Raw genomic sequence first — 288,358 nt, forward strand, 5'->3', positions numbered from 1 at the left:
TTAAAAGAGCAGTTTTAGACTATCTGTTTGTTCATTCGCGAGAGGATAGGTTTTGGGCCAGGGCCAGACAATTTTTCGAACCTGAAATTTCTGAAACGCAGTTGTAGATGATCTCCAATGATGTTATGAGAAAAAGGGGTTCAAAGGCCCTCCCCCAGAAATTGTTTAAAAATGATGTCCGTAACAAAAGCTTATCTTTATTGATGGGAGGCGTTTCAAAGGGTTACGGGGGTGTTCCCTCCTGGGAGTTTTTTGAAAATTGAAGTCCTAAATACGCAGTTGTAGGTTGCAATTGTGGGATTCGGGTGCTCTCCCCCGAAATTCTTTCGAAGTCAAAGTTTCAACTAATGATGGGGAGGGAGAGTTTCTAGTCTTCTTTATCGAAATTGAATTTCTTCATAATTGTTGGTTGCAATTAATTGTGGAGCTTGGAAATTCCTCCGGAATGCTTCTAAAATCAAAGTATCTAAAACACATTTCTAGGCTACCCTGAGTGACGTAAAATGAATTAATAAGGTTCGAGGAATCCCTTCTTGGCTATCCTCTCTTATTTATTCCCGTTGTGGTTAAAACTGTTGTGGAACACCCACTCTCAGTTTTTCTTCTCCAAAACCATTGGATTGCTTTGGTTGGTTTGTACAGCCTAGTATTGTTATCTATTTAGAATACAAAGCAGCCCTAATAAGAAGATCTTTTAACATTTTAGACTGATGTGGTGTACTTTGCAGTGATAATTTACATCTTTTTCCCACTTTTTTTATTCTAAATATCATAGCTCTTAAATCTCTTGATTAAGTTTTTTTTTTTTTTTTTTTCAACATCAAACATTTAGAGCAAGTGGTGTGCATATTCATTGCAATATTTTAAAACTGTATTTTAACTTTTTTTTTTTCTATCAAAAACATATTTCCGTGGCTTCGGTGTTTTTCTCCATTTAGTTGTGATTTTCGTGGTAATATTTTACGTAAACAATTAAAAATGCAAGTATGTCGGTGGCTCCAATGGGGCTATCAATTGTATTTATCGATTTATTTTTTTTAACTGAAGCTTACCACGAATTTGCACTATATAGGGGAAGGTGGGGTACCTCGGACCTATTTTCATTTTTCAATTTTTAATTCAATAATTATTTACCAAATCCAAAACCAAATACCTTTAGTTAAAACTTTGTGATTTTTTACACAACATATAAATTTCTTAACAATTTATTTAACTTTTTTCAATTACTTTTTTAAGAAAAAACAGAAGAATGCAATTAGTACCGAGGTACACCACCGGTGCTGTACCTTGGGTCTTGGGATGGTATACCTTGGACCAATGATTAACAAGTAAAGAAAACATGATTTTCAGTAAGAACTTCACTATTTATCAATCAGTAAACCACACATAATTTTAGAAATACATTTTTTATTTGTTTCAAAGATAAATAAAAATTTAGATCTTATTATCCGATTACGGTTATCTTTTTTAATAAAATAATAAGACGCTCTAGCTTCTAAAAACCATACTAAACATTATTTTTTAAGCTACACTTATTTCTAACTAAGATTGTAATCGGATAAGTTCATTCATAAAATGTTAATAATATGATAATCATTCAATTAAAAAATGTTAGATTCTCGAGATGCCTTTTTGTCGACTTCATAAAGGGTAGGATCTTCTCTGGTGAACTTCTAACAGTTTGGATCTTTTTTTCAGATATTACACTTCATATACATCATCAGCAATAGAAATAATCTCTGCAAGAAAATATTTGACAGTTTTCTTACCAGAGAATTTCATCAATACAAAAACACCAATCTGAATATTGACATTATCTGGATCTTCTAGCTCATTAAAATGATGATCTGAAATATCAGTATCTTCATATAAATCTTTGATATTCTCAAGTTCAGACTCTGAGGAATAATAAAGTTTTCTTTTACCTGGCTTGGTAGGGGGTTTAACTGTCTTAGTTTGCTTTACGTTTCTATTTCAAAACTCTCTTCCTCGGGTGTGTCGGTCAAAATACAAGACTTTCTTTAAGGTCTCCTCCTATGAAATTGTTTTTCCGGTAATGCCTTTGGATGTGGTATAATTTCTTCAGGAGTGACAAGGCTTGGCAAAGAAATACTAGCTTCTGATGTTGACACACCAGTAAAATCATTTTGTGTGTTATTTTCTTGTTACTTTTGCATTGAGAGATGAGTGACATTTGATAGGAGGAAATCAAAATCTGGAGAAATATTTTCCTTCAGTATATGTAAGCTTGTGACCTTAAAACCATTGATTATATTTGATAATATGAAGGCCAGTGGGAGTGCTCGTCCAACTATTCCAACAAACTGGAGAACATGAAATTTTGGGAGTTGTAATAACTATCCAGAAGCAGGGGCGTAGCTAAGGGGGGGGGGGGGTTTGGGGACAAACCCCCCCCCCCCCCCCGAAAAGTTAGTCTCAAAAAAAAAAAAAAAGAGAAACCTTGGACCAGTCCAAGGTACACCACTTGTACTGAGTTCGAGGTACACTACTTGTTTATAAAAAACAAAATAGCTGACCATCATGTTACAGTTAGGCCTAACTTTGTTTCAAGCACATGATGTTATAGCTAAAACATGACTGTATAATGCATGACCTTCATTTCAGAATAAAGAATATTTTTTTCATAATAAAAAATACATAAAAGTATCTGGAAAAACTTACTTTTGAATGGTATATTTCTTTTTTAAATAATACTTCCATCAGATGAGCTTTCCACAAAACGGAAAGGTATGCAATGAGATGTCTAGTGGCAAATACTTCAACTGCACATGTTGCTATTCAAATATTTTAATAAGCAGAGCTATATCAGTCTAGGTCCAAGGTACACATATGTCCGAGGTACTCCACTTACCCCTATATATCAAAATTTGAAACATAGGAATGAGGAGTCCTCGCCGAGATCTTTCGAACAAAAAAAAAGTTTTTTCAAATCGAATTACAGAAGGACAGACAGACCCATTTTCCCTATCTCAAAACCCTACTTTCCAGTTTTCAAATTTTTTTGCATCTATCAAAAATTTCATTTATTTTTGTCATCTTCTCTCTTTCTTTTTTTTAACAGCGTGTTTAAGATAAATTAAATATTTTTTCATGCTTTTTCCTTCTTTCTTTTACTTTTATAGAAAGCTGGCAAAAAAAGGGAAGAATCACTCTTTCTTGAGGAATCAAAAATTTCTCTAACTTATTTTTAGAAATGAAAATTTTCACTGAAAGTTTTAATGTTTTCTATGTATCTGAAACATTTTTCATGTAACCCGAAAGTAGACAGACATCCTGATTACTTTCATAATAATTTTTATTATCTTCAATTGCGAAGATGTGCATATAAAATTCGTAAAAGTTCTTCAAGGGGGAGTGAATGGACAAGTTGATCTTGTCTTTGCACTCGTGCCAATTCCAAAATGTTTACGTTTTCGGAAGTGACTGTCTTCGTTCAGGTTATAATTAATTCTGCGTTCATCTTTCATTTAGATTGCGTGAAAATCCAACATCACCGTTGTCCCTATGAACACTTTCGATTCGAGTCACGAAAACATCCTCTGAAACAGTTCCTTTTTACAAGCGACTTCAATCAGGAAAAAAAAAAAAAAAAAAAAATGGAGATGCTGCTGATACTTCAAATTCTTTATTTGCTTCTTTTTCTCCCTCTCGTTTCTTCCCCGACCCCATCGAACATTTTGCTACCCGGCGAACACGTGAAACTTTTATGAAATAAGTTCTTCGCTGTTTTAGGTCGTTTAAAAAATAACGTTGAAGAGCCAGCGGATGAACGAAGAAAATGTTGTGAAGGGGAAGGGACTTAGGTAAAAATTGCATAGTGTAATCTTTTTATTATTACAGTAACCCTTCGTTATATCACACCTCGTTATATCACTGATTCGGATGTATCGCGCATATTATTTGTTTCTCAAAAAATTACACATACATTTTTAAAATGTTGCTTTTCATTTGACAACACAGATTTTTTGTTTTCAGTAACTCTCAGAAAAAATATTGTCTTCTTAGTTTAATCAATGAAAAAAAAACTGGCATATTTTCCATACACTTAGCTCGTTAGAGTTTAAGCTGCAACTTTCGATTCATATTCCATCATAAAACAATAAATAATGTTAAAAATACCTTTTAATAAAAATGCTTTTTTTTTTTTAAATTAAGAAAATTGTCCTAATATGACAAAAAACTAATCGTGTTGTAGAGCCACACGTAATTAATTTTTAAGTTAAGAAGTCGTTACTTTTCGTCGTGTGCTCATGACCTCGGTTACATCGCGTTCTCGGATATATCGCTCTTTTTTGTTGTCTCCTGACAAGCGCGATATAACGAGGGGTTACTACTGTACCCCAATACTATTACTGGAAAAATTATAGTTAATATTCTGCAGCTAACAACAGGGGGACCCAACAATAAGGGGGGCGCAATGGATAAGTACTCAATGTAAATTATACCAAATAGCAGCAAAAACCACGCGCACTTTCATACAAATACTTTGATTTCCCAAAACCGGGGGGGGGGGAAGCAATCGACCCTCCCCCCTCCCCCTTTCCTTAGCACCCTGAATGACCGGCCTAATGGGATAGGAATCATTGCATAGGCTGAGCCGTTAGAAGTTTTCTGGAGGTTGTTTTCAGGAGTATTTTTTAAGGAAGGTTCTCGTTTAGTTGGGGTGCATTTTCATAAGCGCTCTGACAAATAAGTCCAAAATTAATCGCTTTAACTATTTTTTCAAATTGTTTGCTTGCAAGCAAATATTTACAGCACAACAGTTACCAAGCTGTTGTTGTACAAATGTGAAAACTGGATATAATCCGGAATTTTACAAAGATCGTTATAAATTCCCGAATTTCACACAAGTGATCCAGTTATCTGTGGATCGAGCTGATGCGACCATTTTTACCAGCTAGCTGCAAAGTTTTAAAAAATATATATATTACTACTAATAAAACTTAGAGGAGAAAGAAAACAAGAAAATTAACTAGCATACATTTTCGCATTGAAAGTACGAGTATTTCCCAATAACAATATTTGTACTTTACAGATAATATCATCACTTTGGAAAAAGTAAATAGTAAAAAAAAATTCATATTAAAAACTTTCAGAACTGATTTAGTTAAAAGTGAGTTTTCAAACTCCAACTAAGGCACTCTGATGTGTGTGGGGGGGGGGGGTGTACACTACATTACCCCTAATAAACATTCGATTTTTTTTTTTTTTTTGACTCAAAAGAATAGATGCGTGTGTTCACGTAAGCAAATTCGAATATACGCACCAATATTGATATTTTTCCTATGTGTACGCACCAATACACCTACATTAATGTTTAAATATTGTTTTACATCTTTTACATACATTAAATAAGAGTTTGGTATTTTAAAATGTAAAAAAATTGAATGGTTTTGTTATCGTCAAGGATACAAAATCTATAGGGAAACATTGTATTACATGACATACACAGCCAGCTCAGTCAATTCCAGCCAAAGACTGCAGTTTCGTGCTTATTAGCACTCATCAGCCCGGCATAGGAGTGACTGAGCTGGAGGTGGAAAACTTCTTAAAGAAGCCTAGAGTGCCAAACAAACTGGTAGCTAATATAGAATTAGCACTGACCAGACGAGTGCCCGAAACAATGGTTCGGTTCAACTCGAATATTGAAGGCAAGGCAGGTATATTCAGTAAGTTACCGCCCTTAAGTCACCGCCCAATCGCCTTAGCCCTGGCTATAGGGCGGTAACTTACTGAATAAACATTGTATTGTTTTGTAAGAAATGAGGTTCGCAATGACTACAAAATAAAAAAACTTCAGATAAAGCACTGAGTTTGAACAAATCTTCAAAAAAATAGTTTCATTATTCAAATGAAAATGAGAAAAAAAATTAAGGTCAGTTGGGGTAAGTGCGATCTTGGGGCAAGTGCGGCTTAGGTTAATAATCAGAAACCGGGAATATCTGCAAGGCTGCTGTCATCTGGGTAGCTTGGTAAACGTTATTACTTTGCACTGCGTGCGTTAGATCGCGCTACTTGAATGGTAACTCTACTCCTTTCCTGGTTTCCTAACTTTTCTCATTCACACTACAGTGCCATGTTGTTATGGTTCGAGAAATCATCGTTTCTTCTGTTGTTGTTCTCACTTTTTCGTGCTTCCAAAACGTAAGTACAACTATTTCATGTCTGCTTTTCGTATTTTTGAAGCTGAGATTTATTATTTTTTTACTTTCAAATCAATTAATTTTACGGCTGCACTTGTCCCAGAAAATTATACGACTGGGAAAGTGCGGCCCGAAAAAAGGGAGCAAGTGCAGCCTCGCATTTTTTGGGGCTGCACTTTCCTATTAATCTGGCAATGTTATTTTATGACAGATATAATTTTCGCAACGATTTAATGAAGCAATGTAATTAATTTGTAATTCTTCCGAAATTACGAGGAGGAAGAAAGTGACGATAATGAAAATATGAGTTTAAGGGAAGATTTACATGATGAAATAACAGTCGAAGAAATGATTGCCACAGAGCAAAAACAACAAGAAGATATCATTCAGTGGGGAAGGCATCCAACGGAGAGAAAGGTAGGCGACTGGGTTCTTGTGAGATTTTCTACAAAAAAGATGACTAAACATTTTGTAGGACAAATTACTAGTATAAATGATGATAATTTCTCTGAAATTAAATTTTTTAAGTTAAAAGCGGCTGGATATTATAGCACTGTGTTTAGTTATCCTTCAAGAGACGACGTTAGCGAGATCCAAGACGACGACATTGCATCAATCCTTCCAAATCCTTCTTCAGATCGTAGTGGAAATTTGATATTCCAAGTAACGTTTTCAGAATATAATATATATTAAATTGTTAATTACTATACTAAGTGTAGGGGAAACCCGGCTAAAGTGGATACCCCGGGCAAAGCGAATTTTGCTTATAACTCCCAAATAATTTGTTGGCCGGCAGCCGCGTTGTCATAGCAACGATCACCTGTTGCCGCTCCGTGTGCGGCAAACAAATCGGGACGAGTTCGCCTCATGCGACGCCAGTGACCGAACAAAGTATGTTTTGTGGGAAACAATGTTAGTTTACAGAGGTTAGTGTTTCATTTATAACTTTAATACTATTTGTGACATGTTCTTTGTTATGAGTAGGATTTGATGTACGATTATGTAGCTTTCAACTATCCGTAGACGACGAGTTTAGATGCTCTGGTTTTTTAGTAATTTTTAGTAACCTCAAAAATGTACCTGAAGGACAAAGCGGATTGGGCAAAGTGAATACCATATTCACTTTGCCCGGTCATGAAAAGTCACTTCATCCGAGCCTGGAAGTCCTTCAATATTAAGATATCAAGACAATACTGCCATTGAAGACCGTCCTTATACTCCCATGGGATCTGAAACAACAGAATAAGTCCAAAGTAATGATGTTCCCGCCGCTTCACCCAAACCTGGATGTTCTACGAACTACTACAGTCCTTCAATTTTACCTCAGCCTGTTAAACCAATAACAACACGTAAAAAAAAAAACTACAGAGATTTACACTTCAGACAAGTGCTCCAGTAAAGGATATTCAAAAACAAAAATTTGAAAAATCAAAAAAGACTGTCATGAAGTAACTAGATGATACTTCGACTAAAACTTCTCAGAAGACTATTAAAAATGCTAAGTACCAAAAAGATTAATCAAAAATCTCTGCTACAAAACATAGGACGGCATAAGAGAATGATAAGAAGGAGTAAAGAAATTTGATGATGCAAGGTGCATTTTCTGCGATGAAATGTTTATTGAAGAAGATGATCAGCCAACGGGAAACAGGATACAATGTCGTTTTTGTATTTAGTGGTATCAAACAGAGTGCTCAGCATTCGAAAACGGTAATGATTTTGTTTGTGATAACTGCAATAATTAGTATTGTAGCAGAAAAATGTTTTTTTTTAATATGCTCCTAAATTTTGGATGTTGACTTTTTTTTAAATTTCTTTGCTTGTTACAATAATTACTACAATAATTAGTATTGTAGAAAAACGCTTTTTAATATGAGCCTTTAATTTTAGATGCTTATTTTATTCTTAAGTTCAGTTTCTTTGTTTGTAATAACAGCAATAATTAGCACTTCAGCAAAAAAAATGTTTTTAAATATTGTAACGGATTCGGTGCGACTTCCACTTTCTTGAAATGAAAACACAGTTCTTGATAAAAGCACAGGAAATTTATTTACACTATGTACAGGGAAGATCGTCAACAACTGCTAAATTATTCATCAGCAATTAAGCAATTATCACACAACACCGTAAACTCAACGTTTACACACGTATTTACTTCCAAATACGAAAACAACACAGCGAAATGCCTCGCTATAAACAGAGCTAATACACACTCTTAGTACAAATTCGCAATCGAAACTCCACTGTTTATCCATCGCTAACGGCTTATATAGACACCGAAAAGAAATTTCTCAAATATTCCACACGCTTCTGTAAAGTAGTAGACCGTTATCAAATTTTATCAATGAACAAAAAGGAAATAGGGGTCGTATACTTTAGCCATATGAAAAGGGGTTGTATCTTCATTACGGGAAACTATTTACAGGTTACGTTCCTACAATAATTACTATTTACAGGATTTGTAACTATGTTCCTTTTATTTTCAACGTTTATTTTATTTTTAACTTTAATTTCTTTGTTTGCAATAACTACAATAATTAGCCTTGTAGCAAAAAAATGTTTTTTGGATATGTTCCTCTAATTTTCGATGGTTATTTTATTTTTAATGTTTAGTTTTGTGACGCATAATGTTGCTCTGTTCGCTTTGCCCTCGTAACGAATCCACTTTACCCGGGGTGTTGGGCAAAGTGGATATTAATGCCATTGTTGAAAACTGACCTTATATCTAATAGTGTCATTAATATTAAGGACAACTGTTATTGCATTACGCAAGTTCATTAAATGAAGACTGATTATAAACATTTGTTTCAATTTCTAACGTTATACCTAAACGACAATAATCAAGAAAAGCTTAAAGTATTCACGTTGCCCGGGTTTCCCCTACTTATACAAAAAAACATGTTCAAGTTCGCCAAGGACATGTTACCTTTTGTCAATTGTATAGTTACCTTTTGTATTATTAAGTTAATATTTTATAAGTTCGTTGATATTCAAGTTTTAAAGATTATTCCTTGCTATGCAAGTTTTGTTTTTGTTTTTTTAAGCTTATTAGCATAATAAAAGTTATCTTTCATGTTCCTTATTTAATTTAAAGTAAAAACTTCATAATTTTGTTTAATAATCCATTGTTCCTTGAACGTTCTTCATTTTACATTGACAGGTTTCGTTAGGAAAAATAATAACTTCCCAATGAATAGGTGAAAATTAAAGTAAAAAAATCGTTTTTAATCAGGAAAAAATACTCTATTGATTGCACTTGCCCCTTATTTTCTCAAACGGTTTTTAAAAAAAATTCAGATAGGTGATGCTCTTGCTCCACTTTTATTGAGAAAGTGCGGCCCTAGAGCACAATAGTGTAAAATGACTTTTTCAACGTTTTTATCTGCAATGATTTTAACAGGCTCATGTCTCGGGAAACACACTAAAACAGGTAACATATGAAATAAAAATTAAAAAATTTGTATCAAGTCTTGTAATGTCTAGGCTTTAATAAAGTCGAACTGTACAATTTAAGGGCTGCACTTCCCCCAACTCACCTTATAAAAAATGAAATTGAAAAAAATAAAGGTTTTTTTATTAAAAGAAGTACTCGGGGGGGGGGGTATAATGAAAAGCGTTTTTGGAATAGTTTTGAAAGTTTTCAGAAATATGGAGTATTGATTTTTTGGTTCACCGAAAGAGTTCCCAAGTCGTCAAGTTCAATTTTATATGTGATACAGAAATTCTGCCAGCTTGGGTTCGTGAAAACTTTTTATTTTTGACGAATTTACTCGTTTTACTTTAGGTGTGCTGAATGGTTATATCCATACTCAGAAAATATTTGTTTCTGTACGTGTGTTAAGGATTCTTTTAGCTTAGGTTTGATGAAAGAACTCACTTAAATTGATTTTGAAATAATTAATAACCTAAAGAGAAATGAGGAACTAATTATTTATATTTATTTCCACCATTTTTTGTTTGAGAAATCATATTACAGAATGTCGAAAGGAAGCTACGGCCGTTCTTTACCTCCTTCCCCTATCGTATGTCCCTTTGGACACAAAGATATTACGCTGCAAATGTCATAGTTTTAAAACATCAACAGTTTAGTATCACAAAAGTTTGAAATAATTACTCTTGTTGAAAACTCTTTTTTTTTCCCCTCAGTAATAACGCAATTTTGTATCAGCTCCAAAAGAAACTTTCGCGTGACACAATGTTCTACGCATGACGTCATTTAAATATCACGTGACCCGGATACTTGGTCGCTCACGATAAAAACATGTGACTTCTATTTTAATTTTTCTCACCATTCTCCTCCCCCCTTTTAGTCATCTCCATTCATCCTTTCTCGAAAAAGAGACTTTCTCGTGTTTTCTCTCTTATACTCTCTTAGTCATTTCAAAATTCATTTGCAGTTTCTGGAGCACGACAGTCTAACAAAAACTCGTTTATCTACAATAGTTAAATGCTTCATAACCTGTTTTGATTACCTGATGTTGTCGCATGTTACTCGTCGTGGACAGGGCAAGCTCTAGCAGTTTTGCCGCCCCGGGCAAAAACGCGAGACGTCGCTCCCTCCCAATGTTTTAGTTTGTCCTAACAGGGCTTATTTTGCTATTTAACCAATTTAATAATATTTTCTGAGAATAGAAAGGATACTGGAAGTGCACTGCATTTCTAGTAAAAAAAATGGTAGCCGAGCGATACTAAATCGGCGAGTATCTTCATTTTAGCAGTATGAATCTATCACAAAATTTTTATTCGGTGTACCCTTTCGTGACAACTTAACGAAAGATTAATTGCTTGTGCAGTTCAGAATTCGAAAAGTCAGATTACTGTGTAACAGTATTTTTTGGGATGCACCGACTTTATTCTTTATCACTCCTTGATAAAGTGAAAAACAATGGGGGCAGTTCATCCCTAGAAACATAAATATTCATTATAACTGCATTATGTAAGCACGCTTAAGATCTTTTTAATCTTAATTACATTTGTGAATTAAGTAAAATAATAGTGGAAAGTTCTTTACTGCGATGCGACTCTGACTATGCAAAATGCGATGCTTCCAATATCTTTTTATTAATTTTTTTTACAGCGTAAATTTTTTTTCGGATATGGATGGGGCTCATAGGGGTGAGAGTTACGCTCTGGTTTTATGCCCGAAAATAAGAGGAAAAATTGCAAAACAAACCCCTAGGAAAAAATTAGCGGATTTGATGATATTTGAACTATTTTATGTAGAATGCCTCCATGAGTTTTCCCAACTTGCTCCAAATGTTCATGCTTTTGCACTTTGCACCTTCCTAGCCCCTCAGAAGAGTGTTAATGGCTAATATAACGCTTCCTTGCCCTCCAAATAATAATAATAATGTCTATAACACTGTCTAAAGCTGAAAAAAAGGGGGGGGGGGGTCACCATTTCCAAAAGAACATGTAGGAGGAAAACAGTGAGCATACTTGAATTCAGGAGGTCCTTTTCCATAAGAATCATTAAGAACTACAACAGAAGCATTTGCCACACAGTATAATTTGTACAAAAAAAAAGGGAAAAGACATTTTTCAAAGATTTTTTTTTTATGAACAAAAAAAAAATGTTTTTCATAAAAGTTAAACCAATTGAAAAACACAGAACAACCACGGTTATCCGGACTAACTGGCAAATCCAGATAAAAGAAAATTGGGAAAATCCGGGCTGGTTATTAGCAAAACTAAAACTTAAAAAAATTTAAATTGAAAGAGCTCTTTACGCACAAAACATGTACATAAGGAATCTTAATTCAATTATTTCAATTTTAGGTCTAGCGCCTACGGGAGAAATTCAGTTCTGTCTTTTCATGAAAACAAAACGGAACTAAAAAAAATTTTTTTGGACCTAAAAACAGAAAGTTGGAAAGATTTTGAACGAATTTTTCTGTTCAAAGCCTCCATGTTTAGAATACCAAGAAGGAGAACCTCCAGAATACCAAGACCCGGTTTCACCCTCTAAACCTGTAAATTCCAGAGATGTTAATTAAAATCTATAACATCAAAATATGCACTCGCATGTCTTCCAGGACTGTTTTGTGAGACATCGGTGTTGACCCCTGAATGTGGCGGCGAAACACAGGGGCGGCGTTTCAGCAATTCATTTAGGGGGGGGGGGTCATTCGAGTTTCTTAAATATGAGTTATCTCCGTACGGTACAAAGAGAAAGAAATTAAATCAGTGTTTGACTTTTCATCATTATGTGGATTTCTGCCACATATTCTAAAGTGATTTTTTTTGGGGGGGGGAGGTTGCACGCTTGATTGAAATAAACATCCAAGTTAAAACCATTAACAGTTTCAATTGTAAACTGAACTGAAGCTGGAATCGTCTAAAAATAAAGGTAACGGATTGAAGATGCTTTGATAGAGTAAAACAAGGTTCAAAAACTTTCTACAGTATAAACAAATTAGTAAATAAAATTTAAACGAAGCCATTCATTCTAAAGGGCATCAACTTTCTCATCACTAAAAGAATCGTTTTGCAATAATTCTGCCAGACATCAAATCACTGCTTTGAAATTATCGAGAAATGCTTTATGGTTTGAACTGTTATTGAAGACCATATGAGCGTAACAATCAATGTGAAATACCAAGCAATTGTCTTTTGAAAATCATGCATACCACTTACTTGCACGGGCCTCTCATACTGTAGGTACAATCATCATTCCAGTTTTAGGCCCGGATCTGCGTTCCTATAGATCTTTCAGTGACGGGGTGGGGGGGGGGGGGGGAGGGGGCTCGTCCTTAAAGGGCCCAACGGCCTGAGAAATTGAAAAAAAAGGGGGGGGGACTAGCACTCAGGCTTATTAACATTGCAAATACACACTGCTGTCCTCTGGAGAGGGGCCCTACGGATTTTGTCGCAGGGCGCCTAAAATTTATAGATCCTGGCCAGATCGTTACACTGGACACATAAAATGAAGTATTTAGCCTATAAAGGAAAATTACTTCTTTAGTTAAAGCTCACCGTCGTTCTGCATCAGTTTTTTCTGTACTGAAAAGGCCAGAAAATGCTTCATGAATTCCTAGTCATCTTTTAAGTAACGGTAAACACTTACTTGTTCCTGGAAATGTGTCGAATTTCATCAAATATTACTGAAAACGAGAGATTTTCTAAACATTAACATTGATTTACGATTTACAAAAATTGAATTTACCCATGTTTTATCATTCTGCTCAAAAACTTTGGGGTGTGTGACCGCCCCTCCCCCCTATTTGCCGTCTCTGACGAGACATCCCCGAATTCCGTCACATATCGCCAGCTCCATCGCCAAAGTGTCCTATATGGTCTGGTGGTTAGAGTCTTTTCTTTTACCGAGATGACTCGGACTGATCTCCGGCACGAGTCATAGAAATAAACCCACCACTTCTCCCGAGCTTGACAGCTATTCTAAAGCTTCATGCTAAAAGGTAGGGAGTTGGTGGAGACAAGTAAGCCGAATATCAAGCATTCGACATATGCGTCAATGAGCATGGGGTGAATGAACTCCCTGGTGCCAAAGTTTCATCGTCCGTAGTCGAACTTCAAAGCAGCCGTAGAAGGCTGCTGCCCAGCGAGCGCAGATCGCTTTATGAATGTAGCAATATTGGGGTTGGCGAACAAAACGAGCAGGGGACGGAGCCTTCTAGTATATGATAAATTTTCATTATTACTTTTTCTGTAGTTCAAAACAAATATTCCTGTTCCACCTTAAGACACCAAAAAAAAAAACACCAAAGTCCTCCGGAGTGTCTGAAAGGGCTAACTATAAAAAGGGGCAAAAATTGCGCAAGATTATTCTTTAGTTGAAAATGACTAAGGAGCCATTCATTAATTACGTAAGGGTCCCGATGTTTAGAAAAATCTCTAAATCCCTTGCTTGGGGGGGGGGGGGGTCAAAGCCATTCGGACGTAATATTTTCCAAGTCGAAATTTTATATTAGAAATCGCGCGGTCAAGTAGTTTAGAAGGGATCATATCTCATTTGCATCTGTAAGGTAAAAAAACGTATTAGGATGAGTTGTTTTTTATTTGTTTTACAAAAAAAGAATAGTGTAATGTGAAATATAATAAAAGAATCGCACTATGTATGGCATGTTCTATTTTTAATTAGCATTGCATCATATAATACATTTGAAAAATAAAAATCTTGGATTTTTGTGAAACTGGGAGTTTTAGTGCAACTGATCCTTTTCTAACAACATTTTAGAATTTTGAAAAACGAAATGGAATATAATGTAAGAATAGGAGGGAGGGGTTTGAAAAATTTTACTTACCCTTACATAAGGGTAGGAAGGGGTCCAAAATTTGCCAAAATCTTCTTGACGTAATTAATGAATGGGCCCTAACCAATCGAGTTACACGACGGATGAAATTCAAAGATGCTGAGACTGCGTTGAAGATCTTCTCCATCAGGTGAAGCAGATCCAAGAAATTCGCACAAATCGTGCATTTTTCAATGAACTCCATGGTGAGTGGTATGCATAGGTTGCTGCAGCCACATGGATCACTTTATCTTCCCATGACAGGAGATGGGGTAGAAAAAAAACGAAACGAAACCGGCGAAAGAGATGCGAAAAAACCTTCGTGTCTTATTCTCTTCACCTGTGACGCGCAAGCAAGTGGGTCAGAAATGCAGAGCTTTTTCGGTGGGAAACGGGAAATTCTTCAACTCTCTTACTGCGGCTGTAATGACTGGCGTGTTTAATTACCGTAGAGTGGGAAAAGACGAATGGGATTATGTCTTAAGACGAAAAAGTAAGCGAGCTATGTGGGAGGGAAGTGAAAGGATATGAAAGAGCGGGTAAGGAAAAAAAAGAAAGAAAATGTCACCTCTTAGCAGGGAAGAGACAGGAAAACTCCCGCCGTCCCAGTCAGTAGGATCTCTGCAAGTGTGCCCGTATTTCTCACGGTAAGGTTTTGGCGCGAACTTCTGTGTTTTAAAAATTATCGTCTTATTTTTTTTTTCTTGTCCTCCGGAATCAAAAAGCATGTAACCTGCAAGAAGTTTCGAACTCTTTCCCTCAACTTCAAATATTGTGCGAGAAATCGGGGCCGTCGAGAGACAAGGGTGGCCCATTGTCAGTTTGGTCGCCGGGCCCCGCTCTCGCTCGTTTATAGCATATGCAGTTGGTCAGCGATTGTCTGATAGAAATGTAAGAAACGTCCTGCACAGTGAAGAGTTTTTCTAGACAAATAGGATCATGTCGGCCAACCGAAAGCAAAATTTTGCTGAGTAGTAATCAAGAAACAACATTGGTGAATATACCTAGTCATGCCATTGCTACTACTGTACGTGGCACTTATTACCTATCGATACCATTTCCACCACCGTATCCCCACCACAATGCGCACAGTGCTCTCATAAATATGAAAATACAAGTATCGATAGCATCATTTCAAAAGACATGAACAAGACCGGAGGTTTACCGAGAGAATTAGAATTTTTGTCGGAGCTAAGGTCATGTTAAGAGCCAATATTGATGTCAGCAAAGGTCTTGTTAATGGAGCTATCGTATTTGTAAAAGTGATTGTTTGGCCATACTTTTTGCAGAGCTTAAGTGTAAGCTGGGGACATACCATCTGTTCTCATCGATTTCGGTAAAGACGGCATACACAAAATCGAGCCAAAATCCATTCAATTTCCAGCATTATACAGTTATGGAACTGCCGAAAGGCGAGTATTGCCGTTGATTTTGTCATGGGCTTCAATTACATAAAATGCAGGAAAGTACTGTGAACTTTGCAATTGTCTATCTTGGAAGTAAACTATCTGCTGAGGGACAAGGGTACGTAAGCTTGAGCAGAGTAAGATCTCTTGCTCCGGATAGAAGAGCTCGACTGCACAAAATTAACTGGCAAGAAGCCATGCAATAATGATGCTCTTGCGGAAATGGAGAGAATGCGGAGGTACAGTGAAAATGATGAAAGAATACGAAATATTACGAACAAAAATTATTGAATTTCCAATGTGGACTAGACCTACTGGGGAAGCCACAATTTAAAACTAACGCTCCTGACAATTTACCTCTCGGGTGCAGGGCCGTCGACAGGATTTATGGGCCCCTATGCATCTTTCTTCAGGGCCCCTAACTTTTTGCTTGAATTTCCTCTTTCTTTGCTCTGTTTTTACATAAATATCCTAAATATTGTCAATGTGTCTAGTTCTAATAAAAAGGTTTTTTTTTTACTGAAAGTTTTTTTTTCTCAATTAAAATTGCTTTGCTGTGCTTCTTCTTAATCCAAACTTTGTATTGTTATTAAAAAGAGATTCTTGTATACAGGGCCAGGTTTCGACTTAATGGGGCCCTAGGCTATTTTAAGTATGGGGGACCTTTTTTGTAGCTCGGACAACATTATATTAGGAGCAAAACGGGCTATTTTTTTTATTTTTTCCCTAATTATGTGTCTTTTCCTCTGGCACATATAGCGACATAGCCAAGAATGTGTTTTTAAAAAATGTTTTGTTATACTGTCTTTTAAACGCTTTCTTGCAGTGATGCTCGAGCAAAATATAGTTACTTCCTAGGGTCAGGTTTTGTAGACAAATGCATCATTGAAAAAAATACATTTAGCATTTAATTTATTAAAATAAAAACAATCTGTAAATTTTCAATTTTGGAACACAGTGTACGTGTTTACTTCTTATCTCTAAGTTATTTCGAGTATGGGCGGGTGTAACGTACGGGCGATGAAACTGACTTTTGAAATCTGACTTTTTCTCTTGGAAACCTTGCATTGAGCAGCCGTTAAAAAAAGAGATGGCCAGTTTCAGCTAATCAAAGCATTTTACCCCAACAATAAAAAAAAAAAAAAAAAAAAAAAAACTTGGAATGTGATCTAAATAATTATTGCTTGCTTGCAGCTACTGCAAGCTTGCCAGTATGCAACATAATAATCTGAACAGTATATCAAATATTATAATAATTATTATAATTTTTGATTACCGTCCAGAAAGCGAGATGTCTATTTCTGGACTTTATATTGATCGATATTTAGTTTGTTTCTGAAAAGTAGGTTTCAAAATATAGAAAATTCTGGAAAATCTACTTTAACGAGATAGCGGGTTTTTTTTCAGGCTGGGCCCGATTTGACGAATTCGACCGAATCCGATATGCTAATGCGTTTTTGGAAAAAGAAAATATTTTGAACATCAAACTTAACACCGCTCTAAACATCTCTCTAATTAATAAATAATTATTTAAAGTGTTATGCCGGTCAAAATATGACAACAGAGTACTGAATAGATTTCTAAATTGAAGTAGAGGATATTTCCACTTAAAATCTGAAACTGAAATCTTTTCCAGTAAAATCAAAAATTTTAAAATGCGGAACCGTTACAAAAGGCATTGAATTTAAGATCGAAAACAAATATATAGTCTCTTCAAAGTTTTTTTTTTTTTTGAATTTAATGCACAAATAGTTAAAAAGATAAACAGGGGAGGGGAGAGGAGAATCAAGTAATTATGGTCAACACTTTTCGGAACTAAAAATTTAACCTAAATTATTGTCTGCAATGTATAAATTTTACACACATCTAAGTAATATGCAAATGTGCTTACCGTATTTTTTTTTCAATGTATGATAACATGAAGCAGTGGAATTACAACGAACTACAAATCACAAAACGACTATGTTTGCACAAATTATAATATAAGATACTATTGATATCAAGAACCAAAATGGGGATAAGCAAATTTCTTGCTCCTCATATGCTCAACCTTGTGTAATAAAGACATACCGAAATAGCATTCATGGCTCCCCATTAAGAAGGAAAATACAAATGTATGCATTAATTAGTGCCACTTGTTTTCAGTGTAAAAGATAGCGCTTTTAAATGGCATGTTTAGACACAACAAGTCGATATTTTTTTCCTTTTAGATTCTCAGTGAGACGGATTAATTGTTTCAATGAGCAGTATAATTTCACTGCCTCCATTAAATGTCATGAAGAATTCCATTTTATTTTTTGGTTAGAGCTTATTTTCCCTTCATTTGAAGCATTTTTGATCGGTAGAGTTCGGCGCCCTTTGGACTCTGGCGCCGTCGTGCGTCGCACGACCTTGCACATAGGGACGGCGCGGCCCTGACAGGGACCTCCTTTGAGTTGAGGGTAGAATACCTCAAATTTGAGGGGGGCGGGGGTTCCTCCCCCGTAAATGTTTTTGAAAAATGCATTAAAAAATTCTGCATTTTGAGGTAATTCGAACTACAAAAACATCAGCAAAAATAGGAAAACAAAATACAGAAATATTTTAAACGCATGCACTCTTTTGCAAATTAAGGCAATACAAAAGAAAAATTGCCCTTGGTTCAACAAATCGTTGATATTTATCTACAGACAGGAAGAGCGAGAGAGAAGAAACGATATGACACACAGTCTATCACTTGCTCACATCGACTTTCGGTTAACATATTTTATTTTTCAACCCGTTAGTTTTGATTATCACTTTTACCCACCGACGAACACAACGTTGAATCAATTGAAAAATTTTCTTTAAAATAAATAGTGGAAATATTTAAAAAATAGATACTAATGAGAAAGCAGAATTCACACACACAGAAAGTTCACCTAAAGCTACAGCTTGTTTAGCTTATAGGTAAATTCAACACTGGTTCTAATTAATACAGTGACGCAGGGGAACTCATCCCTCTCCCCCCCCCCAAGAGAAAAGGCACCCCTCCGCCCAAAAAAAGTTAATGGCCCTGACCCCCCTAGGTGGGCACCCTTGAGCAGGGTTGCTTCTAGGAGTGAAAGCGGGGGGGGGGGGGGATTTATGAGGTTAGGGGCAATTACTGGATCTGATGTATTTTTAGGGGTGCTTTCCGACGAAGAACGTCTGTTCATGATAAATCTGAAAAATTAAATCGTAACAAAGCATTAAACCTTACAAAATGTCGCCGATCAAACTATAAAAATCGTTTTCATTGCGATTAACGACGCATGCGCAGAAACATACAGTTAATTTGTGACGAAATTAATTTATGTTTTCTTATGCATGTTGTGCATAGAAATCAATAAAAGTATACACATTAAACTTAAAAGGGACATTCAAATGAAACGTGGTCACTAGCCTAAAGTAACGGTTACAATTTTATTAACTCAAAAATAATTGCCAAAACTGCTGGTTCATTTATCCCGTTGCAATACTGAGGCGGTCAATTCCATTTTTGAAGAAGCTAATACTATTAGGTTGCTATCGGATCCAGGACTGTGTGTGTGTGTGAAGCCAGTCACTCACTTCGTCGTCCATTGTGATATCCGCGATATCCGGTGTATCATCTACGAATAGCTTGTTTTAGAGATCCAGAAACATAAAAATCACACAGTAAAAGGTCTGCACTGTGAAAGGGTGCGGGTTTTTATTAGCCTGAATACGGGACTTTAGCCGTCCCGTATGGAAGTTTCCCGGGACGCGGGACAATTTTTCAAAATACGGGACTGTCCCTTGAAATCCGGGACGTCTGGCAACCCTGCCCTTGAGTGACATAACAATGCCCCTTTTAGATATTTGATGAGAAGTGCTTCGACCAAATTGTTTTCCCAAATTAGGCAAATTAGTTTCAAACGCTAAAAATTCAGCGCTTTTTTTTTGTTAATTTTTTACCCTTTGTCCATTTTACTAAAGTTCTGGTAATCTTTCAGAAATAAGCATTTTTTTAGCCTTGCAATTTACGCAAAAAAAAGAAAAAAAAACATATTTATTTTTGGTCGATAGAGGGCTCTGAAGATAAGGACAAAAAAAAAAAAAAAAAAAAAATTCTCACTTCGAACTTGCACGATTGAAAACTTGTAATCTGTAGGAGAAAGAGTTTTTTCAAACTAAAAAGTTTTTTTTTAAAGAAAAAAAAGTGGTGGGAGGGATTTTTTTTCTTTTTCTTATGCCCGCTTCGCGGGCCCCCCAATCTCTCACGGGCCCCTATGCAATGCATAGGCTTGCCCCCCCCCCTTCTCGACGGCCCTGCTCGGATGGTGTGGAAAAAATAGTGTTATACATGCGTATGGCGATGTGATATTCTAGTAATATTAGTATTTTGTACTTAAAACTAAAAAGTAGAAAATAAAAATTAAAAAAAATTTAAAAATATGCTTTTTTTTCATCCAAAAAAATTTCATAAAAATATGATTCCATTGAGATCCCAACTTGAAATTTTGCACAGACGAAGATAAAGTGCACAAAAAGTTATGAGAATTTTAAAAAAAAATCTTTATATGTTTTCTGAAAAATTTAAATTTTAAATTTTAGTTAACATTTTTATTTTTATTTTTTTCAAATTAGTTATGTTGCATATCATATTAAACAGCAACTAATGTACTTTAAAATTCTTTTTACCAAATCTTTCTATCTATATTTGGTGCTGAGTTATCGTTCATTTTATGTTCAAGCATCCATGAAAAAAACAAGGTTTTTCTTAAAATCAAAGTTTCATAAATAATAAAGTTAAAGAGATAAAAATCTAAAAATTTGAATTTTTGATTATTTTGAAGAGTACAATCGATGAGAGAAATTTCAAAGAAATACACAAATGTGTTCAAAAAATTTCTCAAATTTTGGATCACTTGACATGGAATGACCAGTATATTGTCTCTTGCAATTGTGAAAATGCAAGTAAACTATAACAGATTTTTAGCAAAGATCGTCTAAAACTGGGTGAGTGAAAGATTAAAAAATTTATGAGGGGGCGTTTCCAAGGCATTTTTTTAAGAAGGTCGTCGCTAGATCAAAAAAATTGGGAGAAGGGCATTTGGCAGACACTCAATTTTTTTTTCAAACTTTTGTATAGCGAGAAAAAGAGAGAGTCGAGATTTTGGCTTGGAGGGGGAGGGGATGTCCTTACAAGCATCTGAGCAATCAAATTAAGAGCGCGTAAATATTACTGCGTTGTATAAACGAAGCAAGAGAATTTTAATAATATGAATCTACAGTCGTAATTCACGAAGGTCCTCTTCCGGAAAATGTTCGAAATTAAAGTACTAAAATTGCAGTTGACACGAACTCTGGTGATGTTCGGGATGAGAAGTTCAAGGTCTTTTATGAACGGTTCAAGCTTGGAGACTCTGACTTTGAAATTTCTTGAAATTGAAGTTCAAAAATGACGATTTTTAACAGTGGGGAGCGGTGGGAAAGAATCTGGTATGCTCTATAATTTTTCAAAAATGAAAGTGATGTGTCAAATAAGTTGTACACCATCTTTGTTGAAGTTAAGGGAAAAAAAAGAAGTTCAGGTGACTTTTCCCCAGAAAATTTTTGAATTTGAGATTCTAAGAACGCAATTATAGGCTATCTTTGTAAACGTTAGGAAAAAGGTTTGAATTCGAATAGGGGTGTCCACAGGGGGAGTTATGGCGCAAGTTGCGTCTTCAAAATTTTCGGCGGGGGGGGGGATTTTAAAAGTCATTTATTTATTTATTTACATTTATTAATGGAAAAAATTTTAATTTATGTATTGATTTATTTTTTAATTAAATTGTTTATTTTATTTATTTTAATTTTATTCTGTTTATATTTTATTTCATTCATTTTATATTAATTCATTCATTGTTATATTTTAATTCATTTAGTTTGTGTGTGCAATGTGTATATGTTTTTGGCGTAGCACACAACTTTTCTTTTAAAATAATATAAATAAAAGAAAAAAGAAAAAACAAATTAAAAAAATAATTCATAAAAAATATTTAAAAAATAAATTTAATTAAAAAAATAAACTATAAAATAAAAAAATTAAAAAGGGAAAGGGAGTTGAGAAAACTTTGGGGGAGGGGAATTTGCGCCATTGAATTTGGGGGGGGTGATTGGCACCCCTGAATTCGGAGCCTCTCCCTCGGAATTTTTTCTGAATTGAAGTTCCAAAAATTGAATTTTAAACGAATTTTAATGAGGGGGGGGGGGTAAGAGAGGATTGTGGGAACTCCAAAGGAAATTTTTCGAAATTTAAGTCCAAAGAACAGAACAGTAAATTATATTTGATGGCAAGGGAAAAGCTTGGAGACCCTCACCTGGAATGTTTTTAACATTTAAGCCCTAAAAACGAAATATTAAAGGATCTTTAATTAGTAGGCACTCTCCTGATTTTTTTTTTTTTTTTTTTTTCGAAATTAAAATCCTAAAAACCCATTTTTTGGCTATTTATGATGAAGTTAAGGATGGGGTTCGGGGCTCTTCCCCGGAATATTTCCAAAATTAAGTCCTAAAAACGGAACTACAGGATGTCTTTCAGGGATAGGGGTTGGGGTTAAGATAATCTCTCAGAGAAATTATTCGAAATTGAAGTTCCAAAAACGAAATTTTAGACGATTTTGAATGATGTTAGAAAGAGTGAATTCGGGACTTTTTCACGAAATTTTTGTAGAGATTAAATTTCCTACACCAAAGTTTGATATAATCTTAAAAGACGTTGAAATATCGGGTACTCTGGTATGATTGGGGGGGGGGGGTGCTGTAGCCCCATAACCCTTCTCCTGGATTCACCATTGCGCACCATTAGTTTTTTAATTTTTCGATGATATATTTTTTAATGTAGAGATAATGTCACGACCCCTTAAGAAATGCTTCGCGACCTCCTTGGGGGTCGCAACTCACAGGTTGGGAACCCCTGCTCTATACCTACTCCTTCACTGCACATCATCAAGCTGGCAGTTCAGCTCTTCACTCTTTTATCTGTAAGTTTTAAAATTTGAAGATTTTTTCTTTTTTTAATTTGTGATATTAAACAGGATGAAATTTAATTCTCGGAACAAAATCATTCGAATTAAGGGACTTTTTTTTTTGAAAAAAAAAATTAGTTGCATTTTCCTGTGACTCGACACTATAACTCATATCTTAAAAGGTCCCTGGCAGCAGAATTTCTATACGAGGACGGTTTTAAGAGGGAGTAACGACGTCAATGCGAAACAAAATCCTACCAATTTTTTTCTGAAATATGATATAATAACCTGACCAATGAATGAACAGCTCGCAATTTTTCTATATTTAAAGGATTTCGAATTTTTTTCTTAGATGAATTGGCAGTTAGTAACTCCTTTCTATAGATTTCCAGAAAGACTAAAAAATGCTGTCATGGGCGACCATATGGGGGGGGAGGCAAGTGAGAGCTCAAGTCCTCCCCCTAGAAATTAAAACTATCTTGCTTTTAGTACTTTTTTTTTTTTTTTTTTTTGAAAAAATGTGAAAACATTTCTTCTTTAGCAGTGGTTGGAAGTAGCGCGCTACAAGTAGCGACGCTACTGTAGTAGCTACATTTTTGAGTAGTTTGTAGTGTAGCGCACTACTTTTTTCAAAAAGTAGTGTAGTGAGTAGTTAACTACAAAAAAATAGTAGTTTGTAGCGATTTCTGGAAACTACTTTTAAATAAACTGAAAAAAAAAAGGTTCAAACGAATTTGACTGGCGCAAATTTTACACAAGACATCAGCGGATGCAATAAGAAATAAGAATCATAAAAATACGAGCTGACCTCAGGCATTTCATTTTAACGCCATACGTTCTATCTGTTTGACGCCATTAGTTTTTTTGCCGTCGTAATTTTCATATTTCACCAATATTCATATTGCAAAAAGCACTTATTTTCGCGAAAATGAATGTGTCGGTGATTTCGCGAGTTGAAAATTTGGTGAATTTTATATGAACAGACCGAAGATTTAAAAACAAATATTTTAGCGAGGCTTAAATTTTCGACAGTATTCACCAAATAAAAAGAAGCTACTGAAAATTCTATAGAAAAGGATGAAATTGAACAGTTCTGGAGGACTTAACAATAAATACGAGCATTAGTGTGTGAGAGTATGATAACGGATAGTTTTCTTAATGTCTTCTGATGAGCTAATTTATCAATCTTTTTTTGTTCAATCCTCTTACGGTGTGTGTGTGTGTATTACGGTGTCCTCCCCCCCCCCCAAAAAATCGAAAGTTGATTTTTCCAGTTGCACACTCTTATATTTTGTCCTTTTACGTCAAAAAAAAAAAAAAAAAAAAAAATCATACAATTTGAACAACGGCAGCAAATGCCGATTATGTCTGAAAGTGTGAACCAGCACTTGTGTAATGCTAGGCCAAATTAAAATAAAATGTTTTTTTTATACACTCAAAATTAAAAACCATTTAGATATCCCACACGTGCCTAACATTTATAATTTTCTTCAAAAAATTACGTTTTTGATACATATTTTCAGAAATGTAAGATTTTACGAAATTATCAAGCTAAGAAATATAAACAGTAAAGTAGAAAAGTAGGTAATTACAGTTAAATAGAAATTTTTGTTTTCCTGCAATTTTTAAGTCTCCCACATAGTACTCAAAGATCTGATTTTTTTCCAGGTTGAGTTAAATTTTTCATTTAAAATATATTATTTTTTTATTATTCGTTTGTAATTGTTGATCTATAAATATGTTCGGCAGTAATTTTTGAACTTGATATTCAACTTAAATTTATATGCAATTTTTAAAAAGATAACTGAATAATTGGAAAAAAAAAATCAATTTTTTAAATAAAATTATAAATTTTAGATCAAGTGTGGCATATCTAAATGTTTTTTAATTTGAATAAATGTTCTTGTGGCACATATGGGGTGTTGGGTACAGGGGCAACGTTTTATCAACAGAAATTTCGAGTTTCTAAAAAAAGTTTTTTTTTCCCCCCCGATGTGGCCTAGCATACAAGTACTGTTTTACACTTTCAGATGCAAGTCGGCACGGGTTGCCGTTGTGCAAATTACATGAAACTTTTTCTCACGATTGTTTTGACACAAGAAGAAAAATACAGGAGTGTATGGGACTTGAAAGAATGACTTTCATTTTTTGAGGGACAACCAATAGTGTCTGCTTTTTATTTACTTATTTTTTGAAAAGTAGCGAAGTAGCGACTACATTTCAAAAGTAGTTTGTAGTTGCTACATTTTGAAAAAAGTAGTTGTAGTTATAGTTAACTACATTTGTAACAAAGTAGTTGTAGTTCGCTACAAAAAAAAAATGTAGTTTTTCCAACCACTGTTCTTTAACCATTAATGAATAAGTTATTAAAAATGTTAAATTTTAATATTTCTAATCTGTACTGAAATCGGTTTCCATGGGGAAAATATAGTGCTAAACCACGGGAAAAACATCTGAGCCCCCCCCCTCAAAATTTTGCATATGTTCACCCATGAATGCTGTGTTTGCCCACATGGTTGGGGTGCTCATTCACTGGGTTGGCACTTTTTTTCATCTCAACATCCCAAAAACCTTGATGCAGAATTATAAAAGATTTCTCAATTTTTTAAACATAATTTCAATATTATCTAAAGCGTATTTACTGTTATGTGTGGCAAACGTTACAACTTTTAACGATGATATAAATTTTTGAAAATGAAATTGCGCTTAAGTGTTCATTCACTGGTTGTCACCCTAGGTACCCAAGACAAAAAAAAAAAAAAAGAGAGAGAGAGAGAGAAACCGCAAAAAATTGATATCTGAAAGGAAACCTCTCAAAAATTTAATTTTTCCATAAATTTTCATCGAGAGAATTTCCTTTTCTTTTATTTTAAAGAACTCTGTAGTCGGTGGCAAGATTTAAAGTAAAATCAAAGCAACAAATCTCTAAAACTTGTCAAAATTGATCCATCAATTTTCCACTTTTTTCCCCGCCAAATACTACCGACCGGGATTTTCCTTCTATTTCCCACGGTGGGGGTCTTCCTCCGCCTCTGCGTGCGGACATGGGAGGATAGACATTCTATGCGCACCGTCATGCCCCACGTAACCCCACCCCTACTCGCGCGCAACACTCCATCATACTGTGATCATCCGTTGAAGACAGAAGAGCAAGGGGGTGTTGTAGGGGGAATCCTTTTTTTTTCATTTCCACCCTCCTTAGATTTAGCCCCAGATATTCTCCTTTTCTTTTTTCCTCTGTGTATGTCAAAAAAGAGTTTTAAACACGAAACACGCTGTTTAGCTTGTCTTATAAGTTGTGATTTGAGATTGACTCATTTGCAGTGATGTTCTCATCTATTTTTCTGATAGTATACCCATAGTAATCCATTACGCACAATATGTGTATGCGATGATATACGTAATACAACCCAAATTCAAACTAATAGAATATTACAACTGTTTGAACAAAACCTGTCCCTGAGTTGGGAAAAATGAACACATGCAAATTAAAAAGAAGAAAACTCGTTATTCATGAATGGGTAAACTAATTTAAACAACTTTTCAGATATTATTTTAACAACTTTTGGATTATTAACACATTGGAAAAATAGATACATTTTTCATATGGGTCAAAAAATTAGAATAATCTATTCATTCAATGTGAATTTTAAAAAGTAGTGAAACTATTTGCATATCTGTTAACCGATAGTTTGTCACAATATGGAGCTTGGCGCCCGGATAATTTTACGCTCTTTTAAAAGCCTTTTATTGCTCAAAATGGGTCGTCGAGGTGATAAATAGGAAATACGAAGTTGCATATTGTATCGTTTCTTAAAGTTAGAAAAAAAAAAAAAAACAACTATCCAACTCAATTCAAATGAACGTTTTACAATCTATGGTATGTAAGATTTTAAAGGTATATAGAAGGACTGACAATCTAAAAAGTAACCGAAGTAACGAGGTAGAAAAATTGTAACACCTGGCAGAGATGAGCCCAAATTAAAGTAAATCATCCAAAATAATCGTTGAAAAATGCTTCTTACGTCCATAAGTGTTGGAAAGAATGTATAGTTACCTTGTCCACGCCAACAACACTCGGGTTTTAATTGCGGATCTACGAAGTAAGACCAGAGATAAGCATGAAGCAGAAACGTGCAGGACTCTGCTGGAGCAAAGAGAAGCATACAGGGGCAACAAAGTTGGAAAAGTATTATATTTTTATATTCAGTGATTAATCATTTTGTGAAATATCTGTGGACAAAAGGTGTTCGAGTTCGACGCTTAAAGAGAAAAGCGTAGGAGAAATCTTGAGTAAGACGTTCTTTCCAATTTGACACGTCCTTCTTGGTTTGTGAGTGCATGAGGAATGCTGGAATTGAGAAATTATATATATATATATTAAAATGAAACAATGCGTGACTTCTCCTGTTTATCAGTGATACTGCATGATACTTCATCTGAGGCACAGCAGTTACACATTTAGTGACACATTTTATCTTTCAGCAAGATTCTATTCCGCGTCATGTCTCTAAATCGGCTTATAGATTTTAAACAGAAAGAGGAATTTAGGTATTAAATTGGTCAAGCAACTCTACCAATCTCAATACGATCAAGAATTTGTGGTGCCGTCAAATCTAAAGAAAACGGTTCAAGACCTGGTGCCCGACAATAAAATTGAGCTCCTTGCCACATTGAAGAGAATAGAAACAGTGTCAGAAACGATTAATGTAAGCAGGTGGTAGAATCCGTGTGTCAAAGGATTAAAGCATTGAATCCAGCAAAAAATGACACATTCTAGTATTGATATTGTTTCGTTTGAAAATGTTTTCCCCCCTTTAATCTAAATATTCTAATTTTTTGACTCAATGTAAACCTTCATCACTATAAAATTTTGGATTATTCTGTCTAAGATTATTTTTAATTGAGTATATTCTAAATGAAATGCACACTTTAAGGTTTTAAGAAAGGTGGCACGTTCATTTAAATACCTAATTTGCACTTATATTTGGTTAGAATAAACTTTTTTATAAAAAGTGAGAAGTATTCTATTATTTTGAATTTGGGTAGTATGTCATTATATGAAAATTTTTGAAGCTTGAGGGCATACGCTATATGTCTAAAAAATGTTTGAGAGTATACGGCGTATATTGAACCCTATGGAAACATCACTGCTCATTTGTCGTTTGAGCAAAGAGTACATTCGCCAGACCGACAGTTTCCCGAAAACGCTGAAACTGAAGTAAAAAGTTTAATAATTATTTTATCAAAGTAAAATAAATCATTAGCACCAAAACTACGCATAATTTGTGTTTTCAATCTATGTTTCAAGCATGCCTGTCTATTAAAATTTTTTAAAAAAAGCACCACTTGGTTTGCCAATTGATAAACCAGAAAAACACAGCTTGCGCTTACTCTAGTCAGCAAAAATTTTATTTATTTATTTTTTGGCCAATGAGGAAAAAATACCTGGTCTTTGAAAAATGATGTGCAGTATTCAAGGGGGGGGGGGGGTGCATAGCGATCACCCCAGCCGCTAATGGGGCATTTATTAATTCCTTAAGCATGATTTTGGCAACTTTTGACCCCCTTCCCCCATGTAAGGGTATAAGTAAGATTTTCAACCCCCCCCCCTATCTTACGGAAGACTCCATTTCATTTTTCAAAATAATAAAATAACGAATCTTACACCAAAGGAATCGTTATTAAATTCACTATTATTAATTTTTAGAAACATTTTTGTTTAAAGAAATATGTATTTACTAAAAGGAATCTACACTGAATGTTTTTGGACAAATATTTTTTGTATATGATGCGATACTAATTTAAAATAAGACATGCCATACACAGTGCGATTATTTTATTATAATTTACACTACTCACTACTCATTCTTTATAAAATAAGAAAAAACAGCTCATCCTAATACATTTTTTTACCTTCCAGAAGTAAATGAAATACGAGGGTTATTTTTTTTTTCAAGGTCCGATCGATCGCGAAATAAAGACCACAAAGACAATGAAAACTCTTTTTTTTTTTGAACTAGTGGTACCCGCACGGCTTTGCCCGTAATAGAAAAATTAAAAGGTCTTTTGATTCGCTTGTATATTTAAATAATGTATGGTGAATTTTCTCGCCAATTGGCTTGTACCCATGTTACGGTTCCACGTTATGATAATTTCGAAATTTACTCGTCCATCTTATGATAGTTTTGTTCTTAAAATTGGAATAGAAAAAGAACCACATCGAATTTTCGAAAAAAACGCTTCGAGGTGCACACCCCCACGCTACAAACTAACTTTGTGCCAAATTTCATGAAAATCGGCTGAACGGTCTAGGCACTATGCGCGTCACAGAAATCCAGACAAAGAATTTCAGCTTTGTTATTAGTAAAGATAATACGTGCACCTTCCAACTACTTCTCGACGTAGTTACCGCTCCGATCAAGACATTTGTCATAGCGTGGTACCATTTTTTCGATACCCTCGTCATAGAATGCAGCCGCCTGTGCTTTCAGCCAATTCTGTACGCTGGTTTTCAGCTCGGCGTCGGAGTCAAACGTATGTCTTCCTAGCCAGCGTTTCATGTGACCAAAGAGATGGTAATCGGATAGCGCCAAGTCTGGGGTGTATGGAGAATGGTCAAACACTGTCCAGCGATAGGAGGTTTTTGGTTAAAGCAGCAGTGTGCTGGCGCGCATTGTCGCGCAGAAGGACAATGACTGATGACAACATTCCTCTATGTTTATTCTGAATTGCCCTTTCCTTAGCATTCAGAAATCGAATTACAGCACGCACTTTACACTTAGTGGAAGACGCAATTGTTCAAGGCATGTTTCCTCGTTCACTGCGTGCTCGAAATAACCACAGCGACCTGCACAATCTTACTTGAGAGACTGCGCAACAAATCTACAAACAGCGTCATCGGCTTGACTTTCTGGTTTTCACTTCGCGATCGATCGGATCTTGAAAAAAAAAAAAAAAAAATCCTCGTATGATCCCTGCCAAACCACTTGACTGCGCGATTTCTAACCTAAAATATCGACTTGAAAATATTATTTAAGAATGGGACAGACCCCCCCCCCCCCCCAAGTAAGGGTATGTAGAGATTTCCCCCCTCCCCCTCGGGACCTTTACGAAGCTAATGAATGGCCCCTAAGACATAAGAGGGTGCCGTAAACTTATACTTTGCTGAATTACAATTGATTATTTTATTTCCTTTCAACGCATTAGATTTAGTTAGCCCCCCTATCGTTTTGGTTATGTGAAATTAAGGAGGTGGGAGAGCTCCAGTATCGGAGCATCAATTTAATTTATTAGAGGTTGAGAAAAGACTTAACTGCCATTCTATTCCTTCCTTCAAGATTCTAAACGTAAAGTTTAATTTAGTTATTTATTTTTTAAACGAAAAAGGGGGAAATTCATGAAACGTTAGATAAGTTTAGTACTGAGAAATTCTTGTGAGCGGAGGAAAAGACACTAATAGTTTAATTGTTACAAAAATCTTTAAAACGCAATTTTAAGATACCGTTGGTTACGTTAGAGGATTGACGGAGTTAGAGGGGTATATTTGATTGGTGATGTTAGGGGAAAGGGTGGAAAATTCGGGTGCTCTCCTCTCTTAGGTTACAAGAAAGTCCGAGGGACCAGCGAAATCATTTCGCTTTTACGAAATGTCGTTATGTACCGATTTTTCGAGTGGTTACAATGTTGCTATGTAAAATGTAATTTGAGTGAGGAACCTTCAAAGACTTCTATAAAACAAGATTTTTGCTGTAACGAACTTTGCTAAAACGGGATTTGACTGTAGATGGATGTATATAAGCCCACGAATTTCTCACTCTGTACACTTGATATTCATACAACTAGAAAGTTGCCCGTCAAGGTATGCCGGGTGAAAATTGCTTCTACATTTGAACGAAGCCATTTCCTGTTTGGTGATATTTTGATAGGTGAAATTGTAACCCTAACTCCAGTGGATTAACCCTAAACTCCAGTAGGTAGCGTTCATTGTTGCCCGTTTTTTCGTTTCTTCATTCCCCTGAAATGACAGTCTACCAGAAAAACAGTTCAGTTACCAGATCGAGTTCAGCCTTGTCACATGCCTTTCCCTGCATGCTAAATATTACCAAAAAAATATTATCTTCAAATAATCATGCCGTGGCGCGAGTTGTACTGTTGAAACACGCGAGTTACTCGATCATCGGCTATTATTTATTCATACAATGTGTAACTTATTTTTATTTATAACACTTGTGAATGTCCCTTTTTTTATGCATGAAGTAAAATTTAGTGGTGTGTTTGGGGAAGGTGGTAATATAAAAATGCAAAATATGGTGGGCCCTCCCTAATGTTTCCCTGCCTACGGTCCCTTAAAGTAAAATCGGCTCTGCCTATGTGCAAGAGTTACCACAGAGATAGATGACACGTACAACATATGCTTGTCCAGCTGAACATTTATTGTTATAAATTATCAAAATTTATTCAATGATATATGTACAAGTAATATGATACAAACTGTGAAAACATCCCAAGAGAAGCTGAAAAAGCTGGAATGTAAGGATGGCACGGTGCATGAGAGATAGACAGAGACAGAGAGAGAATTTTTTTCCTTTTTTTTTTCAAACTCAAAATGAAAATAGCATCCAAAAATAGGGCAGAGACAGTTGCATCCTATACACTGAGTCAGAGCCAGAGAAATGTGTGATCTATCTAAAAGACAGACTCCAGCCGAAGATTTCATTTTACTTTTGGATTTTATACATGCCAGTTTTGTTATAATATTCATACCTTTGTAAGAATTTCATATGTATTTTCGGTACATTAGAAATTGTTCGCATCGAAATAATGCAGTACTGTGTGTACTTCACAAGTACTGTGTACACGTAAGGTTTTAAGAAAGGATTAATGAAGTTCTGCTGTGTATGTTAAAGTTTAGCTCGCGCGCGATACATTTATACATTTTTCTTTTAATAAGTTTTTCCTACCACCCAATGGGCTTTCTGTATTTGACGCACTTCTGATTTGGCCTCGCTTGACGGAGTACTTCAACATTTTCTTTTGACCTCTTATTTTACTTTTCAAGCTTTCAAAGATTGATAAAAAGATCGTTTGCTAACTTGTAAAGCTATAAATCTTGATGCTGATAATTTGTAAATTTTATTAAATATGAAATAAGGATGTAAGGATTTGAACAATTGTATTTAATTACATTATTATTTTTAAATTTAAATTCAGCATTTATAAAATGTGACTTTTTAAATTTACTGAAGCGGTTGCTATTTTAATGTTTCCACCTCAGTAAAAGTAAGCTTACTTTTAACCTTAATGTTTAAAAATTTAAATTTCTTCGGCATTTTATGAATCTCTTAAAATATATTTCAATGAATTCTTTAAAAATTCGACATGATGAACGATTTTTAAAAAATATTTTTAATTGCTTTTCTGGTGATATAGTAAAAATAATTTTGGGTGTAGTCTTTTATAAATGTTCATTTATTTGCGATTCTGATAATGGTATGAGTTAAAGAATAAATACCTTTGTGCTGAAAAATTAAAATGTCAGTAATCCAACGTTATTAAGCACAAAACTTGCAAATGATTGCAGACACGTGTTTCGGTGTTACAAGGAACACCTTTTTCAATGCAAAGAAGTGTGAGCTTTTGGATGAAAAGTCATCCGAGAAAAGTAACACGGTGGAACAGGAGGTAGTATAAATATCAAAAAATAGAAATTAAACAAAACAAAAAAGATAAAATGACACATGGAGACAAAATTTATTATATAATTCCATCAGGAAAAAACCGTTAAGTAATAAATTTTAAAAGAAAACCCATAAACAATGCAAAAAGTCCAAAAATGAAACCACTCTGAATAAATTAGCAATAAATTTACCAGCGGGAAAAACTATGTATGGAAGCAATGTATCAAATGGAGAAATGCAGAAAAAACAGAGTGAAGGATAAACATATTGGAATTAGTTAATCACAAAACGAAATAAGAAAGCAAAAAATGAAAAAATAAAAGTAAGAAATGTACGACGTTTACATAAAAATAATAGAAAATCTAAACCAATTTTAACAAAGGAGTCCACACAGAGGAAAAATAGGGAATTGCAGTAAGATCGTTAACTAAATTAGAACGGTTCCTCAGGATGTGAAAAGATTCCCAAAAATCAAGATCCAACGAATTGGGGCATTTTTGGATAATTTGATAAGAGTTAAAATCAAAAGAGTGATTCGATTCCCAACAGTGTTGAGCAATACTGGATTTATTCAGCTGTTGTTTTCTCACATAGCTTTGATGTTCTTTTAACCGAAATTTCAAAGAACGGCGGGTCTGTCCGATGTATCCGAGTCCGCAATTGCAAACAATTTTATAGATCCCACAGCAATTAAGAGGGTGAATAGAATCTTTAAGAGAAGAGAAAGAAAGTTTATTAATAGGAGAAAATACCACTTGGAATTGGAATCGCTTCAGAATCTTAGCAACCTGAAAACTGATACCAGGGAAGAAAGGCAGAACAACTAAATTCTTAGTGTTAAAAGTTCTATTAAGAACAACATTTTGAGATTTTTTGCAAAGTTTTTTATAAATGGAATCAACTAAGGTGGGCGGATAGTCTCTATCAACAGCCACAGCTCTTATATAGTTAAGTTCCGCATTAAGATGCTCAGGTGAAGAACAAATATTCATTGCACGATAAACATATGTGTTGAAAGCTGAATATTTTTGATTAGGAGGGTGAGACGATAATCTATGTGGGGGTAAGGAAACAGCAAAAGGTTTACGATAAACCGTAGTTTCAAAACCGGACTCAGTTCGAGAAACGAGAACATCCAGAAATGGAAGGCAATTATTCTGTTCTTTTTCAAAAGAGAATTGAATATGAGGATCAATGGAATTTAAAATGGATAAAGCATCATCAATGCTTAGTTGACCGTGGTTCATAAGAACAAAACAGTCATCAACATAGCGAACATAGAATTGAAACTGTAGTTTCTGAAACAACTTGACCTCAAAGTAATGCATGTAAATATCACTAAGGATGGGGCTAAGTGGGTTTCCCATTGCCAAACCATCCAACATAGTATAAAATTTACCATTAAAAACAAAGGAACTTTGCCTTAGACAAGTATGAGTAAGGAAAACTAAATCCTCAATTTCCTTAGAGGTAAAATGAAATTTCCGAATTTTATTTCTTTGAAATGTAACTTACCACGTTCTGTAAAAATTGATAAAGTTATTTTTCGGTCGAAATTGGCTCTACTTAGAGCTTCGATCCAAGAAACTAGGAAACGCCTCTCGTTTATTGAACGTGAGCTCTATGATTTGCATCTCTCTATTTCAAATTCTATTTCTGATTTTGATTATGTTGATAGAACTTCTTGGTCTAGAACCCTTCGTTCTACGGAGAATCATCAAGTTGTTTTGGAAAAGAAATTAGCTAAACTTTGTAGAAATTCGAAAGTTGTTCCTTCGGAAAATTTACCAGTGGTAAATAAAAATGTTGTCGTTAATATTTCAAGTGTTCCTTTAAATAGTTCTCAAATTAATGCTCTAAAATACAATGATAACTTTGCTCTGGCCAGCAAACCTTCTTTTTCTAAGCTTATTGCTCCTATTGAGAAAGCTTTTAAATTTAGTGCCTTATCATCCAATCAAAAAGATTGCGTTAGGCATCTTATTGCTTCTAATGTGGACTTTAATTCTAGAATTTCCAATCCCGTCTTTACTAATACTGTTCGGCGTACTGTAAAGAATTTAACTTCTAATTCAGATATTGTTGTTACTAAAGCTGACAAGGGTGGTCAAATTGTTGTTCTTGACAAATCATCTTATGTTGACAAAACTAATGATTTGATTTCTTCTGGTCCATACTTAGAGATTTCTAAAGATCCTAGTGAAAATGAGTTAAAGACTATTTCTTCGGCTGTCAAGTCTGTTCAGTCGATTCCAATAAATGTTAAACGCTCTGTTATTCCTTCTATTGCTAATTGCGCTAGATTTTATGCTTTACCCAAGGTACATAAAGCTGGCATTCCTTTCAGACCGATTGTTTCCAATATTGGTACGGCTTCTTATAAACTTGCAAAATATTTAGTCTCTGTGTTTTCTCCTCTTATGAGTAATAATGTATTCACTGTAAAAAACTCTATCGAGTTTGTCAAAAAAATTCAGAATTGCGTTCCAAATAATTCTTTTATGGTTTCTTTTGATGTGAACTCATTATTTACGAACGTTCCGGTCGAGGGTTCATTGTTATGCCTTCAGAGTAGACTGTCTGAATTTCATTTTACCTCTAAGGAAATTGAGGATTTAGTTTTCCTTACTCATACTTGTCTAAGGCAAAGTTCCTTTGTTTTTAATGGTAAATTTTATACTATGTTGGATGGTTTGGCAATGGGAAACCCACTTAGCCCCATCCTTAGTGATATTTACATGCATTACTTTGAGGTCAAGTTGTTTCAGAAACTACAGTTTCAATTCTATGTTCGCTATGTTGATGACTGTTTTGTTCTTATGAACCACGGTCAACTAAGCATTGATGATGCTTTATCCATTTTAAATTCCATTGATCCTCATATTCAATTCTCTTTTGAAAAAGAACAGAATAATTGCCTTCCATTTCTGGATGTTCTCGTTTCTCGAACTGAGTCCGGTTTTGAAACTACGGTTTATCGTAAACCTTTTGCTGTTTCCTTACCCCCACATAGATTATCGTCTCACCCTCCTAATCAAAAATATTCAGCTTTCAACACATATGTTTATCGTGCAATGAATATTTGTTCTTCACCTGAGCATCTTAATGCGGAACTTAACTATATAAGAGCTGTGGCTGTTGATAGAGACTATCCGCCCACCTTAGTTGATTCCATTTATAAAAAACTTTGCAAAAAATCTCAAAATGTTGTTCTTAATAGAACTTTTAACACTAAGAATTTAGTTGTTCTGCCTTTCTTCCCTGGTATCAGTTTTCAGGTTGCTAAGATTCTGAAGCGATTCCAATTCCAAGTGGTATTTTCTCCTATTAATAAACTTTCTTTCTCTTCTCTTAAAGATTCTATTCACCCTCTTAATTGCTGTGGGATCTATAAAATTGTTTGCAATTGCGGACTCGGATACATCGGACAGACCCGCCGTTCTTTGAAATTTCGGTTAAAAGAACATCAAAGCTATGTGAGAAAACAACAGCTGAATAAATCCAGTATTGCTCAACACTGTTGGGAATCGAATCACTCTTTTGATTTTAACTCTTATCAAATTATCCAAAAATGCCCCAATTCGTTGGATCTTGATTTTTGGGAATCTTTTCACATCCTGAGGAACCGTTCTAATTTAGTTAACGATCTTACTGCAATTCCCTATTTTTCCTCTGTGTGGACTCCTTTGTTAAAATTGGTTTAGATTTTCTATTATTTTTATGTAAACGTCGTACATTTCTTACTTTTATTTTTTCATTTTTTGCTTTCTTATTTCGTTTTGTGATTAACTAATTCCAATATGTTTATCCTTCACTCTGTTTTTTCTGCATTTCTCCATTTGATACATTGCTTCCATACATAGTTTTTCCCGCTGGTAAATTTATTGCTAATTTATTCAGAGTGGTTTCATTTTTGGACTTTTTGCATTGTTTATGGGTTTTCTTTTAAAATTTATTACTTAACGGTTTTTTCCTGATGGAATTATATAATAAATTTTGTCTCCATGTGTCATTTTATCTTTTTTGTTTTGTTTAATTTCTATTTTTTGATATTTATACTACCTCCTGTTCCACCGTGTTACTTTTCTCGGATGACTTTTCATCCAAAAGCTCACACTTCTTTGCATTGAAAAAGGTGTTCCTTGTAACACCGAAACACGTGTCTGCAATCATTTGCAAGTTTTGTGCTTAATAACGTTGGATTACTGACATTTTAATGGTATGAGTTGCTTTAGTATGCTAGAACATTATTTTCTTGAAATACTTCCAGATTATTCTTCTTAAAATAAGCTTACCTTTTTTCTTCTTCTTCAGTTTGAAAGGCTTAACGTATGCGAAAATAGAAGGTGTTTTTGTTTCATTTCAAATATCATTTACACAAGTTCTTTCAAAGCAATATAAAAGTACCAGTCATAAAGAACCAAATATATATAAAAATCTGCTGAGAAGTTGAACACACACTTAAAAAAATTATGACATAGATACTTGTGGACGGATAATTCGCAACAACATAGTTTCTAAAGTACTCTCACATTTTAAAGAACCAGTTATAATTATAATTTTTTAAAAAATGTGCGTTTCTGAATTATTTTCTTTACTTTTGTTTTCAATTGATAGTTTTCTAATGCTAAAGTTCGCATTTTGCTTCTAAATTGTTCATTATTTTATTGCAATATTTTAATCTAAACATTATTCAGTACCACATCTCAAAATAAAAGCCTTTTTATCAATACATTTTACATTCTATTTTTAAATTTTTTTATTTTGCTAAACATGATAAATAATTCAAGAAAATAAGATGTGAGCAAAGGCTTTTAAAACTAACACTGAAATATTTTGAAAAGGGTTTTATTGGATTATACTAAATACTCACTTTTTTTATAAACATTTTCTTAAAAGCGTAATAGTTATAAAACAGTAACAGTGCAAACAATTACATGGAATAAATTTTTTTACTAGTAACACTTGCTTACATACAATTCATAAACCGTCATTATGACGTACAAAGTTGTCTTCTTTAATAGAAAATGCTTTACATACTTAACAGTACATAAACTAGCAGTTTGTAGCTATGCTATTAAAAATTATACTAAGTATAGTGCACTTCACAATACTACACCTAAATCGCTTAAAATGATTAAAGCTAGATATTGCTAAATGTATTTCTTTCTAAATAATATATCAATATAAAAATAAAACAAAAAACATTCGTCCTTAAAGGTTTAATGTTAAAAAAAAAAAAAAAGTTGTAATGAAGGAATTTAACATCTCACTAATCTATTCAACCATAAAAAAGTGTTCAAAACGAAATTAATTAGTGTATTGATTCAAATTCAATTATGATACTTATCCAAATTATTGATAATAGATTAGAAATTACATAGTTAAAGTAAATGCATAAAAGATGAGGAAAAGAATCTCTTTTTCAAAAGTTATTTATTAACCATCAATGTTCAGGTGTTATGTAATTTATTAATAAAGTAATCAGATCATACAAGCATGTATGTTTAGGAAATAAAAATATAAAACTAATATTTTTTCCTGAATCCCAATTCATTTACATTTTTCATTCAGTTTATTTAAAACTTCGGGATTCAATGATAATGATTAGGGACATCAAATAGTTTTTTGACGTATTTCTCAGTGAAATGTTATGAGTAAAAAATAGAAAGTAAGCATTGAAATTCTGAAGACTTTTATGCATCATTTTTGAAAATATTACAGAAAGTTCATAAAATAATGATAATGTGCAATATGTTTATTATAAATTGCTTAGCCTTTACCATGTAATACTTTTGCCACATTCTCTTCTCCAAACATTGGGAAAGATGAGAGGAATACTTCAAAGTACAATTAATTTTTCCTTAGGTTTTTTTGCAATGAGTTTTGTTTTTGAGCTTCATTCATTTATAAAAATTAAATTAAAAACTTATACCCTTCACTTTTTAGTGAGTTTATTTATTTAATTAATATGTTTTTTGGAATGTTCTTACCAGTTAAACACTAACACAAAAGAAAAATTTCAAGCATAAAATTAAAAATTTTATTCTACAAGAACTGGTTTGTAATAGCAAGAAAGGATCCTGCAAGAGATAGAAGTAAACATAACACTTGTATTTGATGTATTATATGTTATTAATTTCTAATTATGAAGTGTCTTTATTTATGATTACTTTTTGAGTCAGTATTATTTCACACACATGTCACATGATTCTACGTTACAAAATTATATGACGAGGCAACACTAAAAAGAAGAAAATAAATAAAATCTAAACCATCATAAGTCTACATTACAAATGATGTGTACAAAACCTTAAACAATGAACAATGAGTATTCCTTGTAAGCTTTTTTGAGGGAACATTAGATTAATTTTTAAAATTGAATATAAATATTTTTAACCATATTTTATTTACTGTTTTAAACAATCTTTTGTAATGTAATAAATCAAAATCAATATACAAGCATTGTAGAATATAGTATCAATGTGGTGGCAAAAGTATCTGATGGCCAAAGTAATAAAACATAGTTAATAAAAACATTTTTACAAAACAGTAATGGCATCATAAAGATTAGTATAAAAAGAAAGGTAGGCTTATGGACTCAGTGTATGGATACAACTGACAATCTAGTGCATTAAAAAACACAAATACTCTCTTATTTATCTAAGTATGGCTGAATTCAAATGGCTGTTTCATTAGGTAATGCAAAATATTCGGCCAAAAGCTGCTGTTAGAAGGACGATGGCAGCAATAAACACGATTGGACAAGAAGAGACGGTTGAACAATTCAGGCAGCAGTGAGAGAGATAACGATTGGCTGGCAAAAACGTAGTAGTAGTAGTAGTTATTTTGCTAATTACAGACTAGCTGGCAGAAAAACTTGCGGCAATTTTACATGCAACAAACGGATCACATTGAGAAGTTACTATAAGTTTAAATGAAAAATGGCAGGAGGAACTGAATCATGAAATCTTAATAATTAGTGTATTGTCCCGTTCATTCACAATATATCTTTCTGAAGTAGTACATAGAATGAGTGGACAAAAATGGCCGCCATGCATAGTGGTAATATAGTAGTTGATGAAAAATTATTTGCACAACTTTGAGCTCTTATAAAGTAAGCAGCACAGAAATATTTTACATTTTTTTTTCTTTCAGAGAAAATCATACACAAAGCTCATGAGTAAACAGCACAATTTTGAGGCAAAAATACTCATAAAATGATCGTCAGTTTTCAATATAATCCCACAAGGATTAAATTTCCTTGATGTTAAATCTCAAATGCATGTATATAATACAAAATATGTAGAAAAAAAAGTAAGATTGAAGGTTAAAAATAAATGCTTTGTTACTTGATTTATCTAAAGCGAAGTAGACTTCTAATCTAAATGGGACTGAGGCTAAGCTGTTCAAATAAAAGTTCATTTAAAGTTCAAAAAAAAAATCAATAACGAAATTGAGGGAAAAAAAAAAGATTTTTCTTGCAGCATGTATTTTTGTACTTATGAATCACAATTTACATTCTAAGTTTACTGAATGTGTCATCTGAACTGCTAATAATAAATTTGACTTGAAAGCTAAAGATATTATAGGTGTCTGTACAATAAAATAGACATAATTTAGATAAGCAATTATTTTCAGGGAAATGAGAAAATAAAATATAAAACTTTTTCATTTCTTTACTTTTAATAATAATAGTTTGAAGAGAAACAAGGGATGGGATCTTTGAGTCATTTTACAGAAAGGCAGATAAAAGTCTGGCAACAAAGCTTTTTCTTTTTCTAATGGTAGTGGAAAGATGAAAAATTTCAATAATTGCTTTAAAAAAATAAAGGTTACTTCAGTTTATGTAATACTTGAAATATTCAACTAAAGTTTTAGAGCGGATTTGCTGTTAAAAATAGATTGTATGAAATTGTGCAATTTACAGTGAGGGGGGAAAAATCTATTTCATGCATTTGAAAACAGTATTTTAATTAGCTAAAAATAAATTTAAAAAATAAATTTGTGCAAGGGTAGTTTGAAGAGAAAATCACCAAATGAAAATGCATTTAAAATAAGTAAATATTTTCATTTGAAAATAATTAATTTTAAATTCTATATAGAAGCTCATGAAGTCATATAATAAAAATGATAATAATAATAATAATAAAACTAATTAAAATTATTAATTCTCAAGAAATAAATTGCACACATTTTTGGAAATAGTTTCATAAGTGAATTTTTGTTATAATGTTATTATTTTTTGGATTTCTTAAACATTTCTCTAGCAAAAAAAAAAAAAAAAAGTTCAAAAATGGAAACTTTTATTTTCAGGAAAAGAGGGGCTTGAATTATTTTAGAGTTCTAATAAAAACACATTATAACTAATTTGATTAAAAGTAGATTATGTTATTATCTATGTAGTTCTGTGGTAAGCTTTATAGTGTATTATGAAGCAAAATAAATAAATCAGTGTGGACTTTTTGATGGAAAACATAAATATTTTTAGAGGAAAAAATGTTTAGAAAAACTAAAAATGCATGGCCCAATAAATCATAATTTTAAGCATTATGTGGGGTAAAGGAATAACAGTTTAAAGAATTGATAAATGATGTACATTTTAGAATTTAAAATATAGTACTAGCAATTAAGGGCTCTTTTTTACTTAGTTATTGGTTTTAACATTTGAAATTTTTAAAATGTAAGTTTAATAAATTTCACTATGATGCAACTGCATAGTTAATAGTTTATTATTACAAATTTTGAATACAATGAATTTTAGCAAAAAAAAAAAAGAAAAATAGTTTGTTGTATTAAAAATGGCGATTAAATTACAATTTCACTATTCAATGTTCTAGGCTTCCAATTCCACCTTGGTATGAAAATGTACATCTTGAGGTGCATCAGTCAATATTAATGAAAGTAGTCGTTGAGTTTTAATCTCTTCTGTTATCTAATTCTGGTCATTCTGTTAGTATAAAAATCACGGCTTTAAATTTTGAAACTCAAAAATAGGGCTGTTATACAAATCAAGTAGAAATAGATCCTCCCTCTCCTTGTTTATATAGGTTGAATATATACCAAATAAGGTTTAACTGATATGTGAGTGGTGATGTCAAAATGCATTGACTTCATTACAAAATATGGCTCAAAATGTATAAAATGGAAAATCTAGCATTTTTAAAGCAAAATGCTGAAATATTTCATATTTTCATTTTGAATGAAATTAAACTTCCCCTTTTTTTAATTTATTACATACATTTTTCATGCTTGGATTAATTTACCTGTGGTTTGGCATTACAGTTCATAATGAAAAACTATATTGGATGAGAAAGTTTAAATGTTTATTGCTCCATAGACGATATTTAGTTAACAAACATACAAAATGGTGCAAAAAGCTCTAGATACATTTCAAGTTATTAAAATTATAACTATCTAGACACATTACAAGATGGAAAAAAAAGTGACAACTTTTTCAGTAATCAATGGCAACAGGTATAATTAATAGTAGCATTGAGCACTATGCCAAATACTGAAAACATTCCTCTTTTGAAATAATCGTGAAAAAAATCATTTGGAATTTTTCCCCCCCAAATTACATAACAGCCCTGAGTGAAGTATATAAAAAATAAAGAATGTTAACTGGATATTTTTGGTCCTATAGTGTTTTTTTGTCATTATTAAAAGCACTATTTAATTTGTGTGGTATAAAATGCAAATACAAAACTACCAACCTAACTACAGCACTTTTAAAATACTGCAAGCAAATTGGGAAATTTTAGGTAACGTCTTCATCTTATGAGTATGGTTGTCTCAAAACAAAGTTTCAACAGCAAGTTTCTTTAAGAAATACAGAAAACTCTAGCTTATATAAAATGTGAAGAAAGAAGCTGGATGACAGAACTGAGAAACTTCTCTGAGACAAACTAACAGTAATAACTGAGAAAGGCACATCCCAACTGAAATCCTTTGTAGGAGTCTTGCAGTGTGTCTCCTATTTTGGGTAAAGTGACTTCGCTGCAGTGTATAACAACCTTTCGTTGCAGTTCCAAGCCCTGGAGTTGCACCAAGCCACTATGTTACAGATTAAAATAAAAAACTTCTGGTATCCTAAGAGATTACCGAATTCATGAGTGGGCAAACTGATGAATTGTACAAAAAGCCGATTTAATTATGCACTTGCACACAAAATAATAGGCTATATTACATGGATTATATTTTCAAAGAATCTAAAAAAGGATTGCAGTCAACTCTTCGCAGATATACAAAATAGGGTTAAAGGATTTTTGGATTTCAAGTTATAAACTAGCTGCCGATCGTGGGCGCCAGGAGCAGGGGTGTTCCCATACGCCATATATGTCGAATATACTCAAACTTTTTTAGACATATTATGCATATGATCGCATACACATACTGTGCATAATGGATTACTGGGAGTATACCCTCAGAAAAATTGATGGGAGCATCACTGGCCGGAGGTGTTTTCCTACAGGGGTCAAGAATTTTTAAAATGACTGACATTTGATGGCTCCTTCTTGAAACACATATTTTTAAAACCAAACTTTAAATCATGATTAATTTTCAAAAATTATGCTTCTCCCCCCCCTTTTACGAGCACTTTTTGCTTTGATTAACATTGTAGGACTTCCAGACAGAGACTTCAATTCTTTTTACCCCCCCCCCCCCTGTAGGCGCCTATGCTACTGATGGTATGAAAAATAATTTTCGTTTTATAAAAAAATGGAAGAAATTAGAATCACAAAAAAGTTGTGATTTTATGAATTTATGATAGAGATAAGAATAATAAAATATATTTCATGATATTTTATTAAGCCTATCACTATTTTTTCCTGTAAAACTGTATAAATATGTTTGGTAAATTTTAACTAATGCATCTGTACAATTTTTGAAACTATTACTTTTTTGACATAGCAAAGTGCAATAATTGTATCCTAAATTTTGTATATCAAAGGTAAAAATTCGGGCTTATGGATTTAATATTCCCTTTGATATGTTTTGCATTAAAAATGTTTGATTTGGAATGTGCATTAATTTCAAATTATATTGAGTAATGTACATTTTAGGTATACAAAACAGGAAAGAAAAGTTGACTGCAAAACTTTCAGATTTTCTAGCACATGTTATTTTTTTGCTAATAAAAGCTCTATGTGATTATGCTGCAGTCACTAAGGACTATACTTTAATTATGCAATTGTGAGTGATAAATTAGTTGTTATGTGTGCAATGCCATTGATGGAAAAAAGCATATTCAAACCGTAATACACCAGCAATTACTTGCTATATAAGAGTAAAAATTTCACATAAATAAATTTGAATTATAATTGTTTCATAGTATTTCTTATAAATTTAAACTCTTAAATTTTCACATTTATTTACATTTCAGTACAATTGCAAGTATTTTAGTTGCAAATAGCAATGCTCTGTAAAAATAATATAAATTGTTTATTCAAACTGAGTTGTTGGTAGCCTCAGACAAAACGGTTTACATTAGCTTAAAATAGTTAAAACCAACATTCTTTAAAATTTATTTTCGGTTATTCTTTAACTATTTTTTTGCGAAATAGGAAAAAATAGTGCATAGAGGAAAAGATCACTATGCCAGTAAATTTTACTTTAATGAATTATTTTAAAGCCCTTTATACAAATTTTTTTTGGTCAGTTTTGTATTACATAAAAGTTTCTAAGCAATAAATTATCTAACTGTATTTATTCGATATCCTATCTGTGACTTAACCCTCAGGAGCATTGTCACCTTGTACTGCCAACAAGGAAATATAACAAACGTTTAGCCACTCGTTCAAGCCCGTTATAAAGCTTTTCAAACACGCTTCTAGTGGCAGCAGAGGTCAGCATTTACTCTTTGGCATAAGAACACCGTGAATATTTGCTGACATTTTCCAAATTTTTACAAACATTTATAAACAATCATTCATAAAAATCTAACAAATGATAAATTGCTTTTTTCCAAATTTTTACAGTTTCAAATTAACACAGATATTTTTTATTCAAACAAACATAATGGCAAGTACTTTCAAGCAGTGATTGTTAACAGAGGTATTTCAAACTTTCATTCTCATGCGGTTCACAACTATCTTAAATGTGCTGTAGTTTTTCTTTTAAAGGATATTTATACTCTGTGAAAATATACCTTAATGTAAAATAATTTATCTGAAACTTAAAGCCCAAGTCTCTGAAGATTAGCACATAAACCGCGTGCACTGCTACACAACCTCTGCACAAAGGATATAAAAATATAGGCTTGAAGCAGATATACTTAGCAGTCACCAACAAGCACTCTCAAAGCAGAGCAAACTTTGTTATATATTTATAATGCCAATATTCAACTTCAGTTTCTACAAATATCACACGTCAGTCGATCGGCTGGTTACGCTAGGAGACCGAGAATGGATCACAACTTTGTGGCCATTCTTCGTCATGTGTCCATCACTCTCTACTACGATGGCAGTCTGTTGCTGTCTTGGACCGTCCCCTAGCTGTCCCTTATACCTCCTCCAGGAGAGCTGTATGACTCGAGCACAATATATCTCACGCTGCCTCCACAATGTGCTGCTAATAGGCTTGTAACCCTCTCTCTCTTTGGGCACAACAGCTTCCAAGTCTCCTGTCTCCTCTATAACATGCCCCTTCCTCGCAAAGAAGTCTTTCGTTAAAGCATCAAGGATATCTACACAGAAAACCAGATCTCCTTCGCAGATAGGAATATCCATCAAAATAATTTTGTACTTATTCGGCTTCGGAATTTGTAGAGGTTCCTCTAAAGTGTCCAGGAACGTGCTTAGAGCCGAGTACCGAATGAACTGCGTTCCGTCTGGATCGAAGTTCTGCCATATCTCATAGTACATATCGTAATCATCGTCCGTCAAGCCTTCCTGAACATCTTCAGTGGCCTGACTATAATTCTCTAATATAACAGCAATGTACATGTTTATAATGATTAAAAAGCTAATAATGAGGTATGATACTAAATAAGCTACTGCAATGTTCCTGCTCCCGCAGTTGGGCTCCACGGGCTCATTGAATTCGTCACCGGGTTTTCCATAAGGATCACATTCGTCTTCCTCCATGATGGCGGCCAACACATCACTCCAACCTGCAGATGTTGACATCTGGAACAGCAAGATCATCGACTGACCAAAAGTCTCAAAGTTGAAATTCTCATCAACACCAACTTGATGCTTCACGTGCATGAAGAATGACATGCCAAATATAGCATAGATGAACATGACGAGAAATAGTAAAAGGCAAATATTGAACAGGGCAGGAAGAGACATAGCAAGGGCAAAAAGCAAAGTTCTGATTCCTCTGGCACCCTTGACTAATCGTAGGACTCGTCCCACTTTCACTACCCTCACTACTCGAAGAAGGGTTGGGGAAACGAAATATTTTGCAATCAAATCTTTAAGAACAATACCTAAAAAAGAAAAAAAGAATTAATCACATTTCCTTCAAAATGCTATTTTATTTACAAAAAAATTTTAAGTTTGTATTAAAATGTGAGTACAAAACATAATTTTTTCAGTTAATACTGAATGAGGTTGACTAGTGAAACACTTCTCTGAAGCTAAAAAAAGTGCTCAGTAATTAAATGGGTCCCTAGAGAAGAGCATATGTCACAAATTAAAAGCTTTATTTTTAATTTATAACATATGCTCTTCTTCTAGGACAGGACAGGAAGGACAAAATATTAATGAAGAACACATGCCCTTCTTCTAGAGACCGATTCAATTAGTGAAAATGATGAGAATTTGAGCAGATAAGAAAATTTTTCATCTTCTTCCAATTATTTTTTGTTGATCTCTGTTTACACTTAAAAAATAATTTTGGTTATCAGATATGTCAATAAATTATAACAATGAACACTAAGCAATTTCAAATACTGAATAAAGAAACATTTTAAATCAGTTTATTCTGTTCAGTTCATGAACAAAAAAGCAGCATCTAAAAAGAGAGGCATGGCATCCTAGTAGAAGGTGGAAAAATCAATGTGAACCATAGATAGGTTTTATTTAGATAACTAATGAACAAGAGTATTTATAGTCACAGTGATTACATTTCAAGCAAAAAATTTTATAACACTACAAGTTACCCTTTCCCCCTCCCCACTGCCAGAACTAAGGCAGAATTGCAAGCAAATACTGAAAACATACTGCAACAAGCTAGACAGTATTTTTTGCAATTTTTTTATAAGAATCAACATTTTCCATCACAATACCCGTTTATACAAAATTTTAACAAGTTTTACGATAATTATCAGAAGTGATGAAATTAGCTAAGTAAAAAGAAGGTAAATTGTAAAGAGCAATTACTGTTTTACAACTAACAAACTTGATAAAGAGAAAAAAACTTTTTTTTTTGCTTATCACAGCTAAACACTCCACAATAATGTAAAAATGGTTCTACAAGACAAAACTGTTTCAGTAAAGACACAGCACATAAATTAGTAATCATCTTTAGGTAAAAAAGGTAAGTAGTTAGCATTAAATATTTATCAAAAAATCAGTAAACAACAAAATTTCAAACTTTCATACAAATAAAAAGTTTAACAAAAATTATCTTTGTAAAAAGTATCAGAATTACAAGATTACAAATTTACATCAGTAGAAAATTTTAGAGAATTAAAATTTTAAGCAACAGGCTATCCATTTTTTTTTTTTTTTTTTTTTTTTTTTTTTTTTTTTTGTGGTATGTACTTTTGTGAATTTTTAATTAACTTTGAAAAATTTATTGCTATTTAAAACTTTTGTAATATTTATATTGATACAATATAAGCTCAACTATTTTTAGCTAGATAACTGAGGATCACTTAAAGTATATTATCAAATTATTTGGGTGTCTAAATACTGTCACAGAGAATGATTTTGGTCAAAAATGGTTCAACCTTCCCAAGTCTCCCAAAGGGCCTTATTTCAGGGGAAAAAAAGGGTAATGTGAAAAAATGGTATTCTTATATTAAGGATCCCCTCCCTCCTTCTAAAAAAACTATTACCAGATATCTGACATGAAGATATTAATTGTTATTTCGGCGGAAGATCTAAAAACATAATTGTTTCAAATTAATTTCTTGTAGATGGAGCTGTATTTACTTACAGTGGTTTTATTTTATGGATTTACAACTTTTCAGCAAGATAGAGCAGAACGTATTCATGAAATGCTTAGAGCTGAATTTAACTGTAATCTACACAACCAAAATCATTAAATGCTTGTTTTAAATTAATGTGAATTTTTAGAAAAACAAGAAAAGAAAACTTACCTAATATAGATAAAGTAACAACTACAAAATCAAAAACATTCCAAGGTTCCTTGAAATAATACATGCGCAGAGCAAAAATTTTAAGCACACATTCGGCAGTGAAAATGGCAATGAAAAAAATATTGAGGCGCTCCAGGATAGTATCAAAGAGATCAGTCGGTTTGTAGTGGTCCATGGCCATCACAGTCATATTGAGGCAAATAAATATCATGATAGCCATATCAAACTTTTTATTGGTGGTCAAATCAAACACTACAGCTTGCAATTTAATCTATAAGAAAAAATAGGAATATTAGTTTCATATGAATAAAAATATGTGCAAAATATTTCTCTAAATGATTTCAAATACGACTGAATAGGTTCAAACTCTAGTAATTTAGCAATCCATGATGTAATAGGATAATGTTCTTACCAACTACTTTTCAGTGTTTTTGCAGAAAACGTATATCAACAGATCACATGAGGAAAACATGTGACATCAACAAAAATATCAAATTTGAAGTTGTGAGTATCAACTTCGAATTTGATATACAACTTGAGGATTTTGTGCTGTCTAGGGAGGATGTTTTATTTTATTTGAAAAGAATTACAGCAACAAAAGTACCAGGGACAGATAATTTTTAGCTAAAAATTTCAGTACTGCAGTTAGTGGATGCAACCTTAAAAATGTCAATGCTTTTTGTACTGCTGTGCTAAGCACAGAAGTTGCATTTGCAGCCAGATTCAAAAAGAGAAATTGCTGTTTAAAGTTTTGCTCCTACGTGTATTTGATTCAGATGACACTTTCTCAGAAATTTTTAAAAATATTTCCCAATGTAATATCAACATAAAACATTGTATTTAGGTGACGAAGAACCACTGTAATTGAGCGACTGTAACAATTTTGATAAAAAGTGCAGATACGACTTTTGTGCTTATCACAGCAGTATAGCTCAGGGATGGTGACAGAGGACAGAAAGCTGTTCTTCAAGAGAGGATCTAAAGGTATGGCAGGTTATCAATAGATTTATTTCAAACAAATCTAAGAAGGTTCTTCTGCCTTTATATAGGAGTTTAGTAAGACCTCATTTGTAGTATGCTGTTCAGTTTTGCTCTCCTTCTCTCAGGAAAGATATTTCTGTCTTAAGAAGAGTTCAAAGAAGGGTTACTAGACTAGTAAGAGGACTTTCAGACTTAGACTATGATAACAGACTCAACAGGCTTAATATGTAAAGCCTGGAGCAAAGGAGAGTCAGAGGGAACATTATTCAGTTTCCTCTGACTTCAGCCCTGGCTACTAGGCGGTAACTTACTGAAAATACCATGCCTTGCCTTCAGTCTTCGAGTTGAAACGAACCATTGTTTTGGTCACTCATCTGGTCAGTGCTAATTCTATATTAGCTACCAGTTTGTTTGGCTCTCTTGGCTTCCTTAAGAGGTTTTCCATCTCCAGCTCAGTTACTTCCTATGTTGGTCTGATGAGTGCTGATAAGCACAAACTGCAGTCCTCAGCTGGAATGACTGAGCTGGTGGTGTATTTTATGTATTATTCAGTTGTTTAAATTTATCAAAATGAAAGATTTTAATGGGGAATTTTTTGCACAGAAAGCAGGACGAGGGGTCATTGTTTTAAGCTATTCAAATCTCTGGCTAACCTGGAAATTAGTAAAAATTACTTCTTTAAAAGGGTTGTGGGCACTAGGAACAGTTTACCGGAAGAGGTGTTAACAAGCAAAGGAGCGGATAATTTTAAGAGGGCCATTGATCTTCATTGGGGACTTATAAACTGACCAGGACCAGCTTAGCTGGGCCCAGAGCCTGTTGCTGGTCGTCACATTTGTATTTGTATTTACCAACCGGTGAGTCTGACTGCAGTGGTTTGAAATTTTTCGAAACTGAGATCAAGATTATGAATTTCTCGAAAATTAATGGATCTGTTGACTAATTTTCAGTATAATTTTAGGAAAGGTAGAGAGACTCAGTGCAAATAATTCATTGTATTTTCTAGGATAAGACTACACCATGGCTTTAGATAACAAAAATTGTATAAACGTTTACCTTCACTTTTAAAGAGGTTTTGATAAAGTACCCCAAGTTGCTCTTCCAAGAAAACTATACCATATTGAAATGGGAAGGAAAACTTTAATTTGTATTCGAAATTGTCTTACAGGAAGGAAATAAAGAGTAGCTGTTAAGGGTATCATTTCATTGGGCTGTTATTTCAAGTGATGTTACATAAGGTTCGAATTCAGGGCTATTGTTGTGACTTATTTTTTAGTAAAGATATTGGAGGGAGGTTTTCTGGGAGCATCAACATTTTTCAGATGACGAAAAAATTCTGCGAGTTGTTGACATTAAAGAAAAAGTGAAAAATCTTCAAGAGGAGTTACATCAGATTTCTAAGTGAGGAGTTAAATGGGGGATGTTGTTTCATGTCAAAATTTGTCAGGTGCTTTATTTAAGCCATAGAAATGAGCAAGCAGGTCATAATTTAGAGGGAATAATCATTAGTTGTGACAGTTGATGATCTGAATGCATCAACTAGTCAGGAATAAAGAGTTTAATCAGTGCAGCATAGCAAGTAGTAAGATCAAATACAGAGCATAAAAATATGTTTGACCAAATTTTTGTGGTGTTTTTTCAATTTTCAATGCATAAAATAAATTTATAGGAGCATTAAAAATATCTGACTCTAAAAGAGTTGTAGGCATCTGTAATGAATGACTTATCAGAAGCTAATGTTACTTACGACTGGGTGAGTCATTTTAAAATGGTATTTGACTCCATATACGCTGTATACTCTCAAGCAGTTTTTAGACATATTATGTACATTCAGTAAATTACTGCCCATTAGCCAGAGCTAAACCAGAAACACATGAAATACACCGCCAGTTCAGTCATTTAGAGCCGAGGACTACAGTTTCGTGCTTATTAGCACTCATCAGCCCGGCATAGGAAAGTGACTGAGCTGGAGATGGAAAACTTCTTAAGGAAGTCAAGAGTGCCAAACAAACTGGTAGCTAATATAGAATTAGCACAGACCAGATGAGTGACTGAAGCAATGATTCAGTTCAACTCGAATATTGAAGGCAAGGTATGGTATATTCAGTAAATTACCGCCCATTAGGCAAGGCTAAAGCAGAAATACACGAAATACACCTTGCCTTCAATCTTTGCAGTGCTAATAAGCTTGAAACTGCAGTCCTTGGCTGGAAATGACTGAGCTGGAGGTGTATTTCATGTATATTATGTACATGCTCGCATACACATATTGTGCATAATAGATCACTGGGAGTATACCCTCAGAAAAATTTATGGGAACGTCACTGTTTTTGATCTTTTGATTAATTGGCAAGTACCAGCCAAGCTGGGCCCCGTCTTTTCTACATTTGTGGTACTATAACCAGTTACTTTGACAGATTATGGTCTCTTTCAGCATAAATGCATATCCATCTTTAGCTATAAAAATAAAATGGCTCATATCTAAAACAATCATATCTAACCTTATATGGAATATTTTTCACTTACTTGGGGTCGGGGTATTGCTTTAGCAGGCTTTTTAGAACCCATTTTCTTCATGGCATTGTAATATTTTTTTTGATCTTCTGTCATGAACATCTCAAGAGAGCCCCCTGCGTGCATGGAGGAATTATCAAGTTAGCTTTTTGAAAATTATACACATGAAACATAACATAATAAGTATTATACTATAAAAATATCTTTAAAGCAATCAACAGTGAGCAATCTTCTGACCAACGATTCATAATTTTGAAAAGTGGTTGTAAACTAGGGAAGCATCCAAAATAGGCATGAGTTGGCATGTGTTTTTTTACCCGACTAGGGTAAAGCCAAAAGGGAGGGTTATGATTTTAGCCATCTATGTATGCTTGTATTTTTGTATGTTCCATCCTAGAACCCAAAACTATTCATCCGGTTTTGAGGAAAAAGATGTCAATCAATTTGTTATTATGGTCCAAGTAACATAGGCTACATTTTAATTTTTAATATTTTGTTTTGTGTTAAAACAAGGGTGCTCATCCCTTTGGAAAGATGGTGCACCCCTTCCCAAAGAATGACCCCCCCCCCCCAGAAAAAGAGACTAAGGCCTAGCAAAACAAGCAATGTAAAAATTTCAATGGTGCGGTGCAAACTGTGCCATGATCCCCTGGTTAAAAGCAGAGAAGTATTTTTTCAAATTCCAGATCATACTTTATTTATTTCTTTTTTTTAATATTTAAAACCAGAATTGATAAAGAAGCAAAATATAAAGTATTAGAATTAGGGCCATAACCAGAAAATAATTTTGGGGAAAGTTTAAAAACTTTCATGAGGAACTTTGTGGAAGGATTTTTAAATTTTTAAATATAAACGAACATTTAAATGTCAAACTGAACCTTTCAGGGGGAAGGGGATTGAACCCTAAAACCCCTCCTCCTTGTATACGGCCTTGATTATAATGCAAGAACAGGCATAAATCTTCTATAATAGTATTCTATACCTCTTACTTCAAAGACTGCTACCAAAAAAAAGGGGGGGGGGTAATGAGTTGCATGTCAGGGATGTAAAAACTCCTTTTTTTTCAGGTCCTTCTTTGTCTGACAACCCAGAAGTCCCAATAGATATGAGAGAAATAAAGTCACTTTACAAAGAAAAAAGCCCCCTCTCCTCCCAAATCCAGAAGAAAATAGGAAAATGTTTCAAGAGGAAAAGAGCAATTTTGGATGAAAGATTTGTTTTACAATGACATTTTTTACAGAATACATTTGCCAGTTGGTTATTTGGTTGTAAGAAAAAACAAAATAATTTTATGACCCCAATACTATTAATAAAAGGTTACATAGCACATAGATATGCATTGTCATCCAAAAAAAAAAAAAAAAACTGTCAGTGGTAGTATAAGTGGGAGGATAATTTTATAGCAGTAATTATCTCTGATAATTGAGCGGCTTGCTCATTTCACTTCATTTGCATGCAGTGATTCTGATGTCATAGTACTGACATTTTTGTATATTTATCAGCTTTCTATTCAGTGCCTTTGCAATGCGCCGGTTGCAAAAAACCTTTTTCAACAATTTTATGTTGAAAAAGACATTTGTTGCTTAAATTTTGCTGGTTACTGTGAAACTCGAAAAACTGGTAAATGTCGACATTCTTCAATAAATATCAGCTTTCACAGACTCAATATCAGTGAAAGATCCAATATTTCTAGTGACTCACTGGTGAAAAAAAAAAGTCGGCGTTCTCCAACTTCTGTCTTCCACAGTAAAATGTATGTAAAACCATCAATATATGAAATGAAAGAGTGAAAGCCAAGCACTGTGACCAGAGGTCCATTGTACTAATCCCCCATTGATATGACAAATTACTATCATCTCCAAATATTCTTATCAATCAAGGCAAAGAAGTATTTAAAATATCTCATGCTTAGGAACCTGTTGACTATTGCTTACTTTGCTGTAAATACTTGGGGAATCAAAAACTAATATCTTATTTGAATTATTACACAGTAACAACAAGAAATTATAGTTGAAAAAAATACTTATCTTCCTTTTTTGTTCGTTAAAGTTATCTATGATCACTCCAATAAACAGATTAAGAGTAAAAAATGAGCCAAAAATGATGAACAGAACAAAGTATAGATACATATAAATGTTCACTTCACTTTCAGGCTGTTGGTCGATCTGAAAATTGTAAAAAAATAAAATTTAGAAAATGTATAAGGCATTAATAATATCATGAAATTTTTCTTAATTAGATAATTATGAGTTATTAGATTTGCCCCATATAAATTAACTAAATATTGAAACCATAAAGAACTATTATACAGTAGACCAACCAGTGAGTGGATCCTCCCCCCCCCCCTCCGGTAAATGAACAGTTTTAAATTTTTTTCGAAAAAAATAGGGCTTAAAATATGCTTTCAGCTGAATCGACAGTAAAAACTTCTTTCTATAAATTTCTAGAAAAAAAAGAAAAAAAAACGAGCTAAAAAACTTTTTCCACTGTTTGGAGCACTTTTTTTTTCATTTCAACCTTCCAAAAAATCTGATGCAGAATGGAGGTGGGCGATTTCGTTCCTTTTAATGATCCATTCATCAGAGAATCGTTAATTTTTTGACCCGTTCATTCAACTCGTTCATTTGAATGACTTCGTTCAGTTAAATTAAGTTGCAGGTGATCTCTCTGCATGACATACTCACGTACATTCAACATGCTTCATCAGATCAGTAACATTCTTAGAAGGAAAATTAACTAAAATTATCTAAAAGTATGAAAACTTGCCGATGAAAAATGAATGAAAAAAATTGTCAGGTTTAAATGTACAAAGCAATTATAGTTGATTTTGTAAGATATTTCCCAGTTGCTGAGTGGTAAGATATGTTTTCTGTTCCAAAAATTGCAGGTCCCGTTTCAGCATGTCATAAAAGTACAAATGGATACCGATGGGGCCCAAACCTGTATACTGCATTCCGCTATAGAGTCTTCAGAGGGGAGAGGGCTCCAAATTATTGTAGGCCTAGGGCCTCACTTTTAGTTAGTCAGGCAATGAGCAGAACATGTCAAGAGTGTCTTGTTTGAGGGTGAAATCAATTGACACAAAGAAAATTTCCCATAATGTAAAGCAAAAGCTGTATGCAACATAAGCATCAGAGAATTGATACTTTTATGATAGTTAACAGGGGATATTATGCTAAACATCAAATACCTTATAATGTACTTTGATAAAATATTATAAAAATTTTAAAACCATATCAAAAATTGTTTGTGCAAAAATAACTTACGCCTGTAGAATCAATGGCTGAATTCATTATATCAATCCATCCTTTAAACGTAGCCTGGAATTAAATTAAAAAAATAATATAAGAAATTAAATCAAGGCAAATAAACATATTTTGACTAACTCATGTGAAAATACATAAAAGAAAGGGGGGCACCTGTGAAAAATTATTCTCAATTGATTTTTAAAAGAATAGGATAAATTTCTCAGAGCTAAAAACACATATTTTTACAGTCATTTCTTAATGTTACAAACTTTCCCTAGATTTTTTAATAATTATTTTTTTTTCCTTTATGGCACTTTTAAGAAAAGGTCTACAATTGTTCCCTTGATCCCAAATATTTTGAGAAACATCCTAAATATAGGTGTCCCTTATATAACACAGTTAATTCGTAGTGTGTTATATTGAAACAGCGTTATACAAGACTTTATTTATTTATTTAAATTATTATGATGTTTATTTTTATGCATTTGTATAATATAAATCATCACAATATATACCATATTGTATCAAAATCGTTTTTTATGTTACATCAAAATTGTTGCATGAAACCTTGAAGTAATGTAAATCAAAGCGATGTGTACCATGTTATATTCAAGTAAAGTTTTAAGGTGTAAAACGATGATGGCTGAAGTTTTGTTCAAAAGTTTCAGCTATTATGGTTGTGAAAAGGGGAAAATTGAGAGACAGACAGAGAGAAAGAAGATGATTTTAAAAAACGGTAGCTACAGTTATTTTCCAAGTTGTGAAACCTCATATAAATGAGGTAAGGCAATTTTTATTTTATTCACATTATTGATTTAGATTTGATTAAATCAAAGCAAAATTTAGGTTATTTAATTGACACATGAGTTAAGCAGTGCCAATATAACTAAAAGATCCTCTAAAATTACTTGGAAGAAAACAATAAATTTATATTTATATATTTTTCAGAGTGTTGTCTCATTCATTATGCTCAAACCTAAACTTAGATCACAGATGTGTTTACATAATTGTAACCAACATCAAAAATATTTGTCATCACAACACCTTTATTGTGGGAAAAAATTAATTTTACTCATGTCATATTTTTGCAAATTGTATTTTTTATAATCACTTGTTCCCTTTTTGGAAATTAGTTTAAAGTTTTAAAATCATTCAGCATAACCTGTACTTTATTAGTTGTTGGTAAACCAACTGTTTCAAATTAGTAAAGAATCAGTTTAATTTAATTTTGAACTTTTTATATTTCCTCTTTTTTAAAGCATCAACATTCGTGTCTCATGATTAAGTTCATTATATTTGTGATTACATTTTTAAAAATTTTTTTGTCTTTTATTTTGGATGGCAAATGTCTCAAGTTACTAAAATCACTGCTGAGTAGTGCTACAAGTTAAATTTGTAAATAAGAGACAAAGCATCAAGCATAGTATCAGGAATACAAGACATGGTTTTTTCAACAAAAAAGAATATTTGAATTGTTCAGTAAAAGCAGGGCTGTAGTTTGGGGGGGGGGGGAAGCAGAGGAATGCCATTCCTCGAAATACTTGGATTTTTAGTGTAAAAATAACGCACATTGGTTTCAATCCCCTTCTGTCTTGGTGAGTCCCCCCAAACCTCAAGGTGGGTTTTGTTACCCCAAGCATTTTTTTCTTCAACTACAGCACTGAGTAACAGAATATTTCTCAAGATTAATTTCTGAACTATAAATAAATATAAAGAAATAAAAATGGAGTTTTACCACTTGGAAGAGTGCTAGATAAGAGTTCAACACATTATCAAAATTCACTTTAGGATTGGCCCACGTAAGATTCTTCTCCAAACACATTGATTTGTTGGCAGCCACTGATACATTTACCCGCACTTTATCATCATCTCGACAGTAAAAAAATTTCCCAGACATAAATTGAACACCCATGATTGCAAATATTAACCAAAAAATGAGGCACACGAGGAGAACGTTGAAAATGGCTGGGATGGCTTGGACCAAGGCATTTACTACCACCTGTTGGTACATAAAAGTAATTAATTTCAGAGTAGAAATTCAAAAAAATATATAGTGAAATGTGCAAACACATTATCAGAAAAGAAATCAAGTTTTCCCCGGAAAACTTATAAAAATTGAAGCATGAAAAATAGTCTTTATATACAGTGAAATCTTATTACAACGAATACCAGTACAACGAAATATTCATTTCAACGAAATAGGTTTTCAGTCTCAATTAATTTCTGCTCCATTGCTTGAATTCCATTACAACGAACAAAATTTGTGGTCCGTTGAAGTTTGTTGTAACAAGACTTTACTGTTTTTTGTAAGATTCAAACAAGAGTTTGTTTCATTCAGTTTTTTCTGATGAGCAAATTTTTCTATTTCTGACAAAAATAGTAATGGTGAAGTATACATTAACATAATCAATGATGCATCTTTTAGGTAACTGATTTTAAACTAATTTTTTTATTATCTATTATTTATCTTGTTTACAGATCCAAACTTTGTTTTTAAACTTAAGTTGAAAATCTTCATTTTCAGTTCATTTATGTTTAAATTTTTTTTTCTAATTTGACATTGTTTACACCTTTACAAAAGTTTGGTTTAGAGTAGATGAAATGAAATTTAAAAATAATCGACTTGATTTTAAAAATATGTATATAATAAAAAGAAAACTGGAAAATTAAGAACAATACCTTTAAAATTCACCAAAGAAAATGCTCCATTACAAGTAAAAGTTTATTTAAGAGATTGTAACAGTTTTAGATATATGTAAAAGATTCATCCATGAAGTGTAGTAATATCACATACAATTGTTAGAAAAACATAATTGGTCTATTAATAGTATTTCAAATCTAACAGATAAATAGAACTTATGAGATGAGTCCAGAAACCCCTGGAATTCAACGTCATTAAAAAAAATTCTGAAGTTGTGCCCGACTTGTAATATTTTTAATTTTGTAAGGTAATGATTTTCATATATGTTTTTGTAAATAAATGATTAATACTTGGACAATCTTAGGTTGTTATATATATATTTGTAATTTTTTATTTCAGTTTTTTAATAAAAATATATTTTTTAGTTAAATACAGGTTTTTCAAATCCAATTCAGAGGCAGAAAATGATCTCCAAATCGAATGAAATTTTATACATAACCTTAAAACGTCATTTGGCACCTTTTTCTTGCCTTCCCCAAAGGAAATCGGAAACTTTTTTTTTACCATAGGACGGTGACCCACCCTAGCAAACATGCTACATTATATCGATTTATTGACGTATTTTGGAAACGCGCCATTGATTGTTTTTATACACACAAAAAATTTATGCAATACACATAAAAAACATCTTATTAAAAGTCAAACATAGTAATGAAAAAATAGAACAAACTTTGACAATATGAAAAGCTTTAGCATTAACTTTATACAGTTTGTAATAATATATATCTTATACAATTCATAATAAATGTAGCATAATGAAATCATCATTCATTAAACAATAGAAAACAAGCAAACATGCATATTAGTTTAAGATGTAAAAAATGATAAGTTCAATATAAAAATATAACATAAGGCAAAATTTGGTGAAAGATAATTTTAATAAACCTACTAATCTACAATTATCTCTTATGCAGTGCCTTTCTACCACTACAGATGCTTCACCTCACCAACACTAATTTGTCTTCTACAATTGATAGTGCACTTTAATATTTTAAAATGTATTTAGAGGACTAGAAGAAAAAAAAAGGTGTAAGACAGGGTTTCTTAAGTTCTTTGATTAGTGGAACCCTTTTAAATGCTCACTTTTTTTGTGGAACCCCTGGCCAGGCTTAGCCAAGATTCTGTTAAGGGGGAAGGGGGGCAAGGTTTGTACCTCAAAGAGACTGTGTCATTAAATTGTTAATTAAATATACTTCATAAAAGATCAGGTTAATTATTGACAACTGCTAATCATTGTAAGTGATTGTAAAATACCAGTACACTTCCATTTGTGATTCCAAGTATTTTCAAAAGGGATAAATTACCTCAGACTTTAAGCATGAATTATATTATTGAAATATTTTCATAGTTAGGAAAAGAAATACTGATGTGTTTTACCTACAATAGTGTAAATAGTTTACGTTACTTTGTGTTGACATCAGACGGAGCTAGACCATTCAGATGCTCTTGACCAGGACTGCTCCTTAAATTGGTACTCATTCGTTAAATCAGGGTTCATAGTTAACTTTGAAAAATTAAAAGTAAGGAGTTTTGCAGGAGTTCATTTTACTTTTTAAGGACTAGTTTCTTGTTTAAAGATGCAGGTTTTAAAAAGTTTACATTGAATGCACAAACACACGAAATTTACAGTACAATATGCATTTACTGCTTCTTAGACTTGAGCCAACTCGGAATCAAATTCAAATGCAAAGGAGGGCGGGAGTTAACCATTAAAATATATTTCCTTTTGAAATTAAGTAAAAAAATAAGTGAAGTTGATTGAAAATTAGTATTTTCTCAAAAACAAAACACATACATACTAACAATTTCTTAACCAAAAAAAAAAAAAAAAAAAAGACTTTAAAAAATAAAATAATTGTTAAAATAAGAACTATAAGTCGACTTAAAGTAATAGAGGCCAAAATAACTTCCAACTATCAGAATAATTGAAATATTTACAGGATACAAAAGGACAATCCTCAAACAGAACAAACAAATTTCGGCGAAGCTTGTGTTTGATTTTGGAATATTTTAAAAACATAAGGTTACTCATACGAAATTGAAATACAGAAAATTCAATTTAAATATTAAGGATCATTTTGTAAAATTGTACAAATTACATTACTCTTCAAAGTGGATCAATATTTTGTGGACCATTCCAAAACTTTTGTGACTCTAAGCTGATAAACATAGAAAACTGCTAAATTTTAAGAATTTTTCTTCTAAAAACTATGAAAATTATAATTCTAGGAAATAGTGGTACCACTGTTTAGCTAGGAAGTTGCTTTTTCGTCTATTGCATAAAATACTAATTTATAAATGTTAAGTAATTAATGTCTACAAAATTTTAAAACTAAAAAAGAATTAATTAAAATTAAAAAAAAGTCTTTTCGATTAAAAAAAATCTTTTTTAATCGACCCCCCCCCCCCCACAAACCCTGCCAACTACATATTATGTATGAATTAAAACACTTAAGTAGTTGAAACAAAAATAAATTTCAGCCAGCGATTCCATACTTAACTTTCTGACATTCAACACTCTTAAAGGCTATGAATTTCGTTAAAAACTTTTTAATTTAATGATTTTAACAAAAATAATAATATAACTTAATTTTTTTGCCTCTTCACAAGGTATAGTAAATGTCACAAATGCAAAAAAATCTTATCCCCGTGACGGAGGCAAAGAGATTGCAATTTTCGAAGTGAACACGTTAAAAGAAAAAAGAACGGCACATAAAAGAATTTAAGTAAATTATTTTAGAATTGTATTTTAGAGTTCTACAATAAATGTATTATTAAAAAACTCGATGACATTGAAGCAAAAGTCAAATTAAACCAGCGATCTAGATTTTAATTTTTTGACTCTCATAAAGGACACAGAATTTCGTTTGAAAATTTTAATTTTGTGATTATTATAGGAATAAAAAGAAATTTCATTTATTTGCCCTCTAAAAAAGCATAATAAGCATCAAAAATCATAAAAACTCGATTCTCATTTCGGATAAAAAGAGATTGCTTTGATCAGAATGAAAGCATCAAAAGTCTAAAAATGTCAAATGAAAGAATTTATTAAAGTAAAAAAAAAAAAAAATTAAAATGTGTGGTACTTTAAAAAGTCTACAAGATGTATCTTATTAATAATGACCGTCATAATCATCAGAAATTTAGAGTAAGGAAAAAAAATTTCGGATGTGGGGAAAAAAATAGTAGAATCAAAAAATCGGATTTCTGGTATTAACAGACAAAAAAAATACCGGAATTCTGGTATAATTAGGTATAATGTATTCACTTGTATCAGATTGGTAGTAGAAGAAAATCTTTAAGGATATGCAAAATAAAAAAAATAAGGGGTTTGTAAGGAGATAATAACAAAATTCAGGAGTTTTAAGGGCCCTTATTTTCTTTTCTTAAAAAGAAGGAGTTTGTAAGGAGCGTACAAACCCTGTAAATGTTGAAATTGTTCTTGCAACTGCTGCCATAGATGCTAGAAGAGGGGCTAGTATCAAGAGCGAAATATTTGACACTGAAGTCAAAAATTGTAATTTTAAGCAATGTTTGTAATGTTATAGGAAAGGAGGTTTGGGGTGCCCTCCCGAAAATTTTTCAGCATTGAAGTCACTGGTGAAGTTCATTTGGGGGTGGGGGGAAGGGAGATATTAGGAAGTCAATAGCTTCTTCCAAAAATGTTTCGAACTTGAAGTTTTTGAACCACAATTTTTTGCAGGGTTACCCAGCTAAAGGGGGGGGGGGGGTGTCATGATGCAAACTGAACTATCAAATTTTTTGGAGTGAAGGGGCTTTGATTTGATTTTTTTTTTCATTTTTTTTTGGGGGGGGGAGGGCTCTATCTTTTTGGGGAGGGGGTCTTCATGATAATTAGGGGGATGCACCCTTGCTCTAGGGGGGGAGCACCCCTGATTTTAGGTGATCATTAGAGCAATTAGGTGAGAAGGTATTTTAGGATTGATCTTGGAAAAATTTCGAAGATTAAATCTTATAGGCACAGAGTTTCAGGTTACTTTTGATAGCCTAAAATTTGAATTATTTTTGGCGACAAATAAAATTATTCCTATAGTGGCTCGTATTTGAACGTAAAAGTAAACTTATTTTAAATTTTGAAGAGGCATTATTTTCCTCAATTTTTAAGGGACAAATTTGAAAAGTGTGAAAAGAAAGCATGCAAGTCTCGTCAAACCCCTGATAGAGCTCCGTGGAACCCTGGGGTTCCATGGAACACAATTTAAGAAATACTGATATAAGAAATGCAAAAGGGGGGGGGGATGAAAAATTGGTTCTTAAAATATGAAAAACATTTTTAAGCTCTTAATTAATCAGAAATAATTAAATTACATCAGAAACACATGGAAGAACTGATTGTTATCTTTTGATAATTAATGGAAATAGCTATCTATATTTTGAACAAAATGATAGGCTTGCTTACAACTTTAATATTTGGAGTAAAAAAAAATTAAAAACAAAAGAGTTATATCAATATGCATAATTGTATTCCATGCATCAAAAATAGCGTCAATTTTAAAGGAATCTCTTTTAAATTGAATGAGAACTCTCCTCCTCTCTTCAGAATTCTTCTCTTCAGTAATACTGATCAATAAAAAAAAAAGCATTAAAAAAACCGCTTTAATTTTGGCTTGAGAGAAATCTTATTGATAATAATTGTTTCGAAATCCAACTCAATTTGAACATTGTGGTTTTAAAAAATAAAAATACCAAAATAAATAAATGAAAGGTATATCAAGGAAACTTGAGTTTTGGAATTATTAGGCAAATGTAGAACAAGAAAATACTGTAAACATGTGAAAAAAAAATAGTTGAATTGAATAAATAAAATAAACAAGAATAAAATTCTAGCACAAAAATTGTGTTAATATTTTTACAATTATTTCTATCAAATACATTATATATTAATGCTGCTGTTTTCTCTTTAAATAATAGAAATAATAAAACGATGAGGTAGAAATGTTGGGCATTTGTTTTTTTTTTCTTTTAATATTTTTATTACTTTTTTTCAGTTTAGTTAAATGCAAAAGTGCACTATCAATTGTGTGAAAACAAATAATCTAATTCCTAAAGTCTTCTACTCTTCATGCTGTAGTCAAATAAATAATTGCAAACTATTACAAAACCTACCTTCTTCATAACCATTTCTATCATACTCACCAACATCCTACATCAGCCATTTTCTGGCATGCAATACATGGTTAAACTGTTCTTCCGAAGTCCAGGGGATTGTAGAGCACAAACGTGCAAGCTTTCATGCAACCCACAGGAAATTCACAGAAAGGATAGAAAAATCAGTTTTCAAACTTTTTGAAGCTATTAGATCTCAATTTCAATATTTTTAAACTTCAACTTTTCATTCCCAAAAATGTTCAATTATAGTTTCTGTTTTTCCTAAATTCTTCATTATACGCAAGATAATATAACTATTTGTTTAATAAACCACGCTAATATTGATGTAATTAAAAGTCTTTACCATCAAAATGCAATAAATGTTTATAAAAGTATGAATTTTTGTGATAAAATGACTACAAGTACTTGTTCATATGAGACACACTTATCATTGACTTTCATATAAACTGATTATATAGCTTGTTCACATTTAAAAAAGCCACTTTATATTGAATTTAGATGCTTTATTAATAAATTGGGGCTCAGCATAAATTTGTGTTGAGAATTTCAATCGAAATTTTAAGAATTCAGATTCATGACATTACTTAAAAAACTTTTATTCCAAAGGAATAGGAAAAAAGTATTATTTAGGCATCTTATGTCAACATTTTAAAACAACTAAACAGCATTAAGTAACTGTCAACAAGTATGATTTGATAAAATAATATTACAAGACAATACAATTATGTATTTGCTTTCAAATAACTTAAAAATCTCCTATGAATATGATTTTCAATTTTACTGTTGCTTTAACTTAAAGAATGGTTAAGGGAACTAAGCTAAAAAATGAATCCTTAGAAATAAACTTTAAGAATCAGCTAAATAAGTATTAATTAGTGCATAAGATAAAATTGTGCCTTGAAGAGCAGCCCTCAGCACCTTCATACGAAAGACCAGTTTTTAAATCAAGTTTCTAATTTTAAAATTTTTTCTCGTTCTAGAAAAATAGGGTGCATGACAAGTGATGTCAAAATAATCAATAGAAAACATTCAGAGTGAACAATTGCCAAAATGAGCGGTAAAGGCGTACAAAGATTCAAAAAAAAAAAAAAAAAGCTGTAATGTCAGCTCAACTAGTTTAACAGTTACAATTTTATTAAACTATGATCAAAATAGGTATTCTTAAAAAACATATACCACATTTTTTCATCCCTCCACCAAATAGAGTATTTCTTCTTTGTAAACAATTTTCTTCTAAATCTTAAAAGATAGTTTTAAAAGAGAACCGGATTTTCATTCAAGATTTACAAGTGAACTAAGACCGATCAGGTTAGGCCTAGTTGATAATTTTTCTTTTTGGAAGAAAACTGATTTTTCCCAACAATTATAAAGAACAATGAGCATACATAAGCTTTTGCACACACAAGCTGGTAAAGAGTTAATATTGTTTTTTAATTTTTTATTTATTTACTTTTTGTGTTTCTACAATGGTATCTACAGAACAAAGAATAATACTCATGACACTTTTCATTAAAAAATAATTATAATTAAAAAAAAATAAACATTGAAAAATTTGTTGCAATGTTAATTATGCCTCTAGAAATAGGTTTTAGAAATGCTTTCAAATACAGCTTTAAAAGAATGAAATTTCTATTTATGGAAGTTTTTTTGAAAGAACAACCAGAATTACAAAATAATATTAAGAGTTTAACATATTCAAACTTTCTTCAAAAGATTTTAATTTGAGAGTGGTTCACTGGTACACATTGTTTACTGCATAGTAATACATGTAAGCTTCTGGAATAGTGCATTTAAAAATTTTAGCCTTTGTTGCTAAGAAGGGCACTCTGTTGTTATTATTACTTTTTTTTTCAATTAAAAAATGTTACAATGAATAATTCAACCTAACTCATGAAAAAAACCAATTGCATATCTTTACTGCATTTTTTTACAATTAGAAAAAGTTTAACTTTCTCAATAAATGCAAATTAGTTTAAAAATAGAAATTGTTAAGATTTCAAACTAAATTCTTCGACAAAAATTAAAATTAAGCACATTTAAATGCATAGTTAGGATACATTCACACCAAGCATATAACATCCTTTCACACAGAGAGTACAGTTTACAATTTTAATTTTCATATGACAGTGGTTCAAAAATTGCATTTTATACACTCACGAGATAAATCAAAATACGATTGCCCTATGCAAAGGCTATATTTAATTTTAAATGATGTTCTAAGTTTCTAAAACTATCATTTTTAACATTTAAGATAACGTGTTTACCATGCAAATCCATTTTGCAATTCTTAAAGTTTGAAATGCCAGGAAATGAATGATATGGGCAAGACTTAGACTTGATGTATAGTTTATTGAGTAAATAGTTTGTATTTTTAATCATTTTTTCTATAGCAGAATGACTAGCAATTCTTATGTTTTAGGAACAGAAAAAACAAACAATAGACATGTTTCATTACTTAGTGATAAGATTGAATTGTATTCATTGTTAAGTTATACAGGGTTTTCCATTTTAACCTGCAAAGCCTCTATTTTCGCAAACGTTAGTCCTAGATGCATACTTCCAGTTGCAAAAATGTTCAAAATCATATGCAGTGTTAAGATATTGAAACTATGAAGCAAAAATAAACCTGAGTCAAAAAATAAAAAAATTAACTTTTTATACGGGTCCCAGGTCCCCTAACTTATATTTAGAGAAATAATCTCTTTTAAAAACTATTACTGACACAAAAAACTTGACATTTGTGCGACCAAAACTCAAGGAGATATTCCAGTTTAAAGTTTTTAAGAGACCATACAGAAGATGAGATTGAAACTTACGCCCTTTAAGAAGAATGGCAGGTTGTCAAAGTAAAAAACACAAAGTATTTATATTTTTCATTGTTATTCAACAATAAACGCAAACGTTATGACTTGATACGCAAAAACACACTGAAAAACCTCGAACAATTCAAAAAACCACACTCTATGCACACATATAACTTTAAACACTTTTTAACTGCTATATTTTCCCCCAAAAGGTGTTACTGACGGCGAGTGAAAAGTAGTGTAAGTCACAAAAAGCTGTGGGTCATTGGTCGTACTAATTTTAAACTTTTTTGTGTTGGAACTATTTTTCAATGGAGAATATTTCCCTAAATATGAGTTAGGGGACCTAGCGCCCGTGTAAAAAGTTAATTATTTTTATTTTCTTACTCATTTTGATGTTTGCTTGAAAGTTTCAATGTCTGAACTCTGCATCTGATTTTGAACATTTTTGCAATTGGAAGTATGCATCTAGGACCAACGGTTGCGAAAATAAAGGTCTTGCAGGTTAAAACAGAACACCCTGTATACTGAAACATTGAAGATTTGGCGAAAAATGTAAATAGAAATATTAATAAAAGGTCTTAGCTTGCTATCATGTGTTTTCTTAGAAGGCAGTGAAATTAGCATGATCAAGTAAAATGCTGGTGTGTACCTTCTTCAAAGCATTTTTGCAACATGCAACATTTTAAAAATTAGAAATTAAGAAGAAATGATAATTAAATATAGTAAGTCGTTAAAGTTAGGCATAATTAATTCAGTTTGCTCTTAGAAATTATTTCTAGATTTTTTTAATGCTATATCATGAAACTAAACACATGTACTTAAAGTTTGAAGGAGAGAAATTAATTATAGTGAGTGAAACAATTATTCTTAGTTTCAAGTATTTCAAAATGATTTATATGGGCACAATTTTTGAACTCACTGTATAAATATGAGGAGAAACATCACTTACGAAGAATACAGTCAAATCAAGTGAGTTGCTCAGCAAAAGGAAGAACCAAAAAATCAGGAAATAGTATAAAGAGAGAAATAGAAAAGCATGCTTCTAAGCAAATGCAAATGATTCAAAGCTGGGATCAACCCCGAAGCCATGCATGCTACAATTGTCAAAAGCTACGGCTACATATATTTACCCTCATCCCCTGGAAGCGCGATAGAGCTCTTAAAGGCCGAAGAGCACGAAGTGTACGCATCGTCTTGAAGGCTTGAATGTTTGCAGCCCCAAGAAAACCGGCTACAAGATTAACCACTGAAACCTGGTGGACAAGAATCATGTTAGCTTTCTCAAGGGGCACAATAGTCTTCATGAAAGGATCAAAGAGCTCTATAGTGAAGTTTGAGTACTGCTCAAATTTACCACTTGTAGTCGTCAACATTTTGGAAGTACATTTTCCGAGGATAGGCCGGTTGATGTCGGCTGCAAAAACTTAGTCCAAAAATGCGATAATGATAAAGATGAAAAAGGTTAATTATAGTGGCTTCAGCACTGCATGTAAATTTGCTGTATTATCTCTCACCGTTAAAGAAAAATGTTTCTATGAAGTGGTTGAGAAGAAGATCAAAGAAACATTTTTCCTTTTGAAAGGACAGCACAGGCCAAACACGTCACGACACGCACATTTATTGTCTACATATATTGAGATTCCAGTGCTTTGATTGCATTGTGGCTGAAAGAAACATAATTATATTTTTAAGCGAAAATACAATAAATTTTTTTTTATGAACTTCTGTTGTTCAACTCAATCACATTCATGGAAAACGCGTTGAGGTTTTTTTTTCTACAGCTGTGTGGTTTTCTTGCATTACAAAATTTTTGTTGTGTACACATTGATTCCATATATTTTTTAAAGATAAAATCAGAACTTGCTCCTAATACAGCATTTAACATCAAAATGGTTCACAATTTATGTTATTACTTTGAAAAAACCAGTGTGCTAGTTTACAAAAAGAAAAATAAAGAAAAAATAAAAGAAAGGTTCAATTAATGAGAATGAGGAAAAACTTTTGGTTTTACTTAAGCATTTCACTGCTTGATAGCATGAACTAGAAATTACTGTTTTTGAATTAAAATGATTTGAAATATAGATAATTGTACAGATCAATTTAATAACTCAATTCACGTTTTCATCATTTATGTTGCTAAAATATATACATAAAACTATATATTTTTAGGAGGATGGCAAATGATTTTTCTGTCCACACCTCTTCTTAACTTTAACTGTAGTGTAAATCAACCAATAGCTTTTGCCCGAATATTTGGTATTTAAGTGAAAAGCTTTTAAATTAGTTTCTGAAGCTTCTAATGTGACATTAGAATATTTTTCAAGGAGTTACAAGTTAATGGTCAACAGAAATGATATATTTGATGACTAGACTTGAAACAGCTTACCAAAAAAGGCTGTAATGAGTAAAGGGGTATATAACTTTAAGAGGACAATTGATCTTCATTGGGAACTAAAAACTGATTTGGAGCAGCCTAGCTAGCCCAGTGGCTGTTGTTGGTCATCACATTTGTATTTGTCATTAGACATAACGTTTTTTTAAATCAACTAGCATACATATCTGTTATATTTTTAAAAACGGAGGTTCATTTAAAAGTAAATAAACAGAAAACTGGTTAAATCTTCTAGCAATTAACTTACAATGAATATAATAAAATAAGTGTGTAATTTCTCAAATATCATTACCATAACGATTAACTTTTGATTAGAAAACAAACACAGCTAAAGTATGGCCATATCTCCATTTTCAACAGAAGTTCATTTTTCAACCATCATTTGACCAAACTGAAAATGAGCCACTGCCATCATGTAAACACTGGAACCATCTTACTTACTCTCATCCCCTCCAGTCGTGACATAGCACGAAGAGGGCGGAGTGCTCGAAGAGTGCGCATAGTTTTAAAGGCAGGAATATTGGCATAGCCAGCTAATCCCACCGCCAGGTTAAACATGGAGACCTAAGAAAGGTGGCAGAGCTTATTAAGTTAATATCAAAACATCTTTAAATGCATTAAGCTCAGATTAATAAGAGAAACAGCATGATATCTATCTTTGCCATGAAAATCATATGGTTTTCAATCACAATGATTGATTTAACTGGATCGATTATTTCAGAAAAGGCCTAAGTCCTATGAAAATCCATTGGACTTACGTTTTTTCTGAAATAATCAATTCAACTGTTCTTCACATTCTTATCATTAGTAAACCAGAAAGAATCTATTTATATCCTGTGCAAATTTTGTACCACTGAGGAAGCTTTCATAGGATGTCTACATTCCCATTGGCTTTTCAATAGGTTTATAATTTTCTCATTGGTTGTTTGGTTTATCCACTATTTTTACTTTTTAAAGTGTTTTTTTTTAGCCTTATTTCTTTGTTGTATGTCTTTTAATTAATAAACTCATTTCCTTTGCATTGAAAAAGGTAGTGCCGAAGAGAGCCATGTAAGATTAGTTGAAAACTAGAGGGCCTGGCTTTGAATCAAAGTAGTATAAATTTGACAAGTTTCTTGGGAGGTGTCCAGCGACTTAAGTGACAAGGGCCTTTGCTCTTGGCGGCCGTGGAAAAAAGGATTCCTTGTAACTTTGTCATCAGTGGCGGATCCAAAGAGGGGTGATAGCCCCCCCCCCCCTTGAGGTCCGAACTTACAGTAGATAAACTTTAACAAAACCGAAAGTTCAAAGATTTCAAATACTTCAATACTTTTCCGAATTTGAATATGTATTATATTTAAATAAATATATACACCGTGATGGATTAATGGTGAGTTGAAGGGGGGGGGGGGATAAATGAACTGTAGCTCCTTCTCCCATTCGGCCAAAACGTACAACAGATTACAATGTGATTTGCAATACCATGAGAAGACTTAGAGGAAATAGCTTCATTCTAATGGTATCAAGTTTTTTTAAATCTGAAGTTATCAGTTTCAAATTCACATAATTATATAATTTACTTTGTTCTGAAACTAACAGGGCTATAGCCCCCCCCCCCCCCCCCCCCCCCCCCCCCCCCCCCCCCCCCCCCGCCTCCTTCCTCAATGAGGTCAAAACTTGCACTGGATAAAACCGAATTTTTTTTTGGAGATTTTAAATACTGCAATACTTTGACAAAGAGAGCCTAAAACTTTTTAGGCCTCTAATTTCGGAAAATTTTGTTGGGTGAGCCCTCGCTTCCCCTAATGTCATCAAAGATTACTTAAAATTGCATTTTTAGTACTCTAATTTCTAATATTTCTGGAGAAAATGTTCTAGCTTTTTTTTTCAATTTACATAATATTCACCCTTTTTTTGTACAATTTATTTTGGCGTTTCAATTTCAAACTACTTCAGGTGTGAAACAAACTGCTCCAATGTATATTAATTGTTGCCTAATTGAGCTTTAAAATATTTTTAGAATGGAGAAGGGCTTCTAAATCTTCTTCCCCTAACAATACCATAAAAAAAGCTTAAAATTGCTTTTTTAGCTTTAATCTAGACATAATCCTTATATATTATTTCTGTAGCCTGTTTTTGGTTTCTACGCCAGATTTTCCTCAATTCTTGATCGATTTCTTTGATTTACGCCTTATTTTAAAGCTTATGGTGCTGGCTACTGACGAAAAATAGACCCACGGTCTAAAAATTGTTTTTTTCAGCAAAAAAACCTGTTTTAAAGAACCAGAATGAGGTTTTCGGTTAAACTTATAACTTTAATTTGCGCTACGACCGACAGAGCTGAATAGCTTGATCGGCAGAGCGTTCTCTTCGTAACTAGGAGAATGCGTGTTCGGGCCCACGTCCGGACAATCTGCAACAAAAAATTAGAGAAATATCGCGCATTACGTGAACACTTAATTAAGTGAATAACAACTATGAAGGAATAGAATAAATGAGAAGGAAACGCTCCTTGCTGATAAGAAAACTTGAAGTGACTTTGTGCTAAATTATTTCGGAATTGTACGTTTTTTTTTTTTTTTTAAGCTTTGGCTCTGGTAAGAAAATTAAAGCATAATGTAAGCGAAAATATAAGAACAGGTTTAAGATTTCAGACTACAATAGAATTGTTTTTTGTTCAGAAAAAAAATAATAAATCGCATATTGAAATATATATTCTTCTAATGAGTTTTTGACTCATTGTACAAATAAAAAAATTACTACCTCAATTTTAAGGGTAAAATATATATTTTTTCTTCTTTTTGCAAAAAAAAAAAAAAAAATCCTTTATCACATTTTTATTACATTCTAAAAGCTACGCTTAAAAAAGAGTATAGTTCAATTTATTTTGTATTTTAACCATGCTGTTAACTGATGAACACGTGCTGCCATCTAAGTCATAACGGTTCAAGCAGCCTGCGGTAACAAATTGTAAAAAAATTCAAGAATAAAAAAATGTTTCTTCAATATCTTATCTTATATATTATTCCCTTCTCATTTTAAAACTTATCAGGCTGGCTAATGAAGAAAAATAGACTTACGGTCGAAAAATCAAGTTTTTGAAAACGCCCCTTGCTGTTTCAAAACCTCGATGCAGCCTGTAGTTCTTATGCATTTTTTAAAAGCAAAGTTCTAATGCAGTTTTCCATTTTTTACGTCGCTTTCGGCAAAAAAAAAAAAGCCTGTGTGTATGTTCATATTTTAATAAAGCTTAAAAGCACTGGACTTAGTTGTTCGGTTACATTGATAAGTTTTTTTAGGTAGAGCGTTTGGCTATAAACTATCTGAACTTCGGGCAAGTTTGGGTTGTCCGATATAATATCAAATTTATATTAGTATTACGCATTACATGTACTATTTACATACAAACGTAATAAAATAAATGCATTAGGAATGCTACTTGGTGTTTCGACTCCTTTATGCAGGCTACAGTTATCATTCGGATAAGTTGACTGTTAATCGAAGGGTAGTCTTCCTTTTTTTTAAGCTTTGACTACATCCAGACCACTCAGCATAATGCAAGCATAAAAAAGTATTAGATTTACCTAAAGGAAATCCTTTTTGTGCAGAAAAACATTTTCATTGTATGCTGAAATGTAGATGATTCTAATAGCAGTGTTTGACCTTTTGTACAAATGAAAAAATACTACGCCAAATTAAAACTACGAGTTTCACCCAGTAAACCTTTAATTTTTTATTCACGCGAATACGATATAAAGCATTAAAATTATTATCAACTTCATTAGCAAGAAATCATCTTCTACTCCTCTGCTTTCTCCTGAAAAAAAAAATACATTTTGTCTACGTTCGAAAAATTACACTTAAAAAACGGACTCAGTTCAACTGGTTTTGGTTTTGAATTTTAAGTGTTCGATTAAAAGAGAAACATGTGCGGGCATTTAAGCCGTAACGGTTAAAGCAACCTTCTATGTGAAATAGTTCAATATTCAAAGATAAAAACACTTATTTTCAATCTAATTTATTACTTCTCTAGAATATTCGTTTCAATTGCTACGTGAGATTTTTGTCATTCTTTAATCAAATTCCATGCTTTGAGAATAATTTGAAATCGTATTATGCTGGTGAATGACAAAACATAGAAGCATGATATTATTATTATTATTATTTTTTTGGCAAAGAGCTTTTTTACTGTTTTTTACTACGCATTCCTTCAATGAATAGCTTTCGAAAGGAAAGGCGCAATTGCTAGGTTTGTTGGGGTGTCGGGCTGTTAATCAGAATGGCGCCAATTCGAATCCGTGCTAATAAATATCTCTTTAATGTTTCTTTTTTTCCCGTCAGATGCTCACATGGGCAAGACTGTATTTGCCACAACCTGTTTTTTTACATGCACAATTATTGCTTTTTCACGAGTCACTACTCAGCCACACTTTTAATGATATTTATGTTTGAATTGAAAATATGTACGACCAAAAGGTGAGCGATGATCAATTATCACAACTTTGTATTTAACGAGGTTTTGTTACTGATGTCTTTAAATTGCATGCCTTCTCTTCTGCGCTTACTTTTTTTTCGGTTCTTCTTCATAATGTTCTTCCTTTGAAATTCTTAAAGAGCGAAATACCTTATGAAACGATTCGAAGCACAGTGCGGAGTTCCGCACGGGTCGACTAGTAAAAGTGATTAATAAGCAACCATGAAGAATTTACAAACAACTGGTATGAGCAGTATTATAGATACTTTGGTCAATGAATTGGTGATAATACTAAAAGTTTTAGATCTATTGACAAAATCGTTTTATTAATAAAATTGCTCCTGACTCTGAGAATGCAATTTAATCATAGTTTTATCTTGTAGCAACATAAAACCTATTACCAGCTCTAGCTATTATGGCTTATTTTTCAGAATATTTAGTGTTTATAGGTGATTGTTTTTAATTGCAGTTTTTATGAATTCCAAATACAGTGGAATCTGTTTAGTTGGACCATCGGTTAATCAGACCAGTGGCTTAGTTGGACCAAAACCAATATTATTATAATAAGCCTAATTTTATTTTGCTACTGGGATCAAAGAGCATTAGAAAGAAAAAAAAAAAATTATATATATATATATATATATATATATATATATATATATATCAATTGCATAGAGCAAATTTACAGTCATCAAATTTCAAAATTAGTGCATTAGAAATTATTGGTTCCTACAACTGTCAATTAATCCAGGAACATTTTCAGCGGCAATGTAAAACAAAATTCCCACCAAATGATGGCATGTCTGAGCAGAGTTCAGTGAACTTTTGAACTTAACTACACATAAAGGTAAAACCTGCAATATATGGAACATATATTTATAGTTTTTTACATAAAAAATTTTACAAAATAACTTAAAAGAGTAATAAAAAATTTTCCTTTTTATATTACTTTAGGATCCTATATTTGCTAAACGTTAACTTCACACAGTAACTCTCAACAGATGAGAAGTGTTCCCACATTCACATCCAGAAGACATAAGAAGTACTTTTGCTGTTCGATTTAGTGATTTAGTTTTTCATGATATGCAGTGCATCAGTAGCCAACCCTCCCCCAAAAAAAGTTCCTCAATCTTTCAAAAAAGTACCCTCCTACTACTTTTTTCATTATATTTTTAAAAATAATATGACGAAGAAAGTAATTCAATAATGCAGTAGTATATTCAATAATTTACAAAGCAAAAAAGAACAAGCATAAAGAAAATACTTTCCTTTGCACTAAAAATTAAACTGTACATCTTACATTCCTTAATAGTCAGTAACTTAGATATTACTAATGTATTATATGTATAGCATACTATTTTTCCTTTTTTATAATAGTTCAGGAAGAAAAGAAAGAAAAAAATCCTTCCCCCCTTCCTTTTTATCATTTACAATTATCAGATAATATAATCCAAAATAAAATGCACAAAAATTCTTGTTTTGCAAAGAAACGACCTAAATTCAGACATAAAATGCAAAAATATAAAGAAACAAACACTCAAAAATATTTATTAAAAAATAAGATCACTTCATGTACAAGCACCCACTCACAATATACCATTGCTTTAATTCATTAGGATTTCATAAATTAATGAGTCTAAATGCCCTGAAAAATATTTCTGAAATACGGAACCAGTTAACCGAATTACATAACGATTCACCACAAGTGTTTTGCTCAGAAATACACAGTAAAAATATTTCTTATGTAAACACACTCGAAAGTAACAATACTACATTTATAGACTTACCAAAACAATGACAAAGTCAAGCCAGCACCAAGCATTTGTAAAATATTTTTTAAAACCAAAAGCTAACCATTTGAGCAACATCTCAAAAAGAAAAAGAATAGTGAATGCTTTATCCATGTACTGTAATGATTCCTTGAGCCATACTCTATATTTCAAATTTACATCTTCAGCCGCCTAAAAATATATATAAACAAATAAAATACTTTAGGACTAAAACAAAAATACTAGTTTGAGTTATAGAAAATAATTCATAACTTATTTTAAGATAAAAACAGTTGAAAACTTAGACATTCAAATTCAAAAACAGTTCAAAAACAAAAAATAATGAATAATTATATGAATTTCTTGCGATGACATTTAACCCTTATCTAGAAATACTGGATGTATGTACTACTCATGACCACAAGACATTTATTCCTAATTAATAAATGTAGAAAATACAAATCATACGAGATGGAAATTAGAGGAAAAAAAAGGTTAGGTTAAATGAAGAGGTAAGATGATTAATCTAGAAGTTTTTCATTCACAAATATCAACTTCTGCAACAGCAGGGTATCTGCTATGCTTAGAATTTTGAAATCCATGACTTCCCATGGCTCACAAAAAGCAATTTTTCCAAAAAAAAAAAAAAAAATTCAAACAAATATATAAATAGCTTAAATTTTTGAAAATAAAATTGCAACCTTTTGATTTATGTTTTGCACATGTTTCTAAAAATTTAAATTAATGCGAAATGTAACGAGCACAGTTACTATCATAACTAAAGTGCAGTTAATGCAACAATGATATAATTTGTTTCAATTTTAATATTTTTCTACTAAAGACATAACATTTCTAACTTTAAAATTTTCAAAAATAATTTTGGTTTCTGACAAATCATAAAAAAATAGTAAATAGATAATAATTTACATGCAAACAAATTTATTATTTCTTCTCCAAAAAATCTGATATGATACACAATATTTTAATCACTAAAAATAATGAAAAACATTTTTAATCATAAATGATTCATTTACCACGATAAAATAATTTCAAAACCTAAAAAACCCCAAGGAACTGTATTATTTAATTTATAATCAGATGAGTCAATCTTTGTGCATAAAGTGTTGAAAATTGATTAATCTTGATCTAAATAAAGTTTTGTTCCCCAAATGTTTCCAAAATTTTGTTTCTATATGAGTTCTGTAATTATTTTACTTTTTTCATGCTTGATTTTTTCATTAAGTTTTCCACTAAGTAGTATAATTTAGTTTTTTATATACATTTTTAAAATTACATTTTTCTCCCTTAATGTTTACTATTGGCTATTTGTCTTACCCCTTAGATGAAGCAAGATGAAGGAAAAACTTTTTGTTTTGGGTGACATTTTTTATAGTTATAAAGGGAATAATCAAAATTTTGTAAATCAAACATAACACCATTAAAGGTTTAAAGGTAGGCTTAAAATTTCAGGGTTATAATTCACTTCCTAAACCAAGAAAACAACTTTTGAATCTTATTTTCTGTTTGTTTCATTGTTTTGTAGGTTTATGTTAAGCTTGTCATCTGACCAAACCTTCCCTATGCTTTCTATTTAAGCAGATTGAGTTAGAAGTACAAAAAATTGTTTATCTGAATGTTTTCTTGACATTTCCTGAAATTGAAGTTAACAGAAAGGACAGCCACATAGGAATGGCCTGAGCCTTAAAACTTAAAACATTATAAACTACTTCTACATCTATCACTGATAACCTAAAGTTAGATCCGTTCAATCTCCTGCTTCAATACTTTTGTTGGGAATGAATTTTCGTTTTTGACCTTCAAAATATTTATTAAAGTAAGTTTTAAAAAAACTGCATGATGACTACAAATGAGCCAGTGAGAACAAAGGGATGAAGTACCAAAATTAAAAATTTGGAGATAACCAGCTCAAATGGTATGTGAACCTCTCCTCTGTTTTGGAGCAAGAGATAGTATTATTAGCCCTGGTAGGTACTACTGTACACCATGCTTTAGAAAAACATTTCAATGAAATCATACCTAGGACGGCAACTTTAAACACGTTTTACTCAAAACTTGAAAATGTTTACTTACATCCCTTTGCTTCTCACTGCCTCATTTATGAGCAAAAGAAAAGAATTACCGTATTACCCCGCATTAGCTGGCATTACCGAAAAAGGTGAGGTTGACCAGCATGCGGGGAAATTCAAATTTTCTGGCATGCTGGATAATTTGAGGTTATTTTGCAACAAAATAAAAGTAAATGTCCCCATTCAGTTTCAATTGTGCAATGCATATAACATGTGCTTGCTATTTATGGTAGGTCATTATTAACATATTAAATTATATGCCAATAAAGTAATCAATTTAGAAGTAATCATTGTAACTGCAATTCGTACATAATTTTTTTAAATAAATTATTTTAGGTTCCTTTTTAGAGAGGTAAGTTTAATTTTCATGTGTTGAAAAGCTATGGTGAATTCTTTAGCACTGGCTTAGGGGCGGTAACTTACTGCGTAAATGTTTGCTTAGGTTTAAGTTATTTTTTATAAAATTATTCATTATTTTATAATATTTTTCTTGTTAAAATAAAAAATAACATTGTTAGTATATATTTTTACAAAAAATTAAACTGTTCATTAATACTAATAAGATATGTATAGAACTTACATTATTTTTAAGCTGAAAAAATATTTTTTATAGTATTAATTTTTCTTTTCCTAACCTCGATTTTTCCGGTATGCCGGAAAGGACCAGGCAAGTGTTACTAAAAATCTGGTGACCCCCCAATTTTGCGGCATGCCAGCTAATGCCGGGTACTACGGTAAAATGTCACTTATTTAATATGTACTTACTAATGCCAAACTACTGATGAGGATCATAGTGATAATAACTGTTTCAAAATATTTATGTTCAACAAGAATAAAACTTTTCTTCCTTGCCGCATCCCATTTATTCCAATTAGGAGTGTCTTCACCTTTACAGAAGGGAAATCGTACATAACAACAGTCAGGACAACAATCTGCTGGATATTCAACGATTATGTCTTCAGTTGCTGTATCTATTTTATCCGTGTCCATCTCATCTCGGATACCTGAGCCTTCTTCACCGTCAAAGTCCCCTTTGTTTAAAAAATTAATAAGTTAAAGCTTCTCACTTGCTTTATAAAGCATGAATTATATTTGTTAAAGGTTAAATCAATCAAACTTTAAAGGCAGGCAGCCTTGATTCCAGATTAGAATGTGAGAAAAAATTAGTTCCACATAAGATACAAATTATATTTTAGAATTCAATTTGAATTTAACATAGTGAAATAGAAAAAAAAAAAATCTCTGTTGAGAGCTGTAAAGTGGACAAAATTAAGACTTTTAATCAAGTACCCTAGTAATGTTACGAGTTAAATACTATTTTAAAAAAGTACTTCAAAATAAGGTAGTCAAAATAAAACTTTATTACAAAATATGAAACCAATTCAAAAATACTCCATTTTTTAATTTATTTTTTATTATTTTACTTAGTTTTAGAATGAAAGCAATCATGATAGATGAGAATCTTTTCGAAATGCTGATTTCTAACCTTTGTCAGTTTTTAAAACAATGCTTTCACAAAAGGAGTTATGCATTCAAATCAATGAAGATGCTTAGAAGATCCAAGAATCTTCAATTTTACAAGTTTAGATGAAAATATTTAAGCTAAAATAAAATTAGTTATGTATACATATATATATATACACACACACATATATATAAAAAAATATGCATGTACAGTCAAACCTTAATATGTCGAACCTCCTTGTCGCAAAACATTTGATATCTCGAAAAAAGTTTCTCCCCTGCATTTTGCATAAAACTCTTAAGTGTTTTCTTCAGTTATCTCGAAATTTATTTCTCGGAACCCTCGATATGTCGAAAATTTTGCCACAAAAGCAAGGTTTAATTCAGTGATTCCCAACCTGGGGGCGATCGCCCACAAAGGGGCGATCGAACTCTTCTAGGGGGCGATAAATTTCTGGGGGGCAATAGGGGGGTGACCGGTATTCAGATACTTGGTAATGGGAAATTCTTGACCTTTCAAAAACTATATTTATTAAAACAAATCCGTACGCAATTCAGAAATATCTTTCAGAATACCTATGTTGTGTAATACCGAACCAAGCATATGGTACGTCAAATCAAAGAAAGTCGTTCCCAGAAAATAAGGCATGTATGATTTACAGCTCAATCAAATCTGTTCGGATAAAAAAATCCCAAAAGCGAAAAATAATATCTTTTATTTTATTGCCGTTTTCAGGAGGAAGAAAAAAAAATCTTGTAAGCACTGTCTAACCGTTGGTGCCAACATATATTTAACGCCTGTAAAGTGGATGGATATGTGTAGGAATGGATTTTTGCATTAATTTATTAGTTGTCATTCAGAATCTTGCAATCAGCGCATAAACCTCCTTACGTAGTTTCTGTTGTTTGATTTAATTTAGTGAATTTCTGTTCAATTGTGCATGTTTCGTAGTGTGGAAGTTCGATATGAATTCGAAAAAGAAGTGCCGGCAGTATTCAGCAGAGTATTTAAAATTTGGTTTTGTCACTTCACCGCAAAATGTGCAGTTTCCGCATTATCTTTTGTGCGATAAAACATTTTCTAGCAATGAAGCGATGAAGCCCTCGCGAATGAAAGAGCATTTGTCAAGAAAACATGGTGACAAAGTAAATGAACCTCTTAGTTATTTTCAAGACCTCAAAAAAAAAAAAAAAAAAAAGCGGATAAACGGCCAAAGGTAGGTGAAATACTAAGAAGACAAGCAACAGATCTTGACAAAAGGCTTCTTGCTTCGTACAAAGTGTCTCTTTTGATAGCAAAATGTGGTAAGCCTCATACGATTGGCAAATCTCTTATTCCACCGGCTGCCAAAAAAAAAAAGTAGTTGAAATTTTGCTTGGTGAGGGCTCCAGTAGAAAGATAAGTCAACCTCTCCCCCTGAGTAACAACACAGTTTCCAGGAGAATAGATGAAATGGCTGCTGACGTTGAGTGCAAACTCATAAATGTTTTGAAACAAAGTAACTACAGATTGATGAATCAACTGTGTCAGATAACAGAGCTATTTTATTAGTTTATGTGAGGTTTATTAATGAGCTGAAAGAAATAACTGAGGAAATGTTGTTCGCCAGAACTTTGATTACTGATACAAAGAGATCGTCGATTTTTAAAATGGTGAAGGATTATTTTGAAGAAAAAGAAATTCCATTGACGAATGTAAGTGCTTGAGCAGCAGATGGTGCCTCTGCCATGGCGGGTCGTCATATTGGGTTTCCTGCACACCTTAAAAAAGAAGTGCCAGAAGTGATTACCATCCATTGTGTCATTCATCGTCTACACTTGGCTGCAAAAAAATTGAGTGGTGTTTTACATGAAACCTTACAATTAGTCATTACTGGTATTAACAAGATCAAAGCTAATTCTTTCAATGATCGCCTGTTTCGAGAGCTTTGCCAAGAAAATGATGAAAAATTCGAACGCTTGCTTTTACATACGTCTGTGAGATGGCTTTCCAAAGGAAACTGTTTGTGCCGTTTCTTTGAATTATTCGACTCTGTAGCTGAGTTTCTCAACTTGCATGATCCTGCTTTAAGTGAGAATTTGAAACAGCGCAAATTGGAACTTGTGTATCTCACAGATATTTTTTTAAAAAAATGAACGAAATCAACATTAAGCTTCAAGGAAACAAGATGAACCTCATCAAGGCCAAAAGCATAATTTCAGGATTCATTGCCAAATTCGAAATCCAAGGGGCAAATATTGGCCGTAAAGAATTTATCCTGTTTCCGACTCTAAAAAAAAGTTTAATCGTGGATGATGAACTTCCTGAAGAAAAAATTTTGATTTTTATTGATCACCGATCAGTTAAAAAGGAACATGGAATCGAGGTTTGCAGATTTGATCAACTTACAAATTCCTGACTGGATTTTAGACCCATTTAATTTTGAAGATGTGGATGAACTGGAAAACTCTTTGCAGACAGAGTTTATGGATTTGAAATTTGATTGTGAATCAAAAATTACTTTCAAGCAAATACGGTTACCAACTTTCCTGGGTGAAGCTTATGGGTACTTACCCACAACTTTGGAAAAAAGTTGAACAGCTCCTCATCTCATTCCCCTCAACATATTTAGTTGAAAGAGGATTTAGCTCTGTAGTGCAGCTTCTCACCAAGCAAAGAAATAGATTGGACATTTGCCTCAAAGGGGAACTCAGATTAAATCTCACTAATATAAAGCCAGACATCAAAGCTTTAACGAAGTTCCATCAAGCACAAGGCAGCCATTAAAAAGGTAAAAAAGAACAAATCTTAACAGTTAAAATTTTCAATTTTTTCCGAATTTCAATTTAAAAAAAAAAGCATGTTACTGAAAAATGTAGTATTCTTATTTTTGCTAAGTATGTAAATGACGTTGGCTAATTAAAGCACTTTAAATTACGTTTTTTCTTTTTTTGGGGGGAGGGAAGGGGTTAAGAAAAAAAAAATCCATTTTAAAGCTAATTATTGCTTTATCATGCACTTTTTGAAGTTTTAAACTAAAATTAGGCGTTCAGTAACATTAATCTTCACTAAAATCAGCACCATCTAATTTGTGTTTTAAGGGAAGAACGTGGGGGGGGGGGGGGGCGATAGGTGTAATTTAACTTCCAAAAGGGGTGATGGGTCAAAAAAGGTTGGGAACCACTGGTTTAATTGATACTTTTCCATTCGAAAATTTTGGAGCAGAACCAGTTATGCAGACATCTGCCTGTAGCCATTCACCCTTTTTTCCTGGAAAGTGTGAGAACAGAGGATTGGGGTAAGAGAATAGGGGAGCATTGGTATGAGGGGGGTGCTGACATCTTTTGCCTCTTTTCTCTAAAGGTTAGATTCTTTTTCTTCTCTTCTGGTTTGGAACACATGCTCACTGACAACAGGGGTCGAGTTTTTGTAGGTGACCAGTTTTCCAGCGAAAATGCGTTCTTCTTCATTCTGATTTTTAACTCCTGCAAAATGGCTGGTGAAAAGAGTGTGTTATCAATTGAGGAGCAAATTAAAATTTTGAAGTTTATTGATGAAAACATGCTGATGAACAAAATTCAAATTGCTGCTAATTTTAAAATCCCTACCAGTACACTTTCAACAATAATAAAAAACCATCAAGCTATCGAAAAAAAAACTATGATCAAGGAAACTGTAAAAAAAATTAAAATTCAAAAACCTGCTTATCCTGAAGTAGAGGAACATGTGCGTTTAAAACTTAGTAAATTGCTAATTTGTCGTTTATGCAATATGATATATCTACTTGTGATTGTGAGAGTTACAATGACTTATTTATTTTTCTTCTTATTTATCTCTCATTTATCTCCTTTTTCTTATTTTTTATACTTATTTATTTTTCAAAAAACCTTGATAACTCAAAACCTCTATATCTCAATTTTTTTCCTTACCGAGAGATTCGAGATATCAAGATTGAACTGTACTTTAAGCACTTAGCGTAAAAAACTGTCCAGTTTTCCAAAAAAAAAAAAAAAAAATCTACTAATGAAACTACAACTAATGGGCGCTGCCTACTAAAGAATTTTTACAATTTTGCCTTTTAATGATAACAAATATATATATGTATATATATATATATATATATATATATATATATGTGTGTGTGTGTGTGTATGAATAAAAGCATGATTAATTGAAATCTTTTAAAGTACAGTGGATAGAATCAGTGGTTAATTGAATCAACTGCTTTAATGAATCAAATTGTCAAAAGCAGAACAAAATGCAGCTTTATTGAATTAGCCGCTTTATGGAATCAACCCTGCTTAGAACAAGCATGATTCATATAAGTGGCGGCCACTGTACCATTACAAAAATTATGATGAAAACTTAAATGATATTTTTTATTTTAAATTGCAGTTCAAGCTCAGTAGTTAATTTTAATTTGAGATATTACAGCCTTGAGTCTTGCCTTAAAGTTGAATTCTTTGAAGCTGCTATTCAGGGGCATGCACAGGGAGAGGGGGACGACAACGCCTGTTGGTCCGGGCTCGAGCTTGAAGGTGGCCTTGAGATTTTTCAAATGATGGGTTGAATACATGTAGGAACATAGGGGTAAACAATATGGAGGGGTCTCGTAAAATTTCTGTGCATGCCCCTGGTTCTAATTATATTTGAATTTTTTAAACCATAAAGCCGGAATTCTGAACCTCTTTAAGTAATAATACAAGATTCAAAGTTATAACAGCAATCCCTAGGAAAATTACCGATATTTCCAGAGTCCTCCTTACTGATGTCCTTCTTTTCTTCCCCGCTGTCAATGGATAAGTCACTTCCTTCTTTTGGAATTTTTGCCACAACTAAGCTGCCTTTCTGAATAACATCCGACATTTTACTTTTATCATCATCAACCAGGGGATGTATTTTATTATTAGCAGTCTGCTCATTTTCCTGAAAATTGAAATAAATTAACAAACCAGAGTAAATGCGGATGCACAGTTTGAAAAATAAAAACAAGTCAGAAGGATTTGAGGAAGTTATACTGAATGTGGAGTGCTATGAAAAGAAAAACAAATACCCTTTGCATTGCTTTTAAGGGGCCATTCATTAATTTGTAAGGGTCCGAGGGGGGAGGGGTTGGAAAAATCTCTACATACCCTTACTTGGGTGGTGGGGGGGGGGGAGGTCAAACCCATTTCATGTAATATTTTCCAAGTCAATATTTTATATTAGAAATCGTGCGGTCAAGTGGTTTGGTTTGACAGAGATTACTTTTATTTGCATCTGGAAGGTAAAAAACCCTATTAGGATGAGCTATTTTTTACTTGTGTTACAAAGAATAAATAGTGTAAAATACAATAAAAGAACCACACTATGTATGGCATGCTTTATTTTTAATTAGTATCGAATTATATACAAAAAATTGATGAAATAAGAACTTTGAAAGCTGTGAATAAAGATGGTTTTGCAGTACTGTAGAGGGAATTATCCAAGATATATTGGGGCTAAGGTTAAGGATAGAATTTTTTATCGCCATTTTGAATAAGCACAATTATGAAGATCACTGTTTTTGATCAAAGTTTCGGAAGGGAAGAGAAAAATACCTTAGAAGCCTTTAAGGGTGCGTTAAGAGTATTTCTAACCAAGTAGCAGAAAAGATGAGAACTAAAAACAGTTGTTCAAATAACTCCTACAAAAATTCTGTGATGATTGATGCAATGTATGTATCTGAAACTCCATTTTCTCCACTGCTCTAGGATAATTTTCCGAAAAAACTATGGAGCTGTGAGCGATGATCATGGGAAGAGGTTTCATCAAAATATCTCTGCAATGGATCACAGACATCAAGGTCAATAAGTTAAGTTAACGCTTGCAAAATACTGCTGGACTACTACAAGGCATGATCCTTCTTAATTCCCTAAGAACTCTTGCAGAAAAGAATATTGATTCACCAAGAAACCTCTATGCAACAACTCTCAGCAATGATCAACGCAAAAGAACATTGGAAGAAAAAAATGGAACTAGATTAGCAGGTGGAGGCTAACTTACAGGGGCTCCAGTAAATATGTGTCAAGTTGGAGAATTTTATGTCCATTGGAATTAGCATTGGGCGAACAATTTGAAAAATAAATGTCAACTTACTGGGGTTAAGTTATCCACACGTCAAATTATCAGGGTGCCACTGTATTTTGATTAAAACTATGTTTTCATTGAATCAGTGCAAAGAAATGATCAGTTGTACTGCACATATAAAAAGAAAAAAATGCAGTATAATAATAATAAGAAGAATTCATATAAAGAAAATATTATACCAAAGTAGTTTTGGGAGTTGGTTTTTCTATCTTTGTACCAGGTGGAACACAATTCATGGTTGGACGCATTGAATTATTTGATTCTTTCATGGCTGGACGCATGGAATTATTAGATTCCTTCATCTGAATCGCTTGTCCATTTCCTAAATTATAACAAAGATTGTTTACATCATGATATAAGTGACAAATTACACTGCAAATGATACTGATAATGATTACAAAAAGAACTATTGAACTCAGTAACGAAAAAGCATACTGTATTAATTATAATGGTAGAGTAAAAATTCATTGTGAATATCTAATTTAATTAGATGCTCCAAACATTTTGTTATTTAGCTTCACAATTAATTGAATATAATATTTTGAATTCATCATTGTCACAAAATTCCACTCTGACGTATTCTTCTTCGAGTACAACCCAATGAAAACAATTTGATATTGTTTCAGTTTTAAATCTCCTCCAAGCATACTTTACCCAGCTGATTTCAGTCGAAACATCAACTGTTTTGAGCAATTCGCTACTAGTTTCAGTGTTTTTCGTATCATTGATAGGGGTCTGTCCAGGATTTTTCACAGGGTTCATTTTTTGTGAAAAATCAAATAATTTTGCAGAAAAAATTTTTTTGTTTAAAAACGAAATTTTAGAATTTTGAGATGGCGCAAACTGCATTATTGACACTTAAAAGTTGAGTGTTTTCCCTCTTTTCTGTTGAGAATATCATTCATGAGTGTTTTTCAACTATTCGGGGGGGGGGGCATCGCTCTGTGGGAGATGGACATCCCTCAAGTATCAATATTTATTTACCATTCTACATTAGGATAAATTATACTAGAAATGTTATATGTATAATATTTAAAATAATTATAACAAAGAAATTCAGGCAGGGGTTCAGCATTTAACTTTTTGAACCAAGACACTGTTAAAGAGCACAGAATTTCGTTGGAAACTTATAAACTCCGTAATTTTTACAAAAAGAAAAAAATATTTTATTTGTTTACCTCTTAAAAAAGCATGCTAAACATCGAAAATTCGAAAAAGCAGATTACCAAAGCGGATGCAAAGAGATCGCAATCCTCAAAGTGAAGGCATCAAAAGTATAAAAACAGCTTGTAAAAGATATATTTTTGATAAAATCATTTTAGAATTGCATTTTAGAGTCCCTATGATAAACATATCATTAATATCTGAACATAGTTGAAGCAAAATAAATAAATAAAATAAAATAAAAAATAAACCATTGATTCAGCATTTTAATTTTTGACTCATAAAAAATGAAATTCCGCTTTAAAAACTTGAAATAAGCGTTGTTACAAAAATAAAAAACTTTTCATTTATTTGCATTCTAATAAAGCAAAGTTAGCTTGAAAAAAAAAAAAATATGATTCTCATATTGAATGTAAAAAGATTGTGTTTTTCAAAATGTAGCATCTAAAGAAAAAAACGGTTAATAAAAAGTTTATTTACAGTTAATTATCCTTTTTAGCATCAAAAAATCAAACCCATATAATTTTCTCGCAAAATAACAGTTAAACATCGCACCGCCAGATTCTAAGTGGCGATAAGTTTGAAGTTGGTAACCCTATCTGAAGGGATCACATTTTCCCCCAACCCCTACTATCCTTTGCAGTTCTAAGTTCATTTCCCTGTATTTTATTGTTTAATAATTCATGAGTGGGGAGAGAAGTGCTTACGGCCGCTCCTATTCAAAGAAGGTTGACGCTTTTTCAGAGAAGTTTACAACAACACCGCTGCGTAAAACAAACAAGCAAAATTATAAACCAAACTGACTTTCAGCTGTTAGTTTTCTTTCAAAGAAACCACTAACAAGCATTATATTTGTTTGGCCGTAGTAGTTATTTATCGCTTGCAGGAGCATCACGAGAGTGCCGATTTTTATTTAATTTTTTTGCAAAATTAGCAGATTTTGTATAAGTTGATCCCTCCAATTTAACTTTAAAAAAGAGTTCCAAACATTATCGTTTTTACACACAGAAATATGCTGAGCTATTTTGATTTGAGATTTGCTCTTTCAATAAACAACTTGAAAGATCCGTTTTTGTTTATCAGAATTTTGTGATGGGTCCGTTAATGGATCCAAATTTCCTCAGGCCAGACGCCTGATTGATCAAATGCTTTTCCAGCTAACTGCAATGAATTTTGAAGGCTTAATTTTAGCATCTATAGCTTAACATTTCAATGTTGTGTTTGCTAACAAGTAGGTACTCTCTACATTGTTAAAATGAATGTGTTTCAATTTGGAAGTCGCATTGTTCAGGAAGGAAACATCATGCCTTTTTTCTCCAGCGAACTTTTTAGCTGAAGTCACGAGCCATTGTGAACACTTACAGGTTCACTGGTTGTCATCCAGGTTCTTGAATGTAAGTCAACTGGTAAATGCTTTAAATTCCGACTTTTAAAGCACTGGGATCTGGCTGCTTTACAGATCACAACAAGTTTCAATTTCGTGCTATCCGTGCTGGCTCTAATCAAAATTGTTAAGTGTCTTTCAAAAGTTTTTCACCAGAACAGTTTTCAATCCGTTAAGACAAAGTTTTATCCCACTAAGCTCTGTGAAACGAGTGAGTTTCGTTAACTTTATAAATGTAACAAAGTTTACAATGCTTAATTATTTCATATCGAAGTTTAATTTTTAATTCCTGAAATAGTTTGTTCCCAAAAAAGACATATCAATGTAAATGTCTCCCAAAATAGTGTGTGTCCGTATTTGAGGGTGTTCATACAAGAAAGGTTTCTAATAGTTTCTAATACATGAGGGTCCAAGTCTTACTGTTAGGAAATCAAAAACAGTCAGTAAAAGAGGGTCCGTTTGGAGGGGATCAACTGTACTGGCAATTGTTTGAAAAAAGGAATACAGGAAACATTCCAAGAGAAAAAATGATCAGATGCAGCATTATCATTTACATACCTCACAGGGCAGTTTTAAAACACATACCTTGAATAGCTATTTCCATTTCATCTCCTATAACTACTTCTAGATCTGTCTGATGTTTGGAAAATTTTTCCATCATTGGCACCTGTCCATCTGCAACAAACTCACCTGTTGTTGTGGGTTCTACAATATCTTCCCTTAAATCTGATGTCTGATCTGCTATTTGATTTGTGAGTTTGGCCCGGATAGACTACAAGGGAAAGATCAGTTATCAGAAAATTACAGTACCTTACCATTCGTCAATTATGTATTAGCATTCATGTTAATATTTTGTTAATTTAAAATAAAAAAGTAGTCATAAATGAACCTTATCTAAAATGGACAACATATTAATGATGGATCAACTAGCCGTTTTCTCATGTCATTTTAAAGAATCTTAAAAAAGTCATTATTTAAAGTGAATTAAAAAAATATACTGTTGTTAATATAGTATAGTTACTGTCATATATAAACTGGGCAAGATTTAGATTTAACGGGGCCCTAAGCTATTTTCAGGTATGGAGCTTTTGGTGGTCCTTCTAACTTTTATTTTGTTGGCAAAACAGGCTAATTTCAAGTTCTGAAATCTCTTTTTCACTATGTGGCAAAAAAATTTGTTTTTGAAGTTAGACATTCTTTTGCAAATAAAGATAATACAAAATAAAGATTGTTTTTGGTTCAACAAATTGTTGACAGTAATCAACAAAGAGGACGAGAGAGAGAGAGAGAGAGAGGAGCAAAGTTAAAGCACTGTCACTTACTCATTTTGGCTATTGGTAACTAATTTTGGACAATCCATTCACCAACCAACAAACAAAACATTAAATATAAAATGATTAATAGTAAAAAAAATCATAAAATACTATAAAAGAAATGGGGTGGATTCAGAAAGTAGGTAACGAGATAGTAACATCCTGCCCAGTTGAATTCATAAACTTCAGTGTGTCCCCCCCAACAAGATTTATAAGCATGCCCCTCCCCTCATCCCTCATGCTAAACATATTGACAGTATGAAGGCAAGTAACAACAAAAATGCTTCCAAAATACATTTTGGATTAATAAATAGCAAGATATGAAACATGCAAGTCAAAAAAATTTATATCAAGCAATCCAAGTGAGAACCATAATTTTTTCATTTATGATGCAAAATGCAGCAAACATCGTTATATTTGTACTAACAGCTAGGAAAAATATCTGCAATAGAATGTCTTTTATGGGCAACAAAACTGTCACATTCACGTCTTGTCAAGTAAAAACCAAAATTTATTTTCCATAAAAATATAGGTAACACTACAATAAAAACACAAAAGACTAGGAAATTAGAAAAAAAAAATGTTTGCTATATTTGAAAGAAGTAAGTTAGATAAACATCTGCAGTCATAAAAATCAACAATAGTTGAAAAGATTTAGTACAAAGCTACACACAAAATGTAAAAAAAAGATAAGGTTTTAATTCAGCTGATTTATGTTGCAAAGAATGAGAGTTTGTGCATATTTGAAGTAATATCAATGAAATATTTCATTTATGAATCAGCAGAATTCGTGGAAGACCCAGGTTAAGATAACTAGAGAGAGAGAATGTATAGCATGGGTTTGACACTGTTAATATTGGGGGAAAATCCAGACATTGATACAAGAGTCAAACGAAATGCACTGATGAAAGCCTTAGACCACCATGAGCTATTATGCTAATATTTATGATGTCAATCCTGGGCTCTTAACAGATTTTTAGTTTGTTCCTAGGGTAAAAGGGACCTAAAATCCCTCCCCCCTGCCACAGTCTTAAAATCTTTTTAAAAAGGGCCAAAATGGATCAAAAATCTTATAAATAAAAAGAGACCTTAATTAAAACTGGTAAAGGTTAAAATTCGGGATACACTGATTAATAGGTAATCGAAAGCTTCAACGATCATCTGCAATCAGATGCTTTTTCTAAAAAATAAAATTACTTTCGTGTAGAACAAGAAACTATGCTGAATGAATTTGAGCAGATTAATCGCCTGATTTTTTTTTTTAAAGTTAAACTTACTTTTGTGTAGAACGATAAACTATGTTCAATTGATATTACACCTAACCAATACTTTCAAATTGTGTCTCCATTTGATTCGAAATTCCAAATTATCGTAGTATGGCTGCAAATACCACATTCATTTTTTTTTTCAGAAAAAAAATATACAAGTGTATTAAAAAGGTTACAAAGAAAATTTAAAATTAAGCAGAAATTTTAAAGGAAAAAGGGGGAAAAGAGGGCATGAAGGAGACTTAGGGAGTTGAAACTAAAAAAGCGATTTTTAGAGAAAAGGGAGCAGTTGTGGGAGGCATATGATCATCTTCAAAAGTCATTATGATAAATAAAATTAGCTGTTTATATTATACGTTTTAAAATGAATGGCATATATTTCAAACTGATGAGAGCTGACTCAATAAGTAGCAAAGAACTATAAAATCATTACATGACAAGTCTAATTTAAAAATACAAATACAAAAGTGACGACCAGCAACAGGCTCTGGGCCCAGCTAGACTGGTCCTAGTCAATTTACAATCCCCAGTGAAGATCAATGGCCCTCTTAAAACTATCTACTCCCTTGCTCATTACCACCTCTTCCGGTAAACTGTTCCAAGGTTCCACTACCCTGCTATAATAATAATTTTTCCTAATATCCATGTTAGCCTGAGATTTAAATAGCTTAAAACAATGACCCCTTGTCCCGTTTTCAGTGCTAAACTTCAGCCCCGTAACATCTTTCATTTTAATAAATTTAAACAACTGAATCATGTCCCCTCGGTCTCTTCTTTGCTCAAGACTGTACATTTTTAACCTTCTAAGCCTGGAATCATAGTCTAAGTGAGAAAGTCCATTTATTAGGCTTGTAGCTCGCCTTTGAACCCTTTCCAATACATTAATGTCTTTCTTAAGATAAGGAGACCAAAACTGAACAGCATACTCCAAATGAGGTCTTACCAAACTTCTATATAAGGGCAGAAGAACTTCTTTAGATTTGTTTGAAATAGATCTATTGATAAACCCAAGCATCTTATTGGCCTTGTTACTAGCAATGCTGCACTGTTGGCTAAACTTTAAATCCTGACTTATTAAGACCCCCAGATCAGTAACTTTGTCTGCCTGACTAATGACTGAACCTTGCAAATAATAACTTGTACACTTATTTCCATGCCCTAAATGTAGCACTTGACATTTCCCATCATTAACAGCCATACCCCATTTATCAGCCCAATATGATCTAGATCCTCTTGCAGCTGTTTTGCTTGTTCTTCATTATCTACAGTCCCCATAACTTTGACATCATCAGCAAAACAATTCATGTTCCCAGAAATATTTTTGTGAATATTGTTCATAAAAACAATGAACAAAACAGGCCCTAACACTGATCCTTGAGGAACCCCGCTTAAAACCTCACTCCAATTAGAATAATTTCGCCTTACAACTACCCTTTGTTTCCTTCCGGTCAACCAGTTTTTTACCCAAATGAAAGTTTTCCCTCCTATTCCTATATCAGCTAATTTGCTAAGTAGAGCAACATGCGGTACCTTATCAAAAGCTTTTTGAAAATCAATGTAAACAACATCTACAGGCTTCTGTAAGCGGTGTAATGTTAGCCAGCTTCCAGTCCTCTGGCACTGTCCCCGAGTTATAAGAAGCATTGAAAATATTTACGATTACATCTGCTAATTCCTCCGCACATTCCACTAAAATTTTTGGATAAATATTATCAGGTCCCGGAGCCTTAGTCTCTTTAATTTATTTTCAAATGAAGTAAAACGTCATCCCTGGAAAATACAAAGTCCTCAAGCTGTACTATAGCTTGTGTCTTGTTGGTGTTAACTGTTGAGATACAGTTATCGTTAAAAACACTCGAAAAAAAGTTATTAAGAACATTAGCAATATCACTATCATCCTGAATTAAAATTCCGTGCTCATCAACCAGTGGCCCAATATGACTATTTCGAACTTCCCCGAATTAGCGTATGCAAAAAACCTCTTGGGATTCCTGTTTATGTTATCTGCCAGTCTTTGCTCCAACTCTCTTTTCTGAATCCGCACCAAATACTTAAATTTACGCCTTGCCTTACAATATTGGAGCCTATCTGCACTGTGACCAGTTTCTCTAAACCTATGAAAAGCAGCTTGCTTGTAATTTAGAGCGTCTTTAGTTTCCCTGGAGAACCACATTGGCCAAATTTTAGTGTTGACACCCTTTCTCCTAAAAGGAACATGATCCCCAACCGTTTTCGCTAGCTTTTCTTTAAACTCTGCCCACTGAAGATTCACATCGCTACTGTCCAATCCAGAAGAAAAAATTGCTTTCAAACTCTGCCTAAGTGCCACAAAATCAGTATTTCTGAAATTGGGCACAAACCTAAAATTCTCTACTTTGTGCGTATCAAATTTAATCCCAAACCTAATACTGTTGTGGTCACTGTCTCCAATGTGTTCCCCTACACATAACCCCTGAACAGAACCTTCCATATCACAGAAAACTAGATCCAAAATCATGTCCTGTCGAGTACCCTGAGTTACAATTTGATCTAAAAAACAGTGACCAATTGCTTTCAAAAATCCCTCTTCTCTGCTATTACTATAGAAAAAATTATTCCAATCAATTCCTGGAAAATTAAAATCTCCCATTATAACCCAGACAGCACAACTTAGTCCTTTGGACGTCCTACTGACATCATTTCAGGACTAACTCAAAACATTAGGTTATCCTCCGGACGTTTGAATTTCATCCCGTTCTCATCGAGGGACATCCCAGGGACCGTTCAATGTCCGCGAAGTGTTTTTCCCCAGTTCGTCCCTATGATGTCCGGCCTGGTCCCGAGGACTTAAGCATTTCGTGATCCTCAGGACGTAAAAAAAAACATTATCCCCAGGTTGTCCAAATGATGTCAGTCGATCATTTTTCGGCGATGTCTGGGACCATGCCTTTTGTGGTCGATCCTCTGGACGTTAATCGGACTAATTCAAATGTCCGAAAGATGTCCTACGAACTATAGCCGTTCATATATTGGCCTTCTTCAGGACGTTAAATGGGCTAAATCAAATGTCCGAAAGATGTCCTACGAACTATAGCCGTTCATATATTGACCTTTTTCAGGATGTTAATTGGACTATATCAAGTGTTTCACGTACTATATATATAAAAAACTTTAAATGAGCAAGATTTTCTTAGTTTTTGTTGAATATATACCAGATTATAATTTATTGAACAGTAAAACATTCTTGTTTGAAATTGCTCTAACATATTTTTAAATCATTCTCATTTGGAAAAAAAAAAAAAAAAAAAAAACATACCAAAAGTTTTTTTTTTTTTTTTTAACTTTAATTTGAAAGGAAAAATCGAAAATTTAAAAAGAAATTTTTTTTTGTTCTTTTGAAACAATTCTGGTTCTGCCATCCCGCTAAGTGTATGACTTTCAAGCATGTATTCAATTTAAGCTGCACTTTAAGATGCAGCAGTCTTCATGCAGTTCTAATATTTTCAAATCTTTTGCAATCACACTTAAAGCAATTTATTTAAACTTTTTGAATTGAATCTATTATTCTAAAATCATTCTTCATTGTATTTTTAGATCATTACCTTGAAGCTTAGTAAGTAGCAATCCCTGTAAAAAAAGCTTACATGTAAAACAATTACTTACCTTTTTTTGTGTGTGTGTGTATTTTATATTATTTGATTAGTTTTCTAATTTTCTCTTAATTTTTATTTCTTTACAAAGTTCACTAAGTTAAAATACACAGATTTTTTGCTCCTTTTGGAAATACCTGAAAGTAATATCATATATGACATCATTTTTAGTATACACTATCAATAATGACTGTTATTTTGCTGCATACAGCAATTTTTAAAAATAAAATGGTTTACATAAAAATATTGTTTAAATAATAACTGCTAGCTATTTTCTACTTCCAAACTTCACGTATTCTCATCAATTATGTTGAAGCTTAATAAACAAATCCCAATTATTTATTATCACAAAAACTAATTTATCAAATACTAACTTATTTACTAATTAATTATTATTCATCCTCAATATCAGGATTTGACAATGGCACATCAATTCAAGTTAATAATTTGCATTGATTTCTTTTTCTTCTTTGTTCTGAAAACACCTGAAGATTTTTTTTTATTATACAACAAACTATCAATTATGAATTGATTTTCAAGCTGCATTAAGCTGGCAAAATATAAAAATATAATATTTGAATACATTATATAAACATGATTCCTATTTTTAGCTTTTGTTTCAAGTTTTGCATTCTTATACACACATGGATTTTAATTTGCAAGCTTAAATGAAACATGTTAAACACATAGGAAAAAGAAACAAAGTAAACACACCAATTTATGTGAGAAAAAATTTATTACTAAAACATATATTACAATAGAAAAATTTGATCATATTCATGAAGATCCGGAAGTTGCATCACTTAACTTTTCTGCGCCTTTCACCAATCCTGGATAGATAAAAGAAATATATGTAAACAACTAATTATTTGAATGCCTTGATAAAATATAAAGGGGTGGAGAGGGAAAATAAAATAAACTTTTTGAAACTTTCTTTCTCTCAAGTTTTTTTTTTTCCTTTGAGAACTTGTTTATTATTAACATGTATTACATCCTGAACAATATTTGTCTATCTTAAAAAGGCAATAAATTTTTGCATTTGCAAAAAATATTTCAAAAACTTAAGTCAGCGCCCATAGTATTATTACACAATTATTGAAAACTTGGGATAAAGACTTCGGTTCCATAAATTTTATTTCGAAATTCTACTTCTTTATTTATTTAGCAGTTATACTGCTAAATTTAAATGAGAAATTAAGTGTTTCAGTATTTTGATTTTTCAACAGTAAAATATTATCCAAAAAGATTCTAAACAGAGATGACCAAGTCCAGCACTGCATCAGCTGCTGCATGAGAAAGGTTATCCCTGAAATGTAATTTGTCAGGGGGAACACCCTGATATCCAATACTCATGAACTGTGCAAACGGTATAGGTGCGCAGGACTTCAAGGTGCCAAGCCATTCATTGAGAACAGAGATTAGATGTTTTGTGATAACTGAACAGACTATTTTAGTGTGATAATTGCCCCAGTTTTCTCCCACTCGAAAGACAACTATGAAGTACTTCGTGAAGGCACTTCATACTGGTTTCGTAATTCAATATGCAGGGCCTGCTGTGCTACATTATTGTGCAGAAAATACAACAATAATTGTACTACCATTATGTTGATGTTTCATAGACTCACTTTTGAGATACACAAGGTTTTTAGCAGACTTAGATAAAATGGAAAGCTTTATTTGAACACAAATTCTAACTGAAAAATTTTCTGCAAATAATTATTTTGCCTTACTCACCTCTGAACAAAGGCACCCATATAAGGGGGCAGGGGAGGCAGAAGCCCCCCCCCCCCAAGATTAGAACTTCCTTGCTTTTAGTACTTTTTCCTTGCAAAAATATAATAACATTTCTTTTCCAGCCATTAATGAATAATTTATCAAAAATGTAGAACTTTTATAACTCTAATATGTACTGAAATCGGAGTCTATGGGGAAAATATCCTGCTAAACCATGCAGAAAATATCTAAGCCCCCCCTCTTACAATTTTGCATATGGCACCCATGTCCTTGAATAAAGAATTAAATCTATATTCAAATAATGAAAGAGGCCAAAAAAAAAAAAAAAAAAGGCAAGCTTTAAATCTTTATTTATTTTTTATTTATTTATTTTTTATTTATTTATTTATTTATTTTTTATTTTTTTTTTTGCAATAATAAAGTTTGCTTATTTTTCACCAACTGAAGAAAACTGCCAAAACCATTATTTTTTTCACACATGAATTTTAAAAGGCTTTTGGAAAAAGACTTTCAGAAATAAACTAGGATTTTTAAAAAAAAATCCCTTAATATATATATATATATATGTATGTATATATATATATATATATATATATATATATATATATATATATATATATATATATATATATATATATTGATTGCTAGCAATTTGAAAAAAAATTCTGCAGAGCCAAACATTTTCTGCGAACGCCGTTCATACGTTTGTCTATACTATGGAAGACTGGTTTTTAGATTAAGATAATAGCACCAAATTTAAATATTGTTAAAGAAAAAAAAATACTGAAATAACAGTTTTTCAATAATAAGTATTGTTACACAAGAAATTAATATGAAATGGAAAACAATACAGTAACTGGGAATATGGTTCAAAGGTTACAAACGCAAGGAAATAAACAAAAAAGGGTTAAGATACAAAATTCTAGAATCTACAAAAGTAGATTAAGATGCAATCTATATTTTTATGACACAAAATTCTACTCAAATTTGGATAGCAGAGATGATTAAAATGATTATCAGTTTTTTTCTATGTTTTCTAAGGAAAATTCAAACACAATAACTAAAGAAAAAAACTTCAATATATATATTGCGATTCAAATAAGGGGAAAATAACTGCTAAATTTCGAAAAATATATTCATTAAATTCTCCATATCAAAATTAAATTTTATCTAGTAGAACATGTCCTTGATTTCTGATAACCAGCATGTAAATACAGTCAAGCACTGCTTATACTTTTTTGAAGGGACTGTATGAAAAAAGTGTACAAATGAAAAAAAACGTATAACAGGTATAGGCTAATGTGTATTCGACTTTGCAGGGACCAATTTCAAAAATGTATAAAAAAGATATGTATAAACAGTGCTTCACTGTAGTAAAAAGTTACTACGATAATAACTTTTCTTTATAAATCATGACAGGCAGGAAATTATTGTTGATTTCAAAAGTTACCTAATTGAAAGTAAAAAGAGATAAACATAAAAATATTGTATTCAGAAATAATAGAATTTTTTAAAAAATACTAAGCACTTTTCATAATGCACTCAAAAAGACAAAATAACTTTTCTTGGTCAGAAAGAGCAATTTTAGTATTCTTGTATTTTGCAATTATTCTAAGAAAATAAAACCAAACGAAGAAAAGTGCGGCTCAAGTCATTTTAAACCAATCTTTCCTATTAAGAAAAATATGCATGTTTCAACATTTAAATTTATGATTGAAAGTTAGATAATGATAAGACATTCTCTGTATGACATGAACCACACTTTTCTTTAAAGTGTTTTTCTTGGAATACTTGAAAATTACAGGAATACTTAAAGTGTCCTTTCTGGCCCAGAAAAGTTATTTTGCCCTTTTTAGTGCATTATAAAAAGTGCTTAGTATTTTTTTAAAAGAATTCTATTATTTTATTCTTTTTAGTGTAAATGTATTTCAGAAATAGCATGATGTTACTAACAAGAAACTTCACCTTATTTTTTCACATAAGTGTTCCATACTAAAAGGAAAAAAAAACCCCTATATACTAGGGTGGGTCGATTTTAACTTTTTTCAAAATCAAAAACGCCTGTGGTGGGGGTAAGTTGTGTACTTGCATCAAATACTGGTGTAATTTATTTTTTTTTGGAAATCAAAATATATTTAGATCCCACGCCAGTACCTTGAAAGTTTCCCAAATATGCAAAAACTATTATGCAATATTTTAAAAATTGCTTGTGGTGGGAAAAGTTGTGTATTGACATCTATTGTTTGTTAAAAAATGTTTTGGCTAATTAAAAACATTTGAGACCTCTGCCAGGTCGCTGAAGTTCCACCAAACATGTAAAAATGAAATGCAACACCAAGGAGGAGTGGTCAGAAAGTGATGAAGTTTGAAAAAAAGACGGAGACAGCAAGGAATAATAAATTATCTTCATTTCAAAATGATAGGCAGAATACAGAGCGAGAACAACGTCGGCTCAGTAGGATGTAGGACCACCCGGTACAGCGATACACGAAGAAACACGTCTACACATAGAGTCAATAAGGGTGTCCAGAGGGATGGCTCTCCATTCCCTTTCAACCATTTGCCAAAGTTCCTCTTCTGAACGAAGCAGGGACAGAGTCTGCAAACGGCGTTCAATCACATCCTACACATGTTCGATTGGTGACAGGTCAGGAGAGTATGGTGGCTAGAGAAGCATTTGTGTGTTTCATAGAGCATGTTGGTAGATGCGAGCACTATGTAGTCGGGCGTTATGCTGCTGAAATATTGCATTAGGTAGCCCTTAAAAGTAAGGGATTGCCACAGGCCGCAGCACATTATCCAAGTATTGTTGGACCATCATAGTGCCCTGTATACGAACTAGAGGTGATATGGAATTGTTCACAATTTCGCCCCAAACCATTATGCCACGTTGTTGTGCGGTGGGAGGTTCCAGTTACTGCTAGATTAGATCTGTTACTGGATAAATGGAAGCGGAATTCATCTGAGAACATGACATTTCGCCATTCTGTCATCTACGTCGCTCTAGTCCGGCACCATACTAAACGTTGCTGTCTATGTTGTGGGGTCAATGGCAGTCTTCTTAGCGGACACTGATTGCAGACCACATGCGACCAAACGACGGGAAATTGTTCTGGTTGGCACGGAACATTCAGGGTATCTTGCACCTGCTGCAGAATCGAGGAACAAGTGACTTGTGGGTCTGCTACAGCTTGTCGGTGGATGCATCGATCCACGCGATCTGACATCACTATGGCTGCCCCTGCACCCCTCAATCTTGCCACGTTGCGTTGTTTCAACCATCTTCGGCACGGCCGATGCACCATGCTTGCATCCATGTTGGTATCAGCTGCGATTTGACGTTCGGACCAACCTCCCCTTCTCAGTCCGAACAAATTACCCCTCGCAAAATCGTCTATCTCCTTGAAGTGCCTTCGTTGATGGTGGCCTGGCATTCTCTCGTGTTACAAAAACAAAATTTCTTCGATAATACTGCAGTCAGAAATAACCACACGAATATTGCCCATTCTGCAAGTTCCTTCCCTTATATCTTACTTCACGTGCATCAGAGAGCTGCGCATCTCACATCATTTACATAACTCAACGTCTAACCTAAAATTTACATAAATTTCTGAACATTCCTTCTTGCTGTTGCATTTTCAATGTCGAGCAGTATAATATATTTTTAAAACATCGGCCGGGCCTTTCCAATTTGTGTAGTTTTATATTTTCCTTAGCATTTTCTGCTTAGTTTGACTGTCAGTGATTGCACCATGGGAGCCCATATAGGAGGGTAATTGGGGGCTCAAGCCCCCACTTACCCCCCTTGAAATTAGAGCTTCCTTCTGTTTTTAGTACTTTTTCTTTTGAAAAAATATATAAAAGAATTCTGATCCAGCCATTAATGAATAAGTTATTAAAAATGTCAAATTTTAATAACTCTAATCTGAAATCAGTTTTCATGGGAAAAATATCTTGCTAAACCATGGGGGAAATATTGCCACTCTCAAAATTTTTCATATGGGCGTCCATGACATGCACAGCTTAATAAGTATTTTAACAGTCAAGAGTCAATAGAAATTCATGACATCATGGTGCTTGACACTCTCTTCGGCCGTTTTTATCACCTCACTAAAACTTAACTGTAGCCCCTCAGAAGAATCAACACGAGCCCATTAGAAAAAAATAATGAACATATTTTTTTAAAAAATGCGATAGAGTGAAGCCTAGAACTTGAAGCAGTAAGGTATGACTATTTCTTTAGTTTATAGCAGTGGTACCCAGCCTACGGCCAGAGAAGTTGATACATGTGGCCTGTTGTTTAGATTAAAAGCAACAATATGAAAGCAAATTCATGACAATATAAAGTTTGGAGTTAAATATTCAGAAATTGATCCCTGAAAAGCAGTGCAATAAATAAAAGGAGCATAGAGCATCTCCCACTATGAGTTTAATTTCCATATAATTTCCTATATTATTTTTTATGTTAATAGGAAAAATTTTAAATACTTAAAATTTTCATATGTGTTTTTATGAGAGAATGGAAAGCATTTTAAAAGGAGGTGCAGCCTTTGGGTACGAAACGGTTGGGCACCACTGGTTTATCGTAATTATTAGGTTCTGCTTGCATGGGAAAAATACAACTAACAACAGCCTTAAAAAAAAGTATATAAAAAATATTGGAAAAAGTTAATAATGAAATAATATCAAATTAAGGCATTGATAAACATATAAAATTTTAAACTTGCCTGATAGACGTTGTCTTAGGTGTTCAACTTCTTTTAGGGCATCTTATGCTATGCAGCATGATCAGTCTCTTGAGCCATTCAACACATAGAAAAAGCAAATTGAAATGAATTAATTTATGATTAAAAAAAAAAACTATTAGATATTTCACTAGGCAAAATAATTAATTTTGATATTGATACTAAGACTAAAAAATAGTTTAAAATAGTTTAACCTGGTTACATTAAGAGCAAGTTAGTTCCTTAACACCAGGTGTTCTTCATAACTTGAGTTATTCAAATTTTTTTTAAACAAAAATGATTTTAACAAGAGATAATTTAAGGAAAGTCTAAATATTCTTTCAAGTTACAAATTAAAAAAAAAATAATATAAACGAAAAAAAAAATTAAAATTAATTTGAATTTTGATATCTTGAATTCAAATTATGTTTTTCGCAATCACGAGTGTGTGTATGTATTCGTGTATGGGGGGGGGGGGGGGATATGTGTGTTTGTGTGTAGGGGTATGTGTATGTGTGTGTAGGCATGTGTGTTTGTGTCTCAGTGCTGGCATGTGTGTGGGTAGTTCTGTGTATGAATGTGTGTGTGGGGGGGGGTGTATGTATGCGTGTGTGTGTAGGTGTCTGTATGCATGCGTGTGTGTAGGTGTCTGTATGCATGCATGTGTGTATGTGTTTGTGTGTAGGGGTATGTGTGTGCATGGTGGTGTTTGTGTATGTGTTTGTGTGTGTTGGTGCATGTATGTATGCGTGTGTGTGTAGGATATGGACGCAACCTGGAGACGGTTTTCGCTAGAGGAGCAGCATCGTGAGGAGCCCGTCGACGCGACGGGTGGTGCTGGCAGAGGGTGGCGCCGCGCCGGTGGGAAAAATGATAGCACGCCAAAAACAGTCAAATGAAAACAATAAGCAATCGTGATTGCTCAAAAAAACAAGTATAACTTGGAAAATTTTTAATTACAGGAACAGTAGGAGAAAACTATCTGAAAATTTCAACATTTTTTAAGCTACCATTCAGCATCCAATTATTAGAAATTATCAATTATTTTCATGAAAATATGGATGGCACTTCAAGCAATATGTTTCTGAAGAGAAACATTTAAAAAAAATATCATGAAAAAATAAAAAAGCTTACAATATTGCAATTTATGTTAAAAATATAACCAAGTTTTAAATATTTAGTAAACCAACCCCAATTCAAGTTCTCTTAAAATCCAAGCTTGCATTTAAATAGAATTTACAGGCAGTAATTAATTAGCCCCTAATGATGCAACACAAAATTTATTTGAAATTGAAAATAATGACAGAACCTTGAAATATTAATAAAAAATAACAAGTTTAATGCAGATCATAATATTCAGAAAGAAACCATATACAGTAAAACCTCGCTACAGCGATATTTTGGGGACCAAAGAAATATATTGTTGTAGAGGGATATATTGTTATATCGAGGGCCTACATATTTTGGAAATACGATAGAGTGCTCCATTTTAATGTTATAGTATACAATATCTAGGTAGAAATGTATTTGGGTTATAATAAAAATCCTAACAATATTACGTCTCGGGAGCCTATCACAAGGATTGTTTGGCCTGCAATTTTATTTCCTTTTTTTAATAGGTGGAAATAACTTTTCCGATGTTATTACCTTCCTATTAAAACAATAACTCATTTTTTTCCCAACAAAAGTTTTTGAATAACCAGAAAGTCACTCTTTTGTCATACCCCCATTCGTTTCTCAAATTATACTTAAATTATTCAAAAATGTTATATCAATATTTAATTTGTTAAATCATAATTTAATTTGTAGTACTAAATTAAGCATACTTAAAGGTGTAAAATAACATCTTTGAACTAAATTTAATTATTTAAATAATCAAGTAACGTCATTTTAAAGTTTGTCCCCTCATGTCATTCTCCTGTCCTCCATAGGAATGAGTTCAATTATTACAGATTTAAAAAAGGAATTTTAAATTTGTTCTACTAAACCTTGCTTATTATCACCATTTTGTAGGATTTCTTGAGTATTTTGTTAATATGATTTGAATGCTGTTCTTACTAAAAATTTTGAAGTTCAAAAATGGGTATATGTAACATTTTTAATAATTCTTACAGTGGTGAAAAGGAATAAGTACACAATAATCAGTAATTCTTCTCTTGTCGAAGAAAACCGGAAAAAATGACAAAGGTTGATAAAATAGGATATTTTTCATTATTTAAAACCAAATTATCGTAAAAAAGGGGGGTTAAAAATTAAAAAAAAAATCGTTTTACAGGGGTTTATTGCTATAGAGAATATCGCAATATTGAGAGGAGGATAACATTAATTCCTATGCGGGTTCACCGGGACCACGAAATATTATTGTAGTAGAGGGATTATCGTTGTATCGGATAGCGTTGTAGCGAGGTTTTACTGTAGTAGATAAACATGTATCTTACCAATAGATTTGTTTTACATAATTAAAAGATATACTACTTACATAATCTGAGAAAATTTAAATGTAATATATACTACATAACATTCAAGGAAATTCAAACATAACTCTAAAAATAAACTTGAGTAAAAAAAAATTGCTCACACATAGGAATTTTTAAGACCCCCCCCCCCCTGCTATTGCATTTAATTAAATATTCGTAATATGATAGAAATACAATGCCTGATACAAATATTTTGATACGTTAACAATGTGCATGTCACATGACATGCACATTATTGTACTTAAATGTAATACTCTAGTTAAAAAGATTACGAGCGAATATAGTGGAACAGTATAATTTCTGATTGGTAAAAGTATTAAACCAATTAATAATTTTCCCTCAGAATTAAAATCTCTCTTGATTCTTTTCATACCATCCAAGACATAATAAATAAAACAATCTTTCAGCGTACACAAAAAAATCAGGTTGAAATGAAATTCAGTAGCGCATGTGTTATGAGAGACTTAAGTTTTTTTTTTTTTAATCATTGCGAAAATTATGAAAATTTAACTAATTTTTTTTCTTTTAGTAAAAGTTAAACTTTAGCAATATTAATAAATAAAATAAAAGTAATTAAACTTACCTATATCCTAAGTAAGGTTCAAGCGGCACAGCCGGCCACGTGCTGCAAGAACTCATTTCACTCTCGAGCGTAAACAAAGCATCACGGTGGCAGTTAACTGCAGACAATCAGAGCGAGGGAAAAAGATAATGGTGAAATGCCTCCAGTTTTTTTTTTTTCAATTGCCTCGTGTTACTTTCTTTTCTAGATTCATTCGAATGCTTCATTTTTCAAATACAAATCAAATTCGATTCATTTTTTCCCTTCTTAGTTAAGGTGATCGTATTTCTGAACGTCAGTTTTCAGATGTGTCCTAAAATCCAGAAACGATATGGGGATTATTATAAATATTTTTGGGGACTCAATTGGGACAATTTCTGGTTTCCCTTTAACGATTTTGATTTTATTACTTTTTACTGTTGTAAAGTCAAACTACATTATTTTTCCTAAACATTTTCGTTTTTTTTAAATGATTCGTAATAAAAATAAGCGATAATTTCTTATACCTTTGCAGTTACAATTTTTTATTGGTTTTCAGGGATGCCCACCTAGGGGAGGTAAGGCGCAGACTGCACCATTCAAATTTTTAGGGGGGGGTGTTTTGGGGGGCTATTTTTCTCATTTTGGGGGCCTCTGCTTTCGGAGGGGGTCTCCACGATATAGAGGGAGGTGCACCTGTGCAGTGGCGTAGCTAGACCCGACTTTCGGGGCGGGGAGGTTACTTCTTATATATATATATATATATATATATATATATATATATATATATATATATATATATGTATAATCGCTTGGAATTTTTCCCTTTTCTTTTTTTTTTTCTTTCTCTTCTCTCTTCTTTTTCTCTTTTTTTTTCGAGACTAACTTTTCGGGGGGGTTTTGTCCCCAAAACTCCCCCTTAGCTACGCCCCTGCACCTGTGCCCTTAGGCGTTGGGCACCCCTGTTGGCTTTTGACTAAATTCTAAAATGACTAAGAACAATATTTAGTAATCTTTATAACAGTTCTGAAATATGTCATACAGTTTATAATAACACAGTGAAACCCGAATTTTATGTTTCTTAAGAGACTGGGTTAAAAAAAACGCAAAATACGGGAAATACATGGCCCGATAATGGGACCCGATTTTAATGCGAGGAAAACGTGGATACAGAGAACATAAAATCGGAGTTTCACTGTATACATATGATATGAGCAAGGATTGCTTATGTACTAATTTTTGGACATTGACAAAAATTTGACACAAAAGAAATTTCTTCAACAAATATGTTTTCATCCCCCCCCCCCTTTTTTTCATTCGACATATTATTAAAAAATAGTAAGTAATTATAGATTCAAAGAGTCCTTATAGCTTAGCTATGCATATACAACCCAGTCTTGTGGCAGGTGTGCCCACCTAGGGGGGAAGGGAGGGGGGGGTCATGGCGCAGACTTCGCCATTAAAATTGGGGGGGGGAGGGGGTGTTTTGAGAGGTATTTTTTTCTTTTTAAAGGGGGGTCTTCGTGATTTTTAGAGGGTGCGCCTTTACTCGAAGGGGGGGGGGGGGGGGGCACCATTATTGGCTATGGATTTGTATTGCTAATCGACCACATGTTCTCGAATTTTGGGGGCAACCTGTATAGAGGTTTTTGACCTCATATTCTCAAAAATAGTCTCAGTACTTAGGCATATTAAAAGTCCCCTAATTTTAAAATACTACCGAATTTATAATTAGAAGCGCTTTTTTTTTTCTTGAGCACACACACACCTACACACATATACACACACTCATGCCTGCGCACGGACACAAACACACACTCCTACGCACACACATATACATACACACTCATGCCTGCACACAAACACATATGCCTACATACACACACACAAACACCTGCACACACGCGCGTACACACACAGCACTGCATACACAACACGCACACACATGCATACATACACACACGCACCCACACACATGCGCCTACCCAAACGCACACGCGCATTCATACACACACACTTGTGATTGCGAAAAACATAATTTGAATTCAAGATGCCAAAAATTCAAATTAATATATATATATATTTTTTTTCGGAAGGATTTCATATAAGTCTACAAGAATTATCTTTTATGCAACTATTGTAAACGGATGACTGTTCTGGGCACTGCACCTTCAAAAAGAAAATATGTATTTAAAATGTATGAAATTAGTATAATGCAGCGCATTTGTATCTCGCCTATTTTTCCTTATGAATTAGCTTATGATTTGAAAAAAACAGAGCCAAACTCCGAGTCAACTTGCTCGTTATCTCCGGGTGTTCTTAATAACTTGAGTAATTATAAGTTCAAAATTTATTCAATAAAAATGATTTTAGTAAGAGATAATTTTAAGAAAGTCTGATTATATTACACATGCTTGTTCCACGCCAATTAAGCCCAATAGTCCCGTTTTTCTTACTTTCAAGTCCTTAAATGACCGTTGTTTTCAAAATCTGGTCATTCTCTTAAAATTTTCAGTTTTATCGATTCCTCCCCCCCCCCCCCCCCCCCAACATAAATTATAAATGTGTTTTTCACGGAAAAAAATCTTGAAAAAAAAATAATATTGTAGCTGAATTTTTAGATTTCTCAGTAGGAATTCAAGTTTCTTTTCTCCCTAAGGGCAAATTTAAAATCTGTTGGGAATAATTTATCACACTACTTGTATTTTTAAAAATCTCTACCTTTTCCAGCTTTCTTCTCGGGGTTTCCTGGCCGCCATTGAAGCTCGCACGTGCAAAGTACAGAATAACAGAAGCCAGAAAAAAGTGTAATAAGTGTCAAAACGATGAAAAAAATACAATTTGCTGATCGAATGCACAATTAATCGCTTATTGCTTCGTTTTTGTAAGTCCTGTGGTCAGATAGTCGATATTGGATTAAATTTGGGATCTTTAGCAACTTTTATTTCAAATTCCAACTAACTTAAGCCTACAAAACTGCAATAGTGAAACTTTGATCATTGTACATAATTGAAAAACCAACTAAAGCTATATATCAGCAAAACAATATTAATTTAAAGTAAAGCTCAGAAGCAATTTTGAATCCCCATTGAATGGAATTAAGCGCATCAGATATGAGTGTTGAACAGCCAAATTCACCGATGAGCAAACGCCATCTTTCGCGCTAACTTAAAAAAGAAATACTGAAAGTGTGCGTGATTTAAAACATTGTACGTCATAAATTTTATTTTTACGATCAAAATTAGAACGAAATTCCCAAAAGAACTTTCAGAAACCTTATATGTTAAACGCCATTTATTATTTTAAGTTACTTCATACTGTCAAGCAAGACTGGAGTACACCGTAGCGTTTCAGCCTAGTAACCCTGTGGGTGTAGGTTCAAACCCCGAGTGGGTAAAAGCGATTTTTTAAGAGCTTACAAAATCTCGCATACGGAGATGAAGAATTTGAAAAAAAAAAAAAAAATGAAAGTTTCGTAGGTATTTTTTTTTTTTTTTTTCGTAATTATTTATCTTGCGGGAAAAAAATGAAAATCCAAAAAAAAATTTTTTTTTTGGGAATAATCAGGAAATATGTTCAAAACAATAAAAAAAATTTCACATCAGTGATAGATTTTAAAATAATGATAGTAAATTCAAATGTATAATTTGGTTTAAAATTATGACACAAGCCTGACATTTTTGCCCTGAAGTCTGTCCATTGTTTACAATTTCGTTAAAGAAAGTTGAGGGTTTATCCGTTCTGTTTGCAATTATGATAATTAGAACAGCAATTTAAATTTTTACATTTCGTTCTCAAAGAGATATAAAATGCATTTGATTGAAGAATTTTAGAAGAGACAAAGTTGGAAGAATTTTTTTTTAACCTTGAAAAAATTGCTTTTTTTTTGTAAAAAATGAAAAAGAATTCAGTGAATGATTTAAAAATGGTAAATTCAAATGTTTATGCTTAAAACAGAAAACTCTTTTTAAAACCCTGAAATGTAACACTTTGAAGAAAAAAAAATAGTTAGGGAAATTTGGGGGTTCTTTTCGTTTTTATAATAATTTCTAACTACAATTTGAATTTGTGATGTATAAAGGTAAAAAAGCGCGAATAAAATTATATTTTACTTTTTTAAAAATTAATTACCAAAAATAAAAAGAAAAACCGCCATAAATAACCATTACTTGAAAAAAAAATTGCATTAGAGGAATATTATTGTATAATAATATCAAGTTTAATGTAATAAATTTATAACAAAATACAGTTCAAATTTTGATGTTTTAAATTTTAGAGAAGAAAACAACGTTTTTGGTAATATTTTGTTTTACTATCGCCAAAATGCAGGATTTTTGAGTATCATAAACCGATTTAAAAATGTTATGTCCATTTTATTACCTTTCCACATAAAAATTTGCATTTTTACATTTCCACATTTTTTACTGTAAAAATATTCCTTTTTTCTTTCGATTAATATGTTTTGAGAAGTGAAATACTTATATAACTTCATTTTTTGACAACAAAGAAGTAAAATTAAAACTAATATGTAAATGTAAGAGTACCGACTTTTCCCCTTTAAATAAAGTATATTAGAAGTCAACAAATTTCTGAGATCAATAATACTTTTTTTATACGCAGCATATAACATTTACTTTCACTCAAAATGCGAAAAATAAGAATTTTCGAAGTTTGACAAGAAAGTCCTACGAACGACTGATTTTTCTCATACGCAGGACATCCGAAGGCAAAGACCGCAGGATGTCAAAAAAGAAAATCCTTCGTACGTCCTGAAAGGACTAAAGTTAATCCCTGGAACTACCTTTTGTGATACTCCCGAGGATGTCCTCATGTCATCGAATTTCCCACCGCGCTTTAACCTATATTTGAAAAAGTATCATGGATAAACAAGCGTGTTTTGTATTTATTTGATTTTTTAAAATGAGTTCTTTCGCTAATTTGAGCATCCTATTTCATAATTAATTGTGATTTAAAAAAACTGTACTTTTTCAAAAAACTTTTTTCCCTCAAAAAAAATAAATAAATAAATAAATAAATAAATAAATAATAATAAAATATATAAAAATAATAAACTAAAAAAAATAATAATTTTTTTACGCTTATTTAACTTAAATGTTATTTTCGTAACTCGTTTAAGTTTTGTAGATCATAGTTCATTAGGATTTTTAGAAAATTTCAGTGAGAAAACTAATAAAATAAAATTTCTCGTTCAACTTGAGATGAATGTCCTAAAAATGATTGATTTTGTTGAGACTCGGGATATCCTTAGAGATAAGTCCCAAGGATATCTAAAAAAAAGTCCGTGGTACGTCCTGAAAAGATAAGGATCACTTTAGGTCATCCTTAGGCCTAAAAAAAAGTTTGTCCTTGGGACGTCCTGCGAGACGTGTCTAAGGATCGCCAAATTTCGTCGATTTTTTACAACGGACTAGATTTGGACGTTCAGGACATAAAATGGACGTCCGAAGGACTTTTCGTGCTGTCTGGGAATGACTGTCCCCTTGCTTGAAATGTCACTAATAATACTAAAATTCTGTTCATCTTGACCCTGGCTTAAGTTGGGTGGCCTATAAATGTTCCCTAAACGTAGTTTATTTCCCTTATTGCTCATCAACTCCAGCCAAATCATATCAATATCATTAGGTTTATCATTAATTACCAATTCACTGCAAGTTAAAGTGTCTCTGACATAAATAAAACCCCACCATTTCTTTTACCTACTCTATCTTGTCTAAACAAATTATACCCAGCAATAGATAATAAATCATCATCACTTTTGGTAGCCCATGTCTCAGTAACTCCAATAATATCCAACCTCTCATCTATAATTATGCTTTTCAATTCTTCCATCTTGTTCCTAATACTACGAGCATTTGTATAAAAAACCATAAGTAAGCCCATCTTACTTTTATTTAATGCTGCACGATTATTTGAATCCCAACTGTTAAAATCTTTTCTCTTATTAGCCACCCTATTTCCGTTTCTACTAAAATCCAAATAGTTAATACCCTTTCGATTTCTGCTCCTAAAACCATGCCCCCCATTCCAACTTAGTTTTTTGATTCTGAAGCCTCTAAAACCAAACCACTAACCATTTTGACCCCTGTTGAGCTCAGATGCAGGCCATCCCTAGCAATCCAATCGCGTTTACATTTACTCCACACATCAATAAACCTGATACTTTGCTTAACGCAAATTTCCTTGAGTAATTTCATCCTCTTTATTAAATACCCCCTTCTTTTCAGCAACCCTATTTACATCTCTCACCCGAGCCCCTGACAAACAACATCTAGCCACCTTACGTCTAACTCTGCCTATTGAGTTTCCCACCTCACGCACCATTGAATCTCCCAAAATTATACCCTTAGTTTCCCAGTCTGTCACCTCAGCAATAGCGTTCCCCTTTACCTCTGGAATTTTCCCACTATTTAACACACAGCTAATGCCCACCTCCTTTTTACTAACTTCCTCCTTTACCTCTGGAATATTCCCACTATCTAACACACAGCTAATGCCCACCTCCTTTTTACTAACTTCCCCCTTTCCCTCTGGAGTGTTTACCCCATCTACACTCCTACAGCCTAATGCTAACTCACCCTCCAAAGTAAGCATCCTAACTCTGATTTCTGAGAGTTCAACACAGTTAGTGCAAATGAAATCCTTCTCAGACTCGTCCTTCCCCTTAAACAAGCAGAACATCTGACATAGGTCACAAGAAATCCACTTGTCCCCTTTACCACTTTTAACCTCCTTCATTATGCATATAACCCCCATTCTAGCTCAAAATGATACACTTAAAAGTCAATATAAAAATGCAAAATTGAAGAAATAAAACTAATTATTAGAATTAGAAAGTATTGGAAGAAAAAGGTACAAAAATTACAAAATCCTAAGACAAGCAGTAAATTAAAATAAACAAGTTACACACTTAACAGAGCACTCAGGCTTAACAACAAGAAATCAGCACATTTTAGGCTTAGCTACAAAGAATAGAAAAACCCTTTAAGAAAGCAAGTAAATCAAAAATAATACTTAAAAGCACAAAAATACTTTATTATATGATAAAATACCATAAAAATACTGAAATTAAAGCAGTAAAATAAACAATTACAGTAAAAAATCATTATAATTTTCATAATTTATGCATCTTTGACCTTCTTACCTTTACTGCTTGTAGTAAAAAATTTTTAACGCAATGAAAACCCCTAGAAAAACGATCTATAGCTTCTTGAAGCTTCTTTGTATCTGCTGTATCTGAAGGAGCTTGAGACAAATTAGAGGCACCAAAGGATGACAGCAACAAGGCAAGGAACAAGTTCAGTACCTTAAAACGGGGGACACATTTAAACATTAGAATTTTGCATGGAAAAATTAATGAGTATTCAAATAAATAAAGTTATATTTTGAAACAAATACAGTCAAACCCCAGGGCCATCCCAAGGGGGCGGGGGCAAGCGGGGCAATTGCCCCTGTGCTACGAAAAGAGGGGGCGCCACAAGACGACCCTCGTTTTGAAGGAACACGACATTAACACGAAAACGACATTTTCATGAGGGGCGCCTTGATGCCCCTATTGTATAAAATTAGGGTCACCTTGCGGCGCCCACTCACTTCGTATATCATAGATATACAGTCATAGACACGCAAAATACAGAATCATTGCAATGAATCTCCATTTTTTCCTAGGACACAAAAATATTCCTCTCTGAGTCTCCAAAACCTTCATTTTCTTTGTATCATTGAAGCAGATACAATTTCTAAGAATATAACTGTTTAGAATCAAACGAAAGTCACTTCTCCTTTGTTTAGCTCTCTTCAAATTTGCTTGAATTCTGCTCCTGAGTGCAGTGACGTAACCATAAAAAAGTTTTAAGGGAGCACATTCAAAAGCAGGAAAAAAAATCTTTTTGATCGGATAGGGAAAAAGGTCAAAAGCTGTCCGGTCCAGATTTTGAAACTTTTAGTTTTAAAAACCGCAATTTTAGTCTTAAAAATGCGATTATAGGCCATGTTTATTGACGTTACTGTAAGGGACGTATGGTTCAGAGACTTTCCAATCGATTATTATTTTAAATAAATTGAAATCAATTCCTTCTCCCCCTGCAAGTTTTCTTGAATTTGAACTAAAATATCCTGGGAAGTATACCCCAGAAATGATAACATTGTTGTCAACTTTTATGTAATTTTCAAATGTTTCTCGTTTCCACAAATTAAAAACAAGGTCCTTCATCACTTTTTCTCAGAATATATGAGTCATCATTAACTTACAATAGACTTTGGAATGCTAAAGGAATTTTAGAAGAAAGGAAAAGTTCAACTGGAAGTCAAATAGAAAATCACAAAAGTATTGGTTTCTTTAAGCAGAGTTTGCTCTTTAAAAGTGAGTTATGCTCCCAGACTTAACATTGTACCAATGAAATCTCTGTTTTCTTTTCTAAATTCGGGCTCTCATTAAATCAGGGCTCGTTATAAGCGAGTTCAACTGCATATTAAATAGATTTTGCCCTAATATTTAAAACTGAATAAAGGCCTGCAAATTTGGCAAAAATGTCACAATTCTCATTGAAGTTTGTAAGCAAAAAGAAACTTGTTTTCACATAACGCACTCCTCAAAAAAAAACACTTGCCACTGTCTCTAAAAAATGACACACACGCATGCATAAAATATGATTGGGGAGGGGGGGAGGCAAGCCCCATGGAGCCGGCACTAGTGCTTGGGAGTCCTCCTATCAAGTGTCAGAACGGACCCTCTTCAAAAAATAATACTCATTTTTCAATTTCCTTAAGCCTTAGGGCTATCCTTTATCACGGATCTTGTAAGCCCTAAATAACCACTACTGCTATAAACATCTGAACATACTGTCGGGAACTTGCCGAGCATGGTTACAGCAAAATTCAGACGAGAATCAGCAAAAACATTGGATAATGAGATAAAATCTGTAGGCGAATCAAATACGTACCACAAGGTTGCCGATCACAACAGTTGATAGAAAAAAAGGTAGGCATGTCCAACCTCCAACAAGTAAGCAGTCCCACATGGATTCTATCCACTCACCACATAAAACTCGAAAAACAATCATAAAAGAATGCATAAAATCTTTAAAATTCCAATTTGGAACTTCTTGATTAGGAAACCTAAATGAAAAAATGTTAAGTATATTTTGCTGATGAAAATAGTGTATAATTCATTTTTTACAATAAACATATTTAATTGGTAGATATTCATCTACACTTCTTTTGATATTACAAATTGACTGATATTTCAAAACGATTTCAGATCTTAAAAATATCAAATAAGCAGAAATTTAGTTAAATCTTCTAGCAATTACATTACCATGAGCGCACAGTTAAATTACTATGAGTAGTGTAGATATGAGGGGCGGGGGGTGGTCCGCCTAGGGTTTTTACCTGTTAAAAGTGCCCGAAAGGGGAATTCTAGCTAAAATGCATTTTTAAACAGGATTTTTGATTTTATTTTTTAAAAATCTTTAAAAAATTGTAGATATTAATTACTTTAGATTCATGAACATGCTATATTTCATATTATAGATGAAAAAGCAACTTTTTGCTATTTCATGTCAAAACAGTAGCTATTTTTTAGCCTGCTTTCCCAGTAAAAGTCAGAGAAAGATGAAAAAAGCATGAAAGAAGGCTTAATGTATCTTGAAAATATTACAAAAAACAAAAAAAAAGTCAACAATAAAAATTATAATTAAATACATATCAAAAAATTTAAAAATTGGAAAGTGGGGTATTGAGATGGGGGAAAATGTTTGTCGGTTGGTCTGTCAGACTGTCTCCCCCTAATAACTTTTGAGTGAATAATCCGATTCGAACAAATTTTTTTTTGTTCGAAAGATCTCGGCGAGGACACATCATTCCTGTATTTCATTTTTTGATTTGAACTATTTTTTGTTCAATTTTGAACAATTCAAAAAAACTTAACATGGCGCCTACGAGGAAATTCAAGCCAATTCTGAACTGTGAGGTGAATTTGCTTCAAACTTTGTAGGAAAAAGCTTTTGATGAAAAACTCGTATGTAAAATATCTTTTTGATTTGAACAATTTTCCGTTCAATTTTGAACAGAACTGAAAGTCAATGCAGATTCCGTACTTGAAGGCAGATTTACTTCAAGCAAATTTTGTTGGAAATAGCTCTTGACGAGAAACTTCAGACTATGACTCTGAGAATTTAGGGGCAGCTGACTCCGACTCCGGTGTTCGACAATTAATCAGACTCCAATTCCCTGACTTCGTAGCTTTGGTAAAAATTTATACACGGAAGACAAATGACTGACTCCGATTCTTGGATATTCAACTCTGACTCCTTTATCCCAAAATGAGATTGACTCTGACTCCACAGCTGTAGTTTTAACTGTGAAATAATTTTTGTTAATAAGACTTGTTTTCATTTTTACGCAAAAGTTTTAATTTAGGTATTCAGTTTTCGGCGGATAAACTCGAAGTCATTTATGTTTCTACATAAAGATATGCGCAGACGATTTTTTTTTTTTTTTTTGACAGTGAAAATTAGTTTTTGGCAACAGGGGGAAAAGAAACATTTTTTTTTTTGATATGATGTATTTATTTTAATGAGCTTCTTAATTTTAATTATTATTTTTTCGCTTTGAAAGCTGTTAAAGAAGCTTTGTTTAAAAAATGCTCCTATTTTATTTGTTCGTTTATTTATTATTTTTTTTTTTGCATTTAATTTTTTTAGATTAGTGAGAAATATTTTATTCCTAGAAAGCAGGATAAAATAATAAAGAAATATGTTTGAAACAATTAGCGATTTTAGCTATTTTTGAGAATATTGATCAGGTACTAGAAAGTAGTATGGGTATATGGGAAAGTAGGCTCGTTTAGTTCTAAACGGAACTTCTTGTTAATAATAGGTATAAGTAGACCAGAGAGTTTTAGAGTCAACAAAAGTTCAGAAATGAATTCAATTGGGGTGAAGAATGCAATTGTCAAAACTTAATGATAAAGCAATCTGAACTAATCCATTCAACTTTTAAAATTTGGATAAGTTCTTCAACTATTCAATATTTTTTAAAGATTTATAAATACATTATATTGTTTAAATAAGATGTGATTTTGTTTTATGCTTTGCTCAAAGATAAGGTTTCCATAATCATGTATGTTTTTAGTGTAAAATAATATTTTGAACAAATACTTTTCTCAACTTTGTTAGACATGATGTACAAGAAAAACTGTTAATTTGTTCTGAACTAATTTTGGATTGAAAGCAATATTGCAAAAGTCTGAAAATCTGTTACACACACAGAAAAAGAGATCTATAATTTTACCAGTTGAAGTTGTATAATACAGTGTAGTTAAAGTTAGCGCAACACATTCTAAAATGGCACGAATTATCGTCCCGGTTGTCACCCATGCTAGGTACGCCAATGTTAAATGATTATGCACTGATTCATTAAGAACTTACTGTAATAAATTAATTTGTTGAGGAGGATTTAACTATGTTACCATGTCAACAAAGTTGAGTAGAGATTTTTCAATCTTTCCTTGCCAGGAATAAAATTCAAAAGCAGTCTCGAAGAGTCAATATTTATTTATAAGTCAGAGCACGGATTATATGAACTGATAACTATTAAAATAAGCACTAAAATTACCTAAAATATGCTCTGAGAATTTAAAAATATACACTAATGCATATATTCTTTACTTACAATACACAGCCCAGTCACATTAATGTGACCACCACATACTTTCCACGTCAGAGTTAAATAACCAATCACAGAAGGCAGGTGGCAGCACAGTGCAGTTGAGCGTAAATAAAGGGTGTGTGAGGGCTTCGGAAAACATTTCAATCGTTGGCGTAATGCAGAAATGAAGGGATTTATCCGACGTCCAAAAGGGCATGATCATTGGCTTTCGGGCCAAGGGTGGAAGCATTTCCGAAACGGCTGAGTTTGTGAACTGTTCGCGTGCCGCCGTGGTAAAAGTGAACCGTGCATGGCAAAATGGGACTGTCCAAAATCAGCCACATGGCAAATGTGGTGCACCACGGGCCATAGATGACAGAGGCGAACGACGGTCACGGAGATGCGTTCGGGCAGATAGACGGGCTACCGTTGAGCAACTGACCACCAAAATGAACCAAGGGGCTACCAAAAGTGTCTCCCAAACTACTATTCAGAGAACATTGCTGCGTCTGGGCCTCCGAAGCAGACGCCTGGTTCGTGCACCTATGCTGACTGCTGTTCATCGACGACGAAGGCTAGAATTTCCACGCCAGTACATCAGCTGGATGTCCATTGAGTGGCGACATGTAGCGTTTTCAGATGAATCGCATTTTATGTTCCATCAGACAGATGGACGTTGGCGTATAAGGCGTGAAACCTCTGAAAGGAACCACCCTGCAACCATTGCCGGAACGGTCCAAGCTGGAGGCGGGAGCATTATGGTCTGGGGAATGTTTTCCTGGCATTCTCTGGGTTCACTGATCATTGTGGAAGGCACGATGGATCAATACAAGTACGCATCTGTCCTTGCGGACCATGTCCACCCCTACATGCGCAGTTTTTCCTCAGGATGATGGCATCTTCCAGCAGGACAATGCGAGGTGCCTTACAGCTGCCAGTGTACGTGCGTGGTTCGAAGAGCACCAGGATGAGTTTACCGTCCTCCCCTGGCCAGCAAACTCACCTGACTTAAACTCAATCGAGCATCTGTGGGACCATCTCGATCAAGTTGTTCGCGCCATGGATCCTCAACCGCGTAATCTAGCGCAGCTGGCCATGGCATTAGAGTCGGCATGGCTCAACATCCCAGAGAACACCTTCAGGGAACTAAGTGACTATCTTCCAGCACGTCTCGCAGCAGTCCGCTCTGCGAAAGGTGGTTATTCTGGCTTTTGACAGATGGTCACTTTGATGTGACTGGACTGTGTAGAATAAAGTTGTCACATATGGTAAAAAAAAGATAAGCCTTTCTGTTTAACTAATGTCAAAAGAAGCTATTGTAAATTGTTATTGCAAAAGCACATATGCATTTGCATATAATCTGGGTTCAAGTCATTAGCTTTATTTTTAAACAAGGTCATATGAATAGAGGAATATCTTATAGAGAGTTAATATAGCATAAAATCAAACTTACAAATGCTTCTTCTCATCATAATTTTTTCCAAATAACTGCATTCCCATCACAGCAAAAATGAAGATGATGATCCCCAAAACAAATGTCAAATTTCCTAAAGCACCCATGGTTTTTCCCATAATAGAAATTAGGAGATTTAAAGTTGGCCAAGATTTTGCTAACTTGAACACTCTCAACTGCAAGAGAAGGAAAAGAAAGAACAAGAGATAATGATGTAACAAGTGAAAATGCACACAATCTTTATATTATTGGAAAGTATAAAGGTATTTAAGGAAACAAGGTATGGAAGGGAAAACATTTATCTTTGGATTTTTTCAAAGTTTAACTTTCTTTTTTTTTTCATTCCCTCCTATAACATTTATTTTAAATATTTTCATTACATTTTCAAATAAAACATAACATTTGATGTTTGCTTTGGTTTTAAAATAATACAAATAACAATATATTTAAGCACAGTAAGTTAACAATGCACAGTGGAGTTTTTTTTTTAAATAACTTTAGCACACTAAACATGAATATTTATGAATTGATATCTCTTTAATAATCACATCATCCTCTTTCTTTTAACGAACTGTATGGAAGAGCTTAAATTAAAAATGATTACTTTAACACTTGCACTGTATAGAAAAAAAACACAGAAAAAATTGGAATGCATCTGGTTTAATATACTTAATGTTCTGTTTAATCTAAATGTTATCATCAAACAAAAGCAATAAGAAACTTTTCAAAGAAAAGGAAAAGTAATAAGGAACCTGCGTAGTCGCGAGGTAAACATTTTCAGATCTTAAAAGCTTTGGATTTCTCAAAATTAGTTTTTAGTAACACAAAACAATCTTATATAATAAAAACTGAGCATATATATCTATGCATGTACCTATCTATGTATGTATGTATGTATCTATGTCCCAGTTACTTCTCATGAATGCCAGTAACTGATCCTCGAACCAGGTATCAACAGATTCGTAATTTTCCAGCCTTTTATGTTTATCTATTTAACACAATCCTCTGATAATAATAAGCAGAGCTATTAATTTAAAACTATTAATTATGATACTTAGATTTCGACGTCCCTATTTTTTTAAGGCTTTCCTCCATTCATATTATTATTCAGTTCCTCATCTCAACTTTCTGTAACAATGCTTTTATTAAAATTTGGAGTGGTGAAGAAAATTATTGAGAAGAAAGATCCTTCTTTTTTTCTCGAATATAAACAAATAAAATTCAGATTTTTGTTTTGAGGCTTTTCTATAATCGGGGAATTTAAAATGTTTCCTTTTTGTTTGTTTTTCTGCAATCTACCGCAAAAGTTTACTGATTGATTTTTTTTTTCAAGCCTGACTGTTTAAAATGCGTCACTTAACAAAACTTTTATTTTCGAGGTAGACCGTGCAAAGCTGTGCGACACAGCTAGTATTTATAAAATATTCTTCTCAAAAAAAAAAAAATCAGTAAGTTAAGTTTAAAATAATGTGGTGTGGTACACACATCAATGAAGAAAATAGAATGGGCTTCAGTTTGTTTTCCTACTGTTGGGGTTTACAGGGAAATCTTTGGATTTATCTTCAGAAACACCTAATCTAATAAACTTTTGCTGATCTCAATATGTTTTTATCAGTCCACATTTGCTAAATACATTTTAGATTTCCCTAAATAGAATATAAACTTCTTTCAGGCGTATTATGTGCATTTGCACCAAACATTTAGTTTATCCATCACTGTTACTATCAATTTTTAAAGGAATGGTATTCAGAATTTCTAAAGCTTTTATATTGAGGTTGCTTACAACATTTTTTCAAATGGGATTAACAAAATTGCATAACAACTGCACATTACTTATTTTTTTTTCTATCTTTTCTTTATTTTTTTTCCTCATCTTTTTTTTTTGGGGGGGGGGAATAAATTTTAATTGATAACTTTAATAATTAAACAAAACTGAAACTAAAGGAAAATTAAAAGTGCAGGACAGGTTCAAGGGCCTTTTCACAAGCTTTGCATTTGGTAATGAGACACTATCATGAAGCTGAACCAGAAGTGAGCACTGTAATTTAAAATTAAAAAATAGATCCAATGCAAGGCATTTAAACCATGGTAGTTATTTAAAGTTTCATTGTTTAAATTGAGAAAAAGAAAAAACTTACCAAACGAAGAGACCTGAGAACTGAAAGACCTTGAACTCCTTCTAAGCCTAACTCTATTAGAGATAGAGCTACTATGATGAAATCAAATATATTCCAACCTTCACAGAAATAATATTTTGGGCTTAATGTAATTAGTTTGAAGCCAGCTTCAATTGCAAAAGTAGCTGTAAAGAACTAAAAAGAAAAGATAAGCATTTATTCTTTCTAAATGAGTCGGACTGGCAAACCAGATATAGTCATTTTTAGTATGGATGTAAAAAATTAAAAGAGTCAAAAAAATATAAAAGAAAGAAAAAGAAGAGAAGAAGAAGAAGAAGAAAAAGAAAATAAGAAGGAGGGAAAGGAGAAAAAAGTTCATTCAATAAATTAAATTACCTCAGTAGCATAAATGATATAAAAAGTCATTCATAAAAATTAAAAGTAAAAAAAAAAAAAAGAATAAATGAATGCATTTATGAAATTGCATCAAAATAAAAATGAGTGAAATCAACAAATAAAATAAATCAACAGGTGCTTCTAGTAAGCATTATTTTTATTTTTTTTTCTAGATGAAATGTAATTCAATGATTACTCATATGCACGGAATAACTAAAATGGCAATGCTCAAAAAGCATTTGGACTTCAAAATTCCATTTATAAAAAGCCAAATGATTTTTTTTAAAAACTTTTTACTACTTTTTAAATTTCTAAAAATAAAAAAGAGGAAGTTGTAATCTGAGAACAAGGCAAAACATGAACAGTATTATTAATTTGTTATTTTAAGTTTATGAATTAGTTTTTTAGTTACACTTTGGCAGAACTTCATTAAAACATCAAAAAAAAAAAAAAAAAAGAAAAGAAAAGAAAAAAAAACATTGATTCTCAAATAAATAAATAAATAAATAAATAAATAAATAAAATCCAATTTATGTTTGTCCTTAGAAAAACTACATTACAAATAAATACACTTTAGAAGTTAAAAATAAATAAATAAATAAATGAATAAAGAAAAAAACTAACAAAACATAATAAGTAATATTTGATGAAGCGATTATCTAGCAAACAAAGTTTAGTTACGTTAACAATTATGCATGCCTATTGAAATTCATTACTTTTTAATGAAAAATAGAAAAGGTTTTGTGGTGTCAAGTGCGGTAAGTCTCTAGAATTGTTCAATTCAAAAATGTACTCCATGTAGGACCCATATCATACTAAAACTATATTCTGTAATAAATAAAAAGAAGTTAAATTATTCATTCAGTCAAAGATATTTTGTAATGGGAAAACCATGTAAAAAATGTCAATGTACCCCTTTTTCTATTTAAAAAAAAACACACAAAATGCAGATAAAATACCTTGTATTTTTAAACCTGAAAATACCCTTACGTTTTAAATTCATATTTAAAAAAAAGCATGGATTAAGTTGTACTAATTATACGCAGAAAAAAAGTTTACAATTGAGCCATTGGTAAAAAGGTTATGTCCAAAGAGGGGCAATTTTTATTTTTTATTTCGAAGATAAGTAAGTTTGAATGCAGCTCAAAAGAAACAACACCCATGTGCTGCATAGGCAAACAAAGAGTGAGCATAAAAAGCGGGGGGTTGCATAACCTAGAGGTGTACTTAAAAGAGGGATGGACTTCCTAATGACCCCCCACTTACATAATTTCCATAATTCAGGAATTTCTCAAATGCAGGATCCATGTCGTGATGATCCATGGCCATGAAGATGGTATTCACTACTATACAAAGGGTGATGAAGAGCTCCATGAAGGGGTCGAAGACTATTAGTGAGACAATTTCTTGAAAGCGCACCCAGCATCCACAACAGTCCCACACACAGAAGATCTCTATACATTTCAAGCAACTCGTCATACACTTTTCTTTGAGCCGTTCCTTGAACTTTTTTTCCACTTCATCTCTTTCTGTAGGGAAATAATAAATGGACACTGAATAATGTTTAAGTATTGCCATTCTGTAGCCTCTGGGTGAATTGTTATATTGAGGCACAACACAACATCGAAAAGTGTCACAGAAGCCAATCATGCAGGACACCGTGGCAGAGCAGGTACAACTAATGCTTCGCTTAGACAGAAACTTCAATAGAACAATTAAAATTATAGCACTTTATATACATACATATGATATAACCATAATAAAAGCATACTGATTGAAAGAACAGACAATTGTTTGAGTGTAAGCAGTGGCGTACCTAGCATGGGTGACACCCAGGGCGGTAGTTTTGGGTGTGACCCCCCCCCCTGCTCACAAACACAAAAGAAAAATAAAAATTTATGTAAACATGAAATTCAAGCAATTTTCAGAAACAACTACATTTGTGTTACAACAAAACTTCAAGTGGGTTAATGTACAGAAAACAAGTAAAAGTGGGGGGGTTTCTAAAGAAACTTTTCAAATTTGTAGTCTTAAAAATGCATTTTAGCTTCATATTTTTCAAAAACTTGCAATTCCACTTTCGATGTAACCTCCCCCCCCCCTGCCCAGATGGATGACATCCGGGGCATACTACCCCCTGCCTCCCCCCTAGCAATGCCACTGGTGTAAGTGTTATTTATTAAATTAATTTTCGTGTTACTCTGTCTTTCATCAAAAAAAAAAAAAAAAAAAAGAAGAAGAATGTTTCATTCAAGTTATAAGCTTTAAAGATGCAATAGTGTATGTATTCATGCATAAATGACCTCCTGATCTACTTTTAGAGAAATAATTAGGAGAAAATTGAAAACCCATGTATATGTCAACTCTCTATTTTCTAAGAGTTATCGGGTACATTTCGCCACAATTTTTGGAAATAAACCATTTACAAAAAAAGAGGGGAAAATCATGTTTGCAATTGAAAATGTTTCATTTTCAAAAGGCTTTGCTTTTCATCATTTTTTGCTGGATCATCATTTTTTGTGAAGTGTTCATTTTCATTACTATGATTTTTGTTAAATACAGTTTTTTTTTCTGAATTTATAAGAATAAAATTTTGTTTTTTAAATTTTTACCCTTGCAATTCATTTTTATTAAAATGAGCTCTAATTCCAATCGTAATCAACTACAAGGAAAACTCACAAAGAGGGAATTCTGTGCTTCCTGCACTTTTTGGGTTTAGGGTTTCAGTAAGCACTTTGTGCTTACTGAAACCTATTGATACATCATTTAATGTATCGAAAGGTTTCAGTATTAAACTCTTTGTTGTTTGGTTAAAAGAGTTGGACCAAAATCAGGAAAATGTCCAGACTCAAAAGTGTTTGATTCATGAGATTGTGCAGGAAATTTTCAGAAATTTTGAACCTTGTTTCTTTTTTGCACTAACCTGCTAGACTTATGTGTGAGCATGTACAGTATTATTTCAATACAGAGTAACTTTCGGTAAGGTTAAGGTTAGCTTTTGCATCATTATATTTCTAGAAAATTTAGAGGGTTTACATCAATTATTCTCCCTACTACTTCTTATCGTATGGTATAAAAATTTGGGTTTCGTCAAAATAAAATTACCAAACTTCTAGAATGCATTGCACTTTTGGAGGATTTCTGAGAATATATGTGCAACATTTTGTTAATTTAATAGGAGAAGATCAAGAAAACAGTTTCCAGGAAATACGATGAGTGATAGAGTTACTGTATAACAACTATATATTTGTAAAAGCATCTCTGACATAAGGCTTTCTTTCTCTTTCCTTTTTTTAAGTTCAAGTTTGGAAACAAGTTAGGACATATGACGGTACCTATAGTTTTCAAAAAGCATTAATCAAGTTGTTGAAATCCTATTCATAGAGTCAATGGAAAACTTTATAAAGCATTAATAGAGAATACTGACACAGTTCATTAAAAAATGCCCATAAACTAGATATGCAATCTCTGATAAGGCTCTTCATGTACATTTACAAAGAAACTTCAGTAGTGTTATGAAACATTACAGAAGAGTATAGCAATAGCATCTTTCATTCCAAAAAATAAAAGCTAAAATATTCATCCAATTGATGTTTTTGAATATCAAAAAGAAATTAGTACTGACCATTAGTATTGAAACAAATTGAACCAACGCCTCTTTACATATGGATTCACATTTATTTCAAATTTCATCCAGAACGTAGCATTACTTCTTGAGATACGGCACACACAAAGGAAGAAAAGAACGGTTGATTGCGCCACCCCCTTTTCAGCTGTTGACACCAAAATAAAATCAGCTTTTATACCCTCTAAGGGCTACTTCTCGATAAATTTTGTTTGATTCCCTTTGTTATTTCTTGAGACACAGCAGTCACAATTGACGACAAAAAACATTCTATAACTCAACCCCAGCTTGAGCTATTGACAACAGAATTGAATCAGCACGTGTTCCTGTTAGGGCAACGTATGGACTAAATTTTGTTTGATTCCGCCAGTTACTTCCCCGGTAATAGCAAGCATGCATAACTCAAGAAACGTCCCATTGCTCCACCCCCCTTCGAGGAATCCGCGCCAAAAACCAACACACACAAGTTCACATAGGGGCACATATGTGTACCAAATTTCGTTCGATTTCATGCGGTAGTTTTTGCTGCAGAGCGGCCACAAAAAACTGGTCACACACGTACGTGACACAAACACACACAGACAGACATTTTCCAAAAATGGTCGAAATGGACTCAGCACACCTCAAAATCATCAAAATTCGAAATTTGAAAATTTGCATGAACCAATACTTCCTTTACATATTAGATATAGAAGAAAGTAAAAAAGAGGGAACTACACAATGAAGTACTGCATCTAAAAACTTGAGCGTAAATTATTAGAAACTACGCATTGGCGTACAAGAGGAAAAAAAGTCTTGCATAATTTTCTCCTAAGAAAAATTATGGTTTAAGACAAACAAAAACAAAAAAGGAAAGAATGAAATGAGAAAACAAAAAAAGTCGTATTATTATTTTTCCTTAAAAGAATTCATTTTTCCGTCACGTTTCAGAGATTTCCCAAGTTTAAATAATTATTTTTGACAACTTTTGCTTCATATTTTTGAAAACTTCTGCTTTCCTTGCAGGGTAAAACCATGTGAGTGACTTGTTTTAATGCAACATTAAGAACACTTTTTCAAAAAATCTAATAACTTAGTTGTAACAAAATTTTATATGCCCCTTTCAAAAAAGCAAAGGTTGAACTATTTCTAACTTCAAAATAAAAACATTTCCCAGAATTTAAATTTTTTCTGATTCAAATTGTTTGCTTTTCAATCAACATGCTTTAGCATTGAAATTTTGAGATATAATGCAATTTTTTTCTTGCTTTTGCTACATGTTAATAAATACTGAAATACATTTTTATGAATAGAATTTTAGCAAATGGAAATGTTTATTCATAAAGGGAAATGCACAGTAATGCACTACACTGATACAGCTTAATACTTGTAAACACCAGAATTCAAAGCTTTAACAGTCATTAGAGGATAAACAGCAGCTCAGTGCAAGTAAATTTAGACATATATTTTTTAAACATTTACACGGTAGGACCCGAAATTGGGAAATTGATATTACGACTACAGCTTTTAGATTCTTATTCTTCTTTTTCCAAAATAGACATAAGTTTTTTTTTTTTTTGTTACAGAAGTGATAAAAAACATTTCTTATAGCAGTTACACATATAGAAAGTTCAGAGAAAAACTCAGAACATTTTACCACATTTTTTAGGAAGTAAACATTTTAAAAAGGAGAAAAATGAAACAAAAAAATGTTTCATTAATGATCCAACATATTCAATTTTCACTCGTGCATGAAAAGGTTTCGTTTTTGCAATTGTAATTGTTTTAATATAGGGACTTTGTCAAAATTCAAATTACAGGAATATCCCTTTTTTAGGGAATTTTGGAGTCTCCTAAACAAATCGGGAGAGTAGGCAGCTATGCTAATGCCATTTGGAAAACCCAAACTCCTTTCTTTTGGCAAAGTAGGAATTAAGGCAGAAGGAAGCAGCTCTTCAGAATGTGAAGCACACATTTGGGGAAAAAGTCTGTTTTGGCCTTGATGGACAAATCACCACGATTTTGGTGCAATTCCAGAGAGGAAGCAGAAAGTCTTCTGAAACTCTATGCATATGGAATGGAACACAGGTTCAACAAACATGTAGTCTGCATACAACTCTGGGTATTTGGCTTGGAACTCTCCTACTCTGAGCTCAGTAACCTATCCACTGCTCAAACCTCAAGCTCTAAATTATAATAATATATATCTTTTAAACAGTAATTTGAGAAATGTGTCTAAGTTTATAAGTAATTATAGAAAATTATGTTTTGCTGAACTAAAAATATATGAGCTGTAGAAATTCATGTAAAATAGAGCTCTGCTTATACCAAATGCTTGAAACTGAAAAAGGAATTTACAACAGGGAAAATTGCTTTCGGAACCATTTAACTAAATAAATGTTTTATCCAAAGTTTCCATAGAATGATGGCTATGCTAGTTTTGATTTTTTTTTCATAAAATCATATGAATATTATCCACAATTATCAGCATATAATAGTTTAGTTCAGTATATGATAGTTATTTATCAGTATTTTGTTCCTTAAATGATGAAGGGAACATACGATCTTTTTATATACTAACATGCTTGTGTTTTGTTTTTGTCTTTGACAAATGAAAACAGTCAGGAGTTAACTGACTTATGCTCTTTGCACCCCATGCAATCAATGCCTCTTTAATTTTAAAACAATGCCTGGGACAATAGCTCAACAAAACTGATGATTTCAGCCACATGTAGTTCAAATCTATTTATTTATATTATATGAACAAGAATGAACTATTGTAATAGAAGTTTTTTTTTTTTTTTTAATGCAAAGACATAGAGGAGTCTTGAATGAAAAAAAAAGATTTTAAACTGTCAGATGATAATAAAGGAGAATACGTTTTACAAACAAAATTGAATCATAGCCAATTAAAAAGGGCATTAAATGAACTATGGATACAGAATTAATAGGTTTTCTAACACCTACTAATGAAAAAAAGTGATTATACACTACTCCAATGGTTGTCAAATATGAATATGCAAATGAAATTAAGGTTTTTTTTTGCATTAAAAAATTTTCAATTTTCACAATGAAAAACTAACAATTGGAATAGTAATTTTCAATCTCACATAAGGAGAAACACCTTAAAATTCAGGGAGGGAGAAAGGATGTTATAAAGTCTCTAATTCTGGGTTTTTAACTAAAAAAGTTACTGATGGTGAAGTCAGGAACACTTTTTTCTTGCTTGATTATGAAAATATTTTAATCTTTATTGTGCTAAAAACTAATGACATTCTTCCTTTTACAACACAAAACTAAATGATTTTTTTTTTGTTTTTGTGATTGTTAAAATTAATAAATCATGCAAACTAATTCCACTCTCAAAATTTCAAGGCAAACTTGAGCAAACAATAAGCACATGAAAGAAGAAACATCACTAAGATACCAGATTTTTATAAATCTGTGAGAATATCAATTACTTCACATAAAAAATCACACACTCAAATAGCGAAATGACATTGATAATAATTTTATGCTTAAAGCATACAGTACCAGACAAATATTCAATTCAGTTATTTGTGCAAAACATAATGAATGTTTAAAATAATTAAAACAGAACCAAAGTTATTTCAGCTCATCTGAAAAGTTTTACTTCATACCATTTACATATTATTTGTTTACAATAAACATGTCAATCATACCTTTTATGGCCATACTCCAAATGAGGAGGAAAATATGCACACACACCTTTATATATCTTAGTATATAAAAATCTTCTGTGCGGACGTTTGTCACCAAAAGGCTTTTAAACGGCTGGACCGATTTTGATCAAATTTTTTGTGTGAAATTAAGTTGTGGCAAGCATGGTTTCGAAGCGCGATGGATCAATTCAGAAACGTTTTTGTTAATTAATTAATTTAAACATTGGACGTTTATATCTCCCAAATGATTAATATTTATTTTAACCTATTGTTGAGCGAGAACTGAAATAAATATTTAACCCGTTGCCAAAGGACAATAAGAAAGCCAACTCTGCTTTTTGTAATGAAATTTCCTACTGTGATATGTCAATTGAGAATAGGTAAAACGTAGAGAGAGAGAGTGAAGCCTTTATTTCTCTTGAAAGCAACGATTTTAGTTTTCGAGATATATTTTAAAGTAAAGTACTGGAGATTCACTCAAAACGTGTGTTCTGTAGTCGTAATTGAACCATGTGACCAGATCGGTGCTTTAGGTTTTCCTAACCAAGTGATCAGAAAGTACTATACCTAGCAACATTTGTTTCTCGGCTGAAATCCATCTGAGTTTTGGCACCAATGTCAAGAATACTTTTAGGATTATCTAACTAATCAGTACATTATTAAAGGAGAAGATGATAGAATTTAAAGACGAAATAAGTTCTATTTTCGTCCAGATAAATTACAACAAGGTAGTTCTGTACATAAAAGATCATTGCAGTGGAAGATCTTTATCTTTGGTGGAAAGAAAAAAATAGGCAATAGATGAAATTTAAAAAGTTTTTGTTCAAAAGATCGGACCTCTAATCGGTCGGAGTTAGCTTCGCTCACTGATCGGCTGGATTACAGTAATGTGGTGGCTTGGCGACTTTGGCTATAAACAATAGAGTTGCGTGATCATTTGTTTACATTTTAAAGCTACTGTTAATGTAATTTATTCTTTTTTTTTTTGTTTATTTGGCGAAATATTTCAAATTGCAAAGAATTGTTTTTCGTTTTTAAAGAGTGTTCATTTTAGTTGTAGAATGTGTTTATTTTACAGCGGGAGGTGGGGGGGGGGGAGGGGGATGAGTTATTTTCATTTATTCAGAGAACTGCTTTTACCTTTATCATTTTTTTAAACGATATCCTTTCGATTGTTTTATTCTTTTTCATATGAGGGATGTTGCAGCGGGATTTCCTGTTTGTTCTAGATGGGTAGTTAGTTTTTTTACACTTAATATCTGAGGACGCTTTTTATCCTTTGAGTATGGCTGAAGGAACAAACCATTAAGTGAAAGAGAAAAAAAAAAGTAAATAAAACAACTGCTCAGTGAGCATTGGATAAAGCAAGTTGTAATAAATGTATGCATTCTGACACCGTAGCAGCTTAAAACATTTTTTTTACTTATTTTTTTCAACAGAACAGTTCAAACACTTGATAGTTTATTGAAATTTTTTAACTTTTCAATTTACAAAGTTTAAACAGAACAACGTCTGTTGGATCCTCTAGTATATATATATGTTTTTTTTAGCAATTCTCTCTTTCAGACTTAAATAAGAATCTTAACAAGAAATCTCTTAAAAAAAAAAAAAAAAAAACCTCTGCATTATATGAGACTAAGAAACAATTTCATCAACATTTTAGTTGTTCAAGCATATCGAAATTTTTAAATTTCTTCAGTTGTCAGAAACTTTCTATTTTTCCTTCCATTTTCAAACTTTAGATAAACAGCCTGCTTCTGTGAAATTATGTTTCATCAACTTCATATTTAGAATGAAAAAGATGCAAAGTGGCCATTTATGAATAAACAAAGCGATGTTTCTACTCAGTGTGGGGAACTTCCACTTTCAGTGATGTTGAAGGGAAAGTCAGTTCACAAAACTAATACGTATTCAATACCCAATAAAGAAGGTGATACGTAAGCCCCACGCTTTCCTTCCAAAAATTTTCATGTTGTGGGATGAGGAACTCACTTTAGCTCCAAAATTCGGTACTAGAGAAAAACTTGCTATATAGCCATTTCGCGTAAATAGAATTCGTTATAGCGGTTGTTCACTGTGGTTTAAAATTGCACATTAAAGTAAAGTAAGCATTCTTAGTTATGTTTCATATTTCGAATATATATTTATTATTTGTTTGAGTACAAATACCAGTACCGTTTGGCATATTTTTCCTATTTCTTTATTTTTTCTTTTTTTACTGACAGAGTGTTGATATATTAACATAATAAAAGTCAATTATTAAATATTGTAAGTTTTTGAGATTATTCAGTAAAATTGAAAAATGCTTTTATTTCATTTTATCAGTGGCGTAAGAAAGGAGATGGTGTCCACGCCCGGGCCTCTAGCTTGAAGTTCAAAATCAATTAATTTGTTCCTACAAAACATAAATTCCTATAAAACTAACTCCTAATGAAAATTAAAGTTTTTATTTTTTTGTTTAAAAGATGTTTTTCATCATATAAATCAATTTTATGAAATTGTATGTCTGTATAAAATTTAAATCAAATTATGATTACATCTATTTGCATTTTCAAGTAGCCGAGTTGCACTTCTTGCATGAAACATTCACTGTCAGGAAAGGATTAAACTTTGAAGACTGAATTCCTTCAACTTATAAATCATTTCTTGCAGTGAATATTCCTAAAAATTGTAAAAAAATGTTTGGAATGAAAAATTGGCTGAGTAAAGGAAAGAAAAAATAAACAATTCTTAGTAATATCCCATGTTTAAATGAGAAAATTTATTAATCTGAACCACTTTTTGAATTTTTTTGTGCAATCCTCAAATGGTGTGTATGTGTATGCTTTTTTTAGCAAAGTAGCGATTACTTTTCAAAAGTAGTTTGTAGTTGCTACATTTTGAAAAAAGTAGTTGTTGTTGTAGTTAACTACATTTGTAATAAAGTAGTTGTAGTTCGCTACGAAAAAATATAGTTTTTCCTACCATTGAAGTTAATACAAAGAATACATAAAATAGCCTTAAATAAAAGGGCTTTTCAATGAAAAGTAATAAACCATGGGAAAAAAACAATAATAAGGGTACACATAAGCAAATATAAAGCTGTGCTATGCTCTCTAACTGATATCTTTTAACACAATTTAAAACATTTTACAAATCTTCGATACCTCATTTATAGGTACTGTCTAATTTTGTTCAATGATATAACACATAGCAACCAAATTTGTTCAAAAATATCTCAGAATTTAACTATATTTCAATGGTGAAATTATTTTTAAGTTCATTATTGTTATTAAAGTAGTCTTTGTTTCACAAACAAGAAAATATTTATGTGTGTGAATTATTCATTTTGGGTACAACGTTTTAAATTACATTTTCACTAAATCTCGTTGATTAAGCATGAAATTCGTAACACCAGGAGTCTAAAAAAGATGAAAAGAATAAATTAGCCATGAAGTGAGTTTTTGAATAGTATGACAAAAAATGTGCATTCATATTAGGAGCTATCAATTAATTTTATTGGTGAGGAGGGAAAAAGGAAGACAGGGAGGGGGTGGGTGGGAGGCTCCTTTTAAAAATCCTTAAAATTGTGATGGGCAAGTTAGAAGCGCGTGACTAAGAATCTATTTTTGACTGTCAAAGCATGGATGCCATATAGGGACGCAAGTGGGTGCTTAAGCCCCCCCCCCCCCTTGGAAATGAGAACTCCCTTGCTTTAAGTACTTTTTTCTTTGCAAAAATTTAAAAACATTTTTTCTCCAGCCATTAATGAATAAGTTATCAAAAACGTCCAATTTTAAGAACACAAATCTGTACTGAAATCTGTTTCGCTGGGGAAAATATCTTGCTAAACTATGGGGAAATACGTGAGCCCCCCCCCCCTCCCTTAAAGTTTTGCATATGGTCGCCCATGTGTCAAAGCATAAGCAAAGCTACATGAAATGTGATGAATCTTTTAGTCCGGAAATTCACGAAACAAAAGAGCAAGGTAGAATAGTACCTTTCAGAAATTTAATCTGAAAATTGATCTTTTTTGCTTTAAGTTTTGAACTCTTATGCTATGCCACTAGCCTTAGATAGTCATGTTGCAATTCTAAATCACAGTAATTTTCATCGGGTCAAAAAGTGTATTTATTATTCAATTTATAACTTGCTCAATCCATTTGCCCAAACTAGACATTTTTACACACATAATTGCACTTTATTCTCGAAATTTTGAAATTTGGCTCTTAATACTGATATATTTGGATATACGGAACCATTATGTATTATAATATGAAGTATCAAGTTTCTAAAAAGTTTTATTGTATTTAAAAAATGATTTGTATGTGTTGTGGGCCTGACTGTGTGTACAAACCATTATTTTTCAAGTACAAAAATCATTTCAGAAACTTTATACTTCGTATTATGATACCTAATGACTTCTTTTGTTCGAGTATATCGATATTAAAAGGCAAAGTTTAAATTTTAGGAACAAAGGGCAAAACCGTGCCCATAAATTAAGATTTTAAGTTTGGTTAAAGTTTGTCTAAAATACAGCATTATTCTGCTGTGCCGTGACCTCCGTTTTATATGATGGGATACTGTTTAAAAAACAGTTGCTTTTCAGATTTAAAAAAACAACATAAGCCTAAGAAATATTTACAGTAATACCATATTTAATTGCTACTAAAATAATAACTATTTTTAATTTATGAAAGTATCAAACATGTGCTAATATGAAAAGTCATTTGCTCTTCATTGCACACGTAATTATTTTATTTTTTGCTTAATATTAAGTAAAAATGAAAACAAAGGGCCGGGTGGGGAGTGATTATAAAAATTTCAAAACTCTACAAAAATTGATATTTAATTTCAACTGAATTTTTAAAAACTTGTTTTCTTTTATTTAGGGTTAAAGACATTTGCAAAATGACTCATCTTTGTTTTCACGTTCAAAAAAAAAAAAAAGACGATAAAAATAAAAAGGAGCTTGCCTTCTGAATGTCAATTTTCAATATATTTTTACAGATCTGGAAAAATTCCCTTGAATTATCTTTAAATAAAGAGTCAAACATTTACAATGTTGTTTAACAATTCTGCTGAAATTAGCACATTTTTGTTTCTTTCAGAAATTATGACACTGTACTAAGCATTGATATTTAAACACACTTACTATTTGCGACATACAAACATGCTGAAGAAGACTGCTCTGCCACAAACAAGATAGTTTGCAACAACGAATGCAGGAAAAGAGCATATCAGAAGATCATGTAGCATTCCACATAAAACACATGTAATTAGCACTACTCTACATGTCACACAATTCACAGTCACCATAGCTACCTAAAGATGACATCCACTGGTAAAATAATTACCTCTCTCACTTTCCTTGCTCTGACGTCCTGCTGCTTGTTCAATAATGTCGTTGACTACCATTAAATCTGAAAGAGAAATAAACAATGTTTAAATGTGATCTCTCAATCATACAGAAAATATTCTTTAAAAATCAAACAAAAAGAACCCATGGAAGGTCATTGTGACCTCCCAAAAATTTCCTTAGTTGGCAAATTTTCTCCGATGATTCAGCAAAATTATCATCATATTCTCCGCAAAATTTGGAGTTACATTTGGAAAATCGAGAGTTTCCACCCTCCCAAAAATGTAACTTTGGGGTGCCCTTACTAACAAAGGTATGTATGGGATCTGTGGTCTAATATAATGAAGTATATTTCTTAGATCTATTTTTGTCAGATTGCACACACAATTTTTATGAATTTTAAATTACTTTTTCAAAAATAAGTACAGTTGAACTCTCTTAAAACAAACATGGTTAATGCTAAATCATGAATGAACAAATATTTTGTTTATTAATTTTGATTTGACATATATATATATATATATATATATATATATATATATGCATACCTTTAAAACCTGCGTGTATACTACATGCATTAAAATTAAAGCTTTGCTTCAGAAAAAAAAAAAAAAAAAAAAATCTGACCTCTTAACTGAAAATTTCCGATATTGAATACTATATTTTTCTTTGGTACTCTCCTCTCCTGTAAAATTACCATAATGTGACTTATGTTCTTCTGGCTCTGAGGCACAGAACTGTACTAACATGTTTTTGCAAACATGAGTGTGGAGTGGTAAGTAGCAAAAAACTTTCATGGGAGGAAAGGGGTTCATTAATACATATACACATTATATATGTGAGACATATAAATATTTTGCAAAAAAATCCTGGAGAGGTTACAATTTACAAGCTGGGAAATTATTTCTCTGATAAAACAGGTCCTTTACAAATTTCTAAATACAAAACAAACCTTAGCCAGACGAATAACATAAAAAAAAAAAAAAAAAACTTTCAAGCACCTAAATTTCCTTATTGCACATCAATTTTACATTGATAATTTGATACCAGGTTAACATTTCCTCTGTTTTCAATTTTGAATTGAATTACATTTTTTGCCTCACACACCACCACCACCAACAAAAAAAAAAAAAAAAAAAAAAAAAAAAAAAAAAAAAAAAAAAAAAAACATATCCCAAAATCAGTTTTCCAAAATCAATCACATACACAAAGTTTATATACATAGTTTACCTTTCATGTCAACTACTGTCTGTCTATGAGGCTCAGAAAATGGACTATCATGTGTCTTTTTTGACAAGCCACAGTCATCAGAGTCGGGTGAATCCTAAAAATTAATATTAGAGAAATGAAAAACAAAAACTACAATGATTCGAAAAAGTCACAAGTACAATTTTAAAAGGAAAAGTAAAATTAGAATTTTTTATATCAATGCAAATATTTTAAAGCTAAAAATAGAATACTCATGGTAGACACAATAAACCAAGGAGAACATTATTAAAATCAAACAAAGTTATGTCTGACTGAAAATTAAATTTATATAAAATATTAAATTTTTAAACAGCAATTTTTCTTAAATATACATTCACACATAATATGCAATACTAATTATGCTGATATTTCAAACCATTTTTCAATCACATTAATAAACTTCAGGAAACGTTAAAATGACACACCCAAAATATTAGAGCCAATAATTTTCAGCACCCAAAACAATAATATCTGTCTCCCTTCAAAAAAATTTTGAATTTTTTTTACGATGACTAACATTGGTAAAAGAAAGATTGAAAGGAAAATAGTCAAAAGAAAATATAACAGCACATTCTGTAAAATATTTAACTGCATGAATTGTACTTATATCAATCTTTTTACTTTCAACTGAGAAAACAAGTATACATCTAGAAAAGTACAAGTAAAATTCAAATCCCACTATCAAATTGGATGTAAAATGTATGGTTAAATTAAAAACAGAAAGCTATTGCATTCGTTAGTATTGATATAATCTTATATTAAACAAAAGCAGAAAAAACAAATTGATCTGTTTTACTTAAAATTGCAGTTACTTATTAGCTCAAAGATTTTCATGCACAGAGAAAATACAGCACAAAATATAGAAAGATTATGCAGCAAAGAAGTTTGAATGAAAATGTTGCAGGGCAGAGAAATGTTTGTTTAATGTTATAAAATGTGTTTTCTCACTAACTTTCAAAGATTCCAAGAGTCGATAATTTAAGGGTTATTGCAACTTCGTGGTGGAACTTGACTTCATTTAAGGTGCAAGTTGAAAAATTTAACTCATTTTCTATTCAAAGAATGTATGTATTCAATTTCAAGGCTTCGGCAAAAAATGTCAAATTATTATTCAGTTTAAAATATTGAAAAAAAATTCTAGTTACGTTATTTTCCAAGTTACATTTAAATAAAGCACTTTTTTCAATTTAATTTCAGAGAAGCACTAGATCTTGCTTAGTCTGTACAAGTTACAGGCAAGCTTAACTTAATTACTGAGAAGTTAATTTTTGATAGGGCTTAATTTTATTACTGATCCAAAAAAGAAAAATAAACTTTTACACTAAAAAATGACTTATTCTATTTTTACGTTTTTATTCATAAGTTATGAAAAGATATTAATCTGGAAACTTAAATACATGAAGAGGTCAAAGTTATAAAGAAACCATGTATCAAGGGTGCAATGGTTTTCCAAAACAACTTTTTTTTTCTAGCATTTTTATTAAACAAATTGTAAGAAAATATTGAGGTCTCTAAAACACAGAAATTAAACTCCATATTGCAGAAATCAATAGTTTAGAATCAAGAAATAAATAAAAAGAAAAAAAAAACCTTCAATAAACAACTAGTTCCAGTTACTAAAATGTCTTCATTAGATCAGAGGTTAGATTAAAATGGAAGAAAACTAGGCAGGGAAGAACCAATTAAAAATTGATAACAGGAAAAAATCTAATCCATACAATAAAAATAATAAACTGATTTTTGCTTCCCTCTAAAAACGATAATACTTTTATTTAAAAACAAATCCAAATAATGCATAAAGAAATTATTACAAAAATATCAAATAATCTGAGAGTTATAACTTGCTATTGAAGAAATAATTCAAGTCTCTTTTGATGGCACTTTAAACTACAAAATGTAGCAATATGTAATAATGAACTCTTCAGTAGTTTTATTTAATAGATTCATTATAACAGTAGAGTTTTTAGAAACAATAAATCTCTAAGCCATAATTATTATTCTTCCTAAGTAATAAAGCAAGATTCCAAATGCCTAAGTTCAAAATGAACCAAAATTTAATCAAAGGCAAATGCACCAATATAAAAAATCATGATTTGAATTCAGATTCACAAGTGTAATACTAGATCGCAGAAAAAGAACGCCAATCATGATTTGGATTCAGATGCACAAGTGTCATGCTAGATCACAGAAAAGAACGCCAATCATGATTTGGATTCAGATGCATATATGTGTCATACTAGATCGCAGAAAAAGAATGCCAATGCTATTCGTTTTTACTTTGTTTGGATTAATAGATCTATTATGCAACTGTTAACTGTCATAATAATTGTTAGAAGCCCTTTAAAGTTGTGCCTAAGCAACATATACATTCTAAAGAAAAGCGAGATTAGGGTTTTTTAAGAGCAGGATTGCAAATAGTAATCAGGGCAAGTACACATGTGTGGAGACCAATCCGGAACATTACAGTATTTTCTTTTTCGTTCAAATGGCAACAGTGACTTATCAAAAATCAAGGCATTTAGAACAGAAGAAGAAGAAGGCAATAACCTCAAAACAGAGGCCTTGTAGGATCCTTGAGCGTGACCTCAGCTGATCTTCCTTTGTCAAACCTTTGCTATATACATCCACATGTGAAGTGTATGAAATTCTAGATAGATGAGATGTGTAACTGGAATGCCTTGATGTTAAATTTGTGTTATAATGTACAGGGATAACTATGGCTCCATCTTCCTCGGACATAGGGGTTACAGCTTTGCTATCATCAGCATATGGCAGGTGCTCTTGAGCATCTTTGTAGGTGTTGAGGACCAAGGGCTTTCTGTCACCACAACGACGGCCATTGCGCCAGCTCACGCTGTACTGACTTCCCCGGCTAGCACGCCGAATATTAAATGGAGAACCAGGAAGACTTAGGCTGGCCTAGAATTGAGAATATTTACCCTTTTTCAGTTAACATGCTCTATTTTTCTACACATCAATTGCCTTGCTTGCAGTCACTGTAGCACTATGCTTGATACCTTTTCATTTTCTTTGTTTCTTGACAAACACAAACATTTCAGAAAAGAGTTTGTTCATTTGTTGTCCTAATTTCATCTAGTTTGTTTTAGTACAAAGTATACCTAACCCACGATTATAATGGACAATGTTAAAAAATGAATGAAGTTTTAGTGCAGAAGCAAGCTTGCTGCATTAACAAAAGATTTTTCTAGAATAATCTTTGATAAGATTTGAACTTTTCAAGACAAGCATTAAAAGTGAGTTTTTTCAGTTTATGAATAATCAAATAAACTTTAATTAAATGATAAAAGCTGAATGTTTTAAAGGATAAGTGTACAGTGCTGAGTGCAATTATCTGCAAGAATATTCAAGCAGCTTAATAAGCTTGAGATTTGCATAGTTCAGAGACTTTAAGCAAAGCAGCAGTACACAAAATACAATGATCAAAATACATTTTAAAATAAACTAATTATAATGAAAGGTTGAAGATTAAGAATTCTTAACATAAAAGAAATTTCAAAATTGCAATATTTTATCTTAATTCAAGTATAAACATAAGTATAGAAAGAAAAATTGAAATTCTTCAACCTTTCATGCACAAAAACTTTTTTTTTTTTTCAAAATACAGGTATCATTGATGACTATGTTAGCAAAAAAGAAAAAAAAATGTTTCTTATTCAAAAAACTAATTGTAAGTATAAATGATGAATTATAATTTCAGAAAACCTTCTTCAATTATCTATCAAAAAAGCTTTTCTATTAATAATAAAAATAACTTTACATTAAAATTATGGTATGGAGTATATTACGTAAAATATACAACAGAGTATAAAAAAAACCCTTTATTTTTAAACTGTACTTAATGCTACATTTACAAAGGAGTTACTTATCTTGTGAAGTACATTATATATAAGAACGATAAAAGAGAAAGTTGACTTTAATTCTTAATAATGTCATGAACATATATTTAAATCACATAAAATTCCTTTATGAAAAAGTGCCTATGGAACTCAATTAACATCAATATTTAACTAATTATCATGAAATTTAATAATACATAAATCAATATGAACTACCTAGACTCTTTCTAAACAAGAATCCTTTTGTAAAAACAACTTTTTGTAGGTATAATAGATTATAACTTCAAGGATTGTAGATCAATTTAGAAGTTGAAACTATTAGAAACCGTTTACATTTTTTGTAAGCTATATAACTGTGCATAGGATTTACTTACAAGCGCTGACGTTTTCATGTGAGCAGCTGGATAATACATCATCAGAAGTAGGGCAAATCAGCAAAATACCAGTGTCTTTTAGTGCTTTTCACAACTGTAAGTATACCTGACCCTAATGTTATAGTTACAGCCATCTAATTTTATACCTTAGCAATGCAGCAAAAGCAAAATAAATAATAAAAATGCAGCTCATTCCTTTCTTTGTAAAAAATAATTAAAAAATACATACTTGAGGGCAATTTCACTTCAGAAAATTACAAGAAAATATCTGCTCATTAAATTTATAACCATCAACTGATGATAAAATTATTGCTAACAATATACATTTCAATCATTTATCACCATTAATATCATTTTTATTTTATTTATTGATTATTAGAATTAGAATTATTATTTTAAGCTGTACAAAGACATAAAGTCAAAAATTTAGCTTACCAGAAGAAAAGCGTTATTAATACTGTTGACCTCACTGAATCGGGTAACAGATAAATAAATACCCCACTTATAAGAATAAAACCTTCCAGATCCAAATATTTCCCCATAGATGCAATGTTAAAGATCCCCAGCAACTCAAATAATTTCCCCTGCATAAGCCAGTATGACTAATTGATCTATTTTTGCAAATGTTTTTACAAAAAAAAAAAAAAAAAAAAAAAGAAACAAAAAAAAAAATAAGAATTTAATAAAAAAATATATAACTAATAATAATAAATGAGTAAAAAATCTGAAAATACAAAACTGCAAGAATTTATAATGGATTAGGATGGAACCACAAAGTAGAGGGTTCCACAAAAAGCTTTCCCATGTGAAGTTTTGAAGCTGATACTTCTACCAGGGAACACAACTGCCAAAAACTAATCCCTATGCCAGGGAATAATCAAAGCTTTGAAACTCTAAGCGGCTATTGTAATGTTCTTTATAGTTTTGGGAAAAGACAATAGGCAACATTTTAAGACGCACAAGACATCCTAAAAATATTACTTTTTATAACGATTTTTCTAACTGTCTTACTTTATGAAAGAAAAGAGCATTAAAATTTTGAAAAAAGTTGCATTCTTTTCTTAAAACAAATTTAATACATTATTCTTTTTTTAATTTTTAAGGAAAGAACTTGGAAAAAAGAACATAAACAATATTGAACATTTGGGATGATGGGATTAAAACTATCATACCCGTGTGTCACAATTGCTTGTGTTTCTTTTTATTAGGACTTAAAAATTTACTATTTTATTTATTGCCCTCAAGTATTACAGTTTTTTTTTTCTTTTCTTTCAAAAGAGATATATTCAGTTAGTTCCATAAGAAAAATGAAAAGTAGCATAAATTCATAAATATTTTATGCTTGGCATAAAATAAGTACATTAAAAAAATGTATTTATTTATTTATTTTATTCAAAAGTTTAAAAGGAACGAGCTTCAAAAACATTTAATGCAAACAAATTTGTAAGAATTAAACAAAAGATATTGATATTAATAAGAAGTAAACATAAATTCTTCTTATAATTTAATACTTTAATTTAACACAATAATAAATAATTGACACAAAAAGCAAAAAAGGAAAAGAAACAGCAAATTTTTTTTGTTTTTAAAAATAAGAAAATATGTATCAGATTATAAAGACATCATTAGTGATATAGAAAAGCAAGGCAGTTTCAGGAAAAGCAGGTTTTAAAAGCAGAAAAGATGGCTGTTATTTAGATGAGAAGTCTAATTTGAACTACAGGATGAGCTGATAATTGATATCTCTTACAATTGCATTAAAAAACAGAACGAAAACCAATAGAAAAGTAACACAGATTTATTAACTATATGAATTGAAAAATAAGAAAATAATAAATTCATTTTAGTAATAAAATAAATGCATATTAGTGACTAAAAAAATAAACTGGACAAGCACCGAAAAATAAATAAATAAATTAGTATCATTAAATAATAAAGATTTGAAAAAATAAACCTCAATCCCCCCTTTTCCTTTAAATGGATTTAATTTGGTAAAGTGTTTTGCAGAATAACTGAAAATATTTAAAAACAATTTTTGCTTTAAAAATGCAAAACTTCAGCTGAATTTCAGCAAAGCATTTTGAATCATTTTCCATGACTATACTCATAGTTCCAATTGCTGCTATATAACTTAAAATGCTTATTTTTAATAGCAAGCACATTCTCAAAATATCTTTTTAAATTTGTGAAGGAAAAAAAATGATTAAATTGACTTCTTTAGAGAGGCTATTTATTCAAAAAAAAAAAATTACATTTTAATGAAATTGCAATAAAAATGCTTACAAAGCTAAAATACTAAAAAATACAATTATTAGATATCATTTATTCAGCCATCCACTTAAAGGAATGCTATGTATGATCTAATACAATAGATATACTAAGTCTGCACTAAGGCGGGCTTTTTGTAGTTCACATTGCTGCAAAGGAAGGATTACTACACCTATAAACTAGACCTTATTTAGTCTCTAAATCTGTCAGAAAACTACAATATTAGGTTTCTAAGAGTTATAATCTAATAACGGAAAACTACATTTGGTTTCCTATAAGGGCTAATGAAACTACCAGAAATAGATTACATGGAAAAAAAATGCAGATTCAAAACTACTTAAATATTTATATCTTTTTTATCTGAAAAAAAGAATGAATTAAAGAAATAACTAGAATATATCAAATTCTAAACATTTTTAAGTACAACAATTTAAGTGAAATAAAATTGCATGTGTAAAAGCATTTTTTAAACATACATAACATAATTACATCGCATACGTAATAAGAATATAAATTACCTGATCATGGTTATGACATTTTAAAACTGCCCACTGCAAAAAAATTGTCTAGTTTTGAAATCTACCTTGGCATCTATTACATATTTAAATGAGCAACTACTATCTAACAGATAGCAGTACATCAAATTTTAAAATGTAAACTAAATTTTGCTTAGTAAAAATGTGGCACAAGAAGGAGTTTAGAAATGTGCAACAATGCAAAATATGAAAGACATTTATATGCATAACTTCTCCGAATTTATCTCATTAAATAATATAGAAACCAACATAATTCAGGAAAAAATTAAAAAAAAAAAAAAAAAAAAATTGGGTATAACACACACAAAAAACAAATAAATAAAGAAATAAATAAATAAAATAAAAAAATTCCCCAAGATCATGAATTAGAAGCATTTGTGCAAATTAAAAAAATCTGCTGACAAAAGACTAATGCATTTTAAAGCATTCATAGAAGTTTTTTTTTTTTTTTTTTTTTTTTTAATATTTAGTTGAAGAAAAAATTAGAAATTCATTCAATCCATTAGCATGAACTTTAAAATGTTAATGTTGAGTGATAAACAAATAAAGGATAATTTTAATACATGTACATAACAGCTGGTATATTCAAAGGTTTATCATCAATGTTGCAGTCTCAAAAGTAATAAATAAAGTATTATCAAGCCTAATAAGTAATAAATTGAATTTTTGAAAAACCATTAAAAAATAAAATGAAAGAAAGAACTTTTGCAGTAGCTAAAGTTTTACAAAGATGTGAGATGAGATCATTTGTCAATGGTTGGCAATTTTTTTTTTTTTTTTATTTTTTTTAAGAGTTTGAAGAATTTACCGACATTGTGAAAATGATGATGAAAATTTAAAAGTTTAATATAAATTTGTAAAAAAATTATACCTAGTTAAAATTAACTTAAAGAACAATAACAATTTTTTTATATATATTTTTACTTAGCTGTTGCACAGCATTATATTTTCAACAAGTTTTTTGCAATTTACACTATAAACAACTGCATTCAATATATATATATATATATATATATATATATATATATATATATATATATATATATATATATATATATATATATATATATATATATATATAAGATAAATTATGTGCATCTTATTTTTAAGAAAGAATTTCGATGTTTCACAAAAAATAGAACAGTTTGTGCTGATTAATTTTAAGCTTTAATCACTCAAAAGAGCTGGACCAACATGATAATTTTGAAATTTATAGAGAGACATCTATGAAAGATGTTTCATAAGAAGAATGTTTCATAATGGTTTATTAGTTTTAACAAATGTTAACACTTAGAAGCAAAATTGATCCTTACTTTGAGCAAGAAAATACTAATTATTTAAGAAATATAGAATTTCTTTTTTTCCTGCTTATGTTTAGCAATCTTCACAAAAGGTCAAGCTAAATATCTTATTAAATAACAATATGCAGCAAATATTAATTCAGATACTTTTCCAGTTTTCAGGACACATCCTACTTTCCAATATTTTCTTACTTTCAAAATAAAAATACACTTCACAACTTAAAAAAAAAAATTATTTAAAACTCAATTGACTTGTAATTAAAACCTAACAACTGGTTCGAAAATTTGAACATAGCAAAAAGCCCCATTTTATAAATAGGCATTATGGTTAGCAACAAAATAGAAACTGACTATGAAATGCGGTGCATCAAAAGTACCCGGCATTGCCTGGGTCCGTAATAATTATGAGAAACAATTGCTACTTTCATTCATTATCTGTTTTAACTGAAAGAACTCAAAACACACTACTTTGAAAGGATTAAAAATCAAGCTTCTTCCTTACCCATAAAAGTAAAATAGTGCAAAGTATAAATAAAATAGTAAAAGAACAAAATAGTATTCATTTAGAAACGAAAGCAAAACACTCAAGGGCATGCAAATTTGAAGAACTTTCAAAGCATGAAATTAAACTTCATTTGTTTTAAAAAATTTATCAGTTGATTTTTTTTTTTTTTTGAACATAGAACCATCTCTATATAGCTATTGGAGTGAAATTGTACACTAAGAAGTTTTTGTGCTGTTTTATGGATTTGCCTAATTTAGTTGGTGGATTCGTTTACATCTAAACAAAAATGGTAATAGTTTGGTTACATGGTGAAAAGCGAGAAACGGTATTATGTAGTGGGGAGATAACATTTCCGGGCTTATTGGCCGTGGTCTAATTGGAGTAAATTCCAGACGTTTCGGCTTGCTTTGCTGCAGCCATCATCAGTGGTTTGAGTTTGGTGAGACTGATTCCTGGCTTTGGTGCCTCCGGTATTTAAGCAAACTGCTGCTGTGCTGCTGGTCCTGATTGGGGGGCATTTTCAAGCCGCTGGTGGAATAAGGTTCCTGATTGGATGAGTTTGCTTAAATACCAGAGCCACCGAAGCCAGGAATCAGTCTCACCAAACTCAAACCACTGATGATGGCTGCAGCAAAGCAAGCCGAAACGTCTGGAATTTCTACTCCAATTAGACCACGGCCAATAAGCCCAGAAATGTTATCTCCCCATACTGACGCTGGCCATGAAAGCCTTAAACGGTATTATGTAGTGTTCAGTTTCAAAAACAGTGACACTTAAAAAAATTTCTAAATTCCTCAGCGATTGAAATTTTTGAGCAAAAAAGTTAGACAAAATTCCTGCTGGTCGATTGGATAATGAGTAAGTGTCCAATCAGCAAAAATAAATTAAAAAAAAACATTAATTTTATTAAGGTTACATTAAAATGGAAAATAATCAGCCAAATCCATTTATTTATGTGCCAATCTTGTGGAAAAACGATACTTTAAGGTTTGACTTGAGAAAAACCTTGAATAGTATGACCGAAAAGCAAAACTATTCAACTCAAGAATTCTAGCTATCGACAGAGTTGAGATGATACACTAAATACTAAATGTAGTTGATGAAAGCTTTAGAACATGGAACCAAAAAGCTTATAATTCATTTTTTATTTTACTTAAAAATTTGGAACAGGTGCTATCTTCAGCAGAAAAATCAAAGCTTTCCACGGACATATAATGTTAATATTTGCAAGTATTTTTTCAACCCCATATTAAAGAATTTATATGAAAATTACCCCCTATGGAGGGTTTCGCCCCATTACGGGATGAAAAGTACCCTATGTGTTATTCTGATGCAGAAGTTATAGTATAGTAAAGTTTCATAAAAATCTATTCAGTAGTTCTTGCGTGAAGGAATAACAAACATCCTCACAAACTTTTGCATACATAATAGTATTAAAATAAGTTAAATAGAAAAGGAATGCATTCAGACAAAATAATAAAAATAAAATAATAATGAATAAGTTAGATATTGACAAGAATAAGTAGGAAATGAAGCCGATCCAAACAATATTAATCCAAATTCTCGAGGACAAAAAAAAAAAAAAAAAAAATGTTGGGAATTACAAATTAAGGTTAATTTAAAACTGAAATTTAAAAAAATAATAATAAATAATAACAAAAAAGGATATGTTTTTTGATAAGAATTCATAGGTTCATGAAATCTTGAAAATGAAATGTAACGTTAATTGAATTTAAAAAACAAATATAGCCGAGTTCAAACTAATTTCAAAGCTTGAATCATTTTTAGTTTATAAATTATGCCTAATGCATCATTTATACCATACTAAAAGCTTTTGCAGCTTTGGAAAGTAAAACAAATCAAAATTATTCTGTAAGTATAATTTTTTTTTTTTAATAAAAAGACGCCTTGAAAATTTTATAATTTTTTTAACTACTCTTTCTTGGCCACATTATTGCTCATACTGAAAATTTCTATAAAATCTCTATCAGTAAAATATTATTTCATAAGAATTTAAACATCACATAATAGATAAGGAACAAAGCAATAAATTGTGATATTTGTATGCATGATCCGAAATGATGCCGTCACAAATAATGAAATTTTTCAACAGAAAGAATAACGAAAAAATTCAGAACCTTGGAAAAAAAAAACAAAAAAACATCTACACACATATTCACTTAAATTCATGCAACAAACGTCCAATTACACTTTTATTTAACATTCCCACCAGTTTTATAATTTGAAGCAACATGTATTTTGTACAACATTTTTTAAGAGGCAAAGGAAAAAAAACACACGCACAACCAACACCATGTTGCAGAATATTATGCACAACAATGCTAAAATATAGAAAAAGAAAATGAATATCATAGGGATAAGGAAAAAACCACCATGGAGGGAAAAAAAAGCACAAGGAAATCAAAATGCAAAGTTTCTACACTCCAAAGTAAAAACATTCTGCAGAAAACAAAAAACTGCATATAAAAGCAAGGTAATACGCAATGTTGGAAAACTACAAACACCAATAACACAAGTGCATACTTCAAAACTAATGCAGAATGTGTTTTTGACTTCTAAATCAAGTTCAATATACAGGGTGATGAGTCAAAATGAATGGGCATACATTTTTAAATGAGCAGCCTTAAACATTTTTGCAAACTGATAAGAAAAACCTTGTCTTTATGTCTCTTAAGTTTAAATCTTTCGATGAAAATTCTGAAATCTATCATAAGGGAATTATATATACTTGGGAGAAATACAAAAAAGTTTTAAATTAATTAAGAAATGGAGTATGAAAATGAAAAAAAAAAAAGAAAATAAGGAAAATAACAAACATGTTCATCCATGGGAGGAGAATGAAACAATTACACAATTAAAAAAAAATAATAATGAAATATAAATTAGATAATAAAAATAATAAATTTACAAAATGAACTGATGAAGCAAAAATTCAATATGTATTAACAATCAATTTTTTTTATTTTATTATTATTTGTATTAATATTACATTTCAATATGCATCAAGTTTAAATAAGTAAAGAAAATTACTGCATATTTTATTAAGGAACAAATTGAAGGCTACTAAACATTGCCTTCACATAAAAAACAAGTCAATGCTTGTTAAAAGTATAATTTTTGTATTTTTATTTGAACATGCCAAAAAAAAAAAGACATTAAATATTCCAAAAGAGGATTTCCAAAATACTTTTTTTGCTTATATATTTCATTACTTAAAAAATATAAGTAATTTTGTAATTATTCACATGTTATTAGTGCAGAACGGTAACAAAATATTAACCGTTAAAGCAGTATCATTTTCATTATCATTGCTTTCTTTGAACTAAAAAGGGGAGACGTATAAAGCAGCCATGCTTTTTAAATCCGATATTCATATGCATATACAAAAGAGCTATAAGGGATGATTTGAATCAAAAGAAATTTTGTCACCCTGTATAGAAACTACTACAATGTTCTATATAACTACTAGGGAACAAGCAGTAGTCCTATCTCATTGATGATTACTACTACAGGTGGTTGTTCCTCATCTACTATATATAAGTTCAATTTCTCTCCTACCTTCCTTACTTTGCCATTCATATGTGACCTTGATTCTGAGCTTTCTCCATTTTCACTTTTGATGCTAGCCCTTTCCTTCATGTCTCGTTCATCCGTCATTTTATCTTGGCCAACAAACAACTCGTAGGATCTACAAGAGGAGCCAGACGGGCTTTTGACAGCGCCATCTGGAGGCGTCGCATTTAATGCTGCTTCCTGCTCAGCCTGGAATTAAGAGTTAAACTTGAATATGATAAAAATTAAGTACAATTTTAAATGCTTGAAAGTAAATTATGTGCTTTTAATTACTCATTCAAAAGGAGTTTATTAGAAAACACACAACATCAAGTTTCAAGGGTTCTTGTCCTCTTCTAGAAAGAACACATTCTGTTTTGATTGTTCTAAATATAAATAGTTGAAAATATTTTCTTTTGTGTTTTAATCCATTTATCGGCAAGACTATCTGAAAAGGAACCAAGTCCAAAAAAATGTAACTGTGGAAATCCTTTTACTACCAAGCTGTTAGTTATTAAAGGATGAATGAAAATAAATTATGACAATCAAATGAGTTCTATTCATTTGATGGTCCATAAGAATTATGATCTATTTCTATTATAAAACTTAACACCATTACTTTCAGTTATTTTTTTTCCAATGTTCTGTCCAAAACATTTGCACAGTATGTGCTAAACAAAGTATGCAACTGTTTTTATTATTAAACATTAGAAAAAATCATTAGAGTTAATGACACTCAATATTTTTCATGCAGAAAACAAAGAAACAAATCTACCCATCCATAATAAAAATAATAAATTTGAATTTATATGGGTGCTAGAAAGGAAAATGAACTAAATTCGTCTTCCAATGAGAGAAAAATAGACATTTTTTTTCCACCATCAAGTACTATTTGTATTGTGTCAAGTACTAAGGCATATTTAAGACGTCCAAATTGGGTTCTGGTAATACACATCGGGGAATAAAATGTATGAAGCAGTTTGTTTGTAGATAAAATCATTTGAATAGCATTTCTTAATGACATTAAAAAATAAAAACTTTTATCATAGAACATGAAGACCCAGAAAATATAAAAGAAATCTATGAGCTTACAAGCCGATTAGCAGCAGCATCAGCAGCAGCCTGCAATGCTGCTTCTTCAGCAGCAATTGCTTCTTCCTCTTCTTCTGCCTTCTTTTGTAACTCATCATATGACATTGCTACAATGGCTAAAATCAGATTCACTAAATAAAATGAGCCCAAAAAGATGATCACTACAAAAAAACACATGTGCCATGGACCTGCAGTTTTTAGCACCTGTAAAATATTTTTAATGTCAGTTTTCAGTAAAAATTAAACAATAATATTTCAAAACATTTTCTCATGTAAATAATAGTATTGATATAAAGTGAATTTTAATTTAGCAATTACAAAAGAGAAATCAACTCGCCTCTATAAAAGGCAAGGATAGGAAGCGTGGATTCTAATGGGACATTTTTCTATTTTCCATTTTTGTTAGTCAAAATGTGAATTTTTTTATTTTTTACATCCAAATCATAAATTAAACACTTATTAAGGAAAAAAAATATAATCAGACAAGGATATTAAAACTTTCACACACATTGGAAGTTGGACACTAAATACAAAAATGTAACTTTTCAGTTAGCTGCATAAGTGGGGTCTAAAGGGAGGGGGTTCTGGATTAATGGGAAATGTTAAATTCAGTGATAAATAATAATTGAAAGAAAAAGGAATTAGAAAAGTATATAATGGTAAAATTTGTTGCGATCAATCAATGGCACTATTTGACACATATGACAATATTGATTGTTCAATGGTGACAGCAGTATTGGAATTCTGCAGAATTGGAATATTTCATAAAAATATATTATCCTGCATATAGGGTCTGTGGTCCCAATAGATTTATGTTCTACTAGCCCCCATTCTGCCTTTTGTATTGAAAGCAGTATGTATTACCAGTGACATAAAAATCTGTTTAATATCTTGAATTTCACTTCAAATCAATTTATTGCATATATTTCAGCTGTATTTAAATTTTAGGTGGTCTCTCAAAACTTTTGTAGTGGTTTTGTTCGACATAGTGCAAATTTAAATGAGTCATTATGAAAAAACAGGTTCACCAAAGAAAAAAAATTCTTTTATAAGGGCATTGTGAAAATTACCCATTATTTAGACCTTTTTTAAGCTTTGCTGTTCTGCATTTAACAAACATCATATGAAAATAAATCATTAAGCAAGTATGAACAGTATAATTTACTAGACTAAATTTCCCCTGTGCAAATGCCTCAGTTAAAAATAAAAAACAGCAAAAGCTTAATTATAAACAGCATATCTTAAACTGGACTTTAAAAAGTAGATAAGTATAAGAATGATTTCAATAAAATATTATTTAATAACTAAATCTTCCGCAAATTTATATATGTTTTGGTAAATGAATAATCAATGCAATTAAAGCCTGATTGTGAAAAAAAAAAGAAAATAAAATAAAAGCAAATAGCCATTTATCAGAGTAAATGCTCAAAACATAACTAAAAATCAATAAGCTCAACACTTAGCTTTCTTCTGATTATTTTTTAAACTAGTATGTTGTGGTCATCACGAAACTTTCTTCAATATATTTCTTATGAATTCTGAACCCTCCCCATGCTTGAGGAGAAAGCAATATCAACGATATTTCACAGGCAAAGATGTCCCACATTGGTAGAAACGTATGTTACCTGCCTTTTGACACGAAACGGAAGAATGGTTTGACGAAAAAGTCAACATCTAGGAACAGGTTGGCGAGACAAGTTTGGGAAAAAGCGTGCTTGAATAATCGGAAAGGTACTAAATTGCCAGTGCTGATAGCACTGCATTTGCAATGCTAATTGGGTACTCAGAATTTTCTCCCTCTGCCACAAAGCGCTGAAAGGGAGATAATTAAGCGTCATTTGTCCGATGGTTCATTGCTAAAGGGTAGTAAAAAAGACATTGTAGAATTGTCAAGCATAAGTTATATGTTAGCAACACGTGATTTAAAAGAAATGGGGCAAAATTAGATTGGCACAAAGGTATGAAAGGAGTAAAAATTTTGAATCCTTAAAATAAATTAATTTTGCGGTAAAAAAGGAACCGTGTGTCGTTTTTCCACTGAGATTTTTTTTTGTCCTTTTTTTAAATCACAATTTGCTTAACACCAGGGTCTGTCATCAGTCGGCGGACCCTGGTATCAGATATTATAAAGAAACCGCTCGTGAACCCCCTCGCCCCCATCCCTTCTCCCTTTACTTATTAATTTTAGGACAACATTTTGACCTTTTAAATATTCCCCCCTCTCTTAATTTTAAAATGAGAGTACTAGTGGGTTGGTAAGATAACTATATATCAAAAGTACTAAATAAACGATCAGCAAACTTCAACATCTACATCATACTAATTTGCATCAGACCTAAACATATGAAATCTAAATATTTTATTTTACTTACTGGAAAAACCAAAGCATACTTTTTCATTGTTTCATACTCATAAAGTAACTCTACAGTGGATTTTTGCAGTCACAACGTTCTAGAGAGACTTTTGATAAACGCTAAACACCTCTGTTATTTGTTTCCAAACGTGCTAAATACCCCGTCTGTTGTTGTAAAGCAATTGTAAGAGGATCTTTAAAAAAAAAAATTCATCATTTATTGAATTACCTTCTCAAATCAATTCGGCCAGCCTGAAAAATTGAGATGGATGGACATTCCTCTTATCCAATTCTAAGTTCCACATTAATTTTTATAAAATTTCACGAGAAAAATATAAAACACACCCTTGAGTAAAGTCTTGTTTCCTTAAGCACATGAATCAATTGAATCACTGATATAGTAGAGGTAGGCAACTTGCAATTATTCAAGTGCATACGCATTTGCTTATAATCTGAGCTCCTGTTATACAACACCCCCCTCCCTTGAGATTAAGAGTGCACCCCCACCCCGAAAATATCACCATGACCCCCTACACCCCCCAAACAAAAAACTCCTTAAGAAAGAGAAAAATACCCCTCAAAACAACCCCCTAAAAATTTTAATGGCACTGTCTGAGCCATGACCCTCCCTAGGTGGGCACCCCTGTGTTTTAATGCTATTTAGCCAATTTCATAATATAAAGGAAATAATACCTTTGTGATTAAAAATAAAGGCAAACTAATACAGCGTTAAAAAGCACAAATGTGCAGGAACAGTGCAGACAAAAAATTATTAATGCAATTTATCAATGCAAAAATTTGGGCTCATGTTTGAATATGAATCTTATGAATGAGATATACACGATCCGACAAAAGATTCGACTCCGTCCGTTCCAAAGGGTTTTGCTCTGATTTATCAGATATATCTGATTTATCCATAAGCTCAAATTTTTGCATTGATAAAGGCGTTCCTTGTAACGTAGAAACACGTGTCTGCAGTGTTCCTGCACAGTTGTGCTTTTTAACGTTGTAATTCGCCGCTAGAAGGCGCTACAGTTGCTGGGGAGTGTTTTTGCTGCTCCTGAGATAAGTGATTTTTTTACTGTAATTGTTTATTTTACTACTTTAGTTTCAGTATTTTTATTGTATTTTATTATATAATTAAGTATTCTTGTGCTTTTAAGTCTTATTTTTGATTTACTTGCTTTCTTAAAGTGTTTTTCTATTCTGTGTAGCTAAGCCTAAATTGTGCTGATTTCTTGTTAAGCCTGACTGCTCTGTTTAGGGTGTAACTTGTTTATTTTAATTTACTGCTTGTCTTAGAATTTAGTAATATTTGTATCTTTTACTTCCAATGCTTTCTAATTCTAATAATTAGCAATATTTCTCCAATTTGGTATTTTTGTATTGACTTTTTAAGTGTACCATTTTGAGCTAGAATGGGAGTTATATGCATAATGAAGGAGGTTAAAAGTGGTAAAGGGGACAAGTGGATTTCTTGTGACCTATGTCAGATGTTCTGCTTGTTTAAGGGGAAGGATGAGTCTGAGAAGGATTTCATTTGCACAAATTGTGTTGAACTCTCAGCAATCAGAGTTAGGATGCTTACTTTGGAGGGTGAGTTAGCATTAGGCTGTAGGCGTGTAGGCGGGGTAAACACTCCAGAGGGAAAGGGGGAAGTTAGCAAAAAGGAGGTTGGCATTAGCTGTGTGTTAGATAGTGGGAATATTCCAGAATTAAAGGAGGAAGTTAGTAAAAAGGATGTGGGAATTAGCTGTGTGTTAGATAGTGGGAAAATTCCAGAGGTAAAGGGGAAAGTTATTGCTGAGGCGACTGACTGGGAAACAAAGGGTATAATTTTGGGAGATTCAATGGTGCGTGAGGTGGGAAACTCAATAGGCAGAGTTAGACGTAAGGTGGCTAGATGTTGTTTGCCAGGGGCTCGGGTGAGAGATGTAAATAGGGTTGCTGAAAAGAAGGGGGTATTTAATAAAGAGGATGTAGTTACTTTGTGGGTGGGAACTAACGATGTAGGCCATAGTAACAATGATGAGTTTACAAAGGAATGGGATTCCCTGTTGGACAAAGCAACCAACTGTTCGGCAAATGTCCAAGTGGTTGGTTTGCTTCCCAGGTATGCAGTGCATAGGAGTTGGTTAAACCAACGGGCTAGGTGTATGAACCTGGTACTCAAGGAAATTTGCGTTAAGCGTAGTATCAGGTTTATTGATGTGTGGAGTAGATGTAAACGAGATTGGATTGCTAGGGATGGCCTACATCTGAGCTCTACAGGGGTCAAAATGGTTAGTGGTTTGGTTTTAGAGGCTTCAGAATCAAAAAACTAAGTTGGAATGGGGGGCATGGTTTAAGGAGCAGAATTCGAAAGGGTACTAACTATCGGGATTTTAGTAGAAACGGAAATAGGGTGGCTAATAAGAGAAAAGATTTTAACACTTGGGATTCAAACAATCGTGCAGCATTAAATAAAAGTAAGATGGGCTTACTTAAGGTTTTTTATACAAATGCTCGTAGTATTAGGAACAAGATGGAAGAATTGAAAAGCATAATTATAGACGAGAGGTTGGATATTATTGGAGTTACCGAGACATGGGCTACCGAAAGTGATGATGATTTATTATCTATTGCTGGGTATAATTTGTTTAGACAAGATAGAGTAGGTAAAAGAGGTGGTGGGGTTTCATTTTATGTCAGAGACACTTTAATTTGCAACGAATTGGTAATTAATGATAAACGTAATGAGATTGATATGATTTGGCTGGAGTTGATTAGTAATAGGGGCAAAAAACTACGTTTGGGGAATATTTATAGGCCACCCAACTTAAGCCAGGGTCAAGACGAACAGATGTTCAGTATTATTAGTGACATTTCTAGCAAGGGGTCAGTCATCATAATGGGAGATTTTAATTTTCCAGGAATTGATTGGAATAATTTTTACCATAGTAATAGCAGAGAAGAGGATTTTTTGAAAGTAATTGGTGACTGTTTCTTAGATCAAATTGTAACTCAGGGTAATCGACAGAACGCGATTTTAGATCTAGTTTTCTGCGACATGGAAGGCTCTGTTCAGGGGTTATGTGTAGGGGAACACATTGGAGATAGTGACCACAACAGTATTAGGTTTGGGATTAAATTTGATATGCACAAAGTAGAGAATTTTAGGTTTGTGCCCAATTTCAGAAATACTGACTTTGTGGCACTCCGGCAGAGTTTGAAAGCAGTTTTTTCTTCTGGATTGGAGAATAGCGATGTGAATCTTCAGTGGGCAAAGTTTAAGGAAAATCTAGCGAATACGGTTAGGGATCATGTTCCTTTTAGGAGAAAGGGTGTCAACACTAAAATTTGGCCAATGTGGTTCTCCAGGAAAACTAAAGACGCTCTAAATTACAAGCAAGCTGCTTTTTATAGGTTTAGAGAAACAGATCACAGTGCAGATAGGCTCCAATATTGTAAGGCAAGGCGTAAATTTAAGTATTTGGTACGGATTCAGAAAAGAGAGTTGGAGCAAAGACTGGCAGATAACATAAACAGGAATCCCAAGAGGTTTTTTGCATACGCTAATTCGGGGAAAGTTCGAAATAGTCATATTGGGCCACTGGTTGATGAGCACGGAATTTTAATTCAGGACGATAGTGATATTGCTAATGTTCTTAATAACTTTTTTTCGAGTGTTTTTAACGATAACTGTATCTCAACAGTTGACACCAACAAGACACAAGCTATAGTACAGCTTGAGGACTTTGTATTTTCCAGGGATGACGTTTTATTTCATTTGAAAAAAATTAAAGAGACTAAGGCTCCGGGGCCAGATAATATTTATCCGAAAATTTTAGTTGAATGTGCAGAGGAATTAGCAGATGTAATCGCAAACATTTTCAATGCTTCTTATAATTCGGGGACAGTGCCAGAGGACTGGAAGCTGGCTAACATTACACCGCTCTTCAAGAAAGGGTCTAAAGGGAGTGCAGAAAATTATAGACCTGTGAGTCTAACTTCGGTGGTTTGCAAAATTTTTGAAACATTGATGAAAATTAAGATAGTAAATTTTCTAGAGACTAATAATCTATTGACTAGTTTTCAGTACGGTTTCAGGAAAGGTAAATCTTGTGCAACTAATTTATTACATTTCTATGACAAAGTTACAATGGCTTTGGACAATAAGAAGCCTGTAGATGTTGTTTACATTGATTTTCAAAAAGCTTTCGATAAGGTACCGCATGTTGCTCTACTTAGCAAATTAGCTGATATAGGAATAGGAGGGAAAACTTTCATTTGGGTAAAAAATTGGCTGACCGGAAGGAAACAAAGAGTAGTTGTAAGGGGAAATTATTCTAATTGGAGTGAGGTCTTAAGCGGGGTTCCTCAAGGATCAGTGTTAGGGCCTGTTTTGTTCATTGTCTTTATGAACGATATTCACAAAAATATTTCTGGGAACATGAATTGTTTTGCTGATGATGTCAAAGTTATGGGGACTGTAGAAAATGAAGAACAAGCAAATCAGCTGCAAGAGGATCTAGATAATATTACGGAGTGGGCTGATAAATGGGGTATGCCTGTTAATGTTGGGAAATGCCAAGTGCTACATTTAGGGCATGGAAATAAGTGTACAAGTTATTATTTGCAAGGTTCAGTCATTAGTCAGGCAGACAAAGTTACTGATCTGGGGGTCCTAATAAGTCAGGATTTAAAGTTTAGCCAACAGTGCAGCATTGCTAGCAACAAAGCCAATAAGATGCTTGGGTTTATCAATAGATCTATTTCAAATAAATCTAAAGAAGTTCTTCTGCCCTTATATAGAAGTTTGGTAAGACCCCATTTGGAGTATGCTGTTCAGTTTTGGTCTCCTTATCTTAAGAAAGACATTAATGTATTGGAAAGGGTTCAAAGGCGGGCTACAAGGCTAATAAGTGGACTTTCCCACTTAGATTATGATTCCAGGCTTAGAAGGCTAAAAATGTACAGTCTTGAGCAAAGAAGAGATCGAGGGGACATGATTCAGCTGTTTAAATTTATTAAAATGAAAGATGTTACGGGGCTTAACTTTAGAACTGAAAACAGGACAAGGGGTCATTGTTTTAAGCTATTTAAATCTCAGGCTAACATGGATATTAGGAAAAATTATTATTTTAGCAGGGTAGTGGAACCTTGGAACAGCTTACCGGAAGAGGTGGTAATGAGCAAAGGAGTAGACAGTTTTAAGAGGGCCATTGATCTTCACTGGGGATTGTAAATTGACTAGGACCAGTCTAGCTGGGCCCAGAGCCTGTTGCTGGTCGTCACTTTTGTATTTGTATTTTGTATTTGTAAATCAGCAAATGTCAAAATAAATAATAATGTCCCCCCCCCCTCAATATATACTTTTATCCTTAAACTGAAAAGGATATGATCAGTAAAAGGGGAAAATACGGGAATTTGTTCTGATTAGTAGATGCATCAGTTTGGGGCCTCCGTAATCAACACAACGCTTAAAGCTGCCCCTAAGAGTGAAGATACAAATTTCCCCCATTGCTTAGCTCAGAGGTCGAATGGCGGCGGTGACACTTGTTCACTCAAAGAGAAAAATGGAGGGGGCCCCAATCAGTTGCGGTTTTTCAACAGTAGCAAATGAGTACAGTACATCATTAGCAAAAGAGAAGAGAAAAAATATTGAACATCTTGAACTCTTCAAATCTTCAGATACAAAAGACTTTAGAATCTCCAGAGGGGTCATGTCTCATTCCCTGACCCTCTTTTTTTCCTTCAAATTAGTAGTCAGAGGAATGGCAACCTTCTGCCAAGCCAGTTCAACATTGGCAATGAAGGGGGCTATTTATTAATTGTGTAAGGATCCCAAGGGGGGGGGGGAGGGTCAAACCCATTCTTACACACGATATTTCCCAAGTTGATACTTATATTGGAAATCGTGCAGTCAAGTAGTTGGGCAGTGATCATATTTCATTTGCGTCTGGAAGGTAAAAAACGTATAAGAATGAGCTGGTTTTTATTTGTTTCAAAGAATGAACAGTGTAAAATATAATAAAAGAATCGCAGTATGTATGGCATGGTTTATTTTTAATTAGCATGGCATCATATACAAAAAAGTGTCGAAAAAACATTCAGTCCATATTCTAACTTTTTAGTAAATATTTCTTTACACAAAAAGGTTTAATTAATAATAGCGAATTTAATAATGATTCCGGTGATGTAGGATTCGTTATTTTATTATTTTGAAAAACAAAATTGATCTTACATAAGAGTAGGGGAAGGAGTTTGAAAAATCTTACGTATTCTTACCTGGGGAAGGGGGAGGGGTTTCAAAAAATGGCCATCATCTTTACGCAATGAATGAATGGCCCCTTACTTGCCATTGCCAAGCTCAGAAAATTTTTTTATACCGCAGATTATTTTCAAAACTCACTATCATTTCTTTTAGAAGACATTATTAAACACATTATTTTTTAAAGCCAATTAAAAAAATAAGCATAAAACTTCCAATTTTAAATGTTTAAACTCACCATTTGATACAAACTTTCCCAAAAATCTTGAGTCATTAAACGAAAAGCACATAAAAGAGCCCATGGAAAACTATCAAATGAAGTGTAACCGTAATTGGGATTAGGACCAACTCCTTGTACACACGTTGAATTTTCTGGACATTGCCTGAAAAAGAATTTTTGGTACACATGGACTTCTTTTTTATACAAAAAACTAACCTTTTTCATTTTATTTTCTCATTTATTTTTACTAACTTCCTTCAAATACATGCTCAAATCTTAGTAGATGTGTACATTAAAAAATATACAAATAGAAATATGCAAAACTCGTCCACATGTGACTCTACATGAGGTACATTTGAACATCATACATACAAAATTTATTAATAATTTAAAGTGGAAAAAACAAATGACTTGAATTCACATGAATAGGAAACTCTTCATTCTCCCAAAACTGCTTAATGAAACTTTTTTTTTTTTTTGCCACTTTCAGAAATTGCTTTTGGACTGGGGAGTAAAACTACAAACTTCTTTAAACTAAAAACAAATACAGTCAACTCTAATTTATTGTGGTTAATATGCTCCAGCCTCTACTGCGATAAGTGGAATTTCTGTGAAATATGCCTCTTTATTTATAAAGCGAACATTTTCCTAGTTAGAGCATATAAAACTTATTCAGGATTTTTTAAATGAGTTTTTTAAAAATAATTAGAGCCCTACAGACATTAAATAACATTCTTGAACAACTATTACAATAATAATATGCAATATATTGCACGAAATGTGTGAAAAGGACCATATTAGACGTTATTATAAATAACACACTTATACATTGTGCTTTGAATTACACACACAGAGCTCTTATACACTATCACTAATCTGTAAAACAGTGTAATGTGTTTGATAATGAAATAAGTGCAAATGAGTTACAATATTTTCCCCTGGGCTCTGCATTATTTCCCTATTGAAGATAATCAGGGTTCCGACTCTTCCAGCTTATTAAAAATTAGGGCCTTTATATGGCCTTTTTACTGCACATTTTTAAACTATTTATTAGGGCCACTTCATGCCAATGTTGCATACCAATTCTCTTTGATGTCTTAAATTTATTCATAAGTATTTTTTTAAATCTATCATTCATAATTGATAAGTAATTTTGAAATGCGTTAAAGAGCACTTGACAGCTGCACTTTAAAATGTTATAACTGAAGTTCTATGAGAGCTATAGAGTTCCATAATAGCTCATTTTAAAGACAATTACATGCATATTAATTTAATAAGTTTATGTAACTTGAATAATTGTTGAGAATTTTTTTTCATAAAATGTTAAGTTCAAAAATTTTAAAGACACTGTCTTTTAAAATGTTTGGAAAAAACACATGATTTTTACTGTACTTAATGAATACAAAGAATTTCAGAGACCATGAAAAGATCATCAGTTACAGCAAATAATGTAGGACACATTACTGTAATTTTCGCTTAAACTTTTTAGTAACTGCTGAATCCTTCACAGTCCCACTGAAAATTTTTGGACATTTTTATAAAATTGCATTAAAAATTAAACAGTATTTTTTAAAAAAACAGTGGACACCATCACAAAAATGCTTGAATTTTTGTATTTTATAATTTTGAGGAAAACAGTTTCTCGAAAATTATTTAAGTTACAAACTAAAGTGAATTTAATTCTCTTTAAAATGAGCAATTATATAACTCTCTTGCTTTAATAAAACATGAGCTATAACATTTGAAAGCAAAATTTTCCCACATCATTTGTTGTAACTGCGGAGTTGTTCATAGTCCCACTCTAAAACATGTTAAATATATGCATTAAAATACATTTAAGATCATATTTTTTTCAAACATTTTATAGGATGTTATTTTAAGTTTTGAATATTGTGAAAAGTTCTTCTTGAAAATTAGTAAACTATACGCTAAACTCCTGATTATCCGCGAAGCGCATTACTCATCGGGTTTCACACATTACAAAAAAAATTTTAGAAATGATTGACTGAACGTAGATAAATGCAAACATTTTAAGTTAGTGCAAAACGTGTTTTTAGACAAATCTTTTTTTTCTTCCCCTTCACTTCCACTGGCATCAAACCTTTTATGGTCTTTGAAACCTGATATTTAGATCTACACTACTTACTTCTTTAAATATACACTATGCTTATTGATTTTTAGATTTATACGACTTAAACGAGTAATCGAGTGATCACACCAATCTTGTTCAAAAAACTTCCCTCCCCTACGCGTTTTTGGTGTAACCCAGCTTAATATGTTTTAGTTAATCTGTTTGCACTATTTGCTTGCATATCGTTGCCTCTGAGCAACAATAGGATACATTACTGTTATTTGTAGGATTAGATGTCTTACTGTTTCTCTGATGGCCTTGAGGGCCCATGGGAATCCTGGATAATGCTTACCATTTGAAAAGCAAGAAATTGAATGCTCTTAACAAACACATTTTATCCTTTTTTGAATGATACAGTGATACTCTCCTGAGAGTGTTTAACGGTAGAAAGCAGATAGCAATACTTGACACTTTTGCAGACATATAATAATATATCTGCCTCCCCTCCCAAACTGACTGTACTATAGCCCGTAAGAAGAACTTGTCTTACTTAAAATCAATAGTTTGTTACTTTTTTAAAGGGAAGAGTTAACCATTTTCAAAACTAATGAACAAATTTGAAGGGGAGAAAAAGAAAGCCAAAATAGAGCGAAGCCTCTGTAGTTGAAGGGCGAAGTGGGAAGGAACAAAATATCACACGTTTTAAAGCGTAACAATAATACAAAGAAGCACCGTTTATGTTTCTCTTTTATACGTTTTTATCAACTTAACGTTTTTTTAAATTGGTCCCTGCACAGTCTAATAGACATTAACCTATACTTATTATACGTTTTTTCATTCATACGCTTTTTTCATACAGTCTCTTCAACAAATGGTGCTTGCTTCACTGTATAAGAAATATTCAGCAACGAACCTTTTAAGCACAATCAAACCTCATTAACACGAACTCGACGGAGACGCCAAAATATTTTGCGTTAACCGAATTTTGCATTAACCGATTCTGACATTTACTGGATTTTGTGTAAGCATACAAGTTTTTTTTGAGTCTCAGAAAATATGAGAACCAAAATACCTTTTTACAAAAATGTGGACTTAAAAAAAAAAAAAAATTTATAGTTTAAGTAAGAAACACAAGTAATTTGAAACAGGCAATGGCTACTCAGATCATTTCTCCAAAACGTGCATTTTCCAACATCTGATTTTTCCTTGATCACAAGATTGCATTTTCGTTTCAGTGTTGACGGGTAAAAAACACTTTATCACTTTTAGATCTTAAACCTCTCTATGAGCAGAACTAGTGTCCAGAATTAGACAATTTCTTTTTCACGATGAAATTTTAAGTTGAGGTTTGTCAGCCACTTGGTGAAGATTTCACTGTTCACCTAAGCTTTTTTACTGTAGTGTAAGCATAGTCTACAGCTAAAGTTCGTACTTTCTTAAAGCAACATGGTTTTCCCTATTTTCCTACACAAGGAGAGGAATTCTGCCATCAATGTTACTTGCATTAAAGTGCAGATATTTCAACTTTTGAAAGTAATTTCATGTAAAAGTATGGGGATTTTTTTCCCTTCTTTCTTCAAGACCTTAAAATTTTCTTTGTCTTATGCGGGATTTCTTCTAAATCCTCTTCTTCCTGCTAAGCGATTGATTGCACACTAATTTATAGCTTTATCTGATAGGGAATGGCATTTATTTCGCTCTAAGCGAAATTTCGCATTAAGCGAGTTTGTGTTAATGGGGTTTGACTGTATAATCAATTTGAAAATAGAAGGTAACACCAGAGCATGCATACTGACATATGTAACATATTTTGAAACATTACTCTTATGAAATAGCAACAAAATGTTTCTACTTAATGATGGGGGGAAAATGCACTATAATCATGAATAATCAAAACATCTTCTATTAATGTTAAAAAAATAATTACCTTGCTCCTGATGAATTTCCGCATAAAATATAATTACCGTCTTCTAAAGACCAGTTTTCTGAAATGAAAAAATGAAATGAATTCGTGGGATTTTTATTATTTTGAAAAGTAGACAATAATCAAGCAATAGACCAAACTGATTTATGCTTGGATACACTTTCTTTCTTAATCTGTCTTAATACGCCTCAAAACTTAGGAAAGTGCGTTTAAAATTTTCTTATATTTATTTTAACTTTAACTACAGTATAACCTCCATTTAACGATTGTCAGGGGACTGGAAAAAGTTATCCTTAAATCAAGGATAATGTTCAATCGAGGAGCATAGACATTAATACAGTCAAATTTGAACCAGTGAAACATATCATTTAGTTGAGGAATTCGTTAAACCGGGTATCGTTAAATCCAAGTTATACTGTACAATCTATTAGCCATTTTATTTCTTTCAAAACATCTAAACTTTCAAAAAAAAAAAAAAATCAATACTAAAACTTCCTAATTTTTTAGAGCGAAACATTCAGAAAAATTATCTGCTGCAGTAAAACTTGTGACTGGCAATTTTATTATATTTTTTTAAGTATCCATATAAAATGGATAATATCATGTAGCTATATTATATTTGCACTCCATTTTTCATTTTACAAAATAATTTTGTAGTAGGGATGCACTGATCAGTCAGCAATAATCAGTAATCATTGGCCACTTTGCTGATTATTCATGATTATTCAAATTTCGTCGATTGGCAGGGAAAATATTTAAAATGTTCCTTGAACATTTAAGAATAATGAATTAAGAAATTAAGAATAAGAATAATGAATTTTCCTTCATTTATTCTTAATAAACTTAATCAAGATAAAGAAGTTCATTAAGAATAAAGGAATTTAATTTTCGGCTACATAAGTAGAACTTGTAGCATGAAAGTGTACTGCCTAAAAAAGACAAACAACACAAAATTTGCATTAACTAGGATGAAATATTAAAAACAATCCTCACAGCTGAAGAAACAAAGTCTGTAAAAACTCATGAAGTGTTTTTTATTTTTTACACTTGGATTCTTGATAGTCTACTGTAATAACAATTACATACACACTCAAAAATCAAAGATAATTGGGGCTCATTCCACGTTGGATTACTGAGAACTCAAATTATCCGAAAAATTATTAATGGTTAAAAACTTGACACTATTTGGACTGTATAAGGACCAGCAACTTTTTTTTTGCTGTGAAAAAGATGCAGTCTTTACAAAACGTTTTCACTCAAATTTCAATGCAAATCTCCTTCTTAACTACACCTTAACAAATTTAAATAAGATTTTTCACAATGTATGAACATATTTTTGTGTATAAACTTGCAGGTGACCAAAAAAAAAAAAAAAAAAAAACATTTTGACTGTCCCTGAATCCATTTTGATGACTTTTGTCTTAGCATTTATATGTATATGCATGTAATATTAAGTACCTCGTATAACCCAAAAACAGTGAATCATAAAAGGGTTAAAATTTCATATGCACTAAGTTGGGCACTTCTCTTGTTCATTGCAATAAAGTATTCTAAAAGAGCTATTTAGTCATTCATTGTAGCAAAACAATGTTAATTTTTACGTCCTTTTTCCTATCACGTTATTATTTCTAAGGCATCTGTTAATATAGCTCTAGTAATCAGAGAACATTAACACTCCACTTGGCGAGTTGTTGACACCTTAGAGCAGGAATTAGTTAATTAGTAGTTAATTAGTCCGATCATTGGCTAAGTAAAAGCTTGGGCAAAGAGCTTAAGTCACCAGACTCAACAACGACGTCAATGGTTGACACGTTTTGAGTGAAACTAGCGAAGAAAACCTGATTTCTTAAAATGCTTTTCTTTAAAATCTATCACATGACTTTCTTCACAAATGAAAGTCTCCAATCTCTCCATTTTATCTTTTATCAATGGTTGATGCCAACCTCTCAATGTTCCTTTATTGCTTTAGTGTATGTAGCTTAAAGTTTTACAATGGCAAAAGATTTTAATTTTCAGAATTTAATAAAACGCATTTCTTTATACACACGAGTATCTATACAGGACAGTATGAGGATTGCGAGCAGTGCCGTCTCAAAAAAGCCTGGAGGAAACATTGATGTAAAACTTTTTGTCAATCATGCCTAACTATCTCTGGGCCTTGTTATTTCAACTACGTATTTCTCCCTGAACTGGGGGTTTTCAATATGTTTCATGATTTTTTAAAAAAATACTTCAATCTATGTGTAATATATTTTTATAATTCTTTTCTCATTGTAAACCTCAAACTTTTTTTCTAAAAACTTTCTCAAATGTAACGCATTTATCTGAAAATAGTATACTCTAGATAAATGCGCGATAATCAAATCGCCGATAGAGGGCGCTAGTGTTGCTGGGAAGAGTTTTTGCAGCTCCTGAGATGAGTGATCAGTAATATTTTAATTTTAATGTATTTTAGAAAATTTAGTATTTTTGTGCTTTTAAGTCTTATTTTTGATTTACTTCCTTTCTTAGTGTTTTTCTATTCTTTGAAGCTAAGCCAAAATTGTGCTGATTTCTTTGTTATAAAGCTTGAGTGCTGCTCTGTTAAGTGTGTAACTTGTTTATTTTAATTTACTGCTAGTCCTTGGATTTAGTAATATTTGTACCTTTTATGCAAAATTCTTTCTAATTCTAATAATTAGCATTAATTCTTCAATTTTGCATTTTTGTATTGACTTTTTAAGCGTATCATTTTGAGCAAGAATGTAGGCTATATGCATTTTGAAGGAGGTCAAGAGTGGTAAAGGGGACAAGTGGATTTCTTGTGGCTTATGTCAGATGTTCTGCTTGTTTAAGGGGAAGGATGAGTCTGAGAAGGATTTCATTTGCACCAAGTGTGTTGAACTCTCAGAAATCAGAATTAGGATGATTAGTTTGGAGACTGAGTTAGCATTAAGTTGTAGGATTGTAAATAAGGTAAAGACTCCAGAGGGAAAGGGGGAAGTTAGTAAAAAGGAGGTGGGCATTAGCTGTATGTTAGATAGTGGAACTATTCCAGAGGTAAAGGGGGAAGTTATTGCTGAGGAAACAGACTGGGAAACAAAGGGTATAACTTTGGGAAATTCAATGGTGCGTGAGGTGGGAAACTCAATAGGCAGAGTTAGACGTAAGGTGGCTAGATGTTGTATGTCAAAGGGCCCGGGTGAGAAATGTAAATATGGTTGCAGAAAAGAAAGGGGTATTTAATAAAGAGGATGTAGTTACTTTGTTGGTGAGAACTAATGATGTAGGCCATAGTAACAACGATGAGTTTACAAAAGAATGGGATTCCCGGCTGGACAAAGCAACCAACAGTTTGACAAATGTCAAAGTGGTTGGTTTGCTTCCCAGATATGGAGGGCATAGGAGTTGGTTATACCAATGGGCTAGGTGTATGAACCTGTTGCTCAAGGAAATTTGTGTACAGCGTAGTATTAGGTTTATTGATGTGTGGAGTAAATGTAAACGAGATTGGATTGCTTGGGATGGCCTGCATCTGAGTTCTACAGAGGTCAAGTGGTTTGGTTTTAGAGGCTTCAGAATCAAAAAACTAAGTTCGAATGGGTGGAATGGTTTAAAGAGCAGAATTCGAAAGGGTACTAAAAATTGGGATTTTAGTAGAAACGGAAATGGGGCAGCTAATACGAGAAAAGATTTTAACAGTTGGGATTCAAATAATCACACAGCATTAAATGAAAGAAAGATGGGCTTACTTAAGGTGATTTATACCAATGCTCGTAGTATTAGGAACAAGATGAAAGAATTGAAAAGCATAATAATAGACGAGAGGTTGGATATTATTGGCGTTATCGAGACAAGGGCTACCGAAAATGATGCTGATTTATTATCGATTGCTGGGTGTAATTTGTTTTGACAAGATAGAGTAGGTAAAAAAAAAGGTGGTGGGGTTTTATTTTATGTCAGAGACACTTTAACTTGGAATGAATTGGTAATTGATGATAAACATAATAAGATTGATATGATATGGCTGGAGTTGATGAGCAATTAGGGCAAAAAATTACGTTTAAGGAACATTTATAGGCCATCCAACTTAAGCCAGGGTCAAGGCGAACAGATGTTTAGTATTATTAGTGACATTTCAAGCAAGGGGTCAGTCATCATAACGGGAGATTTTAATTTTCCAGGAATTGATGGGAATAATTTTTACCACAATAATAGCAGAGAAGAGGAAGTTTTGAAAGTAATTGGTGTCTGTTTCTTAGATCAAATTGTAACTCAGGGTACTTGATAGGACACGGTTTTGGATCTAGTTTTCTGTGACATGGAAGGTTCTGTTCAAGGGTTATGTATAGGGGAACACATTGGAGATAGTGACCACAATAGTATTAGGTTTGGGATTAAATTTGAGATGCACAAAGTAGAGAATTTTAGGTTTGTGCCCAATTTCAGAAATACTGATTTTGTGGCACTTAGGCAGAGTTTGAAAATAGTTTTTTCTTCTGGATTGAACAATAGTGATATGAATCTTCAGTGGACAGAGTTTAAGCAAAATCTAGCAAAAACGGTTGGGGATCATGCTCTCTTTAGGAGAAAGAATGTCAACACAAAAATTTAGCCGATGTGGTTCTCTAGGGAAATTAAAGGCCCGCTTTTCATAGGTTTAAAGAAACTGGTAATTGTGCAGATAGGCTCCAATATTGTAAGGCAAGGCGTAAAGTTAAGTATTTGGTACGGATTTAGAAAAGAGCGTTGGAGTAAAGACTGTCAGATAACATAGACAGGAATCCTAAGAGGTTTTTTTGCGTATGCTAGCTCGGGGAAAGTTCGAAATAGTCATATTGGGCCACTGGTTGATGAGCACGGAATTTTAATTCAGGACAATAGTGACATTGCTAATGTTCTTAATAACTTTTTTTCGAGTGTTTTTAATGACAACTGTACCTTAACAGTTGATACCAGCAAGACACAAGCTATAGTACAGCTTGAGAATTCTGTATTTTCCAGGGATGACGTTTTACTTCATTTGAAAAAAAATAAAGAGACTAAAGCTCCGGGACCAGATAGTATTTATCCAAAAATTTTAATTGAATGTGCAGTGGAATTAGCAGATGTAATTGTAAATATTTTCAATGCTTCTAATAACTCAGGGACAGTGCCAGAGGATTAGAAGCTGGCTGACATTACACTGCTCTTCAAGAAAGGGTCTAAAGGGAGTGCGGGAAATTATAGACCTGTGAGTCTCACTTCGGTGGTTCGCAAAATTTTTGAAACATTGATAAAAATTAAGATAGTAAATTTTTTAGAGACTTATAATCTAGTGACAAGATCTCAGGCTAACATGGATATTAGGAAAAATTATTATTTTAGCAGAGTAGTGGAACCTTGGAACAGCTTACCAGAAGAGGTGGTAATAAGCAAGGGAGTAGATAGTTTTAAGAGGGTCATTGATCTTCACTGGGGATAGCAAACTGACTATGACCAGCCTAGCTGGGCCCAGAGCCTGTTGCTGGTTGTCACTTTTGTATTTTTATTTATATAATTTGTGAAATGAATATATTTTTGAAAATAAATCACTCTTAAAGAATCATTTTTACCAAATGTTTTTAAGGTAAACAAACATAAGCACCACAGATAATCAAGAACTAACTCCAAAAATATCCACTAGATATACATGTTTCAGAAAATAAAGTATTTACTAAACATTGACTACATTGAAAAGCAATGTTACCTTTAGTATGAGAATAATTATCATAATATTCTTCCCACGTTAAATTAAGACTAGGATCTGGGTTAATAACACATTTTTGTGTTAATACACCCATGTAAATCTGCAAACCCAATAAGGCAAATACTGATAAAGAGAATAAAGTAAGGATTATAACATCCTTCAGATTTTTGACAGATTCTATAACAGCTCCTACAATAGTTTTGAGACCTATAATGAAAAAACAAGAAAATTAGCAGACCGTAAAATACAAGTGCACGAAAAATGATCATGAATAAAAATTTTAAATTGTTATTCATGGCCAGGAGGTATGATATCAAGCAGCATCATTTACATAAAATTCCACTAGAGGGAGGGGGGATAAATATCTTTGTCATTAATTTCAACCAGAAGGATACATTTAAAACAAAAAAATATAGAAAATGTAAAACTAAATAAAAAGTGCAGTTAAAAATGAAAAGAAGGCATTGTATTTTGGTTCAAAGTCAAGTTACTAAATTACTTTTAAAAACCCAGCATTGCATTTTGAACAATTTTATCAACTTTAGTCTAAGAAGCTTATTTAACTAAATGTTAATGAAATATTATATTGAAATATGTGTATGTCTGCACTACTTTATTGCTAGTTTTCACAAATGATGATAAACGAAACGCAATTTTGAATAGGGTTGACAAGCAATTGACAAAGGTGGAAAAAAAGCATGATAAAAAATGGTAAAAATTGTACGGGTAAAAAAACATTTTCGTCGCTTTTTGCCATAGTGGCAAAAATAGGTTTAAGTTATTTATGGTAATGAAACTTTTATTTTCAATAATTTTGAATCTAATCTAATAATGTTTTTAACTTTGAATATTCAATACTATCACTGAAACAGTACTCTAACAGTTAAAATGTGTACTGTTTTAGCAAAATGCTTTTTTAATTAATGATTTGAATGAAGAATGGGAAAACAATTAAATTTATTGGTAGTTTGGTAAGACCTCATTTAGAGTATGCTGTTCAGTTTTGGTCTCCTTATCTTAAGAAAGACATTAATGTATTGGAAAGGGTTCAAAGGCGGGCTACAAGGCTAATAAGTGGACTTTCCCACTTAGATTATGATTCCAGGCTTAGAAGGCTAAAAATGTACAGTCTTGAGCAAAGAAGAGACCGAGGGGACATGATTCAGCTGTTTAAATTTATTAAAACGAAAGATGTTACGGGGCTAAAGTTTAGCACTGAAAACAGGACAAGGGGTCATTGTTTTAAACTATTTAAATCTCAGGCTAACATGGATATTAGGAAAAATTATTATTTTAGCAGGGTAGTGGAACCTTGGAATAGCTTACCGGAAGTGGTGGTAATGAGCAAAGGAGTAGACAGTTTTAAGAGGGCCATTGATCTTCACTGGGGATTGTAAATTGACTAGGACCAGTCTAGCTGGGCCCAGAGCCTGTTGCTGGTCGTCACTTTTGCATTTGTATTTGTATTTGTATTTAAAAGTTTCAACTACTAAACAACAAGCATAAATACAAAACAGCATATTGATATCTTTCAGCTCATTTTTTTAACAGAGAAGAAATAGGGTATCAATGATTCAGGTCATTGTTTAAATTGATCAAAAAATAAAATAAAAATCAGATTTAAATAATTTTTTTACAAATCCTAGAAATCCCTCTAAAAATATTAAATTTCACTAGTTCTCTCTTTTTCTTAGTCAGTACAATTTTCAAATTCATTTTTGATTTTTCACCTAGGACTTATCCTCACTTGATTGTTCCTTTCTCTTTTTAAGTCTCTCTTCTTACTAAACAAATTTTATATTTGTTAGATACATTTTTACTTTTGTACAGCATTTTGAAACTTTTTTGGTGAAGAAATACTAAAAAAGTGTTTTTGTAATTTTAAAAATGACCAAGTTCAAGTTTAGTTTTATTTATAAATGTATATTTATTATTGACTAAAGTTTGTTAAATTTCCAAAAAATTCAATTTTTCTTCAAGATTTTTTTTTCTTTTGTTTGAAATAATATTTGTTTTCCACCCTGAGAAGTAATGCCAATTTGTCATGCTACAAAAAAGAACAATAGGAATGTAAAAACAAGAACTATAATTAGTATGTAATATTAATATGAAAAAATATCATTACACATTTGTTTGCGAATATCTTAGTTACATTTCATTTTCCTACTTTTTGAAACACTTATTTTCGAAAAAAAAAAAGCAGTACTTTCAGCAAAATCTTCCCCTCTTTTTTTTGGAATGTAGGGGGTAAAATTTTCAGCAAATTTTATTTTTTTTTAATATATTTTTTTAATTTTATTTTAGTACTTTTTTTTTACTTAAATAATCGCTTTTTACAGTACACTGCAAAAATAGCAGTTTTTATCCATATTTTGGCAAAAAAAGTTGCTATGGTTGCCTTTGCTTCAAAATAGTAGCTTTAGTTGCCTTTTTAGTCATCAGCGTAAGCCCTACAATTCTTCTAGTTTCGCCAGTTTCTAACATTTTTTTCCCCAGTATTTGCCAGCTAAAAGATAATTTTGTAAAATGGTCAATCCTAATTCCAATATTTTTTTTGCAAATGTATTTCACTTATTTGTATCTAGTTGTGTTACTGGGAGTAGCCAATGTTCAGGATCACACATTTTTAACCAGTATATTGAGGATTACAGCTCGGTAACGAAATAAAATCAGAGAAAGATAATAAAAAACCACTGAATTACAGTGTTTTACAAATAAATTACTTTCAGAAGTAGAAATAGTTGCCACTTTTTGTGTTTTTTTTTAATTTTATTTAATTTATTTTTGTTAAGTATTCTTTCTTTAATGCCAAAAATATTTTAAAGAAATCAGTCAATTGAAAATAATAATAATAAATTACACTATATAAAGTGTATTAAACCAAACACAAAATGCAGATATAATTGTCATATAACACAAAAAACATATATAACAAGCACTGAAGTAAAAATTTAAATGCTAATTCCACAAACTAAAATTTCCTTCCATGACATTAATTTCATATTAAATTGAAAAGCAAATTTACCTGGAATTATAGCTACAGTTTTTAAGGCTCTGAGCACACGAAATGTTCTTAATGCACTCAAATTTCCTAAATCTACACCCATAGTAACATATCTGTAATGAAACAAGCAAAATGAACAGATTGTTGAAATCAACTAACAATCATTAAACTAGATGCTAAATAATAAAAATTATTAAAAACATGATACTGACATCATAAACTTTCAAAAATTTACTTAGCGAGGATAACAAAATAATAAAAGCTTCATTGAGTAAAAAATGAAGATTAAGTTAAATTCATTATTTTAGGAAACAAATGGAATTTATGAATCTTCATGACAGTTTATATTTTTATTTTCATAGTAGTTCTTTCATGTGAGATAGTCAACCAACACATGACATAATACAGTAAAATCCCTCTAATGCAGACACTAACAGGACAAATTTTTCTGTCCGCAATAAAGAGGTGTCCGCAGGACAGGGGTTTAATAATGTTATTTGCATTGGAAATGGGGAATTAAAAATTGTCCACCCTTAAAAGATGTCCGTTAGGAGGAGTTTTACTGTACTTAATTTTTCTGAATTTTCAAACATCTTACATTCGATAACTTATACATTCAAAAGAGTTTTAAAACAGAAAGCAAGTAATTAAACTAAAAGTTTCATCAATTAATGGGTGATTAAAGATTAAATTTTATTCTTATGCTTTCATTATTAATAGTTTTGCATTGCACTTTTTCATGTATCACTCAAGGGTGTCCAGACCCCTCCCCAAGCCATTGAGATTTTTAGATTGACTATAATCCAATGTATGTATTATGCAAAGTAATCCCAAGCAAGGGTAACAATAATTACTGATTTAATAAATGAAAGATAAAAAATACATATTTTCTCTCTTTCTTCCCCTGCAAAATCCAAATGTATGGGAGTGTAAATTGATCCATAATGATTATTTTTCTTTGCTGTTTTATTTTCAGTTATGTGAAAAATAAATACATTCATTCTTGTGCTTCCTGATGAGTTATTCCTCATTAATAAACTAATTTTATTAGCTAAGAGATTATTCAATAATTTTTTTAAATGTTTTTTGTTTCTGACAAACGATGAAACCAAAATAATATGTTTGGATGCGTGTTGGAGTACGATATGAGAGTGATGGACCTTCGATCCTGGACCCCCCCCCCTTTAAAAACTCCTGTGTATGCCACTGGATATATGTTATCTATTTAGTGATGTCCAAATAGCAATATTGTTGACAATGTCAAAAATTATCAGAACGCAGCATACATAACATCTGAAGAAGGTATATGGTCAGGGCTGGATTCGGAAGTGTGGAGGCCCCGGGGTAACGAAGGAGTGGAGGCCCCTAATCAGGGTTCGAAAAGATCATCATATTTTCAAAAATATCCGATACTTTGATATATATCCGAATATTTTGTATGTATATATCCAATATTTACGACCCATGAAAGTTAGGATATTTTGTAAAAATTTTACTGTGGGGGGCCCCTTTGTTGTGGAGGCCTCGGGGCAGTAGCCCCGCTTGCCCTCCCCTAAATCCGGCCCTGTATATGGTGCTTAATCCCCAAGCAATAATAAGAAATATTTAGTTGAAAGCAAATGATTTCAAGCTTGAGATTAATTTCAAAACTACTTACGCTAAGGCAATGACTATAAAATCCAACCAATTCCATGGATCACGAAGATATGTGAACTTTTCAAGTATAAATCCCCTAGCTACCACTTTGATGCATGATTCAACAGTGTATATTGATGTAAATATTGTTCTGAAAAATAAAAATCATATCAGTTTGTTCATTAATCTTCAAAACAACATGCAAATTCTGCTTACACTGCAGTAAACAAAGTAAAAAATAATGCATGTGACAATAGTCTAGCACAATAAACCTAACATGTTGGAGGCAGAAAAGATGAGCTTGATGAGATTGAAACATGAAGTATCCAAACTAAGGCTTTTCAAAACAATCTGTCTTTGACAAGCAGCTGCGAGCTCATAGGCGGATTTAGAACCGAGTTCCTGGGGGGGCAGATTTTTTTTTTTTTTTTTAAGCATTATTAGCTGTATTGATTACAACTGTCTGGATTTAGACTTAGCGTGCCCCTAAGCTATTTCAGGTTTTTGGTCTCTTTGGTAGTCTGGTCAACTTTTCTATCAATGGCAAAAAAAGGCCATTCTTTAAAGTCCCCCCCCCCATGCATTATACATAAGACCTAAGGTGGAAAATGGAGTCTCTTTTAAGTAGGGAATAGAATATCTCTAATTTTAGGGGGTCCGGGGGTTTCTCCCCCGGAGGATTTTTTGTAAAATAGATATAAAACTCTGCATTTTGAAGCCTTAGAAGGGGTAATTGGAACTACTAAAATCTTGGAGACAAATAGCAAAATACTCTTTTGAAAATTACGATAATACACTGTAAAAATTGTTTTTGGGTTGACAAATCAATTACAGCAGTTCTCAGAGAGAAAAAGAGAGAAAGTATAGAAGATTATGCATTGTTGTTCGGTTCGCTTACTTTAGCTGTCGGTTCAATTCAATCAGTTTTTGATCACGCCTCCAACCCACCGACAAATACAACAAGGAATTAAATGCAAAATGATCAATAGTAAAAAAGATGTTTTAAAAGAAACGGTGTATGGATTTAGAAAATAGGCCCATTTGGACAATTCATAATTTATACACTTGATAAGAAATAAAGTTGAAGCACACTTTGCTTAGGAATTTCTAAGACTCATCTAATCCGTTTCATCATGGACTTGAAAACAGTTAAAATTATTTAAGGCACTTAAATTTACCTTTCCAGTCTCTGAAATTTAGTACTTGATTGTACTGTTTTACAGTATTGTTCTAACTTTGTAAGAAGCAACTATTTTAAGTTTGGAGCCTCGGTGGCCGAATGGTGTGGCTCAGTAACTGCTTGCATGCAGAGCGGCATGGGTTTGATTCCCGCCTACTGCCCTGGGTGTTCTTCTGATTTCCTTGTATTGTAATAAATCTGAATTGTGCTATCTGTCTTACGTGTCTGAGCAAACGTCGGACTTCCACCTAAAATGTCAAACGAAAGCCGCTCATATTAGCCTCAAAAGTGGATTAATGCCTTCGTTATTCATTACCTTGGGTGCTCTAAGGGGTATCAGGAACAACAATAGCATTAGAAGTAAAAAAAAAAAAAACTATTGATTTCTCATTACAACAACTTTTTATTTTCAATTACAAGAAGTACAAAAAACGAAAAAAAATAGAGGTAGTGTTTTTTTTCCCTTCTGGACTGAACAGATTAACAATGTGCAGAAGAAGTAAGATAAACGCAAGTAATGCAAAATAATTTCCAAAATTACTGCATTCGGGATTAAATAAACAGCTATAGATGAAAAATGCGAGCCACAAAAATTTATCTCAAGTAATATGCTACAGAAACGCGAGAACCATGATTTTTAAATTTTTGATGCAGGATGTGGCAAGTAGCTAAATTTGACACATTTCGGCATTTCTCCCCCTACCCCTCATCATTTGTTATAAATTTTTATGGTTTGTATCCACACTTTTGAAAATTTTCAAGATTTTCAAGCACTTTAAAATAGAATTTATTTTTTTAAGTACTTTTCTTCTTTTCTTTAAAGAACAAATCATGAAATTTTCCGGAGTTGGGGGCCTTTAACAAAGCGGGTGCCCTCAACTTTAGCTTGTTTAGTTTATAGGTAAATCCGGTTCTTTTTTAAATCTTTGTTTTAGTTTCCAATTTGTTGAAACAGTCGTTGATTATTTTAAGTATAAAGGCTGATTACTCATATTTTCACTCATATACTTGCTCTAATGGTTTTCAATTCAAAGTAGTTGTTTCCAACACATTTCAACAACCCGGTGACAGCTTTACTCTTTGTAATACAGTGTACGGTGTGCCCCCCCCCCCCCATCAGAAAAGGAAAGTCGTTATTCTCTTCATTTTCACTTGTGAACTTTTCAAAAAAAAAAAGAAAAAGAAATCATGATTTTTTCTTTTCACATTTTTGAAGGTGTGTTGTTACCATGTATAAAGTCCTCCCAAGACTGGGGGGGCATTGACCCCCCTCGCCCCCCCATAAATCCGCCCATGTAGCGAGCTACGTGTTCTTATAGCCCTGCAAATTTAGGATTTTTTTCACCACAAATTTATAATTAAGAAATATTTTCGGAATTCATTTTTCATAGGGTGCAGAATAAATCGTAAAAAGTCCCCTAAGTTTGCATGTGAGTTTCCATCCAAAATGGCGGTTCAAAGATGGCTGCCGAGTACTTTTTGCCTTCCTCAAAACTCGGTCAAAAATGAAGATTTTTTAGTTCTCTGCGTGCTCTAAAAGTAATACTGCTTTGATATAGTATACCCTACAATAACCAATAAAAAAGTTCAAACAATTGTTTTGACGTTTAAAGTTAAAATTTCTCTTTAATATGAATCAGAATAAATGAGCCACTAATATAAAAAAAAAAGTTATGGTATTATTTTTAAAATATTAACTGCAAAATGATTGATATAGTCCATTAATTGAATAAACAAGTAGCTTTTATTCCATTTCTGAAAGAAATCTTGCTATTTCTAGCTTTGGAATGAGAATACGATAAGGGGAAAAAAGGTGATCTTATAAAGAATTTTTTAAAAAAAAATCAGAATATCATTCATTAAGTACTATAAAAACCAGTGATGGATACAAAGGGGAGGGGTCATGGAGGTCATGACCCCCCCCCCTCCCCAAACAAAAACAGTCTTTGAATGTTTAGAAAAATTGTTGAAATTTTTTTTAAATTCAATTTTTTGAGTATTACATGAAAGGGTGGATACAAGGAGGAGGGGGGGGGGGTATCACGCAGTAGGGTCATGAACCCCTTCCCTTTAATCTGCAATAATACTACGTAATCGTTATAAGGTTCACTGCATTTGAGAAGTAAAGATGACTGCTTGAAAAAAAAAATCCTGAAAGAAACCATAAGAAAAAGTAAATAATTTTTGATTTTTTTTTTTTTTTTTTGTGGCATTACATGTCATTTTTCTATTGATATATAGCATTGCTTGAGACAGCTTTTCCACGGTGCCATCATCTTCAGACGCCAGAAATTAAAAGTTACAATGACGTGTCTGTCGCCCGATCGATTTTTATGCAACTAATTCAAACGACGATAGTTATTGTAATACTATTTACAGAGCTGCAGGATAAAATTCAATTGATAAAACATTTGAGTATGTAAACATTTTTAATGTAAAGTCTATTTAAAACTATTATTAATCTATGTTGTGATTTTTAGACAGTTTTGTTTTTGGTCGTCCCGAGTTTAATTGTAAATGTGCTGTAAACAGTTAATTAGTTTAAATCAGCGTTTTAGATATTGTATCATGCAAGAAATGTAAAATTTTAGTTTCGTGTTAGAGCGAAACCTCGTTATACGAGGGTTCTCGTAACTTAGCCCCTCGTATTAGATGGAAATTGTGCTGAAAAGAAATGCGTTTTGTAAGAAAAGGATGACCTATAACAAAAACAATAAAGCTTTCGGGTGACAAAACACTGTTGCCTTTTTTTGCAAAGTTAAAAAAAACTGATGAACCCAAATTTGATGGAAAGATATCCCGAGTTCCTGTATCAGATTCCGAGACTAGTTTTAATAGTTTTTTTCTGCATACAAGATGGATCTGTCATAAACAGATGTATGAATGAAATGAACCTTCTTTAAGGAGATATCAGTACATAAAATATAAAACAAAGCAGTGACCGTCATAAGCAGCTATTATCTTAATGTTTATTTTATTATAATTAACATGCAATAACTTTTTAGTTATGTCAGTAAGTTAATAATTAATCACAATTTTTAAGCTAAACAATCTTTCACTTCAGGCTCAGATCAAAATTTATGGGTTCCACCACAAATATCAACAAACCCTATACATTTTATCAACTCTTACCTGAGATGTTGTTCAAAGTCGTTATGTAAATTTAAACAGGATTAAAACTTTTTTTAAGCACAAAATCAAAGTTCACTATTAGAACAGGAAATATCATACTATTATTTTATGGCTTTTACAAGACGAATCCCAGAGGTCAAATCAAGTGATTTATTTTAAATATCATTACTTTAATCAGATTTCACCTACGTTCAAGAAAATTGCCGTACGTAAGACTACATTCTTAAGCATGACCTAAGGGTGTTTAGGTTTCTAAATTTTCGAAAATCTTGGGTTGCGGATTCCAAAAATTAAAGGCGACAACACATTCTAAAACTGAAAAATTATTAAAAAAAAAAAGTTGGCTATTTCAATGATTTTTGTATGCAAATTTAAATTTTTTCGGAGGGGGGGGGAGGGACACATAGTTTCTGAAATTTTCAGACTGTCTTCAGAAAATGTTACTTGAATCCCCCCCCCCTAAAATGAAATCTTGTATCCGCCCCTGATAAAAACACAGATAATATATTATTGAAAAACATGTAAAATATGTAAAGAAAATATAATAATGTCAGTAAAAATCTAGAAAAAAAAAGCATCATCCTTCAATATCATCATCCTCATCTTCGAAACTAACTCTGCACAGAAACTGAATTTTTACATGTTTCACCTAAACAATGCATGCAAATCTTGGAACATTAAAGGTCTGCATTTTCATTTGCATCTAGATGACAGTCTCGCATAATTACTGTTAATTTGTAGTCACACATTAAATGCAGAATTCCCTTGGAAGCTTCGGAAGTGACGAAAGCGTTGTTAACAGTCCACCTTATTTCATAACATATCCCCAATTAATGGAATTCATGTTTTTCAGCAGATCTGTATCAGTATCTATTCCTGTTACTGGTCTGGAGCTGTTCCGGCAAGTTTTTATTGCAATTGAGCAAATTAATGCATTGGTTTCCCTATCTATTTGCACAATAGCCATTCCTCCTTTGGAAGTATTCCATCATAATTTGAATTCAATTTGATTTGTTCTCAGAATTCCGCAGAAAGTTAAGTCTTTTTAGTCGTTGCCACTACATTTTCTTCAAAAAGTAGTCTCAGACATTTTCTGCATTACTTTTCTTTGTTTCTTCATAATGTTAGTGGGTAATGCACCAGTGTATCCATTAAAAACCAAAACTTCACATATGGGTAGTTCTCAAAAGGTGGGAGCAAACACAGACTTCAACTTTGAAGCTTCAACACCAAATAACTTTCATTTTAATTAACTCTAAAATTTTTGAGGTAAATTATAATGCTGTATAGAGACAAGAATTGACATAAATTATGGAAAAAAAGCTCTTTAAATGTCCTTAAAAAATATTTTCTTTGCTAAATGGCACAATTTTGGACATACCAAAACGTTAACTGAGCAAATGTACCATTAAAAAATTTTTTTTTTAAATTATTTCCGTACGTTTCAAAAGAAAATTAAAGGCATGAATCTTACACTGAATAATTTTTTGTTAATATTTTACACAAATAACAAAAGTAAAGACAGATTATTTACTTTGTAAACGATTTTAGAAAAAAGTAAGTTTGAAATTTGATGCATGTCCTAAAATGCATAAAAAAAATACAATTTTGAGATAACAATGATTTTTTTAATTAAAAATAGAAGTTTTGAACCGTTTTTGATATTTTTTTATTGTTATTCTGTGAGTGTTTTCTTTTTTTTTTTAAATCCTCACTTAATATCAAAAAAGGAATTTGGAACCATTTTAAGATTTATGGTAGTTTTAAGGAGCGAAGCAGATCAGCAATGACTTTTTCAAAAGGAAAATTTAGCCATTTCAGACAAAAAACTCGATTATGTTTATATCTTTTTATGCTATAATGTCGGTAAAACACAAGTATCAATTCTAACAGATTAGAACATAGCATTTTTCAAAATCGAAGAATAAAAACTAATGACTAAGATAAAAGTGAAAACATTTTTAAAAAAATACCACAAAAAATTATGTATTTTAGTAGCTTATGTGTTCTGCAGCATATTATATAGAACACAGAAATTTCAGTTTTTAGTGTCAAAAAAATGTTTTGAAATTTTTTATTGGTTATTTAAGGTTATGTTTTGAAACAATATTACTTCTAGAACCTACAAGTCTTTTCGGAACTGAAAAACCTTTATTTTCAACATAGATATATGCTGGGCAAAATGTACCAGGCGGCCATATTTGATCCGCCATTTTGGATAGAAGCTCACATAGGAACTAAGGGGACTTTTCAGGGTTGGTTCTACACATGTTCAGGAAACTAATCCTGAAAAATTCAGCTAATTATAAATTTGTCGTGTATCGACCCTATTTTCAGCCTAAATTTACTGGGCTATTATGTCATTTATGATTGTTTCCTCTGGTCACTTAGTTTAAGGTCAATAACATACTAGTACCATACTTTTGTTTGTTATAATCATCATTAAATTACTACAGTTTCATTTTAATTTAAATACCATAACATGTTATATTATAATATGCATTGGACTCTGCAGGGACCGATTTAAAAAAGGTATAAATGATAAAAATGAACGTATAAGAGAGAAACGTATTAACATGTTTCACTGTTTCTGCAGTAACATAACTTTTTGGGCCTGTGGACCAGCAACAGCAATTAAAAAAAATTTGGGGACCAGTGATTTTTTTTTTCTTTTCTATTTTTTGAGAAGAAAAAAAACCTTGCATTTGTAGACCTTAAAACATACAAATTTCTTTTCACAGGCCGGTGAAGTTTTTTTCCCTTTTTTTTCGTGGGAGGGGATGGGGGGGGGGGAATAGATTCTAGTAACGTTAAATACTTTAATAATAATAATAAATGTGTTAAAAAATATACAAATTAAACTTTACTGGGTAGTAAAGAACTAAGAAAGTATTCAAATGTAAAAAATAAAATAAGTAATCATCGTAATAATTATACAGAAGTAAAAAACATTGCTAAAAAATAATAGAAAAGCAAGAAAATTAATCAAAATTCATGTAAAAGATGTCTTATAGGATATTATTTTAAAAATTGAAGTATTCGAGGAATTTATGCATTTTATGTTTAAACAAATTGAATATAAAAAATACATACTTACTCTGAACTTTCAATAGTTTCATTACTAGGCATTGTCATGAGCACACAATTTACAAGAATAGTAACAATAACTAGAAAGCTGAAGGCAGGATGGACAAGGATGTAAATGGCAACACGACGCACAGGGTTGAAAGGGGTAAGAATCCACATACTGTCAGTTGCACTGAATCGAAAGATATCCTTTCCTTTGCTTATAATCATAAACGTCTGGAATAAAACAATAAAGTTGTCTCAATTAAAAAAGTTGCATCCATTTTTTTTTAAGTATAGTGATAAAAAGTTCATCTTCAAAAGCAAATACGTAAGTCAAAATATTAATAGCAAATAAGTGAGTCTAAAAATTTCAGCTGAAATTCTTAAAATATACAAGAAATTTATAAAGAACTAGCAGTACCCGCACAGCGATGCCTGTGCTGAAAATTTAATGGAAGTCCGTTAAAAAAAAATTTGACGCCCCCACCCCCTCTGATATGAAATGATTATTTTTCTTTCTATAAAATGCATACACACCTTTTCAAAAAAAAAAAAAAAAAAAAACCTATTAAAGTTTTTTTAGAATTTAAAACTTTTCATCAAATCATTAAATTAGATTTACAGTTGCTTTAAAACTCTATTTAGAGAGTGAAGCGGTTTTTACTGCAATTTAAAATATTTCGCCAAATAAACAAAAAAAAAGACATCAAATAATGTCTTTCAAATGTAAAAATAATTCCGCAACTCTATTGTTTATCGCCAAACTAGCCGAGCAACCATGCTATCATAATCCATTCATCTAACAGAAAAAAAAAGCATCCCGTGGAACATTAAAAAATCATCGTCAGAAAAAAAGAAGAAAATGTCTTACATTTCACTTGGATAAAAACAAATCAAAAGTTTCTTTTCTTTCAAAACAATGAATTCATTTACGGTTGCTTTAAAACAATAATCCTAGACTGAACTGCTCAGCGCCTAACACTCCAAGTGACCACGCTACTGGAACCCAGCCCTTTTGTGAGTGAAGGGAATGTTTTTTCTTTGGCAATAATAAATGTTTCGCCAAACAAACAAAAAAGTATAAAATCACATTAACAGTAGCTTTCAAATCTTTATATACATTAAGAGTTGTGTTGCCCACTCTACCTTGAGAATAATATTGTGTCAAGTGACTTATATTCAACAATCAGGCTTAAATAAAAGAAAAAAAAAACACCATGAAAAATTACCCTTTTCCAAATCCCCTCATTTTTCTAAAATATAGTAATTATAAGCTTATACTAGGGGAGAACCTAATCTGGCAGCGTCGTAGTGCTGAGATTTACAATTTGCACAGCCCAGCATTGCTGCCAGGTTAGATTTGCCCCAATTATCACGAGGTATCTCCTACACGGAAAATAAGAAAAGGAATGGCAATAGTCTCTCAATAATACAAGCAACACACACAATACACAAGAGCTTCGTAACAACAAAATTCAGATCTTACTTTCACTAAGCGATAAAAATGGTCCTGTCAATTTATGAACATTAGTGGCCTACTTTGTGGTGCACAAGGAGTTTTAAACTTTTAAATTAAAAAAAATAATGAACCTGTACAAATTTGTTTTTCAATGTATGGTATAACTTTGATTTAACGATACCCGATTAAAAGATTTCCTCAATTTAATGATACATTTCACTGGTCCGGATTTGAATGCATTGAATGTATTTGCTCCTCGATTTAACAATAATTTTTTCCAGCCCCTTGACAATCATTAAATCGAGGTTATACTGTATCATAATTTAACTTTTCAAGTTGCTAGATTTCAGAATAACTAGTTTTGTAATTTTTTCCTATAGCATTATTGCAGCATTTTAAACTAATTTCTTTTTCTGCTTTTTTTACAGTGCCCGGTGCACTCAGCTTCTGGTATTGGAGGGAATCATCATTAAAATATACCTGGGTTTGTGTGACATTCAGGCACAAGTGGTCTGAAGTTTTCCCCAGTGGTTTCTCGAAATTCCACTGCAAAATGCAGTCCCCCCGACCATATTTGGTCATGTTAAAGGAACCCATGACCAGCCCCCAGGAGCAATGTTTGGACAAAGCTGTTTATGAGGTATACAAACTATAAATTCAATAGCAGTTAATACTCCCTCAGATCTCTTTGTTTTTTTGACCAACTCCAAGCTTTTAAAAGTTCATAATAACTCATATGAGCACAGATTTGAAATGCTGTAGTAATAGACTCTCTATCCTGCTCAAAATCAGTTCATACTCAAGAAAAGTTTATTCAGATATAACCTTTTTTTTCTGACATTGATGTTTGTTTTTTAAAATCTAATTTTTATAATTGTCATGGTAAAATTTAAGAAGATTAAATTACAATTCTAGTGAAACCAAAAATGTAATCACAAAACCTTTCTTTGTTCTAAGCATCTGTATTTTTAAATAAATTGTTTTGCTTGTTACAATCAAAAGGATATTAAATTGATAGAAAAAAAATCACCTGTCAAGATTCTTTAATTTATTCGAAAAGAATAACATTTCAAATTTTACTCAATTTAAATATTAATTTTAGACATTCAATTTTTTTTGGATGTATCAGTGATGAAGCGTTTGCAACACCTTATACTTTATTCAAATGCCATATTAAGTGTTTGAAACAGAAGACAAAGACAGAGGACCAATTCTTTTTTGCTATAATCGATGTAATTTTTAAAAATATTTTTCTTCTTTTCTTGCAAACAGCTTGATGTAATTTTGAAACAAAACAATGTTTTTTATTGTAATAAACAACAAGTCTGCTGTACTTAAGGATTTGTTTTTATTACGAAACATACCACACACATTTTTGATTATCTGCATTACTTTGGCCCTTGTTAGTCATGATAAACAAGGCTGTACTGTACTTGGGATATGTATGTTTCATGATTTCCTTTTCTTTGTCAAGGTTAGAACTATTGTAGAGATCATCAAGACTTAATGAATGTGATATCCTTTCTGTTCTGCTGAGGTGCCTCTGAAGTAAAGAAATGAAAGTTTTTTTTTTGCTGTGAAGGAGGTGATCATTCCATTACTGATCAGAAGTTGTCAAGATCGGGAAGGGCGTCTATTGTAATACATAAGTTTCATGCACAACGGGAGTGAAATAATTTGTGATTACTTCCAGTGATAAACATTCATCGCCATCTTCTCAAACTTTAACTTCTTTTAATAAACGATAAGTTTCAGTAGCGATTTGGCCAAGTTTCATGTGAAATTTCACGACAATTCTTTGCTCTACTATTAAATTTATCATGCTTTCCGGCAAAACAGAACAAACACCTCTTTTATAAATGATGGTTATGGCCAGACTGATTTCTCTACAAGCACGGGAGGTGCTGCAATTGAAAGAGAAGGCTTTATGCTGCACAGCTGTCCGTCTTTCAGATTTGGCGCATGTGTGGTTCTTCTGTAGCAGCATCAGTCTCGTTATTTAATAGCCACACCTCATATATATATATATATATATATATATATATATATATATATAAAAATCTCGTGTCACGATGTTTGTTCGGGGTAAACTCCGAAACTACTGAACCGATTTTAATGAAATTTCACAACTATATGTAATTTGGTCCAACTTAAAAGATAGGCTACTTTTTATTATTTATTATTGCAAATTAAAAGCTGATTATGCAATTATATTGTGTATTGATTATTTAGTTGTATGAACTCTTAATAGATGGCGCTCTAAGTAAATTCATCCTCAAAACTTTTTATACTTAAGTTCATTAAAATTTACAAATGATTCTATGTTACGGAAATTCATGGTTATCAATAATATCGCCGTAGAAAGGAGGCGTATGCAGGTCACACTTTTCAATGTAAATGTCAAATTCTACAAATAAAGTTAAAATTGATAAGCAGCGGGTCGTTCCGCACTCACCACTGCTTTTAAAAACGCATGAGGCTCATATAAATATCGAGTGTTGCAGTTCCATGAGATCCATTAAATACTTCATAAAATGAACGTTAACAAAGGTCATTATTAGGTCACATTTGAGGTACGAGATATGGACAAACTTGACGAAATAAAATGATGAGCAATGAGTGGATATATAAGCAGCAACGACGATATCTGGCATAACTTAGTTTCCCTGTGTACGAAAGAGACCCTTCTGTACAGCATCTTGCAGCACAAACACCAAAACGACCGATTTTTTTTTTTTTTTTACATTGTCAAAAATCTAATGTGTATGGTCCGATTCACAGAAATAAAATTGTGTACCATTGTTCCACGCTATTTTACATGCACTGTAAACAAATCCGAAATGTCACTGATTATTTCCGTGGAACATGTTGGAATTTCACAGGTTCTCAACAATTTTATTTGGAAATCAAGTATCTGCTTCAAAAAGTTTCCTGAATTGCTACAAACGTCATGAATACAGACTTCTCACTGTAGCGAAAAATATTTTTTATTCCCAGTTTAAAGATTAACTGAGCGTATTCATTAAGTGCAACGGCTTCTGTTCGATTCTGTTCAGTCAACATTGACTAAGACCTATATGAGAGTGAATAAGCCTTTGGATTCCGTAACGTTGCAGAAATCGAAGGCGAGTTTGACTTATGGTACTTGCTTGCGAATCTGTCTTATCTTTCGCCATGCGTGCAGCATTATTGTTGGAGCTTTCTTGGAAAAAAAAAAGAGGTGTCAAGCTTAATATTCAACTTGCCTAAGTATTTTCTGAAGGTCCAGCGACACGACTGGCTTTTAGCCAGGGGGATTATTGAATTCTTTAAAAAGATTCCAGGATGAATTCAGGAAGGTTAATGAATTTTAGTGATGAACTGACTTTACTACCGTCGTCGTGGTCCGTCCAGACTGACGTAACTCCCAATGGGAGGAAGTGAGTCACTGGATCCCGTGACTTTCCAAGAGTAACAAGCAAGTAGAATTCTTTGTGCGTGCTTGAACGTCTTTCTTAGCAGTGGCTATCGTTACGATAATGCTTTTGGTACTTTCTTGGTGAGTCGAGAAATGTGACAAGCTATTACTTTTAATCTTACTTCGGTTCTCTCTTAAGGTTTTAGAGAAATGACTGTCTGGAATCGGAGAGGTCTCGGAATGCTTCAGAAAGACTTCAGGATAATTTTAGGAAGGTTTCTGACTTTTAGTGGGATACGTTCCTATTTTTGCAAGATATGTTACTGGCAGAAATTATGCGTATTCGCTGCTCATTATTTTTCAGAACGTTTACTAATTCTTTTTACAGTGCTGAATAAAATAAAAAAAAAAAACATGGAAGTTACGCAAACAAAGAACATTAATCAATCTCGGGCATAATTAAAAATTTAAGCCAAGACATAGGGACCAAAACTCCATCCAAAACAAAACTGACTACAAAAAAAAAAGTGAATGAGGTTTTTGCATTTGTTTTCGTTAAGCATTTCCAAACAGGCAGAAATATTTGCGAACCGTTAATTGTCGAGTGTTCAATACATATCATGATGCATTTCGCGAATTGTAATTATCGGTAGCACACAATCATTGGAAGTTGCATTTTATAATGCAGGTTTTGCCTAACGAGAAGAAGTATTCGTCAACTGTTTAAGATACTTTTGACGACATAATATCCAACACACTCATCATTTCTGTGGAGAAACTATATAAATTTTATGTTTGAAGATGTACTCCATAGAGTTAATTAAACATACCGACATCCAAATCTAGATTTTACACCAAAGATGTATGATGAAGCTTTAGTGTTGATTGAAGATTTATGCATTTCAATTTCAAATTGGTTGTTTATTCATTATGGTGTAATATCACCTAATGGATTGGTCATCGACTTAGTTAACACTGATTTACAACGAAAAAAAACAGTGCAATGACGCTGTCTTAGCTACAATGATTGTAAATAATGAGCCATTACTGACAGCTGAAAAAAAAATCAAAATCAGATTGTGCTGACCGTTGACACTGAACAAGACTATACAGTTGTCGATGAAAACAAAGCCGTAAACATTACAACTGAATTTTTAAATTTCTTAGATGTACCAGGAATGGCACTATACGATTTCTGGTTGAAAATTGGTTCACCAATTATTCTTCTTCCCAGTTTAAACCCACCTAGATTATGCAACGGTACACGTTTCTTTCAAAATTTCAACAATTTTGACGGAAAGGTTCAAAGGAGAAATTTTTGTGTTGCCATGTAATCCATTAATAGCGTCATAATTTTCAAACTAATTAACAGAAACTCGCAATTTTTGGACTTACGTCACTTTGGCTCTGAGGTACAGATTTTAAGCGTTACTAAAAATATTAATTAGATTCTATCAAAATATTGAGCAAAGGAATATTTTAATCCAATTACTTTGCCACAGCAACACGTGGCTGGGTCAGCTAGTACATATATATATATATATATATATATACATATATATTATATATATATATATATACTGAACCAAAATAAAAGAAAATTAGAAAATAATAAAATAAAATAGAGTAAACCACAAGCCCAATGTTGTGCAAAGCAGCCAAACAAACAGCCAGGTAAATATTATAAAATGCAAAACAATAAACACATAAGGGATTTACTAAATTAAACAAATAAGAATACTAAAACTAATAAGACTAAGTTGATGAAGCCAGAACTCCTCAGCAGTGGAACCGAACTGGCTATAATGACAGCCATTGGATTCTAATAGTCGAGACAAAACCCCAATGTATAGTTTTAGGTCCTAGTTTCAGGAAATCTGTGTTCAGTTTTCGCATACGGTGTGCTTAACCTTATTAATTTCACATGATTAATTTTCCTACAGTTAGAGATTTATTAGTAATAAAAATGTATGCTACATTGAAGGAATATTTCTAAATTCTTAATGAGAACCTATTGAAATAACGAAGAAAGTCTAAGACCATACATAAACGCGTTTATGCAGTCACCCCACTCAAATATACAGAAGTAAAATTTTCAGTTTTAACTTTAGTGATAACCAACAAGATCAATTGTATATGTATATTAAGTTCATTTGATTCCCGTTCCAGCTTATTTTTTTATATTACAGGATATAAACTCCTAGGGTAACAAGTCTCCAACCAATAACAAGTTACATCACCCCTGAGGGCCCCCTGTTCCTACCACATCAGTGACTAATGAGATGGGAGTCCCTCTGGAAAATTAACAAGTTACAAAAGGACCAGAACTTGATGATTTTAACATTATTCACTCACTAGTAAAAAAATGCAATTTCTTTTCATTTTGTGCTTACTTAGAAAATGCTTACCCATTTGATTGTGATGCTCTGCAATAAAATTTTTCATTGCTATTTAGGGAAACAGAGATTTTTTACAAGCTCAAAGTAAAATCAAAAAAAGTTCTTTACATCATATATGCAATCAAGAGAAATGCTAAAAATCCAGGAATCTCTCAGAAAAACCAATAGATATGGCAAGCATGTAATTTACATGTTTTTAAATCTTAAATTAACTAGAGCTAGTTGATTTCAGTCATACTAATAACCAAATTCTTTAATCAATGAAAACATATAACAGGGTTGACATTTAATCCTGGAGAAAAAAATCCCTGTATGAATATACAGCATTACAAACATGCAAACACTGATATTTGTATAAGAAAATTAATACCCTAATAATTTCATTATGGTGGGGGGGGGGGGAATAATAAGTTAATCAATTACTTTTTAATATTTTCTTAAACAAAAATGGAGAATAAAAGAAAAGAAAAAAAATGTTGAAGTAAAATTAATATTTTATTTTATTCCGTTTGCTTTTCTTTTTTTCAAAATTTTAATTAACTTATTTTTGATAGTGTATATTTTTTTTATTGATCTTTAAAGATTGAATTTAAAAAAAAAAAAAAGAAAAAAACAAGAAATTCACTGTATTTATTTTCCAGGTTTTTAAGGACATTTTCCAAATTCCCTAGATTTTCTGTTTATTTATTATGTTTTTTTTTTTTTTTGTGGCTTTTTAAATTCTGTTTTTTTAGGTTTCCCTGTAACATGGCAACCCTGCATCAACTAGAAAAAGGTTCCTTATTAAATCTAACATTTTCTTGCATGAAGCAAGTAATTCCCACATATGTACCATTGGATCATTCTTTTTTTGCAGAAATTAATTTCTATTAAAGCAGTACTTATGATAAAGAGTACCTAACCATTGCAAAAAGCAAAGTTTGATTTAACTTTTACAGTGTAATATTGGCAACACTATACAGTAGAATACCTTTATAACGCTGATCTGTATAACGCAATTCTCGACAAACCGCACAACTTTTCAGAAGTAAACAATAGGTTTTGAAGTTTAAAAAATCTCTCTGTTTTGCTTTGCAAACGTAAAAATTGTTAGGCCAATTAAATTTTGAAAGTTTTTCATCTTTCCATCTTTATGCAAAGCTTTCAAATGAAAATTAGTACTCACAGTAAACAGAAAATACAAGATGGCTCTTGAAAATGCAGCTGTTATGCAAACTAGACTGCATGAAACTGGTAGACATGCAGGATAATTCACTTTCTTTTGATTGTGAAACATTTATTTGTGAATAACTAATTGTAATGTTAGAGCTTTAATACTCATTGCAGATAAAACTCATTCTGAAGTGCTAATATATAGATATATTGTGAGTAGTATTAGTTGTAGTATTAGTTTCAAAATTTGTGGAACAATCTATATAATGCAAAAACCTGTATAACACAAAAGCTCTGGTCCCAAGGTGTGCGTTATAACGGTCTTCTACTGTATACTTGAAAATGTTGTTTAGTATTTTTAATTGTTAAAATAAATTAAACAGTGCATTAACCGTTAATGATATCAAATACTATCAACATAATCTTAGTTTCGAAATAATCATGTAATTATTTTATCAAAAGAAACTAAGGATTAGTAACATAGTAGTCAAAACCTTGGAAAAATATATTTAAAATATCAATGGTCAATATTTTGAGTAATTAAAATCATCAACTTAAAAATATTCTTGGTAAGGCTTAGAGATCTAAAATTTCTGGAAGCGTAGGAGAAAACCTTGAGTTTTTTTTTTTTTTACAGAAATGAATTCTTTGAATTAATATATATAATCGTGATATTAACTTAGAAAACATAAAACACGTTAAATATTTAAAGATGATAATACAATTCATGTCATGCTATTTTTTCCTTTGAATATCCTTCAGAAACTTTTAAATAAAAAAGTTACAGTAGTTTTCTTTGTTCAAAATAACAAAAATTATCTAAATTAGTCAAATCTCCCATTGATTATTAATTTTGAGCAACATGTGTTTTTTTTGTAAATCTTGACAAATCACTCTAAAATCTTGACAAATATGTATTTCTTTTCATGTGTAAATTTTTTTTCATGACTCACATGATTTATATGGGTGGAAATAAACAACTTCTGAAAAAAAAAAGCTTTTTTTCCTCCCAAAATTTCAGTTTTTTCCTTTAACTGTTCAGATTTGCAGGTAGGCTGTAAATTTAAGCTATTTTGAAGAAAAAACAGAATCAGTACAAATAAAATACAAAATACTTACTCACTTTTTTTTATTTTTTAAAATAACAATCACAATAAATACATATAATAAAAATAATAAATACACCCATAATATTCAAATTATACACATACATTTTAAAATATATACATTTTCTGAATGAATTTTTGAAAATATACTACATTTTTACACTTTATAACCAAATCATTTCAATTATTGAACTCTACAATAGTTGCTCATGAACTTTAAAATCAAGGCAAACAAATCTACATCTTCATTAATATATTTGACTTGTAAATACAATAGAGCAGGGGTTGACAACCTAGGGCCCACAAGCAGTTTAAGGATGAAATCGAACATGAATGAACTTTAATTCATAAATGCTTTCAAAGTTAAAAAGATTAATTTAATAATTTAACAACAAAAATGACTAACACAATATTGATGAAGCATGAAATTTTGGGTATAAAAAATGAAGGTATGTGATTAAGCTTTGCATTGCTGTTTCAATCCACTGAAAAAATGGTTCCTAGTAACCCCAAAACATATTAAGCAGTAAGTTGTCGCCCCAAGCCAGGGCTAAGGCAGAAACACATGCAATATACCAGACAGCCCAGTTATGACGCCCAGAGGCTGTAGTTTCATTCTTATTAGAACTCATCCATCTGGAAAAGTGAATAACCGAGCTGGAGGCAGATGTCATCTCATTGAAGCTGAGAGCGCGAACAAAATGGTAGATAAAGTAAATTGATCATTAATATGTATTTGACTATGTTGCAATGTGCTGTATTAAAGTTACATTTACCATTTACAGGGCTCATACTCATTTTTAAAAGTGAAAATTAAGGACTTTTTAAGGACTCTCAAAAATTTTAAAGCGCTCATCGAAAATTAGATAACTTTATGTGTACCATTTTAAAGTTTTCCTGGATCCGGGGGTGGGGGAGGAGAGCAAAGTACACATACACTCCCAAAATGCTATTGACTGCAATGCCCCATTATCAGTGAATTATATTTTAAAATTACATATATCACAGGGATGAGAGTGTTCAGAGAGCAAAATAGAGGAAATCCAAAAAGTTTTTAAAATTATGCAGAAAATGGATGAGATCAAAATAGTCCCTGGAGTCCATGATATTCCAAAATTCAACAAAATAGTTATTTTACGAGATTCAAAGATAAAAACAACAAAATAACAAAATTTTCCCCATGTTAATTATGATTGAAGTAATTGGGTCGTAATTAATACAATACATGGCATGTATTGTATTCATCTCTCAAATTTCCGTTACAAAAAAAGATTAGGAAAACGGGGATAGATACAGAGAAACTTATTTGCATATTAAAGCATTAGTTTTGTAGCTTTTTTTAGCATACAATATAGGAGTAAGAGGCAAATTGAAGGGAAAGAACTAAAATACTGTTCCTTGACTGTTAGTTTGGATTTCATGAACCATTCTTTCTTTATATGCACTGATGAAAGTATGAAAGAAAAGACTTGTTTTTAATAGCCTCGAAACTAGAGGTGCAGATTAGCGGTCGCCACTCGCCAATTAGCGACCAAAAATTTTCAATGGCTACCAAAGATTTCAGCGCCGATCGCCACCGGGTGACCAAAGGGGGAAAAAAATCCCCCCAAGTTGAAGTTATCGATTGCACTGTGCTTTCGGATCCAGTTTTTCATGCTGTGGTAAGTCACTCGTCTAGACGCGAGGTCACTTACTGACCTTCAAGAAAAGTTGAAATGTTGCCCCTCTCCTCGCTGATTCGTTGACCACTTCCCGTTTGCTACACCTACACTGCGTTCGGGGCTTAGAGTATTGTTCGGGAAGGCGGGGGGGGGGGGGGGGGGGGGGGGTGAAAACTGAAACCTCCCCGCGGTCCAGCAGACATGATCCCTGAACCCAATCAAGGTCAACACCGCAGCATCTGCAGTGCCTGAGGAGGGGAAACGTAAATACGGCGGCGTAGCTAATTCTGATAACTTTTTAAAAGGTTGAAAATGATGAGTAGAGGTAGCTCAAAGAGAATAAAATTGGATACATCTTCCAAGACTTTATTTCAGTTCTTCAAAACGAAGACAACCAGCATCAAGTCAGTTCATTTTTCATTATTATAGAATTTTCTTTTTTTTTTGGGAAAGATTACTGTAACGTGTGTAACAAACTAAACATGGCACCAAATACATTATTTTTCTGCTGTATAATACGCTATCGATTTAAAAATCAATTTTTAGAAGTACCAAATTACTTTAAAGTGGCCGACTTACACCGGGTGTCATGAAACTTTTCACGACTTGCTTCGCGAAAATCTGCTTCCCTTGTTCCTTTTACATCTTTTGCGAATATTTTAATATAATATAATTTTTTTTCAATCTGAAAATATTTTGACAGATGCAGCGTTAAATTAGCTTATTTAATGTTTGATTTTCATGACTTTTTATTTAGGAAGCCATATTAAATTTGAAATCGTACTTCGTGCGAAAAATTGCACTTCGTGATTTAGATTTCAAACCTTTTACATCTTGTAAATATTAAAAATATTTTTTAAAATCGGAAGTTATTTTGCGCAGGCTAAATTTAATTAGCTTATTTCGTGTTTGATTTTAATGAATGGATTTATTTTTGGATCCATGCTTCCTTTGTAATCGTACTTCGCGGGGAACTGCACCTCGTGGTTGAGTTTTCAATAGCTTTGCATCTTGTTCATTTCTTAATATTTTTGACAAATGAAAGTTATTTTGACGTATACTACCTTAGATTAGCTTGGTCTATGTTCCATTTTAATAAAAGAATTAATTTTTGAAGCCACGCTTCCTTTGTAATCGTACTTTGCGGGGAATTGCTCTTCGTGGTTGAGTTTTCAATCCCTTTGGATCTTGTACAGATTTTAATATTTTTGATAATCGGAAGTTATTTTGGCACAGGCTGCCTTAAATTAGCTTATTTTTATGTTTATTTTAAAGACTTGATTTATTTTTGGAATCGTGCTTTCTTTGTAATCGTACTTCGCGTATAACTATAACCACGTGGTTGTGTTTTAAATCCTTTTGCATCTTATTCATATCTTAATATTTTTGACAGACGAAAGTTATTTAGACAAATGCAACCTTATATTAGTTGTTTTATGTTATATTTTTATAAAAGAATTTATTTTTGAAGCCATGCTTCCTTTGTAACCGCACTTTGCGGGGAGCTGCACCTCGTGGTTGAATTTTCAATCTTTTTGCATCTTGTACAATTGTCTTCATATTTTTGATAAGCAAAAGTTATTTTGATGTGTGCTTCCTTAGATTAGCTTGTTTCATGTTCCATTTTAATAAAAGAATTTATTTTTGGAGCCATGCTAACTTTGGAATCGCACTTTGAGGATAATTGCATCTTGTGCTTTAGATTTCCTTTTGCATCTTGTACCAACATATTTTAATTTTTTGGCAGTCGGAAGTTGTCAGCTTATTTTAAGTTTTATTTTAATAAATAATAAATGCAATTATTTTCGGGAAACGTGCCGACATTGCACACCAGTTTTGCTAATCTTTTTGCATTTTTGAATACTTCAGAAGTTTTGATAATTGAAAGTTATATTTTAATAACTAAAAAGTAATAAATCCTGTTCATATATTTATTTTTACAGGCTTTATTTTAATCAATTTAATTTATCCTAAAATATTAAATCTAAACATATTTTTTTTTTGCTGTTGAATTTGAAATGTATTATTTCTATAAACGATACTAAATGTCGTATGTTGAGAGGCAGATTTCTAGAGTAGTGGATAGCTACTTTATTATTAGTTCAATTCTAATTCAGACTTTTAAAATAACCATTTGTTCGCAAACTACAAATATTTTTCTAGTTTGTTTTTATTATGTGGTTTTGAATTTTAAAATTTAGTCCTACAAATTTAAATTTGCAAATATGTTGGCAAGGGGGATTCTATGAAAAGTGAAACCAGTAGGTCAAACAAATATTAGATTTTTAACTTAATGTGTTCCTCCATCCTATTTCAATCCAAATCTTTCTCAGATTTCTTCAATGAGAGAAGGAAAATACTTACCAATCTTCACTGGTACTGATTTTTATTGTGCTAAGATTTTTAATACATAGATATATAAAATATATGTACAGTGAAGCAGAGTTTATACGTTTTTGAAGGGACTGTATGAAAAAAGTGTAATAAGGGGAAAAACGTACAATAGGTATGCAGTAAAATGTATTGGATTCTGCAGGGACCAATTCAAAAAACGTACCAAAGAGAAATGTATAAACGGTGCTTTTCTGTATATGTATATATATATATATATATGTATATATATATATATATGTATATGTGTGTGGGTGTATGTTGGGGGTGTGTATGTGTGGGTGTATGTACCAAAAATTTGAAGTGGCTACCAAAGTTTTTGGTGTTGGTAGCCACTGGCTACCAAAGAAAAATACCAGTCTACACCTCTACTCGAAACAGCTGTGTGCAGAGTTTTAAACTCTTTTTACTGCCTTTATTTGTACTATGCTACTCACATAAGAAGTTTTTCCTGCATGAATGAAAATGGTAATAGTAGCTGCACAAATGGAAAAAAGAAAAGTTACATACTTCAAATAACGAAATTTTTGTACATAAGTTTTCAATGTAGTTCAACAATAGGGAAGTTTTCGATTTTTCAATTTTATTTTTATATGATAGAGTAACATGTATGAACATCCTAGGTGAAAATATTTTTGCGATACGAAAAGTATTTTTTTTAAAATTAATTTTTAAAGTTCAAGCGCTTGTGACGTCATGCGCTCTTCCGATAGGGGAGAAGCCGAAGGTCACGCATTCGACTTCGAAGACGAAATGTAAAAGGCTTATCTCCTCGCATTTCTGGAACATTAAACCTCTCATCCTCTCGGAAATATTCGAATATCATCATTGATGTTACATGAGGAAGATTATTTAGATTGTGCTTTAACGAATCCGATCTCCATAGTGTGTTCAAAAGGATTATTGAAATTCTAAAAAATAAAAATATCAGCGCGCTCAAAATGTCCCTAGCGAAAACAAGGGATCTTCGGCGGAAGGCTGCCCATTCGCGCCCTGTGACATAGGCTCGTGACGTTTCAGAATAGCACGCTTTTGCGCGTGGTTTTTTAAAAATTCATTAAAAATCAATCACGGTGTTTTAAAATTCGGCGATGGTGAATTTTTTAGTTTTGAGGGTCAATTAACAATATCCAATAGCCAAAATATGAACATTTAATAGGTTGCAACTTCCCTATTGAAGATACATTTAAAAATTTTACGAAACATTCTTTAATGTAAAAGTAATGATACCATTGATACTCGAATTTATCAACATTAAGGATTTTATGAACTATTCACAAAATCCTTACATCCTGCAACATCCTTCATTAAAGCAATGCAATTTTTCATTCTTTTTCATGATGACCTGTTCGTTCATGAACGACGCATCCCTATTTCATTTTAAATGAACTAATTGCTGGTGAAGACAAATTTAGTGGAAGGTAATCGCCTTCTTCAAAAATCTTTGCAACTGAAAATCTGTTGGGATTATAGATAGGTACATTTTGGTCATTGGGATATCTAACACTTTCTGAAAGTTTGTCTTGATTATAACTGTCCCTGCCACACTGGAAAAAAGATTTTAAGAATGTTGAGGTCATTATTAGAAATTGTAGTTTGCTGTGATAAATCCTACATTGTTGCTTTCTTTTCTAACTGCTGATTGCAGTTTTCGGAATTGCTTATTGAGGCTTCGAATATTGAGTTATTGTCTGAACACGTTAATTTTGTTGCACATTTTTTACAGTACTTTTCTTTCGATTAAGTTTATCCATAGGTTGGCTCTGGAACTATGATTGACCACTGTTTCACATTAGAGGTGAGACCCCCCCCCCCCCCCCCGCCAAATGAAATGCATTATTATGGGGAGTAGATATTCTTCATAAAACATTCATTAGGTATATGAGGCAGTGAAAAGCAAAGGGATGTAAGTGCCAAAATTAAAAATTTGGAGATAACATGTACAATTGATAGGTGAATGATGCCCCTGTCTTGGGGTATGATATAGTAGTAGGTGCTGCTATACAGTATGATTTAGAAAAACATTTCAATGAAAGCCTACCGAGTCGCGCAACTTTAAACGCGGTTTACTCAAAACTTTAAAAAGATGCACTTATACCCCTCTTTGCTTCTCACTGTCTCATACTTATTATTTTTTTTCCAGTTCAAAACTTTATAAAATATTTTCTGCCTTTCAAGTGATGGTCAATTTTTAAATGGCAAATTTACTAAAAAAGAAATTAATTTTTTCAATGACAAATTTGATTTGAACATGAATTTGAATTGACTCAGTTTCTGTCAGTATATAATTAAACATTAAATTTTTTTAAACAATTTGTACATAAAAATTGTTTTTTTTTTTTACATAAATATTTCTCAATATTTATATAAAAAACAATTTTTACATAAATATTCAAAAATATTTGGCCTGCATTTGAACATAGTAAATACAAAAAATAAATAAATAAAAGTTACCTTCGCCCTTTACAATGAATTTAAGTATTTGTCACGAAGCACTCACTTCTTTTTCGGTCCCAGGGAAAACACAAATAGTGTAAAAACTAATAGCTAATGGGTTTACATTTTTTCAATAAAATCTACCAATGCAAAAAAGAATGAATTTAATATTTAATACGGGAAAAATAGTACACACATTGATCACATCATACATGTATAATTAGCAGTAACTAATAATAAACTCAATACAGTAGAACCTCAATAAAAATGGGGATTGTAGAATACATTATGCACCTGCATTAGAAGAAGCATGATGTAGTGAAACTTAATTTTTATTTTTACCACAAAATAAATTAATGTCAATACAGCACTAAAAGACTGTGAATAAAAGATTCTGTCAAACTTTGTTAAAATTTCATCATGCATTATTGCCTTGCCTGCAGAATATTTTAAAGAACTGCCTATAAATAATACTGCAGTCACAAAATAAAAATGTAATTAGAGCCTAAATGTGAGTTTAAAAAACTTGTAGTGGAGGACAGTTAAGTATTAAAGCTTGGAAGGGAGCGCATGAGTAGGTGTCACACATAAAAAGTTGGATGTGGAAGACCACAGAGACTTTTGCGAATGAAAGGAAATTGAAATTAAACCAATTTTGCTGTGAAAAGAGGCATTATATAACAAGGTTCTACTGTCTTCAAATAATTCAGATACTGTAGGTTTTTCTCAGCAAGGGAAACTTCAGTTTTTGCAAAATTTACATTTTGACATCATCAACTTATGATTTCCTAGAACAATTTTGAATTTACTTCATATGAAACATATATATCTGGTTTGTTTGTGTCACAAAACAGAATGAATGACAGAACACTTTTAACTAAAGTAGATTATACAATCTTTTTTTTTTCATTCATTTTGCTTCAAGTATTATTATTTAATAATTTTAATCACTATATTATGGATCAGCATATTAAGAACTAATGAAAAGCTTTCTGCAAACACAAATCCTAACTGGAAAATTTTCTGCAAATAATTATTTTGCCTTATTCACCCTTGAATAAAGAATTAAATTTATATTCAAATATAAAAAAGACAAAAAAAAAGTGCTTTAAATCATGTTTTTTTTTACAATAACATGATTTATGATAACACACGTTGGGGTATATAGCTATTCTCAGCTTAGAAGCTTGTTACTTCTAATAATCCAATCTTTTTCCATATTTTATTTGCAGGACAATATACATATGAAAGATGGACATAGCATAGGAATGAAAGACACCCAGGGCTACTGGTGAGAATCGAACCTGCGCCTCTCTGCTTACAAAGCAGTTGGTGAAACCACACAGCCACCGAGGCCCCTACAATAACTATTGTTTATTCTTTATTTTTCACCAACAGAAGAAAACTGCCAAAACCATTATTTTTTTTCACACATGTGCTTTAAAAGGTTTTTGAAAAAGGCTTCAACAGAAATTTACAGAAATTACAATTTTATATTTAAAAAAAAAGATGTTTTTTAAATTAACGTTAGCAAAAAAAAGTTTAAAAAAATTTCTGCAGAGCCAAAAATTTTCTGCGAACGCCGTTCGTGCGTTCCTCTATATTATGCAAGACTGCTAATTTGAAACATTAAATCTTTTTGTTTGACTCATACATTTGCTAGACACCTTTACGACTAAAGGGGCTGTCATAAACATGATTTTATTTTCAAGAAATTTGACCCCTCCCTCTTGTAACTATCTCACTTCAACTTTTTTCCTCCTTTGTTTTTCATCAGCATATTTGTTTTTGGGCAGTTCTCAAAAGGTGGGAGCAAACACAGACCTCAACTTTGAAGCTTCAACACCAAATAATTTTCATTTTAATTAACTCAAAAATTTTTGAGTTAAATTAGAATACTCTAGAGACAAGAATTGACATAAATTATAGAAAAAATGCTCTTTAAATGCCCTTAAAAAATATTTTCTTTGCTAAAAGGCGCAATTTTGGACATACCAAAGCGTTAACTGAGCAAATGTACCATTTAAAAAAATTTTTTTAAAATTATTTCCATACGTTTCAAAAAAAAAATTAAAGGTATGAATCTTACACTGAATAATTTTTTGTTAATATTTTACACAAATAACAAAAGTAAAGACAGATTATTTACTTTGTAAACGATTTTCGAAAAAAGTAAGTTTGAAATTTGATGCATGTCCAAAAGTTACGATCTTTACAATGCTACTATTTGAGAACTAAGTATATGATGTTTTCGTTTTAAAGGTGTTTATCGAGCCTCAGAATCAATTTTTAACTGTTTAAAAGTGTTTTCATAAGCTTTTATGCAGTATCATAGAAGAAAAATAATTTTTCCTAAACGTACATGTGAGATGTCCAAATGGCGTTACGATCTTGATGCCGATGATTCTGTCCATTTATTTATAATTTTTGATGATCTACTGTCTTCTAACCTCAATAAAAAAGGTTATTATAATGTTATCTTCTGTAATCCATTGTTATTTTGCATAATTAATATGTTACACATTGAACAATACATAAATTATAGTAGAAACATGGCTGGTTATGATCGAACGAATGCCATTTTGCGCTAAAATCGCCAAGCAAACCTCCGTTGGCGATAACACAGTATACGATAAGCTAAAGGTTACCAGAGGGGAATTCCAGGTTGACAAATGACAAATGCAGTTTATTGTCAGTTGTACCAGTTTTGGCGACTATCACCTGCGCTAGCAATTTTTTTCCCCCCGCTTTTATTATTTTAGAATTCTTTTTCTCTTCTTTCTTTTGGAAACATAATTTAACGATCTCCAAATATGAATACGAATTTCTTTTTTCAATATTTTTTTAGACATCGTTTTATTTCTTATGACATTAGAAAAAATATTCATTATTAAAACTGATGTCACTTTTTACATTTGTATTATTTTTAATTTGAAGCTTTTTTTTTTTTATAGCTTTCATCAACTTCTTCAAAATCATTCCAAAACTTTATTATATGTAAAGAGCAGCATGTATAGCCATTCAAGTACTTCATTAATATCCTCTTTATTATTAAATTGCAAAGTTCAAAAAGTAGTAAATAAAATTTTCATTGGAAAAGTTAAAAATCAGATTAACAATTGTCAAAAATGGTGAAACTTACATTTGATGGTTCCAAAATCCGTTATCTACAGGACAACAATGTCCAAAATCTGTTACCTACAGACTGCTGATTTAATTTGCTAATTAACAATTTTTACAAATACCTGCTGTCTTTTCATGTTCATATATTGTGTTCTAGGTATGCATACTATAGAATAAAAGCAAAATTGATGTCAAATTTGAAAATTTGACAATCAAGACAATTATTGGACTTGCTCTCTTTATTTCAATTCTCGCGCTAAGGTGATACCACACTTCTTGTCCCCCCCCCCCCTCAAAGCATGACATCAGTTAGGGACACCCCCTTAAATACATTTTTAAATGTACTCTCCCAAAAAGTTTATATAGAATTAATTTCAATTTATAGTACAAAACGCTAAATAGTTTTGAAATTTTGTTCAAAATTGCCACTAACTATTTTGGGTTTATTAATCACTTGCTACAACCAATTAATTTACTTTTAATCTCAACAATTAATGTTCCACCAATTTACTTGAGAAGTATTTCTTTCAGTAACTGGCTTTTTAACTTTTGATTGTTAGGTAACTTCTTCAATTTATATAATAATTCAATTTCATAAACTGGATTGTGGACTCAATTTGCTATCCTGAGAAAAATTTATTTAATGGGTGAGAAAAACAATACTAGATTTCAGTGTAGGAAATAAGCAGTATCGCAACAGTTTGTGATTCAAAATGAATGAAACGCAATACATATCACAAATTGCATCAAAAATTTTGCAATGCAAAAAAATCCAGGAAGGTACACCCCAAAGATTAAAAACCATCACACTAATATCATCAGTTTTCTGTTTTGACATCAATTAATGGTACATACATTACTTATGGTTATGATATTAAAAATTTATTCTACTCTGTGGGGCAACCGTCCGATGAGAATGGGATTACCTTTGGTCTTTTCGTTTGAAATGATGTCTTGGACTTGGTCTAGGGGTCTAGACCTGGGAAATCAGCAACAAAATTTTAAAAATCATTCATAATTGTTCCACTGCTCAGTAATATAATTGCAAGCTAGATCTACTGCCGAATAATTACTATACTACTGCTGTCTATTATTCGGGGGAATACTGGGGTGATGTGCCAAATGCAGCATGTTGACTGGATATTGGTTGCCTCTCTACTCTGATTAACCCTGAGCATAGTCAATTGTTCATGATATGAGTTTATGCACAATTTCAAATTTTGTGCTCTCCAAGTTTCTGCACTAGGACATTAAATGCACTTGTGGAAAAAATACTAATCCTGGAAAGTGTACGTATATAGGTAATAGCTAGTTATTTTTGTTAATTTTTCTCGTTTACTACTGTAATTGATTAATGGCAAGATTGATACTATATTTTAATTTCTGCTGCATCAAAGAAAATGCTTTTTGACTGATGTTATAAAGCCTTATTCCAGCACAAAATGCTATTCTAAACAGCAGTAATATATGATGCATTATGTATACATTACTACTGAGCTATCAAATACTACTATTGAGAAAAATACATTCACTTAACTTTAATTTTGAACAAATTTCCATACAATTATAGATTTCAGAATTATATTTATAAGTCAAATAAAAAAGTCATTTAAGATATATCACTGTAAATAACACTTAATGCTAATTTGTGCAAAATGTCTACACATCCACATAAACTAACACTCATTCAGTTTTAAATTACTCAAGAAAAGATACATTACCTTAATCAGACTTACTGTGATGAGTTAAAACCATAAAGCTCATTGCATAAGGTAAAATTCATACACTTACTAGTTTTCTGAGTGTTAAAATAAAGAGTTAAAAGTCTTTGGGCATAATTTCAATATCAATACTTTCTATAAATGGAGGCGATTCTTCTTCAATCTGCTCAGATGAATCACTACTCACTTCCGTCAGAAGTGACACAGTGCTTTGTGTCACTTCTGCAGTGATTGCTTCAATCACAGTTTCTTCTTCGACGGCAGTTTCAGTAGTTTCAGACAATGCACTACTCTGCGATATATCAAGGCTGTTTGTACTGTCATCACTTTGAGAAATAGTATCATCTTGATTACATTGATTCAAGTCAATTTGTTCTGATTCTGATGCACACTCGGAAGATCCCGAGCAGTCAGCTTCACACTGAACATCCTCACTAGCACTGACACAATTTTCTGTGTCTGATTCATCATCAACTTTCGGACTGTCATCACTCTGGGCAATATTTTCAGCGTTACCATTAGCGGAGGTGGGCTCTTCAAAACTTTTAGCTTCGTCAGTTGATAGCTCAACATCAACAGCAGGAAAACTGTCACTTATTTCTTCAGTGGTATCCATTTCTTCTTCTTTCAGCTCAACATCTCCAATATTATCAGCCTCCTCTGAAGCAGACAGCGATGGCAAATCAATGTCATCTTCTTCTGCAACACTAACGCATTCTGTAATATCAGAACACCGACGCACTCTGTAAGATTCATCCATTTCCCGATTAATGCAAATGTTCGAAGCTGATGGAATGCATGCCGCAGATGGAAAGACATTGGCGAAATTCTCAAGAAGAACATGATTAGATGATGAATTGACGTTTTTCGAAGAATCATCATCATTTTCATGCCCATTGAAGCAGTCATTGTCATCTCGTGGAGAGTCGTTAATCATTCCATTAACAACAGGATTCAAATTAATATTCACACCTTCACCTTGCGCACTCAATCGAGGCTCTACAGTACTCACCACTAAAACATTCTTCTCAACACCCCTCATGTACTTGTCAGTGCGATTATAATGTTTCTTCGGATTGGTAACCAATTCGCAGAGTCTTTGAATAGTAAAAGGAGCACTAGTAAAACCATCGACAGACTGAAGAATAGTTTTCTTTAAATTTTCAAAGTTGAAGTTCTCAAAATTTGGCACAGGAGTAGATATTTCCACTGGGCACGATTCATAAAATTCATCAAGCACCAATTCTAGTTTTCTCTTCAACAACGGTTTAAGTTTGCCCCATGGGAAAACTATTTCACCATTTTTCGCGATTCGAAGTAAATAATCCTCTAATATAGGAGGGATTTCTGTCGGCTTCCTTTCAAAGTCGTTCAATGCATCCAACACACTTTCTGGATTTAATTCCATTTTCGGAAATTTATATTTGTTTCCACAAGAACAATCAGACGACGTCCATAAAAAAATTCACCCTCGAGCTACAAGAATAGCAGTCACGGTTACAATTGTATTAGCTGACAGTAGTTAATATTTCCATTTGGACTGCCAGATAACATGAAATGACATGAAAGACATTTTTCATAACATATGTTTTGTTATTGATGCACGTTTTACAAGTAAGCGAATTTATAGTTCCTCCCACGTATTCATAGCTCAAAGCTAAATCTGCTACCAAAGAGACCGACGCCAAATAAAAGGGAACTTTCTGAGGAAGGCATGACGTATGCACTGACGCTGCCGAAAGGAAGGGCAGCGATTGGTCTGCCTGCCACGCGTTGCGTCGGCTACGTCACATTCTGCTCAGCCTCCTACGGAGGACGAAACCAAAAGGAGAGAGGGGAGTATCGCGTGAAAGAGCGGATAAAGTATCGATATTACTAAATAAAACAGCACTTAAGAGAAAGAAAGTGACTTTATAAAAGCAAAACTGAGCGGATGAATTAAGGAACCTATACTTTAACAAGAGGACTGATAGTTTTGAACTAAATAAGCCTACTTTCCATAGGCGGATTTACGGGGGGTGCGCCACACCCCCAAAATTTTTGGTTGGGTTTTGAAAAAAATTAGTTTAGTACATTTCACTCAGAAATGCAGTTGGGAGGGGGAATATTCATAGCTGTAATACTAGTAAATTTACTTGAATTCAGTGTATCACCACACGTCACTAGTGCAAGAAAAACATAACTGTGCTCATATTGAGAGAATTAAAGTAATTTTATTCATTTGGAAAAAACCTAATAAATAATTTCATGCAAATAAAGAAACTTCTCAAACAATTTATTGTTCAGTGCTGTGTTATTGTGTAGAATAATTGCATGTTCTGTAATTGGGTATTTATTCGTATATCAATACCAATTCTTCTATTTTGAAACAACAATGGCTAGTAAAGTCCAAGAAAAAAAAAAAAAAAAAAACAACACGGCTATTGCAAGAAACTTTAACAATAAAATCTACACTGAAATCAACCGAAAACCAACTTTTTTAAGGTAAATTTTCAAAAATTTTTGAAGGAGGACTCCCGGACATTTTGCTGCAGTGGTGCATCCAGAGGGAGGGGGCACAAGACTGGTGACCCTCCCCACAAAATGCTGAGTAGATGTTTTTAAAAAAATATTCTTTATTATTGAAGAGAAGAAAAGATCTCATTTTGGTAAAACGCAGTTATTTTACGAGAAAAAAAAAAGAATGTTGGGAAAAAATCTTAATTTCTTTCAAAAAGAAATATTGACATTTAAATTTTTCAACAGCTTCAGGTTATTGGCGGTGAATTGTGTGCCTCCTCGCACAATCCTCTTTATTTTATATCTCCCCCCCCTCCCCCCCCCCCCCCCCCCCCCTTTTTTTTCATTTTTTCTATTAGTCCTCAAAATTTTTCTTCTCCAAAGCCATTTCTCCAGCCAAAGTTATTACAGAGTACCTCGAATTTCGTTTCTAGGGCTTCACTTTCGCAAAATTCCAAAGGAAGATCTTCTAATCACCTAAATACATCGAAAATCGTTTGAAATTGAGTTTTTGGAGCTTCAGCTTTGAAAAACTGCAGTGTCCCTAACGTTACCAAGTATGGTCTTACACTCATGTGTTTAAGACTTTAATTTTGGAAAATATTCGAACAAAGGTCTCCGACCCCCTTTCTCTAATATCATCAAAGAGTGTTCATATTTTGGTTTTGAAAACTACTATTTTGAAATATTTAAGTGGGAGAATCCTTTTTTTAATACCATGGAGTATTGCAGAAGAACTTCATTTTCAGGACTTCAATTTCGAAAATTTTCCAGGGGATCATCTGGAAAATTTTCGAAATGGAAATCTGGAAAATTTTCGGGGTGTTCTGGAGGACGGGGGCTCCAGAACACCCCGTCCCATAACAGCATCAAAAATTGTCCTCCGTAGTATTTTTGAAACTTCAGTTATGAAAAGTTAAAGAGGTAGTGTGGGGGATCGGAGGGGGTGCTTATTTCTATCTGCTTTTCAAAAAATCGATTGGAGACAGTCTGTGAGTCTCATTCCTAACCCAAACTATAAATATGGACTATAATCACATTTATAAGACTAAAATTTCTAAAAATAGCTTTGGAGCCACATGTACCTTTCTTGTCCCTAAAATATCACCAAGGAATGTAAAACTGCGTTTTCAAAACTACTATTTCAATTTTTTTCTGGGGCGTGAATCCCATTCCAAACCAGTAGCTGGATTCACCCATTGCTTCTAATATCGACTTTCGTTTAAGACTTTTTCTGCAGTTTGAAATGTTAAGAATTGCCCATCCCCTAATCTTACTAAATATGGTTTACATCGCGTTTTTTATACTTAAAAGTGTGTCCCGCCCTAAAATTATTTTCTGATTTCGCCACTGCCTTGTTATTCCGGGAATACCCCCCCTCCCGCCCCAGATCCTTGTTATTGTTGCACCCCCAAATATTTCGGCCTAAATCCACCTATGCTACTTTCCCACATACCAACATCAACTTAGATCAATTTTCACTCAATTAGCTAAATTTACAAGTCATGTCAAACATACCTTTTTAACAATAAAAAACGATTTCTGAAAACGCAGTATGCCTCTTTCATCTTTAAAAATAAAAATAATCGAGAAAACAATACTTGATTAGATAGAATGTATACCAAATTCATTTTCTTAAACTATTAGGCTTTATTTTCAGCAAATTTCATAATGACCTTTTTATTAGGATAACTTAAAATTTAGCTATTTTTTCTGAGGTTTACAGGTACAATTTTACGAGAGACAAGTTGAAGAACAAAATTATTCCAGTTAACACGAACTAATTTTTATGGTCCCGTGAATTTCGCCTTAACAAGATTCGACATTCCATCTGAATGGGTAAAAAACAAATTTATTTTAAAAGGAAAGAAAAGTAGAATATTAAGGCAACTTTTATTCAACACAAAGGAAGTTTTTTTTTTGTCTTTTGGGAGGAAAAAGGAAAAATTAAGAATGAAACATCAAAATAAATAATTTTTAATCATAAATAATATCGTTTGTAGTTATTTTTCTTCTGTATACAATGGTCGCCACTTGTATGAATCACGTTTGTTCTAAACAGTTTGGATTCCATAAAGCGGCTGAGTCAATAAAGCCGCTAATTCAGTAAATCTGGATTTTAATCTGTTTTTGACGATTTGGTTCATTAAATCGGTTGATTCAATTAACCGGCGTCCACTGTAGTACAGAGCAGAGGCCGTCTTAAGAGATGACGGCGCTCGGAGCAAATATTTTATTCCTCCCCCCAAATGGAAAAGTAGCCATCATTTTTCTACCCACACGAACGAACCCGTAAATCTATGTGTATCATATAAGACACGAATTCAACTTAATGTGCTAGTAGTTTAAAAACTATAGTTAAGGACGAATAATCTAGTGTCATTCCATAGAAAAGAATCACAATCTCAGAAGAAGAAAAAAATTGCCATGAAGCCTTATGACATATCATTTTATTCAGCCTACGTTTTATATATAAATTAAGTAACAGTTTTGCAAAATTTCATTTTTATTTCAGCTCTATCAGTGCGTGATGGTAGAAAAAAAAGCGTAACATATGAGAAAAAAAAAAAAAACGAGTTTTTTACTACATTATGTAATAATTTATGCAATTGAAAAAAAAAAAAAAACCTGTTTATTATGAAATTTTAGATCTATGTTAAATAAAATTGACTATTGTTTTCACGCTATGAAAAATTGGCATTTAATTCGCTTAGCTATTTTATTGTTTACATTGTGTTACGTTAGTCACAATAGTGCACTTTTTTCTATTTTAAAACTAAACCAAAAAGTAGACAGCCTAAAATTTATTATTTTCTTACATCTATATCATAGCTACTTAAAAAGTGCAAAATATTTATTTTATATGTAGTAGATGTAAAAAAAAAAAAAAAAAAAAGAAAAAAAAAAAATAGTGTGACTAACGTAACATTTTCGATGTGACTTGTATAAGAATTAAAAAAAAACTTATTATTTAAAACTTGTTTATCTTAATGTTCATTTTCATTTACTACTTTGAATAAATACACATATTCGACTAATTTAAAATATTTAGGTATTAAAAATAGTTTCACTAATTTAGCAATGCATACACTTCTGTCTGTATAAAGAGGCCCTTTTTAAAAGCCTTCATATTAAAAAAAAAATTAAAGTAGACTTTTCTTTAAAAAGAAAAGTAGGTAAAGAACTAGGATTCTTAAAAAATGAGTATGTGAATCAAAATAAGTACAGTGCTGAATGGGCGTCCATATGCAAAATTTCATGAAGAGGAGGGGGGGGGGGGGGAGGCTCAAATATTTTTCCCATGGTTAAGCAGGATATTTTCCCCATGGAAACCGATTTCAGAACAAATTATAGTTAGTAAAGTTTGACGTTTTTTATAACTTATTTATTAATGGCTAGAGAAGAGATGTTTTTACATTTTTACAAAGGAAAAAGTACTAAAAGCAAGACAGTTTTAATTTCTAGGAGGGAAGACGGGCTTGAGCCTCCACTTATCCCACTCCATCCACGAGCATCCATGCACTGCGGAACATACATTCAACTTGAAAATCCAAGCTAGCAAATTCATAAAATGGCAAGACAATTTTTACGAAGGAGTATTATTACGAAGGAGTGAAATTATATTTTGTTCAAAACTTCTCCATTAAACATCAACATGAATTAATAAAGTTCACTGAAAACATTCGAAGATGCTTACAGTTACAATTTACATAGCAGTTGCATGCTTCATACAGCAGAAAATGCAGCAATGATGCTTTAGACTTTCACTTTTTTTCGGAACACATTTTTTCTGTCGTTTCCGAGATATAATCGAAAACCACAAAGTTGGTTCCCCTTTCTCACCTTTAACTCCCCTCCTTCCCCCCCCCCAGGGTCAGGGACTTTCAGTATGTTTACTTATTAATTACTTCAAACAAATTTCTTACTGAGGAAGTTCTGGCTTTCGGCCCTTCCTCAGTTCACTTTCGTAAACAATGCCTGGGTATGGAGCTAATTCATACTGCATATATGTAGTTCTGCAACTCTCCGTCCGATTTCTTGGTAAGAGGCTGTCCATAAATGATGTTGCACTTTTTTTCAATATTTCGACCTCCCTCATTTGTCACAAAGTACTTTTCATAAAATATTTTTATAAAACATATTCGTATTAAAAAATGCTTGATCTCTCATACTCTTTCCTTCCCCCTTGTCATAAAGCCCCAATTTCACAAAAACCTCTCCCCCGGAAGCGTGACATCATTTCTCTTGTAGTAATCCACAAATACTTCTTCACACTCAATCATGATTGTCGATTTCATTGAGGAAAGATGAAGTGCGCAATCCTTCCGAGTCAGTTTAAAATATGTGAATGGCAAGTGTTCCATTTTTCCATGAGAGTGCGTGTTTGAAATTCTGTAACTTTTGATTGGTTGAATAAAATATATCAAAATTGCATATCAAATTGAAGGAAATTTAAAGCTCTACAACTTTGTCATTGACAATTTTCGTGAATACTGATTCTGGGAGGCACTAAGATTAAATGTTTGACAAAAAGAGAGAGTTATTCCGAAAATCATCGATTTTTCATAACATATACCCAGAAAATTATAGGAAATTTGACTAATATGTGTAGCAGCAGTCTCATAGAAAGTTTATTTAGTTTGAATATTTATTTTAAACGCATTTTTTCCTCCGTTTCCGACGTTTTCTCGAAAAACCCAAGATTTTCTCCCCCCTCCCTCTTACCTTACCCCCTAGGGACGGGGACTTTTAGTATGTTTACTTACTAACTACCCCTAACAATATTCTGAAGTCAAAAATTATCGCATATCCCATGCACGCTACACCCCTGTTTTGAGCACTCATTGACTGAAGGCGGGATTAGAACAAAAATTTTGAATATTTGGATTTTTATAAAAATACTAGAAAGTAGCCCGTCAAGGTATGACGGATGAAAATTGCTCCCCTTCTTCTACATTTTAGCGAAGCCATTGCCTGTTTGGTGATTTTTTTTAATATTTGAAATTTTAACCCTAACTCCAGTGGATTAACCCTAAACTCCAGTTGATGGCGTTCATAGTTGACCGCTTTTTCGTTTCTTCATTCCCCTGAAATGACACATTCTTACCACTAAGACAGTTAAGTTACCAAATCGAGTTCAATCTTGTCACAATAAAGCCTTTCCTTGCATGTTAAACATTACTACAAAACACATTATCAAATTATCATGCCGTGGCGCGAGTTTCATTGTTGAAACATTCGGTTTACTTGATCAGCGGCTATTATTTGTATGAGGATTTGAAAATTGACTATTTTTTACCTTTTTATCAAATTTTTCTGCCAATGCTCGATCTGAAGACATAAATATTAATTTCCTAAAATTATTTTCTCCATGTTTAATATGGAAATATACAAATTTTTTCTTTTTCTTTCTTTCTTTTTTTTTTTTTGTTATTAGAAATTGCTTTCGAAAATTTACTTTTTTCAGCCCACCCTATTGTGCATTACGCTAGAGCTAGAATCCCTATAACTCCTCTATAGGGGCCTTACATTGGGTTACATCCGATCTCCGTTAATAAAGCTTATCTATTTTGTCACTTTGGTAAATCTTGGCAATGCATGGTTTTTTCTCTTCCTTCGGCAAAAACGTGGAAACCCTAGGTATTATGAAAGATTACTTCAAATTCGGAGCTAAAATTTGGAATCTAAAAATCAGATGGAAAAATTATTACTAATAAAAGCATGAAGAAGTGATAACAAAAATTCTACAGCCGAAATTTTCTTTGTTTTTTCACGTTTTCCCTTGTTATCTAAAAATATGGCCATATATGTAATTCTATATTTCCGAATATAACGATCAAGGCATTTATCCAAATGAGATTTTACAAAACATAGCATTTTTGAATCATTAAATTCATTTTCAAAAGATTTAAGCTCAATGGCCTGGATCCCACATTTATTACCGGGCACCTTGCCAAATCATGCCGCGATCATCCTTTAAGTTTTGTGAAATCATTTCGATTCCGAGTCACAACTGACTACAACTGTATTTATGTCGAGGACTGCATACTAAGTGCCTTGCCTCCATTATTTTTTTTATACCGATAGATGGCAGCACCATCACCGGATTGAACAGTCAATGAGAATTTAGAACTAGACCAGGAGCTAATAGCTACCTGGTGCTAGCACCCCCAGAGGTATCGTTTCACTTGGAGGACATTGAGACCACGAGCATATTTATCGTCGTCCAGTCCAATTTAATGACGACGGTGGGCCTTCGACTATTGAGGTTTGAACTCAGGACCCTCCGGCCCCCCGACACTCTTCCGATCGGGCTATCACGGCCCTTATGAAATCATAAATGTGTAGAAGAGACCGGCAACAGTTGATACAAGAAAAAAGGATTTACAGTTACAGTTGATACAGAAGTTTGGTAAAACATCTTTTAGAATATGCTTTTCAGTTTTCAGATTTCTTTTGTTTAAAAAGAAGCCTATCAATTTATTGAAAAATGCTCAAAAGAGGTTCCCGCCCCGCCAAGGAAACCAAACGTCAGCAGCCAACAGAAGCAAATCCACCGCCAAAGACGAAAGAAAATAAAAGCGACCAAGAACAAGATTACACGACAGAAAAAGTTGAGGTTTTTTGGGTTTTCCACCCCTATGTATCTGCATCCCAATGAAGACCCCCGGAGTTGATTTTTGGTACACTCAATCTCTAGTGGTCCCTGACGCCGTAAACCAAAATACAATCCCCTGGACCATCAGGGGGAGGAGGTATTAAAGTTATAAAATCGCTGTTCAAAAAAGTTTTCGTTTTCTTTGACAGGGCTACAGCCCAGACGAAAAAAGGAATGAAGCTGAATTTTCGCACACACATTCCTTGTAACCTACTGATGTGTCTTTTGTGCCATTTGACCCCCTCCCCTTCCCCTCTCATTTTTACTCCCCAAATTTTACCTTCCCGGGGTTCTATCACAGCCCCCCCGGGGGGCTACGGTAATGATTTTTTGTATATATATTCTTGGGGGGCCATTGAGTACATATACAAAAATTCAACCCCCAGGGCCGGAGTAATTGAAGTTTTTAAATCACTAATTCTCCCTAAATTCTTATGTACTTACTCTCAGCTCATAGGGTTTGTTTATCTCGGACTGCAATTGCAAGGTTAGAACAGATCTAACAGTTATTCCAAAGTTGTCTTAGGAAATGAAATTCAATAAAGACTAAAACATATCCAACAGTTGCAACTAGACGTTAAATCGCGGATATCACAAATTTGCCACAGCGACTGCGCATGCGCGCAGGCTTAGCTCATTGGGCTTTCTGTTTTCAGATTCTATGTTGTTTGTTTATACTTAAACAGAGAAACAAATTAATGAATGAGATTAGAATGCTGTCCTCCCCCCCCCCCCCAAAGTTTTGCCGATACGAAATTTCCTTCCCCCTGTTTTTCAGTTTTGATATATTTATGGAGGGAAGAAATCTTAAATGTCGGCGCGAAACTTAGGTTAAACCATTACAATATTTTGCGTGACAAATTATATGAAACTGTACGCATATGAATACGGCGCATATAACTTTTGAATTGAAAGCGAAAAATAGCACTTTTTTATTGGTTTGCTTATTCTCTAAATTAATGGATTTTTCACAAACAACACATAATGAATTGAAAATATATGAAATACGTGTGTGAATATCCGTGCTTTGCAGTAATTTGTTAGCTGAAAAAATTTTTGCAATTAATTTAAGCAAGACTTTTAATCAGCTTAGTCCGCGCGCAACATGCGCATTCGCTGTGGCAAATTTGGGATATCCGCGATTTGACATCGAGTAAAGTTGTATAGATCTTCTGACACATTCAAATTTAAAATATTTAATGGCTTAGTTGTTTTTTTTTTTGCTTGGGGATAACATGCGTTATTTCGTTTTTTAAATGAATTTTTAAACAAAACTAGATATTAAACAAGACAAAGACTTCTATCAAGAAAAAGATAAATCACCAAACAATTAAAATTTTCCCATAAAACGTAAAATAATCCACGATTTAAGAAAAAATGTAATTAAACAAAAAGTGAAAAGCTAGGTTAAAATCGGTCGAGACGTCTTCTAGTAATCGAGGAGCATAGTACATAAAAAAGTTCCAACGAAGTCTGTTAATTAGTGCTGCCATAACTGTAAATTAAACTGACGGCGTCATGAAATATTAAATCGAGAATAGTCAAACTTCAGAAATTGAACATCAGTTACGATATACAGTAAAACCTGTGGAGTTGAGCACCTCTCTAAGTTGATCTTTTTTCAGGCACGGAATTAGCCCTTATATAAATCAACCTCTGTAAGTTGACCACCTGTTTAAGTTGATCACTAAAGTAGTACACCGCAAGTGGTCAACTTACACAAGTTTCACTGCAATAAATAAGGAATATAAGTTTAATCAGCGGAGGGAGGGAATTTTTGTCTTCAATTTCCCTTGAATTGAACACTAAATATATTTCAAAACTGAAATATTTGAAAAAAAAAAAAAAAACTTTAATGTCTAAATGAAGTTATTTATTAGCAAAAGTTTTTTATATTAAATTAATTAATTCAACTATTTTCGTAGCAAAATACATTTAATTTACTCATTTGCTACATGTAATAAATACATTAGTAAGACTATACTTAAAATTAACAGACGGCTCCGTGAAAATCAAACATCCCGATGCGTGAGAATTAAATATTGTTCAAGACAAGATTCCTCCGTCGAAAATCCACCGTTCACGCCAAACCACGTGACCTGTGAGTGACGTATAGCGCAGTGACGAAAGCTGTTCTACGTAGCCACAACGTATGAAATTTAAGGTTTCTTAGATTTCTCCGAGACCCCTTATCAGATCCAGACAAAATTAACATGGGAACGTTTGGAAAGTATATCCTTCCAAATAAAAAAAGAATTTTTCGCATTGGTCCAGTATTCTTCAAGTAATACGAAAACACACATAAAAAGCCGCAAGACGAAATCATAACTTCCTTTTATGAAGTCGGTTAATTACTACTTCAACAGGGTTGAGGGCATTTGGAATAATTTACCAGAAGCAACTATTACTTAACAAAGAGTGAATAGTTGTAAGAGGGATCTTGATCTTCATTGGGGGTTGATTCATAGACTAGGACCAGCCAAGTGGGGCCAAGAGCCTGTTTCTGGTCGTCACTTTATATTTATATTTGTTTAATTTTCGAGTACGATTGGGTCCAGAACTGAGAGTTTCATGAAGAAGCGACAGACTTATGCAAATTAAACCTACGCACGCGGGAGAACTCGTCTTTTTTTGTTTGAGAGCTCGTATGTTCCTTGAGAGTGAACGTTCGATAATCGTAAAAAATTTTTGTTTGGAGTACAAAAGAAAACTGTATGCTTTCAAATGTAGTATAAGATGTTTAAATGATTACAACACTGTAAAAAAATTTGTAACCTTACGCCACAAACTCGGGGGCAGCCTAGTTGCTTCCACTGCTCTAGAGTAACTTAACTGATATAACTGGTGTAAAGTTACATATGTTTTGTAGAAGGTTACACCACGATAATGTAACTATAGCGCTACGTCTCACTTATTTCTGCGTAAGGTAACACCAGTATTTTTTTGTATGCTTACAGAAAAATTGCTTGAAAGGTTAAACATTCGCGAAAATTAAGCTTTTCCTGACTTTCTTGAACGATATATCAAGTTCATGCATTTTAACCAACCAATAAACGCCAATTACTTATTTATTTATTTTAATATACAAACAAGACATTTTTAGTGCACTAAGAGAAGAAATGGCTTGAATGGTGTCCGAACCCAGAACGGGAATCTCAGACAGGTCGCAGAGCAAGAACTTTTACCTCTCAGATACCGAGGACGGTTTTTGCTACTCTAATAAGAGTTTACCTGCTCTGCTCTCTTTGAATTCCACTGAAATAATAGTGCAAGGTTCCTCCAAAAATTTGAGTTTTTAAAACGAAGATGCTACTCTTCAGAATTCGTGTAACGTTACACCCACTAATACTGGTAACCGTACACATTTTTTTACATATTAATAAAAAGCAAGATGCTAAATAAAATGATAGGAATTCAAAACAGTCAAATGAGAACAATAAGCAATCGTGATTGCTCAATAAACTTTAGCAAAAGTAAATGCATGAAAATAAAAGTAATTTTCATTTGCAGGTTTTTATAATCACTTGCTCATTTAAACCTAGTTAATCCGGCTTTAACTAAGCGTATTTATCAAAACCCATAGCCTAAATAAAAAAAGTTCATAACTATGCCAATTAGTCAAAATCAAAATAGATTCACTGCTTCTTAAACTTTCATTTTATTCTCTCTGCAAAATCAAAGCTTAAAAATGATTAACATCGTCGATAAAAAAAACTACAATCAATATGTATGAATACTGAAAGTCTATAGTAGTATACTGCTTATGCATGTTTTTGACAGATATATACAGTTCAACAATGAAGGGTTAAAGCAATTTTCGAGAACAAATTTAATCATGTTCTAGAAGGAGAATTGAAACAGATTTGTTTAGCACGTAACGTTACGAAGGTTGTTTTCTCTGCTTTAACACTGCTCTGGCAGGGAAATGACATTGGCAGAAATAGAAATTTCTTGTTCACTGATCGCCTATTCAGTGCCCAGCGCTGCAGGGGGTTAAAATGCAACATAATAATTTAACGACAAGTTCCGTCTAAAACTAAACGAGCTTACTTTCCCGTATAGCAACATGAAATTTCTAGACTCGGGTCGATAATCTTTTAATTAGCAAAAAGTGCAAATTATGTCAAACATGCCTTTTTAACATTTAAAGTTGATTTCTAAAAACATAATATGCCACTCTCATCTGATGAAACAGATGCGTAAAAAATAAATAAACGAGCAAAAAAACTAGTAGCAACTTTCAAACAATGTAGCTTATAGATATTTTCCCTCAGAAAAATTCTTTAAGCATTTTCAAAAATGAAACAAATAAATAAATAAATAAATAAATAAACAAAAATTAAATAAATAAGAAAAAAAGAAGAAGCAAAAATAAATAGCACATCAAAAGAAATATTTTATTTAAAAAAATCGTTTGTTGTTCTTCCTTTTGGTTAAAAATAAATCGCCTTGGTTTTTCCCTCTCTCGTTGAAAAAAAAAGTATATTTTATAAAATAAATAAATAAATATATATATAATAAATAAATAAATAAATAAATATTTTTCTTAAAAATCGTCTGCACTGCTTTTTTTGGTAAAAAAAATTAATCACCCCAAATTTTCTTTTAATTCCGTTACCAAAAATAAAATAAATATATTAGAACTTTTGAGTTAAAATAAAAACAAATAACTTCAACAATCTTTATTTCAGAGTAAAAACAAGGGCTGCAGAATTGTAGTCGGACTGATTTTGGAGCATAGTAATTGGAGTCGGGAGTTGGTAAAAACATTTGCGCTTCGAATTCATTTCGATTCAGTTATATTTATCTCTTACTTGCGTCAATGTTAAGTCTACGAAATATGATATTTTGATTTTTATTAACTTTTATTCTATTTCTTGAATCCAAAAATTGAGAATCCCCATCTCAAATTCCTATTTTCTAATTTTTAATTTTTCTGAATTTATTTCACTATTTTGTATATTTGTTGACTGTTTTTGTTTTCTTGTTTTTAGCGATATTTTCAATGTGCATTAAGTCTTCTTTCGCACTTTGTTCTTCTTTCTTTTACTCTTACGAGAAAATAGGACAGACTATGAAAAGAATGACCAAATCAGAAAACAAATAAGACAAAAATAACGAAATAACGAAACAATGGACTCAAGAAAATCATTCTACAAGGAGCAAAAGTACTATAGCGTTACACATAAAAGAGTAAAGCAAAACCCATACATATTACAAATATGTAAATGTTTTAAGGTTTTATACTGTGCTTAGCTTACGCATTTTAAACTTACGTGTCGTTAAATGACATTAATCGTGCTGCTGTTTCTGAAAGCGCATAGTTGTCAAAAATTCTTATACTTAGTGTCAGCTAAAAAAACGGAATTTTTTATGGCAAGTTTCTTGCAACAGAATTAGTTATTGTAACAGAAAGAATTGATTATAGAGCCATTCCATTTCAGATCAGGCAGGGTCTGTCACATGACCATCACCGATCTTTTTGAAAAAATTACAGTAGTTACAACTAATGGGCATATGAAATATCCCTAAAGGATTTTGCAAGAAAATTTTTTTTTCTCTAGTTACAGCCTAACAAAATTCTGCAGAAAATCGGCCATTTTGAAAAAAACCAGCAAAACACTCGATTTGAAACGGACACTATTTCAAAAGCATTTAACCTATTTGAATAAATTTTTTTCTACAAATAAACAAAGATCTATATATCATCTAAATATAGTTTTCGAAAATTTAGTTAGGTTTTTTGATTTTGAAAAAAAAAATAATTTTTGTGGCGGAAAAACTGCATTTTTACCGATTTTAAGATTTTTTTTCTTATGAAAAAAACAGTTTTTTTTCTAAAAGAAGATGGCAGTCTAAAGCCCTTATATGATAGTTTCATAGCATATTTTATTGTAATATTTAGATGCATACACCTGTGGATATCGAACTCAAAATTTTGAAAAATTTCAAAAATTAGTGATTTTTGAAGTGCAATTACTCAAAAAACCCATTTTTTAAAATTCTGAAAACCGGCTCATTTGACGCCCATATTGTGCTTAACAAGCTGATGCCAATCAAATACGGTATTTTTTCCCGTATAACTTTATATGATTTTTTAAAGGTGATCTTATGATCATGATGTACATGGTAAAAATTATTTTTTCTGATATCTTTAGTAATTCAAAGTTTAATTGTCGACACCAACTAATTAAAATAGCGATGTACTGAAATGATAATGACTAAAATATAAATGAATTTTATACCATTTACTAAAGCGTAATGTGAAAAATGTTCTTCAAACAATTTATTTTGCAATAAGCTCTTGAAATAGTCTATTTTTAAATTGTTTACAAGTTGCACAAGTTAAATATTTATATGGTTGTTACACCATATAGTTATTTAATTTTTTTGCTGTCAATAGTTCTCTTTAAATAGTAATTTTTAAGCTTCCACCTGCACCCCTATCCCAAGAAAAATTGTGCTTACAAAATAATACATATGTATGTATCTTTCTCAATTGAAAGCATTTACTTTCAAGTTTGGCTACTTGTAACAATTTATTTTAAAATCGTCTGATGGGAAACTCATTTTCATACCTTATTTTTGAAACTGGCAACAAAAAATTGTTTTTATTACTTATAAATAGTTCTATAGTGTTAATCAAAGAGTTAAACAGCAAACAAGTTTTGGTATCTTTTATCTGTATTTATAGTTTCAAATAGTAAGTTATTTTGTTCATACATTTAAACTAGATTGTAAATACTGTTTTTAACAAGTCTCTGGCTTTTATAAGGCTTATTCATGTCTGCCTCGTATAGTAGAACGAGGCAAAAATGTGCGGACTACGCTAACAGACACAAAAAAGTTGTGTACGGCTCAGAATATGTTAAATTATTTATTGTTGGCGATTTAACTGAAAAAATTGAAAAAGTTTTTAGTCCTTCTGTTTCTGTGAACACGGATGACAGCTTATGCTTTAACTGCATAACATTCTACAAAAAAAAGTTTTTGGACGTTGAAAAGGTGCTTCAGGAAGAAATTCCATCTTTTGATGACAGTGATTCATTTATTCCAAAAACGGATGTAGTAGATGCTTTAAATTTGAGTATTAAAACTGTTAATGCTGACGTGTCTCCACGGAAACACCCTTCGCTAATTAGATCAGAGAGAAGGGAAACTTATGTACAGAAAAAAAAGCTAAAATTAGAGAAAACATTCATACAATCAAGTATAAGCCAAATAAAAAAGGTGTATGAGGTCAATACTGGTCATGAGCCTACCCTTCAAGAGAATGGGTGTTTTAATTGTGAGAGTGGTTTCATAATATGGGTACTGCCCTGCTTAGCTGTGAACAGAAGGAAAAAGTTCAATTACTCACTTTATTGCCAGAAAATGTTAGTAAAAAGGAAATACAAGAAAAACTACCGAGTGTATCAAAATACCTCATTGATGAATCCAGAAAAATTAAAAAAACGAAAGGAGTTTATGCAAAACCTGATCCCTATGTTGGCCAACCCTTGTCTGTTGAAACTTCGAATATTGCTTTATCATATTACTTAGAGGATAAGAAAGACTGCACCGGAGATATTCCGAATAAGAATGATGTAATTTGTGTTAAAAATGATGACGGTGAGAAAATTAAGAAAGTAAAGCGTTTTATGACACGCTCCATTAAAGAAACATATAATTTAATGAAAAAAGAAAATACATCTCTGAAAATAGGACTCTCAAAATTTTATTCATTACGTCCAAAATTTGTAAAAATTCAGCCGGTGCATGCTGTATGTTGTTGTATTTACTGCAGCAATTTAAAGTTAATAATCGTTGCTCTAAAAAGCATAACAACTATTCCCATTACACCTGAAAATCTGTTGATGAAATGTCTATGCCAAAAAATAAACAAGGAAAGCTGTTGGCTAGGTGAGTGCTCAGAATGTCCGGGGACAAACGTTCTTACAGCTGAAAGTTTTAACCTGGATGAAGAAGAAGAGATTGTATATGCTATTTGGGAAGGTGGAGATCTAATTAAAAAGTTTGCATCTGTTAAAAAATTCCTTGAAGATGCAAGACATTGGATTAAAAAGGGCATTTCTCATAACTACATCAGAAAAGTCCAAAGAGTAGGAATTTCTGAAATAAAAGCATCTGCAAAAGACGATTCTACTCTGGTATTGCATTTTGATTTTGCCCAAAATTGGTCAGTGATATTACCAGATGAAATCCAAAGTTATCATCGGCAAAATACACAAATATCATTGTTTACATGTGTAATTTATTTTCAGAATGTGACTAAAAGTTTTATTGTAGTTTCTGATGATATAACTCATGATACAGCTCATGCGCTTTGTGCAATAGAAATGGTAAAACAAAAAATATTCGAGAAACACAGATCAGAAATAAAAAAATCTGTTGTATATATTTCAGACGGGGCTGCATCACACTTTAAAAATAAATATCAATTTTATGAATTTTTGAAAAATCACAAAGACCAGGAAAAAAAGTGGATTTTTTCAGCTACTGGTCATGGAAAAAGTGCTTGTGATGCTATAGGAGGGTTATGCAAACATTATGCTACAAAATTCAATCTTCAGAAGGAGTTGGTGAATGCCATTCGAGATTCAAAGTCATTTGTTGCAGCACTCTCTCCTCAAGTGAAAAACATAACATTACTGCAAATTGATAAAAAAACAATTCAAACTTATAGATCAAATAAAAAAAAAGGAATGGGATCAAGTAAAATCTATTGTAGGAATACAGTCAAAACATTATTAGTTAGCTCAAAACAATAATGCTTACATGGGACGTACACTCAAACATGAAATAAAAGCAGTTGCCTGCAGAGCCAGATTCAATACATAACTTCCAGACTTTGTTGGACAAAGCCGTCATTTTTAGGTACCCTCATGGTTCAGACACACATTTATATGCAGAAGAATTTTTAATCTGGAACTTTAAGTTGACGATCTGAAAATCTATGGAAGAAATTCAAGAACTTAAATCTAACCATCTTTAAAAACCAGACTTTTTAGAATTATATTAGTGTTAAAACAGATGTGATGCACGGTCAGTTCGTAAAAATTTAACATAGAATAAAGAGAATGATATGCATTTGGTCATGTAGGCTGCTCTTCGCACAATTTTTTTATAAAGGTTAAATATAATTTAACTCTACAAATATGTAAGTATATATCATGTTTTAAAAAAGAAAATTGATTACTTGAGAAAGTAAAGTGACAAAATAGTCAGTAAATGTTAGAATTTTTGATTTTAGGAAAAACACAAAACATTAATTTTCAAAAATTCATATAAAGTTATACAGGAAAAAATACCGGATTTGATTGGCATCAGCTTGTTAAGCACAATATAAGCGTCAAATGAGCCGGTTTTCAGAATTTTAAAAAATGGATTTTTTGAGTAATTGTACTTCAAAAATCGTTAATTTTTGAAAATTTTCAAAATTTTGAGTTCGATATCCAAAGGTGTATGCATCTAAATATGACAATAAAATATGCTATGAAACTATCATATAAGCGCTTTAGACTGCCATCTTCTTTTAGAAAAAAAAAACTTTTTTTTTCATAAGAAAAAAAATCATAAAATCGTTAAAAATGCAGTTTTTTCGCCACAAAAATTATTTTTTTTCAAAATCAAAAAACCTAACTAAATTTTCTAAAACTATATATAGATGATATATAGACCTTTGTTTATTTGTAGTAAAAAAATTATTCAAATAGGTTAAATACTTTTGAAATAGTGTCCATTTCAAATCGAGTGTTTTGCTGTTTTTTTCCAAATTGGCCGATTTTGTGCAGAATTTTAGCGGGCTGTAACTGAAGAAAAAAATTTTTCCTTGTAAAATCCTTTTAGGATATTTCACATGTCTCATAGTTGTAACTACTGTAATTTTTTCAAAAAAATCGGTGATGGTCATATTACACTTTTCATACCTGCCTGCCTGATTTGAAATGGAATGACTCTATACATAAATTACCGAGATTAAATAATCAATGTGACTAAAGTAAAAGATAATAATGCAAGGTGTTGCTATGCTTAAATTTGCAAGAAAGTGGAAATACGTGTTTCGCAATTGTATGGAGCTCCCTCTCCGATGAAAAGAAGGAAAAAACAGATGAAAATATATGAGAAAAGCGTTTTTTTTTAATCCCTGAACTCATTTCTTTTGCACAGAAAAAGAGGTTCTTTATATCTCCGAAACTCGTGATTGCAGTTTCCTCCAAATTTTGGCACACTAACGTTGCCTTTCAATTTTCAGCAAATGTATTGATTTATTTCTAAACCATAGCAATGTTTCAAAACTGAAAAGTTGCAGTTTTCAGGCTTCCATATATTTTTCTGAAAAATATAACAGCTGGCGTATTTTCTTGTTCACAGAGTTGAATCGGTTCTTTTAAGCATTATTTGATTAAATTGAAACTTTTACGCTGAACAGCGCGCATGCCCATTAAGAAACAACCCTACTAAATCAACACCACTTTACAAGAATGAAACTACTTGGAGCGCATGCGTGACCAACGCTAAAGCTCCGGATGCGAATCAAATATTGACGATCCAAAATGACCTCACGCAGAGAACAGAAGAGAGAATTCTACGCCAGTGGGGGGTGGTTGAGCATCGTGTAATAAATTTCCGCCAGAAAACTCACGTATCCTAAAGATGGAAGGAAACTCTTGGGTTGCTACTCCATACAGCTAAGCAATCAGCACGTAATAGTACATTGTTAACGGAATTTATTGGGTTACTGGAAACGGCTGATTTTCTGTGTAAGAAGATTGGGTTTCGGTACTGACGTTGTTTTGAAAAAAAGAAAAAAGAAAACTCCGACAGGATGAGTTTGTATGTCTGTCCATTCGTACTTTTTAGTAAAGTAAAAAAGATAATTTGAGGGAGTGAGGAAAAATTTTAGTAGTTAGTACACATCACATTTCTGCTCATATGGTTCAAAGTTACCATCAGTGGCAGGATAAATTTAATCCAGGCTATTCATATTCATAATTTCAAATGATTTACATAATAATTATCTCTAAATGTTTGGTAACCATTCGATAGTGAAGGAATTTTTTTGTCAGTTTTACTTTAATCGATGCAGAAACGCTTTTAAATTGTGAGTGTAATATTTAAAAATAGAGAAATTGTAGATCAAAAAGTTACCCAATATAACTTTATTTCCGTAAATTGTTTGTCTTCGCCATGTGATAAAGTAAGTTCACTGAATATTCAACATTGAATTTTTCGTAACAGTTTCCTACTTTTACACTGCTTGTAGTTACGTGGTACTGCTTCATTTCTTACCTGATCTTCCGGATAATCAAGTACAGAGGTGCTCAACCTATGGCCAGCGGGTCATTATTATTATTTTTTGTGTGTATTAAAAATAATAGGGTAGAGAGGGTTGCGTGACCCTTTAAATTACTCTATGACTCCCCAGTCTCACATATTGGAAACCACTGAATTAAGTATTAGACTTCGTTATACAAATAAGTCATTTTTATTAACAATATCAGCAAAAACATGTTGAAAGCTCAAACGCACGCATTTTTTACAACTTTTAAGTTTTCTGTTAATGTTAAAACGCAAGTATTTACTGTATGTAATTTACGAACCCTCCCTCCTTCGCCCCCTCAGTTACAATGAGATTTAATTAAAACACAATTACGTTAATATAAAATTCGAAGTTCTACAAAATTGGTTCAATAAAATTTACCTTAAAAGTTTTCACGAAAGATATTTCTAATCGTGTTTTATTTTTATTTTATTTAACTGCCAGACTACAGAGATAAACTAAATGTAAATGCATCGAAAGCCTAAAAATACTATTCGTCTCGAATTCTAAATTCACTGACTGATCCGTTTTTAGAATCTTCCACTTGCTTTGCTAAGTGAAGCAGCTAAAAGTGAAATTTAAATGCAACTTCTGTGGAATGCTGCCATCCTTCTTATAAATTGCTTTGAATTTATTTATTTAGTTTCATAACTTTGAGATTTAATATTTAAAACAACTTCTTTAGGAAGAAGAAGAAGATTTTTAATACTTTAAGGAAAGCGATTGATTTATCTTATTGTGTATTATATATAAGTGTTCATTTATCTTATTTATTCATTTTGGGAACAAAAAAGAAAAAAGTAAATAAAAAATAAATGAACTATGTAATTAATTAAAAATTAGACAAAAAGACTTTTTAAACATATCTATCATCAAGACATGTAGAAAATGGAGTTAATGATCAACTTTTCTTTAAGTATTAACAAATAGTAGAAATAAAGGGCTGATTTTACTACTGCATAATAGTTTTGATAAGTTATAAAAATACCACAATGTCTAACTAATTGTATTTGTACAAGGATAATCAGAAGTGTGCTTCATGTATACATTCAATTTTTTTTTCAAAGAAATTTCTCGGTCACAATTAAGTTTTTTTTTTTGAAATACTATACGCTAAAAATGGTCAACAAATGTTAAAATAGAGCGAAACACAGATTAGCTCAAAAAATGGAATGTAAAAATTAATTTGATATTTTCCAAACTTAAATCGTTTAAAGTTATGTTAATTTAAACTAAGTACCACAGCTAGTGTTATTTAAGCAAAACACTGCCGGATTTATGTCAGTCTTCCTTTAAGTTTTTATATTGGGTTTAAAAAAAAAAAAAATCCCAGAAACAAAGTGAGTTTACCGCCTCTCAGAAGTTGCCTCGGGGGGGGGGGGGGGGGGGAGGGGGGAGCTCCCCTTTAGATTCTGCACTGGCAAAACATAAAAAAAAAGATACATATTAAGATTATATGAATTGCATTAAACTGTCTTGAGAAAGTCTTACTAGTATTCGAATAAATAATACTACAAATGCGCTTATATACGTAGTTTAATTTTCATTTATAAGTAAATTAAATAATATTTTACACTCTTCTTTAAAAAAACATATCCCAAAGTCACTTAAAACTAAAAATGCTAACAAAATCGCCTGAAATTCAGTTTTAAGCTTCGACTCAAATGAGAAGGCTTCACATAAGAGACTATCAATATATTGAAAATGTAAAGTAATAAACAACATTCTTCAGATCATCATTCTACGATTAATATTTCTGGATGCTGTGAATCAATATTATCGCAAAAATGTGAGCAGTTACACTAAAAAGGCAAACTTTTGGCAATTGCTTCCCATAGATGGCACTATGGATGATCGAAAGCTTCAACAAAATAGAGACGAATTCTAAAATTTTTAAATTCAAATGAGGCAATGAAAAGCAAAGGGATGTAAGTGCCAAAATTAAAAATTTGGAGATAACCAGTGCAAATGGTAGGAGAACGTATCCTCTGTTTCGGGGAAAGAGATAGAACTAATATCCTTGGTAGGTGCTGCTATACAGCAGGATTTAGATAAAAAATTTAATAAAAGGAAAATTTTCCTAGGATCTGAACTTGAAACACGTTTTTTCAAAACTTTAGAAAGTCCACTCCACATTAGGGTGTCCCCCCCCCAAATGAAATTTGATTTTTCAAGTCATGCACCCTCTTATATTTTTCCTTTTAGGTCAAAACCATGGTAAAAAATGTTTCATATAATTTGAAAAACGGCAACCAGTGCCTACTTGCGCCTGAAAGTGTGAACCAGCACTATGTATACTAGTACGAATCAGATTTGTTTTTTCGAAACGTCATGTTGATAAAATGTTGCCCCCAAATCCCACATGTACCACAAAACATTTATCCAAATCAAAAAAAATATTTAGATGTCCTGAAGAAGGCCTAGAATTTGAACTTTTTTTTCAAAAAATTGATCTTTTTCTATATATATATATATATATATATATATATATATATATATATATATATATATATATATATTTTCAAATGTAAGGTAAATTTTAAGAAATTATCAAGCTAAGAAATACAAACAGTCGAGTTGGTAATTAGCGTTAAACAGAAATTTGTGCTCTCTTGCCATATTTAAGTCTCCCACATGGTACTCAAAATACGGATTTCTTTCAATTTTAAGTTAAATTTTTCATTTTAAATACATTATTTTTTTTATTAATCATTTGAAAAAGTTGATTTGAAAATGCGTTTGTCAATACTTTTTGAATTTGATGTTTTATTTAAATGTATGTGTTAATTTTTTAAAAGAAAAATCGGAAAAAAAAATCATTTTTTTGAAGAAAATTATAAATTTTAGGCCTCCTACAACACATAAATATTGTTTCAATTGGATAAATATTTTTATGGTATATATAGCGCTATAGGGGCAACGTTTTATCAACATGATGTTTCAAACTTCAGAAAAAAAGTTTTTTTTTTTTTTTCGATACGGCTTACACAGTGCTGATTCACTTTCTGACGCAGTCGGCACGGGTTGCCGTTGTTCGAATAATATGAAGCTTTTTTTTTACAATTGTTTTGACATAAAAGGCAAAATATAAGAGGTTGTGTGACTTGAAAAAAAACTGCATTTCGTTTTTTTTTTTTTGGGGGGGGGGACACCCTAGCCTACATCCCTTTGCTTCTCACTGCTACAAATGTTCTTTTCACTAAATTATAGATTTCGTGGCCTAGTCAGGGCATAATTTCTAACAAAACGAGTAAAGGAGCCCTTACAGTCTACAGAGCTTATTTCATCATGTAAATAATCTGAATTCTGCTCACATTTAAAAATTCTCATGAAATTGAAAAGAAGTGCGGGATATAAGCTCGTGTGAGTTACCAAGCAAATTAAGTTTTAGGTCAAGTATGAGTGACATTCTATGCAATTTCGGATTTGGTGAGACTTCGGATTTGGTGAGAATAAATGTTAAGAAGGTTTAATCAAACTCAACTTGTGTTTAAGGCAATGCATTTTTAAGAAATTAAGGTTGTTTATTGATCTTATTTCGCCCCAAGTCTGACGTTTATCTGAATTCGCCATTTAATCTATTATCTTCATGATTAGAAGGTAACAGTCTATTGATACTTTCAAAATTCTTTGAATAAAAAAATTCTCCTAGAAAATAATCACACAACCTTCATTTTTACGATAAAATATATGTAGGAATTTCAGCCGTACTTGTTGAAGCAAAAAGTTTAAAATTAGTTAACAGCGGTGGGGAGTTTCAAAAAAAAAAAAAAAAAAAAAAACTTTCCAGAAAATAGTAGCAGATTTACAGATTTAGGAGCTCGTTGCATTTTTTGGGGTCCCTCGTGTATTTTAAAATTATGCCTACTATTTATCAAGTGAAATTTTGTATCCCCTACGCTTACGGAGCCCCAATGGTTGTAGGAATTACGTGCAATTGAGGCACTTGCGATACAGTGAATCATCGACTGCCAGATAAGATAATATTTTTACCAGCAAACAATACGCAACACATAATCAATGATCTTAGCAAGAAGATCAAAATGTACGCAGTTTTATTAGGTGGCTGTTAAATGTCAGGTCAATATAAAAATTAAACTACCTATATATATATATATATATATATATATATATATATATATATATATATATATATATATATATATATATATATATATATATATATATTTATATATATATATATATATATATATTTTTAATTAATTAATTTATTTTTTTAAATGTAGAAAATGTCAAATTTTTGAGGAAAATATAAATTTTAGGACTTGTGCGGGATACCTAAATGTTTTTAAATTTGAAAAATATTTTTGTTGGTATATTGTGAATTTCTAAAAGAAAAAAAATATTTCTCGTGATACACTAAAGAATACACTGAGTGTAAAACTGTTAAGTTCGCTATAAGTTATGACGCTTGTTTTATGGATTTAATTTTTCCTGATTGTGAACGTTCATGTAACGCTTCATCGTTTGAAAAAGTCACGTATATGAAATAGTTAAATGCTTTTTATCCCTAAAAACTCATAAATTTATTCTACAGACAGTTTCTGTCAAGTGCTTTGAGCAATTTATGCAGCGTATTTTAAAAAGCACACACATAAAAAGTATCTACTGAGAACCCGCCTTCTCAACAGAACAAAACAAACTTCTTTAACATTTATCCCTGCGAAGGGATATGCTTTCTTAAAGTAAACAAAGCTTTTATGGAGGTAAATAAAATTTGGCCACTTGCAGACTTAAGAAAGAGACTTAAAAATAATAAAAACAAACAATTCTGTTAATCCTGTCTTAAGGGCAGTAGTACTGCATCATTGGACATGCAGAATGTAGGTCATTTCTAATCTTGGGATGACGCGTTGCCATAACAACTCACCCCCGCAATATCATCCCGGATTCATGGCGCCGGTCTTGGTACTAAAAGCGAGTTCTTGGCATTAATTTTAGATCCCAAGAGTGGTTCATTGTCGAATTTCACTCGTTGGTTTTATTGCTGGGTTAGATCGTATTTTATTTTGCTTGATGGGGATAGGAATTTCACTTTCATTCTCCACCCTCCAGCTCCGCATAAAAGTTAGTGTGCATAAAAATGCTAGACTAACGATATACTTGAGCGAAGTTCTGGTTGGTTCTTCTGTGGTACTCCTCAGTCTGCTGGGATCTAATACTGTAAGTAAGGGACTTTATACTTGAAGCAGCGGAATTTGAAGGACTACAGGTCAATTTATCGTTTTTGAGGTTAATTTGTGGACATCAGGGACAATGGTTTTCTGGAGGCGTTTAAAAAGAGTACGACATGTATGTTCATTCAATAACTTTGGTACCAATTGACATAAAACAGTTCCTTGCAAGAAAACTTGAATTAGTATTCGGTGCACAGTAAACAGATGAGTACACAAGTGTCGGATTAAAAGACTCGTACTATATTAGCTAAAAACTGAATTGTGGACTTTTGGCCGAAGATGCGCTGTTGTTGGCTAGTCAATCTCAAAACCAGTAGTACGTGGTTTATTCTTTTGGAAAATTCCTAAGTGGGAGTTTTTCTTAATAGTCTACCAAGAAAAGCCAAACAATACGTGTGCTACCAGGGTCGCCGATAGCCAAGGCAGGCCCCTTGTCAGTGTTTGATCGTTCTTTCGATTAGACTGAGCCCCTAGTTTCCAACTAGGCTGACATGACCTCTTGTCGGCACTTTGTGCTACGGGAACAAGTGAGATTGTAATGCCTGCTATTACACTGGATAGATTAGTTCGTGAAGCAGTTCGGTAGCACCAAGAGTGTGTCAACACAGATAGTCAGGGCCGCCGAGAGCCAAGGAAAAACCCTTGTCAGTTGGTTCACCGGGACCCCCTGCCCCCATATAACTCGCCAAATTTATACTTCTTAGACTCCAAACCGGTCCCCCGCAAGGGACGAGCCCCTAGTTTCCGACTGAGCTGACATGGCCTCTCGTCAGCCCTGCTTCGTGGCTACTTTGTTTATCACTTATAACTGTTTCCTCTCAATTTGTGTCAAAGCTATTGAAGAAAGTTTATTCCTGCTCCTTTTTTCTACATCGAAAAATCTGAAGGAAGTGACTTTCGAAATAGAAAAACGGACCATAAGCAATAATAGAAGAGCGTTTGTATCACTTTTTTTCAAGTGTTCCGCATATACAATTTGCACAAAAATAATACCTTCATGAAGTTCATAGTTTTTAAAATATTAGCATATATTTCTTGATTCCTTTCCATGTTCGAAAAACCTGATTGTAGCTGTTCGCAAAAAAGAGAAGGCCCAACAATGAATGACCAAATCAGTGGTACTACTTTCTTGGTGGTAGGCAAAAGTATATTATGGACAACGTTATCCTTTATAAAGAGAAGCAGATGAAAAAAGCAATAATATCCTTTCATGCACGACATGAATTCTAGACAAAATATCATTTATTTTAAAAGACATCATGCGATCAAATTTGAATTTTAGCCACTGTGTTATACACTGGAAAAGAAATAAACAAGAAAATCTTAATTCTAAACTGAAATGCAGGATAGAAGGCGAACATCTACTTTTGAGTAATTTTACTGGGAGCTTTGCAAAATAAAACTTCAGAAATGAATGAGTGTTATAGTCTACCTTGCGATTGTTGGCACTCGTGTTTGGAGAAATAAACTTAAAAACCGAAAGGAAATAAGAAAAATCAGGGTTGCTAAAATTGAATATTGTCGAAGCAAGTTTTCTTCTTGAAGCATCGGTATTTTTCTACAATTTTACAAGCTGCGTATTTCTAAAATGATTCATTTTTGTACTTTGCTAGGAGTTACGGAATCAGAGGGAAAGAGGCCAACTCTGGTTCCGACTCGTGAACTTTCGGTGCCTTCGCCTCATTTACTCCCAAATTAGTCTGACTCCGTAGCCCTGGCAAAGTTGTGCACTCTGGGGGAAAATGGCTGGCTCCGACTCCTGAAATTTCAGAGCCTTTGCCTCTAACTCATTTACTCCAAAATCAGTTTAACTCCACAGCCCTGGCTGAGTTGCATACTCTGACGGAAAATGGCTGACAATGGCTCCGACTCCTGGAATTTTAGAGCCTTAGCCTCACCCTTTTACCCCAAAAAATGAGTCCGACTCCACAACTCTCTCTCCACAGCTCTTCCAGTTGCGAACTCGAAACAAAATTTTGACTCCGACTCTTTTACCTCAAAATCCGAGTGCCAATCAGAGCATTTTTTAAGGAATTTTTACTAGGCGACACAAGTTTATCATAAGAGTAAAAATTATTGAGAAGGTTTCAGCCTTTTTCTCAACAAACGTATGCATATATCGTCGCCTCAAAGTGGTATTTCTGTAAGTACTGTTTGTTCTAAGGCGGCTGTATAGAACTTTTGATTTAAGAGGAAGTCGATATAAACCAAACCTTAACTCAGTATTAACTCCGAAGTAAAGGGGGTACGGGGGTTTCTCCCCCGGAAATTTTTCGAATTAGTAGTCTTAAAAACGCATTTTAGACGATCTTTGGTAATGTTAGGATTGAAGAGGTTCGGTGTCGCTCACCTGTCTATTTTTCGAAATAATAGCTCTAAGAATGCAGTTTTAGACGTTCTTTTTGATGATGTTAGAGGGAGGAAAAATTTGAGGGCCCATATCCCAGGAAATTCCAATGTCGCCAAATGGTTTGATTTCGCATCTTCTAGGCGACAGATTTTTTTCACTAGGCGACATTGGTGTCGCGTAGTCCCTATGTTAAAAAATGCTCTGGTGCCAACAATAGCGAGGCGTACTGCAACGGCAAAATGAATCGGAACTCACCCTTTCGTTCTCGTAGTACTTGTCGAGGTCCTCGATGGGCGTGGCAATGAGTTGTGGCGGGAAGTCGGGCACAAGATTCCTGGGCAGCGGCATGCCGACTTCGAGGGCGGGGTCCGGCTCCAACCTGTCTTCGTGGTGAGGGATGGAGTAGTGCTCCGGGATGCCGTCCGGCCCGATCTCGCCCTCGGCCTTCAGCCTCTCCCGCTCGGCTTTCCGAGCGCTCGCTTCGGCTATCCTCGCCTCGATCGCCGCCAGGCTCTCCTTGGTGAAGGGACGGAACAGGGAGACCGCCTCTTCCTCGTCGCCCGACTGCTCGTCGCCCGAAGACATGTCCACGGATCACCTCAGCCACTGAAACACACAAAACACACTCCCTGTTACTTCATGTCGGTTATGTGTCACAGCATCATATGGACCACAAAACAACAAAATAATCAAAACTCAAACACTGCAAGAAGTTTTGGGTTTCAAAGAACCTCTTTTTCAATGAAAAAATTGTGAGCAGAAACATTAATGTGCTTTTATGTAAATGCAATTTAGAAATGGCAGTTTAATAACATATTGGTTGAGTCTTCACAATACCTGACAATCGAAAAAAAAAGAAAACCATGAACTTGTTGACTTTTTCTCTAAGCTGTACGAACAAAGAAAAGTAAATAAATTGTAGTAACCTAATTGCAGTGTTCAACCCACGTTTTATTACAAGTATTAAAAGACTCCGCTCTCTGCTCTAGAATGCGTCATTTTTTGTTGAAATCAATGCTTTAATCCTTTCACATATGGATTTTACCACCTATTTTCATTCATCATTTCTGACACTATTTCCATACCCTCCCAATGCGGCAACGAGTTCAATTTAATTGGCGGACACTAGGTTTGAACCGTTTTCTTTAGATTTGACGGTGCCACAAATTTTTGATCGTATTTAGATCGGTAAAATTGCTTGACCAGTTTAATACTGAAATCCCCCCCTTTTTTTTAAATGTAAGAGTCAATATAGAGATGTGACACCGAGTAAATTCTTGATGAAAGATAAATATGTCACTAAATGTGTCACTGCGGTGCGTTAGATGAAGTATCATGCAGCATTCTTGATAAACAGCGGAAGTCACTCTTTGTTTTACTTTAAGATACATACATTTGCTCAATTCCAGCAGCCCTCATGGAACCCACAATCCATAAAGGGTGTCCCAAATCCAAATTTCAGAGAACGTCTTACAGGAGATTTCTCTTACGTTTTACTTTTTAAACGTCAAACCCGAACACCTTATTTGTTCACAGATATTTCAAAAAAAAAAAAAAAATCATCACTGACTACAATATTTTTCCAACCTTGTTCCATACATCATCTTTAATAGGTCATATGTAGTATAGTAACGGTTCATGTGGGTACACTAACTTAATAAGAAAATCACTTATCTGAAAATATGTCGATGCATAAAATCAATGTGTAGAAAAACATTACCCATCCAAAAATAGTTGCTATATATATGTATTAAACAAATGAAATTATTGATCTTTGATTTAACCTGATCTCTAAACTCCTTCTCTTCAAACATATGCTCCTTTCACTGATGATTGAGATAAATCTGAGATTAGGAATTTTGGTGTTCAATTGTTAATTGAGCTGAAGCGTTAATGATTTCATATCTCCAAGACAGCTATGGGTAATTCAATAAATTGTTGTTGAGCCTAACTTTGAAGATTGATAAGTTTTATTCATGAGACAAAAAACTTATTTCTGATTGTAGCTAGCAGAAAGAGAAAATATCTTGCAGTTATAAGTGGATTATTGTATGTCGTATGCATACTTGTTCTGACGGATAATAGATTGATAGTTTTATCAATATGCCATAATATGCATTTTCGTCATTGATAGTAGAAAGAAAAGTGAACTGCTTTCCATTGAAAATTCGATTCATTGTGTGACAAATGTTGTTTAACTGGCAATTTTTATTCTGGACAGAAAAACTATAACTAAAATAGACGAGTTTCGCTACCAAAGGAATCCTTTTGTTTCAAAGAACGTCGCAGCAGGACGGTTGAAATAAATGGGTGTATTTCTTCAAATATACTTATTCATGGATAAACAAATTTCCTCAAACTCATAACTCAATCTCAAATGCTATTGAAAATTAGACGAGATGGTTTTCTTTCTTAATCTTTAAACTCAGTATGTTCTTTCAGTCATGCTGACAAGATAGGTTTTCTAGAAACTTTACAGTTATTTTTTCCTATACCGTGGCTAGAGAGGAAAAATTCCACTCTCAGTGGCACAATTTTGCTTAATTATGCATACTGGACTATTATATGGATGCCTCAATTACCAAACCAATTAACTCCATAAAACAAAAAGTCGAGAAAAGTGATGAAGAAGATAATGTTATCCGTACAAGTGAATAGGCTTTCGTGTTACATTTTCTGCCATCACATGGCCAGAAATGTACTGAACCAAAATTTTAATATAAATTCACATGCTAAGCGTTGATAAAGCACTATTAAAGCAGAAATGTGGATTTTTTTTAAAAAGTGGAGTTAATCAATTTGGCAATTGAAGTAGCCATATACTTCACAATAATTAGGGAAACAATTCTGCAAGTACTTCATAAACATACTTTTGAGAAAATCAAACATGAAAGAAATGGTTAAGTCTTGCTAAACTTATAATAAATAGCCGTAACTAATGGAATTTTACCTTAGTTCAAGTTACTCTGGTAACAAAAATACGTCGATTCCAATGATTAAAATTTTGTATTACCTAAAAGACACTTCAATATATTACTTAAAAAAATGAGTAAATTAAGGGCATTCCCTCATGTTCAAAAAAAGCATCTGAAACAGAAAAAAAAGGGAGATTTTTGATTTTATAAACTACGATTTCATCATCAAGGAATTCAAAAACAATTACTGAGTTGGAGCAGACATTTAGTTATAGATAATTTTTCAATCTGAATCCTTTTTGCTGTTAATTTTTCATTAAAAGAGCTAGAAGAGTGATTTGAAATCTGAAGTAAATTGGCAAGTTTTCCATCTTTGTTAATATCTCAGATTCAAAAAAAAAAAAAAAAAAAAAACTCCAAATAAATATTATTTTCCCCTGGCCTAATAGAGTTTTGTTTATAGAATGTGGAAATATTTATTTTTTAAGTGTATGTTTATAACTTACGGGGTTATTGAGTCACAAACTGGCTGCCATGAACTCTGAAAATTTAGGCTTAGCGTAAGCATCAACTTCTAATTTCAATAACAAAGCAACAAACAGTTTTTAAACTTCCATATTTTGCATTACCTTACATATATGCATGATTTACCTAAATAAAAATTTTCATTGAAATCTGTGACATATCAGCCTCACAGGTGATTTGCTCATTTCGCATGGAATGACTTCTAACTGAGAACAGACTTGCAGAAGGCGCAAGTTGCTACGATCTCTTAACACGGACGGGTTGGAAGTGCTCGATCGGAAATGCTCAGCCAGTGCTTCGCTCCCCTATTTTATTTGTGAACTACTTTTGAGTTAGAAGTGACAAATTAAAATTTGTAAATGTGCCCTTTTGATATGAAAGTGAATGAGGGGGTACCGGTTAATAAGGGATAAATTTCACTTTGCTGTAAAAGATTTGGCGGGTGAGAAATAAGGGAATGGATATGCACCGTTTTGGTGGTAAAACCAATGTTTACGCATTTTTTAACAGTAGATATATATAACTTCGAGAAGAGAGAAATTCATGGGTCGATAGGGCTTATATTAGAGATTCTGAAAACGAAAAAAAAAATTGTTTTTTTCGAAAAGTGGACATAATTTCCGTTAAATAAATACCGTTTTGAAAGTGAACTTCTCAGTTATCGATCACACTTTGAGGACAGCCTGTTGTCTCTATATCTTTTGACGTCTTTGGCGTTGGTATTCCCTTTGGAATTAGTTGTTAAGTCACGTGATCCTTCCTAATGTCCTTAAATATGTTGTACAAAAGTAATCACATAATCATGACATTTATGCTAAAACTCATCCAAAATTTTTAAAAACCAGCCAAGAATATATAAAGCAGTGAGAAGCAAAGGGATGTAAGTGCCAAAACTAAAACTTTCGAGATAACCAATACAAATGGAAGGAGAACCTCTCTTCTGTACACTCAAACATATTTTTGTGCGTTATTTTTTTGTGCGATTTTTTTTTTTTTTTTGTGCGGTGCATAAACATTTTTCACAAATTGGGATTCAATTGACTAACCTATCTTTAAAACAAGTGCTTAATAGTGCAATTTTGAGCGAATTTTTTTATGCGATTTTTTATGCGGTCCCTATTTACAGCACAAAAATAGAACTGATTGTAATGGGAAAAAGAACAATAATCTCTCGTAGATGCTGCTATACAGACGGATTTAGAAGAAAATTTCAATGAAAGCATACCTAGGACCTTACCTTTTGACGCGTTTTACTCAAAACTTGAAAATGTCCACTTACACCCCTCTGTTTCTCACTGTCTTATATGAAGGTTAAAAAATTTGTACAATTTCAATTTTCAACACATCCAAATTTCAAGAAAATATCTCAGTTTGTTGCTCCATGGCTGGTCATTCCCTTAATAGCAGGGGTGCACCCGACTAACTACCGCAAAACTGCAAACTCCCCAATAGCGAGATCCCCCTAAAAAGAGAAAAATCCCTCTCAAAATAGCCGCCTAAAATTTCAACGGCACCGTCTGTGTCATGAACTCCCCCTCCCCCACCAGGTGGGTACCCCTGGTTTGCTCTGCAGTAGCTTTTTAATGAAATCACAAAAAAATTATAATAAGAGCACCTACCATTCTTATTTAAAACTATATAATTCTCGTCTTTTTTTTTCTTCCAAAAATGCGGTTCGCACGAGCAAAATAGCTAGCTCATCTTAACATAATCTCATGAGAATAATATACAAAAGCTTATTTCTATCCATGAACTGGTAACAGTGTTTAGTCAGAGCGTTAATAAAAAACCTAAAGAGGTAAAATCTGAAATTTATGCAAAGTTGTAACGTTTAGAAACATTAAGTAATTACTTAGTCGCTTTAATAAGCTAATTACTTCGTTGCAATTTTTAAAGGCGAACTTTGACTTGAAAACTTTATTTTTCCAGAAACGAACTCGAGTTTCTTTTAATTGTTATTATGTTAAAGTTATTTCCACATGTCGAGTCAGTTTTGCTCATTTATTTTGCCTTAAACCACAAAACCTGTTTTTTTTCATTAAATAGAATGTACATTTAATAAAATAGACACAAAAAAAGCTGTGTTTAAAGAAGCAGCGGATTCCTTATACATCACTGGTGTTTATTTACGTTTAGAATCCGAAGAGGCACAGAAATATCGTCAAAGATTCAACGCATAAAAACATGATACGGCACTAAATAGAAGAGAAGCAAAATAATAATCATTCGGTAATGGGAAAATGCAGCTCCATTTCTCCGCGTTTCTATATTTCCAGAAAAATCTAATTTCCAGAGATAAGTACTTATGCAGAGACATAGAATGCTATTTTATTTGCAATAAACGAAGCGATTTTTAGTCTCGTATGACATGGAAGACTTCAGAAAGTTAAAAAAAAAAAAAAGAAGAAAAAAAAAGGAAAGAATATCCTTACTTAATCGTAAATATTTTAAAGAGGCTCGCGACGGTAGGGTTCATTGAGACTGAATTTAATTGGAAAAATGTTTTTATGTCTTTGAACATCCGGGTAATTGATGAATGACGAGGGTGTTTCAATACAATGTAAAAATGTGACTTAATTTTGCATTTAAACATCAGTTTTTACCATAAGGTGGAATAAAAGTTTTAAAAAAAAACTTTATTTTAAAAGATCAGTTGAGAACATATTTAATTCGAAAGGCAGTGTAGGCCTGTCCGTAAATGCCTTTATCAGTGTATTCAATCGTATAATTTTGAAGAAAAAATAAACTAGAAGAAAAATCCCCCCCCCCCTCTCCTTAAAAAATTAAGTTTTCTGTCATTATATACTGCACTGAAATCGTTGGTATATTCATTAAAAACTTGACGCTCACAAAAGTTAGTAGCGGAAAAAAAAGTAACCTATAATAGTGGCCATATATCACAAAGTAATTGAAAATATATGAGGAGCACTAAAAAAGTGTAAAGCTTAGTTCTGTGACAAATATTAAAAATCAAAACCAAGTTAAAGACACAAATAACTAAAATTACATCCACAAATTTCAGAGCTACAAGAGACATTTTTTTCAATGCAAAATACTACCACGAATATCTGGTCAGCGGCAGGTTTTTCGAAACATAAATTCCCAAAACCAGGCTCGTTATTTAGGGGGGTCAGGTGGGTAAATTGCCTGCCTCTCTAACTTTTGGAAATCAATGTATTTACATTTAAATGGGCGTGGATTTTACTGTCTTTTGGTACAATTAACATTGAGTATACACTCTTTGCCCCTTCCCCTGGGAAAATTTGAAATGACAGGCTTGCTTAAAACACAGATTTAGGCTACATTTGGCTGAAAGACATGACACCCCTCTGGGTGAACTGGCGTGACCTCAAGGATGAAAAGCCATCCACATGACTATCCGATTTGTATAAGACCACTATTCATCAAGAAATTTCTCTCAAACCTTTATTTTACTTAAATTGTTGCATACATCACCAGTAAAACATTTTATTCATAATAAAATTACTTCAGCATTATTTAATTGCTTGGAAACACTATTTCTGCTGCCTTTCATCCATCAAATAGATCATGTTGCGTTTTAAACTCTTTCTCTGATATGCTAAATGTAAAACAAGGGTACATTAATAACGAAAGGGTAAATAGCTGGACACACCCTAATCTATAAGTTTCAAGACCACGGGGAAAAGCTTCGGCATATTTAAACTCATGAGCTGTGTGCGCGAAACTACATCAAAGGTCAGGGGTATTCACCATAATAAAAATTGATTGAAGTTTTTTCCATTTCCTCTTTCTTATTCTTTTTTTTTAAGATATTCGTATGAAAGACATTTCTTCAAACGAGAGCTGAATGAAACAGGGATATTAATTTTCTTAATTGAGGCAGTGAGAAGCAAAGGGATGTAAGTGGCAAAATTAAAAATTTGGAGATAACCAGTACAAACGGTAGGTGAACCTCTCTTCTGCCGTCGAGCACTAGCTAGTACTAGTAGCCCTAGTAGGTGCTGTTATACAACATGATTTAGAAAAAAAACTCAATGAAAGTCTACCTAGGATTTTATCTTTAAACACGTTTTACTAAAAACTTGAAAATGTCCACTGCTTATCACTGACACAATTGTAAAACTGTAAAAGCACCAAAATCATGACTATTTTACTAGCCTACTTTCCCGTAAAAATAAAAGAACGAAAGAAAAAGCATTTAAGAAGGCCTAATACATCTTTAAAATATGCTAAAACAAAAAATGTCAAAAATAAATTAAATAATTAAATAAATAGCGAAAAATTCAAAATTAGAAAGTACAGTTTGAGATGCAGAAAATGTGTGTCTGTCTGTCGAGCTGTCCTGCTGCCCCCCTCCTCTCCTCCTTCATAACTTTTGAGTGCACAGTCCATTCGAACAAACTTTCTTTTGTTTGAAAGATCTTGAAGAGGGCACATCATTCCTAAATTTTACTTTTGCATTTAAACAATTTCTCGTTCAAATTTGTACGGTTCAAAAAACTTTATCTAAAGTGTTATATGTTTTTCCGTCACCAATAGTGAATTTTCTTTGCATTTAAGTTTTTGAAGGTTTTTTTTTTTATTAAGGACCTAAAATTCCTGTTTTTTTTTTTTTTTTTAAATTAGACGTCAGTTTTATTGCTACGAACTCATTCTTCAGCTTTTTTTTCCTAACATAAACATATATTTTTGCCATTAGTCAAGATATTTAAGATCCTTTCAAGCTATTGTGCCGATAACCAGCCAGTTTTTTGACCAGACAAGTATTTTGGTTCTGGACACCATATGATCATAATTAACTTTATGACCATTCTTACACAAAATTATTATTGACTAATGATGATAAAACATAATCTGAACTTGAGAAACGATATATACAATATAACAGAAGCATAATATTTTGATTTATTTTACATATTTTTGTTGTTGATGTTCAGATGAACATTTAAAAAGCGAATAATCCATTTTTTAATTTTAATGTTGCTCGGATTGGTAAGTCAAGATATTTTAAATTTGATTATATTGTTAGAAAAATGATTGTTTAAATATGAAGAGTACGTTTTTTTCCGTGTATTTCCCGAAAATAATTTAATTCAGTCAGCATGATCATTTCTAGTTTTTAGTATGCCCATAAGAAAGCGAGTGTAACCATAATTGGTCAAACCAGTGTATTCCAATTTATGTCAAAAAAAAAAAAAAAAAAAAAAAAAAAAAAAAAGAAAAAAAAGAAAAAAAAAGAAAAAAAAGAAGAAAAAAACATACATTTTAGCTGAAAATAAATTACAGTTTCACAGCTATAAAAGTGCAATTTCTAAGTTCTAACATCGTGCGAATGAGGTTTTTTCTACCAACTATAACTGCCCAACATCGCAGTTAACAAAAATCCAAATACCCTCTCCTCAACTATACCCATAACTAGTCATTTACCCAACATCAGTATTGGTATATTCCTTGGTGTAATGTGAAACAACTGTTAAAGCTGTATCAGTTATTAGCCATACCTGCACGGCGATGCCCGTGCAAAGAATTTAAAGGAAGTCCTTTGAATAAAAAAAAAAATCGCTCTATCTGCAAGAATTTTTTTTTCATCATACTTAAAATTAAATTTCCTACATTTTAGTAGAAAAAAATATTTTTCTGACGCAATTGGTTCGAGGTCTGTGGAGTAAAAAATACTAAAAACTGCTAAAAATCGCGTAAAACATTGAATCACTCTTTTTTTTAAATTAAAATATCAATGTAAAAAGCCTATTAGCCTTCCTCAATACATGGACTGTTCAACACAAAAAAAAAATTCAATTCGAACCAGTAGTTCCTAAGATTAGCGCGTTCAAGCAAACAAACTCTTCAGCTTCATATTATTAGTATAGATTATCTTTACTAATAATAAAGCTGAAAGTCTCTGTGTCTGGATGTCTGGATCTCTGTGACACGCATAGCGCCTAGACCGTTCGACCGATTTTCATGAAATTTGGCACAAAGTTAGTTTGCAGCATGGTGGTGTGCACCTCAAAGCGATTTTTCGAAAATTCGATTTTGTTCTTTTTCTGTTTCAATTTTAAGAACAATTTCCGGAGCAAAATTATCATAAGATGAACGAGTAAATTACGAAATTATCATGACGTGGAATGGGAGAGCGAATGATCGTAGCCAATTGGCGAGAAATTCATCATCCATTACCATTATTTGTAAATATACAGGCGAACCAAATGATCTTTCAATTTTTCTACTACGGGCAAAGCCGTGCGGGTACCACTAGTTACTAATAATGAAGCTGAAAGTCTGTCTGTCAGGATCTCTGTGACGCGCATAGCGCCTAGACCGTTCGGTCGATTTTCATACAATTTGCACAAAGTTAGTTTGTAGCATGGGGGTGTGCACCTCGAAGCGATTTTTCGAAAATTCGATGTAGTTCTTTTCTATTCCAATTTTAAGAACAAAATTATCATAAGATGGACGAGTAAATTACGAAATTATCATAACGTGGAACCGTATAATGGGCACAAGCCAATTGGTAAGATACGAAATTGTCATAACGTGGAACCGTAACATGGGTACAAGCCAATTGGCGAGAAAATTCACCATACATTATTTGTAAATATCCTGGCAGACCAAAAGACCTTTTAATTTTCTATTACGGGCAAAGCCGTGAAGGTACCACTAGTAAAGTAATATAACATCAATATTAAGAATAATTAACAGATCTGTTACAACAACGCATAACAAATGCAAAGAAACAACACGGTACAGCAAAAAAAAGTAATAATAATAATGATAAAATAAAATAAATTGATAGAAACAAATAGGGAACATCGATAGCATATCTCTACATAGTATTCGGAACTCCAGCGCTCGAATACGCTACCTTGTGGTGATTTACAAAACTGCCGATGGAACTAAAACATTGCCACGTTGCGTTCCACGTGTGTCTGTTGACGTAAACACAGGCAGTTTGTTCTGAGTATTTATTAACGCAATCGATGTTTGCTTTCAGCTACAGAAATTAATTCGTCCCTTAGTAGTATTCTCGAGCTTCTCAAAATAATGTTAGTTTTCCTCATTTCTTTCAAAAAAGTATTAAATGGTGGAAGCGTAAACAAGAAAACTCTGGATTAACAAAATTGGATAACGTTATACCAGGTAAAATTTTTTATTGTTTTGTATGAATTTGTAAGAATATGAGTTTTTTAATCTTAAATTAATTTAACTAATCATATTTTACAGCAGCATTTAGTTGGAATGGACAGTATGCAAAATATTTTCTTGAATTTATTATCGTAGAACAAAATGAAAAATGTTTAACCGAGAAAGAATTTACTTTATTCCTTTTATTCTCAGCTGAAAGGTTTCGCCAAATTTGTTTAGGGTTATAGTTTTAGTATTGTGCGAGCAAAGTAGCCTTGGCGAGATTTCGCGTTTTTAGTTAAACCATTTTTAATTTTTATCATGAGTGGAATAAAATGATAGTAAGATTACAGAATTCGATAAGTAAAAGGAAATAATGGTCAATCAACTGAAAAGAAAACTACCACCATATATAAACTGTGAGTACACATTTTATTTATTTTGTTCTGAGTGAATATAAATAAATATCAGTTTTTCAATTCGATGAAAAAAAAAAAAAAAAAAAAAAAAAAAAAAAAAAAAAACGAACTTAACAACATTGACTGGACACTTTTCCTTAACCTAATTCCACATAAATGATTTAAATAACCTTTGTTACTACAGTATCCTACTGAAATAGACAGTATGCAAATAAATTTTCTTGATAATATTTATCGCAGAACAGATTGAAAAATCCAGAAAGAACGTTAAGAATTTGAACAATAAAAAATAAAAGTTCGCCAAAAATCTGTTTATAGGGTTATGGTTTTAAAATTGTGTGAAAGAATAATGTATCTTGACAAGATTTCGCATATCAGGTAAATCATTTCCATGACGAATGAATTAAATGCATGATTTCTTTGGATATCCAATCATATAGTCACAGAAATAAATTATCTAGTGTTAAACGTTACTCTTGACAGTCTGCCACGTATGTGCACTATGTGACGAAAATGTCAACAAATGCCGGAAATGTCACGAAACTGAACTTAAATATGTACTATAGAAAAAACGGTACAAAATGAAAATGCCGTTCGAAGCGAACCAAAAATTTATGAATTCCGAATTCAACATCGTGAAAATGGCTGCTTCAAAACAACTTACTGTGTGTTCTGCATTAATTGTTTACTTTCGTAATACTTTTTGGTTTCTAATTTCTTTCTATATGGGTCAGAATAACCAAAAGACTTTGAAAAATCTTTTCAAATGAATAAAGCGAAAAAATCATACATAACAACAAAAATCCCAACACTTTTAGCATTTTCTTCGTTACCACATGCGTTTGTTTTAGTTTTTAAGTCGGCCATTAGACAGTGACTGCAGTGCCCCCTATAGTTCGTTGGAGTTGCGAATAAAATGAAGTCCCCAAAAAGCGTCTGTATGTTTGAACTCGCAAAACTCGAGATTTACCCGGCCAATTGAGCTGAAATTTTCATAGTTTGTTCCTTTAAGTCCTGAAAAGGTTTGCAGACCAATTCGAATAAAATTCAATGAATAGTTCTTCTTTTATTCCAATTTACGTCCAATTTTCGCATAAATTCTCAAATATGGGGGTAAAAAATTACTTGCACATATTAATGTTACAGATCGTTAGAAAGGGTAGAATTTTCCGCGTTCTACGCAATTCGTTTCAATGCTCTAACTTTATTACTGCGGGAGTTATTTGCGTTTCTAACTCGAATTTTTTTAGGCTTAGCTGAAATTTAGGCACTATTTTCTTCATTAAACAAATCAATAAAAAGTGAAGGAATTGTCCCACGGCTTTCTTTTTGACGCCATTGGAAAAAGCGACCGTTTTTACTCCAGATCCAACTCGACCTATGGTCGAAAAAATAAGCTCTTATCTCGAAAGAAAAAAAAGTTACAAGCCTTTTTAAATCAAGTTTAAGAAATCTCGATTCCATTCAAATTGTGAACCATTTTCTTTCGCATTTTAATTCCTTAAACTTATTTTATTTTGTGTTTCCATGGTTACGCATTTTAAACCCATCTTTCTGGATTTAATTTCTTAAATGTATTTTAATATTTGTCGTCATTGTTTGGAAAGGAAATCATGGTGTTTTTTTTAACTTATTTTTTACGCCTGATTGTTGAATATACGTCAGTTGACACAATTTTTATTTTCAAGGTAGACCGAGCAAAGCCGGGCAACGTAGCTAGTTCTTAATAAAATGTATTACAAGAACTTTTCCCCGCTAAATGAAAACTATTTGACTATAATAAACAGCTACCGCACACAAAATTAACGTGATTAAATTTTTAAAATTATTCTCGGTAACTTGGAGCTGATTTTGCTATGATGCGCTTTTTACTTTTGCTCACACAACGAAAAATTTCCTACAATTAGTTGAACAAGAACAAATAAAAAGCAAAGACATGAAAAAAAAAGCAAAATATGCTAATATGGTACCGGAAAAACACGACTAAGTTGCAATAGATAAATATCATTTTCTTTATTATCATTAATTTTTTTCCTCGAATATGGCATGTTAAGAAACATTTTTATAAATGAAACATGAGAGATTACTAACTTAATTTTGTAAAAAACAGTGCGTAAAATCAAAGTTTTGCAAAGATATTAAACTAAAGGCGCGATTTCCACGTAAAAAGAGCCCGTGTGCCTGTAATCCTTCCGTGGTTATCAATGCATTTCATTTCACTTTTAACGTATGCCTGGACGCGTAAAGAAAGTTTTCGCATCAATTACTATGAAATTTGTTTAGCATGTTAAAATGAAAGGATATAGCGTACATAATGCATATACAGGTATATAAATTATACTGTGCAATGTGATGAATATCTTTTAAGACGAAATTCTTTTAACGGGAAAGAAATATTTCTGTACCCTCGGTTTCGTGTTACATTTTTCATTGTATATGAAGTTGTGACATATAAAGGTAACAGATTGAAAACTTCTTCAACAAGTATTAAGAGTATTAAGCACACAAATAATTAAGAGAATTCAGTTCAAAATTTGAGCTCATTATCAACAAATTCAAAAATCTAAAACGAAATATTATCATCAATATCTACATGTCCACGGCCAAAAACAATTGAGCATACTCATTCACGTACAAAATAGCATAGCTTTGGTGAGCTAACCGCTTCTCTTACATCAAAGCAAATAACTTAAAGAGAAAAAATTGACTTTAAAAAATATGTCTCTTAAGGTTCAGATTTTAAGAGAACAGTGAGCTCAATCGTACACCACAAAGGTAGTTCTACATACACTCCCAATACCAATTCTCCAGACAAGCATGCGCACTAGAGAATATGAGGCTTCAGGATCGCCTGTTTTGTTGAGATCAAGCGTTCCGTTTATTTGAACATTTTGCTTCAAAAACTTCAGTACGCAATACGAAATAAATAAATGCATTTGTGAAACAAAGGAACAGTAAACACAACGTTGATGATGCTCAAATCAGCAGCTAATTGCAGCCACGTGTCTCGGAATTTCATTGAACCCTTTTTCAATGCCAAAAGGAGTGAACTTTTGGGTGTTTTCTGCTAAGTCATTCGAGAAAAGATATAAGGTTCCTTGAAACCACGAAACACGTGTCTGCAATCAGTTGATAATTAGTTCTTTATAACAGTTATGTTGACTACTGTTATTAATACTGTATATTGTTGGTTAATAATTTTTAAAGCTAAAATAGTGTAAAATACAGCCAGACCAATGGCGGTATCGGAAATAAAGTTAAAGGGGTTCATCTTCTAATGTCGGCGGTGCAGAAACTATTTTAAGAAACAAAGAGAGGAAGTGATTGCTGTGGTCCAATGTTTAATGTTCCCCTAACTTTCTCCGTACTAAACACTCAACTTTAAGGTAACACAAATGAGCAACTAATTGCAGACACGTGTCTCGGAGTTTCATGCCAAAGGTTGTGAAATGTAAAGCTGCCAGAAAAGATCTAAGGATCCTTCAAATCCCGAAACACGTGTTTGCAATCAGTTGATAATTTGTGCTTTATGACAGTTGTGTTTACGACTGTTATTAATACTAAACTATGTTGATTTATAGTTTTTGAAACTGTAATAGAGTAAAAAATAGCCAAATTAATGACAGTACCGGAAACAGAGGGTTTCAGCGCCAAGTATCGGCGGTGGAGTAGCTGGGTTGAGAAACAAGAAAAGAGAGTCAATGTTGTGATACATTGTTTTATATCCACCAAACTTTCTTTTTAGTTAAAACTGAGCTGAGGCTTACACCGGTGCTCTGGGCGGAAGTAGCCTAATCGGTAAGGCACCGTACTAGTAACTGGAGAGTCCTGGGTTCGATGCCAGGCGGTTGAAGATCCTCCGTGCTCCCTGATGGCGACTGGGGCGCGTTAAATATGTCGTGGTCATAAAGCCTTCCACGTGAATCAACACCTCTGGGGGTGTTGGACCAGAAGTTGTTCGGCTTCTGGTTTGGTTCGAAATTTCAAAATGTAGATAGATGTTGCTTCCATCTGCTCCATTTAGACGTCGATTCTAGCTAAGTTTGCATAAATTTCACCGTATTTTAGTGATAAGAGTAGGAATTCTTCTCCATCTCTTGCAATGAATATAGTTCTGTGGCAATCCCAAACTTTTCTGTTCTTATGAGAATAAGATATTTTATTTTTTTATGAAAGATTAACTATAAAATGAACTTTTTTTTAAACAGTAAAACTATATCTGCATGCAAACAAAGATTAAAAAATGGCACAAAATTTAAAACTGTGAAACAAAAATTATGTATATAAATAAAGTTTTGGCAACACTATGAAATAATTCTTTTTGAAAGATTATCAAGACATAATATCTTTATTCGTTCAGGATCTAGTGATTAAATTCCTGTCTGCACACGTGTAAACGTGGAATAAAAAGGTTATACATCGTTTTTTTTTCATCACTTTCTTTACTTTCAGGATGAAATTCTCAATGGGGTAATGATTAGTTAACGTGCTTAGCGAAATCAATAGTTAGCAGTTAAAGATCAAAGATAAATGGTCTGTTTCTACGTTAAGATTTATAGTCTATCTCTGTGAATGAAGTACTTTTGTTACAAAGATGCGATTAATTTAGATTTTTTGGTGTGTTTCGGGCTGATTTTGGACGTAATCCCACCTAATTTAACGAACAATTTAACGGAAATAGTAACTATTGCGAAAAAACTTGCTAAGAAAAAGGGCAACATTCTTCAATGTTTCAGATGAAAGATAGTTTCGCCAAAAATTCTGTATTTCTTACAAACCAGGCAGTCATTTTGTTTCAGGAAAGTTTTCGTTTTGCAATGTCAACGTTGAAAGTATTGACACTCACACCGCATTTGCTGGCGTAAGTCGTGTTTTATTAATATAAACATAATAACGTACATGATAATAAAAATTATAAATACTAACTAAAGAGAAGGAAAACACATCGACACCATCAGGATCCAGTTTTTCAAAAGCTGATGACTAACAGCAGAGTAACTTTCCCCATTTTTTTCTTTTTTCATTAATTCGTGTAGATGTAACTGCATGAGGCTGAAAATTTGCCATCAAATCCATCATGCGCGAAGAAATTCAGTTCAATTACTATTTTTAATCAGCATTTAAAACTGCTTGTGTAGCTGCAAATTATTCAGTAATGCAATATTTTTTTAATTAAGAAACGAAATTAACTCTTCAGTTCCTCAAACAATATCATTTTTTTCTTTTCACCTCCTAAAACTCTACTGAGATTAAGGGTTCAGATTTTCACAGTAAACACCGTCTCAGCGGGAAGAACTTTCTTGTTTACAGATATTCGATAAAAATTCTTATCACTAGCAATATTTTTACCTCTTTTTAAAACTTCCTTTGTTAGTTTGTTAGTGTTGTTACTCCTTCGACGCACCATAATGAACACATCTTCCCATTTTGAGAAAGTCGTTTTCCGTTTACAGTCTTTTTATCACGTTCTGCCACCTTGAAGACATAAAACTTCCACCTTAGCAGTTACTTTCGCAGATGAAACTTCTTTAAAAGCCGCAAACTGTCCTCTGGAAGCTCTTTCTCTTTTGAATATGCACTTATATGGTTCTGAAAGTAATCATTTTAGGAGCCTAATTTACTACGCTAGCGAGTTGAAAGACTTTTCTGGAAATTGTAGTTTTTTTTTTGTTCCAAATGACCTTTTTCTGCATTTCTGCAATTTTCTAATTCTCTCAGTTTTTGTTTCTTCCACATTTCTTGCAGTGCAGTGCTTGAGTATTTCCATCTATTGTTTTTGTAAGAAATTTAAGAGAGTGACCATTTTTTTGAATGTTGAACTTTTTTGGTCTACAGCAGACTTAAGAAATTGAGGTACATGTTCAGTATAATGTTCGTTTTGCTTGGCCATCACGTTTGTGTGTAATAATACTTATAACACCATACACGATATGAATAACTAAAAATTAAGGTCAAAAGTAAGTACGTAATGTAGAAAAAATTTATGCTTTCTGTCAAATATTTTCTACGATTTGATAAATTTTTACTGCCCTATAGCTTGCATATTTTTTATCGTTTCCATTTTTAATAAAAACTTTTACAATAAACCAGCAGATTATATTTAATGTCTCACTTTTGCTTTTTCATAAAACAAACAAAAATACATAGCATAATGTTAAAATTTCACGTTCCCGTACGCAGCTAAATAAAAAACCCTACTATTTTTCACTATTTTTTTTTAAACTAGCAGCATTTTCGCGTCTGAAGTTCAGTATGTCTATAACTGGCGTGTAAAAGAAATTTCAGATAAAACTTTTTAAAATTTTTATACTTTTGATGGCTTAATGTATTGATAATCATGCATGAAAAGTTAAACAATGATGACTGATTCTTTAAAACTTTTATTGTAACTTACTTAACGACTTTGATAGGCTCATTACCAGTACGTTTTCCTTCATGTTGCTAGCAAAATAATTGTAAACGTATGCAAAGCTGAGTGAAATTTCGAACAAAAAATGTTGTTTCACAGTTCTATGAATTCCGTCTAACAAGTTGCATGTGGTAGGGTGCGAGGTTGTATGAGGGGGAGGGGGACGGGATGTTAAAAAGTTCCATATGTGAAATCTTCCAAACGGTGTGGCCTTGTAAGTGTCTGGATTTGTCTCTGTGTTCACTTTGTGGGAGTGCTTTTGATGTGGAACCGACGGCACGCCCGGGACTGGTCAGCGACAGCGTGTTTTGTGCGGCTGAGTTTGGAGACACACCTGATTAATAGGAGCAGACGGAATGGCATCGGGCTGAAAGTTTACCAAATTGGCATGTCGAAATCCGGTTGACGGCCGCTGACCACCCGCTTCTTAATCTTGACCGCCAGCGCAGACATGAAGGAGGACTCAAATGCAAATGAGGAGCCAGTTGACCCTCGAATCCGAGCTTCGTTTTCCAATGCATCCCACCGTTTTTCAAAACACGTCATAATGATACAGCCAATTAGAAAATTTTAAGGGGGCTAAGTTTATAGGCCCCTTTTCTTCGAGAGACTCTTGAAAAAAATCTGGTTTCGCGAGATCGCTCTAGGACTGTGAACTGTAATGTTCCGTTTTGCAGCTTCTCCGGTTGCTGAAGAAATCGTGAGTTTGATATGCACACCACAGGCAACTGTGTTTGCTAATGTACAACTGTAACCCTTCAATGCACCTTTTAATTTTTTATCAATCATTTTTAGTTTTTTTGTAAATAAATTTTTTTGCTTAAAATTTAAAAGGTTCTTAGTCTATGTTTTCAGTTGTGGTGTTTTTGATTGAAATCGCTCGGCACGTTCAAGCCGGTACTACTGTGGATCCAAGACGTCAAACATAAAACAAAAAATATGTAGGTGTAATTTATATTTTTAAGTTAATGAACACTTTAAGTTAAAAAGAACCAATTTAAACAAATATCAGTAGATTTTCATAGAATCTACCACTCCTGAAAAGTTGGGACTTTTTATACAAACATTAATCTATCGAACGGAGTATTTAGGTTATACAAGAAATAGCAACGTTAAATTATACAAAGTGCAGATTGCTGTTTAAACATTTTTTGGAGATACAAGGAACGTCCTTTTCACTGCAAAAGAAGTGACATGATTAATGAAAAGAAATCCAAGAAAGGAATCTGCAATTTATGCTATTTGACGTTGTAATTTTTAATTTTACTTTTTATGCACAGAAGATTCAAATTATACTTAAATTACTTCAAAATAAATCAAATACGATAGAGAAAACATTTATTTTTATAGTTCGACAAAATATTTGAAGTGTCCAAGCCGACTAAATTTTCTTGCACAAATGCCACACATAACTACTTACACTGAGCTTAAACTGCATTAGAGAAGGATATTTCTTCCAAAGGTTTAACTTTATTTCAAAATAAGTCTCGTATTTTTCCCGGGACTACAACTTTGTCCATTTCTATGCTTTTACTCTAACGAAACTCTCAAGGTCGTATGGAAAAAGAATGGAATACAAATCCCTTATTAAGTAAAGGGCAAAATGAGCCTTATATTTGAAAGTGAATTTTAGTTTTCGTGACCGTTAGATATTTTTCATAAACTAAAAGCCTCTTGTCAATGTCAAAACTTTTTTGCTCTGTCGCATTTTTTATGTTCTTCACGAAGTAAACAGCTGGACTCATTCCAAGTTCGGGCAACTTATTTTCTGGTGATGAAACTGACCTGTTTACTCCGACTCCCGGTATCGATCACTTTAATGATTGTTAACACGAAGCTAAATATTGCGTTCACTGGGTTATTCGGTTTGTTCATTAAACTTGTCTTTAAATTTTTCAAGTAGGTATATTAAAATAAGGTATCTTTTATCTTTTTGCATGTTTTTAAACCATAACTGGTGAGGTGATTTTTTTGTAAGGAAGATGTTGAAGCAGGTATATAGTCCCAACATTACATTTTCTGTACAACCCACAAAACCTAGCTAATTAAAGCAAGAGAATTTCCTATGATTTAATTTTATTATTTACACCATTACAATCTGAACGTATCTATGCATGTCTTTTTGTACGGTTAAAGGTCGCTTCTGATTGGTTGTTGGGTGTTTCGTGACCTTGATGGTCATGTGACACTGATGGCGACCTGGTGATAAACTAGGCGATATTTGAGAGATATAACGACAAATTTGACGCCAAAACACCTTTAAAAATGTCGCCAAACTTGTCGTTTTCTCTTAAATTTCTCGTCAAGTCCATAGACTATAAAGATCTGACGTCATCTACCACATATGACTATGTGAGGCACCGCAGATGGCGAATAAGCCATTAGCACTGGAGGCGGCTGATTTATTTATAAAAGTACTAATGAAAAAGTACCGTAAGTGACATGCACTTTCATATAAAGCTACATAATGTAAACATTACAAAATGTTTGATCACAAAATTAAAAATTTTCTGGGTGTAAGACACCCCACCCCACCAATTAAGGGTTAAAAATGCTTTTACATACAGGGAATTCATGAAGTAGAAGGTAAATTAGCAATGGATATTCAAGGACAGTCCTCTCTAAAAATTTGGAGCTCCAACTCTCTGAATTTCTGTTCATGCCCTTCACAAATAAAGGAATAATATTGCTTCAAAGAAATATCCATCACAAAAGAAAAAAAACAACTTAATTTACAGTATGTGTGGCAGCTAGAACTGGAGTAATATTTGACAACTGTTGAAAAACAATAATGTGAAAGATTTGTTGATAAGTGCACTTAAGGAATGGATTTCATCTTTTATCAATGACATTTTATCAAGATCACTGGATTTTTTCTCAATGGGGGCGAAAGAATAGAGTACATACATATGACGTTTGATTTTTTGGGATGAACAACGTTTGATGGGCAACAAAGTGAATTAAATCAGAAAAAATGATAATTTAATGAAAACTGAACAGGTTAATTTTGCAAGACGAATGGTATTTTTGAGTTGATCATCTATCTAAATATAAGAGTAAAGATAAATTAATACACTTTTAAAAAAGTTAATGAGTAAAATCTAAAAACATAAGAATTTATAGCCATTAACTCTCTTCTGTATATTATAGAGTTTTGAAATTTTCGGTTTCGATTTTTCTATTTAAAAGTGTTTTTAATTTTTTTTTGCTTTATTATATTCATTAAATTCTTTTTTCTCCAGAGGGTGGGGGAATGAGGAGCAAGTTTTCTTTTCGTTATCATTTAACACGTAATTTAATTAAAGTGATTTTTTTTAGGTGGAGTATTTGGATTTTTAGTTCCGATTTAACACGTATTTTGTTAAATTCCTTTTCTGCACTTGGGGGGGGGGGGGGGCAGGTGCACTTTAAATCTTTTCTGATAGTAACTTGTAATTTAGTTTTTTCCTTTCGGCGAAGGAGAGAATTTTTATTTTGTTCGATTTGCAATAATTTTTTTTAAAAAACCGACCGCAGAGTTGTTCCTCCATTTAAGTATTATATCTCAATGTCTGTGACAAATAACAGCACGTGTTTGACGCCAAACAGTGAAATCTCGTTAAATGACTAATACAATGTCATCTTAAGTCAGCTAATTTTATGAATACAGAACACAAGTAATTTTGACTTCTCTAATTACGTTTAAAATATTTAAAGACGACCTTTCTGTTTTAAATCACACTGCAAGAAATAATTAATGAAAACTGAACTTGAAAGAAGGCAATTAGTGACTATATGATTCATTTGCAGCTCAGCATACAGTTTTAAAACCTGGTTGGTACATGGAACTCATAAAATTACGAATTGTCTCCAGGGAACCCAATCTCACGTTGTGAAAAATACATCCTGAAACAATACTTAAAGCAAAGCAGTATGGTATGGTCAGAGATGTAGCTGTTTTTTTTTTTTTTTTTTTTTTTTTTCAAGGAATGAAAATACTCCTTGACATATTTTAGAACAGTGAAATTAGTTTTGGAGGAGTAAACTATAGAAAAACAATCAATTTGATAAAAAAAAAAGTAACTCTCCATGGACGAAAGGAAAGACGATAAGGAAAGAAGAGATGAGTACTATTTTGATGTTTAACAAAACATTCAAATGTAATTTAAAAAAAAAATTCAATTGCCCGCCCTCAAGCTTTTTCCCTATCGATGGTAAAAAATAAATCGTAAAAATACGCTTGACTAAATTTTTGAGGAGTATTTCCGATTTTGAATATGTTAAATACGCTTGCAGAATGTAAAGTCGTTAAAATTGTCTCAGATTGTGGTCGTGTTTAAGAAAATCCTCACGTAATATCACCAATCTAAGTACTATAACTGCTTAAGCTTTCACTTAAAATAAACTAATATACAATCCACTCTTTAACAGTACTAATAAAAATATGTATAGCTAGCTATAAATGGTTAAAGAACAATGCCGTACACAGAGTGTCCCCGTTTAACCTGCAATACTACTATTTTCGCAGTCGTTGATACGAGGTGTATATTTCCAATTGCAAAATTGGTCAAAATAGAGTGCTGAGTTAAGATATTGAAAGTTTATAAAGATGACTACCCTTGTAAGTTGATCACCTATCAAAGTTGGCTGCTTTTATTAGATACAGAAGGAGCCTTATATGATGTACATAAACATCTATCAGTTGACCACCTGTCTAAGTTCAGCACTAAAGTACTGCACCGCAAGCGGTCAACTTACACAGGCTTCACTGTAATTGTTGTATTGATTAGTAAAAAAGAAAAAAATAATAGCAAAACTTTTTATACTGACCTTTTGGAAAGTAACCTCCATTGAAAAGTTCTTACGACAAACAATTTGAAACATTTGCGACTAAAACTTAAGGACATAATAGAGTTGAAAGTTTTGAGGGACTTAGCAAAAGATGCGAATGGAACTCATCGCCCTTTCAGAAGACTTGCAGGTTGTATAAGTAAGAAACAAAATGTTTGTATTTTTCATTGCTATAGAAAAATAAATGCTACTGCTATGATACCTAAAGTCACACGACAAAAACTTGTAAAATTTGAAGGAAAAAAAAAACTCAATGCACACATATAATTTTGAACCCTTGTTAACCACTGTGTCCCCCCCCCCCCCCCAAATTGTTATTGACAACAAACATAAAGTGGTGTAAGTCAAAAAAAAAAGCTGCGTTTCATATCTCGGTGAATACCGATTGTAGTAATAAAGTTATTTGTTTGAAGTGTTTTTTCATGCTTATGATTCTATAAATGCAATGTAAGGGATGTGGGGATCATATAAAAAGTTAGATTTCATATTTTTTCGCAAAATTACTTCTTTTTACCCAACTGCGCGTGCGCGACGCAAAGGAGGGTAATGCGTTTATCAGTCTATGTATGTATGTCTGTTCCTATGTGGCGTTCTACAGGCTAAACGCCTTGGCCAATTTTGGTAATTCTTACGTCAATCGATTTGTCTTAACTAAACACATGACAGTAATCAAAAGTACCATTTCAAAAACCAGTTGTCAGTTCGGGATCGCCGCACGTTGGATGTTGCACACTATGTCGCACGCTACCTGCGTGCGACAAATGCAGGTAGTTTTCGCTGCTTGAATTTTTTTGTTTACTAATTCTACTAATTGGGGTCTCAATGGCCGAGTGGTCTAAGCGATTGCTTCTCCTACTTGAGGCGGTGGGTCAAGACACCCTCGCTCCGGATGTACTTTCCCCTCTTTCTGATGTAAATTCTTTCATGTGTTCCTTATATGTATTCTGTACTGTAATAAAAAATATATCATGCGTAACGAAGGCAAGACACTCAGATTGTAGTCCTCATCAAAATAAACCCGTGCAATAAGCACCAAAAAAAAAGAAAGTCTGCTAATTCGATTTTCGTCTCTAACATGTTGCATTTGTTTTTGCTTTGATTCAAGGGACTGAGTTTCGCGACGTGCACTTTCTAGAGAGGCTTTTTTAGTTTTGCGAGAAAGATTTGATTGACGGACGTTTCCGATTTCGCGTCGTCATGAGTTATACAGGCTGTTTATATAGCTGTGCTGTGGTTGACTTAAGTTCGCGCATTTTTGCCGAAGGTCAAGCACATGTAATTTTAAGCCGAGTTAGGTCCCTAAAGGGACTAATTATTAGTTGTTTAGACCACCGCAAGTTACCTCACGATACAAACAAACTCTCTCAATGAAATGACTAGGTTGCGAAATGTATCGTCTTATAATCAAAAAACTAAGTCAATGAAAGTTAACTAAAAAGTGTAAAATAAAAAAAATATTAAATAAAAACAAAAAACCGACTGCGTAAAAACCATAAAAACTAAAGAGGAAATTGTATAAGCTCAGTAGTTTAGAATGTATTAAGTACTACTGAATAACTACACGGTTGAAATAGTTTTATAACCGTACACAGAAAAGACAAATCATAAATTCAAAAGCAGAATAGAAGGATCAACAGTCGGGGCCCATACCTTTCTGATTCAAGGAACCCCCCGTAAAATTTGAATGGGCCCTTCGATTCTGCTTTTGAATTTATGATTTGTCTTATCTGTGTACGGTTGTAAAACTATTTCAACGGTGTAGTTATTCAGTAGTATTTAATACATTCTAAACAATTGGGCTTATACAATTTCCTTTTTAGTTTTTTTGGTTTTTATGCAGCCAGGTTTTTTGTTTTTATTTAATAATTTTTTATTTGATACTTTTTAGTTAATTTTTTACCTCAATTTGTTCATCTTAACTATGCATCTTATTTTGACCATTTCTGCAATCGGAAGTACGCATCTAGTACTAACGGTTGCGAAAATAGAGGTTTTACAGGTTAAACCGCAGCACGAGTTATATCTTTTTAGTTTTCAACATAAAATAATGTAAAAAAAAAGAATAAACTCATGCTTTGTGTGCCAATTCTTTATTTGCATTATATTAAATGAGAGGGGTTTGCTTGAATATATTTTTACACAAATTGTCGAAGCCTAGCTCGACTTATTTGACTGCGACTGTATTTCAAATAAATATCTAAAATCTTTTAACAATTCAAATTTAGCGAACCATCCGTGGCGCAATCGGCTGTTAACCGAAACAGGGGTGCCCACAGGGAGGGGGGGGGATTATGGCGCAAGTTGCGCCATCAATTTCTTTTTGGACCGGGGGGGGGGGTAAATGTTTTTATTTATTTATTTAAATCTATTTATTGATTTCTTTTTAATTTAAATTATTTATTTCATTTCATTTTGTTAAAATTTCATTTCGTTTACTTATTTAGTTTGTGTATGTGTGCATGTTATAGGCGTCGCAAAGAACTTTCCTAAAAAAATTATAATAACTGAAAATAAATAAATCAATTAAAAAAGAATATTTTTATAAATAAATAAAATAAAACAAGAGCTAAAAAATGAAGAAAGGGTTAAGAAAAAGTTGGGGGAGGGGAGGAGGGGCACCCCTTAACTGAAAGGTAAGGGATTCAGGATCACCCGAGAGAGGAACAGAGGTAAATTGATAAGTATAACTGTATCAGCTGAAACTTAATTTGACCTTCAACATTGTAAGCTTACGTTATTGAATAAAAGCATATAGCCTCTGTCGGCTAGCCCGGCTACTGCTTTTTTTTTTCTTATTTAATAAAAAAAACACTAGTCAGCAAGAGCGAATTTTATACTTTAATCGTTCCTTAAACTGGCAAAGCCCATAGAGGTGCGTTGCAGGATCCTAATTAATAATAGCTGCTCTTTGATAATCGAACCCAAATTGATGATAGAGCACCCTTATAGATCGCTACAGAGAAATGAAAAGATCTACTTTGTTAAACCAAAACAAACAGGCGTTAACATGGCACCATTACATTATTAAAGGGTGTTATTTTTAGAGGTATAGAACTTTAAGTCGGGAACACTGTTTGATCTGTGGGCCATTTTGATAGTTGTCACTTGTTTTGTGTTTAGTTTGGTTTGCCATTTCATCATGAATAGACAACAGGACGGTGCACGCCACATAGCGCGTGTCACAATTGATTTATTGAAAGAAACTTTCGGTGAACAAATAATTTCGCTTAATGGACCCGTGAATTGGCCTGTGAGATCATGCGATTTAACTACGCTGGACTATTTTCTGTGGGGCTGTGTGAAGTCTCAGGTCTACATCGATAAGCCACAGACGATTGGCGCCTTGGACAAGAACATTTGACACATATCACTCACATACGGCCTCCATTGCTGCAAAAAGTGATAGAAAATTGGACTTCCGATTAGACGTTCTCCAAGCCAGCCGAAGTGGCCATATACCAGAAATCACTTTTAAATAAAAATGGCAAAGAATCATCTTTCAAATAAAGCCAAATTCATGGCGATTCATATCATTTAACGGTGTTTTATTTGAAACTAAAGTTCTATACCTCTAAAAAAATACATTTTAGTTATGTATCATACATAAAAGTTTTACAAATGCGAATTTACCGCACGACTGTGTCATTTTGAAAGAAAAAAAAAGAAAACTCACGAAATGAGAAGGGGGAAAATTAAATGTATTGTATCAAATATTTGACTGAAAAACTGAATGTTTTCATAATATTAACGTTCGAAGCGCCCTTACTCCTGATCCACATCGAACAACTCACCTCGGTAAGCAACATTACAAACAAACAATTTAATTTTAAGCTCTGAGGACTTATAAAATGCAATAATACTTTTTCGATGTTTTAATGCAGTCAGCCGTTAAAGCTTGTAACGCTGGAGTAAACAAACGCATGATTTATACGTTAAAGTCGTAAAAAATTGCTAATGAGGCTCTTCAGTCGTAAAATACTCATAAAACGCCGCCAATCAGTTAGAAACTTCGGCCAAGGAAGGCCTTCGAGGTAGTGTGTTTCGTTAGAAAAAGTGTACGGAAAGAAGTTATTAAATTTTACGCATTTTGAAGGTTCATAAGACGTCAAAATTTTATGTGAGTATTATGCATCAATATTTGTAACTTACAGTATCTGTAGCAAGTTAGATATTTGTATTATTTACTTTGCTGTTTACTCTAACTTATAGACATCCCGCTAGGTTAAGAATGCAAGTGGTATTCCTACAATTAAAAGTATCATTTGCATTCTCACCCTAGCGAGTACGTATTTTAAAACTTTTTTCCCCTTTGGTTTTTTCTTGCATCGCTTATTAGCACTTCCTACCTCAACCAATAAGTAAAAATAATATAAAATAAGGTAAAACATTTATACAAAAGTAGCGCGGCAAATCTTTTCGCATTGCTTCATTGAAAACTTATGTAAACTAGATTTGCTTTCTCGTCTATCGATCTGTATATAAACTACAACCCTGACGACCAAACTGCGGCCTGCGAAGCTGATCCGTGTGGCCGTTGTTTTGCGTAATAATACAAATTGAAAAGCACAACTAATGACAATGTTTCAAATTGGAGCCGAATATTCAGAAATTGGTTTCTGAAAAAAAAAGAAAAGATGCATTTAATGAAAGAAGCATAGATAATGATAGCAAAAAAATTCTCAGCTAGTAATTTTCTTTCCTTTTCCATTTTCCCATGTGTAGAAAAACATGGAAAAGGAAAGGATGTCCAGTTGTTTTGTGTGATAATACAAATTGAAAAGCACGATTTACGACAATATTCCAATTTGAAGCCAAATATTCAGAAATTGGTTTCTGAAAAAAAAAAAAAAAATGCATTTAACAAAAGCAGCATAGTAATGATTGCGAAAAAATGTATTTACCACCTTTTTCAAACTGAACAAACTGGAAATTTGCTTTGAAAATTACAGTAAATGAAGAAACAGTAATGTGTTTTACATTAAAACTTGTACTGAAACATTAGTTTTAATTTTCGCAATAAATTCGTGCTTTCAAAAAAAAAAAAGAAAAAAAAAGTGGAAAATGTTCACTCCTTTTTTGTTTAAGGCAAAGTGAAAAAAATGAAATGTATTTCAAATAATATATTTTCTACCGGGTTAGAAAACATATTTTAATCACATGAATGAGTCAATAAAATAATGAATGAATGAATGAATATTTTGTGAAACAATAACCAAGTAAATAAACTAATGAATGTATGAGAAAAAAAAATAGAAAATTAAGTAGTGAATGAATATGAAATTAGGGAAATGAATGAATAAATAAATGACTTATTAGGACTAAAAATGAATTAATTGCTAAATGAATACGTAAGTGATTTAGTAAATGAATATGAAAATAGGGGAATGAATGAATGAATAAATAAATGACTTATTAGGACTAAAAATGAATTAATTCCAAAATGAATACGTAAGTGATTTAGTAAATGAATACGAAAATAGGGGAATGAATGAATAAATAAATGACTTATTAGGACTAAAATTGAATTAATTACTAAATGAATACGTAAGTGATTTAGTAAATGATTGCATAAGAAAACGAAATGAGCTATTTCATTTTGCTCCATCCACTTTGCCTCGCAAGCACTTGACTAAACATTTATGATAAAATAAGCTTACTGTTAAATAAATAAACAGTACGCCTAATATCAGAAAGTCTCAGCTAATATTTAAAATGTTAATAACAAGAACTTTATCATTTTGTAATAACAAAAACAATTTTGAATTGCAACAAACTATTACAATATGAGTATCAATTTTTGAAAATTGCTAGTATTATCATAAGCTTTGGTCTTGAGAGATAACTGTATCCTGAGTAGAACAGACTACATATAATACTACATAGTAAAAATATTCCAGATGGTTAGCGCTAAAACAGTGTAAAATTTTCACCATTTCACTTTGCCCCACATTCCTCTTCTAAAAACCATTAAGAACTTGTAATACTAACAAGAATAGCAAAATGTTCCTACCAATGGTTTCAGCTGGAATAAGTCCGGAGCTAGTGCGAACGAGAATGCAATTAGCGAAGAATTAAAGTTCCTGAAAAGATATTTCATTTAACCTTGGATACCCGAAGAAGGAAAATCTCATAACTTACATTGATCAGCATGATTGGTGGTTCCTGTTTTCGCTATGATAAATGCATTTACTGGAAGTTATTACAGAGAAACAAAAATAAAGGTAGTACAGTCGAACCCGATTACAACACGTCCTAATTTAACGAGAAACCCGATTGGAGAGGGAAATCAGAATAACTTCTTTGATACAATGTTATGTGAGCAGAACTTGCTTGAACCGAGCAAACCCCGCATTAAGCGAGCAATACACTGTGATTCATAATTTTTCTATTGACTTTTACATAAAATTTCCATTGACCGGGACTCCAAACCACATATTTCAAAATTTCATAAATACTTTGTTGTTGTTTAAATTTTAAATGATGATAAACGATTCAATCGTTCTTAAATACGTTTTGCGAATGAACAGAAATACAATGAGAATTTTGAGTCGAATCCCATTATTTATAATTGAAAAGGTTAAAAAAAAAGAAAAAAAAAAAAAAACCATGACAAATGCACCAGACACTGCTGCTCATTTACTTAATCAGCAGCCACCTGCTCCAATTTAGAGTCATATCCATTGGGAAACATGATGAGTTCTAGACTTGTGTCGCAACAGCACGTCATCGACTGAAGACAATGGGGTAGATCGGGGTACATTTACAAGGATTTTTTTCAATGAATTTTCTAATTTTTATGTTTGAACCTAGGAAATTTTAGACATTGTGGTTTTACGAAGCAGTTAATGAAGTCAAAATTTGTATATTCAATTGTTGCTCAGCTCGTGTTTTTAACCGTAAAAAAAATGTTTTTTGAGTCCAAGTCGATTGCGTAAACTTGCCCCGAACACGTGGTAAGTTTACACATTGAGTGGATCACGTTCACGCATATTAAAAATGACACCAAGTAGTAAGTGAAATAGATATTTAATCAAATTTAAATATTTTATTTCTTTTAAACCACTTTAAAAATATAAGAAAATCACAAATAATTAATTAAAGATCACTTTATAGGCTAAACTAAAATAATAGGACTTATTGATAATTAAAAATAGAAATCATTTAGTCATCTTCATCACTGTTAGATTTTATTAACAAAAATTAAGTATTTCGTTTCGTATACTTGTTGTGGGACTGCGTTTTGACATCTGAGACGTTGAACCCTGTCTTGTCTTTTTTTCGATTGGTTGTGTGCTTTCAAACAATAGATGCAAGCGCAATTCTCTACTTCGTAAACAGAATCGTTTACAAATTTCCTTTTTACAGAGTATACTAATTTTTCCCTGTCGCAGGTTTCGGTTTCATACTTTTTTCTTTGATATCTTCCACTTCTGCTTCAATAGAATATTGTAAATTTTAAAGTAATTTCTCTGTTTTGTTTTGTTCTGCCCATTTTGTTTCTTTTCTTTGTAAGATTCTAACTGCTCTTGTCTGAGGGCTTCTTTAATCGGAGTATCAGTTAGGATTGTGAGCATCCTCTTTTTTTCCTTTCCTGGTTCCTAAGCTTTGGTCTACTTTTTCAAATGGTCTCAGTTGGGGCAGTCCATATGTGATGGTCTGGAAGGCTTACTGGGAAAAATACTTGGATTATTGATAAGCCTTTTCATTATTTTGACATCTAATGTGGTTCTGTTTGAACATAATGTCTTACCATCTTGAAAATAAAATGTATCAGAGGCTGAATACTGTATAAAGTTAAAGCTGAACAAGCATGAAGACATCACTCTATGATTGTAAGCTATAAGATACGAATCTTTTACCTAATTTAAAATAAATGATTCTTTTTAAAATTAAATAACCTAAAAATACTACTGGTTTGAAACAGTACAGAGCAAAAAAAGCGTCCGAGGCCCGTTTAGAAGTAAGATAGAGTAGTAAGACACATCAAGAATGTGCGTAAATGTGCTCCGATGAAAATGCGTAAACGTGCCCCGTCGGCAAGTTTTGATTTATTTTTAATGTGCAACAAAATTTAATAACTTTTCTGTCCAAACAAATACAATTCTCAGAAAATGATAAAATTCCGTTCATTTTTATATATTTATTTGTTTTTAAATAAGTATTATTTATTAATAATCAGCTTCAAAACGTTCAACACAAAATTTAGTCGACTTGGTAGAAAACAGATTTTTCTAAAAACAGATTTTTCTACCCGCATGCTAAACCAAAGCTCGACTGATGCTCAAAACCTTGTGAGAATACTTACTAGGGAGCAGCATCAATCTGGTATGACTGTTGGCTCCCTGCGTAAACGTGCCCCTGTCTACCTTACCTACCAGGACTCCTGAGTAGAAGTAGAACAGATTTTGGAGTGAAGGAGTCGGAGTCTGTCATTTTCTCCCAAAGTCAGCAACTCTGCCAGTTCTTACGGAGTGGCATTCGGAATCGTACTGATTTTGGAGTAAAGGTGTCGGACTTGGAGTCATAGTCTCTGAAATTCCGGAGTAGGAGTAGGAGCTGTAGTCGATCATTTTCTTTTTCGACTCCACAGCCTTGGTGTCTACTACGGACAGATAACTTTCCGCGACAATTTTCATTGCTGAACAAGTGGGTTCATTCTCTACCATCTAACTCATGATTAGCTACAACTGCTGTGCAATGCCATCAGTGATATTGATTCTTGTTTTAGAAGCACTGCTCTTGCATTTTGGCAGCGCTAATATTCTCAAGACTAGCAAAAAAGTACCGCTGAAAGCAACGCAAAATATTTCATTCTCTGTTAAGTGAAAGAAGGAAATGTTACAGATGAGAATCCCATTTTCGTGCCGTCCATCATTAGCACTAGATTGCAACGACAGTCATTCTTCGATTAAATAAACTGCCCCCATTTCAGTGTTGCAAGAAAAACATCAATTTTATATTTAATATCAGACGAAAAGTTTCATTATTGGAAGTAATAAAAGAAAATTCCGAACCCAAATTTCTTTTTAACCTAACATTCATATGTGTAATGATAGTCTTCTAACCATAAATAATTTCAAATAGCCTCATGGTAATACTGTAAGAATAAATTTTACACGTCGAAATTCAGTTGAAGTAAAGGCTAATTAAAATTGCTTGAGGAGAGACGACCTTACTCCTACGAAACATTTCTTGCATTAAAATTTATATTTACTTTAAAATTATGCCCTAGAGCAACAATTCTTAACCAAAGGTTCGATGAACCGGCACCGGTTCACAGAAATTTTTTAACTGGTTATCGGAGCCTTTTACTAAACCGCGTTAACAGGAAAAACTAATTAAAAAATAGTAAACCTTTATACTATGCTTTTACATGGAATTTCGATTAATTTTCAAATCTATTTTTATTTCCTTTTTACTTTCTTTTACAAAAAAGGAAATATTGTATTCGCGAAAAAACTTTCACTCAAAAATCGACCTTAATTTCCATTTTACTCACCCCCGAATGAATGTGGAGTTTTTTTTTCGGCTCGACCACACGTGGATAAGTGCCTAACACGCAAAATATCCATTTTGACGATTCCCGAGTTAACTACTTTTAACGACTTTTCTCGTGACGTCTATATGTACGTATGCATGTATGTGCGTTTGTGCGTATGTATGTCGCATAACTCAAGAACTGTATGTCCTAGAAAGTTGAAATTTGGTACGTACACTCCTAGTAGAGGTCTAGCGGTGCACTTCCCCTTTTGATTGAATTCGGGTGTTTCTAAAGGGGTCTTTTGCCCCTTTTTGGGGGGAAATCATTGTTAATTTCGATGTAAACTCAAGTGGTGTTATAATTCGGCGGACACTTGGCGATATATCGCCAGTCTTTTGGTCGCCAAGTTTTGTCGCCAACTTGACGACAAATTTGGATACATTTTTTTTAAAGTCTGGTTTCAATTTGGCCACTGTTCGTGATATTTAGAGAGTAAATTATTGAATCGCATTGAAATTGCCAGTAATGGTGAAATGACATTAAATTGGAGTAATAGGAAGTCATGTGATGCACAAATCATCTCGTTTAATTATATATACCGATGTAAATGTAGTAAAGTTTTTAGAATTACTTTGATTATTATTGTAGATTATTATTGATCATCTGATTATTATTGTAAGCAAATCATATTAAAAATCTTTTCATTAACCTATGTAGCAATTCTTTCATACTTTTTTTAAATTTATTTTATTTCTATAAAGTCGCCCGTCAAAGTATGACGGGTAAAAACTGCTTCTACTCTTCTACATTTTAACGAAGCCATTGACTGTTTGGTGATATTTCGATAGTTGAAATTTCAACCCTAACTCCAGTGGATTAACCCTAAATTCCAGTAGCTAGCGTTAATACTCGTAGTTCACCAATTTTTCATTCCATCACTCTCCTAAAAAGACAGTCTTACCAGTAAAATAGTTAAGTGGCCGGATCTAGTTCTGCCTTGTCAAAATAAAGCATTTTCCTGCATATCAAATATTACCAAAAAATAATATCAAATTATCATGCTGTGGCGCGAGTTTCATCATTGATGACTTCAGGAGCGTTACTCGATCATTTATTCATTTTTTGTAAAATAAAGTCTCACCGGTCCACAATTTTTTTTCGAAAGCTTTTACCGGTCCGTGAGTCAAAAAAGGTTGAGAAACGCAGCCCAAGAATGTTTGCCGAGTAGAGAAATTTGAAACAGGTTTTCATTAGCAATGTACGACTTTATTTATTTAAACAAGAAGCGAATAAAATACAAATACACACAATCTTCGAATTGAATCATGCAACAAATCTACGACAGAAGCGGTAATGAAATCTCGACTTTGACATGTTCAATTAAAAAGTTCTCTCTCGTGAAAATTTAATAAAAGGAATTTCGATGGAACACAGCGCAAATTCAATTTCGGCTCGTCGGCATTTCAAGAACATATTTTAAGGAATGTTAACACTGAAAGAATTCATAACTAATTTCCCCAAATCACCAAACTCGGAATCATCAGAAGACCAGCTCTCACTGGCTCACATGACCTTTGGGGATGCGGTCAAAAGACCTTGGTCTGCGTTGCTAGGCAACCGTAGACAATACGTCATCATTCATATCCGACTTTCTTCTAGGACTAGTTCTCCAGAGGACATTCACGAAAGAAGGAAAGAGGACAACGAATCAAAATGCTCGGAAAAACATGAAATAAAAGTTAAGATTTCATTGAATCTTCAATATGTAATAGGAATTGTTACTTTTCAAGACTGTTTTTAGAAATTTTTGAGACATATAGTTCAAAAAGAATGTTTTGGATTAAAAGGAAAATACATTCGCTCAGAAAAGAATTATTTTAAGTTACTTTTTCTAAACACAACATTTTACTGTTGTCATGTTAACTTCTTCCTTTGCTGTTTTAAGAGACGATGTGCAGCTGTTTATATATCCTAGCCTAAATGTAACATATTTATAGTTTTCAAAAATCTCCCAATACGAATTGAAAAAGAAGATTTCCTGAGAACTCTTTCAATAATTTTCATGGGTGGAATCATACAGAGAAATTTTGAATTGAGAAAAAAAAATAAAATAAAACTTAGATTTTACTAAAACGATTTATATCTAGTCTTGCTTAGTAATGAAAGGTGCAAATAATCATCATAAGCACATTCCGGATTAAGCACCAGCGGAAATGTGGAAAACAGCCGCCAACAAGGTTGAAATCAGGCAACTTGAGAACAAATTCACACAAACCGGTTGCATGGCGTAATCCAAATTTTTGAAAAGCACAATTTCGGATTATTTTAGGTGATAATTAGGAAGATAATGGGTTTACGGCTCCTCCCACTCCCAACTTCCCAATTTTTCGAAATTGATGTGTAAAAAGGCCAATATTAGACGAAATTCAATTTGAAAAGGAAAATTAGGATATGTAGTATGGGGTAAGTAATGAAAATTACTTACCCCAACCCCATGCCACATATCCTATTATGCCCCTCCCTTGAAAAATTTCTGAATTCTCCCTTGCTACACATGTACATACGTACGAATACGTACTGGATTGTAGGTTTGAGGTTTTAACAGTTGACTCATCTCACATTAGCGTAAAAATTAAAAAGGAATGGAGACTTCTTTTTTTTTAAACTTGAAAACCTTACATAATTCAGTTTTCGTGTATTTTCTTTTTTGCTTTTTTCTGTAGCTTCTGTAACCTCAAATTATCTGACTTTTCATCATCCAATAGTGGGACATGTACTAGACCTGCTTTACTTTAATTTCAGTTGTCGAGTTTACGACTTTAAATAACCTTTATTCCCCAGACACGTGCTGTTTTATTTGATGCAACCAAAACTCCGTCTCAGATATTTTTTTTTTCATAAAATTCATGTTTATTACATTTGTTTCATTATTGTTCACGACTGAGGGAGAGTTATAAAAAATGGGACAACAGCATTTATGCCACAATAAAATGCGAAAAATTATTTTTTTACCTATCCAGCAGATGGAGCAGATTAGAATCAAGCAGGAGTCTAAAGCTGCTAAATCTATTGCACAAGTTAAAAAAAGAGTTTTTCATTTTATTTTGGCTTAAATGCAGCTGTCCCACTCCCCCCGACTCTCCCCTACGTTTTTTCAATAAAATATACCTCATTATTACATTTTATACACAAACTTACGTATAAACATATTGTTACAAATCCTGTAAATAGTAATTATTGTAGTAACGTAACCTGTAAATAGTTTCCCGTAATGAATATACAACCCCTTTTTCATATGGCTAAAATATACGACCCCTATTCCCTTTTTGTTCATTGATAAAATTTGATAACGGTCAACGCATTTCGAGAAGCGTGTGGAATATTTGAGAAAATTCTTTTCGGTGTATTTAAGCCGTTAGCGATGGATAAACAGTTAGTTTCGTTTGAGATTTCGAACGGAGAGCATTTTGCTCTGTTTATAGCGAGGCATTTCGCTAAGTTGTTTTCGTATTTGGAAGTAAATACGTGTGTAAACGTTGAGTTTACGGTGTTGTGTGATAATTGCTTAATTGCTGATGAATAATTTAGCAGTTGTTGAAGATCTTTCCTGTACATAGTGTAAATAAATCTCCTGTGCTTTTATCAAGAACTGTGTCTTCATTTCAAGAAAGTGGAAGTCGCACCGAATCCGTTACAATTTGGCGCCCAACGTGGGGCTTCTTCTGGACTTTCTTGGAGTAAGTGTGACTTTGGACAGTTTTTTCATAAAGACTGTTTGAATTTATAGACTTTGTTTTTATGGTGATTACTCGCGCAATGGATGACCAATTAAAACAACTTCTGGAAGCAATTCATGCTGTGAAAAGCGACCTGACTGAAAATATGGCGGCTAATCAAGAACAATTAAAAAGTGATTTGACTGCAAGTTTTACTGCAAATCAAGAACAATTAAAAAATGACATGGCGGCTAATCAAGAACAATTAAAAAATGAATTGGCGACTAACCAGGAACAGTTAAATAGTGATTTAACTGCTAAAATTACTACAAGTCAAAATGAAATAAAAAGTGACCTAACGTCGATGAAAACCATGATGGAGAATCAACTAACCGCCATGGGAGATAAAGTTGATGCTCTGGAAGAAAAATTTGATACTGTGGAAGAGCGTATCGCCAGTGTGGAAAATAAATTGGAAGAAGACAAGAAATTTACTTCATTTAAGGAAGAAATAATTAAAGACATGGAACGGAGATTGGCGACCGCGGAAAGCAGCTCTGTACAGTTTGGCGCTCCCACATCTGTTGCTCGACCGTCCATTAAACTGGCCACATTTGATGGGAAAAGTTCGTGGCAGGTGTACAAGACCCAATTCATGATAGTGGCGGAAGCGAACGGATGGGACTCTGCTACCAAGGCCTGCCATCTTGCAGCATCCCTGAGAGGTGACGCAGCGGACATTCTCCAGACCCTTCCGGACAGCCAGCGCCTGGATTTCGCCGCCCTCACAGCTGCGTTGGAGCTTCGCTTCGGTGAGAAGTGCCAGAAAGATTTCAGCCGACTCCAGTTGAAGTCCCGTTTCCAGAAAACTGGGGAAACCCTGCAAGAGCTTGCGGCGGACATCGAGAGACTGTCTCATCTTGCTTTTTACGACTGCCCTGCGGATGTTCGAGACAACCTGGCACTCAACTACTACATCGACGGGGTTCGAGATCCGGAAATCCAGAAAGCTCTACGGATGGCGGATGTCAAAGACCTGAATTCTGCCGTTGTGTATGCGATGAGATACGAGGCCGCCCAAGAAGCAACCCGTGTGGATCGCCATCTAATCCGGACTCAGGAAGCTGATGAGTCTGATTCCAGGTCGTCCCACCTCGCTGAACTTGAGAGACAACTCGGTGACTTGACAAGACATTTGAGCAGCATAACAGCCCAAAAGAAACAAGAGCAGAAGTGCTGGAAATGCGGTAGTGAAGGACACCTGCGAAGGAGTTGTCCGGCTCGCCAAGCTACGCGAGGGAAGGAAATCACCACCACCAGAGCTCTGCAGATTTCCTCTTCTAGTAGTGGCAGTGATGGACTTTTCATTTACGCACATGTAAATGGGAACCCCTGCAGACTGATTGTTGACACTGGAGCCAATGTGACAATCATTAGGACAGATGTGGCTCGTGAATTTGGATTGAAACTGCTGTGGACATCGCCACGCGTAAGTCTCCAGACTGTGACAGGTGACAAAATTGAGATTGACGGTAAAGTGGACTTGGAAATAGTGTTTGGGAATGCCACCTACCATCATACGGCATTCGTCGCTAATATCACGGACCCCTTCATTCTCGGATTGGACTTTTTGAAGAAATATGACTTCACTCTCGACTTCAAGACTAATGAGCTGCACTCGATGAGAGAAGACATAGCCGTTTTCCCTGCAGAAAGTGATGTAAAATCCGCTCATCAAATAATAGCTCAAACAGATTTATCGATTCCCTCAAGGTCAGAATCATTAATACCTGGCTCCCTTGAAGAAAGCAATAGTTTTCGATTTTGACTCATTGAATACCCTAACCTAAGCAATAACCTAAAAGGAGTGCTGGTAGCATCTACGCTTGTGGACCTTTCTAAGGATGTAATTCCTGTGAGAGTCGCCAACGTGAGTGAAAGGCCAAGGAATATCCGGAAAGGTGAAGTGTTAGCAACTTGTACTCCAGTAAACTGCATCATTAGAGGAATCAATTCCCCCGAGACTGTGTCTTCTGAGTCCTTGACATCGAAGTTAATTGGGAGTGCACCCTTATCGAAGGATCAAAGAACTGCTGCGGAACAATTGGTGGACGACTTCAAGCATCTGTTTTCATCTACATCGGAGGATGTTGGCCGTACGAATTTAACGCAGCATAGGATTTACACTGGAGAACACCCCCCTATTAAACAGCATCCAAGACGACTACCGTTCGCTAAGAAGGAAGAGGTTGAAACCCTTCTGAAAGAGATGAAGGAGAATGATGTAATCGAACCTTCATCCAGTCCTTGGGCCTCTCCCATCGTCTTGGTCCGAAAGAAAGATGGCTCCACCAGATTTTGTGTCGATTACCGACGGCTGAATGAAATCACCAAGAAAGACAGTTACCCTCTTCCACGGATAGACGACACCTTGGACACTCTGTCCGGACACAAGTGGTTTTCGACCCTGGACTTGAAGAGCGGCTACTGGCAGGTTGAGATACACCCTGATGACCGAGAGAAGACAGCGTTTACAACTGGACAAGGCTTATGGCAGTTTAAAGTGATGCCCTTCGGCCTCTGCAATGCACCAGCTACGTTCGAGCGTCTTATGGAGACGGTGTTAAGAAGACTTTCTTACGAATCCTGTCTGGTCTACTTAGACGATATCATCATCGTGGGACGCAGCTTCGAAGAACATCTGGCAAATCTTAGGAGGGTGCTGCAAAAGCTTAAGGAAGCCAATCTGAAGTTAAGCCCGTCCAAATGTAATTTGTTCCGCCGGGAAGTGAACTACCTTGGTCACATCATCTCTTCTGAAGGTGTACAAACCGATCCAGAAAAGGTGTCTGCTGTCAAGAGTTGGAGTCGTCCCGAAAACATCCATCAGCTGCGAAGTTTCCTGGGGCTCTGCACGTACTACAGGAAGTTTGTAAAGGGTTTTTCCAACATTGCACGACCTTTGCATAAGCTGACGGAGAGCAAGCAAAAGTTTGAATGGTCCAAAGAATGCGAAGATGCATTTCTGCGACTGAAGGAGGCTTTAACATCAACGCCTATCCTCGCCTATCCTCAGCCTGAAAAATCCTTCATCCTGGACACTGATGCGAGCAACGAGGGCATCGGAGCTGTTTTATCCCAAGAAATTGACGGAAATGAACATGTCATCGCTTATTGGAGCAAATGCTTATCAAAGTCGGAGCGAAATTACTGCGTCACCAGAAAGGAGTTACTGGCCATAGTGAAAGCTGTAGAACACTTCCATCATTACCTCTACGGCCGAAAATTTCTGCTTCGGACAGATCATGCCTCATTAACTTGGCTTTTGAACTTCAAGAATCCAGAAGGCCAGATAGCCAGATGGATACAGCGGCTCCAGGAATATGACATGGAGATCAAGCATCGAAAAGGGTTATCTCACGGTAATGCTGACGCTTTATCAAGGAGACCCTGTCCGGAGAACTGCCACTATTGTTCCCGAATCGAGAAACAGTATGGAACGACTAGCCCTACCGCCTATCAGGTTACAGTGACTCCAACATCATCAGAACCTGATCCATGGAGTGATGACCAAGTTCGAAAAGATCAACTTGAAGACCCCGACATAAAACCAATTTTAGAGTTCATGGAAAGTGACACTCGACGCCCTAGCTGGCAGGACGTTTCCATCTTCAGTCCTGCAACAAAAAGATACTGGGCTTTATGGAACTCACTCCATTTACGGAACGGCGTGCTACACCGGAAATGGGAATCTGACGACGGCAAGACATCTAGGTGGCAGTTACTACTTCCTCGATCCAGGATTTCAGATGTTCTGAAAGAAATACATAGTAGTGCGACTGGAGGACATTTTGGTGTCTTGAAAACTCTCAATAAAGTTCGGGAGCGCTTCTTCTGGAGCAAGGCGAAGGATGACGTGGAGAAGTGGTGCCATTCTTGTGACGCCTGTGCTGCTCGTAAAGGACCGAAGAAGAGAAGCAGAGGGAAGCTACATCTGTACAACGTTGGAGCTCCTTTCGAACGAATTGGGATCTACATCCTGGGTCCTCTACCAAGAACTGCTGATGGGAACAAATACATTCTTGTTTCCATCGACTACTTCACCAAATGGCCGGAAGCATATCCCATTCCAGATCAAGAGGCTACCACCGTAGCAGAGACTCTAGTCCAACATTGGATCTCGAGATATGGAACACCTTTGCAGATTCATTCCGATCAAGGGAGGAATTTCATCTCTGCTGTGTTTAAGGGCCTATGTCAAATTCTCGGAATTGAGAAAACTAGGACAACACCACTACACCCACAATCGGACGGCATGGTGGAGAGATTTAACCGCACAATCCTGAACAATCTCTCACTTATGGTCTCCAGAAATCAACAGGATTGGGACAAGAAGCTGCCTTTGTTCCTGCTGGCCTACCGCAGTGCTGTCCACGAGACTACCGGATATGCCCCATCTCAGATGCTCTTCGGACGAGAGCTTCGGCTACCTTGTGATCTCGTCTTCGGTCGTCCTCCGGATGCGCCTTCATCGCCTGAGGAGTACATCCAGGATCTCCAGGCCCGGTTGGAAGACGTTCATAACTTCGCACGAGAGCGAATCAACATCGCGGCGGAGAAGATGAAGACCCGATACGACACAAGGTCTACTGGACATGAATTCAACGAAGGCGACAAGGTTTGGTTATGGAATCTCATCCGACGGAAAGGTCTGTCACCCAAATTGCAGTCGCATTGGGATGGACCCTACAAAGTCGTTAACCGACTAAATGACGTCGTAGTGAGGATCCAAAAATCACCTAATGCAAAACCTAGGGTTGTACATTATGATCGGTTAGCCCCATACTATGGCCATAGTTCATGAGTACGTAAACAACCATGGTTGATAACATAAAAGTTGTAGATAATTTTTGCTTTTAATGTTTAGTAATATTTCTTGTTATTATTGTGTTTTCTGTATCTGTTAGTTATTAATTAATGTGTATATTTGTAAACTTGTGATAGAAGTTTGGCACCCTTTCTGGGGATTGTACTGCCCGGGACGTGCAGTCCTTAGGAAGGGGGCAATGTTACAAATCCTGTAAATAGTAATTATTGTAGTAACGTAACCTGTAAATAGTTTCCCGTAATGAATATACAACCCCTTTTTCATATGGCTAAAATATACGACCCCTATTCCCTTTTTGTTCATTGATAAAATTTGATAACGGTCAACGCATTTCGAGAAGCGTGTGGAATATTTGAGAAAATTCTTTTCGGTGTATTTAAGCCGTTAGCGATGGATAAACAGTTAGTTTCGTTTGAGATTTCGAACGGAGAGCATTTTGCTCTGTTTATAGCGAGGCATTTCGCTGTGTTGTTTTCGTATTTGGAAGTAAATACGTGTGTAAACGTTGAGTTTACGGTGTTGTGTGATAATTGCTTAATTGCTGATGAATAATTTAGCAGTTGTTGAAGATCTTTCCTGTACATAGTGTAAATAAATCTCCTGTGCTTTTATCAAGAACTGTGTCTTCATTTCAAGAAAGTGGAAGTCGCACCGAATCCGTTACAATATTGACAGCAAGTGTTTTTTGACAAGCTATTGCAGATACCGAGATTAAGATATTGTAGCTCTTAAAGTGCTTCTTTCTTTACTTAGCAATTAGTCATCAAAAATAGTTTAGTGTAGTTAGTGACAGTTTTTAAAATCCTTATTAACTTCCAATTATGTTACATTTCTAAGCATTATTACATTCTAATTAATAATACTTTGTGAGTGTAGGGTTTTGAATACAAATTAAAGCAACAGTTTGAGTTATGAAAGAAATGCAATGTCTCTATACCACACAGATTATGTTATTTTCTGTTTAAAAAATGCTCTCTGACCGAACATAATGCCAAAAACGTACGCTAAATACATTAACTAGTATTCAATGTTTAAGAAGAATGTTTCCTTTTCCACTCAATATTTATGTTCCAGTAGAATAATTTAACTACACGTTTTTAGTTTTTGGCGAACAGCCATAGTATTTTCTTGGCACTATGCCACTTTTCTACCAACAAGTTGCTTGTTGAACTTCTGCAATTTCCTGCTCCTGAATACTTAAGTTCTTCTTTACTACAGCTCAAAGTGCATCATGGGTTAGGTTAAAAACAAGATATGATTTTGGATTTTTGTATGATATGGATCAGTTGTTATGTTCCAAAGATCAGAATGGGGTCGTTTCTAAAATTAAAAAAAAAAATTCTGAAAGAACATGCTTAAAAACATAGAATCTGACCATTTTTTAAATAATTTCTTTAAGTTTAATATTTTTTAAAAAATACTTAAATCGGTGCTCTTTCATCGTTTAACGCTTCTGCCGATGACATCACAAATGACGAAATGCCATTCAGTGTTGCCATTCACGCTCCAAAGTATTTAATTCGCATCTTTACTCACGTATATTGGCAACGATATGGTTGTTAGCAAGCGTAGGGCGCAATTGTAATTCGTTCCTTGATTATCATAACATAGAAATGCGGTAGAAGGATGCGCCATAGTGCATCATTTGTGACGTCATAAAGACCACGCCATGTTTAAAGAATCAGACATTTAAAAAAAATAATTAAAAAATAACTGTTGAGAAAATGAACGTATCTTCTGAGTCTATGTTTTTTTTTTTTTTTGCTTATTCTATCAATTTCAGTGACAAAAAGTACTATATTTGACTGAAGGAAACAACCCCATTAGAGAGACCGGGTTATTATCGTTCCCTTGTTTTCATTGAAGCAATAACTGTGAATGCAAATATGTGAAAGTGCAATTCTATCGTAACAGAGCAACAAGAACAGAAGTGAAAACAACCTCGCTGAGGCTTTAAAAAACGTTAAAAATTTGTTCAAATTATGGTTATGCATTGCATATGATGGTGAGAATGAGGTAGAGATAGTTATTTCTTGCAAAATATTTAATATCATTAACAATATACAGCAAAATTTTGTAACAGACTTACACAAATTGTCATTGTTTCAACAAATCTTTATATTTAGGCCTATTACGTATTTAATAACAGATAATTCTTTATAAAAAGTACATTTAATGAAGAAGGGGGGTAACAGATTAGCACTTGATCCGTGATAAACAACTACTTAACTGGTGCAGTTGAAATAAATATAAGAATCGTCAAAAACATATTTATAAAATACAAATTATGAGCGACAACATGCTCTAATATCAATAAAAATATCACGTCGTCCTTATGAAAAATTACCAGATGATACCTGAAATTAAGAAATGAAAAAACGCGTGAAACAAATGAATCAAAGTATGACCAAGGGAAATCAATCTACTGTAAAATCAAATTATTAGCATGCAATGCAGAGAAAGGTGACGCACCAAGTCACTATAGAAGACTATAGTGACCTTATATATAGTCGTATATCCCTTACCATGAGTGAACGTATAAGATAGAAAGAAAACTTTTAAAAAACATAATTATTTGGCTCGTAAATTGTTTTCTCTACAATGCTACAAATTTTAATGGTTCTGAATTACTTATTAGTTAAAGGCTTTTACTATACTATTTATCATCAATTTTTCCTTTCTAAAAGCCTCAAGATATCCTAGGAAGGCAGAAAAAAAGTGTTTCCGTATGTTATCAAATTGCTTTTTAGTTTTTTTGCCAAATATTTTTTTTCCGACACAAAACTTGTCAGCAGCAAAGGTTAAAAGTACTTCGTAAAAAGAATGGGGTTGTTTCCTTCAGTCAAATATATTACTTTTAGTCACTGAAATTGATAGAATAAGCAAGAAAAAAAAAATAGAGCGGGAAAAACTTTCATTTTCCAAACGCTTAATTTTAAATATTTTTTTTAAATGTCCGATTTTGAAAATAAGGCGTGGGTTTTATGATGTCACAAATGGATATACTTTGACGTATCTGTCTATCGCGTTTCCAAATTATGATAATCAAGAAGCGAATTAAATATTGCGATCTACGCTTGCTATCAACCACATCGTTGACAGTACACGTGATTAAAGATGCAAATTAAATATTGCGCTCTCTTAATGGTATCAGTAAATGGCATTTCATCATTTGTGATGTCATGTGCAGACGCGTAAACAATAAAATTGCACCGTATAAAATAATTTTTTAAAAATAATAAACTTTGTTAAATTATTTAAAAAATGGTTAAATCCTGTGTTTTCAAGCATGTTCTTTCAGAACAAAATACTTTTAAAATTTCGGAAACGACCCCGTTTAGGTACTGCAAAAAAATCAGCCAGATGTCAGTTTAAATATCATTTTGCAGAAAAGTCAGAAGAAACCGTATCACAATATTATGTTTTATTTTTTGTTGTTGTTCAGAAAGACTATCGCCTTTTAACAGCTCCTGAACCCCATAAAAATACTTGCATGGGTAGCAGTATCAAATAAAAATCAAGCTGCAACACCTAAAATAAAACCAATGACTATGACCTTTGGAAGCACGGGATGATACCATGAAAGCAAACAGCACAATCAATTTTGCGCCGATGTTATACACGAGCGAAAGTATTACACCGTTCCATATTTCATAAGCAAAACCTCTCATCAATGCCTGAAGCTAAAAGTGGTTTTCGGATGTAAAGGAAGACAGCTATGAAATATCATATTCGGCCAAAAGATGGCTGTTTTAACGTATTTCAAGATAGAAATGATTTATAATCTTGTTGCACATTTTTCAGTGAATAAACCAGCAAAGCAGGAGTCAAAAGTACGTAAAAGAAGGCTAGCACTTTACGACTTGGTAGTATTTTAGCTTATGGTGTGATAAGTATGGTCATCAATTGCAAAGGGAAAAATCGTGGTTTATTTTACTGAATATGAACTTGATTTTTTTTTTTTTTTTGAAAAGAATCTTTGTCACATATTCCACTATTTTTAGTTGTATTTTGGCATTGAGTTGAATGTCCCCCCCCCCACCTGCGAGTCTTGATCAAATATTTTAGAAGTAGGAATAAACGGGGTATACTGAACATCTGTTTTACACAAAAACTTTTTTTACTTTATGAATTTCATTCGGCAAAATCGGGATGTTTTTATATTCAAAAGCTTTTTTCTTTTGTCACGGCCTTCGACTTCGACTCAGAATCTTTTGCCCCAAAATCAGTCTGACTTCGACTCTTTTGCCCCAAAATCTGTCCGACTCCGACTCTTTTGCCGCAAAATCAGTCCGACTCTTTTCATCAAAATCAGTCCAATTCGACTCTGACTCTTTTGCCTCAAAACCAGTCCGACTTTGATTCGTCGGCATCGACTCAGCAGCCCTGTCTTTTTAAGCTGCTAAAATGTTTATTTGGGTTTAAAAATTGAACGGACAGTTTAAAACACCATCATAAGACATTGGTACATAAATAAAAGCACTATCTGCGCACGGCTATTGTGAAATTGGCAAGAAGGTCAGTTAATACGAATCTATCTGTATGAAGGAGAAAAGGTAATATTTCATGCGCGGGTTTTGTTCATTTCAATGTCACTCTGCTTTCGCAGCAAACATCTTTAAAACCTGACATCCCTGAAAACTAATAGTCACTTCTATTTTCGCCCGTAAACCGATGTTCGCCTTTTCATCCCATCGGTGGTCAAACAGTAAAATACCTTAGACTAAGATCATCCTACCGAGCCATTACGCATATACGGTTATTCATTTATTTATTCCTCTTTTGCATATAAATGAAAATCGTATGTTTATTCAAATCAAATTGTAAATAAGATGCACAAGATAACAACACTTACGATCTTCGAGATGATTAATGATTCTTTTACAACACAAATTAGTTTTCAGCTTAAGAACGCGCAACAGTACGTAAGCAGTGAATTACCGCCCTTAAGTCAGGGATAAGGCAGGACTGTATGCGAAATATCGACAGCCCAGTTATAACATCCTGATACTGCAGTTTCGTCCTTGTAATGAAGTAGTCAGTCTGGAACAGTCAATAGTTGGGCAATAGGCAGATGCCATTTCATTAAAGCTGAGAGTGGCGTTAAGCTGGTAGATAAAAAAAATTTTGAAAAAAAAAAAAAAAAAAAAAATAGAACCGCCTTCAAAATTACTCTAAAAAGTGAAAAATAATTTTATTCTTTAAACACCATCGATAATGCTTTTAAACATAATTTTTGAAGTTGGCGCAAAAACAAAACGTAAAATCCAGTGTAACCATGCTTCGTTCATATTTTTTTTCAGAAAAGCATCCAAAGTTACGAACGAAACATTTATATCGTTATTCAAATATGCTGTCAACAATGAATAATGTATGTGATAGTGAAGAAACTGGGCCTGGTTAAATTTATAGTTGTATTTGAGTTATGGCTGTGAATGATTTTATCTATCGTTTTTGCGCCAACTTCAAAAATTATGTTTAAAAGCATTATCGATGGTGTTTAAAGAATAAAATTATTTTTCACTTTTTAGAGCAATTTTAAAGGCGGTTCTATTTTTTTTTTCAAAATTTTTTTATTTTATTCTTTTTGGTGTAAATGCAGGTATTTCAGAAATAGTAAGAAGTTATCATCACGAAACTTCACATTTTTTTCTTAAAAATGCTCCATACTAAAAAAAAACTATTGACATGAGTTCAACTTTAAGCGATTGGCACTAAAAACTTATCTTCGTTCCTCTCTGGAAATCATGCGTAGTTAATTTAATTATAACCATTTAAGTATTGCGTTTTTCCTAACTAATTTACATTCCACAGCATCTAAGTTGCTCATGATGCAATCCTGTATTTTCTTACTTAGCCCCGATCATCTGTTATCGGCATAGATGATAACGATAAAAATACTACAGAGTAGTTGAGACAAACCTAATGGTAGCATTGTGAAGGGTAAGCAGATCCTAATCACTACATCACCTCGCTTCCAGGTTAGGTTTACCCCTACTATGGAGCAATAGCACTGAAGAAAGGAAGATTTTGATAATTCACATAGGGTTATTATAAATCAGCAGGGTTACTAAAATAAAATTATTTACGTCAAAAATGAGCCGACAGCGCCAGATTTCCCATTATCGAAATATCCCTTGAAGAAATTTGATGCTTGCTTCAGAGAAGCCTTCATTCAAAATTATCATGACAATTACTATTAATGTTATATGGCACCAACCTTTTATAACAATGAGTTTCATATTGTCGCGTAGATGAAGATAGCGAAGACAATGTGAAAGCCAAATGAAGCGAATACTCGTTAGGCTCAACTCGAGATATTTATTCAGAACCACGAATGAACGTTACATCTCCTTATATACAACTTGAGAAAGTGCTGGAACTTTCCAGACTTGGAAAGATACAGAAATTAATAGAACATTCGAGAAAATACGGGAACAGTAGAAACGAAATTTTAGTAAAATTCACCTTGTCCTAGTCGGGATTTGAACCCGGGTCGCTCGTGTGGGAGGCGAGAATTCTACCACTGAGCCACCGTTATCCACGAATGAAAAGTGCGAACTTCGCTACAATATCATTTTAATCATTTAATAGGGAAATTGCATAAAATTTACTGTTTTTTGCCCATAACTTTTTTCTAAAGAACAAATATGGTCAAACAAAGTAATGAGACCTGAGTTGAGCCATCTCCTATCCATTAAAAAAAGAATCATCAAAATCGGTTCGCTAGGTGAGACGCTATGAGTGGACAAAAAAAAAAAAAAAAAAAAAACATACATACGGTATGAACTGATAACCGGCTCCTTTTTGAAGTCGGTTAACAAATGTGGCACACCAACGAGAGTCCACAGCAATGGTGCAGTCAACTAAAGGCAAAGCTTGCCTTTAACTAACGTGTATGTAGTCGTATACTGCTTATTTTCCAAGCCATTTAAACCAAAAGGGGATGGACTCAAAAGACATTGTTTTTGACAATTTACTATTTTATTCTAGGTTATGTTGTGTTTTTTGAGCTATCACGATTGCTAATTGTTTTCATTTGACCGTTCTTGATGTTTGGTTCCTTTTTCGACCCCTACCATCCTCTGCAGGCGCGGCTCCCCCGGTCCTGAGCAATCCTGGTCGGTGGTGTCCATGTCCTACACACACGCAAGCTTATACACATACACACACACACACGCCTTTATACACATACACTACGCACACGCCAAGGTGCATGCAAACAGGTCTACGCACACACACAAGTCTACACATACTCATGCACAACTAATACACACGTCTCCGTTCAAGAGGAGGGGTAAGCTAGGAGGGACAGGAGCCGTGTCTAGAAACAAGTGAGTAGGGTAGAAACCAATGAGTAGGGTCCTGTAACAACTCATGATTGCGAAAAAAGTAATTTAAATTCAAAATTTCAGAATTCAAATTAATTTTCTTTTTTCTTTCTTTCTATTTTTCTTTCTTTCTTTATTTTTTGTGATTGTCGTTAAAGAAAATATAGTTGTTGAAAAATGTGTGATTTGATTGATTAAAGCACGCTTAAACAAAAAAACACATGAACACATCAATGGACATTTATATGTTTTACATACTACACTGCTGAAAAACAATTAGGGGAGCAAGCAAATAAAATTGAAGAAACCGTTGTGAGGTAGCCTTGCGAAGGCATAAAATGGAGTATACACGTGTATTAAGATCTAATACAGCAGATAAGAAGCAGAAAACACATTAGACTGAGAGCTTTACTCTAGAACAGTGAAACGAACATGAAATTATGCCTCTCCAACATCGTCTGCTACAGTTCTTTGTGTTTGCCCGGATTCCAGTCCTCCGATAAAATGTCAAAGCATGGAATCCGGCAAATAACGATGTCGTGGCATTTTCCAATCACACACACAAAAAAAAAAAATAAATAAATAAATAAATAAATAAAAAAAAATAATAAAATAAAAAAAATAAAATAAAAATGAATTTGAATTTTGACATTTGGACTTCAAATTATGTTTTTCGCAATCACGAGTGTGTGTGTGTGTGTGTGTGTGTGTGTGTGTGTGTGCGTGTGTGTATGTAGGCGTGTGTGTTTGTGTGTGGGGGGGTGTGCGTGTTTGTGTGTAGGGGGTATGTGTATGTGTGTAGGCATGTGTGTTTGTGTCTGTGTGCAGGCATGAGTGTGTGGGTAATTGTGTGTATGAGTATTTGTGTGCGTGGGGGCAGGGAATGTGTATGTGTGTGTAGGCATATGTGTTTGGGTGTGTGTATGTGTGTGTGTGCGTGTGCGTAGTTGTGTATGTATGCGCGTGTGTGTGTAGAATATGGATGCAACCTGGAGACAGTTTTCACTATAGGAGCAGCATCGTGAGGAGCCGGTCGACGGTGATGCTGCAGAGAGTGCTGGCGGGAAAATAAAATCATAGGAATTCAAAACTGTCAAATAAAAGCAATAAGCAATCGTGATTGTTCAAAAAAAATAAATAAATAAAATAAATAAATAAATAAATAAAATGAACGGCTGCATTTTTTTCGCTCAAACAGTGAAAAAATGGGCTTTTGCTAAATCACGATTTCTGCATTTTTCCATTTTTCTGCTTTTCGAGGAGAGAAACGTTGATTTGTATCCGAAGTTTACGTTTTATTCTCATGTTAAAACCATGTGTTCCCTTACTTTTTTTGAGCAGTGTACTTAAATAATACCCTAAAAATGCTACATTTATATTTAAAAATGGTTGACTTTCATAATAATTTAAATGAAAAGTAATGTATTTAAAATATAAAAAATATAATTTCAATTTGATAACATAAACACGAGCTCAAACACTGCATGATATAGGTGGGAATGATCAATGATCCCATTATCATCAGCATTGTTCAATGCTTATGCTTATGCTTTTCAAATTAAAAGTCACAATTGATTATCAAACATAAAATTTTCAATATTTCATTCGCAAATTAATGCCAAAATTTTACTTATTTTATCATTCAGTCTTTTACAATCAATTGTTATTTAAAAAAGCAATGGAACATCACTAGCAGTCTTGATTGATAAGTATGTTAATTTTCTTAGCCTGAAGAGGAAATTATCTAAGACGAGTGAGAGAATTTACATTAATAATTTATTACCCCATAAAATGCTACTATAGTGCAACATATTAAATTATTCATTACACAACCTATATGCAAAATGTAACTCGAAGTTTTAGGGCATTTATTAACATTTTACGAAATTAATATATTGGATAAATTATTTATAATTTATGATACTATGCATTAGTTATTGTATTAATTAAATGCAATAATTAAAAAATATTGTAAGTAATTTTCATGAATTAGTATTGTTTCGTACATCGGAAATTATCGTAATACAAATTAAAATTCGAGCTAAAAGATGTAATCGTGGATGAATAATAATAGGATCAGAAATTAGTGTCCTTTTTTTTCAAGCAATTAACTTTTTTAACAAGTTTGCATTTTTAACCAATGTCGTAATTGTTCTTATCAACAATCTTTTTTCATCCAGTAAGATCAATAAAAATCTGCTATCAAAGAAGTATTACTAGAGACACCCTGAGCTGAAATTTTTGGGAGGGCAAAAATTCTCAATATGTCGTATGAAACTCCGATTTTTGCCGAACGATGAAATACGGTTATGCGTATGTAGGTACATTTCATGAAAAGGGACATTCGGACATTAAAACTTGCAAATTGCTTTTTTGTCCCCAATTTTGCGGAAAAGACAGGGAAAATTTACCAATACGGAAATTTTTGGGAGGTCAGAGTGACCTCCCGTGACCTTCCAACGGAGTTCTCCAAATAAATTTCACGAATTAACATTTTTCTTAAACCGGAAAATATCGTGTTTTTATTAAAGTTCGCGTTAAAAAAGGTAATCGTGGATAAATATTCGGAAGACCAGAAAGTAAAATCCTTTCTTTTTTCAAAAAAAAAAAAAAAAACTACGAGATCGTATGTTTAATAAATGATGCCCCCAATTACCCTCTTTATCAACAAACATTGCCATCAAGTAAGAGCAATTAAAATCACTTGGGTTTTGAGAAAAAAATTGAATCGCAATTGGTCAACTGGTTTTCTAGAGGAATAGGGAAAAATCAGACGGTGGAATATGTGGGAAACTCGCAGCAATTCATGTTATTAATGGTCCGTCTCGAACTGGGCGATCTTGCGTATTCATGAATCAGAATAATGCGTTTTTTTTTTACAATGGTTGGAAAATGCATCACTGCTTCACCTAATTTCCTTTTATTATGATCAATAAAGATCAGTAAAAATCTGCTATATTCTACAAGTAAAAAAATAAATAAATAAAATTTTACTGATATATTACTACAAAAAAATAATTTTTATCGGTCCGGGGCTGAAAACTTGCACAATACACGAAAAAAAAAAAGTTGCTTACGAAGGTTAATTATTGATTTAATTAATGATATTTACATCATTGATTGAAAATAAAATATGCTAAACATTTATTTTTTTGAAAAAAAAAGAAAACATTGTTTTCATTCCCCTAGTTAATGAACAGAATATAGGTGGATGAAATTTGAAACGAGTAAACACTACATAAGAATTTAAGGTAAAAGTATATTAAAAGAAAGCTTCGAGAATAAATGAACCGTATAATCATAAATTGGAGTGTTTATCAGTTAATTAATGGATTAAAAGAGCCTATAACCTAATAATTAGGCAGAATAATTGCATCAACATTGGCACATAAAATGCTTGGCACTAATTTAGGTAGGGAAATGTGGAGTAAAGTGAAATACCGGGACAAAGTGAAACGGTAAAAATTTTCACAGTCGGCAGCACTACTTATAACCTACCTATACGTATAACCTTACTATGCTGTTAACCATGTAGTAGTTGATTCCAGTCAAAAAAAAAAATAATAAAATAAAATAAAAATAAAAATAAAATAAAATAAAATAAATAAATAAATAAAATAAATAGCTCTAAATATCAAGTGGGGAAACCATGTAAGTCATTTTCAAAATTTGATGCACATATTGGAACATTTTACTGTTCATCAAAATATCGTTTGTTACTTTAAAAGGATAAGTTTTTTGTAATTAACATTTTATGTATTAACTGATGTCAAGTGCAGTACTTATTTAGTGCAGTACTTATTTAGTTAATACCAGGTTTATTTTGAATTTAAACGTTTTATACCTTTTGTTAAAAGCAAGCGGGACAAAGTTAAATTGTTCATATCACTTATTCATTCATTTTTTTATTGAATCACTTGCGTATTAATTAATTAATTTTATACCTTCATTTGTTAATTTACTAATTTATTAATTCATTCACTTATTTTCCTGTTCATTCACTACTTTATTTTCTCATTTACTTTTTCTCAGATAATTATTTATTTATTCGTCTATTGTTTCATTATTTATTCCTCTAATCATTCATTTGTTTGTTTATTCATTCGTCTGATGAAAAATGTTTTAATAATCAAATAGGAAATGTTTTATAAGAAAAATATTTAATTTTTCAACTTCGTCCACTTTACTCAAGATGATTTTTACTTTGTTCACATATAGGGCAAAGTGAAAATTTTCCACTTTTTTCTCTTTGATGGTACAAAACGAAAATTAATATCGCATTGAAAGTTAAATCTAAAAAAATGCCTTGTTATTCCTTTCTAATTATATTGTGTAATTTTCAAAACAAACTTCAAAGCAATTTTTTCATTTTGAGAAATGTAAGTTATCTTAACTTCACTTTGCCGTACATTCCCTTGGTTGTGCTTATTAATTTCGAGAATAATGTATATTAAAACCGTTGCGTGAAGCTAAAATTCAAAAATACGATCAAATTTAAAAAGCTGATGCCATCCTGAAATAAATCTCCTTCAAATGCCTGCTACACCATCGTTCCCCCCCCCCCCCTCGCGAAGCTCAATACAAAACACGCCAGAAAATGTGGAATAACGCAATTTCTTAAGTCTTAGCCTTAGTCTTAGCCTTATGACAAGCTAAGTCTCTTGCCAGATTTTTATACAGTTCATTACTCTTAGAAGAAAAAGAAGAGGGGGAAAAAAAGCATTAATATCGACTTCTCACCTAGCTGATAAATCATCGCAAAAAAAGCCACCAAGTCTCAAAGGCCAAAGATCAACCCCGATCAATATTACAGGCAGCAAAAATTAAGACACATAGCAGTAAAAGTCCTCTCTTTTTCCGCTATTTTGATCAGTAAAACACGCAATGCTTTCAGCGCTATCATAAGTCTTTCTGGATCCGTTGTCCATTGTTCTGTTAAGTGGTGGTAATAGAGCTCGAGATAGAAGAAAAATCTCCCCAGTGTAATAAAAGAAATACAGATAGAGACAAAATTGCCATGCTTCATATCATTTGTTTATATACTCATATCTGGATTAACTTTTGCAGAGAACAGGGTATTTCACTTTGAACTGGATTTGTATCTTCAACAAATTTAACAGTTTCATAATTTTTTTATGTACTAAGAACGGAATTAACTGTTAGAGAGCTCTTGTGTTCAAGGTGCTCTCTAACAGTTAATTCAGTTTTTACTACATAAAGTTCTTACTACATTCAGTTCTTACTACTTAAAGATACGAATAAAGTGTGCCCTTTAAACTGGATCCGCTTCTTTATGAAACGTAAAATTTTCATCATTGTTTTACATAGTCATAACTGGATTAACCGTCAAAGTTAATGTGCAAGGTACTTCACTTTGAACTAGATTCGTATCTTTAATAACCGTAAAAGTTTCATCATTTTTTAAAGGAACTTAATGCTACGTTAGAATAAGTTGGTTGGTTGGTTTATTCGTTAGAATAAGTTGGTACTTAATGCTACGTTATAAGCAGGGATTAATACGCATAAAAGCTCACGGGAACTGAGATCCTGCCCTTCGTTTCAATTATATACAAATGTTACCATTTTAGGTCAAATTCAGGTTACTTACGAGTAAAAATAAGTTACGGAGCTATAGGACTCCTGCAATTTGTAGAAATTAAGCCCTGGTTACGGGGCAACAAATTATTAAATGGATGAATATTGAAACCTTATTGACGACTAAGCACTCGTAGGCATGAATGGCATAATGCAAGATGAATCTTGTTGGTTTCTACAGTTAGGGTAAACCTCACCTGGCAGCATTGTGAAAACTAAGCAAATCCTTATCACAGCAATGCCAAATTAGGTTTGCCTTAACTAACCTGTTCGTCCCAATTGTCTACACCAATATGGAGCTGCGAGCGCATGGAAAATCAGGTAAATGGAACAGTGAAAGTATTACGTTCTCTGAGAATTCCATTTTTAACACTTATCACTTCAATCATCACTGAACAGGCTCGGACGCTCGTCGGCAAATTCCTTATTAAACCAAGATAGTTTGAGATTTATACTTTAATATTTCGTTCATATCTGCACACATGTCTAAAGGTCAATATAATATCTTTTAAATATATGTTTAATGTTTACTGCTTATGACGAATCATTCACCAAAAGCAAACACGTAAAATACAGCATTTGAGGCATTTTTTTCTGCAGCCTCAGCACATCAATCGATAACGTACTGAGGCTGCTACCGTAAATGACGACAATAAAATAAAATCATCTTAGTTAAATTCAAGTTTATTTACTTATCAACAGGACTGTTTTTATACGTACCAACATCTCATATTTCTCTTTCCTTCACTTATATTAGAAACTTCAATAATTGTTTCAAATATATTTTCTAAAGAAGTAAAATATGCATCTCAAAAAGAAGAAAAAAAATGATAATCTCTTTCATGCAAAAAAAGAAAAAAAAAGAAACCGTTTATTATAAAATTGAAATCAAATGCATTCATTCAAAGTGTTAGGCGTTTTATTGATTGATGCGTTTTTCCCATTATCTATAAGCGTAGAATCAGAAAACAACGCGGCAGAATTAGAATCATAATTCCTTATAACATCCTCAACATTCGTTATAAATATTTAATTTTACATATAATATATTACAGATTGTTCCAAATGTACATATGATACGAAATACAAAATGGGTTACTCCCCCGTAAAGTGCCCAAATTTTTAGCCGTTGGCAAGCAACACAAGCAAAATAAGGAATATGTATCAGCATTAAGAATTAAAAAAAGAGCGATTGTTTTACGTGAATTTGTATTAAAAAATAAAACAATTTGTAGCGCTATCGTTTTCAAAAAAAAAAAACTGTAAAGTCTATAAATTTCCTGAATTAAACAGCTTAATCAATCAATCTTCTTCATTACTGCTTACGAATAAATTTATTTTGGTTTTTATACACATACAGTGGTGGTCAGAATTATAAGGACAGCAGAAAATTACACAGAAAAAAAAGTTATTTATGAAAGAATTCAATTAATTTTATACACAAAGTGCCTCTTTATGCTAGAAATCGTTGTGGAAAGCATAATATAAAATATAAATATTTTACCGTGATTAATATAAAAATGTCACTGATGAAACGACAAAATTATAAGGACAACGAGCATTTTGCCCTGAAAAGCCCCGAGTAATCAATAATCTACTCCTTTTAGCAATCACTTTTATCAGTCTTCATGTCATGGAAGTTGATGAACGTTCTTAAAATTTTATCCTGGCTTTTTCGATGCAGAAAAAGGCTTCTTGCTTGTTTCGACATTGAATGCCATTTTTTCATACTTCGGGTACCAGAATGCCTCACAAAGTTGCCATTAAACTCAGATCGAACCTTTTGTCTGGCCAGTACAGCAATTTCACGGAATAAGCATTAAACAATGATTTTGAGGTTTGAGAAACATGTAATTATTCATCAACCTGCTGGAACAAATTGTTTAAAATATATCAGGGCTGTCCAACTTCAAAGAGCTCACGGGCCAGAATTCCGGTCACTGATCACCTGGTGGGCAGCAGTTTGAAAAAGTTGAACAATAACCTCTTACCTCTTATACAATAACAATTGAATTATTAATAATAAAACAATGAAACAGAAGGATTATCAAACAAGCTGCAATCTTATCCGGGCATCTAACATTCTCGCAAGCAGTCAGATAAATATCATCAACGGAAGAGTGGCGAGTTAACGAGAACAAGCTCTCAATTTATTTTTCAAAATAAACAGAGGCCGTAGAGTCAGTGGAAGGGGGGGGGGCGGCTTTATTTTTAACCAATTGCAGGCAGGTTTTGCTTATCTGAAATGTTTCTCCCTTCCCTCCCTGTCTCCTCCCGCCAACGCGAGGCAATATTATTTCTAGGAACTCGTTTGAACACCAGCGTGCAGGGTAGGACTGCTTGACCTTGACCTGTAGATGTCCTGTAACTTTTTCTCCCAATTAAATGAAAGAAGTAAAAGAGCGACCAAGAGGAAACTTTGGGGACCCCGGCTTGACCAAGAATGGTAGTCTCGGATGCTTCTTAATACCATGAAATGTCGAATAAAGAAATATGCTGAATAAGAGGTTGGCGGGCCATACAATATGTGCTAGCGGGCCGCCAGTTGGACAGCCCTGAAATATAGTAATTAACGGTGTTTTCGGTTAAAAAAAATGTTGCTCAGTACATCAACATCACTTTCAGAGTTCAATCTGCCATGCACAAAATACATTGGTATAGTTTCCGTCCGTGTCGAAGCTTCCACAGGCCATTACTGAGCCGCCTCCAAATGTATGCGTTGAGATTTTTTTTCCTTCCTAGCTATCATATCAGAAGTAGCAAAAAAGTTATTTATTGTCCATCATCTATAGTCCATCCTTATTAAACTTTTTCGCATCAGAAAAGATTGCATCGGCCTACATTTTACCTATAACAACGCATTTTTGGCAACGCTCACCCCTTGATGTCTTATGTTTATTTTTAGTATCGGTCGTGTGACATTAGTTTCACATGAAACTTTTTCTTTTTTTAAAAAAACATTTTGAACAGTTCACGAACTGCATTGTAACTTGAATTCCCGTCTGTCTTGATGTTTGTTTTTGGAGCAAGTTCGTCTCATTAACATGCGTTTTTCACGTACAGAAAGAGAAGATTTCCTACCTGTTCGTCGTTGTGGTCCTTACTTGCCGGGATTTTTGAGAAAGCTCTAAATTACCGATCTTTATCTATTCAGATTTGTTGCTATTTGACCTACAGTAAGTCGTGAAGTTTTTTCAGTAACCACTTTCGTTTTCTCAAATTTTTTAAGTTTACTACCTAACGGTATGACTGTAAAAATAGAATGTAACGTTCCCAATCGTTTACTGAGCATTTATATTTTTATGAAGCGCAGTGTGCAGAACAAAAAACAAGCATATTTTCTTTTTAGAACACACAAATCTAATTGTCCTTATAATTTTGTCCAAGTAACAGGGATGTATAAACTCAAATTCTATTGTATGAATACGAAATTTCTACATATTTCCAATAAAACTACTAAAAAAAAAACGTATTTTACCATTAGTTTTTAGTCATGAAATTGCATAACTTTCCGATCAAATGCAGTCAAGATCTGCAGACAAGATTTTTTTGTTGTCCTTATAATTTTGACCACCACTGTTTTGTTCTGTACATTTATTAGAATAAAAATCTAAAAATACATTTGGAATCTTTTTAATATATTTTTAAGTGTTATCTATTAATTTTTAATAGAAATGATTAGTTTTAGATTGATTTTTAAAACGTAAAAAAAAAAATCGATCGACCAAAAAGAAAAAACACATTAAATTTTAATAGTTATCTTTTACTCTCATTTTTTACAATAAAGTTCGCCATAAGTAAATCTTCCCGCGAGATTGTAATATTAAGAATAAAAATTTTGTCGCCGAGTCTAATATTAAATTCATACGAACTATTATAATTTGAACGATTTTTTTTTCAAATCAAAAAATGAATCAATGAAGTTGGCTAACCTGCATGAAGCACGTGTTTCAATAGCTATCTTTGGGTTTAGAATAAAAGGGTGGTGTTCAAGGACTTTTATGAACGCTTCAAGCTTGGAGAGTGTGCCTTTAAAATTTCTTGAAATTGAAGTACTAAAAATGAAGTTTTAGATGATTTTAACGATAAGAGAGAGAAGAGGTGAATCAGGATAAGTCAGTAAAAATGAGAGTTATCCAGTAAAAGTCAGAGAAAGAAGAAAAAAGCATGAATGAAGGCTTAATGCATCTTGAAAACATCACGGAAAAAAAGTTAAAAAAAAACAATAGTAATAAATAAATAAATATCGAAAAATTAAAAATTGGAAAGTAGGATATTGAGATGTAGGGAAATGTTTGTCGGTCTGTTTGTCTGTCTCCCCCTAAACTTTTGAGTGAATAGTCCGATTCGACCAATTTTTTTTTGTTCGAAAGATCTCGACGAGGACACCTTATTCCTTTTTGATTTGAACTATTTTTCGTTCAATTTTGAACAGTTCAAAAAAATTTAACATTAAAGCCTACGGAGAAATTCAAGGCAATTCCGAACTGTGAGGAGAATTTGCTTCAAACAAACTTTGTTGGAAAAAACTTTTGATGAAAAACATGTACATAAAATATCTTTTTGATTTGAACGATTTTCCGTTCAATTTTGAACACTTCAAATCTTTTAACACTAATGCCTACAGGGAAACTGAAAGTCAATGTAGATTCTGTACTTGAAGGCAGATTCACTTCAAACAAATTTTGTTGGAACCAGCTCTTGACGACAAACTCCCGACTCCGAGAATTTTGGGGTACCTGACTCCAACTCCGACTCATGTGTCCGACAATTAGTCGGACTCCGATTCCCTGACTTCGACTCTGACTTCGTAGTTTTGGCAAAAATTTATACATAGAGGAAAAATGACTGATTCTGACTTATGGATATTTGACTCCGACTCCGCAAACATTGTCAGAGTCTCGCGTAGGTTAAGGGAAATGACCGATTCCAACTCCGAGTCTTTGAATTAAATACCTTCGACTCCCGAATCTGACACTTTTATCCAAAATTTTATTATGACTTGTTTTTATTTTCACTCTAATGTTTTAATTTATGTATTCAGTTTTCTGCGGATAAACTCGAAGTCCATTATGTTTCTACATAAAGATATTGCGCAGACGCTTTTTTTTTTCTTTTCTTTTCTTTTTTTTTTTTGACAATGAAAATTATTTTTTCAAGTTGACATTTTATTGTTTTTACTTATTTTCGAACGTACATTAATTCATTTAAAATTTATTTTTTTTTGGCAACAGGGGAAAAACAAACGATTTTTTTGTTATGATGTATTTATTTTCATATGCTTATTAATTTTAATTATTTTTTTCTTTTTGAATGCGGTTAAAGAATTTTTATAATGGAAAAACTTGTATTAGCTGTTTATTTAAAAGGTGCTGTTATTTTATTTGTTCGTTTATTTATTTATTTATTATTTTTTCACGCATCTAATTTTTTAGATGAGTGAGGCATATTTTATTCCTAGAAATCAGCCTAAACTATTAAAAAATGAGCTTGAAACAATCTGCGATTTTAGCTATTTTTGAGAATATTGATCAGATACTAGAAAGTAGAAATGGGTATACGGAAAAGTGGATTCGTTTAGTTTTAGACGGAACTTCTTTTTAAATAGTGATGTTTTACTCTAAAAATAGTAATGGTTAATTTAATAAAGTTCAATTAACTACAAACTATAAGTATCTATACACTCTACTAAGAGGTCAGTACTGAATATTGGTTCATGAAAGGGGTCCGTTGGCTATAAAGATTAGGAAGCCCTGCATTACAGTATTTGTGTAAGTTTTTTTATTGGTTTTTTATCGCAACGAACATTTTACGCTCACAGCAGCGATATGATTTCTCTTATTTTTCATTAAAAAATTACCAAAAAAAAAAAAAAAAAAGAAACGAAAGATAAATTAAGCGTTACGTTACGATATTTATTCAAATTTTTTATTTGTATTTTATCACTGCCAAAATTTTACGCTCATAGCAGCAATATGATTTCTCAAATTTGAAACTCTCGTTGACATTTTTTTGAGCAATACATAATTAAACAACATCGAGTAGCAATAAAACGCGATTTGTACATTTAACTAACTTACATTTACAAAATATTAACTACATTTCTTCATTCGAGATTTTTTTCGAACCAACTGTCCGTAGTATAACATTTTTCAGACATAAAGAAAAAATAGCTCTGTATGCATTTGTTATGGGTTGATGATTTTGAAATAACCTTTTTTCGCAAAAAAATGGCGAAAGTAGATAGAAAAAACGACGTTCCAATTGCAATTTATCTTAAAAAAGACATCCAACCGTCAATTTGAGGCAATCCAATCCTAAAAAAAATCGTAATAAAAGTGCTATTAAATATTATTGCTGATCCAACAGGTAGTTAATTACCTCGGCTCTTTGCCAATATCGTTGGCACACTTTTGACAATGAATTGAATCCCGGTAGGCAACCTGTTAGAGTAGTTTCTCAACCATATCCATGTTACAGGTGGGATACGAAGATACTTTTATTTAGTTATAAAATGTACTATTCTGGGGGTGAGGGATGGGGTCAATTGTTATTTTTTGATAGTCAGCACAGTTTTTAATCATTATAAATTATAATTTATAACAGTACAATAGAAATTTCTTTCATATTTTAAAAATACGTGTCATCACATCACTCCAACGCAAGCCGATTAAATATCTTAGGGTGCTCCGATTAGTAAACGAACGCTCCCCATTGAAGGAACAGTTGGATTTTTTTTTTGAAGATATCAGGTTACAAAACTTTTTTCTTAAATAGACTGGCGACAGTTACTTCCTCCCAAACATTTTTTTTAAAGAAAAAAAATTACAAAATTTGTTTCCGAGTAATACTGTCGCTGCACATCTGTACATTTGAACACCCAAAGAGCATGAAACAGAATCACGAAAGTTCTAAAAGCGTGATTTTCAAAAAGGAATTGAGGCCAGTTGTGGAAAAAAAAAATCAATGTTTGGATCCTTTTTTTTCCTTGATGAATTGAAAGATGCAACTTCGTGCGTTGGTTCCAAAAACACATTCTCTGAGAGTAACTGAAAAATTTGTTTTTGTGACTGTTGTTAGCAAATGAAGTAATGATTCCTTTTACTCCAGAGTGTTCTCTTTTATGCTAGAGACTGAGGGGTAAACGGAAATACCCCATTTATATACACCATAAGGTTGATTGTTAATTTTTATTAAAATTTAATTGCATTTTTTCAATGACATTTTACAAAGTGTTAACGTTTGAAATTGTGCTGGATGCTTTAAATAGCGAACAACATACTAAGCTGCACATACGCAATAAAATTTGCATTGTTTTAAAGTTCCAAGAAATCATTTTTACGTTTTTGCATTGTTTGAAAGCTACAAGAAATCATTTTTACATTCTAGAAATAGAGTACTAAGAATGCAATAAAATTAGCCTTGTTTGAAAGCTTACAAGAAATCGCTTTTACATTTTAGAAAAAGAGAGCAAATGCACCACAAAATTTTGCGAAAGCCTTAGTCATAAGAGTTTTTCCAAGAAGTCTCACTGATTATGAAATTTATTCAAACTCGTTTGATAAATCATTAGGAATGTTATCATATATTTTCTTTATTCTCTACTAGTACCCGCACAGCTTTGCCTGTAATAGAAAAATTAAAAGATCTTTTGGTTCGCCCGTGTATTTACAAATAATGTATGGTGAATTTTCTCGCCAGTTGGCTTGTACCCATGTTACGGCTCCACGTTATGATAATTTCGTAATTTACTCGTCCATCTTATGATATTTTTGTTCTTAAAATTGGAATAGAAAAAGAAACACATCGAATTTTCGAAAAATAGCTTCGAGGTGCACACCCCCATGCTACAAACTAACTTTGTGCCAAATTTTATGGAAATTGGCCGAACGGTCTAGGCGCTATGCGCGTCAGAAATCCAGACATCCAGACATCCTACAGAAATACAGACATCCTCCGGACAGAGAGACTTTCAGCTTTATTATTAGTAAAGATTGCATCGACGATCACAACTTTGCATTATCTTGAAGTATCAACCCCCTTTTCTACAAACTCTGATTTTGAGCAAAATATACCATTATTAATGAGAATTCTAACCCGCCATGACGAACAGTGTTACCGGAAGACGAATAGGAGCGCCGGAAGTTCTTAAACACATAATGCTTTCAGGAAACCTCAGAGTTGTGATTAATGCTTTATAACTGTGCGTGTAAACTTGTACTCTAGGACGTGTAACTAAGCACTGTGTTCTTATTGCAAAACGTGTCTTGACTTAACAAAAGCTTCCGCTTGTTCCTAAATGCATCATAAATATTCATCCTCATAAGTTGTTCGCATGTGTGTCTGTCTCCTGAAGATTTCGCAGTTTCGCTTAATATTGAACGGAATGTCCATGTTTACACTTACTCAACGGCTAAACTAATGCCGTTTAATTATGGCAGCAGAAGATGGTAAACTTTGCAGGAGGAAATATTTGATGATTTCTATGGTAATGGTTAAGTGCTTTCTCCTTAGTGTTTGTTTACAACTTTGGCTGATTTTAAAGCTTCTTACTTTTCTGTACGATGTTCATGAAGTAAAGTATTCACAAAAAATATATTCCTCAAATTCCAACAACTTAAATGTCCATTTCACTTAAAGGTTGTAGACTTTCTTTTCCTGGTCCATCCGCATCCAAACCGCATGTCATCTAATCTAAACCGCGTTATCCGCATGTGCATATGTACCTATGAATGTATAAACAGTAGAAATATCCACTTGACCACCCCCAAGTTTATAATACCGAGTTTTCTTGTGTTGTCTGTATAGGCGTATGTATTTAAGAGAACTCAAAAAAAAAAGGCATGAAGTAAAAGGTTGAAATTTAGTATGTAGACTCTGAGAGGTGTTAGTTGTGCACTTTTCCTTTTTGTTACATTCCAATATTCCAAAATAGGATTTTCGTGGTAGATCGATGTTAATTTTTATGCAGATGGAAGTAATGCTCCAAATTGACGATCACTTGACAGATTACCACCAAGCCATTTGTCCCCAATTTGGCAATATGTCTCCACATTGGCGTGCAATATGGTGACATTTTCAGTTCGATGATATTGGCTTATTTGGTAAGAGTGTCATATAATTAAAGTTTATATTGTAGAAAACTAAAAAAAAAAAAATGCTGCATCGTGTAAAGCAGGTGGTTACACAATGAAATTTTGCATCAAAACAATTTTTGTCATAATATAAGTCTGGAGTGACAATTTTTACTGAAATAAATATCGAATTCAGAATTCTTTTTCAGAAAATGCACCTGCTGCCAGAAAATAACTGACAGAAATTCTGAAAATTGATAAATCCATAAGCAGGAAAGGAAACGGAACTGTTAAAAACTTTTCTAAATCCAGTTTAAGTTCACAATGCGGACTATATGTATATTATATAAAAATATACATGGTGTTCCGTTTTAACCTGTAAGACCTTTATTTTCGCAACAGTCAGTCCTAGATGTATACTTCCAGCTGCAAAACTGTTCATAATCAGATGCAGAGTCAATATATTGAAAGTTTGAAGCAAAAGTAAAAATTAGTCGAAAAATACAAAATTTAATTTTTTTATACCGGCCTTAGGACCCCTAACTTATATTTAGAGAAATAATCTTCATTGAAAACTATTACTGACACAAAAAACTTAGTATTTGCGCGACCAAAACTTAATTAGATATAACATTTTAAAGTTTTAAGGGACCATACCTAAGATGAGATTGGAACTTATCGTCCTTTCAGAAGAATGACAGGTCGTCAAAGTAAGAAAAACAATGTATTTATATTTTTCATTGCTTTTCAAAAATAAATGCAAATGTTGTGCCGTGATACGCAAGAACACACTACAAAACCTCGAACAAATCGATAAAACCCCACTCCATGCACACATATAATTTTAAACACTTGTTAAACGCTATATTTCTCCCCAAAAGGTGTTATTGACGGCAAGTGAAAAGTGGTGTAAATCACAAAACGCTGCGTTTCATATCTCGGTGAATATTGGTTGTACTAATTTCAAACTTTTTGTGTTGAAATTTTTTTTTTCAGTGGAGATTATTTCCCTAAATATAAGTTAGGGGACCTGGGGCCCGTATAAAAAAAATAAATTTTGTATTTTTTGACTTATTTTTTATTTTTACTTCAAACTTTCAATATTTTAACTCTGCATCTGATTTTGAACATTTTTGCAAATGGAAGTATACATTTAGGACTAACGGTTGCGAAAATTAAGGTCTTGCAGGTTCAAACGAAACATCCTGTATGTATATTTCTGGACATTTATTTTTTGGGCGGATGCTTTAAATAACGTAAGCTTTCATTGATACCTTAAAAATAAATTTGCGGAAGTCTTTCCATAGATGACGCTTCACAGGGCAGCAAAATCTAATTAAATACAGCATTTCAGTTAATTACAGTTTGTTTTTGTAGAAACAATATTGTGTTCAACAAGTCAAGGGCTATTGCTCTGAAAAACGAACATTTTTTTCCGTACGTGACAATTCAAATACTTCATTAAACACAATAATTTGAAAGAGAGAAAAGCTTGTTGCTTAAGAAAACATAAACCTAAGAGTAATTTCTTAAGCAAAAAGTTTGGTTCATTTCCATTTCAGATTATAACTTTTGGGCAATATATATACACTATTCACGTGTGGGACAAAATAGCGGCTTTTGCGAGAAATAGCCCAAGCGATCATTCGCGAACAATACCAGTAGCAGAGGAACATTTATCAGTCGGAAACTTTCTTTAAGATTTTTCAGGCTTTCAATGACAACTTATACATTCAAAGTTTCAAAAAAACCCTTTATGACTCCTCCAGTCTACACACATTTTTCCAGCGAAATCTTTACCTTTCAAATGTTAACTGACTTTTTGAGCCTGCAGAAAAAAAATAATAATTTGAATTTTGACATCTTGAGTTCAAATTATGTTTTTCGCAATCACAAGTGTGTGTATGTAGGCGTGTGTGTTTGTGTGTGGGAGGTATGTATGTTTGTGTGTGGGGATGTGTGTAGTCATGTGTGTTTGTGTCTGTGTGTTGGCATAAGTGTGTGGGTAGTTGTGTGT

General features: G+C 32.8%; 1 protein-coding gene across 1 annotated transcript; it reads right to left on the reverse strand.

Annotated features, from left to right (window-relative positions):
* Positions 1–44,536: 44,536 nt before the first annotated feature.
* LOC129229533 (sodium channel protein para-like) lies at positions 44,537–224,636 on the reverse strand. The gene is given in 29 exon segments (XM_054863858.1): positions 44,537–45,911; positions 47,751–48,021; positions 51,258–51,365; positions 53,273–53,410; positions 54,512–54,565; positions 56,229–56,492; positions 66,262–66,384; positions 73,764–73,937; positions 76,598–76,863; positions 82,019–82,202; positions 83,564–83,706; positions 86,518–86,665; positions 108,781–108,942; positions 110,579–110,753; positions 114,739–114,914; positions 116,877–117,050; positions 118,518–118,780; positions 129,875–129,940; positions 131,107–131,200; positions 133,672–134,091; positions 143,545–143,766; positions 144,643–144,834; positions 153,475–153,619; positions 157,455–157,512; positions 163,159–163,365; positions 166,184–166,275; positions 167,820–167,948; positions 175,207–175,412; positions 224,307–224,636. Coding segments are annotated over 29 exon segments (6,054 nt in total). The 3' UTR covers positions 44,537–44,841.
* Positions 224,637–288,358: the final 63,722 nt, after the last annotated feature.

This window comes from Uloborus diversus, chromosome 1 (assembly GCF_026930045.1).
Source record: "Uloborus diversus isolate 005 chromosome 1, Udiv.v.3.1, whole genome shotgun sequence".
NCBI lineage: Eukaryota > Metazoa > Arthropoda > Arachnida > Araneae > Uloboridae > Uloborus > Uloborus diversus.